At 46.0% G+C, this 288,358-nt stretch overlaps 2 protein-coding genes and 1 non-coding gene across 5 annotated transcripts in view; 2 read left to right on the top strand and 1 right to left on the bottom strand.

Annotated features, from left to right (window-relative positions):
• Positions 1 to 62,753, top strand: part of PUS10 (pseudouridine synthase 10) — a 342,171-nt gene extending 279,418 nt beyond the window's left edge. For 2 of the 3 annotated variants that reach the window (XM_086951845.1, XM_086951847.1), the window contains 2 exons: positions 857 to 956; positions 62,231 to 62,482. In XM_086951845.1, the coding sequence (XP_086807971.1) occupies positions 857 to 956; positions 62,231 to 62,269 (139 nt within the window). In that variant the 3' untranslated portion in view covers positions 62,270 to 62,482. Of the gene's footprint in view, positions 1 to 856; positions 957 to 62,230 lie in introns of all 3 variants that reach the window. The other variant, XM_086951846.1, reaches the window with a different exon arrangement.
• A 93,049-nt stretch (positions 62,754 to 155,802) lies between these two features.
• On the bottom strand, positions 155,803 to 276,996 carry LOC147659260 (proto-oncogene c-Rel-like). The gene is made up of 8 exons (XM_086951843.1): positions 276,880 to 276,996; positions 263,903 to 264,065; positions 215,458 to 215,598; positions 204,317 to 204,421; positions 201,563 to 201,775; positions 173,981 to 174,049; positions 173,771 to 173,839; positions 155,803 to 162,660 (listed from the first exon to the last, which is right to left on the bottom strand). The coding sequence occupies exons 1-8, from the start codon at positions 276,994 to 276,996 to the stop codon at positions 161,747 to 161,749; spliced, it is 1,791 nt and encodes a 596-aa protein (XP_086807969.1). The 3' UTR covers positions 155,803 to 161,746.
• On the top strand, positions 211,784 to 211,890 carry LOC147659261 (U6 spliceosomal RNA). Its single transcript, XR_015307289.1, has one exon. It is a non-coding gene; the product is annotated as a U6 spliceosomal RNA (small nuclear RNA).
• Positions 276,997 to 288,358: the final 11,362 nt, after the last annotated feature.

Genomic DNA, 288,358 nt, shown 5'->3' with positions numbered 1-288,358 from the left:
AAGCACACAGCTACCTCTGGAGAGGTGTACCGGCGCTGGTGGCCGTCGGGAAGACATAGCGAGCTATTGCCCAGAGTCACATGGTGCTGGGCTAACCTGGCGCCGGGCATCGAACCGCGAACCCCGTGGTCCGGATTCAGGCACCCTGGCCGCTATGCCACACCTGTTCCACATACACACACTGCATTATTGCAGGATTAGCAGATCTGAAGAAGGATCCACCTGGCCCCAATTTCTTAAATAGATATTTTCTGATCTAAAAGAAAATTACAGTACAACTTTTTGAATGGTCTAAGACCAGTGTCACAAGGCCTGACCTGGGCGATGCACAGCTTGGTCAGAAGTCACAGGGTTTACTCAGGACATGGCGTAAGGTCAGGCCTTGGGCCCAGAGACAGCTACACACTATCAATGGCTGTGCACAGGATCATCCAGTTTCTTAATGTGATGTGTTCATTATATAGTTTCTTTATGTGTTGAGTTTTGTTGTTCAGGATGGGAATTCTGCAGTGTGATACAACAATTTTAAAGTGTGAAACCAGAAATGAACGGGTGGCAATGCATGGATCATTCTTATTCATTGATACATGCTTTGGGCAGCATTCTGACCCTTGGTTCTCTTGCTGATGTACACAATTCGAAATAGCTTTGGGACAGCGGAGTGCAAACTGTTGGAAAATCTCCCTTTTTTGGCACAAGTTCCCAAGCGTCTTCAAATAAATTTTTGCTTTATTGCGGCTCTTTCATGAAAGTATCCAGCTCAGTTTCCTAGACAAAGATAGGTAAGGTTCTCATTTCTTGGGCATGTTTATTCCAGTGAGCATCTAAAATGCATGTTTCCTCAACCAGTATCAAGCTATGTTAAGGAGTTTGTGCATGGAGACTTCGGAAGAACAAACCCAAATTTGGGCTCCTTAATGAAGACAACTGCTGATATTCTCCTGCTTGACGTGGAGGTGAGTGGTTTGAAATACCAGCCTTTTCTTGTAGTCATTGAATGTAGTTCGCTCTCACTCTTAATGCAGCCGATGTACCTGTAATCCGTGCCCACATTGCTTAATACAGTAGGTGGCATCAATGCATTTTACAGTTATAATGTTAAAGATGAGACTGTTCTCCTTGAGGGAAACTTCACTATTAGTCATAAACACTACATTGGCTTGCCCACGAGTTAGACTCCAGAGCACGTTGTACGAGACAATATACAATGTGCTTTTCTTTTGGAGAGCTATTTTTTTTAACTAAGTATTTCTGACAGCCTTTAAAAGACTAAATTGGCTAATTTGTGTCTATTTTTGTTGATAAAAAGACAATCGCATTTTAAATGCAGAAAAATTGTCACTACAAATATTAGAGCGACAATAAAACTCTTTCACAAACCTTTTCAAGGAAGAGAGAGGAAATAGGGACAATTTAGCATAGAAGGCAGAAGCCAGAAAGGCTGGCAAGACCTCAGCCACTTCTCTAAGGAACACTATACTACCAGTATTCCATCATACCCTGTAGGTGGCAGTTGCACTAGTTCTGGGTTTTCCAGCTCATTAAGCTTGACCATTTTGAGCTTTTTCGTCTTGTAAATCTTTCCAAACCTTTCATAAACACCTTTACTCACTGTTGTTTTTAGATACAAAGAGTTCATTTTTCCTGTTTTGTGACAGGAAAAATATTTGTTACTCAGAAAAGCCTTCCTTTTTAGTAAATGTCCTACTTGTGGAAGAAAGAAAGCCTAAACAGACCCTATAGCTGTCTGTATAGTTTTTCTTCACATCGTCCAAACTCCTGCCAGTTTTGTCAAAAAAGGTCCAGGAGGACTTTTAAGGGCAGGGAGACAATCAGGCTGCATGATCTGCTCGAGGACCAGCACAGACTTGAAGAAGCAGCAACCGGAAGATTTAGAGGAACATGAGAGTGTGCTCCCTTTACCACAATTCCTGACGCCTTTTTCAAGGACCCCTCGTGAGGGAGAACAAGAGGGAGATCTCAAAACCCCCTTCACCATTGCGATTTATGACATAGAAGGTCGGAATAATGGCAATACTATTGATGTCTAGGGCTGAATCATTATTTCCCTAGATACATATCTTGCAATATGGGAAGCCAACATCAACGAAAGCATTGACAACCAGGAGGAGGTCATCTTAGAGATAGTCATCACTTAGCAGGTGCTTCCATCTGCCTGCAGAATGGGTCCGCACCTGCAGTGCTCACTCAACCTATCTTGCCTCAACTTTTGCATCCTTTCCGGTCACCCTTTCCGCCTCTGTCTGCATGTGCTGAGGTCCCTTTATCTCCTAGCAGATGCTCTAGCTCGTCTAGAGTGTGATGCGGAACTCAAAGAAGACATTGTGGGAGTTCTCACCACTGGAGACATCACCAATTTAAGAGCCTGAAGAAGACACTCTCTTCATTGGCATTCAGGATTGTTCCGTTCAAGATCTACTCATTGATAAAGAGCAAAACATTTTCTAGTTCTGGTCACTCTAGATCTCGTTATAAATATTCTTCTCATTCTTCATACTTTCTAACTTTGATTCACCGCCAGTAAGGGTTTTCCTTATAGATGACACCACAGCTTTTAACACAATTTTTGTGAGGGATGCTAAAACACTAAGCATACTTAAAACGTACCAGTCACAGAATGCAGGGACCTTTGACCTTTCACCTCTGTTCGTCTTCATGACCTTTACTCCCTTTGGTTCTGGTTCCAGGTCTGTTAGAACTTTCTATAGTGCTGTTCCTAATCTCTGCTCCAGCACTGTTACAGAAAAAATCTAGACCTCCTCAACAGGATCCCTCATTCCTATGGGCAGATTCTGTGATTGTTTCTCCTGTGAGGTCATATCAACCCCCCACGACCCCCTTCTCCATCCTGAATAGTACCTCATGAGAAGGAGAGTAAACAAATAGACGCATTGGGGATAAAGGCCTGTGGAACGTCTGCAACTGGCACGAGCATGGAGAGTGATATTGCCCAACTCTGGCATTATTACAGATGGAGACAGGGCTATCTTTAGAATTCCACAGATGACCGTGTTAGAAAAAGCCGCTGATTATTCTTCCTAGCACTGCTCTTTGGTAGATGTAGATGTAAATGTAAATGTAAATGTATTTGAGCTTATATAGCGCACAGCTACCCACAAAGGGTTTCCCGGCGCTTGCTTGGGGAACCCGTCCTGGTATTCCCCTGTGAGATAACCCCGGCAGGGTATCCACAAGGTGAAAGCCAGGCATCCCGCCGCGAGGGGCCGTTGTGGAGATTAAGCAAGCTATTGCCCAGAGTCGCAGAGTGTGAACCCGTGAGTTGAGAAGGCACTGGAGTGAGAATTATCGAGTCCGTGGAATTTTTGAGCCCAAGACCCGCCGAGGCGGGGAATTGAACCCTGGTCCAGGGCCGATCTCAGCTTCCGGGTCTGCCGCCTCTAACCCCTGAGCCACACGATGGTAGTAGTTAGCGGTGGAACTCCAGTTTCTGTTGTTGAATGTAAGGAAGTTTCTAGGTAGGGCCTGCCAGTTTGTCTGTCCCTGATTACTGCTTCAAGAAAGGTGCCTACAGCTTGATGCAGAGATCTCTCACTCCATTGTCTCAGTGTTTTGGGTATTCCTGCTTGGACCCAGCCCTACCTGCTGTGAGAGGCGTAACCTTGCACAAAGACTGTGCCTGAGAAAATGACATTTGAAAGAGAACCAGTCCAAACATGTTCTCAAGGAGATCCACTTCATCTGTATGAAAAATGTGAAAAAAAGTGAGATCCAAACAACCACACGTTTTCCCAATTCCAAGCATGACCAGGACTGCTGTTTGCACGACAGCCAGTCTTCCTGTCAGCTGAGAGCGGGAAAGAGGGTGCCTGGAATAGAAGCCCATACCATTCCTAGTGTGAGGGACACCAAAGGAAAGCCGACTGTATCTTGGAGGTAGTGGGGGACTAGAGTTAAGAATTCAAAAGTCAATCACAGATAAAATAATATATTGTCCAACCCAAGAATCATGATTATGCTGTGAAATGGTCCCCGGTCTTTCTGAACAGTTCTTGTGTGAAATACACCAAGGCTTTGCAAGTAAGAGCACCAAAGTATCATCTGGCAGCCCGCCCTGTTCCAAGAACCAGTTCTGCCACTGCATACCCCAGGAAGAGGAGGCACATCTCAGCTGAAGTGGAGCTCAATCGGCCCAGTAGGCCACAACTGCTGAAGACACCACTGACGAAGCCTGAGTACCGGCCTGCATTCAGCTTGGTGGCCCGCAACTACTAAAGACATTGCATCGCTGTGCTCTATACCACACTGATCCTCTCCAGCAAGTCCTGTTCCAAAGTGAGACTGCTGCTGAGGCCCCAGCAGTGAGTGATTGCCACTGTAAAGAGTGGCAAGGTGCCTGCACCTGTCTCTAGATTAGATCTACAACAACCTTCAAGCTGGTAAAGCGAGACTTATCCTACAAGGACTTAAGATTTTTGCCTGATTGAACTTGTAGGTTGAGAACAGTTGAACTGAGTTGCACATCTAACTAGTAAGGTAAATATAAGTGATGTGTATCTCTGTCTAATTAATGCCTATGATCACATCATCCTGGGGACAGTATACATTAAACATCTCCTAGGACAAGGAGAGGGCTTAATTTGAGCCGGAGCCTGCCGGTGCTCAGCACCGGCACTTAATTATGGGGGCCGGGTCTATCACGGGGCATTAAGTGCACCTGTCCTCCTGCCTCAGAATTACATTTTTTTAAAGTCGTGACTCGTGCGTGTCACTGCGCACTGACTGGTGACTCGGTGAGTGACTCTGGCACACACAGAGAGCGTGCGCTGCTGTTGTGATTCATTTACTTAGTCTTCGATGATCATCATGCATCATTCACTTGTGTACTTACTGCTGACGTCACGTGCCTGCCTGCTGCTGAGCTGCTCCCAGTTTACAATACTCTCTCTCTTCCCAGTCCTGTCTCTTCCAGGCCGCGGCGCGGATCAGGGCCCCAGTGGGCGGGACACTGTTGAGTGTTGCAGTTGCAGGGGCCAGGGCAGGGCACTGGGCAGGGCTTTGCTGCGGGGGTTGGGGCTGTGCGCGCCAGAGGAAGCGACGCATGCGCAGATTGCATGTTGCACGCGCATTTTCTCTGCCCACCGCGCCCCAGCATACCCGCACCCCTCTCCCTGGCCCTCGGCGAGTATCTGCTGCTCTGGTATTCCTTCGCCGCCCAAAGTTGCTGGACTCGGAGTTGGGAGCGCATCCATCCGATTCCGAGCGCTCAGCAGGTGAGGAGGGCGAGGCGCGAGCCGCGCGACTAGCGAGGCAGGGCCTGGCGCCCTTACACTAGTATAGTGGTGATTACAGTCCTCCTGGGTGATTAATTAATTTACTGGTGGTGGTGGCCAGTCAGGTTTTTAAAATCATCCTGATTGGCATTGGTCTACCCCGACTCTACCTACCACTGCAGCCCGGTGGGGCACAGGATTACGTTTTAAAAATCAATTAATTGTTGATGATTGGTTGGTCGGTCATTGGTGAGGAGGGCGAGGAGCGACTCGCGAGGCAGGGCCTGGCGCCCTTACACTAGTAGCGGTGATTACAGTCCTGGGTGATTAATTAATTTACTGGTGGTGGTGCCGGTGGCCAGTCAGGTTTTTAAAATCATCCTGATCATTGGCATTGGTCTACCGACTCTACCTACCACTGCTACCGTCTACGAGCAGCGCCTGGACAAGATGGGGCCAGGGGGTAGGCCGGCGCCGGCCGAAATAAATAAATAATCCTCATGATGAGGCGAGCAGCGCTTTTGCAGGCAGGTGAGGCGAGGCAGCACTCAGGCAGGGCTGGCACTGGGCAGGGCCTGGCTGGGCCCGGCGGGGGACAGGATTACGTTTTAAAAATCAATTAATTGTTGATTGGTTGGTCGGTCGTTGGTTATCATGAAGATTGGCCTGGGAATGATAGGCAGGCGGCGTAGGCCGGCAGAGTCAGACATGAGACATCAGTCACACATATATAATGAATTAACTAATAAATCTGCGCAGGCGAGGCCTACAGATTTACTTTTTTTGTTCATGGACGTCCGGTCACACTGCCTAAATGTTGTTTCTGATGCCCTGGCTACTGGTACTTTGTTGTTGCTGCCAGCAGTGTGCACTGGCCATTTGTTGCGCAGTTGCGGGCTGCCTGGAATCAGTGCAGGATGCAGGCCCAGGGCAGGATTCGGTTTCGTTTTCAGGGCAGGTCGGGCGGGCACGCTCATAAAATCTGTGGGGGTTGGGGCTGTGCCAGGCAACTTGCAAGCACTGCAGGCAGCGTGCGCAAATGTTCTTCTGACTTACTTACACATTAACATTTGCAAAGCAGGGCTGGGGTTTTCTGAAGCAATGGATAGGGCGTGAGCAGTGTGAGAGCAGTCCTGGGTGAGAGAGACACACAAAGCAAGTACACACTGAAGGCAGGAACAATTTATTTATTTATTTGTGCAATTTTATATTGCGCGAACTTTACCCGAAGGTGTCAAAGCGCTTTACATAGGACCCAGTAGTTTCAAACATAAGGACTGAAGGTTACAAGCGGCAAATTTTTGACTTACATAAGAACCAGTTGAAAACATACGGACTTAGGAATACATGCGTTATAAAAAAGGTACAAAGTTTTACAAACAGAAAAAAATGCAAATGTACAAGAGATAAAGTCACACAAAGAGGAGATAAACTCTAGGCATATACTAGTGATATCTCTATCTACTTAGGGAGGGGATACACATGGATATACTCAGGAATGGTATATGGTGCAAGGTCTAAAGCAAATACCATTGATTAGAGTTATTACAATAAGTCAAAGAGCAGAGTTCCATAAGTGTGGATGCAGTAGTCACAGCACAAAGGGAGGGTTGGAGGTATGCAAGGGTATATGGCTATGGAGAGAAGGGGAAGCAGAAAAGGGAGGAAACATTTGAGGATCATCCACGGGGAAAAGGGTTAAAGGACGAGGGAATGGGAGAAGGGCTAGAGTCCAGAGAAAACTGTCCGAAAACAGCAGGAAAGTGTCGGCCAGGACAGAGCAAAAAGTCAAGAGGTCCAGGAGAGAAGGTGGGAGCCCAGGTGGCGGGAGATGAAGCTGGAGGCCATCCACAGGCGCGTCTCTAACGCTGTTATATTGCAAGGTGTAGTCAATCATACATCAACTAGGGAGGGAGAGGGACACACTAGAATTGAGAGAAAGTGTCCTTTCAGTTTAAGCGATTTGCATTGCATTAGTGATTTTAGCTAATTTATTCCAAAATTGTGCTTTAAATGCACTTTTGAGTTAATCTTTTTCAAAATGTTCACAGGGCAAGAGACCCTCCTATCAAAACCTTACTATGAGGAAGGCTTCCTTGCTGAAATTCGGATCAGCCAGATATATATTACCTCTGACTTTTAGCAGAGCCAGTTGAAAATGTGGGTGGGGCTAATATAGTAAGTGGGTGGAGCCAGTGGATGAAGTGGGCGGAGCCAGAGAAAAGTAGGTGTGGCCTCTGCCAAACATTTGAGGACCTGCACTTCATATTTTACAAATTAAGCACTGGGGTACAGAGAATGAATGTAGCTCTTTATTGAAGGTGGTAACTGAGATTACAACTCTATCATTGTGATTACTCTTGAATTGTGTAGGGTTTCACTTTGTTGTGCGATTTAAAGTATTTCCTTAATAGAATCATAAGCACTGGGTTGGACAATGCATTTAGCTTCCACATCCAACCACACTGTCATGTTCTTAAGTATGGGAGCCCAAGTGGAGGCCTTACCCAGCACATTTCAAGAGCCTAAATTATTTTCTACACTTTGTTAAAGCTCCGCACCTGATGATACAGAAATAGTTAAATATAGCCTCATGGGGACTTTGTGTGTAAGAAAAAGTCAGCTGAGAACACCCTTGCCCTGCAGGGATTTTCATTCAATAGTCAAAACTCCACCACCACAAATAAGGACCAACATTCCTAAAGACAAGTACCAAGAGTACGACAAGAAGGAAGACCTACCAAAAATATGGAGACACTTCTCCAGGTGGACAAACCCAACACAGTGAATGCATTTCCTTTATAAAATGTTTACACAGGTCTGTTTTTTTCTGATAACATAGGTAATGCTTCCTTTTTTTATCTTTTTAACTTGTTGGGGCTGGAAAATGTCTATTTTATGTCCACATCTCCTTTGTTTCTTTATTAGGGTTTCCGTGTTGTTCCACTTTTCCTCTTCCTTGTTCAGCGTAGTCTTCCCCTTCTACTTCATTTACCTTCTTTTTATGTGTTTTTTTAATTTTCCAGTTCAAGCATGTCTTTCCTTTTCTTTTTTGCTAACCCATTGCCCCAAATTCTCTCTCTACCCTATAAAGCCCGGTCACCATCAACCTTCTCTTCTCATCTCATACCACATTGTCTGTATTTTTACTGCTACTTTATCTTCTTGCTTATTTTTCTGATGTGCTGAAATGCCCCGTCCATTGGCCAGCCCATCCCTCATTACCCCTTACTTGTTTTCCTCATGTTTTCCTGTTGTGTACCTGTTGTACTGGACCACAATTTAAATGGGCGTACAAATGGAAGCATGCATGGGATGTTGGCAATTATATCTACTCCACACAATAACGTATGTCTGAAGAGCTGTACCAACCCATCCGCTAACATGTTCATAATCCCTTAAATATTTGATTGATTGAAGCCTGAGTGTGGACAGACACTCCTGTGCACCCATAAGAAGACATGCGTCGAAGTCCAAGAATGTGCTCATGGTTGCTCCTGAAAGGAGTTTGTGAGACCTAGTTAGTATATCCCATAAATACACCCACAACTGCCCAACATATTAGTGGTGTTACGTTCCTGTTGTTACCCAATTAATACTCTACAAGAGAGTAGAACTGCAAGTTTATTCCTCTCTCAAGCCTCTCCGGAAATGTAGCACACTACGGCTGTTGCTGTCGTCAACCGTCTTTTGTCACGACATTTTAAGCACAGAATGTTAGAACAGAATACACATAATAGAACTCACAGATGTATACAATTCCAACACTCACGAACGTAGCACGTCTTCCCCCTTTAATAATAAAATTATTGTACAACGGTAAACAAAAGAATAACATTTAAATTGAAAAATGTAAGCTAACTATCAAACAAGATAATAAATTCAATACAATTAACACACAGAATCACATTTAAAAACATATAAATTACACATTTCAAAATATAACTAAACTATAATAGAGCTAAATTATACACTAAAATATGCTGGAAGGAAAAAATATAGATACTGTGAAAGGCATAATAAAACCTGACTACTCACAGACAAAATCTTCAAAGCATTTAGGTTTGATCAGTCTCCTTCCTGTTCTTTGCTTCTATATGTCTAAAGAATTACATTTTCTAGCAATTGATGCCTTTAGTTATTGCTAACAACTCACTGATGCGAGGTAGGGGAAATTGGTCTACAACTCAAATTTCAGTTTGCGAAATCCTAATAACTCGATGGGTCCACATTTAAAACTTTGAAGCCTAATATCTGGTTATTGTAACTCATCCCCCAAAGTGGTGATAACAGATGCAAACCATACTTTTTTGTTAATAATAGTATGTGGTGAACAGAAGTCTGCAACTAACTTTATATTATCATCCCCTGCTACAATGTCGCAAATAGGGTTTTCCTGGGGTGACCACTCACTTCCACCACATTGTTTGGAAATACTTCAAACCTATGCATCTTCCTTCTCTGATCCCGCATGGTTATCATCTTGATAGAATTCATCTACCAAGCATTTGACTGACTTAAAGTTGTGACAACCTCTAGCAACATGACCTCATACCACATTTTGAACACTTTTGGAGCAGGGTTGGGCACTTCTCATCATGAGCTAAATGATTTGATTTACCACTGTGATAACATCTCCCTTTCAGGTCGTATATCTTCCCTCTATTACTTTATTTTGTAGATTTTAAATTCTTTTTTTTTTGTTATCTTCATGACTAGCCAACATTGTCTCTTGTTTCTTTGAAACTATTTGCACTACACTTCCTGCATCTTCCTCGTGAGTGTTAGTCAACACTGCTTTCACACACCTGGAAGTAAGCTCAGCTTAATGGACATTACTTTCTTTTAACGTTGAGTCCCCATGGATCCGTTGCCTGTCTTGTTTACTAGTATTGTTGCACTGAATAATAATCTGATTTCTAATCTGTTCATCATGTAAGTTACCAAATCTGCATGTGCTAGCACATTTCCTTAAAGCAGCCACATAAACTATTTGCCCTTACTGTAAGCAAATGCCTTCTTTTGTATGGTCACCCCCAGGTGTTTGAACTGATGCTACTGATTTTTGGACTCTGAGAGTGCACTGAGGCCTGATTACCAGACCTCTTTGCCAATGCCCTGACCCTAATGACTAATAGGCTCATACCAGATTGGCATAGGCCAATTCCCATATAAGTCCCTAGTATATGGTACCCCGGGCATTTACGTTCGAGGGCCACTCCGGGATTGCAGCACTGGTCGTGTCACCCTGGACGTAATCCAGGTAAAACATATCTCCCAGTCTGCCATTGCAGACTGGAAGAGCAGTTTTAAAGTTCTAGCCCAACTTTGTCATTTTTGCAATGTGTGTAAGTCACCACTAAGGCAAGCCTACCAAGCTCAAGACAGGGTGCAGCATATTTCACAGGTAGAGCATGTAGTTTCAATGTTTTGGCAGTAAAAACGTGAAACTGTCATTTTTACTGTGGAAAGACTTGGTTGCCCTATTTTTGAGAGTACAGTGTTACACTCTGACACCTCAGCTGTGCTAACTCTGGAACAATGAGACCAAAGTTGATACATCAAGATATCAAACAATTCATTACATTAAGCTGAATTTACTATAACATGTACCGTGTGCAACTCTTGCCACTTTGTGGCCTTTATAACCCTCCTGTGCTCCTGCACAGAGTTTGTCCCTGAGACAGCTTTCTGCCTTCCTGGGGAGACATGACAACAACTGCCAGGAAAAGAGACGATAGAAGCCTGTGCGAGAGGGAAGCCATGCGGGTGATGGCAAGCTTCATAGATGAAGCCGCCTTTAAAGCGCAAATGAGGAGTACTTGGGAGAGGGGCTACCATATTGGTGAAGTAGACAGGCCTGCACTCGAGAAGGAGAGGGGAAACCAGTTGTCAAACCGGTTTTCCAGGGGCCTGTAGCTCCCTTGGTAGCCACACCTCTTGGTTGGGCTAAGGAGCTCTCGATGACGAGAGAGGGGCTCTGCCATATTGAAAATGGGTAGAAAGGAGCCCCCTGGGATAGCCAGATGCCACACTTCCCAGAAAGTGGAAACCTAGTAGCCCATCGGCTACTGATCGTGTCTACCATGAAGGCATTTTCTGGGCATAAATAGGGCACCTCTTGTATCCAGAACTCAGATCTCATCTGGACTGGAAGGAGGACCGCCCTGCTACACAGTGGAACCGGCAAAAAGAGGCTGCACCGGCATGGACAGCATCTGCTGAACCTGGTGGCTAGCAAAGGAGAGGGACTGTGCCTGCTGTGCCCTGCTCAAGAAGAAGTCCAGTTGACTGACCTCTTGTTCACAACACCAGACCACAACAGCTGAAGAAGCTGTTGAGGACCTGTGTGGGGCAATGTTCTTAGACCAAATCTTCAGCTGCTGCTTCTCCTCGCCATGCAGCACCAGAGATTAGGACCGGAGTTTGCTGAACCCAGGAGAGTCGTTGGAGTGCAGCTTGGTCACCCAAGAGGTCAGTTATCATCCAAAGAAGGGTTCCACTGTGACTGCAATATCAGGCGACTGGTAGCCCAGTGGCAATTGGACTTCTGCCAGGACCGAAAGGACTTTGAGAGACATTTACTCCTGTGGGCAGGACCTTCTCACCAAGATCATGGACTGAGAAGTAGCTGCAGGAAGATCCTGTCAACGACATCACACCTACAGCGTGCTTGAGCATCTTCTGCATATTGTATCTCTTGCATCAGGACGACACCCTAGGAATCTACAGCAAAGGGATAAAAGTGCCTGGAACTCCCATTTCGAGGTAACTCCTGCTTCGAGGTAACTATTTCTGTGGACCTTGCTGTTCCCCCCCGGACTGGGTCACTGCCGGAGTTGGTCACCTAAAGTAACTTTAAGTAACCTCATTGACACTTGCCCAATGCATATTTACCATACCTTGTAAATTCTATTTCTCTGGACCCTCCTTTGGATCTTTTTTGTTGTGGTATCTAAAAATACAGTCTATTTTTATAAATTGGTGTCGGATTTCTTGAATGTCTTGTGCATTTCTTCAATTGTTTTGGTGCTGTTTAAATAATTTGTACCCTTTAAACCTGTTCCTTTGTGTAAGCCTTGCTGCTCAAAGCCTCAGCTACTTAGTGTTTGACAAACAAAACCTACTGGCCCTAAAGGGGTTAGTAAATGTATTACATGGTGAGGTCGCACAACCACACCATATAATCACCCAATTTCCTCACACTTACTACCTTGTTTCCTGTGGAAACAATTGTAGCAATCACTATCAATACATACAGTTGCTGAGAAATAGGCATCAATGTCTTCTAAAGCTTGTGAGAAAATGTCCCCTCTATCACCTGGTGTATATTATGCCTTTTCATATAACGGACTATCTTTCGGCACTACCTTCTTTACCCTTTACCTGGTCAGATCATTATTTAATTCCCTTTGAGTTGGCCATACCACGACCTCCTATGGTCTCATCTAAAATCACAGACCTTGGGAGAAAATGGCACAAGATTACTTGTGAGGCACTTCAGCCTATCTTTTCTACCCGGATAGGGCCGCCCACTAACGATTTAAACACTGACGTATCCAAATTTAATTCTTGTCTTTCCTCAGCGATTGATGTTATTGCTCCTATGTTACCTCTTACTTCCCTAAGATCTAAGCCCTCGGCCCCATGGTTCTCGCCGGAACTGCGGGAGGAAAGAAGTAGGTGCAAGAAATTGGAACGCATTTGGCGACGGTCATATGACCTGGCCGCTAAAACTACTTATAGAACTGCCCTCAAGCATTTCCATAAACTCAAACGCACTATCATAACGGACCATTTTGTAGAGAAAATCAAGGCTGCTGAGAATTCATCCAAGACCCTATTTAACATCATTAAAGAATTCTCTAACCCTCCTGCCTTGGCTTGTCCAATTGTTTCTAGTCAGTCCCTTTGTGATGGTCTCTCGGACTTTTTTCACGAGAAAATCATCAAGATTACGGACACATTTCATCAAATTAGGGTTTCTCTACCATCTGTTTAAAAAATCATCCACAAGGACACTTTTGTCTCATTTAAACCCCTAACAGCGGAATATGCGCAGACTTTGTTACGCTGTTGTAAATCAGGGTCTTCCCTTCACCCAGCTCCTGCACAAGTACTGAGCAATCTGGCTCCCCTGCTGCTTAATCCACTTCTTGAGATTTGGAATCTCTTGCTTCGTTCTGGCCTATTCCCCTCTCTTTGGAAACAGGCCTTGTTGATTCCTATCCTGAAAAAGACTGATGCTGACCCTTCTCTCTTCAGTAACTATCGGCCTATCTCACTTCTCCCTAAGCCTGCGAAAATCTTGGAGAAAGTGGTGCAGGAGCAACTCGTGGAACACCTGGAATCGAATCAACTTCTTCATGATTCCCAGTCGGGCTTTAGGCCCGGCTTTAGTACTGAGTCTGCACTCTTGGAGGTGTCGGAGGATATTCGGGAGTGAGTGGCTGCGGGGGAGGAGGCCATGTTGGTCCTCCTCGACCTATCCGTGGCCTTCGATACTGTCTCACACAACATCCTGCTGGACCGCCTTCGTGATATTGGCATTGGGTGATACCTTTGGCGTGGGTGAGATCCTTTCTAAGAGACAGATCCCAGCAGATATTCCTTCGGCCTTATGCTTCTGCTGAGAAACCTTTGCTATGTGGCGTTCCACAGGGCTCTGCACTCAGCCCCCTGTTTTTCAATGTTTACCTTGCTCCCCTGGCGGAAGTGGTTGAATCCTGGGGGGTCAGAGTGATCTCTTATGCTGACGACACTCAGCTTGTGTTTTCATTTAGAGATCACTCTGAAGGCAATTTGTCCAATTTTCGACAATGCCTGGTTATTATCTCCTCCTGGATGACTACCAACAATCTGAAACTTAATGCGGATAAGACGGAGGTCTTATTTTTTAATCAAAAAACTCCTCCCCCGGCCAAATTGTGGTGGCCTGCTGAATTTGACCCCGCCCCAGTTCCAGTCTCATCCGCACGGAACTTGGGTTTTCAATTCGATAATGTCTTGTCCTGTAGGACCCAAATTAATAAAGTTTCAGCAGCATGTTTTGGTAAACTACTCATGATTAAAAAAATCTTTCCTTTTCTTCCGCTTGACTCACGAAGGGCTGTGATTCATGCATTAATCACGTCCCATTTGGATTATGCGAACAGTCTGTATGTAGGAGCCCCAGCCTACCTGATTAAACGGTTACAGACGGTACAGAACGCCGCGGCCAGGCTGATCTGTAACATCCCGTATCGCCATTACATTACCCCGTATTTGGCCAAACTACACTGGCTGCCGGTGTCCTATCGTGTACAATTCAAAGCATTGGTCATTGCGTTCAGGGCACTTAACGGTCTAGGCCCTGCTTATCTGAGACATAGGCTGAAACCTGTTCAGTCGGTTCGTGTCCTCAGATCAAATCATCTCCACGTCCTACACGCCGCCCGTTTTGGCCGTTCCAGAACGGGAGGTCGTGCATTTGCTGTGGTCACTGCAAAACTCTGGAACCATCTTCCTTTGGACCTTAGGTTCATTACATCAGAATCACTATTCCAGAGCTGACTTAAAACCTGGTTGTTCACGAATGTCTAGACCCCGCTGTACCCCTTTTGGATGATTGCTGTCCGCAGCGCCGGGACACCCCCATTGGGGGAGCTGTGCGCTTTATAAACTTCAAAAATAAATAAATTTGAATATTGAAATCTCCGTGTTTTTCACCATGGAACTTTTCGAATCAGCTACCCTTTTTATCAATTCATTTCCTATGGGTACGCTGTTGAATGTGTGCGTGTGATGTGGTGGGCTCTGCCGCATTTGTGTGTGTGACATCTTGGTGGGTTATTATACCCATGACCTCAGGGACAGAAAAATATATCACTGTCTGTCTACATGTTTAGTTGATTAATAAGACATCAGCCGTTAAACTATTACATGGATACAATGCCACAATGTGACTCACGCAATTTGCGGCCTCTAAGGAATGTGCTTACCTTTTTCATGTATTTACAAAAGTATATTTTCTTTTTCCTTTTCCTTTACAGGGACCACAACAGGTCAAAACAATTTTTCGCTTCACCAAGGGCCCACTCAAGCCCGAAGCCAAACTAAGTAGCTGATTTTTAGGCCTCGCGCCTGCGATGCATATGGCGAAGCCATATGCCATCGCGCAGGCGCGATACTATAGTCACCGGCTCTGCTTCCCAGGAGACAGGAGATGTCACGCGCACGCTCTGGAAAGCGATCGGCGCCGGCCGCGCGCGTTCCCAATCTCCTGTCTCTCTGGGAAGCACACAAGCAAGCCCAGCAAGCCCCGCCAAGGCACCACGAGCCGAGAATGTGGAAGAAGGGCCTGTTTCGAGGCTCGCGCTATAATCGGCCACTGCTGCCGGCTCCGATTGTCTCATTACACAGGTTATTTACCCGCACTTCCTGCCGGCTCGAGGCGGCATATTGTTTACTCAGCGCTTGTCACCGGCGCGCGTACATTTTGAAGCCTGGGTAAGGCAGCATGTCAGAGTTAATGCATATCAGTGTGGTTAGAAGCGGCCATTAATTCAGATTTGAATACGCTGGTGTGAAATTAGGCCTTCGAGTCCGTTATGTATTTGCGATAGTGACAGAAAATGGTTCATACCAGGAGATTCAAATGGGGAGAACTTAACATGCCGGTTCCAAAGTGAAATAAACGGAGCGCATTTACATTTTGTATGCATATCATGTTAGACCTCTCTTACTCATCTATAAAACATAAACTGTAATACAAACTGGGCATTGCATAACTCCAATATTCCTGGTCCTAAAGTCTGACATTTAACTATTAAACCATGTTTCCTACAAAATGGCATTCTCAAGCAATGAACAACGCCAGCCTTCAACATCTAGTGCAGGTTTGAAAACTCAAGGAGCGAGTCTGCTTTTTATGAGTCCAGTAGATAGTTGCTCTTATCTGCAAGTTACTTCCTTGAAATCTCTGTTTTACTGGCCAGAATATAATTCGTGTTTCCTGAGCAGTCGGTGCTCAATTTATTAGCTTCAGGGGTGGAAAGAGAGATAGCATTAACATACATAAAGACAGACAGACAGACAGACAGACACATACATACATGCGTGCACACGACTGAGAGAACTCCTCTGCTTTCTATGTGCAGTGCTGCTCTGCTAGGTGTCCTCTGCTGATAGTAGGAAGCATGCCAGTCTTGTCTTGCTCGGAGGTCTATTTAGCGATCTCATATGTACACTCTTTCAGGCCTTTTTCACAGCCCAAGCGCAGACATGAACAACCTCTGTTATCTGTAGAGTACTACTTTTACGTTTTTTCAGAAATATATTTCAGGAAACACTGCACGAGCTGCATCTATGCAATGAACATTCATAAATTGTACAGAATGAATACCCATCGGTATATTGCATATAAATCCACTTCAAGACCCAGTCCTTTCGATCGGCTTCCTATTTAGCGATGAGCAAGGCAAAGTCAATAGTGGCTTACCCAAGATCACACAGTGGATACTAACTTGAATGTGCCTACAGCTCAGAATAAGCAGCTCTAAATTTCATACAGGGAAAGTAAAATAGTTATTTTTCTTAATACGTACCTACCAAGAGATGCAAATGTAACCAGAAAGTTATAAAGTAAGAGAAATACACAATGTAATTCACTATCTCATGTTTTCCAGAACATTACAAAGCAAAATGCGCTCAAAGTGAAGGTTTACCCTTTCTCTCCTTCTATATGAAATGTGGGCGACCCCCATTTTTTGCCTATCTAGCCTACTGTAGCATATAAGAGGCAAAGCAATTGTAAAAAGAAAAGTTTTCTTCTTTGCATACTAAATACAAACAACGATTTGTCTTTAAAAGGTGTCCGTTTGGGGAATATGTTAAGGCTTTTTTATGTTTTAGTCAGGGCTCAAAATAAAAGCACAATACATTCCCTTTGCCGAAGAATGTTCTATACAGTGCAAAAAGAACAGTTGATGGACAGAATGCAGAGCAATGTCATACATTCAGCCCAGTACAGAGATCTGGGCCTAAATCCATCGTTTTTTTGCTCACCATGCAATTCCGGTTTGAACCCAGCCATATGCAAATCAGTCTTGACCCTGTGCCTCTTGGGAACAGTCCGGACCGAATTGCCAGGCCAGGCCCTCCCTGGACTAGAAACAAGCATCCTTGGACCGGTTTCGGGGTTTCACCCCTCCTCATCCAGGACAGCTTGACTCCAGTGGCATGGAGAGCACAGGATCCACGTCTGGGCATACCCGTCCCAGTCGGGGTGACAAATGCAAAAAGTACAGTTGATGGACAGAATGCAGGTAGACTGTACAGAGATTAGCATCCTTGTGTTGCTGTTGTCCCAGTTGTGGTGGCACCTTTGGCTACCATTGTGGTCCTTATAGTTACAGCTGTGGTGCCATGGTGGAAGTTATTGTAAAGGGTGTAGTCCTTTCTGAGCATGCAAATATTGTTGCAGCTGTTGTGTGTATGATGGTATAAGGCTGCAGTTACAGTTGTTGTGGCTAGTACTGTGTGTTTTTACTGATTAGCAGCAGTTTGGTGCTGCCTGTGGGACTGGCTGTTGTGGCAGCTCAGCACAGGGGGCAAATGTTGTTTCTGTTGTAGTCATACAGGGCTGGCAGTTTTGTCACTGTTGTGGTTTTTGCTGTTGTGGCAGCTATTGTTGCTCCTGTCCTTGCTTTGGTTACAACTGAGGATACAGATGTTGGTCCTGTTTACTGGAAGCTGTAGTTGCTGCTGTTTTCCATGTCGAGTTGGAACCTGTGGTAGCTTGCTGTGGTCTCTTCTACAGCTGAAGCCGTAGTTGCTGCGGTTGTATATGCCATGGTGGTAGCCATAATAACAGTGGTCAATGTTGTAGCAGCAGCTGTGGTCACTGCTCACTCCAAGGTTGTTGTTTCTGTAGCCCCCACTGTATTGGTAGATGTGGCTGTTGCTTTGGATGCACGCTGAAGTCAAGTGGAGTGTTGGAAGCAGCAATTGAACCAGGTAATTCCCTAGTATGATCACAACGAGGGGCTACTTTCCTTTAGACCTTCTACTAATTCATAAACACACATTTAATACCAGTTCTATCTCCATTCTGAGCTGGTGTCTGAAATGCTGAGAATAAATAATGTAACGGAATATTAGGGTGTGCTCTGGTGTGGAAGGAAGGAGACAGCAACAGTTTGAGGGAGGATATCACCCTGACAGGACCTACTTGCTGTTGCTGCAACCTAAAGGCCTAACTTGACAAAGAATTTACCTGCTTCCTGGGCAGCCCTAGACTCTTGTATGAAGACCCTTTCATCTAAAATCAGAATTTTGTCAATTAATTGTTAAGGATCTTGTAAAAATGCATCAAGAATCCGTGGGCAGTTGGAAGCCATTTCTAGCAGACGATGAGGCTTGTTGTGGGACAGAAGATGGCCCTGTGACCATGGAAGACTAGCCTGGCATCCCCTCCCTCAAAGCCCCCTTTTAAGTGTAGTTAACCCTTGCTGCTGAGCATAAGGAACACAATGTGGAGGGTGGAAAAGTTTGACAAGGAGCCTGCTAAGAGGAGATACAAACTGAGGTGTGCAGGGCCAAACTGAGGAACTAAAAGCAACCCTGGCACACATGCTCAAACCCGTCCCACTCGTATTGTCTGCTCATGTGAGCTCTCTCTTTCCATCCATCCATTCTCTTTCTCCCTCCTCTCTCTATGATCACTTTCTCTTTACTTTCCACCTCCCTCCTTCTCTTTTTGTCTCTTGAAGCCTCTCCACAGCTGCTAAAATTAACCTCTGGGAGCTGGAGAAAGTGAAAGGGGCACCAGGAGCTTTAAAACAAGCATTTGCAATGCAATAGGTCTTGCATTTGCGAAAAATTAACCTATTGGCATTGTAAATGACAATGCCTTTTATTGATCTTGTAAAAACTAACACATAAATAAAAGGCCTTGTTGCTACTAGGTTTTAGGACTTTAGGCATACAATATTTAGTAATTGAGTTTTACTAGTAGGGACCAGTAGAGGTCCTGATGAGTAAGCAGTAGGGGACTGCTTACGAAACATGTCATGTCGACGACTAGGTAGTCAACATAGTCTGTTCTACCTCTCTAACCCCTCTTTTACTATTCCCTGCTAGGGAAGCCATTAAATTCATTTTTTCCACTAGCTAGAGGATTTTTAATCTTTTTTTACATTCACGTATTTAGGTCCCTACACTCTTATCACTTATCACTGTCCCACACCACACATAGCCTATCGTCATTTATATCAGTGCTCCCGCGTAGCTCGTAGGTCGTAGCACGCCCCGCTCCATAGAGGGACGGGAAGACCCCTATGATGAAGCATGACACTAAGGGATTCTTAGTGTGTGAGGGGTATTTTAAAAGCACATAGTGCTCTCTTTCTGCCACCCGCGAAGAGAGCCGGTCCCACTTCCCTCCACTATAAAGTTGATAATACACATAAAAATAATTCGCTTACTTCACATTGATAGAATCCCATTGTTTTTTCATATCGTTTTGGAGGGTGATTCTATCACCACTACCTCTACACTTCCTCTATTGTTTTTTGGACCCTTTATCACCTGACCTTGCTTTTTTTTCGATGCGATTTTAAACCTTTAATTCCCCTGTGTATCAATATTTTCTTCTTCTCTTTCTGGTGAGAACTCTTCACTTTCAAATGTTAAGAGATAATTAAGGAAATACGTTTTACTCTCTTCCCATTTCATGAAAGGCTCCACCTTAGTAACCATAAAAGGTTGGGGAGCAGGCAGACTAAATGGTAACATTAGAATAATACTAATATTAGAGAAAGGTAATGATAAAATGTCAGATGATGCAGTAGGCAAGTTTTAGGAATCAAGCTGTGCTTCCTTTTACTATATTATATTAGGTTAGTGTTTCAACTTCCTGTATCATAAGGTTTCCTTCCTTAATTTTTCAGAACGCGCAGCAATGCATTTCCAATTATCTGTGAGCCACCATCAAAATATCACAAGTTTAACTGTACATGATTTTTGACCAAGTGCTGACAGCATTATGTTGCTTGAAGGAAAATGCCCCATGCCATATTCACATTACCGTGATAGCAGGACTCCAAAAGAGAGCACTCCCACTCAAAAATGTCCACCAACTAGGGTGTCTTAAGTATGCAACAGTTAATCCTCCAAATGTTCCACTACTTGAGCCGAATGTCTTACATAGACCAAAGCGAAATAGCCACTGAAGAACATGCAGTAGCCAATCAGATGAGTATTTCTTCTCTTCGTGTAGCGTGTCAGTCACCCTGGTGGGGATGCTTATATAATGTGTCACAAACCTTCCATGCTTGAAGATCTCACAGGACACTTGCTAACAAACCACAGCAGAGCAGGCAACAGTACAATGTACAGAGTGATAAGATGACACAAAACAAATGCATTAGTTACTGTTATTTACACACAATTGACAGCCATAAAAGACCAGTTTTAGGTAATGGCGACCAGCGAATGACACCTTGACCATTTAAAGGTTTAAACATCCATATGCTTTTCCTGCATGGGTATGGTGCTTGAGAGGTTTACTCATTGCAAAATGTATTCCGTTGAACTGCAGTTCCAGAGTGGGCGGGCTGAGTGAACATAGGCAGGGAGGTTCTGTTATCGGGTCTCCCTAAATGACCCCAAAAGTGAGATGCTTATGATACTGCTTTTCGACAGAGTTCTGTGGCTCAGCAGGATGACCACGCCTCAACTAACTGGGAAGCATGGACTGGAAACTGTTCTGTCCGAGTCCTAATATTCTGCTCAATGCATTATTTTTTTTAATAGATATCTACTTTTAAATGAGAGAGATAAATACTTATGATGTTTTTGCTGTTGCCAGCAGGATGAGATAGAGCTACACTAGACCGAGATGAAGTATCAGACATGACCTCTAATTTCCTCATTCCAGTCATTACATTTGAGATAATCCCACCTGTCAGAGAGAAAAAAGGCGCAGGAGAATGCTGTAATATAACCCATTCCACCTCTCTGGTAATCAAAGCAGCATTCCCATAAACCTCCTTTTCCTTTTTCCTGTCTCCAGGGATGAAGATGCAGACCTTGTAGAGGAGACTGTCTGAACGGGTTTTCTTGCTTTCTGGGGTTGCGGGGAACCTTTTCTTCTTATGGCAGTTTTTTAACTTAACGCACAGGACAGTGGTTTCAGTTCAAGTTGTTCGAAAGCAGCTTTTTATATCTGGTGACGCTGGGTGCAGTGGAGCTGAATCAGTGCAGGTGCAGCTGTTGAGGAACCTGCTCATACGTGTTCTTCCGATTCGCAGATGCGCGCACAGTTCATTTTCCCTGAGGCCATATTATTAAGGGAAAAATGCCCTAGGTAGGAGGTGTCTTGGCTTTCAATAAGTTGTGTTGGTGAAGATCCTTTGGAATATTTATTTGTTGTTCAGTACTACATTGTTTTGAAATGAGGAAGTAATCTGTTAAAAGGAGACTTGTTTCTCCCTCTCCTGCCAGGTCTCCTGAATCTCCACCCTCCGGTTCCTCCTTTACTTTTCCCAAGGAGGGACAAAAGCGAGATCGAGGAAGAAAGAATTAGGAGGATTGTTTTGGACACCTTAAAGGAGTTGCATAAGGTGGAATCCAAAACGGCTAATAAAGATCCCTGAGAGGGTTTGTCAGATTTGGATATTTCTTCAGATTCTGGGGAACCTTTTCCTGCACCTGATTTAAAAGAAAAATATATTCAAAAGAGATTGTACCAGGCGTTTTTGCCTATGTAAGTGAAAATATTGGCTTTGATCCAATGGAGAGCCCTCCCATATCCCACGATTCTGTTTTCTGACAGTGTCAGAAACCTGTTAATTCTGGTCTTCATAGTCATCATTTTGTGCTAGAGGTGATTAAGCAAGAGTGGAAGGATCCAGAAAAATCACACTTCCTAGTTTCATGGCTAAATTATATCCCTTTCGAGAAGATGGAAGCTCTCTTACCAGATAATATTCATACCGACTCTGTGGTAGCTAGTCTGATGGGCAGGTCCTCGATGGCAGAAAATAATATCTTGAATGATACTGGAGATAAAAAGGTAAATTTCTCACTTAAAAAGGTGTTCTCTGGTGCTCACGTTTCTATGAGAACTGGTATTTATGGTGCTTATACTGCTCAATCCTTGATCTCCGATTTTAAAACTTTATTTAAAGTCATGCAAAAATTAAAGGAGTGCTTTGACTGATTAGACTCAATAGAGCGGCAAGAAGAGTTACTTTCAGATCTCTTCCTTGATATTGTAAGATCCACTACTCTTGCTCGAGGCACATCTATAGCTCCTAGATGCAATCTTTTTTTTAAAAACTGTAGCATTGACTCCGGTTAGAAGTCGGTAGCTTAACGGTTACCTTTCGATAGCTGTAGGTTGTTTGGTTCCAATTTAGAAGAGAAGCTCAACTGTCTTTTCAAAGAAAAAAAGCAGTCTTCATTCAGGAGGGAGCCTTCCAAATCTTTGAAGCCTTCTAATTGGAAATTCTTTAGGCAGCCATCAAGGAAGTCGTATTGTGAGCAGTCTTCAAGTGGTCAGGGCAAGCAGTCATTTTGTTCTTTTCGAAGACAGAAACAAGATGCAGGCTCCTAGGGCCAGGCTTCCTTACTGTGCCAAGGAAGATGAAATTGGCCAGAAACCAAGGGTTGGAGGACGGATAAAGGGAATTTTCTTCGCCTGGCAGAAGATAACATCTGACCGATGGATTCTAAATGTGGTGAAGAAAGGTTAACAGATCCAGTTTCTATCTCCTCCAGACGACCGTTCTTACACAGTTTATCAGAAATCCCCTGAAGAAGAAGGCTCTACTTGAGGGGATTGCAGCACTGGTTTGCAAGAAAACAATTTCCCTGTTCCACTCTTGGAGAGGTGTTTGGGCATTTACACCATTGTGTTTCTGGTCAAGAAAGCCTTAGGAGGGTTCCACTTGGTGGTAGAACTGAAACACCAGATTATCTTAATTCAAGAGATCAAAATCAATAGAATTCTTGAAAAAGATTATTCTTTTGATCCCATCTGGTCATTTCATTATTAAGTTAGATCTGATGAATGCTTACCTGTGTATTCCAATAGCGAAGGATCACTGGAGATTTCTGAAGTATGCAGTAGGCAACAAACACTGGCAGTTTATGTTCCTTCCATTCGGCCTATAATCTGTTTCAAGAGTTTTACCAAAAATGATGGCATCAGTGGTGCTCATGTACATCTTCAAGGCATTCTGATGTTTCCTTATCTAGACAATTGTATGCTGCATGCTCCCTCCAGACAATCCACTCTTCCATTTCTAGAGCGGACAAAGGCAGTGTTCAGCAGCTTACGCCAGTTATTGAACCTTCCCAAATGCCAGCTTCCCCCTCCGAGGGATATCATTTTCATCAGAGCACAATTTTGGACAGATCTGGGAAGGGTATTCCTGCCTGAGAAGAGGAGAGTTTGGTTCAAGAACCTGATCAGACCTTTTTTCAACAAAGAAGAAGTTCCTGCCAGACTCTGCACGGAAATTCAAGTTTTCACACTTCAGTGGGCTTGTCTGTATCTTATTTATTTATTTATTTATTTAAAGAGTTTCATATAGCGCTGGCTAGACCCATAGGTATCAGAGCGCTTAAGGTCAGAAAAGTTACAGCAATATTAACAATTACACGTAACATCAAATATCTGAGACACATTAACGGGAGATAAGGAGAGACCAGTAGAGAGGGAAGGGGGAGTGAGAAGGGAGAGGACGAGGGGGAAGACGGAATAAGAGACAGAGGTAAAGTCAGCCCAAAGACCGCATGGGCAAGTGATGGCTGGGAAGTGGTCCAAGGCCAGTCTCCCCTATAGCTTTCAAGGAAGCTCCAACGGGTAACGGTCAGACAGGTGGCTAGAAAGGAGATGAGGTAAAAGCAGAGCAGCAGAAATACGATGAGGGGGAGGGTGGGCGAGACAGGGAGAAGGGGAGAAACTATGCCCAAGGTCCGGCTGGGCAGGTGACAGTCAGGGGGTGAACCAAGTCCGATCTCATTAGCTGAAAAGAGCAGCTCCACCGGGAGTCGGATATAATGCTCGGACTCCGCTGTCAGGAAAGAGGGCATGTGTACTCAGGGATTGCCAGAGTAATACGGGGGAGCCATGGTCCGAAAGAATTCTAGAAGTCCTCGAGGTCAGGCACAGTCCTGAAAGGGTTGAGTAAGTAAAAGTTCAACAAGGGGAAAGAAGTCACCATTGTCGGCCATGTTGGGGTCAGGCATCCTGGGGCCCTTTTTCAAACCGAGAGTGTGCTGAGTACGACAAAGCTTTGTAGGGCGGGAAGGGTCAGACTTTAGTTCTTAAAAGGAATCTTAAACTTGAGTGGGCTCGGTAGCGGGCCGCAAGAGTGTATCAGATCCCAGGGCATCAACCTCAGACCAGATGAGGATGAGATGTCACCTCAGGTTTAGCAATGTACGTGATTAGATCTTCCCAATAAATGATGAGAGTGAAGGCATCTGCATGTTTAGCGACTAGGTGACTGGACGTATCTCTGGCCATTGCTATGGCACCTTCACAGATTTTTCTCTCAGAAGTTCCAGTCCTAGGATTCCTTGATTCCCATGTCACCAGAACTAAAGAAAGATGTAGAGTGGTGGATGAACTCACAGAATCTGGAATAGAGTATGGAGACGCATTCTCAGCCTTTTGTAATCCTCACAAATGGATGCCAGCCTGCTGGGTTGGGGTGCGACATTCAGTCATCATTCTTGTCAGTTCAAGTGGTCCCTGTTGGACAGGAGAAGATCCTCAAATTGGAAGGAACATTCAGCAATTTGAAGATCCCTGCTGCGTTTCAGGAGATTAATTTTTCATAGTCATGTATTGGTGCGAACAGACAACAGTTTCTGTGGCTTAGTCAGTAATCAGGGAAGTGCACACTCCAGATATCCAAACCAGGTGGCAACAGCATTCAGTTCTTGGGCAGAGATGAATCTTTGGAGCTTGTCGGCTGTCCTTATCAGGGGGATGGACAACACACAGGCAGATTTATTGAGGAGGTGTTTTCCAGCATCCAAGTGTCTGGCCCTATTGCGGTCCATCTTCTAGAAGATCTGCAGGAGGTTTGGGACTCCATTCCTTGATAGGTTTACATCCAAGCAACTTTCAGGAAGATCTGCAGGAGCTTTGGAACTCCATTCATGGATAGGTTTACATCCAAGCACAATGCCCTGGTTAAAAGATAATGTTCCCAATTTCACGAGTAGAATACTTGGGGAACAGATGCTCTTCTGCTAGAGTGGCCCAAGAAGCGATTCTTTGCCTTCCCAAGCTGAAATCCGTGTCCAGGGGTCCTCCATGGATTCTTCCTCTATTTCCTTCAACTCTCAAAACTCCCTCTCTTCCTCTGCCTCTAAACCTAAATCTGTCAGAAAGGATTTTGAAAGGTTGAGTCTGGTGAGGAGGGTTTTTTTCAGACGATTTGATTACTACTCTTCAAAGTTCAAGACGCTCTTCTTTGTCAGGGCTTACTCTAAACACTGGGCTTCTTTCGATAACTGGTGTAATAAGCACAATCTTTCTGCACCCTCTTGCCCTATTTCCTCAGTGTTACAGTTCTTGGTGGGGGGGATTTTAGCTTAATCTTGCCATTTCTTTTAAAGTGCAATGGTTTGCAATTAAGGCTTTTAAGGAATTTTCTGAACCCCAGAATTAGATCGAGACCCTGGTTTTCAGTGTTATTCAGAAGCTTTTCTATGTGTAGGCCTCTCCTTTCTACTTGTGATCTACCTTGGGATCTTCCTTAAGGTCTTAAGGCTATGCAGGTTCCTCCCATTGAGCCTTTAGAATCCGTTTATTCAATTTTTTTTAAGGTCTTTCTTTCTGGTTGCCATTTTGTCTACCTTTTGAAATTGTGAACTATCAGCCTTGCTTGGGCGAACCACTTTACTCACAGTTTTGGACAATGGAGTTGTTTTGAGCCTTGAACCTTATTTCATTCCTGAAGTTAATTCTTCTTTCCAAACTTCACAAGGGATGAATCTTCATGCTTTCTTTCCTTCACCTACATCTGTAGACAAAATGTCTTAGCATATTCTGGCTGTTAAATGAGTAATATCTATTTATTGTAACCAATAGCATGAATTCAGATGCTCTGATCATCTCATTGTGACTTTTGGTGAAGCTTGCAGGGGAAGGAAAGCCACCAAGATGACTCTGAACAGGTAGATAAATTGGTGCAAGGCAGATCTACAAGAAGGGTGGCAGAAACTTCAGGTGGTCTTGATCAACAAAATATGCAGAACTACCACTTTGGCATCAGACAATACATTTGTGAGTCATTATAGACTGAATAATGTGATTGATAATCAATTGAATTTTGCACTGGTGGTTTTGAAATCAGCTGTGATGTAGATCACTCTGTGATACTTATTTCTTCATGTTAAGTGTACAATAAATTATGTGTGTACTTTCTAACTGTTGACCTTTCTTTGTATTCCAGCCAAAGGCTATTTTCTTTGGTATTCCTCAAATTTAATGACTGGGGCGAGGATGAGGGACTTCGAAGTAATGCCCGATTACTTACCAGTAATCTTCAGTACTCTTAGTCCTACTCTTCTTTGTCGAAGTCATTACAATCCACCCACCCTCCCTTCTTAGACTTGGGTTCAGGTTGTTTATTACAGGAGGATTCTAAGAATGATGCCCTAATTATAGCACCCAAAGGAGGGTGGGGTTACATTCCAAATTTCCCATGTGCCTTTTTCCTGCCTGTGAGGTGGGATCACCTCAATTGTAATGACTGGGACGACTATGACTAAGAGTAATGAAGATAACTGGTAAATAATCGGGCATTAGGTACCAGAACACAAGCAACCCAGGACAAGTTTTGCCCTAGTTATCAGTCACGTACAGCTTGGTTCCAGTGACACAGTCTGGGCGCTAGGGTGAAACCAGACCAGGCTTGACAGTTTGGGCTGGACTGCTCACATGAGTAGAAGGGTCAAGACTGATTTGCATATGGCTGGGTCCAAATTGAGGTCGCATGGTGAGCAAAAGATTGATGGGTTGGAGTGCTACCTCCACTATTGCCAGTGGTCAGACTTAACGCAAGCAGCCTCCCATCACCTTTTGTTTGTTTCATGTACCCCCCTAAGTGGCATGGGTATGCCCAGACGTGGGTCCTGTGTTCACTGTGTCACTGGAACCAAGCTGTACCTGGCTGATGAGCCCAGAGCTAGGACAAAATCGGTCCTGGGTTGCTTGTGTTTTGGTTCATGGAGGACCTGGCTTGGCAGTTTGGACTGTACGGTTCCCATGAGGAGCAGGGTCACAACTGATTTACATATGGCAGGGTCTAAACTGAGGTGGCATGGTGAGCAAAAGAACGATGGGTTGGAGTGCTACCACAAGCTATTGCCAGTGGTCAGACTTACTGCAAGCAGCCTTCCATCACTTTTTGAGTGTTTCATAGGAAAAACAAAGGCATGCTCTAGGTGATACTTTAGCTCCTTATGAATACACACACTTCATTGCCAAATTGGGCAGCAACAGATACATTTTATTCATTTGGCACCTTCTCCAAGGGAATTACTATACATATACATAAACACCAAGATTTTAGAGTAGGCTTCTCTTATGCTGTCAATGCACAGGCCTTCTTTATAGTTTGGGGCTGACGTCTAGGCCCACCAGTAACTTTTGTGAACTTATTGTCCTAGCAGACAAACCTGATTTTTTTAATTGTTTATGTTTTTCCCCAATGTTGTATGTCCTAATTTGGTATTCCTTAGCCTCTTAACTACCTAATAGGAACCTCAAAAAATAAACACATGCACAAACATATATAGGTATCAGGGATAGATATCTTATTTATTGGTATAATGTTTAGGTTATTGTAATAATTATTACTTATTTCATAAGTTATAACCCTTCTAGTAAATGAGTCATCACTCCGTATCCCTAAAACATTTGGTGACTTATGATTCAGTTTTTATTTAGTCCTTACTAAAAAAGAAAAAAAAAAGGCATCGACAGTAAACATAGTGCTTCATCATCTTTTATCCGCCATGACACAAGGACCTTCATCATAACAGCATTTTCCTTACCCTCAACTCAAGTTAATAGACACAGGGAAGTGTGAGGTAGGATGGTGGTCCTAAAAGGATGCTGCATTAGATAGTGAAGTACAACAAGCAGAGCTTCAGATGGAGAGATTAGGATACATTTAAACCAGGCTGTGTTATGTGAAGATATGGTTAATGGTGTTTGATTCTGAAAAGTTGTACATCAAACATTTTATTACACTTACTTGGAGAAGATGTAGACATTTTTGAGTGACTATGGCCACCTGTTCCCATACGGGTGAAATGGGGAAGGTGAATTTCTCTGCTGATAGTTCATTGTCATTCAGTGACACCAAACGCCGATTACAGAAAATACAGAAAATAATCCTTTGAATTACCAGATTTAGCAGTTGACACTTGTGTACATGCACCACTGTTCAATCCTGCTATTACCACACTAAAGATCATAAATGTTTTCAATTATTCTAGTCCAGCAAATACGCGCCTAAAATGATCTCTACAATTTTTGAAGCAAAACTAAACTACTGTAACGTGTTGCTGGTAGGACAATTGAAGAAAGTGTTGATGTGACTGCAAAGAATGAAGAACGCAGAGCCATCAGTTAAAACAAAAGAAAGGGTGCACATCAAACCAGTAGTTGTCACCTCAACCTTTGCCTGCCCCTTCCTCTCTATTGACAAACCACCTCCAGGCAATGGTAAATTTAAGGATGCCTTACTGGATGCAGTGACAAAAACTTTGCTAAATCACCCAAACCTCTACACCATAGAGAGCTTTGAATGGATGAGTCTTGTGAGAAGGATTTTTCTAGACACTATGATTACTACGCTTCGGAGTTCCAGACGTTCAGTATTTGCATTCATCGCATCGAACCTTGAAGCCCACAACCTCCAGTAAATTGTATGTGGACTGACTCTTTCTGCCAGACACATGCTAGATGTAATTATCTCCCCTCCCGAGCACACCTTACTAATCCAGCAACACCCCAGTTATCTAAAGAGTCATTGCCTTCAAGATCAGCCTTCCGGCACTTACAGACAGTGGAAGAAATTGAACTTTCCAGCACTGAAGTCTATCTTTGCTGAAACACCAAGCAACAAGTGACCACAGGATGAACCCGCATTCCACAACCACTTTACACCTGCAGGCCTGGACAACCAGATATCATTAAATTCATTGAACAAACCCAACTACAAGAAAAGGATCTCATAGTACAACGACAAGATCAAGACAATTCAACTAGAGCACTGTATCCTACAATGCAGATGCAGGAAATCATGGGACGAGAAAGACAAAATTGTACTACATCGTTTTAACAGAGTCCACAAACCAGCAGTCACTATGAAAAGGCAATACTGCTCTGCACACATAATGTGTGCCCATCAAAGGAGCTGCATAAGATCTTGGCAGAATTCTGCAACCAAGAATACTACTACTTAGAGTCTCCATGCTCTCAAGCCTTCTGTGTCAAAATCTCAGATGAGCTCATCTCAAAAATTTAAAACTTAAGAGGACTACCTCAAGTAAAAAAAGGTAACTAGACTACCCTAGAAGCAGACACAATCAATCAACTAACTCGTAGCATTTTCAGTGTGTTCTCTGAAGATTTCCTTAACTTTGTCAAGATAAGTAAGTTATAGGGAATACCGTTTGAAAAGCCCACATTGGCTTCCCATTAATCAAAAAATCAAGCACAAAACTTTGACAATAGAGCTCAGGGCCACCCAAATGAAAGGCCTGTTGTATATCCATTTATTTCTATTTATTTAGAGAATCTTATATAGTGCACAGATACCCTAACGGGGTGTCCCGACGCCCCTGTGAGTACTGAAGCTGTATCTAATTCAGATGGAGCTTAACAGAAGAGAAAGGTTTTTAAAGCTCTCCGGAAGGGGAGTTCTTCCTGTATGGACCGGATGGACATGGGGAGCTTGTTCCAGTGGGTAGAGGCACAGACTTGGAATGTTTTTCCCCCAGAGCGTACTTTTTTGAATCTGGGAGTGGAAAGAAGATGTTTGGAGCTGGAACGAAGAAGTCTAGTGTTTGCTGTACGGACGGAGGCAGGAGGAGAGGTAAGCAGAGCCCTTTCCGCTGACTGCCCGGTGGGCCAGAGTAAGCGCTTTAAATTCCGCCCTTTTGTGAACGGGAAGCCAATGAAGCTTTCGCCGGTGAGGTGTGATATGTTCACGAAGGGGGAGGCCGCAGACCAGACGAACAGCAGCATTCTGGACTGTCTGGAGACGCCGGTGAAGAACCAGGGAAAGACCTAGGTACAGGCCGTTGGCATAATTCAGATGGGAGGTGATCAATGCCTGAACAATTGTTTTCCTGGTGTGACTAGGGAGGAACTTGATGAAATTTTTCACCATCCTACTCTTGGAAAAGCAGGCAGCGGATATCGTCTGGACTTGTTTTTGGAATGAAAGGTTGGTATCCCAAATTACCCCGAGGTTTTTAACTGAGTCTTTAGGTAAAGGGGGCATACTCAGTTCGAGGGGCCACCACAATTTGGAGTCCAGGGGCGCGGGCTGATGGAAAAATAGGACCTCGGTTTTACCGGCATTAAGCCGGAGGGAGTTGTTATCCATCCAACTTGCGAAGGCAGTCTTTTAGAGGGTCAAAAGTAGTTTGAGATGGGGAGTCGTACGGAAACAATAGCTGGATGTCGTCAGCGTATGAAGTGGCCTTGATTCCTGATTGAGCAATGATCTCGGCCAGGGGAGAGAAATAGACGTTGAACAGGAGGGGGCTTAGTGAGGAGCCTTGAGGGACTCCCCACCTAAGCGGGCGGCTGTCAGAGGTAAATGGGGGTGTGAATACCGCCTGTGTCCGGTTGGACACCATTCCAGGGCCTTGCCTTGTATGCCTTTTGCCTGGAGACGGTCGAGGAGGACGGGGTGAGAGACGGTGTTGAATGCTGCCGATAAATCGAGCAGCACCAACACCGCTCTCGATCCCTCATCCAGCTTCCGTTGAATGGCATTGGCCATCCGAATAAGTGCGGACTCGGTGCAATATCCGGGTCTAAATCCGTGCTGTGAGTCATGAAAGGCACTATGGGTTTCCAAAAAGCTGGCCAGTTGCTGTTGTGCAAGTTTCTCAAGTACCTTGGCTGGTGCAGGAAGCAGGGAGATGGGTCTATAGTTAGCTGGTTCGTTAGGGTCTGCATTAGCTTTTTTAAGAATGGGAACCAGTCTGGCGTGCTTCCAGGAATCGGGGTAAATGCTTGTTTGGAGAGAGTCAATCCATATACCATTTAAGGTGTGGTTGAGCAAGGGCGCCAAGGATTTATACTGTTTAGCCGGCCAGGGGTCCATGGGAGAGCCAGATTTACATTTTAATAATTCTGCCAGGGAGTGCTCTGGTGTGATCACCTCAAAGTTGAAGAAGACATGGTCGGGATTAGAGCTAGCTATGCGTGTTTCGTTATTGCCCGGACTGGTCTTACTAGGGAAGGAATTTTGTATGGCGGCAATTTTGTCTTCAAAATAGTTAGAGAGGCGATCGCAGAGGGTCTGGGACACCGGGGTTTGACGTTTGAGAGCCAGTGGATCAGTGAAGGTTCTAACAGTATTAAAAATCTCTCTTGACAAGCCTTGTGCTCGTATGATTTTCTCCTCTAGGTGTGTTCTTTTGTGATCAATGATATTCATCCTGTAAGGGCAGATTTATATTTAAGTTTGCTGTCCGGAGAATATGACAAAATAGACAAATGAACAAAATAGGCAAAATAGAAAGATACTAGACTCGTAGAGGTCTGTGCTTGCCCATCTCAACTTGCTTTGCATCCCCTAGATCTTCAATGCTATAGCGTGTGGCCACTTGTTTTCTAGCTCCGAAAATCTGGAACCTTCTCCCAGAGCACATCAGATATACAACTTCTGAAGATTATTTTAAGTCCCTCCAAAATACCCACCCCTTTAAAGTGACTTAGTTAGGCCTTTCCTCCCTTTTTCCCCTGTCTCCTTCTATACGTCTTACTATTACCTGGCATCGGGGCACTCCTTTTGGAGCAGCGGTTCATGCTTTATAAATTCTATTCATTCAAGTAGCTTCATTCTAGCTAAAAAAAATAGACCTCCTACATCAGACCACTTCTCATAAAGAAGAATCATGACCCATCTAACCCCACAATCTACCAAATTTCCAATGTCCTTTTCCTGTGTAAATTGATTGTCAGTGTCCTCTTTAACCAACTGTCCAACTTCAGTGAGGAAAACAACCTGTTGTTGGATTAAAAGTCTAGATTCTGGATTCAAGCCAGGCAGAAGCATAGAATTAGCTATCAAATACATGTGTGACAACCTTAAACTTGCTGCTGACAAGAACCGTGTGGCTGCACTACTACTGTTAGACTTATTGACAGCATTTAATACCGTCCCCCACCACGTAATAATTCTTTGATTTTAACATACCCTAGTTCATGACAACCCTTTAAAATGGATTGCCTCCTACCTTAAAACAGGCAAAGCTGGGTATCCCTACCACCTTTTACATCAGCACTTCACACCCTGCACTGCTGCTACCTAAAGGGATACATCATCTCTCCTCTTCTTTTTAGTGTCTGCCTAACTCCCTTTTCTGGATCTGAATAAATGATTCTACTTGATGCGCTGCAATTAGGCAGATGACACAAACAACCTGAAACTTGTCAATCTGGGAAGCCTCCCTACTTCGAGACTCTTTTTCAATTTCAAGTTTATTTCGGGACTTCGCCCATAAAACATCACACAAATAATCATCACTTCGAGACTTTATTTACTGCTTCTATGCATCACTGATAGATAACTACCTAAACCGTAACACTTCAAAAATGAAGGGCATGACATGTGGACAGTGGATCACATTCCAAATTACAACCATATGTCCTAAAGAGCATGATGCTTTTTCAGCCAATTCAAGAGAAGTGAGAAACCCCAGGGTAAACATGGACTCGTGAATTGAAACACAGTGTGGACTTTGTCTTTGGCCGTATCTGGGGCACTTTGCTCAGCGGAGCCCTTTGTGGAGCCTTTCCTGTGACCTGGGAGTACACCAGCTCGGTCACCATCGTTGTTTTGTTGCTGGGGGAGAGCCTTAATCGTCACCTGCCTAGGGAGCGGGACTGCGAGGACCAGAAGTGCTTGCGCCGTCCACCGCGCGCACCTGGTTCCTCTTCCCGCCCCCTCCTCCCTCCGACCTTTCTGTGGGCTTAAAGACTCCTCGCGGCCCCCGCTGGCGCGGGAGCCGCTCGTGAATTGAAACACAGTGTGGACTTTGTCTTTGGCCGTATCTGGGGCACTTTGCTCAGCAGAGCCCTTTGTGGAGCCTTTACTGTGACCTGGGAGTACACCAGCTCGGTCACCATCGTTGTTTTGTTGCTGGGGGAGAGCCTTAATCGTCACCTGCCTAGGGAGCGGGACTGCGAGGACCAGAAGTGCTTGCACTGTCCACCGCGCGCACCTGGTTCCTCTTCCCGCCCCCTCCTCTCCTCCTCCATCTTAACTCCGCCCCGAACGCGAACGTGGGACGCGCGCGGACGAAGAAGCGGGCGAAGACCGGGCTAAGAGCGGGCCGTTTGAGGCCGTTCGAGGACAAAGAGGACTGGCCTGGCCCACCCCCCTTGGTTCGTGTTTGCTGGCTTGCCTACTGTTATTATTAAGCACATTGTTGGTACTGTGATTCATACTTATTATGAGCACACGGGGTAGTCGCAGTAAAACTGCAATGGGGCTGAGTAAGCCCAGCGGGACATTGGATGATTTTATTGTGAAGACTAACTTGGCAATTGACGTTGAAATCACGAAAATGCAGAAGAGGGTGTCATTAGAGCTTGACGCTGCACGTAGGCTTTCACAGACCTTTGCCCATTCCAAAAAATCTTCTTTGGGGAAAATTGCGTCTGCTGTATCACCACAACATGCTTCTTGCCCACCCTCACTGTTAATTCATGCTGATGTTCACCATGTTCCCCTTTCTCTTCCACTAGAGCCTATACCCATCCCAACTGCTGTGCCCCCTAAAACTCCTGAGGGAATCGTGCCCATTGGGCCTGGGACTGCCATTATTTTGCCTGACAGACCCGACCCCCCCCCCCCCCCCCCCTCCTGCAGCGAAAAATAAAAATAAAGATGGGCCAACTCTAAAAAAGAAAAGCAACGCGAGGTCTGCCTACGCTCGCAAGAAAGCCAAAATCGCAAGGTTGCAGTTCTTTAATAATAGGCGAACACTACCCACCACGGGGGAGATCATAGAAGCGCCAAATTTCGATAGCCACCTAATAGAGGGGGGCAATAAACACAGCAACCTTAACGTGGTCCCTGACCCTACTTTAGGGCCTTTTTCCACACACGACGAGAAACTTATAGAGGGAGGGCAAAGTGAGCCAGGGAGGGACAGAGACAAGGGGGGTGATGACGAAGATTTTCTTAAAACAGTTTGGGTCACATTAAAACAGTTACTGTCGCCTTTGGAACTCAGACTTTCACGTATTGAGAACAATCTTTTAGAGATGGATAAGACCTTAGTCTCCCTGGCCACTTTTAGCCTAAAGCAACTGGAAGTGAGTTTTCCTCGTATTGCTGAAGGTACTCCCCAGGATGGTGATGATGGTATCCATCCGGCTCCAGTGCTGACGTTAGTCCCCCTGCCCCTGCAATGGTGCCCCCTGTCTCGCCTCCACCCCTACCTAAACCTACCCCAATACCCAAACCCCGGTCTAAGCCAAATGTTCCAGTTCCCTTCATACCAAAACTCTCAATACCAGTGACAAAAGGCCCTGAGAACGTGACTTTACCCAAACCAGCCCCTAAGGTTGCCCACAAGCCCAATAAGATTAACATGCCTCCTACTGCGCGTATAGCCAATCAGTACCATGGTCGCCAGAACTTTCGTGGGGGTTATATTGATCTCCCTCCTGACGCCGGACCCTATGTCGTTGTACTGGCTGGTGTACCAGCACCTGACCCACATTCCATGGAGACCCAGTGGTCCCTAAAGAATAAGGTGATTCACTGGCTTAATGTCAATAGGCAGCTTCCTAACACTCTTAGGAGTAGGGTTCTAATGGTTAGGAGAGTGCCATGGGTGGGTCCTACACATAAATCCATCCCTGGCGACTGCATAGTGGTTTCATTTGCAGACCCCCACACAGCCCAATATATCAGCTCATGGGGTTCAGGTGATACTGACCAATCCATTGTCATCAGACCCCTTACTTTTTTCTATCCTCCAAAACAGATTGTCGAGCCACCTGGGGCTTGGTCAACAGTTCACAATCGCAGATGGAAAGGACACGGGGATGGTTGGCAACCCATTAACAACTGGTGGGAAGGAGCGCCCACTATGAATAGGTTTGAGTGTCTGGATCAGGTGGATTGACTGGGAATGAGTGTTGCTCCAATCCTTACCAATGCCCATAATCCCCCAATGGAGACTGACTCGAGTGAAAAATCAATGCCTAGATCCCAAGTTCTAAGTCACATTGGGCTAGACTTAAACCCCCCTGAACAGCACGATCTCACTGCCCAGGTTACACAACAGGTAGAGCCTGCACACTCGCAAGATCTGAAAGGCACAAAGGGGAATGGAGGGCCTCATCCACAGGGAAACCCAATGCACTCTCTTCTTTCCTGGAATGTAGCAGGCCTTGGTAGTAAGATCACCCACAAACCTTGGCTGGAGATTGTGCAGAAGTATGGCATCCTGTGTCTTCAAGAAACTTGGCTTACAGAGGAAGCCCACATGTTGGGCTATCGAACCTTTCACTCTCCTGCTGTCCCATCAGCCCAGGGTCGCAACAAGGAGGGCTTGTGCACATACATCTCGAATGTAGGGGATGTAAAAGTTTGCAACTTCCACTCCAGTCAGTATTTCCAAATTATATCATTTAAATGGGGCACTTCGCAAAGGGTGGTTCTTGTGAACTTCTATAATAACTTGCCAATTAGTGAAGTGGAATCAAATATGAACATTATGATGCATCATATCCACAAACTGAGAGAACAAGGTACAGGGGATCATATAATGTTGTGGGTGGGTGACTTCAATTGTACCATCTGCCCGTCTTGTGAGCTAGGTTTGTGCGGCCTGTCAGATCTCGGGGAGGATGGTCCCTTGCACTTCTCCCACACCAACATGGGGTCTCTCCTTAACAACGTTATATTTACCTTTGATCTCACTTTTATCAACCAGGCAAGCTCCCCCCCGGTTCCCTTTGCCCCAACGTATAATGGAAGAGGTTGTAAAACCACAATTGATTTTGCGTTGATATCACCAACTCATCCTGATTTTATAACCTACTGGGAAATTAGGGATGACCCTATGAGCGATCATTATCCCATCACCTTCGGGGTAAAACTGCTGGGGGACAAAGCAAAGGAACCTAGCAGGGTTCCATACCCATATGAGGTTACCCTAACTAAGACTAACGGGTATGTAATTAAATGGGAGAAAATGAACCCAACATCCTTCTTTCAAAACCTCCTATCCTCTTGTTCCACGGACATTCTTGCCTGCTTAGAGGAAGATACTGATCCAAAGAGCATTATGGCTGCATTTTCTAACATACAGCGTCACATAAAAATGCACTTACTAGGAACTACAAGGACAATGGGAGGCATACCCGTGGGTGGTTTGACTCTAGATGTACATCTACATTGAGAAATTTAAAGAAAGCTCTGTCCGCTGATCCAAAAAATAGGGTCCAAATTCGTCAGGCGAGACAAGAATATAAGCTGGCTATCAAACAGCGGAGGGCGACACTGAAGAAGGAGGCCTGGGAAGCTTTGGGGAAGCCGCTAGGAACAAGGATAGCAATGCCTTTTGGAAAGTTATAAGATCTGTCTATAATTTAAGAGATAGAGATAACTCCGTGGAAGTAGCTATAACGGGTGAGCTCTGGGCAGAACACTACGGTAACCTTTATTCTAATAATACCCAGGGGAATGCCCCGAACCCATGTAGGGTGATTTCATCTGCAGATAGTATAACACAGGATAATCAGCTAACTGTCTCCCCAGCACCCCCTTACCCGATTGAACTGGTATTTACTACCTTAGAAGTTGAAGATGCCCTTAGGGAAAGTGCCTCAGGCAAAGCCCCCGGCCCTGATTACACCCCAGTGGATGTTTATAAATCAGAGCTGCATTTTTGGGTTCCTTTGCTTACAAATGTATTGAATATGGGAAATAAATGCGGGTTCATTACCACCTGGTCGGACGCGATTCTATGTCAGGACCGGAGGCTTCAGATTATGCTATATCTTCCTTCACTTTATTAACATAAAGAAACCACAGCAGCTCAGGAAAAGATATAATAAGAACACAAGATGCTTTAAACATAAAGCATTGACGTAATGTTCAACAAAAAATCAACAACAACTCCCAAGAGTCTCTTTGCTTATAATAATAGTCCACAGTCCTTTGTCTCTGTCCATCGTCCCTATATAACCGGACTTCCCATCATCTTCCTCCTCTTTCTTCGCTGCTCCCGCAGCCAGATAAGTGCTTTTCTATTTTGTCTTCTTTTATTGTGATTGACTGTCTTGCGGTCTTTGGGGACTCCTTGCATGGTTTATTCCCTTTCAGAGTCCCTGGTTGCGGGAACGTTCTGTCGTTCCTACGCGACTTTATTCCCACTTGTGTGCGGTGTGTACATAGACCGCAAGGGGGCGGCCTGTCGCCTCGCCGACCCTCCGGCGCGCCTCCGCAGTACGAGGAGCCGCGCCGTGGGGTCTGCTTGCGCGGGGGCCGATCCTCGCGTACCCCTCTGACACCTGGTGATCCGGGTCTGTACTTTCACAATTTTGACGCCCTCTGGGGTCTGTATAGCGGTTTTGACCGCATGAATCGCCTTCGGGCGAGATCTGTGCACCTCTTTAACAGTGTGTGGCCTAGCGCGCTTGAGGGGTACGTAGACCCGGTCCCGGCGAGGAGGGTCTGCGCGCTTGGGGGTTGGTGCAGCCCACCTGCCACGTCAGCTGGCCCAAAACGTGATCGCAGCCGCTGGGCCTGCCCACATTCGAGAACTTTCTCGGTTGCCGCCCTCTTGGGTGCCCCGCATTTGCCCCTTGGTTCCGAGATGGAAGGGGAGTACGAGGAGGAGGCCTGCCCCTATCTGCAGGATGATGAGTTTTACCAAGCGGTGGACAACTCCATCTATCGGTGTGTGACGGAGGTGGTAGGGCCCATGAAGGACCGCCTTTCGGCCCGCATCGTGGAGGAGTGTGCGAAGCTGGCAGCGGCGCAGGTGCCGCCGTCCCCCGAACTCCCGGGGACGTCCGGCGGGCTGCCGCCCGCTCCGAAGAGACCCCGAGGTGAAGGGCCTTCATCGGAGGCCCAGGGCGTGGATAAGGGCGCTTTCGAGCGTCTTCGTGACGCCTTCCTGGCCAAGGCGACGGCGGTGCCTCCGACGCCCTTGGTGGAACCTGGCACTTCGGGCGGCCTGTCGACGGCGCCCGCCTCCCCGATCTACGACTCTCCGGACACGGATGACGACGGGGAGTCGACCCGTTCTTGGCTCCCGGTGCCTTCAGGGAAGGAGATGCCCCGAGATGAGTCGGGCATGCTGGACCCGGACGAGATCGTCCACCCCCGATCCGCGGCCTGGGCCCCGGGGGAGACGGTGGCGAAGTTTGTCGCGGGCAGGTTGCGCAAGCCCCTGGAGAAGGAGGCGAGGGGTTGCCTGCGCGGGGAATGCCCTCGGCCTACTTTGGAGGGGTAAGTGGCCATGACACCAGAATTGGACCCCAAGATGGCCACCTTCCTGGCGAAATTCATGAAGGACCCCAGGAAGGGGATCGACCGGTCCTGGCGGGCCTGCCAGGACAAGCTGTTGGATGCGGTCGGGCCCGCCACGAAGATCCTCGATATGGCGGAGGAGGCTCGAGCGAATGGCACCGCCATTTCACCGGAGGTGCTCTCCAACTGGGCCCAGAGGGTGATCGTATTCTTGGGCAACGCCAACTGTGCTCTGTCCACGGAGCGGCGGCGGTCGCTCCTTATCAAGCTGGACCCGAAGCTGGGGGACCTGGCCTCGTCGGAGGCAGGTGCCGTGGCCCAGGATGGCCTCTTCGGTGAGCCTTTTATCCGCGAGCTTGGAAAGTTCGTGAACACGTTCACGTCGCTGGACAAGGCCCAGTCCAGCATCAAGAGGGTGTTCCACCAGCGTTTTTCTGGAGGGGCCGGTCGCGGCAGGGGCCGCGCGATCGGCCGTGGTCAGCAGACCAACAACCGTGGACAAGGCTCCGGAAGAGGTCAGTACCAGACCTCGGCCAACTACACCAATTTCTACCCCACGAGGGGACAGCGCTATGGTGGCAGAGGATTCAAGAAGAACTCCGGACAAGGAAATGCCCCCGGTGAGTGTACTTTGCTTGGATCAAGTTCCGATTGGGGGGCGGCTGGCAAGCTTTTACGGGGAGTGGGAATTGCTCACTGCCGATGCTTGGGTTTTGCAAACTGTGAGAGGTTTCCATATAGAGTTTCACGACCAACCAACTCAGGTGAGGCCCCCGCGCCCGATGGTTTTCTCAGAATCCGACGCGCGATTGATAGACGGGGAGGTCTCAGACTTGCTGCGCAAGGGAGCCATCCGTCTATCAACGCGCCACCCACATGGGTTCCTCAGCAACGTCTTCCTGGTAGACAAGACGGATGGGGGCAAGAGGCCTGTGATCAATCTCAAGGAATTCAATGGGTGGTTGGTCTACCGTCACTTCAAAATGGAGGGGATCCACCTCCTTCGGGACGTGCTCCTCCCTCGGGATTGGATGGTGCGACTGGATCTCAAGGATGCCTACTTGGTCGTTCCCATCCACCCCCCTCATCGTCGTTTCCTACAATTCCTGTGGGACGGCAAGGTGTTCGAATTCACCGCCCTGCCGTTCGGTCTTTCTTCGGCCCCGTGGTGCTTCACGAAGGTCCTTCACCCGGTGGTGGAGTTTCTCAGAAGCCAGGGGGTCCGTATGATAGTATACCTAGACGACATCCTCCTCATGGGACAGTGCCCAGAGGTGCTGGCAGGACAGCTGCGTCAAGCTGTCGGCCTGCTTCAGAGACTGGGGTTCGTTGTCAACGGCTCCAAGTCGGTCTTGGTTCCCACTCAGCAGATCACCTTTTTAGGTTTCGTGGTGGACTCGGTACAGGCGGTCTTGAGCCTACCGGGTCGGAAGGTCGCAAAGATACGACACCTGCTTCGGCAGACGATCGCAAGGGATCGTACGTCACTGCGCCATGTCGCCAAGGTGGTGGGTCTTCTATCGTCCTCCATCCAGGCGATTTTCCCAGGCCCGCTGCACTACAGGGCTCTTCAGCGCCTGAAGGCGCAGCATTTGCGCCGTGGGATGTGTTACGACCAGTGGGTTCCCCTCACGGACGAAGTGAAGGAGGAGATGTCATGGTGGCTGTCTCACATGGAGGCATGGAATGGGCGAGCGATCTTCGGGTCGGCTCCGGACTTGATCATAGAGTCCGACGCAAGCAGGTCGGGCTGGGGCGCCCGGTGCGGGGATTTTTCCACCGGCGGCGCCTGGTCGTCCGCAGAACAACAATTGCATATCAATTGTTTGGAGCTCCTTGCGGGCTCCTTCGCGGTTCGCTGTTGGACCAAGGATTCGGTCAAGGCTTGTGTCCTGCTACGGATGGACAATATTTCGGCGGTCCGATATGTGAACCACCTGGGAGGTCCTCGGTCCCGCGCTTTGGCGGATCTAGCGAAGGACTTCTGGGATTATTGCCTGTCTCGTCACATTGCGGTGACGGCAGAGTATCTGCCAGGCCAGTCCAATCAAGTAGCGGATTGGCACTCTCGACATCTCAGGGATGCCAGCCAGTGGAAACTGGATCCGGGAGTCTTCCGGTGGCTACTTTCCCTTTGGGGCCCCTTCTCGGTGGACCTCTTCGCGTCCCGTCTCGACCACCAGCTGCCGCGGTTCTACAGCTGGAGGCCGGACCCTCTGGCGGAGGCCACGGACGCGTTCTTACAGGATTGGAGTCGGGAACAACCGTTTGCGTTTCCCCCGTTCTCCATGATCATGCGAACGGCGGCTCAAATACGCCGCCAGGGTGCGGACCTGGTGTTGGTTACACCGCTGTGGAGGTCTCAAGTATGGTTTCCGGTTCTTCTGGAACTTTCCTGGGATTTTCCAATCCTACTCCCCCTGTTTCCTCTGCTCCTGACGAGCCCGGATCAGGAACCTCATCCTCTCGTCGTGCAGAACACTCTCCGCCTCGTGGCGTGGAGGCTCTCAGGAGACGCTGGACGCTCCCGGGCCTTTCGGGGTCAGCTGAGCACTTGCTCTCCAAAGCATGGGCCGATAGTACGACGAAGCGTTACAGATCCGCTTGGCTTAAGTGGATGCGTTGGTGTTTACGAAGGGATCTGGATCCCGTGGTCGCAGGCCTCGTTCCCGTGCTGAATTTCCTAGCGCATTTGGCCGACAAGGGTCTAGCGTATAGGACGATCAATGCTATTCGATCGGCGATTTCTGCTGGCCATGATAACATCGATGGCCATCCGGTAGGGGAACATCCTTTTGTGTGCCGGCTTCTGCGAGCTGTTCGCCTCGCGCTGCCGCCAGAGCCCAGGTACTCCGTCCTTTGGGACGTCAATTTGGTTCTGAATTTGTTCCTGTCGTGGCCGGCCAATTCCTATCTGTCTCCTAAAGAGCTGTCGGCGAAGTTAGCCATGTTGTTATGTCTGGTCTCTTGTAGGCGCGTCTCGGACGTGCGCGCGCTGGATGTTTCTGCACGCATTTTTTCCCCGGATGGGGTTACCTTTACGGTGGGCCGACGCACTAAGACGTCGTCGCGTTCCATTTCTTATCCAGCCTTTACTGACACTCCTAAGTTGTGTGTCGTGCAATGCCTCAAAGCTTATGAGGACCTGACCTTGGATCTGCGCCCTCCGGGCGAGCGTCAGTTGTTGATTGCCCTGCGGAAGCCACACAAAGCTGTCTCTTCCCCCACTATTGCTCGGTGGGTGCGTTGGGTCATGCAGGAAGCGGGCATCAATACTTCTCTCTTTGGAGCACACTCCGCCAGGGGAGCCATGGCCTCTAAGGCATTCTCGGTGGGTGCTCGTCTGGAGGACCTTATGCGAGCTGCGGACTGGTCCTCGGATTCCACCTTCAAGAGGTTTTATTTTAAGCCGGTGGTGGATTTGGCTCAGTTGGTGGTAAGTAAGCTTTAAACTAGCATAATCTGAAGCCTCCGGTCCTGACATAGAATCGAAATTTGCCTAGCTTACGTAACGGTAAGTTTCAATTCTATTAAGGACACGGAGGCGAGGATTATCCCACCCGGACTACGGTGGTGTCTCTACCCACCCGTATGGCAGTAAGTAAAGCGTTTTCCTTTACGTTGTCAGTACTGTGTTGTTCTCTGCATGCTCCTCGCCTTGTTGTTGCATTTCCTGGGCCACCTCGCTGATGCTGTTCCTTTTTTGGCAGGCAACGACGGTGCTAAACAGGACCAATGAGGCTTAAGCGTGATCTGCGCGAAGAAAGAGGAGGAAGATGATGGGAAGTCCGGTTATATAGGGACGATGGACAGAGACAAAGGACTGTGGACTATTATTATAAGCAAAGAGACTCTTGGGAGTTGTTGTTGATTTTTTGTTGAACATTACGTCAATGCTTTATGTTTAAAGCATCTTGTGTTCTTATTATATGTTTTCCTGAGCTGCTGTGGTTTCTTTATGTTAATAAAGCAAAGGAAGATATAGCATAATCCTCGCCTCCGTGTCCTTAATAGAATTGAAACTTACCGTTACGTAAGCTAGGCAAATTTCGATTGTAGTCCCCATATTTAAAAAAGGGAACAGGGACGACCCTGCTTGTTACCGTCCAATATCGCTACTGGACGGACTTATGAAAGTCGCAGGAAGGATACTTCTCAAGAAAATACAACACTGGGAAGAAGAGAAAAAGGTCATCTCGGAGTTCCAATATGGGTTCCGAAAGGGACTAGGGACACTTGAGCAATGTCTAAATTTGTCCCTATTAGTCTCTAAGTACACGCAGGCTAAAAAAGGGGACCTATTTGTAACCTTTGTCGACCTCCGCTCCGCATTCGACTGCGTGGACCACGCGCTGCTCTGGTCGACGTTGGAGGACATTGGGGTGGATTCAACTATTCTCACATTCATTAAGGAATTATACAGAGACGCAGGGGCTAGAGTAAGGTTTGGGACTCAGGGGGAATGTTCACAAAAATTTTCCATAAATAGAGGAGTGAGGCAAGGCTGCATACTTGCACCCTTGCTTTTTACATTTTATATAAATTCTATTGCTGAGAGTTTATTAACTCTGTCAAGCGATTATCCGGCTGTCAATGGTAGGCCCGTACCCATTCTTTTATATGCCAACGACGCGGCAATCATGTCAAGGACAAAAGTAGGCTTGCAGAGAGCAGTAAACGAATTCTCATCTTATATGGGCAAAAGAAACTTGAAGGTGAACATTTCGAAAACTTTCTTCATGTCCTGCTCCCAAAAGACCAATAGACCCCCATGCTCAATATTTCTGGACCAGCAAAAGATTGCCATAACAGACACATTTTGCTACCTGGGCATTGTGTTTGATAGGTGGGGAAGGTGGAAACATGCAGTGTCAGCCAGGAAACTCGCTTTCAGTCGTGCCATAGGTGCCCTACGAACCTTTGCAGGCAAAATTGGGGGTAAACCCATTCGAGAAATGATACAGATCTACCGGGCAAAGTGCATAGCCACGGCTACATATGGCGCAGGTCTCTGGGGCTTTGAGAATGTGTCCTCTTTACAAACTTGTGAGAACATTTTCATTTGTCACCTACTGGGCGTGTCAAAAACTACGTCGACTTTTATGACTCACATTGAGACTGGTGTTAAATACCTTAGCGACATCATAAAAATATCACCCTGTTTGCTTTGGCACAAGATTTGGACTACAGAGGAGTGTAAATTGAATAGAAACCTCATTAAAGACTGCATGGTTCTGGATGGTGCAGCAAAAGTCAAATGGCTGCGACATGTACAAACGATGTTCTCTAACATTGGACACCCTGAATTTTACGATGATCCAGAGACTTTACAAAGCATGACTAGGCCGGCCCTTAAAAAATCACTAATTACACACCTGGAAAGTGCAAGATGGGACATAGAGAAACTTAAAGGTACAATCCTAAGCTATCAGCAAATTACCCCTACTGAAGGCTTACAATCTTATCTTAGGATCGAAATAGCACCCTATCCTCGCATGCTTCTGACTAGGCTGCGCCTAGGGATTTTCTTCCGCATGGTCACTCTACCGAAACAGAATGATTGGACCTCGCTGAAATTAATATGTCCATGTGACGACCATTCAACACAAAGCAATATTCACATCATGTTCTTTTGTAATCTGTATACCAGCCCCAGGAAACTATTCCTCCTACCCCTACTTAAGGATAAGAACATGTAAACCTGCATATTTGAAATTATTGCTCTTAGAAGATGTGGATGTTATCTTTGCTGTTTCTTGCTTTTTGAAGTCAGTGATGAAATTTAGAAATTCAATGTGTTAAGTAGTACGCGTCAATATCGACCAGTGGAATACGAGGCCCTTTGTCCAATGATTGCTTGTAGATTTTAAATTTTAGAGATATGTTTTAACTATTTGGTAACTTTGCTCAAGTCAAGTGAGTTTTTAAAAAAAATTGTCTTTTAATTCTTGTGCATAAATTGTACTTGTACGCTTTTATGATTTTCTTGATAAAATCGAATAAAGCTTATTTTGAATTTGAATTTGAACATGGACTCAGACCTGTACCTGACCCTACATGACCCCAAACTCACTCAAACAAACTCATACCTTTTAACACAATGAAAACACTGAGACACATCTCACCATACCTTACATACTGTTGGAATCTATCCTCACCCTCCTGGTGCTCCTAGGTGGACTCTGCGAATGCTTATACTTAGATAATTTGTGCGCCCTTCTACACAACTACCAAAAATTCAGAATGCCACAGCCCTGGTAGCCCATGATGTCTGTAATACTAACCCTTCATTGGCTACCAGTAGGTAGGCAATCAGTGTGCAAGGCATTCTGCATCTCCACAGAGCCTCACATTGTACAAGACCTTTATATTTAAAGTTGAAGTTAAAACAATATTGCCAACAAGATGCTACATTCATTATTATCGCACCCCCTTACGGAAAGTACTCAATAGAAGATTGTACATTCTCTATTCAAGCAGCAGAACTCTGGAATGAAAATACGAAGTAAACAGGACCATATGAAATTAAGACAAGATGAAAACCTGGCTGTGTCTGAGACAATCCCTGGTTACTAAACCAGGGAAACTGCCTGGAAAACCATCATACCTGCTGCAGTCAATGCCCTTGGCCAGCTGCTAGTGACATAATGACAGAAACATGTAACCTAACAGTACCAGAAGCACATTGTCCTCCTCCCAACTACTGAGTAACTGTAACATTCTGACATTTATATTTCTGCAGTCTTTTTCTTGCCCATATGAGTGGGATATAATCAGCCAGTCCACTGTAATCAACTTATTGCTAGCCAGTGGAGAACTCGAACAGTTTACAATTAAAGAAAATCTGTTAAGAGATACTTTGCCACACACAGTTTAGTCCCCAGTAATCTAGAACGCTAACACAGTCTGCTCCTGTAGGCCCCGACCAGGAATGTATTCTGACTATTATCTCACACCAAATAGTTGAGAAATATTAATATTAGTAAGAAAATAATGGTAACTATACCACATTTTCCCTGTAAGATCCACAAGATCACAGAGTAGATATTGTTTTTGCTTCCATCATAATATTCATTTGAACCCAAAATATAAAGAAATCATAAAGACAACAGATTAGCAGAGGTGTTCACAGTTGCCAGCACACTGCCCATCATAAACTGCACATCTGCCTCTCCTCATCCATCACACTACTACTGGTAAGGCACGCACAACATGAAAAGTGCTTTACACATAGGTCGAAACAAAGACAGCACACTTCCAAAAACACACACACACACACACACACACCAACCATATGGTGTAACTTTGTAATCATGTGGGCAAATGCCACATGATGTAACATTGTAGCTGTTGTTCAGCACCCCACATAGTAATTTTGATAATCAACTTTATTAGGTTTTTAACAATGGCACAAAACTTCATGACACTTTGGCATACAGTACATTTCGCAACTATTCAAGGGTCCTTTACAGCCCCAAACATATTACAGTTTAACAGAAATGTGACCGGAGCCCCATCACATAGCTCCATTTTCCCATGAAGCCCAACCACTTGCCCCACACCTGGCCATATTTAGCTGGACACCCTCTTGCCTCATACACAGGTTTTTCTTGCATGGCATGCACACCAATCCAGTCCCTTACGCCAGCGGTAGATAGTAGGGGGGACAGGGTCCTTACAAGTGGCTGCTGTATCCGGTTTGGCCACCATAGTGGCTGTCCCCAGAAACACCTTGTCAGGGCAAGAGCCTCCCAAACCCTCCATAACTCCCAAGATGAGGGCCAAGGGAGTAAGGGGGACCACCATCCCAGAATGACACTCAATTCGCTCGCTACTTCTGTCCAATATTAAGTGAGAGCAGTGCAGGACCATGCCATATGATAAAAGTCAGCAGGGTTTTCTGCACGTCGTGGGCATCGTGGAGTCGGGAGAAACTCAGTGCGGTGTATTTGGACGGGGGTGAGGTAAGCGCAGTGGCGATAGTAAATTTGGATCAATCGTAGTTTGGCTTTGATGGTTATCACTCAAGTGGCCATAAGGGTATCTTGCCAGTCCTCTTCCGCCAAGGGGCTCAACCATCATTCCCAACCGTTCCTCAGGTGGTCTAAAGTTGTTGGGGAGTTGTTAATGAGAGAACGGTAGATCTGGGACACCCCACCTTTCCTTAGGTTACCAATAAGCAGCTTAGCTTCTAGTGGACTAAACTCCGGAAGTGCGGTGTCAGTAGGGACGTAATTGGTGATAGCGTGTCAGAGCTGTACGTATTTATAGAACTGAGTTAAGTGAAGGAAGTATATGCCTTGCAAATCTTGAAAGGTACGCAGTTGTCTCCCCAACCACACACCCCCGAGGTGCATAATGCCAATTAAATCCTACTTCCGGAATTCCTCTAATGCTCCCACCTCGATCATCCATGTGCTGTGCCACAAAGTCGTCTATTATGTGAGCTTAGCTTCCCATTGAGTATATATCGTAGTGCAGAGCACCATGCAAGATGGACTGCTCGAGTTACTGCCGGGAGAGTGTGGCTAATCAAGCACCATAAAGCATTGCTTGGATCTGGGAGAACCCCAGGCTTTCTAGCTCCAGTTGGAATGCCGTTTCAGACCATCTTCCTGAAAACCAATCATTAATCACTAGGAAGCGGGTTGCTACATAATAGAGAAAAAGGTTTAACATCCCCATCTCGCCATTATAGGGAGCCCGCTGACAATAGGCAAGGGCCATGCGTGGTCTAGAGTTACCCCAGAGAAATGCTGGGGCCATTTTGTCTAGGGCGCGGATCCACTGGCGTGGGAGGTGGAGAGGGAGATTTTGCCATACATTCAAAAAATCGAGGGAGCACCATATTTTGAATAGGGCTATCTTTCCAAAGGATTCAAGGGAAGAGACTGTAATTTATGAAGATGCTCTTTAGTTTTCTTTAATAATGAGGTGAGGTTGAGGGACCAGGTAAGTTCCGGGTGGAGCGCCACCTAGATTCCCAAGTATCGAAAACTGAGGCACCTTACAGGGATGTCAGATTGCCATGCCACAAATTCCAGAGCGACGTGCAGGGGTATTAGAATTGATTTAGGTGGGTTCCGTCATAGGCCAGACGCTTCTCTGAATATCTGCAGGATGCGGAAATACCGGGGACTTGAGTGCGCATGGTCTGCAATGAAGAGAAGAACATTGTCTGCGTATGAGGCAATAGACCTTCAAGGGAGCCTTTCCACTGCCACTCTTATATTAGCGCATCACATTGGATAAGCAAGGCAAGTGCCTCTATCGCAAGAACGAAGAGGAGGGGAGGTAGGGGGTAGCCACGTCTCGTTTCCCCACTGATAGGGAAGATGTCAGAAAGTACACCGTTTATCAGAACACGAGCCGACGGGTTGGAGTAGAGCACGCTTATAAGTCCCTGGAAGTGTGGACCAAATCCCTCAAGTAGGACACCTTCTAAATATCGCCAATCCACCGTATCAAAAGCTTTTTCGAAGTCTATCAGTAGCAAAGCCAAGTAGAGTGAGAGGAGGTGGCGATGGGCCAACCCTGCATGCAAGCACCGCAAGCAGTGCTTCGATGAGGCATAAAGCCACATTGACCAGTATGGATCAGAGTGGCAAGTACAGGTTTGAAATGTGTGGCTAGGATGGTGGCATAGATTTTAACTTCAGTGTTGGTGAGTGAGATCGGACAGCAGTCCGAACATGAGGGTTGATGGGTGGTGCGTCTTAGGGATGACCACACTAGTGGCCATGTCAATGTCCTCTGGAAAGGCACCTTTCTCCTCCTCCTCTTCATAGAGAGCATGAAGGCGCGGTGTCAAAATATCTTTACACGCTGTATAGTACTCTGCGGGGAACCCATCCAGAACCATCGTCTTCCCAGTCACTACTATGGAGACGGCTTCACCGATCTCTTCCAGTGAGATGGGCTCGTCGAGCAGGCGAGCGCTGCCGTGGAAGATGCACATCTCCCAAGAAATGAGGGTTATAGTTTGGTCCCCGGCATGTGGTCGCTGAGTAGAGGCGCGTATACTAATCAGCAAAGGCCTGTGCAATGGCAGTAGGGGCACACTGTGTGCACCCCTCCACATCCAGAATCTCCAGGACTACCGGTTGGCCAGAGGGCGAGATGCAAGACAATAAAGAAGTTTGCCATTTTTATCTCCCCAGCCATATACTCGGGCTGTAGAGGACCTCTTATTTGCTTAGCCAACTCTACTGAAACATTCCGTATTTCTTCACGCAGGAGTTTGAATTGCCAGACCAAACGTTGCAGTCTGCTGCATTAGTCATTAGTGGCTTGTTCCAGACTGAGACCTCGAGATTCTAGCCAGGAGAGGTGGTCCTCTCTGGCAAAGCGTTTCTTATTGAGATACCCTTTAGCAAAGCCTCTGACCGTTGCCTTGCCAGCTGCCCACAGCGAACCCGGAGATTCGAATGGTCCCATTTTAAAATTATTGCTTAATCCCCTCACCCACTACCTGTTTAGAGGCCTTATCTTGCAGAAACCAGGCATTAAGTCGCCAGATAGGGTGCAAGGCGCCTGTAGAGCTTCCAAAGCTAAGGAGGAGGGGCGAATTATCTTAAATTCCTCGAGCAAGAATTTAGATATTGGCTAATGTATGACATCAGAGGAGGGCATAAATATCAGATCAGGTCAATACGGGAGGGAGTGTAATGGGCCATGGAGGTGGGAGTATTTTGAAACGGATGTATGACATTATAAAGCATGCTTTTACAACGCAAGCTGTTACAACGCAGGTTTTTCTACGCGTACCTTTACAACGCATTACACTTTGGGGTACTGGATAGTAAATAGTTTAATTTACTATTCCAACTCCAGTCCCCATGGACACTAGGGAAGGTGTTGGATAGTAAATTAAACGTATTCCCTATCCTAGAGCCCCCCCAGTGTAATGCATTGTAAAGGTATGCGTAGTAAAACCTGCGTTGTAATAGCTTTACATCATAAAAGTTTCGTTGTAAAGGATGTTTCCCTTTTGAAACAATTGAGGATTCCATCTTCTCCACACGTCACACAGGCCGAGTCTGGATGCCCACTCTGTGAGGCGTTTACCACCCAGCCGCCGATGAGGGGAGGGGGGTCCCAGTAGCATCATAAGTGGGGTTTAGGACTGCATTATAGTCTCCTCTGATCACTATCCGTCCCTGGGGGAGGGATGACAGTAAGTTCACAAGGTCTCTGAGGGAGGTCTCAAGGGCCGCCGAAGTTACATAGATCGAGACCAGGTTGAGGGTAGCCCTCCCTAGACTCCCGGTGAAGGCCAACATGTCTTCTCTGAGGATTGATATCCTTGCTTGCTGCAGATTGTGCCTAGTAGGCGCATGAGGAAGCAGTGATCTGTGAATGGAGTGGGTGCTCCTCAGTGGCCGAGGTCCATGCCGCCTCTGGGGTGTCAAAGAAGTGGCTTTTATTGTTGAAGACCACCCTAAGGTAGGCTGGGAAAAGGAGTCTGTATTGGAGGTTGAGGGTAAGGGCCTGCAGTTTTTGTTTGGCTGCAGTGCAAGAACAACGCTGTGCGTGCACTTCCCTGGTGAAATCTGGGAAGATCATCTCCTTACTTCCATGATAGACAAGTTAGAATGAGAGTGGGCCTCATGCAGGATGGCATCTCTGTCCTTGATGTTAAGGATTCTAGCAATAGGTAGCCTGTGTGTGGCTCAGGGGGCGGCTTAGATGCAAGGGCTCGATGGGCCAGCTCCACAACGAAGCATGCAGAGAGGCGCTCCAATGGTATCCAGGACTTTATCCAGGCCTTACAACGGCCACAGGTTGCATGGGTTCCACACCCTCCGGATGCCCACCAGGCGAAGGTTCTCGACAGGAGCGATTTTTTTGCATCTTCGACACGCAGATGAAGTTAATTTGTATGAGACAGCAGCTGCAAGACCTGACCTGAATCAGTACATCTGGCGGGATTTGGCATCTGATATGCGAGCTGTAGCTTTACGGAGGTCTTGCCGTATGAGGGCCATGTCAACACGCAACTACATAGTCTTGCGAGGAGCGTATGGCTTGAAGGATTGTGACAAGATCCCCCTCTGGGAGAGGGGTCCTGGCAGAGCGGCATCGCCAGTGCTGGCCCCACTCGAATGTGTTGGTCCATGCGGGTCTGAGATGGAGGTAGGTTCACCACTTTGTCTTTACTCATGTCTAGGTCGGAAGGGAGGTAGGTTGATCAGATAATACAGTTACAGTTCACCCCTGGGGGGCAGCCAGGCCAAGACCCCCACGGATCCGGGTATTCATGGTGTTGAAGGATTCCTCCTCTCCTCCTGCCACTCAGAGCCTCGCTCCAGCACACTTCAAACCAAGATTATGGGGAGGAGGGAGAACCACCTGACCACTGACTTCTCCACTTCTGGGTAAGTTATACTCTTGTGGCTCTGTCGATTTACCACATAAGGCAAGGGTGTCCGCAGTGTCGACGTTCATTTAGCAGCCATCATCCATCTTTAAAGGCAGCCACTGACACTGTTCTGATGCATGTCCCACTGCCCCTGTGTGTTGCTGATATGGGGGCCCATGACCTGCTCCCATCCTCCAACCAAGGAGCGACCACTGGAGGAAATAGTAGGTCTGCCTAGCTCAGTCTCAGTCCCATGATGGGAGTGGGCCTACGTCTCCCTTTGCCACTTTTCTAATGTCGAAGTGTACTGTCTTCTTCCCTCAGAGGCCCTCCACCCCATCCGTGCCCTCGGTCTTGGAATGCAGGAGTCTGACCGGAGCTCAGATGTTACGGAATCTCCACCCAAGCATCTTCCCTCCATCGGGCAGGGACTGCCCCAGCGTCCGTCAAGGCCCAGGCTCTTCTTTCAGGAAGTCCCCCATGCGGTGCAGTCCCAGCAGGCCCCTCTCTTGGTCACAGGGCCATCCCAGACCACCGTCCGCCAGTCTGGGCCTCCTCAACTGCCGGGATGTGTCCAGAGAAGACGCCCAGTCAAGGCACTGCTTGTGTTGTTTATTGGCCGCCACATAGGCCACGATGGTGCCGCCAATCCACAGGCAGACCACCTGGCCCCCTCTCGTAAGTGCGGCTAAGTGATCGGTGATCCGGGGAGCCACAGCTCAGGTCCCGGTGTCTGGATGACATAGGGGCAGGTTAACAGAAACCCTATGCATCTTCGGATCTTTCCGGGGGCCTCAGCAGTACACAGCAGGCAAGTCGCACCAGGCCCCTTTTAGGGTGCTGCCATTTTAGGCCCGCGGCTGCTGTCCGGTACAGCGGCCCACCCATAGGACGCGGGAGTCATCAGCTGAAAAACTTGCACAAAAGGGTCACCAGATCATTGCTGATGGAAGTGTCCCCCACTCTCAAATCTCTGCCTGGATGCGAGAGGATGATAGAGGGGTCCGTAGCACTCCTAGAGCGCAACCGTCAACTTGGTGTTCGTAGCCATGGCCCCCACTCCACATAGTAATTAAAGCTGCATAAATGCTGTCACACAATCAACTATGAAGAATTCCTACAATACTATGATAGAATCTTTAGTGACATCACATAAATCAGTCTGCTCCATTGTAAGATTATCCTACTGGCCCTGGAGGTTGAGTGTAATGTACATAATGCTGTGAACCAGCAAAAAAATCTGGGCCCCAGACGTCTAGAAAGAATTTCCTGAAAAGCTCAGCAAGCAAATCAAACTACCAATCAACCTTCAAGAAGCAGCTCAATACTCCTTTTTCAGACACTGCAAAATCTAAACAGAACATGGAAGCCTTTTGTGTATGCCATTGAGTATTGTACAGTGGATTCGATTGCGGTGGAGGGGCATAGCATAGTGTGGAGTAAAGTGTCAGAGTGGAGTGTTAGGTTGTAGAGTAGAGTGGGCAAGCGTGAAGTGAATTGGTGTGTCGGAATTTGTCGTAGAGTAGAGTGCCACAGAATGGATTAGAGTGTTGTGTAGTGGAGTAGAGTGCAGTACACTGTAGTGGAGTGGCAAAGAGTGTCATAGAGTTGAGTGTATAGAGTAGAGTGGAGTAGTGTGTCATAGAGCAGAGTGCAGTGAAGTATGGTAGAGTGGCATAGAGTGAGTTGCATAGAGTGGAGTAAAGTGTTGTACATTGGCATAGAGTAAAAGAGAGTGTTGTACACTCGCATAGACTGGAGTACCCGGTTTAACAGTGGAATGTAATAGACTGGAATATTGGGTGGGAGTGCTGGGGAATAGAGTTTGTTGTGTGGAGTAGAATGTCATGGCGTGGAGTTGGGTAGAGTGGAGTGGTGTACACTCAAATAATGTTGAGTGGCGTACAATGGAATACTGTAGAGTGAAGTGGCATAGACTGGAGTGGTGTACAGTAGAATAGCATAGATTGGAGTGGTGTACAGTGGAATGACAGAGTGGTGTGGCATAGGGTGGGGTGACGTACATGCAATACCGTAGAGTGGAATAGCATGAAGTGATGTAGAGTGTAGTGGCATACAGTGGAATGGTGTAGACAAAGTGACATACTATGGAGTTGCATGTCATAGACTAGAGTGGAGTGCCAGTGCTTAATTTGTGCCAGAGCTTTCCGGTGCTTAGAACCGGCACTTAATTAGCAGGGACGGGTCTACACACATTTGGTGCATGTAATTGATTTTAAAGTAATTATTTACCTCACAACGGCACTTGGCAGTGGCACATTGCAGTGGCATTGTCTGGCGGTGGTGGCCCAGCGGCCGCTGCTTAATGTTGTCGGCCGCCCAGTGGGTGTGGGGTGCGAGGGACACTGAGCAGGGCTGGATTTGGGCTTCTGTGGAGGTTGGGGCTGTGCGCAGCAGCAGGCACAATTTTTTTCTGAATGCACGCATTCGCTGCGTTGCCACGCCCCGGCATACCCGCAAGGCCGCACCTCACCCACCACCGAGTGCCGAGTCATCGTGGTTCAACGGCCCCTAGCAGCAAGTGCGGACGGACGATGTTGTTGAAGTCTGTAGTAGCCGCTGCCACCAGTGAGTACTGCTACTGGCCAGTAACAGCGCTGCGTTTCACTGATTGACTCTGAAGGGAGTGTGCGCGTTATTCCATAGACATATTGACTATGCCTTGGGTACTCGAAGTAGCACACATCACGAGGGCCAATTATCTGCTGATGGCGGACTAATTACCAGCGCCCAGACAGCGGCCGAGTAGGACTTCCGGGAAGCCTTTCACTCGGAATGACAGGCGGCCAAGTGACATCCAATTTCCATCTTCCTTCCTAAACAAGGACTTCACTGACGCAAAACATGCTCTGCTAGTACTGACTCCCACAGACTGAAATAATTTTAATGCTTTCGCTGTTGCATTCATGCTTTTACTGCAGGTTTGTTGCGTGCCGGTGTTGAAGGGGCCTTTTGGGAGCCAGTGTGGTATGTGCACGCATCTTTCTCTGATGTGCCACTATTGCTCCAGACTGCCCAGGCCTGACAGCACCGTGGTTTTATTGTGGCAAAACTTGGCAAAGTCCTGCGGTGTACCACGAGGTCCAGCTTTCCTGCTCCTGCAGTGCAGGGATCTCTGTTTGGGGGAAACTTTCCCTGGTAGTTTATCCCACTCACCCAAACTGTCCTGATCTGAAGCAACCGGTCTCTTGAGCAAGACCTTGCCACCCTCCACCACTCGGAATCCATCAGACAAAACACACAGACCCATAATTTTATACGGTGGGGGTGCATGCAGGGCAAATGCCTGCCTGCAGTTGCATTTCTCTGGGTTGCTTCATGTCAGGCGCACAACGCCCATTGCCCCCCTCCCCCGTTGTGTGTTTCAGCCCGGCTGAGACAGCTTCCCGGGCACACACACAGCCGCACCGAGTACTTCACAGGTCTTTAACCCCTCCCCTGCTGGTGACGGAACCGCTCCGTCACCAGCCGCAGTCGCGCTGTGCTGATGAGGGAGCGGTTCCGTCACGGCCCGCTCGGCACGCCTGCGCGGAGCGGATTCCGCACCTGTGCTGAGCATTCCATTAAGCGGGCGGGGCCGTGACGGAACTGCTCCGTCATGAGCATAGCGCGACCGCCGCTGGTGACGGAGCGGTTCCGTAACCAGCATGGGCGTGCCGCGCAGCCCCCCGCCCCCTCAGCGTTGCAGTGGAGTAGCCGCCGCAGCGAAGGGGTTAAAAGACCATTTACTCGCTAACGAGGCTTTGTTGTGTTTTCACCCCATCTTAGAGCCCCAGCATCTCCCCACTGTATATTGCTGGAAGAATCAGCCCCCCCTCCCCAAAAAATTTGTAGCCCGCCCCCCGAAAGTTTGCTCTAGTTGCGCAGTATAAGTCAGTCTACTCTAACTTATTAGAACTAACGGCATTAATGAGGAGGACACACTCTGTCAGGGTGAATTTAAAGTCAGCATCTGACTTTCAAGATTGTATAAAAGCAGGAAAGATTCCAGATGATTGGTATTGCTTGCTGACAACAGTGATGAGTATTATTAGAATAAGATTGTTTCATTATGTTATTTTGTAAGCAGGCTGCATGGCGATAATCTAGCTAACTCAGGACCAGAAGGAGCCTGGGGGAGGAGAGAGCCTCTTGGGATGGAAAAAACAGGCACCTGGTGTTCTTAAATTTACATATTGTGTACTGGTAAGGAAGGAGTTAAACCACTGTAGGCAATGGTAGATGTAGCCAAGGCAAACGGATTCCTGACTAACTGGACAGTGGTTGCCTGTGCGCTGCAGCAAGGTCTGAACCATTGATTATACTTTGGAGTAGTTTTTGATATGTGGGTTTGAAGCTGGTTTACTATTGCACTATTAGCTACAGGAAGTTTACAGATCATTCTACAAGATTTACGTTCATGAATCACATCTTGAATACTCACTTAATTAAAAACTCTCATAGGGTAACGTGCACTGACATTGCCGAACAAAAACGTAGGATGAAAGATACTGAAACTGCTTCCACCGCATGCAGCATTAACAGCCCACTAGCAAGTAAACATGTCCAGCTGGAAAACCGTGTTCAAAGGAAGGATATCCTCCACAACACCATGAAATCGAAGCACATGGGGTCCTTTCTTGGGTTGGCACTTAATACCTTCAATGTAGATATTCGAGCGTTAGGAAATAGATTTCCTGACTTTCATGCACAGACAGCTCAATAGTAAACATGTTTTGATCTTTGTAGTACGTAATCTTTTGTCTCCCGAATTTATATTTGGGTAGAGGCATACTTGAACCAGAGACCACCAAAGCTCCAAAAAGGAGGAAGCCATGTGGGCTTACTCTTATAAATGCCCTCCAGAAAGCCCACCCCAACCAGGAAGTAACTTGGGGGGCATACCCATGGGCAGGCTGCCCCAACCCCCTCCCCCCCCCCTCCTCCCACCCAGATAAGAGATGCAGGGCAAGGAGAAAACATAAGGAGAGTGTGCGGGCCCGGGAATGCATCACTGAAGGCAAGCATAACTCCACTATATCATATCCGGGGCAGTAGAGTGACAAAGTGGAGCCACATAGCAACATAACAGTGTGCCTCAGAAATGCTACACATTTCTCTGGACCTATTGTGGTGCCCGGGGTATATTTTAATGTGAGGATTCTGCAGTTAGAGTATCCACCAGAAGGAGTGTCAATATTAATTTGTTCTTTCGGTGCACCTCTGATGCTTCTTTTTCCTAGGTTGTAATTTGTTTGTTTGATTTGTCTCAAAAGCTTGCATTGCTTGCCTTTCAAAGATGTTTTTGATGGCTATTGGGGTGCTTTCATTTGAGTGTGGTTAGATTTTTGTGATATATTCTTTTACATGGGAGGTGACGTCAGTGATGTGTTCAATGTTTTCCAGTGTATGGCTGAGGTGGGCCCCTAGAACTTTTTGGCTTATTTTTTCAGGATCTTCTTTTGACATTTTTGGATAGTGTGATATGGGTTCACTTGTTTTATATTGAAAGGGTAGAGGCGATGATAGGGCCGTTGACCTTGATGGTCTGTGCAAAAGTTAGATGAAAGGGACAAAGATGACTCTAGTGTTTTTCTGGCTTTGTGGCAGGTGGGTGTTAGTGAGTCAATGAAAGTTTAATTTCTTTACATTAATATTGATGTTACAGGAACACTTTTGTTTTTCTTTTCCCTCTTAGTGCTCAAGTCACCATGGATGTTATTTTCTGTGGAGAACATTTGGCTGTCCATGAGAAATATTAAATGAAGTGCTTTGAGAAATCAACTCTGTTTTCTAGGAGAATGTTAGATGATTTTGACGTATGTTCTTTTGGGTGGCAAGGTTCTGAGGCTGATTTTGAGTCCTTTGAAGTAAAACTCAAGGTTGCAGGCTTTTTGATAATGCGATGTAAGTGGGTGGAGCCAGTGGAGGGAGTGGGTGGAGCCAGCGAAAAGTAGGTGAGGCCTCCTACAAACATTTCAGCACCTGCACTTCATATTTTACAAATTAAGCACTGGTGGAGTGGCATAGAGTGGAATAGCGTTGAGTGGAAATCCATACAGTGGAGTGCGTAAAGGAGAGTGGTGTACAGTGGAGTGGTGTGCAGTGAAGTGGTGAAAGAGTGGAATAGCGTAGAGTGGAGTGTCAGAAAGGAGCAACATCTCTAGGAGTGGCGCATCATAGGCTGAAGTGTTGCTTAGTGGTGTACAGTGAGGTGAAGGGGTACCTTCCTGCACAAAAACAATTCTTAGAGGCATTTTTCGCTTTCTAAGAGCGCTGCAGAATGCAACACACTTAGAAAGATGAAACAACAAGGATATGTAAATATATTTCTCCTTCTTGCTCCTACCCTGGGAAGGCATAGCATTCTGAGAGATTGCCAGGTTTACCAGTCTTATTAAATCTGTGTCTGCTCCAAAATCCATTGGTGGATGTGTAGGAACACCCTTGCTCCACCCGTGGAACACTTTCCCAGGGCATAGTAATGCAATGCAGCAACTTGCTCTGTTATTATTGGATGAGATTTACTTGTTTTTTATTATCATATTTAGACAGCAGACCCGACATATTCCATAAAGTGATCTTAGTATCATAATACCCAAACGTTGACTATAATAACACTGTCTTTTAAGTATTCTTGGTCTTCATCTGTTAACTCATTACCGGGATCATAATCTCACAATTGATTTGGCTCTTCTTTAGTGGTTCTCTTACACAATTGACTGGAGACTGGAGATAGTCAAGCTCCTCTAAATATTTAAGAGCGGAAAACTGTAGGACAGAACAGACATATACTTAACCTCAATATTAATTCAAAAGAGGCTAGCAGGGTTTTTTATGGGGAAATAGCCCAGGACAACAACCTACATATTTGAGGCATGGCAAAGACCAAGATTGTTTTGGTCCCATAAAAGTCCCAACTTCTTAGGCTTTGTGGGGTTGAACACCAAACAATCACCTTTCACAGTGTTGACCAATTTACTCACCCAGCCAACACATCTTACCATAGTGACATCAACATAAATCACTCTGTTACTCACCAATTTAGTGTTCAGTCAAGGAATTAGTTTGTTCTTCAATTGTGCACTGTTCCCATTTTGCTGATCCCTTAATGCGGTAACATCTGCGAACCTCATCACAAAAAGTTGCCTGAAGTACCAGATGTAAAATGTCTTTGCTATAACATGGCGGCGCATCAGGGACTTTGGGATAAATAGTGTTATGAGTGGCTTCTTCATTGAGGTGTCACACTGTAGTTCTAGTCGAATAAACTGATTCCCATGTAACATCTGTTTCCACAGATGGTGCCAAACTAACTTCAACTGACCACTCTATGTAGTGGCGCCACCATTGTCTGAGCACCCTGATCACAGAGCTTGCAAGATGTGCAAATAGTAAATTACTCTCTATCCACTCAGACTTGATATTTGGGCTTGGGGTATAAATAAACCTGAAATTATTTACCAAGCTCCACTATTTGCTACAAAATGAGCTGAGACTGTGAGGCAGCTGCCGGTAGAAAGAATCCCAAGTAGTAGAAGCCTCTGAAGCCTTAAATGTGAAGGGGGATTTTTAATTCTTATAATGTAGGCTTACTAGGCTACACCATTCCTTATACCATTTTGTGTTGTAGGGCTGCAATGTAGTTTGAGAAGCGTTTTGTAGTACTACATACTGGCTAACATTTGGAAAGTCGTGCCTGAAATAGGCTTTTTGGTGGTGTTTCACAACATCTGGACATGCTGGACTTTACACCCCTCTATTGATATATATATATAGTTATTGAAAGGACATTTTCTGGCATCCACGCATGCAATAGTGAATTAGTCTAACATTCATGATTTGAATGAAGGTTCCTACGATGCAGAACCAGGACTACGTGCATTTAACCATTTCTTGTTGTGATATGATCTTTGTTGGTTTTTTGTGTTGTATAGTTTTGTTGGAATTTTACTGTGTTGTATTTTGGTTCTTGTGTTGCCAAGTTGTGTTATTGTTTGGTTGTGGTGTGTGTTCTTTGTTGTTTAGTGGTTTCTGTGATGATGTTATGATGTGCTGGTGTAATGCGTCATATTGTGCTGAGGTGTGCTATATTGTTCTGTTGCGTTGTTGGTGTTTTGTGCCATTGTGTTGTGGTGGTGGTCAGTTTTGTTATGTGTATTTCTTGCTGCCTTTTTATTGTGTTGTACTGGTATGTTTTTGTGTTATTTTGTGGGCATGTTGTTTTGTTTGTGTTGTGTTGTAGTGTAGTGTTATCTTCTGTGGCATTTTCCTACCGTTGTTCAGTTGTGTTGTAATGTTTGTTGATGATGGTGATGTTTGGGTGTGTGTAAGTGTTTGACCACAATTATCTCATTTTCCCAAAAGGCTATTTATTTCCCTAGAGATGTAGCTCAGAACTATTGACTAACATGAACATGAAAGGACCAATCAGGGAAAATATAAATATCTAAGTGTTTTGGTGTACTGGTTAATGTATAATGCTTTTAGGTTCTTTCCCTGTTTGTTTTTGCGACGCTTGTACTGATGCTGATCCTACTGTGCCCTGTTGCCTGTGTGTCAGGAAAATTCAAAGCAGCAGCTTGTGCTGTACCTGGGTTTGTATTTGTGTTGGTGTGGCGTCTGCCTAATTTGTTTTTAGTTAACTGTATCTCCTGGTTTGACTAAATCCTTAAAGTCCAGCCTAACATTTCAGCACTGTGTAATTATTTTGGTTTGTAGATGGTTGTTCGAAAATGAGAAGGCACCTTCCGACCGAGCAGTGTGGAAGGAATACTTTTCTGTCACTGTAAGCTATGTATAGCTGCTGCTGTCTCCCTGGCTCTTCACATTTGTTGTTTTGTTTAGTTGAAGTATTGTGCCAACTAGCTGGTTGTTATTCTTTGTTGAAAATTTGATATACCTAATTCCAGAAACTTTTCAACAGTCTCTGATTTTGAATGTTGAAAAAACACGGTTTAAAAGGATCTTCTCCGCCTTGTATTTTAAGTACAGTAAACCAACATAATGTGATCTGTTATCACATCTGCTCAAATTACCTTTAATTCCATGTTTGTAAACCTTTTTTTGATAAATAGCTCTCAAATGTAACTCTTAAAGTCGGTCACCTGTGTTGTTTGTGTTGCCCAGACCTGAACTTCATAAATATACTAGTCTTACCATTTACCTCTTGGACTTCTAACTCTGTTAAAATTGTTTACCATCTTTACAGCAGGTCATTCATCTAAAAATACTAGGCTTCATTAATAGAGACAGTACTTGCACTGGCCTTACTGAACGTGTTTTCGGTAGAAGCCTACCAGACAGCACAGCTGTCAAGTTTGCTAAAGACATTTTAGGGACATTCAGAAAGCTTCCCTGGGAATGCATTCTGCCCGTTGCTCACCATTGGCTTTGTGGTTTGTAACTCTCATTTTCTGGCTTTCTAATTTGCTAACTTTCGCTGTTTTAGGCAGTCCAGGGTGAGTTTGTCTCTCCTAAGGAGTAAAGCACACTACCTCTCCTTGTGCTCCTTTCTATAAACAGGCCTGTAAATCTTGTTCTTATCTTGTCACATTTGCTGTGCGTTCAAAAACAGAGGTCAAATGTCAGACTCTGTCTTTCAAGGGAGCTTGGTGTTTACTTTTCTCTCTCTGACTTCAAAGTAAGAGGATTTATGTGACAATGTCTCTGGATACTGGGGATAGGATAGAGTTTTCTAGCACACATAAACATTTACATGAACTGTGCAAGTATTTCTGAATATATCAGAATTACGAAAGGACAATTTAAGCACATGTTTTGTTAATTTTGAAGTGTGCTGGAAACAAATACTGTAATATGATTAAAACAAATCAATTCACTAGATAATGTAGCTTCCGCACATTATTATTTGTGTGCTGTATAGCTTTGTTAGTAAAACTGTATGTTTATGCAAACGTAATAGACACTTCAAATTAAATGTGTCTGGAATGGCAGGGCCCTACCACACCATGCATATTCCCCTACCACACCATCCATACTCCACTTTACGCCACACTCTACTCTGCACCACTCCACACCATGGCACTTTGTGCCACTGCATTCTATGCCTCTCTATTCTACTCTGTACCCCTCTACTCTGTGCCAGTACACTCTACTCCTCACCACTGCTCTCCTCGCCAATGCACTCTACACCTCTCCAGTCTAGATCACTCCACTCTACTCTGCACAGCTCCACTCCTCTTTGCAACACTTCGCTCTGTGCACTGCACTCTATGCCAATGTGCTCTACTCTGTGCCACTCTGCTCTATGCCCCAGCACTCTACACCCATCTACTGTATGTCACTGTAATTGGAGAACCATTATCCATTAATGAAAAGTTTTAATGAAGTATCATGGAGACAAAGGTGATTTTTGCCCAGACAGATGCAGAGAACGACCTTCAGTCAAAGAGTTCTTCACACATATGGGAAATTTAAGTTTTCAACTAACTGATGATTGATATGTATCTTCTAAGTGGTCATTAACCCTGGATTGTTCTTGGTACAGCTCATGTCATATCTCTTTGTGGAACTTCAAAAATGTAATGCCTTTTCTTTAATGTCACCAACTCATTCTACAAAGATGATTCTCTCTATGTTTGAAGTTTGTCAAAATCTTGGTATATGTTTTTTTATTATTTCCATTCTTTGTACTCACTTGACTGATGTCTTTCACACAATAAAGTCACTGAAAGTCTTAACATATTGCAAACTGTAAAAACAAAAATAAAAATTTATTCAAATGTAGGAATTAAAGCACAACATCTTGTATAATGATTGGCTGTTTGCGTTTGTTTTAGTGTATCATCAAATGATAGCAATCTTGATTTTTTTCCCCCTTCCCTCCGTAGTCTGTGGATGTTGACTGGCCTCCAGCATTGGACGATTAAGACTGTAAAATAAGGGAAGATCCAATGAGAACTTGGCTGGCAGCCGAATTGCACACAACAGTCTTTTTTTGTCTCCCAAGAAGCATTTGTTGATCATGTTGATCTGAAGAAATGTATCTTACAGTTGATTTTGAATATTCATTATCGATTACTTTTATTTACACAAATTGTTGGCAAGATAATCGCTAATAAAGCACCAACACAAAACTGTGATTTATTGTTTATTGGCTCAAGAATGTGGCAGGTATTTATAGGAGCAAACTGAGGTCACTCATTTTAGGAATCCAGACTTCAGGAAATACAGATGGAACGAGAATGTTTGCAGTTGAAACAGTGTTGTGTTATGGGTAGAGACTGGAAATCAGGGGAGGCACATAGAAAAACAGAAACTTTACATAGAAATGCTCACAGTATCCTGCTGCAGTAGCTACTTGGTACTAATTCTGCACGGCTTAATAAATCCATTCAGGCCTTGAAAGCAAAACCAATCACAAGACATCAGCAACTTTTTTTTGTATTTAGAAGCTTATTAAAAAGGTAGGTGCTGTAAATAAAAAATGTCAAGTAGCCAGGTCACATAGTTTAGAAGACGTAGATTTATTGAAGACGGTCTCTTAGTTACAGGTTAACTTTACATAGCCCCACCAGGAAGAAGCATCTTCACTGCTCAGCCCACTCTCTCCAACTGACATTCTTACCAATCAGGCACTCATCAGCATTCCATTATATCACATACTCACTGGCTAAGCAGCAAAGAACTGGGAAACTGTGGAGAGGATGCATTGTAACAACACAGGTTACAACACATCTCTTCCCCTTAAACAATTGCAAATACAAATGGACGTACGATAGAAATAAACTATCAATCAGTCCTATAAATATTCAAACTCCTAAATCATCAACACAGATAAATGCACTGCAGGACCGGGGAACTACTAATGTCCTCTACTGCACACAGTTAATCCTTAACCCCTTATTTAGGATACTTACAATATTAGGATGCAACACACCACACACCCTTCTTATACTGCATACCACATGCAGACTCAATGCAACATAGGGTTCAACACACATGGCCCTACATCTTCTCTTCAACCCCTTAGGAAGAACACTTGCAACATTAGGGTGCAACACACAACACCCACCGTATACTGCATAACACAGGCTAAAAGGCATATTACCCTACTTCGTACACCTAGCAGGACCAGGGGTACATAGTCACTCCCTCCTACTTATGCATACTTCTGCATACAACAAAAAGTAATACTCGCCTTCGAATACTCATCATGACACTACACTCTCCACCCACATACTCATCATGACATTACTCAACACTACACTCACCACTACACATAAGACTCTAGCATACAACTTCAGAAAAACATTTCTAAAATTCAGCATGGCATAGAAAATTCAACACAACATTGAAAAATATAGTCGGTCAGGATATACAGCATCTTATAGAAAAATATACACAGACCGCAAATTCTGAATAGCATTGATAAATACACTTAAGCAGCAAATTCAGAATGGCATTGTCAAATATTCTCCAATAGCACCCAAAGTCCCCAGTGAGCGACCTCTCACCCGAAATTACACTCAAAGCTTTGAAAGATAGAGACATTTCACCGTTCTTTAGGAGCTCTGTTGAATGTCATAAAGGTGTACTTTTCCACAGCTATACAGCACCTGCATGCACTAATGTGGGACTCTCCTCCATTTTGAAAATGTTTTTCTGATCAATGGAGATCACTTTTGTTTATATGCACCTCACCCTCAATACAAGTTGCTAACTCTGCCAATACTCAAATGTACCACTCACAGTCCATTGCGCTGAAAAAACTGCACGCTATCCAACTACTGCCATTGAGTCTTCAATCACTTCTTCAAAGCCACTGTATGCTCGGCTCTCACAATGCTGCTCAGCATGGCATGTATGTGTTTTCATCAAACGATAGCAACCAATCAGTAGACTGCCGCTCCCAGGGAAATTGCTACCGTACTACCTCTGTGATGTCGATCTGAAAAAAAAGAACTAGGGCGCTAAAACCTGCAATCACTTCCTTGTCCTAAAGATTGCGGCTGCGTGTTTCGAATACTTTTCCTTGATTACGTTTCAGGTTACAGGTGCTGTTCTTATGACAATAATGGCGCTTGTATCACAACACATGCAAGATCTCATTCTTCGATACTCACGCCACCTTGAAAGCACTAAAACCTTGGCTCCCCTGCAACTTATGCAGAAACACACACACCAGCCAACGGCTTAGTAAGATAATGATACATTATAACACTCATGTGCCTGGGACAACCAAATCTAAATAAACAATATTAGCCCAGATCCGGGGCCAAAGTTGGGGTGCCGGGCACCCCACTCATGAAATTGGCCTGGGGAATGAGGTCCCCAGGCCATTGAATGATGGGGAGGGTGCACCACGTTTGCGCCCTACCTGCATAAAAATGAAAGGACTTCTCCTAGAGTGACCCCAGGGTCCTACCCCACCCCGGGGAGGTTTGAAAATCAGACTGCAGAGCTCCACGTGCTCAGGATCTGACTGGGGGTTAACGGTCAAAGTCCTTCTCGTTCTGATATCTTGGGTCCATTGGGCTGTTTTGCATGATCTTGGTCTCGTTTTGCTCCTGATAATGAGCCCTAACCACCTGGAACACTTTCTTTAGGCCTCTTAGCCTGAAAGGTGACAAAATGGCAAGAAGCTTGTTTCACTGGTTCGCTGCGCCTGCTTTTCTTCTTAGCTTTCTGTGGGCCTCACTCCTACTTCGCGCAGAAGACCAGTTTTCTCCAAACTACTCCTTAGGGGTCTAAGGGGCCCAGCTTCCCTGATCCTGGGGAGAGAGCCCCACTGGTTCTGGAGTCAACAGAAGTTAGAGTCCTTAGTCCGGAGGGCATCAGGGATTCTTTCTTCCAGTTGTCCATGGCTGCTGCCTCCAGTCTCCGTGTCCAGCATAAAAACACAATCAAGAGAGAGCTCTTCCCCCCTGCGTAAGACCTTTTAATTGGGGGCAGGAGGGCCCAGTAGTGAGGCACATCTGGTCCATCCTGGGATGCCTCACCTCTCCATCCCAACCTACCTGTACAGCCTACTGGGATAGTTCAAAATAGTCACCCAGGAGTCACTTGCCACATCTACTCTTGGCCACAGCTCCACCCCTCGCTGACATCACTGCCAGGATCTTTCCCAGCAAATCTTCAAAGGGAGCCCCTTGAAGAGCCAGAGAAATATGACATTCCTGGATGACCAATAAGCTGTATAGATATGTTTTTGGAACTTGCAGAATTGATTTTCCATACAGGTTATGCCCTAATTTAATATGTCTGTGTAGGCCAAAGGGAAATGAGGCTGCATTCCAAGGCAGCCCTCCCCATAGGTGTATAATGGAGTGTCGCTGCAGGCAGGACAGTAAACCACACTGACTTTCCCTTCGAGTGAACACTAACATTGAGGCCTACCCCAGGTCAATACCCAATTCTGCAGAGTTCCCCTTGTGGCAGGCTACCTGTGACCAGTTACTGGGCTGCGCACAAAAGGAGTCTTCCAAACACAGCTCTCACACAGGTGTAAACAGTCAAGTGTCTCTTGCTGCATTGCACTGGCCTTATCTTGAAAGTTGGACTCTAGCGTTAAGCGCACGCAGTCGAATTACCATGAGCTTACTGTGAGTGAGTCACAGGTTGTGAGACTCCCACACAGTAAAAAATCAAAAACAAGATGATCAAAAAGCGAAAATCTGGACGGATTAGATCAGCAGAACCCACCATCTCACAGGGATCTTCAGGAAGAGCACCTCAATTTGGGACTCCACCTGGTGACTGACAGAGCTAGGGCCCCCACAAAAAACCTCTGCATCGGCATTGAACATAAACTCAATCAATCAATCAATCAGGCGTTTGTTAAGCGCGACTACTCATCCATAAGGGTCTCTAGACGATGGGGCGGGGGGGGTGCAGGTTCCAGTCCATCAGGAGGAGGTCTGTCGAAGAGCCAGATTTTGAGGTTTCTTGACGAAGGGCGTTCCAGGCTCTGGCTGCGAGGAAGGAGAAGGAGAGGCCTCCCGATCTGGTCTTTCTGGTGCGGGGGACCACGGCGTAGGAGAGCTGGGATGATCATAAGGGTCCTTTGGGGTGTGTGGAATTTGACTCACTGTTCAGGTATGCTGGTTCGGTGTCATGGAGGGCCTTGTGTGCATGGGTGAGCATCTTGAAGGTGACTCTAGCCTCGATGGGGAGCCAGTGGAGTGTGTGCAGGTGCTGGGAGATGTGGCAGTGTCTTAGCAGGTTGAGGACCAACTCAAACTCATCATGACTGCCCAAGTCAACACCGTCCCTACCTCATGCTTCCACACACTAAACATGCTGAGGAAGTTTCTCAAATAGCTCCCAAGCAGCACCTGGAAAACTGTCATACACACCCTTGTCCCTAGTAAACTGGGCTAAGGAAACACCCTCTACGTCACCAACTCATCAGAAAACTGCAAACCATTCAGAACTCGGTGGCCAGAATCTCCTTCAACCCTCCCACCACACTCACATCACAGCATACCTCAAGGAGCTCCACTGGCTCCTCATACAGAAACAAACACATTTCATTCTCCTCACTTTCAAGGCACTACACAACACTGGTCTGGCATACCTCAATAACCGCATTCACTTACACAAATCATCCAGACACTTTAATCGGCCGTGCTCTTACTGGCACACATCTCAAGCATACAGAGAACCAGATCTAGTGATCAAGGCTTCACCTACATTGCTCATAGATCATTCTGAGTAACTGAGCCAAGTACGCCTTCTGCCCTTGACTCTCAGGGTTAAGTGGTCTCAGCAGCCCACGGCGTCCTAGGGCGGAGGTGGGGATACAAGACAGTAAACACAGGCTCCCAACTCAAAATGCATGAAGCAGCAATAAGTCATTGTACTGTCAAATACTCTTATGAAAAAAGGGAAGCATCTTATTTCTACAGCTACCCATACAAAGGAAGATTACGATATTCACAAACAATTACACAGTCTTCCCCTGAGGTCAGAGCTCTAGTGTTTCTCTGGCGGTTCTCTTTTCCCACTCACTCCTTGTGTTAGCGATCGTGGTTCTTTCCCATTCACTATTGGTAACATCCAGGGTATGCCCCATTAGTAGTCTGAGTCTCAAGAGTCCACTACGACTCTGATTAATTTTTCCAAAGCTATTGCGTTTCAATTAACAGCAAGTTCTCTTTGGGCCAAAGGGCCTATAACAAGTCTTACTTGCACCGGTATGTGTGGCGTGACAAACTCACTGTCCATAGGCTCTGGCCTGGTCAAAACAGTGAAGTTCTCCTCAGTGGTCCCTTCTGGCATCCTTGCTCACTGCCATGCTACTGCACAAAGCTTTGGCGCTTACCCCATAGCATTATTTTCCTTTGCAGCCCTCGTGGCATACAGGGTCGAGCACCGCTATCACGCAAGGCTTCAGCCCTTACTGCATGGCAGTCTTTTCCATGGTGGCCCCTCCTGACATACAAGGTTGCCACACCGCTATCGCCCAATGTTTTGGCCCTTACCGCACAGCAGTCTTTTCCATTGCAGCCCCTCCTAGCATACTGGGTCACGCATGCTACCTCAGAAGGCTTAGGCCCTTACTGCACTGCAATCTTTTCCACAGTAGCTCCACCTGGCATACAAGGTTGCCACACCGCTAACGAAAAAAGCTTTGGCCCTTACCACACAACAGTCTTTCATGGCTATTTTCACAGTGGCCCTCATTGGCATAAGATGGTCACCAACTCAGTCCTGCACATAGTAAGAACCCGATTTGTTCAGCAGCCATTTCCTCACACCTCACACAGGGAGTCCACTCTACAGGGCCTCCAATGCTCTCCACTTCCTCACAGGGCACACTGATCTTGGGAAAAAGGCAGTTTCTGGTGCTCCAGGCTGCAGGGCGGTGCGTCTTGGATTCCCTGGGTGATGTCCCCTCACCCAAGCAGGGAGACTACCTGGCCTGGACCCCAGTCCTGATTACAGGCAGATGTCTTGCAGCGCTTCCCCTCCTCACCCAGCCCATCTGCCTGCTTGGCAGATGAACATTTTGGGGTATCAAACTTCCCTTCTCATAGTCTATTACCAGACTCCAAATGTGATTTAGGGACCTGAGTCTCTGAAGTTTTATGTTAGGGTTCTGCTTCTTTTGGAGTGCCTACTCCTCAGCTCCCTCTTCTCAAAAGCTGATAGTCACACAGGCCATGGGAGTAACTAGAGTTCACACCTGGAAGTCAGCCACAGTGATATGTGAATCAAACGTTTTGCCCAGGACCACAGGCCTTACTCTTTATGATTATCTTATTATAATACTAATAATAATTAATCAATTTACAAAGCACCTGGTTACACCAGCTTGTGTGTCCCCACGCTAGGATCTACTACGTAAAGATGGCAGAAAGGATCCAAGAACAGGCAACAGGGGCAATATGAACATAAGACCTCAGAGCTGGGAGGGCCAAGTTTTTAATCTTTTTCAGAAAATGTTCTCCGATGGCTCTGCTCGGAGAAAAAAGGGTAATGCATTCCAGTTTTTGGCTGGCAAACAACCAAATAACTGTGCATCCATTCTTGCTCTTTGGATTTTAGGGGTTTTAATTAAGTGAGCCCTGGATGACCTAAGTTGGCGTGTTGGATTATGAAGGACAAGAAGATCATGGAGATAGCTGGGTCCTTTGCCCTGCAGACTCCGGTGGCAAAAGCACAAGGTTTTAAAAATAATTCTTTCATTGACAGGCAGCCAGTACAGGGAGTCAAGGGCTTTCACAGAAGAAGCTCTCCTAGGTAAGTTGAGAACTGGACGTGCTGCTGCATCCTGAATGCGTTGTAGCCTATGGAGACATTTTGTTGTTGCTCCAAGATAGAGGACATTTCCATAGTCCAGCTGGGACATTACAAGAATGTAAACCATGGTGTTCTTGGCTGGGATGGGAAGGATCTATAGAGTTTTCCTCAACATTTTGAGGGTTCCGTAACATTTACCTGTAACCTTCCTAGTATGGGTCTCAAAGGAGAGTTTAGGGTCCAGTCAAACTCCTAAATTTTTAACTTCCTCCTTAGGGATGGGTGTGGGACCCAGAGTCTGGGGCCACCACATTGAGGACCAAATGGAAGGGGACTTCCCTATGACCAAGACCTCGGTTTTACAGCCATTCAGCTTAAGGCAATTAATTGACATCCAGCAGCATTACTTGGTTATCAGCCCCATCTCCTTCTTGAGATGTGTTCAGGCCACTTCCTCATGACCTCTCACTGAATCAAAGAGCACCCTGGTGGCCTGGTCCTCCTCTCCCCAGTGAATCCCACCCAGCTTACAGGAATGCCGCAATTCAGAAATCTGTCTGGGGGATTACTCTACCCCCTCTCCATGCTTCAACATGCAGGCATGGGTCTTCCAAAATGACAACCAGCTACCTTCATGCAGTGTACCCTTCACAGGCACACTGACACCCAGTGCATGTATACAGCATGCATACACAGTACTGTATCCTCCATGTACTGGGCCACCCATAAGCACACATAGCACTTGCATTTAGGATGCACACATTGCCCAGCATTGTATCCTTCATGAACTGTACCACTCTATAGGCACACTTACATCCAGCGTATACATGTTACATTCACGCACTTCATGTATTGTACCACTCATGACTACACGTACCCCCAGCTCATTCACTTATCATGCACGCAGGACACAGCACTACGGGCCTGATGTACGATCATAACTTTTTTTTTTACTCGCAAATTGTGACAAATTGGGAGTCGCAATTTGCGAGTCACAAAATCCTATGTACAACAGTGTCTGAGACCCTATTTGTGATTCCCAATGGGGTCGCAAATTGCATGCCTCATGAATAATATTGAGGCTGTCGCAATTGCGACCCCATTGGGAATAGCTGGCACTCCTAGGGATGGTGGCCTGCTGGGGCCAGCAGACCACCATGTCTGGGATTGCTTTGTCAATAAAGCATTTTTTTTAAATGCCGCCCGTTTTCCTTAAAAGAAAACGGGCTACATTTAAAAAGTAAAAATTTTACTTTTCCGTTTCATTTTTTAAGGACAGCCAGTGGTCCCCAGGGCCACTGCCTGCTCTTACAAAATACTTGTGCATGCATTCATACGTAGGGGAAGGGGTCCCCCTTCCCATTTGCGAGTGGAGAAGGGTGGTAAACTGCGACTGTTTTGCAACCGCAATTGCGGTCGCAAAACATTCATACGTAGGTTTAGGAGTCCCTATTAGTAAGGGACGCCCTTGGAAAGGCCCTTCCTAATAGCAAGTCGCCAACCCTATTTTCGAGTCGCTAATTGATTAGCGACTCAAACAAATAGGGCTGGTACATGGGCCACACATTCTTTGCGGTCGCAAACAGGCCTAAAACCCCTTTTCGACCGCAAAAAACGGTTGCACATCTGGCCCTACATCCTTTACGCATATCAATCCCCAGATCTTGCACTGTTCAGTACTGCAGTATGCCTATATTGTACCCTCCCCAGGCACACATACACCCAGTGAAGATATACGAGCTGTACGCAGCACTTGACATCAATCTGCAGGCCAAGGGTGAGTTAAGTGCACAGCAATGGAACTTTAAAATTGAGTGAGCCTGTAAGCCACACTCCAGTGACACAGGTTAAAAAAGACCTGTGGGGGCGTGGCCAAGATGGCGGGGTGAGCGGACGCTTCCTCCCGTAGCTCCTCCGGCCCAGCTCAGCTCGAGCCCCGATTCCTGCGCTTCTCTCCCCCCGCGGCTGCACTGCGGGCGTGAGAACTGTGCCGGAGTTCCTGGGGCACATTTTGATGCCACTTTGATTCCTGTTGCCCCAGGGGAAGTGCCCGAAAAGCTTGTTCAGCGATCGGTCCACGGAGTGGAGCCTGGATCGGCCCGAGGAGAAGAGCCTGGAGGCGGAGCGTGTTGCGGCGCTGTCCGCACGCCTCGGCTGGGCCGAGTGCTGAAAGCTGGTAATCCTGAGGGAGCGGGCCTGGCGGGCCCCGCGGAGTACGGAGGCTTCCTGGTCGGAGCCTTTGTGGCCAGAATCATCGCCGGACGACGGACCCCGGACCTGAGCTGGCGATCTACCCCCTGGCCATGGGGGTTGGTGTGTGACGCCATGCGGACCTCGAGCCTGGAGGCGGGAGACGGAGGGATTTGAGCGACGGCCGATCTGGGTGTCCTGGCCGGTGCATCTGTGGGACACTGGTTTGGCACTTTCCCGACCCACTGCTGTCCGAGGGTCGCCCGCGGACTTGCTGGCCTAGGCTGCCCTCCCAGGTTCCGCCCTTCCGCCATCTTGTTGCTGAGGAGCTGGTGCTGGCGACCCTCGCCCGCGCCCTTGTCATACGGGTGCCTCCTTCCATCCTAGCTCCTGTATCACCCTCCCTGGAAGTACGCGACTGAAGGACTCCGACTTGGGCCCTGGTCACCGCCCTGGTTGGCTCGATGATCGTCTCGCCCCGGCCTGTGCCGCCATTTTGTCGCCTGTGACGCATCACCCTTGTCTTTGGCGAGGTCTTCACATCTGGTGCCCACGAGCGACTGGGTGCGTCTACAGCGGCCAGCTCTGAGCTTTCCCCACCGCAGAGGCCAGGATGACTGGGAGAGGAGGCGCGAAGCGGGGAGATCGCACTCTGCCGGACATGCTCAGCAGGGCCCAGCAACTGCGGGACAGGACACAGCCGTCCCCGGGGTCTTCCCGGGCCTCGGCGGACGCCACCGGAGGCGAACCACCAGTCACGAGGTCCTTCATGGAGGACCTATTCAGCTCCCTCAAGGAGGAATTCCAGACGCTCAAGACCGAGGTGGCCGGCGAGGTCCGTGAGGTGCGCAGAGAGATCGAGGGCCTAGGCGAGCGTGTCGACACGGTGGAAACGGCGGCCCAGCGTCGCGACGAGGAGATAGTCCATCTCCAGCAGGACGTTCTCCGCCTACGGGAGCAGTGTGTCGAGCTCCAGGCCCACTCTGAGGACCTCGAGAACAGGTCCAGGCGGAACAATATCCGGGTGCGGGGCGTCCCGTCCGCGGATGAAGGAGCGGACCTGGTGGCCTATCTGCAGGACCTGTTCCGCGACATCTTGGGAGAAGGAGCGAACTTCCCGATCCGCATCGACAGAGCGCACAGAGTGGGCCGTCAGCGCCAGTCATCGGCACCCCCACCTGATATCCTGGCGTTCCTGCCGGATTTCCCCCTAAAGGAACGCATTATGACGGAGGCCCGCAGGAAGCAGCCAATAACTTTCAGAGAACGACCCGTGGCGCTCTATCAAGATCTGTCCGCCATCACGCTGCAGAAGCGCAGGTCCTTCCGTATCGCTACGGACTTTCTGCGGGAGCATGAGACGGCCTACTCCTGGGGTCACCCCTTCCGTCTCATCTTTCGATGGAATGGGGTGCTACACCAGCTGCGCTCCCTCCAGGATGTCTGTGGGGTGCTGGGACTCACAGCTACAGAAGAAGAAGGGACGACGCCCGCATGGAGGCGCCCCGAGCGACGGGGCCGACGGAGATCGAGGAGGCGCCAATCGTCGGCGACTGCGAGTCGTCCTGACTCCCCTACCATCAGGGCGGATATGGCGGAGGCCCTGAGGACTGCGGCCAGGAACTTGCCTGAATCTAACGGCGTTGCCTTGACGGCCTAACTTCACTCCGGGGGGAGAGATTCTTAGCCTCTACGATGCTGGGTTGGGGCTGGGGGAGGGGGGGGGAGAGGTTGGAGGTGAGTGGCTGGACGTCCACTTGATTGTTTCCTACAGACTCGCCCGTTCGGGCTTGACTGAGACAATGGGGTGTTTTTTCTTGTTTCTGGTTTTGGCTAGTTGCCATGGGTTGGTTTTGGGGGGGTTTAAGAGTTGGTTTGGTGTTGGTGGGGTCCCGTCCGATATTGTCCATGCACACGCGAGGCCGGCTCTGGCCTTCCCTGCCCCTCTGCACCGCGCGCCCCCCCCACTGATCCCTCGCTTGCTACATAGCGCTCCGGTTCCCTGGGAGCGATGCCGTCCTTGAAAGTTGTGACCCTTAATGTTAAGGGTCTGAATAACCCTGTGAAGCGTAGAGCGATCCTTTCTCTGCTAGAGGGGTCACAGGCGGACATCTGCCTCCTGCAGGAAACTCATTTACTCTCCAAAGACTGCCATAGGCTGCGCTCTGCCAAGTTTCCCACGCAACTCTTTTCCTCAGCAGCGACCAAAACTGCGGGTGTAGCCATTCTTCTGGCCAGCTCCTTTAGGGGTGAGGTATTGTATAAATATGCCGAGCAGAAGGGGAGGCTCCTAGTGTATCGCATGCGGTTGGGAGGTGTCGCTTTCACGGTTGGCTCCGTGTACAGCCCGAATGACCACCAGGATCGTTTCCTGGAATCTGTGTTGGTGGACGTTACTGCCTCGCCCGATCGCCATGTTGTCTTGGGGGGAGACCTGAATATGGTCTTCGACTCAACCTTGGATAGGTCTGCCCAGCGCTTCCCGCAGACGGGGGAGCTTTCCCGAGCGGTGCAGGACCAGATTGCAGAGATGGATCTGCATGACCTCTGGCGTACTATGCATCCCACCGATAGGGACTATTCATATTTTTCCCACGCACATCGCACTTATTCGCGGTTGGACTACCTTTTGGTGAGCGGGCCGCTTCGCTCGGCCGCCACGGCGGCAGACATCGGAGTCTTGTCCCTGTCCGATCACGCACCGGTTTCCGGAGTATTTGCTTGGCCGGCAGCCCCCCCCTCCAGAGGGATGTGGCGGCTTCGGGACACGCTTCTCCATAAGAAATCGGTGGTGAAGCGAGTGGGGGAGGTCATTCAGGACTACCTAGCCCACAATAGCAACTCCGACACGTCTCTAGCGACGCAATGGGCAGCCTTGAAAGCGGTCATCAGAGGGGAATTTATCTCCATTTCCTCGGCGGAGAACAGGGAGCGGCAGTGTAAGAGGGATGAACTGACGGCGCAAGTCAGGGAACTTGAACAGGTTCACCGCCGGACGGGAGCTCCTCGAGTTTGGAGGCAGCTGAAGGCGGCGAGGAAGCTCCTCTCTGCGCTAGACCTGGACCGGGCGGAATATGCGGCGTTGCGCCTGAGGCATGCCTTCTATACCGGCGGAGACAGGTGCGGTAAGCTCTTGGCCCACCGGCTCAGAGCTGCGCAGCAACGCAACGTAGTAAAGGAGCTAGTGGGCGCAGATGGGGTCCCGGTTTCCGGTGACGCGGAGGTGGCGGATTCCTTCCGTGGCTTTTACGAGGCACTGTACGCCGCAGAGCCCTCTCCACCGGCTGAGGCCTATCTGGAGTCAGTGACCCTCCCAGCCCTGGAGCCTGCCCAGGCGGACCACCTGGAGAGGGACATCCATGTGGAGGAAGTTATCTCCGCTATTGCACGGTTGAAGCACGGCAAGGCCCCGGGCCCAGACGGCTATACAGCCTTGTTTTACAAGACCTTCTGCCCCACTGTCGCGCCTATCTTGGCTCGCTTATTCAATTCCTTCTCTGTGCCGGGGGCCATCCCACCGGACCTTCTATCGGCGACGGTGTCGGTTATTCCGAAACCTGGGAAGGATCGGACCCAGTGCGGCTCGTATCGGCCCATTTCGCTTCTGAATGTGGACCTCAAGCTCTACACGGGGATCTTGGCAGCCAGACTGGGACTGCACCTGCCGGGCCTGGTGGAGGCGGACCAGGCTGGTTTTGTACCCGGCAGGCAGACGGTCGACAACACCAAGAGGGTGACGCACGTGCTAGAAAAGGCCTCACGCGTCCCGGGGGAGCGGATGCTGCTGTCGGTCGACGCGGAGAAGGCCTTTGATAGGGTTCATTGGCCGTACCTTGAGCTGGTTCTCGGGAAACTGGGGATCGGCGAGAAGTTCCGCACCATGGTCTTTAACTGTTATGAGAGGCCGTCAGCATCGGTGCGCGTTAACGGGCACAGCTTTGCCATTGAGCGTGGCACGAGACAGGGGTGCCCCCTTTCGCCGCTCTTGTTCGCCCTCTACATGGAGCCGTTTGCCCAGAGGATTCGCGATGATCCAGACGCTATTGGGGTGAAGATGGGTCAGTACACACATACTGTTAGCCTATATGCGGACGATGTCCTGCTGACCCTGGATGACCCCAGGCGGTCGCTCCCTGCTTGCGTCCAAGAACTGAACGCCTTTGCTCGCGTGGCGGGCTTCAAAATGAACATGTCTAAATCGGCTGCCCTTGATGTGTCACTCTCCGCTGACACCAGGCGAGACCTCCAGCGTCTATTCCCTTTGCAGTGGTCCTCCTCCACAGTGCCATACCTGGGGATTCTGCTTGCACCTTCGCTGCCTGAAATGGTCGCGGCCAACTATTCCGCCCTGGGCAAAAAGATCAAGGAGGAACTCGGCCGATGGAGCAAGGGCCTGCTCTCGTGGTTGGGCCGTATCGCGGCGGTGAAGATGACGGTACTGCCTCAGATCTTGTATCTTTTTCGCGCTCTACCTCTCCAGCCCCCCGTGGGTTGGATACGGCAGGCGCAGGCTGACATCTCCCGCTTCGTGTGGCAGGGCCGTAAGCCTCGGATGAAGAGGGTTCTTTCCACGCTAGCCCCGGAGGCAGGGGGTCTCGGTGTCCCGGACCTCCGGAAGTACTTTCAGGCGGCGCAACTCCGATACTTGGTGGAGTGGAGCCGGTGGGAGTCGGACAAGCACTGGCTCTTTCAGGACCAGGCAGTTGCGGGCCGTACCCTCCAGGAGGTCCCATTCCTGCGGCGTGCTCATCGCCCGTCTAATCTCTACGCCTCCTTTGTCACCCGGGTTCCGCTACGAGTGTGGGATGCGGTTTGTGAGCTCCGCGAGCTAACCACTTTCCCATCACCGTTTACGCCCATTGCTGGCAACCCAGACTTCACTCCGGGCCTGGAACCGGGAGCCTTTTCCCACTGGGTGAGTGCGGGTTGCAGGGCACTCTTTCAGATTTACGGGCCGGAGGGCGTGCTCCCTTTCCAACAACTCCGACAGGACTTTGGCCTGACGGAGGGGGACAGACTGCGTTATATGCAGGTCCGCCATTGGGCTCTCCAGCCCCCAGTGCGCGACGTCGCTGCCCGGCCGATCACGCCCTATGAGCGGTGGCTGGTAACCCGGACCTCGGATGCCAAGCTTATCACCGACTTATATAAGTTTCTCCAGCCCCCGCCGTTTCATTACCATAACCCGGGGAGGGAGCGCTGGCACAGGGAGTTGGGCAGAACCCTGAGCCACAAGGAGTGGGACAAGATCGCATATCGGGCGAGGCACTCTGCGTACCATACTGGGCTGACTGAGACCTTTACCAAGGTGTCCACCTACTGGTACTACACCCCGGAGAGGCTCTACGAAATGCACAAAGTTAGCGATAAGGGTTGCTGGCGCGGCTGCGGACAGGAGGGTACTCTATCGCACATTCTCTGGGCGTGCCCGGTACTGTCGGCTTATTGGCAGGAGGTCTTAGATGAGGTGGACAGGCACTTTGAGATCGAACTCCCGCGCTTCCCGGCATATGTCTTGCTAGGCCTCCCCAATGACTTGATGTACCCGCTGAAGTCCCGCAGGGGTAGGCAGATTGCGATTGCGCTAGGCTCGGCGGTCCAAAATATTCTTGTACTCTGGCGCACTCCCTCTGCCCCCTCTATCACTGGCTGGCTACACAGGCTCTGGCAGGTACTGGGTATGGAGAAGATGTCGCTCACAGTGGCTGGAAATGTAGACCAGTTTGAAGAGCTCTGGCACCCCTTTTTGGCACTGCTGTCCACGGAATTCCGCGAGCTCACATGTCCACGGTACCTACGACTCCTGCGGCTGACGCCGCCGGCGGCTCCAGCGGAATGAGAGAGGTGGGATCGGGGGATTGGGGGTCGGGGGTAGGGGGGGGGATACATGCTTCTAACGCAGACTTCCGGACGGGGATGTTGGGGTATTGTTTTCTTCCCTTTTTTCCTTTTGTATTTTTTCCCTTCTATTTTTCCGGGGGCGGGGGGCTTGGAGGGATGGTGTTATTTTCACTGTGTTGCGGGACGCTACTTAGGCTTAGCTTTGATTGGGAGGTGGGGGACTACTGGAGGGTTATTCGCATTGCCTTATTGCCTTATGACTTATACCTTGTTCCCCTCCTGGACTGCCGACCTCCCTACTTTCCTTCAGAATCGAGGCAACGTTCAGCCTTTTGTATTGTATGTAACCTTGACCTCCTATTTCCCTTCCACATGTCTTTTTGTGCTTTAATAAAATGCTTTAAACCTAAAAAAGACCTGTTCCCTCCTACTACACGATATGCTGCCACATTGCGCTTGTGCTACTTAACTCTTGGTGAATGTGATAGCTCTTTGGGTACCCCTCCTGATCCAACAATGCCACAATTCAGGAGACAGGCTTCTGCCAAAGCACACATGCATGAGCCGAGTTTGCCTGCGACTACAAAAATCAGCATTCGGGATCCAGACATCAGTACAGTTGGGTACTTCGAGTAGAGGTGATCATCACTTTTAATGTAGAGGACTTGTCTGTCTCAACAACCAGTTACAACCTCATTTTTTGACAGGGCATAAAAATTAAATATGTATAAATATCAGTAGGATATTTAAATAATAACTTTGTATAAAATTAAAAAATGGCAATAAACCAGAATAACAGTTTATATGTGAACGTAATGAGTCATGAACTAAAAGCTTTTTTTGACCCAAACATCTGGAATAAGTAGGTTCTGGAACCAGCCTGAGTGAGCGCTGAGCCTCTAAGTGGTGGCCCTCCAGTCCTGAACCTTTGGAGGTTGTTCTAAAGGTGCTCAGATAGCCCAAATCCAAAACTTGGGACTTTAAAAGATTTTGAGTGTGGGAATTTTTCTTGTGTTTTGTTTTCACTTCATTATTGTTTAAGTGCTGCATAAATACGCATTAAGCCTGACTGTGTTTGTGTCAAGCTACTAGAGGTTTAAGCAACGGTTAATTTAGTGACTTTTTGTGGTGTACCCTGACAAGGGTTGTGGCTGCTGCTTTAGCAGGGTTTCACCTCCCTCATAAACAACCCAATTTCTCATACATACCTTTTCTCCTAATATCCATCCCTCACCAGAACAAATTTAGGAAGAGCGTCTGTCCATTCTGCTACATGAGGTACCCCTGTTGTACTCCTAAGGTTCCATAGAGTGGGTACGTCTCTGAGATAAGTGAGACTATTTCCTTATCCCACAAAAAGGTGGGGAGCCTCAGACTTATCTTGGACCTCAAACGCCTGAATGCTTTTCTGTGGAAGGACAAATTCAAAATGCTCACAGTGGCTCAGACTAGTTCTGCTCTGGACCAGGGAGACTGGGTGGTTGCCTTGGACTTGCATGATGAATATGTCTGTATACCTGCCCTGCAGTCCCACAGGCATTAACTACGATTCAAGGTGTGTCGGGATCATTTCCAGTTTACTGTGCTCCCGTTTGGCTTCACCAGAACTCTTTGGGTGTTAACAGAAGTGATGGAGGTGGTTGCTGCCTATTTTCGGAGATTGAGAGTTCCTGTACCTTGATTACTGGCTGCTGAAAGCATGCTTGCTGCAATCAGTTGTGGACCACCTCTGGATGACGACCAAACTCCTTACATCAGTACCCTTGCGTGGCTTGATGAATCTAACTTAAGAGTTGGGTCGCCCTTGCGCCCCATTGTGTGGCACAAGGGTGATGCAAATCTTTAATAAATCTGCCCCTTTATGGCAGTAGCCCTCCTGCATAATTTTTTGTGATTTGCATGGTGCAAGTGGTGCGCTGGGTCAGACTGTGTTAGTGTATGCAAGTTGGATGTTGGGACGCAATTCCCAGTGCAACAGTAATGAAGGGAGATTTACTAACACATCACTGCATGACTCATCATCACACAGTGTAACACCTCAATGGAAATGTGTCAGAATGCTATGCATGGCCAATATGGGTGCGTGCAATGACACAAGTCCATCTTTATAGGAGGACCTTCCGCTTAAATTACTCTGGCAAGCTCATCTAAGCCATGAAAGTAGTTATTTTGCAACTGGTCCAACAACAGTGACAGCGAAGGAAGAAGGAGCGGATATTTAGACAAAGGATCACCTTTATTGATCTCAGGGAGGAGGAGGTGATTCAGCTAAACAAAGTCAAGAAGGAGAGCATCCTGGAGTTGTTGGAGAAGATTTCATCAAGTTTTCAACTCACAACAGGACTGTCCAATGCCATCTCACCACATGTCTAACTGATCGCAGTCTTATGCATATTGGGCTCTGGCTCTTTCCAGAGACCTCTGCAATGTTGGTTGGAATATCATAGGAGGCATTTTGATCTTTTCTGCCATCTGTACTTGATGTCATTATTGAGCGAACGCCACAGCGAAGCACAACAATTCCATCAATTTGCAGGCAGTTGTGGATCTTAATGGAGTCTTCAACAATTTGGTAGCCAAGTACCCTTGAAGTGCCCATGATTCCTATATTTTTTCAGCACTGCGTTATAAATGAGTGTTCCCAGAATCGAACATATAGGAGAGGTTTACTGATTGGTAAGTATAATTGTGCAGCTATTTATTTGTATGTGGTGTGAAATACAATTGACAATATCCAAATATAGGATCAAATAAGTGTTCCAATTACACATAGTGGCTGTAATCAAACCAAACAGATAATCAATTGTGTACCATTGGGGGTCTTTTTTCCCTGATTAGCCAGGCAACGCAGAACAGTAACAAAAGTGGCAGTTCTGTCGTAATTGGCCCTTTTGGATTAGCGATTAGCTGAACCTACACGTTGTCCTCCTTAACTTGGCTATATACGATAAACGCCATTTTGAATGTTGCAGCGGCCATCTTAGACCATGAGCGGCCTCGTGGCCGACGTACCCTTTAGTCCTTTGTCCGTTCCACTGACCACTCTCATCTGCCCAGCAACAGGCTATTTTTAGTACTGGTCAAGCCACACATGCGCAGTTTTCACTGACCCGTAAACCTTCAGGAATGTGCCGCTAACTGACCAGTGGGTTTGAAACTCTCCAATGAGCTGGCAGTATTCCAAAACATGACCATATATGTCTCTAAAACTGTATCTTAACTTGTGCCGCCTAAAACTTTTATTGCCCCAAAACTGTATATAAACGGGGTCACACCGGTGTTCGGTGTGATACCTCTTGCATTACCGAAGGGTGCTGTTTGAGTGTACCACCACCCCATGGGGTTTTAATAAACTTGTTCTTTGCATTTTACAGTTTCCGTGCCAACAGTTCTTGTGTAAGTGGGTAATCTCTGGAGCGTGTAGGCCTTGGGAACCCCGAAATACTTCAATTGGCGACCACGAAGGGACTCATCGGCGACTCGGATGCCCGAAGGAGAGGTCGTGACGAAGGCTTGGAAATCCGCCATGGGCGCGCGCTGCCACGAGTGACCCGAGTCTTGGCTGCCACGGTGTTTTTTCCTTTCCTTCCGATCTGACCTTCCAGGTGGCGCCGGTCTCCGACTGAGTTTTCGAAGTGTCCGCATCGCTGAGAAAGTGCCGTTTGGCTGATTTGGCTTACAAGACCTTGGCAGTTGGAACCTGGATCTTTGGGAATTTGGTAAGCTTTGTGTTCGGTAAGGTAGTCTTCGGACGCTTACTGAAGTGATTTGTGTTCGGTAAGGTAGTCTTCGGACGCTTACTGAAAATCTGTGCTTTGTGATCGGTGAGGACGCTTGCCGAATTCTATGAACTTTGATTTGAGTTAGCTAACATTGTGAATTTGTGATCTTTGAACTTATATGTGTAGTGCACTTCACATAGGCAGGCATGTAGAGATGTTTCTCTAACTTTGTTTTTTCCCTTTGAGCGGCACAATCGTGAGAAGAACTGTAAGTGCCATTTTGCCCGGTGTCACGCTTTCGTGATACTTTTTGAACATGCCTGTTTTTAGCACACTCCGGGGAATGTGTTGTTTTGGAGACGGTACCTCAATTAGGTTAGCAGAATCACAGCCGGCTCCCCCAGAGGGGACACCAAATAGGGAGATGTATATCAAATTCGGCCTTCCACCTATTATGTACAGTAAATTATGGCATAAGTACACTAAGGCCGATCCCGAATTGCAATGGCCCCTACACGGGTCGTACGATTTGAGTAAAATCCAATTTGTAGAGCAATGTATGTTTCAACGCAGGTCTAGACAAAACATGTTTGATTGCGTGCGAATGTGGGAGAAAGCGGCGCGTGAGCGAATGAAGCGTGAGGTTGCCTTGGCGGACAAAGAGCAGCGCAAGGCTGCTCGGGATAAGGCTTTACAGCTTGAGGAAAAGGAGGCTCAGGAGAAGAAAGAAAGGGAGGAACGGGAGCGTAATTTGCAAACGACTGGTCAGTTTCCTATTCGTCGACCACTTTATCCTGTCCTTAATAATGAAATTGATGATTTTTCTTTGTTAGATCGGTCACCGCCTCCGTACGTTACGCCGACGGCTCCAGCTGTGGATTCTGATGATGACGGACAGGATAAGTCGAACCAAAAGGGTGTATCTGCTCTCAGGTTTACTGCGGATAGGTCCGCTCATTTACGTAGTTGGGCTCGTAAAGTGAATAAGCATTGTGTTACTCAGTAGCAGTTGTTAACAGAGAAGAAAGGGTGGTCGGATCTTGAATTAATGTATTTTCTGTCCAGTTTGGCGGATGAAGTTGTAAACGCATATCGTGAACTTTCTGATACGCTTGAGCCTAAAGTGTTGTCGGTGTATCGTGAGAATTTAGCTAAAGGTGATTTTGATCTTACAGATGTTGACGACCTGTTCAAGCAATTGATCAAGCTGCGGGATGAGACAACCCAATTGCGACAGGAGCGAAAACGGAGGCAAAAGGAGTCCGAGCCGGGAAATAACGGGGAGGCTAAGGAGTGTTCTCTTCGTGGTTCAGATAAGAATTCTGCGTTGCATGTTATGCCTATGCGTGAAGCCGCGCCTTTGTATGTTCCACCAAAAGGGGAAGGTACGGATGATGATAAATTGTCGAAGGATGCGAAAGGGTATTTTGTGTATAATTGGTTATATACGCCATGGAATAGAGCAGATGTCATGGCATTGAAAAATTCTTTACCTGATCTCCGAAAAAATCCAGCGGCATTTTATGAGGGGGTGGAGGGGGCTATATCGTCTTGTGTGATGACTCTTGTAGATATAGATTTGTTTTTTGGGTTGATATTACCCCCTGATATGTGGCGGCAGATTCGTAAAAATAATGATGAGACAATATTGGGAGGGACATGGAAAGAAATAAATGCTGCAGATTTAGACAGGGCACCAGCATGCAAGCCTTGTCAGCTAATCCTAGAACTCCCGGCAGCTATTTTGCGTAAATTAAAAACGCTTGTTCCCGCCAAAAAGATTGATTGGACTATGTTAACGTCGTGCAAGCAGAAACCCGATGAAACGGTTTCCGATTTCTTTACGCGCTTCGAGGAGGCCTTTCATGATTACAGTGGTCAATCTTTAACAGATGATACGGGTCGGCATTTGTTTGTAGATAAGTATGTGGCTAATCTCCTACCAGAGATTGCAAAGCGATTGAAGTCGAGTGAAAGTTCCTGGGCCACGGCGACCCCTGCGTCCTTGTTAACTATGGCTCAGTATTATGAGCGGCAGGAAGTGGAGGCTAAAGAAAGTGTAGAGAAAAAGACGAAGGAATTGAAAACGAAGGTGATGTTGGCGCAGGTTCGGGGAACACAGGGTAGAGGGAATGAGAGAGGTAGACGAGGTGGAGGTAACGCATCGTATGGTCGTACGGACATTGCGGAGGATCAGTGTGCTTATTGTAAGGAGTTTGGGCATTGGGCCGAAGATTGTCCGGTACTTCGTGAACAGCGTAGTCAGCGTGGTCGAGGCAGTGGAAGGTCAAGAGGAGGTTATACGGGAACAAGAGGTGGCGGAGGAGATCGTAGACAGGTTGAGGAGAGGGGCCGTGGCCAGGACGAACGAAATACGTTTGATAGACGGAATCAATATCAGATTTTGGAAGGAGAGAATGTGGAACATCAGGATTATGTGCATGCATAGGATTGCGTAGGATGGGGTAAGGAATCAGTTGAAGTGCCAGTAGATCAGCAAGGTCCATATGTAACAGCGGGTATTTTAGGTTCTACTGATCAGTTTCTAGTCGACACAGGAGCTACTCGTAGCGCTCTGTCGAAAAACTTGGTTCCGAGGGCTCCCCTGTCTGGCGAAATGATTACGTGTGTAGGGTTTGATGGCACACCCTCCCCCAGCCCATTGTCCAAGCCCCTTGCACTATGCATTGACAAATACTTTAGTTTTGGCCAATTTTTGTTATCGCCCCATACCCCAGATAATATCTTGGGCATTGACTTGCTTAAATATTTTCGAGCAACAATACGCTGCGCTCCAGAGGGAGTGCGGGTTATTCTGAATGACAACTACCCTGACCCTGATGATTGCCCTGACCCTGACAGATTTTGTGTCATTTTAGATATTCCCGCTTTGGCCTCTCTGCCGCACACGTTGTGGGCGACATCAGATACGGATGTGGGAGAGATGCGCATTCCACCAATACACATTACTGTTAAGGAGGGGGCCCCTCTACCACGAGTGCCACAGTATAAGATCTCGAAGGAAGGTGAAATTGCACTGACGCATATTGTTCAGGATTTGATTTCTGCAGGGGTGGTGGAGGAGGTCCCTTATAATGTTTGTAACAGCCCTATTCTACCGATTCTTAAGAGAGACTCAGATGGCAAGATCTATCGATTTATTATTGATTTGCGTGAAATAAATAAAATTGTCATTCCCCAATACCCAGTGGTGTCTGATATCACGACTTTGCTTACTTTGGTTCCACCGACAGCCACCACTTTTAGCGTTATTGACCTAAAGAATGCGTTCTTTTCTATCCCTGTTCACCCAGATAGCAGATATCTGTTTGGTTTTACGCTCAATAATAAATCGTATAGATTTTGTCGTGTTCCCCAAGGATATACTGAAAGCCCTAGCATCTACAGCCAGGCTTTGAAACGTCAACTAGATTCCTTTAAATTGCAGTCTGGCGTGGCGCTCATCCAGTATGTGGATGACCTTCTGCTTGCCGCCGACTCCTATGCACAATGTGAACAGAGTACGCTTGCGTTGCTTTCCTTTTTGGCACAAAACAATCACAAGGTTTCCAAGAAAAAGCTTCAATACTGTAGACCCCAGGTGACCTACCTCGGTCATCTGTTGTCTAAGGAGGGGCGGGCATTAACATCTGATCGAATTCAGGCAATTTTAGACACGCCAGTCCCCCGCACGCAGAGAGATGTGCGCGCCTTCATAGGGTTGACACCTTTTTGTAGACAATGGATCATGGGTTTTTCACATATCATAAAACCTTTGCTAGCATTATTGTCCAAAACTACACCGATGCCTCTTGAGTGGACAGACGAATGTCAGAAAGCCTTTGAGCAGTTGAGACAGGCTCTTTGTTCTGCACCCGTGCTAGGAACACCAGATTACACGAAACTTTTCACATTGTACGTGCACGAGAATGATGGGTGCGCGTTGTCAGTGTTAGTGCAGTTACACGGGGATAAGCAGAGACCATGTGCATACTTCTCTGCCATTCTGGATCCTGTAGCACGAGGGTTGCCTGGGTGTTTTCGAGCGGTAGCGGCAACAGCAGTAGCCATACGACAGAGTGAGGGCATAGTGTTATCACACAAACTGTTGGTGTTAGTTCCTCACGCAGTAGATGCCCTGTTAAACCAAACAAAGACCCAATACCTCACGAGTGCACGACTTACAGGATACGAGCTGACACTCTTAGCGCCACACATAACATTGAAAAGATGCGCTACTTTGAACCCTGCCACCTTATTGCCCTATCCGGCCGAGGAGGGTCAGGAAGAAAAACATCATGACTGTGTTTTCCTGACTGAGGAACAGACAAAGGGTCATGTTGACTTACAGGATGTGCCACTTCCTGATGTGGATGGGGAACTGTGGGTTGATGGATCGTGTTTGAGGCTACCAGATGGTACGACTTCTGCAGCATATGCGATCACGACTCTTAAGACGGTGGTTGAAACAGCTAGGATACCACAAAAATCGGCTCAGGCAGCAGAGCTGATAGCTTTAACAAGAGCCTGCGAATTGAGTGCTGGCCTATGTGTGAACATATACACAGACAGCCGGTATGCCTTTGGAGTGGCCCATGACTTCGGGCTCCTCTGGAGGGAACGTGGGTTTCTGACGTCACACGGGGAGCACATTATGCACGGAGAGTTAGTGCGTGATCTCCTAAACGCGTTGCTTTGCCCCAAGAAAGTAGCGATAGTGAAGTGCAGTGCCCATAAAAAGATCACGGACAAAGTGGGTCAAGGAAATGCCTTTGCAGATAGCATAGCAAGGCAGACGGCTATGTCCCGAACTAGCTCCCCTATGTACGTGGTACAATCACAGGCTGAGAGATGGAGTGATGCTAGAGCAGAGATACGGGATATTCAAAAATCAGCTACAGAATCTGAACTTGCGGCTTGGGCAGTAGATGGGGTACTAGATGATGAAGGTTGTTGGAGAAGCAAAGACATGGAGAAGTGGAAATTGCCTGCGGCTTACTTACAGGCGATGGTCCAGATGACACATGGACTGGCCCATGTCGGAGCTCTTGCAATTACTCGGCTTTTAACACGAGTTTGGGAACATTCTGAGATTGCGAATACTGCAAAGAGAGTAGTGCAGACCTGCCTGGTATGCTTGCAACACAATCCTGGAAAGGGGACCCATACTCCGAAAGGAGGGTTCGTTCCACCTTCAGCACCGTTTGAAGTGCTTCAAATGGATTACATCCAACTCGAGCGCTGCAATAACCTGAAGTACGTCCTAGTGGTGGTGTGTGCCTTTAGCAAATGGGTTGAGGCCTACCCCACGAAAGACAATACGGCTTTGACAACAGCTAAGGTGTTGCTTAAGGAGTTCTTTCCTCGCTTTGGAGTTTGCAAATTTCTGTGGAGCGATAATGGGCCCCATTTTGTTGGAAAGATTGTGGAATATGTACTGAAGGGGTTGGGGATTCAGCAAAAGTTCCACGCTGTATTCCACCCTCAGTCAGCAGGTTTGGTCGAGCGGTACAATGCAACGTTGAAACTTAAGCTGGCCAAGATTGTGGCGTCTACATCGTTGAAGTGGCCAGATGCGTTGCCGCTAGCACTGCTCTCTCTTAGATCAGTACCCCACTCACGAACTGGCCTTACGCCCTATGAGGTGGTGTTTGGCCGCCCTATGAATATCTGGGGGGTGCCCAAGCCGCGACTAATACATGATGTGCCTTGTGTTATGATGAATGATTATTTGGCACGATTAACAAATGATTTGCTCTCTATTCACCAACAGGTTCGAGAAGCGCTCCCTGATAACTCCACTGGAGAGGGCCACGATCTTCGTCCTGGGGACCACGTGATGATCCGCTCGTTTGAGAGAGCAAGCAGTTTGGAGCCCAGGTGGAAAGGCCCCGAGCAGGTCCTCTTGGCGACCCGCACCGCAGTACGAGTAACGAACAGGAAGAGGTGGGTGCATTCGACCCATTGTCGCCGTGTCTCTTCGGACCTGGTGACTCCTGCTGTGCTGACTGACTATAAGGAGATCTTGGAGAAAGAAAAGAGCCCAGCTGTGACGTCGGCCGAAGTGGAGGGAGCCTTCCCGGACCAATCTGCTACCGGAAGAGAGCGCTACCATCTACGCCCGCGATAAGAAGATTTGTGTTTTTTTTTTATGACTGGTTGGTTACCGCTCCAGGTTTGTGAAACGGAAACCGGGAATTCCAAGGGGGGGGGGGATCAGTTCTGCCAGAGTAGCGACACCCGTCTTGGCCCGGAGAAAAAAACAACGGCTACCTCGGAGTTCAGCACCGCATTTTTTCCTTTTTTTTTTAGGTATACACGCACGTGTATCTGGGACAATTTGTGAACAGTTTGTGAACAATTCGTGCTACTTGAGACTCTGTACAAACTTTCTTGAACTATGGCATCAACGGCATCTCGTGACAAGAAAATATTGGGTGCCCTTATCTTTGTTCTAACCATTGTGGTGATAGCTGTTATAGCCTGGGTAGTCGAACTTGTGGTGCCTGTACGAGAACATTTGTTGCCGACTACCCCGGCACCGTCTGAACATTTCCATTTTACATTGCCATTCCATGAAGAACGCCATCGCCAAACGTACTTAAATAACAGCTTCATTCAGATTCTTCACCACACGCATAATATGACCAATACCTCTAACTGCTGGGTGTGTGGAATGTTGCCTGGGCACCAGAAGAGAGGGGGCACCCCACTTATTCCACTCCCGTTTTCGCACAATGGGTCATGCAATGCCTGGTACACCCTCCTCTTTACTTTGAGATGGCCAACCAAAGGGGGAGTGCTTTTCCGTTTGAATAAAGTATGTTCCCATGATACGGATGGGTTTCCCCGGGCTGAGGGTACCCGTTTTGAGTGGGAAGAATACAGGCCTGATAATGTATCTGCTCCACGAATATATAGCAATCAGCGAAATGTGAATGTATCCAGTGCTCATGTCATAAATGTCATTGCCACAAAAGCCGACTTATGTATCCGAAACAAGGGCACGATTGCAGTGGGGAAAAGCGAATGTAATATTACTCTCACGTTTGATAGCCCGAATGGCATTTCATTTGTTGCATCTCGAAACACCTACTTCATCTGTGGAACGAAGGGATACCATCAGCTTCCAGTGGGGTGGTTGGGCACATGTTATGTATCGTTTGTGCTACCTCCTGTATTCATTGCCCCTCCGATGTACCACAACGACTACACTCTGTACCACGATTTTGTTTTGAACAGAGTTAAACGAACTGTTGCTCTAGAGGACATTGATCAAACGGACACTGCATTACAACAGTATGTGGATTTCAATCTGGGACTATTCTCCTTTGTGGGGGCTGCATTGAACAGCCGGAAAATCAGACGGCTGACTCGCGTTGTCGAGGCTGTTGCGAATGACACTGCTATTGCCCTGGGGAATATTACCGAAGAACTGCAGATTTCCAGAATTGTCACCCTCCAAAACCGGATGGTGCTGGACGTTGTTTTGGCTGATCGTGGGGGGGCATGTAGAATTATCGGAAGCAGCTGTTGTGTTTATGTCCCTGATAATTCTCCATCTGTGTATGATGCGATTTCCAAGCTGCATAAAATAGCTGCCGAAATACACCCGGACAATGGAACTTGGACACTTTCTGGATGGTTTTGGTCCATGATTGTAACTTGGGGATGGAAACTGTTGACAATTCTTTGTATACTTGTGGGAGCAATGTTCTTTATATGCTTGTGTATCCAATGTGGCCCTGCCTTATGTTCAATGTGTCTATCAGCTTGCTTACCATCGAGGCGAGTTCTTGCCCATGACAAAATGATGCTACACCAAGAGGTGACACAAATTATGTTAATAGACATCGAGGACGAACATCCAGAGTATGTTCATTATGAGGTAGATTCAGCTAAACGCTAAAAGGGTCGTCTGTCGTAATTGGCCCTTTTGGATTAGCGATTAGCTGAACCTACACGTTGTCCTCCTTAACTTGGCTATATACGATAAACGCCATTTTGAATGTTGCAGCGGCCATCTTAGACCATGAGCGGCCTCGTGGCCGACGTACCCTTTAGTCCTTTGTCCGTTCCACTGACCACTCTCATCTGCCCAGCAACAGGCTATTTTTAGTACTGGTCAAGCCACACATGCGCAGTTTTCACTGACCCGTAAACCTTCAGGAATGTGCCGCTAACTGACCAGTGGGTTTGAAACTCTCCAATGAGCTGGCAGTATTCCAAAACATGACCATATATGTCTCTAAAACTGTGTCTTAACTTGTGCCGCCTAAAACTTTTATTGCCCCAAAACTGTATATAAACGGGGTCACACCGGTGTTCGGTGTGATACCTCTTGCATTACCGAAGGGTGCTGTTTGAGTGTACCACCACCCCATGGGGTTTTAATAAACTTGTTCTTTGCATTTTACAGTTTCCGTGCCAACAGTTCTTGTGTAAGTGGGTAATCTCTGGAGCGTGTAGGCCTTGGGAACCCCGAAATACTTCAGTACCTTATTGCTGTGTTGCGTCAAAGCAAAAAAGGACACATCCGTCATATCTACAAAGATACAGAGCATTTGTAGCGTCTCCTTACACTTGGGCGGTGTGGGCAGCCTACCAACAACATAGGTACCCTTGTGCTATAATGCAATAATGGCTATGTTACAGGCTGGAAACTTTGAGGCCAGGAAGGGATAGTTTCATGCTCAAAATTAACCCTTACATTCTGCAGCACACTTCCCATGTGTGCTGCAGAATGTAGTACACAATGAAAGTAGAAACAACCAGGAGGATAAAAGATGTTTCACATTGTTAAACCTGGGTCTGGAGGCTACACTATTTTCATGCATTGCCATGGTTAGTAGCAGACTTCAATCTGGCAATGTGCAAAACGTCTTCGGTTGATGCATGGGAAAGGGCATGATCCACCCAAGAAACACCTCTCAGTCTGAAATGTTATGTAAGGCACCATCAGGAGAATTTCTTTTTTTTACCACAAACTTTATTGATTTTCAAAAGTCATAGCATTTGCAATTATTTACATCACTGTGTTCTTGTCAAACAGCTACATATACAGTAGTATTCGTTTCTTACAGGCTATTGCCAATGGTACATATAGTACTCATGTACGACAAGGCAGTGAGCATTGATTTCCTAAAAAGTATGTGACGGTAACCAATATTCAAATTTAACACTTCCTTCCGCCTCCCCTCTAACATGACATTCCTCCATGTACACATGTCTTGTCACAACTTGTCAGTAACAAATAGATCGGTTAGGGAACATACCATGGAGATCAGCAGTTAACCTGAACAGTTACAGGCAAGTTGGCTCCACCACCAGGCCCCATGGTTGCTGCCCTTGGAGGCGTGCCTCCCTTTCTGCCCGCCGGGGATTAGTAATGAGCCGCAGCTGCCATATATCTAGGGTACTATATCGGTCCTCCTATTAGCAAGTATCAGTATTTAATTATTGGGTAACTCTAGAGCAGGGGTCTTCAATCTGTGGGGCGCGACCCCCAGGGGGGTCGTGGAGTCCTGGGAAGGGGGTCGCAGATTCTGCCAGAGTGCAGTTCCTGGCGTCGGGCTGATCGAGGGTGCTCAAGGCGGAGGCCGCCTAATTCACACCGAGGTGTGAAAAACATCAAAGCCTCGTTAACAAGTAAAGGTCTTTTAAAGACCTGTGATAGTACTCTGGTGTGCCTTTGTGTGTGTCCAAGCTGTTTCAGCCAGGCTGACATACATGAGCTGGGGGGGGGGGGGGGGCGGGGAGGCGGTAGCCCTTTGAGTTCAATGGACTTAGCTGTGGGTTTATTTTTACTTTTAACGTTTTATATAGCGCTAGTTTAACCCGTAGGTATCAGAGCGCTTTACAAATACACAGTAAACAGCAGAAGGACATTACAATCATATCATTGGTTCAAGTCCCATGAGCCCTCATACCTGGCGCCTGTGCAGGAGAAATGTGGCTGAGAGTCTGTTCTTCATGGTGAGATGTTTTCACAGCCGGCTGACACCCCCCCACCCCCCAAGCAGGGAGGCACAGAGATGCCCTCCCATGAGAGAGGAAGGCGAAGCAGAGAGATACTGACCCCCCATGAGAGAGGCACAGACAAGGTGGGTGAATGAATGCTGGGTGGATGGATGGATGAAAGGGTGGGCGGATGAAGGATGGATGGATGGATGGATGAAAGGGTGGATGGACGGATGGAAGGATGAAAGGGTGGACGGATGTGTGAAAAGGTGGGTGGATGAATGATGAGTGGATGGATGTAAAGATGAAAGGGTGGATGGATGGATGATGGATGGATGTGTGAAAAGGTGGGTGGATGGATGGATGAAAGGGTGGATGGAAGGATGAAAGGGTAGATGGATGAGGGATGGATGTATGGATGGATAAAAGGTTGCATGGATGAATGATGGATGGATTTGTGAAAAGGTGGGTGGATGAGTGATGGGTGAATGGATGGATGTAAGGGTGGATGGATGAAGAATGGATGGATGGAAGGAAGGATGGAAGGATGAAAGTGGATGGATGGATGGATGAAGGATGGATGTATGGATGGATAAAAGGTTGCATGGATGAATGATGGATGCATGGATGGATGTGTGAAAAGGTGGGGGATGAATGATGGATGGGTGGGTGGATGGATGAAAGGGTGGGTGGATGAAGGATGGATGTATAGATGAAAGGGTGGATGGATATATGGATGGAATAATGAAAGGGTGGATGGATGAAGGATGGATGTATGGATGAAAGGGTGGATGGATGAAGGATGGATATATGGATGGATGGATGGATAAAAGGTTGCATGGATGAATGATGGATGGATGGATGGATGTGTGAAAAGGTGGGGGATGAATGATGGATGGGTGGATGGATGGATGGATGGATGAAAGGGTGGGTGGATGAAGGATGGATGTATGGATGAAAGGGTGGATGGATATATGGATGGAATAATGAAAGGGTGGATGGATGAAGGATGGATGTATGGATGAAAGGGTGGATGGATGAAGGATGGATATATGGATGGATAAAAGGTTGCATGGATGAATGATGGATGGATGTGTGAAAAGGTGGGTGGAAGAATGATGGGTGGATGGATGGACGGGTGGATAGGTAAAGGATGGATGTATGGATGGAAGGATGAAAGGGTGGATGGATGATGGATGTATGGATGGATAAAAGGTTGCATGGATGAATGATGGATGGATGGATGTGTGAAAAGGTGGGGGATGAATGATGGATGGGTTGGTGGATGGATGGATGAAAGGGTGGGTGGATGAAGGATGGATGTATGGATGAAAGGATGGATGGATATATGGATGGAATAATGAAAGGGTGGATGGATGAAGGATGGATGTATGGATGGAAGGATGAAAGGGTGGATGGATGAAGGATGGATGTATGGATGGAAGGATGAAAGGGTGGATGGATGAAGGATGGATGGATGTGTGGAAGTGTGGGTGGATGAATGATGGATGGATGGATGTGATGAGGTCTAACAGGCGCATTTATGGTTGTCGATAGTTGTTTATGATGAGGAGTACCAGTTTCTAGAATCGTTTGTCGGAAGGGGGTCCTTACGCCTAAAAAGGTTTTACAAGGGGGTCTCGGCATCAAAAAGTTTGAAGACCTCTGCTCTAGAGCCTTGAAGGAATCCAGCAGTGCTTACCATTCCATGCTATTGGCCTCTTCCGCACCCCATAGTATTATTCCCAGTGAAGATCATCACTCTCCGTTGAACCTCATCTCTCTATGTGCTCCCTCCACAGGATTAATGTTGGACTCACTGTCAATTTCTACCTCCTGGTCAGTTGGCGTTTTGCCAGACGACGTGCCAGGTCCTCAAACCCGGCCATCAACCTGTTGTTTTTGGGGCGTGTGTAGCGACCCAGAATGCAACTCTCTGTTGGACGCTAGTTGGTACCCCAAATTAATGCCTCCAATATGGGTCCAACCTGTGCCCAGTATGAGGATAGTGTGGGGCAAGTCTACAGCATGTGCATCTGGTCCACATTCTGTTCAGGACATCTGAGGCCTGTTGAAGAGGCAATACAAAATATGGTGTGGAGTCTCAGTGGCGTAAGAGATGTGCGGTGCATAATAGAGAACTGAATACATTTTAATCTAGAGCTGCAGGAACATCTTTTGGGGAATTGAAGGAGAAAGCTCCATTCCTTGTCCCAGAAATCTCTGCCCATATCCGGCCTTCAGAGGAGCCAGGGAGGTAAATGGATGTGCGGTGATTCCTTGGTATAGCCAGCGTATTAAATGCCTGCACTGCCCCCATAAGATGTAGTGACTGTTTGATTCTGTGTGTAAGTGGTTCCACCAAGTGCTGGCTTGTGTTACATTCATGTTCAAACCCACTCAAGGGCACACAAAAGTGGCCTTGTGTGGTCAAAATACCACCTTCCTGCACAAAAAACAATCATTGGATGCATTTTCCTCTTTCTATGTGTGCTACAGAATGCAGTACACATAGAAAGAGGAAAAAAACAGGAGAAATAAAGATATTTCTCCTCGTTACGCCTCGCCTGGATGCGTAGCATTTTAACACATACCCAGGTCTACCAGTAATAGTAAATCTGGGAATGCGTACAAATCCATAGATTGATCTGTGGAAACACGCACACTCCAGCCAAAGAAATATACCTTACTGGGGCAGAATAATGCAACGCAGTGATTTGTGCTGCATTGCGTTACTCTAGATGTATCTAACCATGCATGGTCACGCAAGTTATTACTTTGACAATTATGTATTCATTTTCACCAGGTCAATGGTGCAAAACGTGTTGTGTGGATAAATATAACAAATCTCTTATCATAAATTTCCGGTGGTCACAAACCATATGACGATGGTATGCCATATGACTATGTTCATGGTGTTAGTGTGGCAGCATTATAAGCTGCATTGTCTATTTGAATGGCAGGGTGCATCCTTGAACTTTGCAGAAATGGTGGACAATACACTTAGGTGCTTTATGAAAAGGTGGTAGTGAAACACTTTGAAGAAATTTGTCATAGTACATGTATACGTTCAATCTCTTGACTAAGGTGTATGGGGTAACCAAAAATTATATCTTTGATTTTGTCACAAACCCCTCATATATTTGGCAAATATTCTTTTATCATGTGTGTTAGCATGGATACTGTTAGACCAGGCATCTTTGGCGTGGTTTCCCCTGACTTTTTGCCTCTACCTCCTGTCATTTTGACGCTGTGCTGGATTTCATTTTTGCTGGTTTAGATGCTTTGGGCACTTTGCCACTGCTGATCGGTGTCAATGTGCAAGTGCTCTCTAGGTAAGTTTTTATCGTGATTGGTTATCCATGATTGGCCTATTTGTTTTAGCAGTAGGTCCCTAGTAAAGTGCACTGAGTGTGCCAGGGCTGGTGATTCAAATGCTACTAGTGGGCCTGCAGCACTGATTGTGCCATCCACATGAGTAGCCCTAAAATGGTGTCTGAGGCCAGCCACCGCGGTGCCTGGGTGCAGTTGCTAACTGCAAGGCTGCCCCGGCCAGGCCTAACCCTTCCCTTTCTGTACACATTAGACCCCCCTGGGCAGGGTGCAGTGTGTGTGAAAGGTAGAGCATGTACTAGTGTGGGTGACATGCTCTGATAGTGAATTACAGCCATTTCCGTTTTTCACTATTGTAAGGCTATCTTGCCCAAGGGCTAGAATGGGGAATGCTGTGTATAAGGTTTACCTGCATATCTTCCCATAGGAGCAAGATGGAACATTGAAATTTGGTATCCCTGAACTCAGAATGTAATAACTCATCTTTTAGGAAGGATGTTTTTTAAATCCTGGGTTTGAAAACAGCACTTTTAGAAAGTGGCTGTTTTTTGTATGACCTTTCTGTGTGCCTTTGCCTGTTTGTGAATTGACTGTCTGGTTTGTGAGATACAGGGGCTGGGGTGGCCCCAGGAGGCTGGCTGAGTCAGCCAAGGGCTGAATAGCTCCATCTGCATCTTGAGTGGTGGAAGGGGATAGCACCTGGGCCTGAATAGGGCTGTGCCTGCCTTCCACAATGCTGGCTCCACCTCCTGCTGAGCGGCTGACAACCCTGCCCCTCTCTCTCAAAGCAAAGAAGGAGTCAGGTAAACAAAGTGCTCCAGGACTGACCAGAACTGGTTTGGACAAGGTAAAGGCCTCTCTGCCTTCAGATAACAAAGGAAATATTGGTATAAAAAGGGATGCCCAGACCCCAGAACTTTAGATCATCCTGGAATCCAGAAGGAACCTCTGCCAATGAGAAAGCTGGCAGACTGAAAAGGACTGACCTGCTGTAAGGCTGACCTGCAGTTGATTTGATGCCATGGTGAAGGGAAGGACTTTGCTGTTGCTGTGTCCCCTTGGTTGAAGAAATCTCCAAGGGCCTGAGGAGAGCTGGCCTCCTGTTAAGAAGTCCCAGGAACAAAAGGACTTCACCCTCAGCTTCCCCCCTGAACTCTGCTGTGTGAGTTCTGACCTGCCTGGAGAGCTTGATCCATTTGTGGGGCCTCTGGAGGTTGTTTCCTGCTGTTTGGGGAGCTGGAAAAGAAGAAGATCTACAATTTGCATGCATCGCTGGCTTGCGGAGTGAATCATCGACAGTGCAAGAGAATTCTCGTTGCCGCCAAGATCGTCGCAGGCCTCTGCAAGAACCGACACATCGTTTGCTTGCAGAGCACATCGCACCTGTGCGGGAAGATTCCTGTCGCTGCGAGTATCGTCGCAGAGCCTGTCGTCCCTGACTTTTTGCCTCTACCTCCTGTAATTTTGACGCTGTGCTGTATTTCGTTTTTGCTGGTTTAGATGCTTTCGGCACTTTGCCACTGCTGATCAGTGTCAAAGTGCAAGTGCTCCCTAGGTAAATTGTTATTGTGATGGGTTATCCATGATTGGGATATTTGTTTTACCAGTAGGCCCCTAGTAAACTGCACCTAGTGTGCCAGGGCTGGTGATTCAAATGCTACTAGTGGGCCTGCAGCACTGATTTTGCCACCCACATGAGTAGCCCTAGCATGGTGTTTCAGGCCTGCCACCGCAGTGCCTGGGTGAAGTTGCTAACCGCCATGCTGCCCTGACCAGTGTCCACACCGGCCAGGCCTAACCCTTCCCTTTCTGTACATATTAGACACCCCTATGGAAGGCCCAAGGTACCCCCTTGGGCAGGGTGCAGTGTGTGTGAAAGGTAGAGCATGTACTAGAGTGGGTGACATGCTCTGATAGTGAATTACATCCATTTTCGTTTTTAACTATTGAAAGGCTAGAATGGGGAATGCTGTGTATAATATTTACCTGCATATCTTCCCTTAGAGCAAGATGGAAAATTGAAATCTGGTATCCCTGAACTCAGAATTTAATAACCCATCTTTTAGGAAGGATGGTTCTTAAATCCTGGGTTTGAAAACAGCACTTTTAGAAAGTGGCTATTTTCTTGTCTGTCCTTTCTGTGTGCCTTTGCCTGTTTGTGAATCGACTGTCTGGTTTGTGAGTGACAGGGGCTGGGGTGGCCCCAGGAGGCTGGCTGAGTCATCCCAGGGATGAATAGCTCCATCTGCATCTTGAGTGGTGGGAGGGGATAGCACCTGGGCCTGAATAGGCTGTGCCTGCCTTCCACAATGCTGGCTCCACCTCCTGCTGGGCAGCTGACGACCCTGCTCCTCTTTCTCAAAGGAAAGAAGGAGTCAGGTAAACAAAGTGCTCCAGGACTGACCAGAACTGGTTTAGACAAGGTAAAGGCCTCTGCCTTCAGAGAACAAAGGAAATATTGGTATAAAAAGGGATACCCAGACCCCAGATCTTTAGATCTTTCTAGAATCCAGAAGGAACTCTGCTAAGGAGAAAGCTGGAAGACTGAAGAAGAAGGACTGACCTGCTGTAAGGCTGACCTGCAGTTGCTTTGCTGCCAAGGAGAGGGGAAGGACTTTGCTGTTGCTATGTCCCCTTGCATGAAGAGATCTCCAAGGGCCTGTGGAGAGCTGGCCTCCTGTTAAGAAGTCCCAGGAACAAAAGGACTTCCCCCCTGAACTCTGCTGTGTGAGTTCTGACCTGCCTGGAGAGCTTGGTCCATTGGTAGGGCCTCTGGAGGTTGTTTCCTGCTGTTTGGGGAGCTGGAAAAGAAGAAGATCTACAATTTGCATGCATCGCTCGCTTGCGGAGCGCATCGTCGAAAGTGTGAGAGAATTACCGTCGCCGCGAAGTTCGTCGCAGCCCTGTTGCCGCTGCAAGAACCGACACATCGTTTGCATGCGGAGCGCATCGCCCCGGTGCAGGAAGATTCCTGTTTCTGCGAGTATTGTCGCAGTGCCTGTGGTCACTGTGAGAACCGCTGCACCGCTTGCTTGCGGATCGCATCCCATCGTTGCGAACATCGTCGCAGAGTCCAGCGCCATCGCATCAAGGGGCCAAGGCAGAAGAAGATCAACGCTGCGCCGCGCTTCGCCGCTGCATCAAAGATCGTCGCATTCTGCCTGTGCGAGACGCATCCTACCGGAGAAGCTGCGCACCGGAATCCACCCAAGGTATCGCATCGCTCCCCTTACAGACCGGATTAATCGCAACACGCCCGCTGCGTGCAGCGGGGTTGTTGCATCGCCTCCCCAGGGTCTCAGAAGTGACGCATTGCTTGTTTTTCGATGCTTCAGGTGCTGCTTGGAACTTTTGCCGCATCTACAGGTACTTTGGGCTAAAAGCGACGCAACTGTGGATTATTTTGACGCAAAACTGTGAACTCTTTTTAAAGACTTATTCTTGAACTGTTTATGTTGGATTTTTGTTGTTTTGGTCTTGTGTAGTTTAGATAAATATACTTTATTTGTCTAAAATGTTGCGGAGTCCATTTGTGGTGTTTTCACTGTGTTACTGTGAGTGTTGGTACAAATACTTCACACACTGTCTGCTCGTGCCAAGCTACCAAGGGGGTGAGCAGGGGTTATCTAAAAAGTGTATCCCCCTTGCGCTGACTAAAAGCAAGTGTCTCTATTTGGACAGTGGTTCCTACCTCTCCCAACTAGAGACCCCCAGATCTAACAGATATATAAACGCTCAAGCCATTATTTGGTTATTGTATGATGTCTGATGGAATTCTGTGATATGTGCAATGTAGAACCAAAGTTTACTCGGAGAGTAATTGACAATCCCGAAGGTTAGGGATTGAGTTTGTTGGTAAGACTCATCATCAAATATATGATATCGCTGTCAATGATGCTGCATGATAGGATATTTATTTCATTCATTAATATATCCAGATTACTATTGTGTCCCATCGTTTAGCTTGTTTCATGCAAGGTCACACAAGGAGGACACATGGGTGACAGTACTCCATACAAAGACACGCCATGCTTGATGTGTCTGTCCTTGATTGGCATTATAACAAATTTAGAAGGAGAACACGTGCTAAAAGTCTTCTACTTTATAAATAATGCTGGGACACATTACACGGTTGTTTAATGGGCATTTGAAGCATACACCCATGCACTGCATGTAATATCCTTCTTCGAGTCCACCTGGAGATGTGTTGACACTGTACCCCTAAGAACACAGCCCTCATTGTGTAAATCACATTCAGTACTCCTCATCAAGTGAAATTTCAAGTTCTCATGAACCAAGCTGCTGAAAGGGATATTGATAAATGCCTATACTATTTTAATGTGTGCAGGGAGTAATACCCTAATACACTTATGCCCCTCAGAACCATAACACAAACTAATGAGCACCAGCAGTTTAGTATTTGTGCATAGATGATATGCTCAGCACAGTGACACAGTGCAAGAAGAGAGTTGGAATACCAAATGTAATGTTTCTGGTACTGTACCTTCATCCTAATGGAGAGAAGCATTTTGATTTGCTGGCCTACGTCACTCACGTTTGTAATTGAGGTGCCTATTTTTAAATTTCCTATTTACCCCACATAATGGGTATTCAAGCAGTTATACGTCAATAGATGCATATATGTATAGTGTGGCATTGACATGAGCTTTCCAGTGATCACAGGAAAAGTTAGATTATCATCTGTGAATGTTGTGTGTCCTGAACAGACATAGACCAGACACATGGCTACACCATACAGTGTGCTATTATAAGTCATTAGATATGTTTAGATGATTTTCATTACTGGTATGCCCATATAACTTGCATAAATACCAACCAACATGAAACATGTTGTACTACTTACAAGTAGATATGCATGTTTTTTTGCATAGATTGATTTCAGTATTTATGACAGTAATAAGGTATGACATGTATGTAATTGACATTGATTTTATTAAAGATACTGTGAGTAATATTGCATACTTATATAGTATTTTACTCTTACCTTTGACTAGCAAATATGACTGCTGACGAGTGCAAGAGGTCTGGGCCAGGAAAGCGCAATTTGAATATCTCTAGAAAACTTCTCGTGGGTTTCGAAAAATAGGAGAGCTATATGAGGAGAAAAAGGCGGCAGGAACATGGTCCTCGCATAGCACTACCCACTAGCCATCAACTGGTAAGAGCTACCTCCATGGTAACAGAAAGCCACAATAAAATGTGCTCCCCCTGCGTGAAGCTCCACAAACAGCGCTCCCGGGTAGTGCCTCTGTCTTCTCACCGCCACTGACCGCGGTTTGAGGCCCTGTGCCTTCTCATATTTGCTCCTGTGCCTCATGACCTGGCTCTTCGGCGAATCCCTCCCCACCAGCACCTTGTGACGCTTCGGGTGAGTAGTTGCGCTTAACAAACCCCTGACTGGATGTTAGAGAGGTACCATGTTTAGAAGGTAATTTCAGTGTGCAAGGAAATGCCCCTTTTTGTATGGTCACCCCAAATGTTTGGACTGTTGTAGCTAGGTATTTCGACATTGGGAGTGCACAGGAGCCTGCTAAGCAGATTTCAGTACCAGGGCCCAGACCCTAAAACGTGTATGTTCAATTTGCTTACAACAGATTGGCATAATCTAACTTCCTTGTAAGCCCTAGTATATAAGTTAGAAGGTCACCCCAGTGCGTGACTTATGGTGGTGCACCGTCATCGTATTTTGCTGCATGGCTTTTCCAGTCCTTGTAAATACGCCCCTTTACATGCAGCACTCTGCGTTGAAGGGGCATTCCATGGGTGTTGCTGTGGGTGTTCCCACGCAACACCCATGGAACGTGACACATTTCCAGATGTACTAGAAATCATAAACCTGGAAATGTGTCTGAATTCTACGCCAACCCAGGTGAGGCGTAGGGAGGCGCAACAAGGAGAAATGTATTCATTTCTCCTAGTTTTTTTTCCTTTTTCTATGCGTGCTGCATTCTGCGCACACATAGAAAGAGGAAAACATCTCTCATGATTGTTTTTGTGCAGGAAGGTGTCCCTTCCTGCACAAAAACAATCATTAAAAAAAGTATGTTTCAGAAGTTCTATGTGCGCTAATGCAGCATACATAGATGTTGATAAACACTGTTTCAAATTGTTTATCTGTTTACCTTACCTAGGGCAATTGTTTAATTTCATTTTGTGTGTGGCTTTTGGTTTTATAGGGGTAAAGGGTGGGGAGTAAATTAATTGTACTTAATTTATAATTAGTTGTTAAATACTATTAGTTTTATTATAGATTTTTTTTAAATTGTTTAATTTTTTTACTGTTTCATTTTAGTGTGGGTTGTGGGTATTATAGGGTGGAAACTTAATTAATTTCTATGTGTTTTAATTTATTTTTAGTTAATATTTCTTTAATTGATAAACAATTATGTTATGTTATTTATTTAGATGTGGGTTGGTAATTGTGTAGTGTTACAGGGTAGGAAGTAAATAAACAGAATTCATGTAATAATTAATGTTTTTGTTTATAAATATTTTCAAAGGAAAAATATTTGTTTGAAAATTATTTTTGTATTTCATATAATATTTGTAGGTATTTGTGATATGTATTTAGCATTATAATATTTTTTATTTTTTTATTTTTAAGATTAAATATATTTCTATTTTAATCTTTAACATATTTAATTTTTCTTTCATTTATTTTGTTTTTTAAATATTTTTGAACATTTTGAATTAACAGGAGTGGGAATAGTAATTATTACACCTCGCTAACCTACACTTTCCCTACTGTTGCGCTCTTTGGAGTGGGAATAATAATTTTTACCCCTCCACTATCCAACACTTTCCCTATTGTTGCACTCATTGGAGTGGGAATAGTAAATTTGAACCCTCCGCTATCCAACACAAACCCTACTGCTGCACTCACTAGAGTGGGAATAGTAATGTTTACCCCTCTGCTAGCCAACACTTTCTCTACTGTTGCACTGAGTGGAGTGGGAATAGTAATTTTTACCCCTTTGCTATCCAACACATTCCCTACTGTTGCAATACCTGGAATGGAAATAGTCAATTTTAACCCCTCGCAATCCAACACTTTCCCTACTGTTGCACTCACTGGAGTGGGAATAGTAATTTTTACTCCTCGACTACCTAACACTTTCCCTACTATTGCACTGACTGGAGTTGAAAATTTAAGTTTTAAGATTTTTAAGTACAATCATGTTTTAATTTATAAGAGAATGTTTTTTTAATGGATTTTATGTTTATGGTAGATATATATATATATATATTTATTGGTTAAATGTTTATTTAATGTTAAAATGATAAAATAAATTACATCTAATATTTTATTCATTGTTTTAAAGTAAATAGATATATATATATATATAAATTTTATACATGTGTTTAACTTTTTTTATTATGTCTATTGTTATATTTGTTAAAATTTATATTAAATCTAATTAATGTTTTTGATTACATTTTATTTTTTAATATATTTAATATTATTTTATTTTCTATATATATATACAAAATGATATATTGTAAACCTATATGGCATCGATATTTGTTCAGATATTTTTGTATTTACCATTATAAATATAGGAGGTCGATATTTTTGACATTGATATTTATAACGATATTGTGGTATGGGAATTTTTTAGGTGCTGATATTGTGTCAGTGAACCACTTGATGAGTAGATTGATGGACATGAATTACTCTCTCGGTCTCTCTTAACTATTGTACATGAAAGGGGAGTCTGGCAGAGATCTTAGAAGCTCTGGTGCCAGTGTTGTGTAAATGGGCTCTTGGGTACTGGTGGCCCTCTAAAACCCTGGGGGGAATCAGGGGCAGATTTATGAGATTTTGGTGCAGGGCAGCGCAGAAAGCGACCCTTGCTGTACTGCCCTGCGTCAAAGGGAAAGGGCAAGAAAGTGCTGTATATATGGCATAGGGCCCATTCCTGTCCTTTCCCACTGCACTGGTGTCATTTTGGCAGCCTAGCACCAATGAAGGCGCCCTTACACCATGGTGCAAGCGTCTCTGTTGCATGCTGGATTGTTTTTGAGCCAGAAGGAGCACCTTCCTGCACAAAAACAATCCCGGGAGGCTTTTTCCTCTATCTATGTGTGCTGCAAAATGCAGCACACATAGAGAAAGGGAAAAACAAGTAGAAATAGTGATATTTCTCATTGGTGTGCCCCCCTGGGGAGGCATAAGGTTTTGGTGCAACCCCAAGTTTACACGGTCTTATGAATCTAGGCATGCATCAAAATACATAGGTGTTGCATGGGATCACCCACTGCAAAGCCAGTTCCACGCCTCCTTAGCGCATAGTAAGGCAACGCAACGATTTGCCCTGCCTTGCCTTAGTCCATATTTATGAGGCCATTCAAAACCCTGCAAAGGGACTTTGCTTGGCTTCATAAATATGATTTAGTGGTTTCACCGCCATTGTGTCACAAAACGTAATGCAACGGCAGCGCAAGGGCCTCCTAAATATGGGCCTCAGAGTGTAATCTCCATTTCATTTGTTTCTTGGGCACTGCAGAAGTTCATGATGAGAGGTTCAGTGGGACTCAACAGGAAAGCATTAATAAAGGTAAGCTCGGATGTTCCCTTGGGGATGTGCACCATAAATTCAACTGCAAGTTCCCCTCAGTGTGTGAAAGCACATTGCTATCTTCCCAACACATATACTACATACAGTAGGGTTCTGAGAAGCAAGATTGTGCCTCAAGGAAGGACCCAATATCTCCAGGGCTGTGACTGCCAATTGACTCCTTTGACTTTTGGTACTTGCCTCTTACTGTGTGTGAACAGGCAAAGTGCCTTTACTCACATTGCCCAAGGCACCAAACATCAAATGGCTGGCCTATAGGCTGATCCAAATTGGGAATTTATGATAGATACTTCTAACCGCAGATTCCTCATCTTTTGAGTATTCCCCAGGTGACAGACTGGATCTGGAAACTTTTTTAAGCAGTACTCCTGCGATGTGGAAGGTGGTATGGTGCAGCTCTGTGCCAAACATTGTTCCTCTCTGGAAGTGATGAACAGATACAAATATAGGTGCCACTCATTCGTTCTGACATAATTTCCTTTCTTGCCACACCACCAGATGTCAATAAAGAACTCCCCTTTGCCTTTTATCCCCAAAATTGTTCCACAAATCCAGTGTGCTCAGGTAAATGTCACCTCCCAAGAATACAGTCCTATGTAGGGACTGCCGCAAGCAAATGTCTTTGACAGAGCCTCAGCAGGTTTGTCTGTAGTGCTTGGGGTCGTAACCCGACTCCACGGCCTAAATTAACAGTGCCTTGTTTAATCCCAATGGCATTGGCGATCATGAGGCGAAACTCTACGTCACCAAGCACCAGAAGACGCTACGCTGTGACAGGTTGAAGTGAAGGTCCTATTCCCACACCCAAATTTGTTTCTGTGGCCAATCATCATTGTATTTACAACAAGGGGTGGTGAGGGACGGTGATGGATCAAGCCCTGATCTTTGGACTGGGTAAGAGTGGTCTGCTCAATTCAGACACTCTGTTCATCACCACCCCCTTTTGTAAATCGATTTTGGCCACTATAGGTGTGGCAGGGTATACTCAGACATGAGTCCCTTTCTCACTGCTCCATCAGGATTCAAGCAAGCCGGGCCGAAGAGGCTGAAATGCCAGTAACCGGTCCCCGGTAGCTTGTCTCCTTTCTGGTAAAGAATTGGCTTGGTAGTTTAGTCTGCCCTGTTCCCATGATGCACTGGGCCAGGGACAGACTGATTTGCATATAGCCAGGTTCTGAGCTGGGATGGGGCAGTGAGATAAATAACGGTGATGGATCAAGCCCTGATCTTTGGACTGGGTAAGAGTGGTCTGCTCAATTCAGACACTCTGTTCATCACCACCCCCTTTTGTAAATCGATTTTGGCCACTATAGGTGTGGCAGGGTATACTCAGACATGAGTCCCTTTCTCACTGCTCCATCAGGATTCAAGCAAGCCGGGCCGAAGAGGCTGAAATGCCAGAAACCGGTCCCCGGTAGCTTGTCTCCTTTCTGGTAAAGAATTGGCTTGGTAGTTTAGTCTGCCCTGTTCCCATGATGCACTGGGCCAGGGACAGACTGATTTGCATATAGCCAGGTTCTGAGCTGGGATGGGGCAGTGAGATAAATAACGGTGATGGATCAAGCCCTGATCTTTGGACTGGGTAAGAGTGGTCTGCTCAATTCAGACACTCTGTTCATCACCACCCCCTTTTGTAAATCGATTTTGGCCACTATAGGTGTGGCAGGGTATACTCAGACATGAGTCCCTTTCTCACTGCTCCATCAGGATTCAAGCAAGCCGGGCCGAAGAGGCTGAAATGCCAGAAACCGGTCCCCGGTAGCTTGTCTCCTTTCTGGTAAAGAATTGGCTTGGTAGTTTAGTCTGCCCTGTTCCCATGATGCACTGGGCCAGGGACAGACTGATTTGCATATAGCCAGGTTCTGAGCTGGGATGGGGCAGTGAGATAAATAACGGTGATGGATCAAGCCCTGATCTTTGGACTGGGTAAGAGTGGTCTGCTCAATTCAGACACTCTGTTCATCACCACCCCCTTTTGTAAATCGATTTTGGCCACTATAGGTGTGGCAGGGTATACTCAGACATGAGTCCCTTTCTCACTGCTCCATCAGGATTCAAGCAAGCCGGGCGAAGAGGCTGAAATGCCAGTAACCGGTCCCCGGTAGCTTGTCTCCTTTCTGGTAAAGAATTGGCTTGGTAGTTTAGTCTGCCCTGTTCCCATGATGCACTGGGCCAGGGACAGACTGATTTGCATATAGCCAGGTTCTGAGCTGGGATGGGGCAGTGAGTTAAATAACGGTGATGGATCAAGCCCTGATCTTTGGACTGGGTAAGAGTGGTCTGCTCAATTCAGACACTCTGTTCATCACCACCCCCTTTTGTAAATCGATTTTGGCCACTATAGGTGTGGCAGGGTATACTCAGACATGAGTCCCTTTCTCACTGCTCCATCAGGATTCAAGCAAGCTGGGCCGAAGAGGCTGAAATGCCAGAAACCGGTCCCCGGTAGCTTGTCTCCTTTCTGGTAAAGAATTGGCTTGGTAGTTTAGTCTGCCCTGTTCCCATGATGCACTGGGCCAGGGACAGACTGATTTGCATATAGCCAGGTTCTGAGCTGGGATGGGGCAGTGAGATAAATAACGGTGATGGATCAAGCCCTGATCTTTGGACTGGGTAAGAGTGGTCTGCTCAATTCAGACACTCTGTTCATCACCACCCCCTTTTGTAAATCGATTTTGGCCACTATAGGTGTGGCAGGGTATACTCAGACATGAGTCCCTTTCTCACTGCTCCATCAGGATTCAAGCAAGCCGGGCCGAAGAGGCTGAAATGCCAGAAACCGGTCCCCGGTAGCTTGTCTCCTTTCTGGTAAAGAATTGGCTTGGTAGTTTAGTCTGCCCTGTTCCCATGATGCACTGGGCCAGGGACAGACTGATTTGCATATAGCCAGGTTCTGAGCTGGGATGGGGCAGTGAGTTAAATAACGGTGATGGATCAAGCCCTGATCTTTGGACTGGGTAAGAGTGGTCTGCTCAATTCAGACACTCTGTTCATCACCACCCCCTTTTGTAAATCGATTTTGGCCACTATAGGTGTGGCAGGGTATACTCAGACATGAGTCCCTTTCTCACTGCTCCATCAGGATTCAAGCAAGCCGGGCCGAAGAGGCTGAAATGCCAGAAACCGGTCCCCGGTAGCTTGTCTCCTTTCTGGTAAAGAATTGGCTTGGTAGTTTAGTCTGCCCTGTTCCCATGATGCACTGGGCCAGGAACAGACTGATTTGCATATAGCCAGGTTCTGAGCTGGGATGGGGCAGTGAGATAAATAACGGTGATGGATCAAGCCCTGATCTTTGGACTGGGTAAGAGTGGTCTGCTCAATTCAGACACTCTGTTCATCACCACCCCCTTTTGTAAATCGATTTTGGCCACTATAGGTGTGGCAGGGTATACTCAGACATGAGTCCCTTTCTCACTGCTCCATCAGGATTCAAGCAAGCCGGGCCGAAGAGGCTGAAATGCCAGAAACCGGTCCCCGGTAGCTTGTCTCCTTTCTGGTAAAGAATTGGCTTGGTAGTTTAGTCTGCCCTGTTCCCATGATGCCCTGGGCCAGGGACAGACTGATTTGCATATAGCCAGGTTCTGAGCTGGGATGGGGCAGTGAGATAAATAACGGTGATGGATCAAGCCCTGCTCTTTGGACTGGGTAAGAGTGGTCTGCTCAATTCAGACACTCTGTTCATCACCACCCCCTTTTGTAAATCGATTTTGGCCACTATAGGTGTGGCAGGGTATACTCAGACATGAGTCCCTTTCTCACTGCTCCATCAGGATTCAAGCAAGCCGGGCCGAAGAGGCTGAAATGCCAGAAACCGGTCCCCGGTAGCTTGTCTCCTTTCTGGTAAAGAATTGGCTTGGTAGTTTAGTCTGCCCTGTTCCCATGATGCACTGGGCCAGGGACAGACTGATTTGCATATAGCCAGGTTCTGAGCTGGGATGGGGCAGTGAGATAAATAACGGTGATGGATCAAGCCCTGATCTTTGGACTGGGTAAGAGTGGTCTGCTCAATTCAGACACTCTGTTCATCACCACCCCCTTTTGTAAATCGATTTTGGCCACTATAGGTGTGGCAGGGTATACTCAGACATGAGTCCCTTTCTCACTGCTCCATCAGGATTCAAGCAAGCCGGGCCGAAGAGGCTGAAATGCCAGAAACCGGTCCCCGGTAGCTTGTCTCCTTTCTGGTAAAGAATTGGCTTGGTAGTTTAGTCTGCCCTGTTCCCATGATGCACTGGGCCAGGGACAGACTGATTTGCATATAGCCAGGTTCTGAGCTGGGATGGGGCAGTGAGATAAATAACGGTGATGGATCAAGCCCTGATCTTTGGACTGGGTAAGAGTGGTCTGCTCAATTCAGACACTCTGTTCATCACCACCCCCTTTTGTAAATCGATTTTGGCCACTATAGGTGTGGCAGGGTATACTCAGACATGAGTCCCTTTCTCACTGCTCCATCAGGATTCAAGCAAGCCGGGCCGAAGAGGCTGAAATGCCAGAAACCGGTCCCCGGTAGCTTGTCTCCTTTCTGGTAAAGAATTGGCTTGGTAGTTTAGTCTGCCCTGTTCCCATGATGCACTGGGCCAGGGACAGACTGATTTGCATATAGCCAGGTTCTGAGCTGGGATGGGGCAGTGAGATAAATAACGGTGATGGATCAAGCCCTGATCTTTGGACTGGGTAAGAGTGGTCTGCTCAATTCAGACACTCTGTTCATCACCACCCCCTTTTGTAAATCAATCATCATTGTGGCTGATATCTTCAGATTAGTGGAAGGAAAAGCATAAAAAGTTGAAGTGCTCCTTCTTACTACTTTCGAACTCCAGAGAAAGCATGAGGGCATCAACATGTCTCCCGGTCTTGTTTCCCTTTTGAGACTATTTTGACCCTTGTCCCACGGCAACCCAAATTTCTGGAGCAGAGGAGCCATGTTGCGGATTTCTGGCATGCCTCTGGGCCCCAAGGAACAGCCAGGGCCTCCAACTGGGACTCCGCCGGGAGGTCTGCGCTCAAGTCCAGCTAGACCCTCCAGACCCATTAAGGGCTCTGAATCAGCTTCACTGTCAACTTCAATCTTGGAGTCACGACTCTCATCGGAGCCTGGAGCATCGAAGCCGACGTCATATGATGTACTGCAACCTATTGTGCTTTGCAACTCTGAGTCAACATTGCTTCGACTCAGATTGCACCCTGATCCACTTGGGTCTCAGCCTTTGGGAAACCCATCAGATTTCGATACTTTGCCCATGCCTGAAGGAAGAGCCCAAGTTCTCTATACCCTATTTCAAACAGATTCTGGCAATGATGCATATGATGCTGGGGATGAATTTGCCCAACCATACAGTGATGACAATAGCTATGAGTACCTTGAGGACGCCAGTGGCATGGACACCTCGCCAGACGCCGTTCCAGTTTCTCTTCTGAGACCTGCTATGGAAGAAAGTGCCTCCTTCATCATGATCATGCGAAGAACAGCCGAGGTTCTTGACATCTAGCATCCCGCTGTGGAGGTGAAGACTAATATTCTAACTGAGGTGCTTCAGTCTGGCCAAAAACTAAGCTCCTGCTTCCGTTTAAAGAAGTCCTCACAGACACCCTTCTCAGGGCTTGGTCAAAACCCTGTTCCCGAATGCTGGTGAACAGGCAGATAGCATGGCTCCATCATTCAGCTCTGGGTAGAATGGACTTTTTGAGTCAGAACTCCATACCTGAGAGCCTAGTTGTGCAATGAGTAAGCTTAAACCTAACACATTCCCTACCACACCACCAGACAGGGAATCAAACTGCATTCAAATCTTTGAGCAACGTGTTTTCTTCAATCATCAAGTCAGCTTTATTTTGACAATTCGTGTCATTAAAGCAATGTAATATATCAAATATAAATATATATATATATATATAATAAAAACAATAAAATATCATGCAGTCATATACCACAGTGAAAGAATAGCTGTGGGATAGTTTAACCTTTTTGGGGTAGCCTGATCAGCCTTCTTGTTCAAATCATGCATTGTGAAGAGTTTTTGAAGAATTTGCAAAATGTATTTCCACCATTCCTTTATTATATTTTAGTGGGAACTTAACTTGTTCCTCACCCTACTGATGTGTACTCTCTTATGAACTGCTGCCTACTACGGATTCTGACCCTGAAGACAATGGGGCTGATTTACAACTAAATGTCAGAGTGCAGAGCTGCACTAAATTTGGCAGTGCCGTGCTCCGACATTTCCAAAATGCATAGATGTGCTGTATTTACAACAATACGTCACACCCCTGGGTTTTCCCTAGCACTGGCGCTAAAATTAGCTGCCTAGTGCCAACGAAGGCACCCTTGCACCAGAGTGTAAAGGTGTCTGCCTTGCAGGGAATGATTGTTTATGTGCAGGAAGGTGTTCCTTCCTGCACATAAACAATGCATAATGGTGATTGGTTACTTCTATGTGAGGTACATTCTGGTGCACACATATAAGTAGCAAATCGTCATTATTTAATGATTGTTTATGTGCAGGAAGGGACTTCATCATTCATAGTGTTTTACTCTTTCAATGTGTGCTGCAGAATGTAGCACACATAGAAAAACTAAAATGAGGAGAAATAAAAGTATTTCTCCTCGTTTTGCCACTTTGCATGGTGTTAGTTTTTGGCGCTGCCTCAGTTTCCTTGTAAATCGAGGTTAGCGCCAAAAAGTAATGGGTGTTACAATGGAACTCCCACAGCAACACCAATTGCACGCCGCTTTCACGTAAAGTGATGTGTATAAAGGGGCCATATTTACAAGTTGGTGTTAAGACACAAAAAGTGACTTAACGAGGCTTTGTAAATATGGCGAAGGGTATTGTGCCTCCATAACAGGTGTTGCAGAACGCCACGGCCCGCCTGGTCCTGAGGTTGCCCAGGAGATCGGCCTCAAAGGCAGCGCTCCAAGCACTCCACTGGCTCCCGGTGAGGAGTAGAATCGAGTTCAAAGCTCTGTGTACGTGCCACCGCATTATTGGCTGTAAGGCACCGTTACCACTTCAGGACCTTGTTACCAGTTATGAGCTGCTACGAGCCTTGAGATCCTCTGGCTCTCTGCTATTGAATATTCCCAAAGTGAAAAGGGCACGTATGGGGGGCAGATCCTTTAGGTTTCTGGCCGTGAAAAGCTGGAACAAACTCCCGCTGGAACTGCGCCAGGAGCCGTCTGAGTCCAGATTCAGGGGTAAACTCAAAACTCATCTTCTTGTCCGGTAGACTGGTGCCAAGTTTAGCTGCTGTGATTTTGCTGCTCCCACCTATCATAGCGCGGGGACATGCCGATGTGCGTAACCAGGCGCTTTATAAACCTGCCTATTATTATTATTATAACAACGTCGCTAGAAGTGACATTCTGGTGGTGCTATCCCCTTGTAAATATACCCCAGTGTTCCTTATTGCCATAATTTTGGTGTGGCGGGTTAGTAGGCTGCAAGCCCTCTCCATCAACCTGCTATAGACTACTTTCTTCCCAGGCAAGCTAGTCCTGAGCTTCCTTTTTTCCTAAAATGGTGACTCCTTTTCACATCAGGCAAAACATCACATTACAAGCGCTCTTCACGCTACCTCACCCCTCTAAAGAGCAGAAGAGACTCCATCAACTAGATCCGAAAAGATTTCTTAGCTTTTACATTGCTCATACCAGGGAAGGTCCTGTGGATGATTAGCTCTTTGTGGGATTCCCTGGAGCAAAGAAGGTCAAGGCAGTGCGGAAGAGGACCAACTCTCTTTGGATTGTACTCTGCATTGAAATCTGAATATTGGTCAGGAAGCAGATTCTGGAAACGTTGGGGGCTCATTCCACTTAAGCCAAGGCTGGTAGCACTGTGTTGGCACACAGAGTGCCTTTTCTGGATATTTAGAGGCTGCTACATGGGCGTCACTCCATGCATTCCCAAAGCACTACTGCCTGAAAAGCCAGGTCTGTAGAGATGGGCACTTTGCCTGCAGTGTCCTGCAGGACTTTTTAGTTTGAGCCAGTTGACAGACCCACCACCTGCAAGTTACAACTGTGGTATCTATTCAAAAGGTGAGAAATCTGCAGTTAGAAGTATCTATGCCTACGGCCATACTACCCTGAAAGCACCTGATCTTGTCTGATCTCAGAAGTTAAGAAGTATCTATCAGAAGAGCAAGAAACTTGCCTTCGGTAACACTCTTTCTGGTAGATACTCTAACTGCAGATTCCTCACTGACCCGCCCATCCTCCCCGTTCTGTGAACTGGGCTCTTTCCCAACTAAAAAGATCCTGAGTATAGAGATCTGCACATTGGTTACATTTTCTGGCTAAACTGCTGTTTGGCTCTTCGTCGGGAGGAGCCTACAAAGCAACCGACGTCAGTACAGATGAGTGGCACCTACGTGTTGTTCCACATGTCACTTCCAGAGTGGAATAATGTCAGTGTGGAGCCGCACAATGCCACCGACTGGTGTGCAGGGGTACTGCTTAAAAACGTTTCCTGAACCAGTCTGACACCTGTGGAATGTTCAAAAGGCGAGGAATCGTCAATTGTGTAGAGTATCTACCAGAAAGAGCGTTACAGAAGGTAAATAACTTTTCGACACTGCCAATAGAGCAACGGATTAAAGGGGCTGACAAATTGCTCAATTCTATGTATGCTGTTCTGTGGGCTGATCCAACTTGTGAATGACACTTCAACTGAACAATGGATGAAACAGGGCAGCCAAAAGCCCCTCTTTGTGTATGTATTATTTCATTTTATGAGACTAAAAAAGGGTATTAGGCAGCTAAAGCTGTTTTCAACCACATCTAAAAGTATACATGTCTAAATATACAGCGTTTTGACGAGGATGGCACAGGGGTGGGACCCAGTATTTGGCAGAAAGCAGAACTCGGAGAGCATGCTCAGGAAACAGATGCTGCTACCACTCAATCTTCTGACAAAAACAAATCCCTCTTTACAAAAGGAGGGGTAGGAAAATAGATGAACAAATCAGGAAACAAACACGAGCAACAAAAATGACAACAAAATACCGACTGACTATGCAAAGCAACATATAGAAGTAATGTAGCACTATATGAGCAAGCCTGTATTTTACCAGTCCCTGAAATGTGGGGTTTTCTTGCCAGCGCTGATGGAAATAAATGTATGGAACAGCACCCTCCCACATACCTGCAGCAAAACCCCGTACACACACCAAAACTACACCAAAGTCGCATTGTTATTTTTGCTTCAAGGAGAAAAACAAAACCTGAAAGAGGAAACGTTATTTTAAAGAAAAAGGATCTGAATGGTATGTTTGTATTCTTGAAAGGTTAGTTCTAATCTGGAAAAACAACCAACTCGTTTGAATTAAAGATATTTCTCCGCGTTACGCCTCATCCAAGGAGACATATTTTTTGGGTGCATTCACAGATTTGCCAATAATGGTAAATCTGGGAATGCGTCAAAACCCATTGAGTTACTTGGGAACATCCGCGCTCCACCCATGGAACGCCCCCCGGCACAGAGTAAGGCAACGCACCGACTTGCGCTGCATTGTTTTACTCCAGATTTACGAAGCCACCCAGGGCCACGAAGGTGGTCTCGTGTGGCCCCGTAACTCTCTTTCTTGAGTTGCGTCGCTCTCGCACCACAATGTGTGGTGCAACAGTGATGCTCTGGGGCGCGTAAATATGCCCCTCACTCTATTTACTTACAATAATAAAGCCCAGGGAGGGAGGACAAAGTTGTGCAATGCAGCACGAAAGCCATTGTACCCTTCATTAACCCCTTCACTGCGGCGGCTATTCCGCCGCAGTGCTAAGGGCGGTAGAGCGGTGGGCGCATGCTGGTGACGGAACCGCTCCGTCACCAGCGTCGGTTGCGCTGTGCTCATGACGGAGCGGTTCCGTCACGGCCCGCCCGCTCAATAGAACGCGCCGCACAGGTGCGAAATCAGCGCCGCGCAGGTGCGAAATCAGCGCCGCGCAGGCGCAGCGGCAGGGCCATGACGGAACCGCTCCGTCATCAGCACAGCGCCACCACAGCTGATGACGGAGCGGTTCCCTCATCAGCAGGGGAGGGGTTAATCTAGGTCTAAGAGTATGGAAAGTAACATTGGGTCCCTCTTTCACTTGTTTTCCAGAGCATTATGTTGGTTACCATGAAATCAAATTGAACATTTCTCCTCATTGCTACGTCTTTCTATGTGGGCTGTGTCTGGAGCACACATAAATAGAGGAATTTGCGTCTCAGTCTTGTTTTGGTGCAGGAAGGTGTCCCTCCCTGCACAAAAACAATCCCGTCTGCAGCGAAGGCACCCATGCACCATGGTGCAATCTTGCTTGTGTTGGCGCTAGGCCACCAAAAAAGCGCTGGAACAAGGAGAGGAATGTGCCGTATTCCTTTAAATACAATGCATATCTGCTATTTCCCTGTAAAACAGTGCAGCAAGGCGACTTGCTGTGCTGTGTGGCATTACTTTGCGCTATATATGGCCCACGATGCTCTGCATCACTTTGCGCCACACAAACGCTTGCAAAAAAGAACACAAACACCATGTAGAGGCCGGTATTAGTTTCAGTTTCAATTATGTTATGTCACATGTTTTTTGTAAAGGCAGAGTCTGCCTTTTCCTTGGTCCTTTGCTGCTTCTAAGTTATAGAACGACAAACTGAGATCTCCAATTTGTGGGGTTTCCAACCAAGGACCTTCAGGAGTAATTGTGGGTCATCTCAATTTCTCCTTATCTCAATAAGTGTGTGTGATGTGACTTAAATTGTGAAGGTTTCCCTACTGTGGTTTTCCGTATATCTTCTGCCCTGCCACCTAACCACGGTCAGTGCAATATATGATGTTGAATATTTCTTCAGGATATCCCGTCTGCGGGCAATGGGGATTGAGTCATGAGGCTGTTGTGCTGGATATATGGCCCTGTACCAAACCTAAAAAGGCCGTAATAGCTATAGTTCACCCCACCAGTGGAAAGTTTCTTTGAAGTTCACAAATGCAGTGCTTCTACCCCCGAGGTCCCACCGCCTAAGAACCCCTTTCAAGTCCACAAATACACACAGCAACAAGCATTTGCAATGCAATAGGTCTTGCATTCGTGAAAATGTGAGCTATTGGTGTTGCAAATGTTAATGTTTTTTTGTTTAAAATGATGCCAGTAGCAGCATACATAATAAGTAAGAAATTCCACATGAAGGAAAGGGTGCAGTACTAGGTGCCTGGGACACCTAGTAACAGCCTGTGGTTCTGCACCCTTTCCCTAAGGCATAATATAGGAATGCCATTACTATGAGGCTAAAGAAACGAGTGCCAGCGTTTTAAGCTTTTGTAGCCTTTGTGATGATAAAACATAAATTCCATCAATGAAGGAAAAAATGCCTGCGCTGGTTCCTTGAGCCACATAGTAATGGGATTCCTGTATTATGTTTTAAGGAAAGGGTGCAGTACCACAGGCTGTTACTAGGGACAGCCTGTGGTACTGCACCCTTTCCTTGAGACATTTACATTCTATCAAGCAGATGGAGTGGGCTATGCTAATGAAGCCCAGGAAAAAGATTGCGCTACATGGGAAAACAGTGGCTGCAGGGGCTGGGCGAGAGAGCACCGGAATGAGGCATTTCACGAGTGAAACTGCCCTGGAAGGAAGCAACACTAGTTACACAGGACTGGCACAAGTAACCGAGGATGATGCAGCACTGTAACAAGACTGCACTGTGCCTGGAGTGAATAATAAGCTGTGGCTGCGGCAAGGAGAAATCTAAAAGCATTGCGGCCTGTGAACCAGCCATGACGATAAGTGAAGTAGTCCCAAAAGAAAACAAATGCAGCCCTGAAGCGTAACTACACTGTAGTTGGTCGGTTCTGCCTGTCATACAGCTGAAGTGACATCTCGGAAGTGATGTCTCTGGAGCCCCAGCCTATAGGGGGCTGGGAATGTAGAGCAACACGGGAATGACCCAATGGCAAGCAGCAGGTGAGATTATACTCCAAAATATCCATTACTTCAGGTCTTGCAGATACTGCATGCATGCTGGGCTCGACCTGAAAAGGAGAGCACTGAAATTGTAACGTTTTCTTAGCACTCCCCTTACTGCTGTATGTACCTGTAGCAAACCTTGTTAGCTCTGGCACTCTTAAATCGTTGTGGGGTTCCCAGAAGGTCCGTGTATGGGCAGGGGCGGCTCTAGCCTCATGGCGGCCCTGGGCAGGGAGCGTAGGTAGGGGGCCCTAGTAGAGTGGGTCCAGGCGGGGCGGAGCGCGGAGGCCAGTGAAGAAGGGGGGGGGGGGGGCAGGGTGTTTGGAAGTGGAACAGAGCCGGAGGCCCCCAAATCCCTGCCAGGGGCCGCCACGCAAATATGTATCCATCCTCAGAGGATTATTATATTAAGGATATATATTGGCATGGTGGCCCCTGGGGTTTGGTGGCCCTGTGCAGGTGCACAGCTTGCACATGCCTAAGGCCGCCCATGGTATGGGCAACAGGTCTTGCATCCTTCCATATGACCTATTTTGGTTCTTGTCAATCTTTCAAGAAAATATTTATGATTCTCTCATTTCTTGCCTTGGAATGTTTTAATTCCTCACCTAGATTTCGTTAATACCAGCGTCCTCCCGTCTTGGGGTGGGATTCGTAAAGGTAAATGTGCATACGTATGTTTCTCCTACACTTGGAGAAGTGTGGCTCACTGGTTAGAGGAGGCAGACCTGGAAGCAGAGGTTAGCCCGGGACCAGGGTTCAATTCCCGGTTCGGCGGGGACTTGAGTCCTAAAAAAATGTCCATGGACTCAACAATTCTCGCTCCGGTGCCTACTCGATTCACGGGTTCACACTCTGCAACTCTGGGCAATAGCTTGCTTAATCTCCACAACGGCCCCTCGCGGTGGGATGCCTGGCTTTCACCTTGCGGATACCCTCCCGGGGTTATCTCACAGGGGAATACCAGGACGGGTTCCCTAAGCAAGCGCTTAGAAACCGCTCGGTGATTTGCGCTATATAAATTCCTGTACATTTACATTTACATTTACTTAAGTGTAACTAACCAGTTTTTTGCGATTCACCTTCTTCGAGTGGTGATTTACACATGGATGTAGACTTACATTTCTCCTCTCACTCAAATGAGGGGTTGGAGGTGGAGCCTTCTACAGAAAAATCTGTGAGTTTTAAAGTAACTACTATTAACTTTTTCCTATTGCTGGGGGAATCTATTGGGAAATGTACTAAATTTTAATATTTAAAAGAAAAAAGATTACAAAATTATTTTAACCGTATCCTATTTTAATAATTTTTATTTTCATGAAGTAATACAAAGATTTTACTACCAAGGGCATTACATCTTCTTAATCTGGTTGCTCGATTCATGTGTGTCACTCTATTCTCCCCAGAGTCCCTCCAATTTCTCCTTCTTTAACTTTTGCTTACGTTACCAGAGTCCTTACAATAAATTCTTTGCGATAAAATTTGAAAATACCACAGTGTGTCCCTCTTCAAGTAAACAGTGTTGCTTAAGTACTCAAAGATTATCCTAAATTGTGGCCAGGAATCCCATCTTGCTGTCTCTATGTGAATATGTTAAACACTCATAATCTGGGGGGAAGGATATATAATGGAAACCCTTTGAAAGATAGGTTATCTGTGGACTCCAGAGGACATATTTACAAGCCCCATTCGCCCCGGAGCATTACTTTTTTGGGCGGTCTGGTGGTGTAACACCCTTTCCCATATTTATAAGGTGCCACTAAGCCACTAACTTTATAAATATGCCCCTTTCCGCCACAGTCCTCTGCGGCAAATGGGTGTGCAATGAGTGTTGCTGGGGGCATTCCACCGCATTACCCATTTTTTTTTATGCTGTCCCAGATTTACTAGTCTAAGCAGAGCCAAAAACAGCACCATTCTAACACCATGGACTACCAGGAGTTAGAATGGTGATAAGAGAAGAAAATATTAATCTCTCCTCATTTTTTGCTCTTTCCATGTGTGCTGCTGATAGCCAGAAACTGGTCCTAGGATGCTTGATTCTGGTCCAGGAAAGACATGGCTTGGCAGTTCGGGCTGGACTGTTCCCATGAGGCACAGGGTCATGGCTGATTTGCATATGGCCATGTCTGAACTGGGGTGGTGTGGAGTGCAAAAAAACGATGGATTTAGGCCCAGATCTCTGTACTGGGGTGAATGTATGACATTGTTCTGCATTCTGTCCATCAACTGTTGTTTTTGCCTTTGTCACCCCGAGTGGGATGGGTATGCTCAGACGTGAGTCCCATGCTCTCCACACCACTGGAGTCAAGCTATCCTGGCTGAAGACGGCAGATAGCCAGAAACCGGTCCTGGGATGCTTGATTCCGGTCCAGGAAAGACATGGCTTGGCAGTTCGGGCTGGACTGTTCCCATGAGGCACAGAGTCAAGGCTGATTTGCATATGGCCATGTCTGAACTGGGGTGGTGTGGAGTGCAAAAAAACGATGGATTTAGGCCCAGATCTCTGTACTGGGGTGAATGTATGACATTGTTCTGCATTCTGTCCATCAACTGTTGTTTTTGCCTTTGTCACCCCGAGTGGGATGGGTATGCTCAGACGTGAGTCCCATGCTCTCCACACCACTGGAGTCAAGCTATCCTGGCTGAAGACGGCTGATAGCCAGAAAACGGTCCTAGGATGCTTGATTCCGGTCCAGGAAAGACATGGCTTGGCAGTTCGGGCTGGACTGTTCCCATGAGGCACAGGGTCAAGGCTGATTTGCATATGGCCATGTCTGAACTGGGGTGGTGTGAAGTGCAAAAAAACAATGGATTTAGGCCCAGATCTCTGTACTGGTGTGAATGTATGACATTGTTCTGCATTCTGTCCATCAACTATTGTTTTTGCCTTTGTCACCCCGAGTGGGATGGGTATGCTCGGACGTGAGTCCCATGCTCTCCACACCACTGGAGTCAAGCTATCCTGGCTGAAGACGGCTGATAGCCAGAAACCGGTCCTAGGATGCTTGATTCTGGTCCAGGAAAGACATGGCTTGGCAGTTCGGGCTGGACTGTTCCCATGAGGCACAGGGTCAAGGCTGATTTGCATATGGCCATGTCTGAACTGGGGTGGTGTGGAGTGCCAAAAAACGATGGATTTAGGCCCAGATCTCTGTACTGGGGTGAATGTATGACATTGTTCTGCATTCTGTCCATCAACTGTTGTTTTTGCCTTTGTCACCCCGAATGGGATGGGTATGCTCAGACGTGAGTCCCATGCTCTCCACACCACTGGAGTCAAGCTATCCTGGCTGAAGACGGCTGATAGCCAGAAATCGGTCCTAGGATGCTTGATTCCGGTCCAGGAAAGACATGGCTTGGCAGTTCGGGCTGGACTGTTCCCATGAGGCACAGGGTCAAGGCTGATTTGCATATGGCCATGTCTGAACTGGGGTGGTGTGAAGTGCAAAAAAACGATGGATTTAGGCCCAGATCTCTGTACTGGGGTGAATGCATGACATTGTTCTGCATTCTGTCCATCAACTGTTGTTTTTGCTTTTGTCACCCCGAGTGGGATGGGTATGCTCAGACGTGCGTCCCATGCTCTCCACACCACTGGAGTCAAGCTATCCTGGCTGAAGACGGCTGATAGCCAGAAACCGGTCCTAGAATGCTTGATTCCGGTCCAGGAAAGACATGGCTTGGCAGTTTGGGCTGGACTGTTCCCATGAGGACCAGGGTCAAGGCTGATTTGCATATGGCCATGTCTGAACTGGGGTGTTGTGGAGTGCAAAAAAACAATGGATTTAGGCCCAGATCTCTGTACTGGGGTGAATGTATGACATTGTTCTGAATTCTGTCCCTCAACTGTTGTTTTTGCCTTTGTCACCCCGAGTGGGGTGGGTATGCTCAGCCGTAAGTCCCATGCTCTCCACACCACTGGAGTCAAGCTATCCTGGCTGAAGACGGCTGATAGCCAGAAACTGGTCCTAGGATGCTTGATTCCGGTCCAGGATAGACATGGCTTGCCAGTTCGGGCTGGACTGTTCCCATGAGGCACAGGGTCAAGGCTGATTTGCATATGGCCATGTCTGAACTGGGGTGGTGTCGAGTGCAAAAAAACGATGGATTTAGGCCCAGATCTCTGTACTGGGGTGAATGTATGACATTGTTCTGCATTCTGTCCATCAACTGTTGTTTTTGCCTTTGTCACCCCGAGTGGGATGGGTATGCTCAGACGTGAGTCCCATGCTCTCCACACAGCTGGAGTCAAGCTATCCTGGCTGAAGACGGCTGATAGCCAGAAACCGGTCCTAGGATACTTCATTCCAGGCCAGGAAAGACATGGCTTGGCAGTTCGGGCTGGACTGTTCCCACGAGGCACAGGGTCAAGGCTGATTTGCATATGGCCATGTCTGAACTGGGGTGGTGTGGAGTGCCAAAAAACGATGGATTTAGGCCCAGATCTCTGTACTGGGGTGAATGTATGACATTGTTCTGCATTCTGTCCATCAACTGTTGTTTTGCCACATTCTGCACTGGCAGCGCTAGTGGCTTGTAAATAAGCCCTTATATACCTTCTATTTCTCGGTCTGCTCTTATCTTCACTGCAAAACTGTCAATGATCAGCATGAATCGTAGAGGGGATAGTGACTAATATCAGGGGCCCTATGTATGCAGAGGTATTATGTATATGTTGCGGCCAGAATTGTAGATTTCTTCTGATTGCATTTTAATTGTTGCATACTTGCTAAAGATGTACCCACTGAATGGCTATCACCAAATGCATTATGTACTGTGTATGTCTGAAGGGAGAGTAAGCATCCATGAAGCATCCCTCTGCTGAATTTAAAGGAATGGGAGCGCCTGCCCACCACGCCTACCCTTGAGGTGGGATTGTGGTAGCTTGCCAAGATATAAAGATACGTTTGGGTCCAATGCCCACTGTCTGAATCAACAGCATGAGAAACCTTCAGTCCGCCTGGTGAAACTTTTTCTATGTCTTATCATATAGAGAACACCCAGGATGGGTTTCCTGTTGACTTTGTCATCCAGGTGAACTGTCCTGGGTATATTTCATGTTTTGCCATCGTTTTATGATCCCAGATTGGTCTGAGCTATAATACTGGGCAAAATAGGTTCCATTCTTATTGCAAGTACTTTCTTAAATAGCATGGCATCGGCATTGAGAAGTGGAATCAGGTTATAAGAGGCACATATTTTAGGATTTGTGTTTTCGGGATCATTGAAAACATTGTCCTTAAGCCCTTAACAATTGTGGAGAAGACCATTTATTTATTTATTTATTTATTTATTTATAGGTTTATATAGCGCTGTGAATAAACTCCCGGAGGAGTATCTCCGCGCTGATGACACCAGGTATAAAGCAGGTATTAGGCTACAGTAGTGAAGAATATATCCGGGGATTTATACAGATCCAACAGGATGCATATTAAAATGAGCTGAACAGAAAGGTTTTCAGACATTTTCTGAACTTGAGATGATTCCTGCATTGTTTTAAGAAGAGCGGAAGAGAGTTCCAGAGACTAGGGCCTACCACAGACAGAGCCCTGCCTCCTAGCCTAGCTTTAGTTATTTTAGGAATGTTTAGCAGCAGCTGATCACTAGACCTGAGACTACGAGTGGGAGCATATGGAACAAATTTAGTAGCCAGGTACTCTGGGCCCAATTCATTAAGGCCTTTGTGAATAATACAGCAGGCCTTAAACTTAACTCGTTGCCGAATAGGCAACCAGTGCAGTTTGTGAAGAAGTGGTTTCGAAGGGGACATAGGAGGTGCATTAAGCACTAACCTAGCTGCTGTATTTTGTACCACCTGTAGGCGGTCCAGAACCTCTTCGTTTGCTCCCATCAGAAGTCCATTACAGTAATCAAGACGGCTGATAACAAGAGCCTGGACTAAGGTTTTCCTGTATGAGTCAGGGAGGAAAGGAAAGATCCTCCGGAGAAGACCTATTACGTGGAAACAAGTTCCTACTGTAGTGGTGACATGATGTTTCATTGTCAATTCTGGTTCTAATCTGACTCCTAAATTCTTGATTACTGTTTTGGGCTCGGGGACTGGGCCCAGATCAAGAGGCCACCAGTCAGGAGACCAAAGGACCTTTACTTCTCCGAAAAGCATCACCTCCGTTTTTCCAACGTTGCATTGGAGGAAATTGGAGGACATCCACCTTGCAACTGCCTTCATCCCCTCGGAGAAGGATTGTATTATCTCCGGAGTAAGATGTTTAAATGGGAAAAGCAGCTGCGTGTCATCAGCGTATGACACTGGATGAAAACCAAAAGCTCTAGTTACATCTGCCAAGGGGGCCACATAGGTATTAAATAGGGTCGGGCTAAGGCATGAACCTTGAGGGACCCCCTTGGTGATGTCAACTTCCTCCGACCTAAAATCACCCATGGTGACAGATTGGGTGCGGTTGGAGAGAAAGCTCCTGATCCATTCCAGTGCTGTACCACCGATTCCACTCCCAGACAGGCGTTCGATAAGGATGTTATGAGAAATAGTATCGAACGCTGACAATAGATCTAGCAGCACCAGGATCACCGAATAGCCTTTGTCCTGGTACAGCCTAAGATCGTCAGTTATCGACAGCAAGGCCGTTTCGGTACTATATTTTGGCCTAAAGCCTGACTGAGATGGATCGAGGCTGCCAGATTGCTCTAAATAGGTGGATAGGTGTTTGTTGGAATGCTTTTCGATAAGTTTCCCTAGGAATGGTAACAGGGAAATAGGTCTGAGATTAGACAAATTAGTCCAGGGAAGAGTTGTATTCTTCCTGATAGGTCTAACGAGAGCTTTTTTCCAACATTGAGGAACAACTCCAGATGTAAGTGAGAGGTTCACTAGCCTCTGAACGTCAGGGCCCAGAGTGCTCCCTAGTGGACCCATAAGTCTGGCAGGTAGCAAGTCTTACCCCTTACCCCTTACTTTGCAAATGTATTGAATAGCTCGACCAAGTAGGGTTCCAATGTGTTAGTAAAAGTTGTACAGAAAGGGGAGAGGATGAGGCATAGCAACCAGAGCTGCCAACTTTAGAACTGGGAAACCGGGGTTCAGTCTCCGCATCGGCTCCACATCCTGTGATTCTGGGCAAATCAATTAATCTTCCTGTACCTGCAAAAAAATGAATCTGTTCCTATGCAAATTAACTGGTGATCATGTACAGCACTCCAATCCCTTCTGGCCGAGTTTCCGCTATATAAAAATAAACTGCAAAAATTACAGAACTGCCAACTGTAACAAACCCTGGGGCATATTCTTAAGGATTCGTCGCTGAGCTAGTGGCACGTTATCGCAGCCAAAGTTGCGAGAAACTTATCGCCCCATTGACAAGCTGGTGCTATCAGCCGATATCACCAGTTTACCTGCGATAGCAGCCGCCAAAAACATCGCCACAGATGACCCCAGCAACTATCACTAATGAGATGAGTAGTAGGCGTTCCCATGCAAAAAGGCACGAAAACACAGCTCCGCAACATTCTCAACGACCAGCCAAATTGGCAATAAGATCACAAAACAAATGATAAGGCGCGTTAGCAGCAGGAATTTAACACCTGCTCTGACCTGGTGTAAAGTCGGACGACAACCTGCACCAGAAAAGGGAGCCAAGGCCAGAGCCACACCTGAAAAACAACAGATACCATGGAGCTACTGACCATGCTGCCCGGAGCTCCAAGAGGGCAGCAACACCCACCGCCACCACCCCCAACCTCGCCCCCCCTGGAGTCCCCATACTACCACAGCTAATGTAGACCAAGATAGCGGTCCTTCAGAAAACGCGACAGCCTCACAGACACAACACTAGAGGATGTCATTGCCTACTACAGGCTCAAAAGTACAACCATCCTCCGCATCCTGAACATCATTGTCCACCGCAGACAACTAACATCCCATCGCAGACAAAGCTGCCAGCTGTGCTGCATCTGTTGTCCTCTGGTACCTTCCAACCAACAACTGCCAGAGTCGGAGGTGTCTTACAGCCAGCCCTATCAAAGTTCAGCACAACTGTTCTGGATGCCATCATCAGCTTGGTACCTCAGCACCTTCACTTCCCCGACACTACGCAGGAACAGCTGGAGACCAAGGAAGGCTTCTACGCCATAGCTGGCTTCCCGCATGTGTTGGAACTAATTGACTGCACACATGTCCTACTTCTGCACTCTGCCGACACTGCACACAATTATCGCTACAGAAAGCACACGCATTCCATCAGTGTGCAGGCAACAGTGGAGCACTGGGGACTCTTCCTCAATGTTGTCGCCAACTACCCAGGCAGTGTGCATGATACCTACATCTTCCGATAGTCCATCATCAACCAGCGCTTCCAGGATGGCACCTACGGAAATGCTCTACCAGTAGGTAAGTACTAAATGAACGCACCACACACCCCAACTCCACATTCCTGCAACTCTCAATTCTGGTAATGCACACATTACAAACTCACATACAATATGCCAAACAACATGCCCAACCACCAGACATGACAGTACAACGTAAGTGGTTACCTGGGCTAGTCATGTACATGATCCAACAACGGCATGGCACCCCAGCCACACAATAGCAGATTGTGGGGAGAGGTGGGAACCAGGCATGTGCGAAGGAGGCAAGTGACCCATGAATGGCAATGTACATAATGGCGTGGATGTGTTGGACAGACTGCAGTATGCAGACCACAGACATATCAATGCTGACATACACTGCTGGAGTTTGGAGTGTAGTGGACAGTGGACGCAACCATGTCACCCCAGCCAGTGGGGAAGATTGCGGAAATGTAGCTTGTTACATCCCCCCGTACGCATGAGCGGAGTGGGCTGCCTGGTGTAGGCCAGGCCAGCATAGTGGTGTGAATATAAAGCACCTAGATCTGGGCGTGGTTCTCTTCCGGAATGCCCAACGTGCCTGCCAGGGCGGCGCCTCTCCCCGCCACAAGGCTGATGCCGTCGCCGTGAGCGGTGTTGCCTGCGATCCTGTGCGCCTGCTGCACCCCGGGCCGCTGGTTCCAGAACACGTCTAGGCCGTCCTCCTTCTGGCAGTCTGACATTTGGCCTTGGAATGTGATGGGTCCTTCGGTGGGGTGCTGGGAGCCAGCCGTGGTGGTGGGTGCTTCCAGCTGTGTGGTCTGTGCAGGGGGTGGGGTCTCCTCGAGGCAGCTGGGCTTCCCTGCTCCTGGAGGTGGATTCCCTAAGATGTCCATGAACTGTTGTAGGGCATCTGTGTCGAAGCTGTGGTGGTCCTCTTCAGCATCACTGATGAGTTGTCTGGTGTGCTCTGCTGGAGGTGTTGTTTGTCCATATGCAATGTGAAGGGGAGATGCAATTTGACATTGTGTTAACATACAGACTGTATGACAATGCACATTGTGACTGGAGGAGCTATTTGATGCGGGACAGTGGACATTTGGACTACATCACGGATGTGAGGTTGTACACGTACATTTTCATCACACAGTTTCCTGCTATGTCAGATGTGATTGGCCAGTTTCTACGCACAAGCGGACCCAGTTGTGTCCTTTGTTCTACAGTGTAAATGTTGCACTTTGTACCCCATTGTCGTAAATGTGGATGTGCTGTTATTGCTATGTGTGGTGTGTGCTGCATTGTGGGGGAGTCGCCCCTGCACAATGATTTTGCTGCCCCTTATCCCTCTGAGGCGGTGTGCCTTTGACTTTTGTGCTTTTACAGTGCTGAGATTTTGGCGACTTGGGTAATTTGTGCTCTTGGACGGTTTTTGTACTCTTGTGCATTGTTTGTCTGCAGATGTATTGTTGACGTCAGGGGTTGTTTATGCATGTGGATGTGTCAGAGTGTGACCTGCTCCTTTACGGATGTGGTCCACACTCAGCCACCTCGGTGTCTTGGCATGCACAATGTCATGATGATTGAACTGCAGCCATGCTGATCGTCATGTACTGTCACTTGCATTGTCAGTGTGGCTCACAAATACGCATCTTTGCTGTGTTTTGCACGTGTTGGTTATGAGATTGGGGATGTGTGGGTTGGGACCCCTTTGGGCACATGGTGGGCGGGCGCCTACTTGGTCTTTGTATGTGTGCTGCAGTGTGCCATGGGACCAGGGACATGATCGAGGGTTATTGTGGGTGTGCAGTGTGCTACACATGATTGTGCATGTGTGCCATTGTGTCCACTCCCCCCGTCCCCCCAGTGCCTGGTCGTTACTCACCCTGTTGATGTTGTGTCAGGTCATATAGAGCTGTGTCTGGACTCCCAACTCCTTGAAACATGCCAGCGCCTCTTGAACTCCTCCATTGACCTCCTCGATACTCCGACTGCATTCACATTCTTCACGATGGGCTGGCATGTTTATGTTTGTGTTGCCAGTGACACAGTGGAAGTGACGAACAGTTGTTGCTAGTGTTCTATCTCCTCCGTGACAAATTGACGGTTTTCCTGCAGACTGAACCCAGTCTTCCTCTTCTCCTTGGCCTTCCCCGACCCCGGGGTTCCCTGCTGGTGGTCTGTGGGGCTTGTGGGGTTCCCGTTGGCCTCTGCACTCGGTCCAGGTGCCTCGATGGTGCTACGCAGTTAATTTTTTTCTCCCTTTTTTTCAGCTTTTATGGTGCATTTTCCCGCATGACTCTATGGAATTATAGGGCTATCACTGGTTATCGCTGACTTTTGTATTGCAATTGGCCTCATCGCTACTATTTTTGTGTTCGTGTTTTGCGTTTCTTCGGCATCATGTTAATATTTACGCGGTCATTTGAAGCGTTATTGTGAGACTATCGCATGGTACCGCCGTGTTGAGAATACAATGTTAATACAGCGTTCTATTCCCGCGATAGACTGCGATGAGAAGAGTTGCGTTAAGCTAATTTTGCGATGATTATCACACGTTTTTTAAGGCGTCATTTCAGGATTGTTATCAGCCAGTACATTGAGGCTCAGATTTATGTAGCCTTTGCACTGTCCTTACATCGGGCAAGACAACGTGAAGGCTTTGGTAATACAAAGCCACACAAAGGGAAACTTGCACCCCCATCCGTGGATTGGTAAAGAAATGTAATGCAATGCAGCTGCTTGTGCTGCGTTACCTTATATTGTAATTTGGGAGCCATTCCATGGGTGGAGCATGGGAATTCCTATGCATCCACCCACACATTTCAGCACATCCCCAGATTTACTAAAGCCAGTAAACCTGGGAATGCGTCAAAATTCTACACCTTTCCCACTGAGGCGTAATGAGGAGAAATATCTTTATTTCTCCTTGGTATTTCTTCTGTTCACGTGTGCTGCACGTGGAAATAGGTAAATGCCTATAAGGATTGTTTTTGTGCGGGAAGATGTCCCTTCCTCCACAAAAACAATCCTGCACGTAATGCATGTGCAAGTGTGCTTCTGTTGGCGCTTGACAGCACAAAGAGTACCAGCACAAGGAGAGAGCAGAAATGCTCCATATCTTTTTAAATATGGAGCATTTCTGCTCTGTCCCTTTCGCACAACAAAGCACAGCAACTTTCTTGCTGCCTTGCCTTGACTGAGAGATTAGTAAATATACCCCCTAGTCTAGGTAATTACCCTCTGCACAGGAAGTCAGGTATGGTTAGCTTTATGATCTTGATCAGCCTTAAAAAGTTCAGAGTATATTTACTAAAAGTTAATGCAAGGCTGGGCAGCAAGCAAAGTTTCTACATTGCGTGAACATGAGAGAGCTGAAGAGCGCCATATCTACCAAGATATGGCGTTTGTCAGTTAGATCCCTGCGCTGGCACACTTGAGGATGTCTAGGGCAGCATAGGCAGCCCTGCACCATGGTGCAAGGGTGCCTGCATTATGCAAAACCTTTCTGCACAAAAACAATCCTTAGAGGCATATTTTTCTTGCTATGTGTGCTGCAGAATGCAGCTGACATGGAAAAAGAAAGTAACAAGAATAACGCCTCTGTTAGGTTGGTGCATAATGTTTGGGCAAAGTCAGTATAACAAGTCTTTGTAATTATTCGTTTGTGTCAAATTAAATGAGTAGATTTATTTGAGTTTTATATAGCGCTGGCTCGACCGGGAGGTATCGGAGTGCTTTACACAAGGATCAACGAGTTACATGTTACACATTACATCGGTTACAAGAGCATATAAAAGCAAAGAGAAAACAAACAAAGAAACAAAAAAAAACATGTTACGGAAATTCATCGAGGGGAGGAGATACAACGGGGAGACAAGGAGAACTATGCCCAAAGTCCGGCTGGGTAGGTGACGGCTGCGGGGTGACCCAGGACCGATCTCCTCTACAGCTGTCTGGCAGCTCCACCGGGCATCGACCATATTGCACAGGATAGAGATCAAGAATTACTCTAAGAATGTCAAAATGCTATGGGAGTTGAATATATGCGAATTGCGATCAAGTCCGCTTCTGTTGGCAATCTAGAAGACTTCTTCCAGAGATACGTTGCAGGAGAAGATGATAAAAACCGGCTGACAATATTGGCATATTGCACCCCAGCATTGGTGTCATAGCAAGAGCTGAGATGAGTTAGAGGTCGCAGGGACCACGGTAGGCAGTATTGCAGAGGGAGATTTTCCTAAACTTAATGGAGACAAGACCGAGGTTCTGATCCTGAGCAAGGGAAGAGATCTATGGGGTCCCCAACATTGGTCCAAGGATATGAGCCTCACTCCTCAACCCGTTGCTCAGGTTCGCAATCTCGGATTCATCATCGATGAAAAGCTTACGATGAGGCAGCAGGCAGTAAAGGTAGCCTCCACCTGTTTCGCCACTTTAAGATGGCTTCAAAAAATCCTTTGGATGCTCTCTGTTTCCACACGGAGGACTGTAGTCCAGGCATTGGTTGTTTCCCGCCTGGACTACGGAAATGTCCTTTATCTTGGAGCTGACCAAACAACAGTAAACAAACTCCAAGTTGTGCAAAATGCGGCTGCACGGCTTTTATGCCATGTTCCTCGGAGAGTCTCTGCTTCCCAAGCACTCCATGATCTTCTTGGCTTAGGATTGCTACTCGAATTAAATTTAAGGCTCTATGCTACATTTTTAAGATTAAACAAGGTTCAGCCCCTAAGTACTTACAGGATCTCATCCAGGCCTATAAGCCTAGCCGCTCCTTGAGATCTTCGGGGAAAGGTGATTTTGTGATTCCGAGATTCAAGCTGGTAAAGATGGGCGGCCGCTCATTTTCTCATCTAGGTCCGAAATTTTGGAACGTTATGCCTGTTAGTCTAAAAATCGAAACAAATCTTCTTCGATTCCGTAAGTGTCTCTTTTCAGCAAAATTTCATGGTATGTTCTCTCCCTCTTTTAATCTATCCCTTGGCGCCGGGAAACCCACTGCGGGTAGCTGCAAGCCTTATAAGTTTAAATAAATAAATAAAATGAAATAAAATTGTCGATATCAGCATCATGGGCGCTGTCTGAATGGCAGTCCCGTTCTGGGCAAGATCGTCAAGATGGTGGCATCAGAATTGATTATTGGACGCAGGATAATTTATAGTAAGATACTGATCTTTACAGCGAAGCTCCGTAAAGGAAAAGGTAAAACGCATTTCGTCCACTTCAGCCGCCATCTCAGGGTCAGGCGGTTATTAGTAAACGATCACCTCAAGGTTAAAAAACAACACTGATCCTGGGAACAAACGTTGTCTTGCCTTTTCGGCAGATTGGGCCTGTGAAAACCTTATGGGAAGGGCGCTCTGGTAGGGCAGTCAGGTTGATGACTCTGTACCTTCGGAGCTGGTTATTAAAGTTTCTCGTCCTCTGCCATTTTGAAACTTCACGTTTCTTCGTCCAATGGGACATCGAAGATGATTTTCCCCAAATCAGCACCATCCACCAAGCCACGAAAGACCACAATGTCAGCGCTCCATGCGGCAGCGGCGTAGGGGAAATTGGCCCCAGAGCTCCGGTGGTAGCTCGAGTTGCCCCACCAAGGGGGGACCCGGGCGTCACCACTCCAGAACCGCAAAGCGTCCTCGCTGTAGAGGAGGGAGGCAAAATCCCATCCCACCCATGTTTCACCAATTTAATGCCTACCTGATGCAAAGTAATGCAAGGCAGCAATATGTGCTGTGTTGCGTAACTTGTATTTACTAAACCATGCATATCGACTTTGGATCGCTTAGTAAGTGCCACAAAGGATTTAGCATTGGGGCTGCACCACAGAAGTGACTCAAACCCAATGAAAAATCATAATAAATCTGCCTCTTATTTTTGAAGTTAATCTTTCTCCCTGTTCTGTAATTTTTCAAGGTTAGTTAAGTGACCTATACATTTTCCTCATGTGACCACCTTAAAGGTGTGCCTCTGGCACAAGTGACCCACTTCATCAAGCTCATTCAGCTGAAAGTATGCTTATATTTCTGCTTGGAGGTCTCCTCTTAGGAAAGAGTTATGGAGAACATTGATGTAATATGCTTCTCTAAGGAGAGATGTGGAGAAAGTCTAGTACTTAGGGCCTGATTTATGGTTTGGGAGACTAATTACAGTCCGGCAAGGTGGACGAGAACATTACTTCCACCACCCTCGACGGACTACCATCCACCAAATTAACTGATGACCACTGGCCAAGTAGTCATCTCTGTACATTGAAAGGAATCGCTGTCAAAGTGGTTCTTTTCAGTGAACAAACATTTTGATGGACTGCTGCTGCCAGTTTTGATGATTGTCCACCAAACTTTTTCTATTGTTTTGTTTTTCAGATACAAGCTCACAAAGTGGGAGTTTGTTTCTGTAAAACAAAAAAGTAATGAACCCCATATCCTTTGAGATTTCTTTCAAGGTTTGTGGGTCATTATTCACTTTTTACTGCCCTTCATGGCCAGGTTTCTCATGGCAGTGATGGACAGGAAAAAACAGGCATTACACTGCCCACTCTAAACAGGGCAGTTTGTGTAATGTCCTTCCTCTGACAGCCCGTACTTAGTTGAGGCGTTGGAAGGAGTATTACGTTGCTAGAGACACTGGGGCTTAGTCGACAGAATACTTAAGGTCTGCCCATCTCTAAACGAGGCTGGTAGGCTGAGGGTTTGGCCAGTAGAGCACTCTGTAGTGTTTGCAATCCAGTACTCTGTCTGACAAACTCTAAATCGGGCCCTAAGTGAGCTTAGTCAGCACACGACAAGAAAGTGCGACAGGACTGGCACTGTGTATGTAGGGCCAAATGGTACTACTGAGCAATATATAATCTATTCAAGAATTTGTCTGCTGTACGCCGGAGAAGAAGTGGTTGACCTTCTATTCCACACTACAGGCCCCTTTGGGCACTTTTGTGCACCGGAACATCACATTTTTAACATTCTAGTGGCGCAATGTGCCACAGCATATTTACAAGCCAACATAAAGCCACTTTATGTTGTAAATATGTGCCCCTTTCACGCACAACACTACGTGAAAGGGGCATTTCATGGGTGTTGCTGTGGGTGTTCCCACGCAACACCCATGAAATCTGAAGCATTCCCAGATGTAAGAGAAATCGTAAACCTGGGAATGCATCAGAATCAAATACCACCCCAGGGGTGGCATTCGGGGGGCGCAACAAGGAGAAATTATTTCATTTTTTCTTGTTTTTTAATTTTTATTTTCATAGAAAGAGGAATTCACCTGATTTTATTGATTTTGTGCAGGAAGGCCCCCCTTCCGACACAAAATCAATTAGCCCCGCAACGCAGGCACCCGTGCACCATGGTACAAGGGTGCCTGCGTTTGCGCAGAGCAGCCCATTCTGCGCCAGCACAGGCGAAAAAGGGCAGGAATGCACCAGATCTCATAGATACAGCATATTCCTGCTCTTTTCTTTTGACGCAGGGCTACGCAGCAAGATTCCTTGCAGCGCTATCCTGCGCCAAAACCTCATAAATGAGGTCCGAGTTCTCTCCAAGGATTACTTATGCCTTCATGTTCCAATGTCTTTTTGAGTTTCCTAGAGCAGAGAGATGAACATTGGTCCAAAGCCCATTGTCCGAAGCAACAGTGTGAGAACTTGCACCTTTTCTATATCTAATCACATTAGAACACTCGGTGTGGCTTTTCTGGTCCCTTCCTCAACCAGGTGAACTGTCCGGCGTATATTTCTTGCTTTTGCATCCTTTTATGATCCCAGGTTGGTCTGGGTGTACAATATTGGCCCTAAGAGGTTCCATTCTTAGCATCTGAAATCTCCTATAATTATCATGTTCCCCTCTGTGAAGCCAGCTAACTTGTTGAGAAAGGACAAAAGAAAGCCAGCTTGTCATAAATGGCAGCTCCTGTAAATTGCTTGTATTGAATATATCCTGAAACCATCAGATACCTTCTCCTATATGTTGTTTTTGCTGTTCGTAGTGATGAGCTTAAGAAATTTAAGCGAATAATGACTACACTGCTATGCTTTGTCGGAGATGACAGCCTAAAACTGTTAAGCAGTGTTTATATTTACGTTGGTATTTGTCTTGTTGCTTTAGATATGTTTCTTGTAAGGTTATTATATTGTAATGTTCCTCCCATAGGGATCACCACAATCTGACCCTTTTTTGACTTGGTTGAGACCTTTAGTGTTCAATGAGACATTCTTTTTAAATCCTTCTTTTTAGTGGAATTTAAAAAAAATCCAACACAACACATTAAAGCATTTGCCATTAGTCTCCATCCAAGTCAACCCAAGCCCCACCCCCTCCCCCCCCCCCCACCCCCCCGACCCCCCCGACCCCCCCGGCCTATGCATCTTCACTTGTTTGTGATTCATCTACAACCCTCCCACAACATTATGCAAGAATATTTACTGCTGATAAAACGAGGGATCACCTTTTATGGCTCATGCCCTTCTCTGCAGTTATGCAAGTATTCCCAAATCTATGTCTCTGACTTATCACTCTCCTCCAATTTTGAGATGTCTATCTTTCCAATGCCCAGACCTAGAGCCTGATTGCAAATTCTGCGATAGCAACATTAGCACATGTTTTGTTGAAATACGCATATGTTAAACACCACACACAATTGCGAGTTGTTTATTGCATACATAAAGTACCATGGGGAATATTCACAAAGAAATTACAGGGCGTGGTGTTAGCCTTCTTGACTTAACGGCGCACTACGCCACTTCTGAAACGGGGGCTGCACAACAATGCAACAATACGATGGAGCCCTGCGTTTTACCCCTGCGCTTGTGATAATTTCAGCTGCCTAGCGCAAACGCAGGTACAATAGTGCAAGAGTGACTGCGTTGTGGGGAATGATTGTTTATGTGCAGGAAGGGACACATTCTTGCACATAAACATTCTTAACCCCTTCGCTGCAGGGGTAATTCCCCCGCTGTGCTGGGGGGGAGGGTGGCAAGCACAGCGCCCGCATGCTCATGACGAGCTGAGCTCGTCATGAGCTACAGTGCTCCTGTGCTCATGACGAGCTCAGCTCGTCACAGGTGCATTGGCTCCCGTGGAACGCTCAGCACAGCAGGGGAATTCTCCCCCCACCTGAGCGTTCCAAGGCCCATGACGAGCTGAACTCGTCATGAGCACCGGAGCACCGTGCCTCATGACGAGCTCAGCTCGTCATGAGCATGCAAAAGATTAAATAGTGATTTGTAACTTCTGTGTGTGCTGCTTCATGCAGCACACATGAAAGTTGGAACTTGCAATTTTTAAAATAATTGTTCATGTGCAGGAAGGGACACCTTCCTGTACCTGAACAATCATGTATGGCATTTTGCTGTTTTTATGTGTGCTGCATAATGAAGCACACTTCTTGCGGTTCATGGCACGGGTATTTGATCGAAGAAGATGTCTATGTTGTGCATCAGAATCCCTCATGTGCTGTAGTTGTTCTTTTAGTGTCCCCGATTTTTGGAATAGCAGCATGTGACTCAACCTCTTTCTCGTAATTCTTCAAGTTTGTTATGCGTTGGCATAGCACTTCATACATGTTACTTGATGTTGGGTCATGATACTGATCGTCTTGAATTTGTATGTCCACGTCTTCAAATGCTGGTGGGCTGAAATTGTCAGCATTTGTTTGCATGTTGATAGTGTATTCTTGTTTTATTGATCAGTGTCAATGAATTGCACTGGGATCATTTCATCAGGTAGAATTAGCCCCTCCACTCCTGTACTGACTGCTAGTGGTGATATGGCCTGAGTCACCATTGATTCGGTAGTGGAGCAAGCTGTCATTTGTGAATTGTTGGTGTTCTCACGTGTACCCAGAACGCCACCCTCTGCTGCAATCTACATTGATGTTGCAGTGATGGTGGTGCAATCATATTTCTTTTCAAATGTTTGGTATTAGATGTCAACTGACTCTCCTAATTTTCAGTTATGACACTTTTTTTATTTGACATGGCCCAATCTGTCTGGTCACTGTCTTTGTTTTCTTAACAGTTGCACTGGATGATTTATTGCTTGTGATTTTGGAGGCGGGGGTTGAAGTGGCAGTTGTCTTCCTTGGGGAAACGATCTTACTTGTAGTGCCAGATGTAATTGGGTCTGGAGATGGTGTAATTCCTCATTCCACCTTTACCCATTTGATGACTGATAGTGAAGTAATAAAACAATGCATCAGTGCATAGAGAGTGAATGTTTGAAAATGCATGTAAGTATAACTATTTTAATCGTAGAACATTGTTGCTACCATACATATAGTTTTAAACAACAAATGGAGGAGTACCCCCAGGAGGCTTCTCAGTGCCTCCGTCTAGAAAATATCGAGGTGCACACGATGCCAGAATAGAGGACAGATTTTGTCCTTTGTTAGAAGACCCCTCGCTTACCAACCTAGTCGGTGACATGCATCATCATCGGAGTCCCACCCGGACAGCCGAGTGCCATCCGGGTGTGCTGCGACACCTGACTACAGTGGAGAGAGTTTTGATTTTTACATGTGAAAGTGAATGATTGAATATTAAAAAATTGTCCAATAGACTACTCACTAGTAGAACTTTATTCTGGAGTGATTGGGCAACCAATAAAATTTATAAGTGGGACACCTTTGCCTGATTAGGTAGGCTGATGGTGTCAAAAGTTGTGTTGTGAATTAAAATTTGGTCTACATGTTTCAACCGTTATGCAAATGTAAGGTTTTCGTCAGGACCAGTGGTGGTAACCCGGGTGGTGTACACACACTAAGCTGTACCCAGCCCTTGACTACGTGAAAAAACACAAAACCATAAATTTGTGGTGGTTAAAAAGCAGTAGTTCCTCTCCAGAGTTCCTAGAAAAAAACCTGTGGAGACAAAAAAAAGGGGGGCGGCTAACACACAATACATAAACATTAAACACAAAGTGTGCTTGAGGTGCTACTCATGCATGACATCCAACCAAATGATGAAAGTATGGTGGATGTTATTGAATGACTCATTCATTAGTCATATCAAATTGCCCAAAGGATGACACTGCTAGGCTTTAGAATGAGCCTGTAAATGTAATTTATACAACCCACTGGATATAACTTGTATCTGGACTCATCGCTCCCTCCTTTGATTTAAACGTGAGTGACCGATCCCAGATTCACACAGAGATGTTATAAGTGGGTGTCAGGTGCTCACAAAGAAAGTGAGCGAAGCGTAAATTGGCCAACTACCAGACATACATGATTTAAAATTCCATGATTATAAATTTCGCAAAAGCGTTATTGTAACACACATAGCAACCAACGTGCTACCAGCCATAAACAATCATGCAAGCAGTGAGGAAAGTTAAGCGCTTACTCGAAGCGCTTAGTAAGCAAGCTTCATGGGCGTCCGGGTTGCTACAAAAAATTCCATGCCACAATCTGGGACAAAGAAAGGGAAAGAAAGAGGGTAAGACCGCCGTACCGGTAATCGTCGGCTGGGCCGTTAAAAACGGCATTAGCAGGTCAAAGACTTACTTGTGAAGAAACTCTTGAAGGCAGATTCGCCTAAAGTGCAGCCTCCTCGGAGCCCCGTGGATACAGACTGCGGGCTCTGGCGAGGTTTAAAAAGGAAGCCGCACTTCCTCGTTTGCCATGGGCGTGGTTATGTGAAACCACGTGGTTCACGTGAGGTCAAAGGGTAGCGGCCCGGCCAATGTGGTCAAAGCATTGCCGTCGTGTTGCCTCTTGAATGTATCAATAAAGATGTGCTCAGCTTCATGAACAAAGTTCGAATAAAGCTATGTTTCGCTCAGCTTGGGATAAAAAGAACAAACATGAGAGGTGTGGAGGGGGCGGGGCGAGCGCTGATGTCCAACCCGAGCTACACTAGTGGGTAGCTCAAGGAGACTTAGTGAGTGTTTATGGAGGGGTATGCACATGGGCATAATAATTGTTGTGTATCTTGATCCAGCCAGCTATGTCCCAAAACTATGCTCTTGCCACGAGGACGTGTGGGAGGAGTGGGGGAGGAAAGAGGGAGAAGAGAAAGTGGTGCACAAAAGCTCGTGAGGCTTGACCGATAGGTCTCAAAAATTGCCTTATTCACACAGGCAGGCTCAGTGATACATGTATTCCACTTGGGATGGTGCTTAATCCTACACAGATTCACAAGTATTCGTTATCTTAGGGAGTGATGCAAAAAAGAATAAAGGTGTCCCACTATTAAATGGTATCGGTTGCCCAATCACTCCAGAATAAAGTCCTACTAGTGAGTATTCTATTGGACACTTTTTAATATTCAATCCTTCAATTTCACATATAAAAATCAAAACCCGCTCCACTGTAGTCAGGTGTTGCAGCACACCCGGATGGCACTCGGCTGTCCGGGTGGGACCCCATTGATGAAGCATGTCACCAACTAGGTTGGTGAGTGAGGGGTCTTCTAACAAAGGACAAAATCTGTCCTCTATTCTGGCACCATGTGCACCTCGATATTTTCTAGACGGAGGCACTGAGAAGCCTCCTGGGGGTACTCCTCCATTTGTTGTTTAAAACTGATCAAGGGGACAAGGAGTATCCACCCTACATAAAGACAAATACCCTTTCTCTCCCACTCTGTTTTTCATTAGTTAGGCAGCGCACAGCTGTGAGAGTTTCCTCTTTCCTTTTTTCTTAAATCTATTTTGACAGACCCACCTGGCAGCCATGGGTGAAAACCAAGGACTTTCATACTCCAGTGCGGAAGTTGACGCCATAATGGGAGATCTTTCCCTCTTTGCAGATGCAAGTATAGCACAAAGCATCTCTCAAATCACAGATTGGGAAAAACTAACAGAAATGAAAAGAAACAGGATACAAACTATATTACATGGAACTATCCTAAAAGAATACCTCACTAACAATATGGCACCCAAGACCCTACTAGTTACAAATGCGCCACATATCTTTTTGGAGGATGCTACATTCAGGAAAGACTGGGCACAAATTGCATGGCATTGCCCACACGATTTGATTGTGCTAATCCTAAAAACCGCACTACCACTTTCAGAAAAAATTCTAGTCGAGATCCAGCTTGCCGAAGGCCATATAAAAACAACTATTACGGGCTATAAAAAGAAATTGGAGGAATTGAACAAGGAAATCAATGAGTACAAAGAAAATCTCACTCAACAGAAAGTTCAAAAATTCCAAAAGGATCTGAAACGTTTCTCATATGTAAAAACGTACCCATACTCAGATCCTGACTACGTCCCACCCATCAAAATAGTCCAGGACTCAGATGTCTCCAGCAATGATTCCATGACAAGCAGCAACTCTAGTACTGGCAGCAACAAACAAAAAGCAAGAGGGAGAACCAAACCCCAAGGGAACTGGCCTCATTTTAACCCACAAATGATGCAGGGTTTCCAGGGCCCATACAACCATCCACAACAATTCCAGATGTAAGGCTGGCAACCGCCGTTTCTTCAGCCACTCTTTCCCCCTAAAATCTACAGACCGCTTTTATTAGGCAGGGCCAGAAGGGGAAGAGGCAGGTGGAGAAACACAAATCGAGTACACTGGGAGGCAGAGGACCCTGTGGGAAACCACACGCAGAGCAGGACACCACTAGCAGGCACAAGCAACAGCAGGGTCTAGTGACAAATTTGGCAACAAGACCTCTAACCCCCACTGAAGAAAGTGTTCTAAATAAAGGATTAGGTTTTGTCCCTAAGTCTAGGCTGGATAAGTTCCAACTTCATTGCGAACTGTCGAGTTTCTTCCGAAAATTGAAAATCAAAGCCTTTTTTGAAAAACAGGGAGACACCCCCCCTCCGGAGGAACCAGATGAAACAGGACTCTGAACAAAATCTAGCTTCATGCCACCGCCACACACAACCCCTGTGGAACTAGCTGCTTTTGAACAGGCAGTTTTCAATGATATTGAGAAACTGAAACCCAAAAAACCATTCATGAACTTGAGTAAACAAGAAAAAGCTGCTTTGGAGAACCTGAAAATCTGCAATACTATTGTCATTAAACCGGCAGACAAGGGGGGTGGAGTAGTTGTCCTGGACAAAGAGGCATACCAGAATGAATGCCTGAGATTACTATCGGACGAAAACAATTACTGAAGACTCCCTGGTGACCCTAATATGGACCTGAGACATTAAATAAAATCATTGGTTGAACATGCCGAAACAATGCGATACATCTCCAAACAAGAGGCAGATTTCTTGTGTAATAGTGAGGGAAAAGTTCCTTATTTTTATACCCTCCCCAAAATGCACAAAAATAAACATCCACCACCGGGCAGACCCATACTGTCAGGGATAGCCTCCCCGTTGGATCCTTTTTCCCGCATTTGCAATGTTTTTTCAAAGCCTTGGTACAGAAAACTACTACATACTTACAGGATACCAAAAACCTTCTACAACTCCTTGCCCAGATCGAAGTAAATGAAAATACTATACTGGTAAGCTTTGATAGTGAAAGCCTGTACACGAGTATCCCCCAAGATGACAATCTGAAAGTTCTTAAAAAGGCCCTAGACAAAGACGAATGGACATCCAGAACACCCAAAAACTTTATCCTTGAGTGTTCGAGATTAGCCGTGAAAAATAATTTTTTTGAATTTGAGGGAGCCCTCTACCTCCAAATTGGGGGTACTTCTATGGGCAGCACTTTTGCCCCAAGTGTGACAGGCCTTTATGTTTTTGATTTTGAGGAGAAATTCATTCTCAACTAACAAAACCCCTTCTGATCACATATTCTATTCTGGATACGATATATTGATGATGTCCTTGCCATCTGGCAAGGACCAGATGACACCCTGACATATTTTTTCAAATGGATCAACACATGTGATAAGAATCTCAAATTTACCTATAGTAAAGACCCAAAGACCATGGTCTTCCTTGATCTTGTCATCAGTAAAGAGAATGAACGCTTGGAAACGAAGACACATTATAAACCTACAGCCAAAAACAATCTGCTAAGATTTGAGAGCTTTCATCCCAAGCCCCTAAGGGAAAATCTCCCTTACGGTCAATACTTAAGAATCCGCCAGAACTGCAGTAAGTCGACAGACTACCGGGAACAAGCAACTGACCTCACGACAAAGCTATGTGAAAGAGGATACCCAGCTAAAAGTCTAAATAAGTGTCAAAAAAGAGCACAAAATCAACCACGAGAGGCACTGCTGGAGAACACTCCAAGAAATCAGAGTGAAATCCCCTTGACCTGTGTTACCACATATAGCACAGCATGCAATTTGGTTACCATATCCATCAACAGACATTGGCCTATGTTTTGAATACAGGCAATCTAAAGTGGGATAAGCCACTTTTCTCTTTCAAAAAAGCAAGGAGTATAAAAGATTGCATTGTCAACACAAGACCAAAAGAGACACACGGGAAACCCACCACAGTATTAAATGCCTGGGGTTTGCCCAACATCACAAGCCATTATAAATGTGGAAATTGCAGTGTGTGCCATCTAACGGAGAATACAAAAACACTTTCTTTAGAACAAGGGAAAGTATGGACCATACGAGCACTTACAAACTGCAACAGTACTAACGTGGTGTACAGAATTGTCTGTCCTTGTAACCTACAATATATAGCAATGACTAGTAGAAACTTTAAACAGTGAATATGTGAGCATCGGAGCACCATCATGTGCAAAAAGTCCATGACCAAATTCACTGAACATTACCTCACACAGAACCATACTCCAAATGACATGAGATGGACTGTCATTGAGCAAATCAACTCAGGAGACAGACTGCAACAACGACTTGTTGAAAAAGAACAGCGATGGATTCATAGATTATCTACGCACAAAACAGGTCTAAATGATAATATACCATGGAATTCTGTCCTCCCCAAATAACCCGGCATATACCATCTGAAGTCGTGAAGAGGAAGAACAGTCCGGAATCTGTACATGATCTAATACTATCGATAATGAAGTATATATGATTGTCAGCCTGCTTGGGAGATTGAGGCTTTCCTGGAACAAAACAGTTGTTCATCCAATTTTTACTTTATTCTGTTTTGCATCACTCCTTAAGATAAGAAATATTTGTGAATCTGTGTACGATTGAGCACCATCCAAAGTGGAATACATGTATCACTGAGCCTGCCTGTGTGAATGAGGCAATTTGTGCGACCTATCGGTCTAGACTCACGTGCTTTTGTGCACCCCTTTCTCTTCTCCCTCTCTCCCCCCCACCCCCCCCCCCCCCTCCCACACACCCTCGTGGCAAGAGTATAGTTTTGGGACATAGTTGCCTGGATCGAGATAGCACAACAATTATTATGCCCATGTGCATACCCCTCCATAAACACTCACTAAGTCTCCTTGAGCTACCCACTAGTACAGCTTGGGTTGGACATTAGAGCTCGCCCGCCCCCTCCACACCTTTCATGTTTGTTCTTTTTATCCCAAGCCGAGCGAAATATAGCTTTATTCGAACTTTGTTCATGAAGCTGAGCACTTCTTTATTGATACATTCAAGAGGCAACACAACGGCAATGCTTTGACCAAATTGGCCGCGCCCCTACCCTTTGACCTCACGTGAACCACGAGATTTCACGTAACCACGCCCATGGCAAACGAGGAAGTGCGGCTTCCTTTTTAAACCTCGCCGGAGCCTGCAGTCTGTATCCAAGGGGCTCCGAGGAGGCTGCACGTTAGGCGAGTCTGCCTTCAAGAGTTTCTTCATAAGTAAGTCTTTGACCTGTTAATGCCGTTTTCAACAGCCCAGCCGACGATTACCGGTACGGCGGTCTTACCCTTTTTCTTTCCCTTTCTTTGTCCCAGATTGTGGCATGGAATTTTTTGCAGTAACCCGGACGCCCATGAAGCTTGCTTACTAAGCGCCTCGAGTAAGCGCTTAACTTTCCTTACTGTTTGCATGATTGTTTATGGCTGGTAGCACATTGGTTGCTATGTGTCTGTTACAATAACACTTTTGCGAAATTTTAATCATGGAATTTGAAATCACGTACGTCTGGTAGTTGGCCAACTTACGCTTCACTTTCTTTCTTTGTGAGCACCTGACACCCACTTATAACATCTCTGTGTGAATCTGGTATCGGTCACTCATGTTTATATTAAAGGAGTGGGCTATGAGTGCAGATACACATTATATCCAGTGGGTTGTATAAAATATATTTACAGGCTCATTCTAAAGCCTAGCCGTGTGTATGTATGTATGTATGTATGTATAGGCATTTATATAGCGCACTACTTACCCGTAGGGTCCCAAGGCGCTTCGACCGCTGCGAAACCCTTCCTGGCTTCCCTGAGAGATGGTCCCTTAATGGGTATCTCCAGGGTGAGACCAGGCATCCCCGGCGGTCTGGTGGGGCCGTTAGTGAAGATGAGGCAAGCTAATGCCCAGAGTTGCCGAGCGTGATCGCTGATCAGAGTGGGCACCGAGGCGAGAGAATTATCGAGTCCGCTGACCCTGGTCCAGAAACCTGCCGTGCCGGGAATCGAACCCTGGTCCCGGGCCGTCCTCTGCTCTTGGGTCTGCCGCCTCTAACCAGTGAGCCACACTACTTCACGTGTCATCCTTTGGGCACTTTGATATGACTAATGAATGAGTCATTCAATAACATCCACGGGTACACAGACAAAATATCGAGTTTTAAATATCGATATACAAAAATATCGAAGTTTAAATATCGATGGGACAAAATATTGAAGGTAAGTAATATCGACAGTCTTAATATCGATATTAGTATGATATCAGTAATATCGAAGTTTTAAATATCGATGTCAATAATATCGAAATAAATAACTTCGATGTTACTAATATCAATTTTTAAATAAATTTAGTGTATATTATATTGTATTTATTATGTTTTATTATTTATTTTTAATGTAATTTAATTAAATATTGTCTTTTACTTCTGTAGCGGGTTGTGGGTTTATAGGGGAATAGGGTGGGAAGTAATTTAATTATGTTAAATTAATTATTAATTAGTAGGAATTATTAATTAATTAATTGAGAAATAATTTTTAATTAATTTTAATTAATTGATTAATTGATAAATATGTTCTGTAGCGGGTTATGGGTTTATAGGGGAATAGGGTGGGAAGTAATTTAATAATAATTAATTAATTAATATATGCTTGTACATATTTTAATTAATAATTAATTGGTAATTAATTTATATTAATTAGTTAATTAATTAATATAATTTTGTACATATTTATAATTAATAATTAGTTGGTAATTAATTATATTAATTATTTAATTACATTAATTATAGTAATTTTTTTATATAATTTTTTTGTTATTCTTAATTAATTGGGAAAAATAATATTAATTATTAAATTAAATTAATTACAGCTAATGTGCTAATATATTTACTTTATTGTTATTGTTAATTAATAATTAATTGGTAATTAAATAATATTAATTAATTTTGGGTAAAGGAGTATTTTTAGGGTTCAGGGTCAGTTTTCAGTTTTTGGGTAAAGGGGTATTTTTAGGGTTCAGGGTCAGTTTTCAGTTTTTGGGTAAAGGGGTATTTTTAGGGTTCTGGGTCAGTTTTCAGTTTTTGGGTAAAGGGGTATTTTTAGGGTTCAGGGTCAGTTTTCAGTTCATGGGTAAAGGGGTATTTTTAGGGTTCAGGGTCAGTTTTCAGTTTTTGGGTAAAGGGGTATTTTTAGGGTTCAGGGTCAGTTTTCAGTTTTTGGGTAAAGGGGTATTTTTAGGGTTCAGGGTCAGTTTTCAGTTTTTGTTTATGTGCAGGAAGGGACACATTCTTGCACATAAACATTCTTAACCCCTTCGCTGCAGGGGTAATTCCCCCGCTGTGCTGGGGGGGAGGGTGGCGAGCACAGTGCCCGCATGCTCATGACGAGCTGAGCTCGTCATGAGCTACAGTGCTCCTGTGCTCATGACGAGCTCAGCTCGTCACAGGTGCATTGGCTCCCGTGGAACGCTCAGCACAGCAGGGGAATTCTCCCCCCACCTGAGCGTTCCAAGGCCCATGACGAGCTGAACTCGTCATGAGCACCGGAGCACCGTGCCTCATGACGAGCTCAGCTCGTCATGAGCATGCAAAAGATTAAATGGTGATTTGTAACTTCTGTGTGTGCTGCTTCATGCAGCACACATGAAAGTTGGAACTTGCAATTTTTAAAATAATTGTTCATGTGCAGGAAGGGACACCTTCCTGTACCTGAACAATCATGTATGGCATTTTGCTATTTTTATGTGTGCTGGGTAAAGGGGTATTTTTAGGGTTCTGGGTCAGTTTTCAGTTTTTGGGTAAAGGGGTATTTTTAGGGTTCAGGGTCAGTTTTCAGTTCATGGGTAAAGGGGTATTTTTAGGGTTCAGGGTCAGTTTTCAGTTTTTGGGTAAAGGGGTATTTTTAGGGTTCAGGGTCAGTTTTCAGTTTTTGGGTAAAGGGGTATTTTTAGGGTTCAGGGTCAGTTTTCAGTTTTTGGGTAAAGGGTATTTTTAGGGTTCAGGGTCAGTTTTGGGTTTTTGGGGTACAGGGATATTTTTAGGGTTCAGGGTCAGTTTTGGGTTTTTGGGGTACAGGCGTACAGGGTAAAAACAAAAAAATATTACATTAAATCAAATAAATAATATTAAAAAAAATTACATTAAATTATTAAGTGTTTTATTTATTTTAAATGTATATGTATTAGTTTTAATTTTGTTTTAATATTTTTATTTAATATTTGTAAAATTATATGTATTTTAAAATTATTTTTACATTATTATTAATACATTTTAAAAAACAATATTTTTGATTCCGATATTTTTGTACAACGATATTATTTTTTCGATATTTTTGTACTTACCTTTATGAAGATAGGATTCCGATATTTTTGATGTCGATATTTTTGCTCCGATATTTTTGTATTTCGATATTCTGTCTGTCGATATTATGTCAGACATTCACATCCACGATACTTTCATGATTTTGTTGGATGTCACGCATGAGGAGCACCTCAAGCACACTTTGTGTTTAAGGTTTATGTATTGAGTGTTTGTCGCCCCCCTTTTTTTGTCTCCGCAGGTTTTTTCCTAGGAACTCTGGATAGAAACTACTGCTTTTTAACCACCACAAATTTGTGGTTTTGTGTTTTTTCACGTAGTCAAGGGCTGGGTACACTTTACCGTGTGTACACCACCCGGGCTACCACCACTCGTCCTGACGAAAACCTTACATTCGCATAACGGTTGAAACCTGTAGACCAAATTTTAATTCACAACACGACTTTTGACACCATCAGCCTACCTAATCAGGCAAAGGTGTCCCACTTATAAATGTTATCGGTTGCCCAATCACTCCAGAATAAAGTTATACTAGTGAGTAGTCTATTGGACAATTTTTTAATATTCAATCCTTCACTTTCACATATAAAAATCAAAACCCACTCCACTGTAGTCCGGTGTCTCAGCACACCCGGATGGCACTCGGCTGTCCGGGTGGGACCTCGATGATGAAGCATATCACCAACTAGGTTGGTGAGTGAGGGGTCTGCTAACAAAGGACAAAATCTGTCCTCTATCCTGGCACCGTGTGCACCTCGATAATTTCTAGACGGAGGCACGAGAAGCCTCTAGAGGGTACTCCTCCATTTGTTGTTTAAAACTGATCAATCGGACAAGGAGTATCGACCCTACATAAAGACAAATACCCTTTCTCTCCCACTCTGTTTTTCACCATACATATAGTTCCATGTGAATTTTCTACACCCCATAATCATTGCAGAAGGAAAAAGATAAGGGTAAACCTGTGCAAATGACATGCAACAGGGCTCATGGTGTTGTACTGGGAGGGAGGGTTGGGAAGTGATGGTATCAAAAGTGGCATATTTATGTACATATGGACAATTTGTGAACCGTACGTGTAAAACTAACTTGTTGGATGTACATTACGTAACATTTCTTCAGATGATTGATGAAGTGACATTTTAAACACAATCTATTCATACTGGAATGTGGTGCTATGTGTTATTGTATAAGGCAAACACATTGAAATTGTGGTCCAAGAACATGATACACATCTTCCACATGTTCAGCCAGCGTTTTATGATCTGTACATTTATACCTCAATTATCCACCAATTATTCATGGTACAGTTTTAGTACATAATTACAATATTAAATGCATCTCAGAACAGACACACACTTTTTCCTAATGTTTAATGAACCCTAAGGGCTTCATTTATCACCTTTTGGCATAAGGCAGCACAGCAAGACACCTGCTGCACTGCCCTTCGCCACAGTGAACGAGCAGCAATGCACCATATGTAAGCAATACGATGCATACCTGTCCTGCCTGCGCTGGTGCAGTTTCAGAAGCCTAGCGCCAACATAGGCACCCTTGCACTATTGTGTCCGGGTCGCTCCGTTGCAGGCAGGATGGTTTTTATGCAGAAAGGGGCACCTTCCTGCACAAAAACAATCTTAAGAGGCATTTTACTCTTCGTATGTGTGCTGCAGAAAGCAGCACACATGTAAAGAGGAAAACACGAGGAGAAATGAAGTTATTTCTCCTCGTTACGCCTCACCTTGGGAGGTGTACTGATTTGGTGCTTCACCAGGCTTACATGTTTTTGTAAATCTGGGGCAGTGCCAAGTTCCATGGGTGTTGTATGAGAAAATCCACTGCAACACCCATGGAAAGCGACCCCGGGCCCAGAGTAGGCGATGCAACGTTTCGCGCTGCGTCACCTTACTCATGATTTATAAGGCTACTGAAAGCCATGGAAGATGGCTTTCCGTTGCTTCATAAATCTTTATGAGAGCCCTGTGTCACACATGTACCACTTTACATGGTGTACAAGTGATTCAGGGCTCTCAAAAATAAGCCAAAAGTGACTATGAAGTACTCTTAGATGCATTATGCTTGCGATTTCGCTTGCACATTCATGCAAGACTACAACCATACATTATTTTTACCAGATGATACATTCACATAACTGTATTTTCTTGGGTTCCTACAAGCTCATCCACTACTGATAACTTGGAGACCAGAGATCTACATTGTAGACATTGCTTTCTTCTCCCATGGTTCAAGTGGCGTTTCATGGGTGTTGCTGTGGGTGTACCCACGCAACATCCATGGAACTGGACACATTCCCAGATTTACAACATTTTATAAAGCAGGGAATGCATCAGTATCCTCCGCCTCCTACGCCTTGTGCAAGAAGGTGTCTCTTCCTGCACAAAAACAATCAGCCCTGAATGCAACGTAGCTTAAAGATACAGCGTATTCCTGCCCTTTAATTTTGACACATGGCAACACAGCAGGAAGACATGCTGCCCTGCAGTGCATCAAAATATAGTAAATGAGGGCCACGTTATTTTGCGCATTCAGCAACTATCGCATACATTAAATCCCTATTCCTGTGATGCGATATTTACACCTGCAGAAATGTACGCACATGGTAAATAACGATGTTGCAAGGTACGGTAAATACTCGTAATCAAATGATATTTTCACCAGAGTATCGTTATTCTATCAATGCGATAATTTTCCACGATTTTACGCACAACTCGGAATCAGGGCCCTAGTCTAAGCAGGATTTTTTTTGTATATGTAAAATCCTTTTTGCCCGTTACAGTAATCAATAAGACCATGTTCGGAGCTAAAGCTAGTAGGTACCAATAAACTCTCATAATGTATCTGTGCTGCCCCTCCAAAAAGGGCAGAATATTCTGCATGATCAAATCATGCACATTAAATATCCTACTTCTGCTTTGCATGTAAGACACATTGGGGCATATTTGCAAGCCAATATTGCCACAGTTGGCATAGGGGCATTTCCCATATTTACAAGGTGGAGCTAAGCCACTTAACGTGGCTTGATGCCACCTTGTAATTATGCCCCTTTCCGCCGAAGTTTTCTGAGGCACAGGGGTGTACAAAGGGGCTGGCAATATGGGTTGCAGTGGGTGTTCCACCACAACACCCAGTGCTTTTTAACATGCCCCAGATTTACAACTCTGGGGCAGTGCCAAAAATTAACACCAGGGAATAACATATCTTAGGATGGCGATACAAGGAGAAATTATGAATTTCTCCAAATGATTTGCTCTTTCTATGCATTCTGCAGCACACATAGAAAGAGTAAATCGCCATTATTGATGGTTTATGTGCAGGAAGTGCCCTGTTGCAGGGATTCTGCTCACACACAGAACTGTGCACAGAGACCCAGGACATCAGTGAATTGTGGTGGACCAAAAACTCACCTCAGTACCTAGAACCCCTAACCGACTAGCATCAGTGTCACATTAGCTCTTCGTCCTATAGCAAAGGGACGAATGATTAGACAACCCAGAACATGCGACTTGGGTTACTCTTCGGAATGGTCGGAATCAAGAACACTCTTTCGTTATATTCTCATACCAGTCCACAACATGGGTAAAGAAAGAGACACGATAAAGTTAAAAATATCTATTTTAATGATGTGCTCTAAGATGCAGTATTTTTGCGAGCATAAGCAGACATATGAATAAAAATAATACGATCGCATTGCTACAACTCTATAAAACATAAAAAGAGAAATCATGTTATAATGATGGTGGGAACAGGTTATATAGCACCTAGTATGCCACCCTCCCTAGCTAGGAACTATGTTTTATAAAATATAGAAGGTCTCTTAGGCTTGAATAGGGGACCCCATACCTCCAAGATCAGCAGAAGTGAATCACATCAGAATCTGCCATAGCTGTCTGTCTCTCTGGAAACAGGCTTCATTTCAGTGTCGAAATCATGCATGCAGCGTAATATTAAAGATGCCAGGATTTCAGTTAGCTGCAGCTGCTTGGATGTTATGTCTAGTGCATGCGACGATCAGCCCGAACAACACCAAACGTTGTTTTGATAACCTTGGAGGCTTCAACACTCACTGTGCAGACTAAGGTCGAGCTGTAAGTCTAGGGACGTTGAAAACAAGTCATTCTCATGTGAAGCAACTCAGGCAGCCCAACTTACAACAACAGTTACAAATAGTGTTGTGTGCAAAAGCAGCAAAAAGGTAAAATGGCGTTTAAACTTGAAATAAGCCTATGCTAACATAGCAATGTGCGCTTGTAAGGCCTAGGCCACACTACAGTCCCTTCCTGCACATAAACAATTGCCCCTGCAGTGCTGGCATCCTTGCAACATGGTGGAAGGGTGCCTGTGCTGGCGCTAGGCAGCTTTTTTTGCGCCAGCGCTAGAGGAGACACATGGGTGCGCTGTATTCTTGCAAATACGGTGCATCCCTGCATTTAAAAAATGTCAGAGCACGGCGATGCCAAATTTGGCGTAGCACCGCACTGCAAATTTTTTTTGTAGATGTTCCCCATTTGGTCTGGGCTTCGCAGCATACGCCATAGGGGCTGCAGGGTTAGGTGGATTCAGTGTAAGTATTTAAATTGGATCAGACCATACCGGATAGATATCGCTGATTCATTTAGAGTCATCCTCTATTTTTTTGCATTTTTATAGAGCGCAAACTCGACCCTAAGGTATTGGAGAGCTTTACACGAGCACCAGTTACGTTACACAGGGACACATTCATTTTTGTTAGGCACTAGGAAATTAAGTGATTTGCTTAGAATCACAGGTTGTTGAGCCGGCGCCAAGACTCAAATCTGGTTCCCCAGCCTCCACAGGATTGAATCAGGGATTTCTGTGTCATGTGTAATATATGGGCTAATTGCACATCGCAGTTGTAGGTATTGGGAAAAAAACTGGGAGTTTACTAAGCCAAACTCTTCATGTAACCAAGGATTTCTTAGTATAGATACAGTCATGTTACCTAGGGTTGAGGCACCAAGGAAGTCTCATGCCTTGTGACCCTTAAAAGCAGTGACCTATGGGAAGTGGCTCCCTATCTACAAAGGGGTTGTAGTTTATTTTTGTTGACTAATTTTGTTTGTCTGAGTGAAGCCCTCCAAGCAGTGGCGTCACTAGGGGGGTGCGGGGGGTGCGGTCCGCACCGGGTGACACCATCACATAGGGTGACACCAAAATGCCAAAAAATGGGACCCCCGCTCTGCCCGCAGCTGACCCTCACACGCACGCACCCCCATTACTCCCCCCCCCAGAGATATAAACTGCCCAGCGCCGTCGCACACGGCCCCCGGCCCTCGTCTGCTGTAGCAAGCAGGTCCAGGTGTAATTTCAGCGAGTGGCAGTCACAGTGTTAGAGCGTCAGAAGGGAAAAATATATACCGCTCCACATTTTATGGTATTTATTTTTCCGTCTATATGTACCCATGTTTATTTTTTACTACTTGTTTATCTGCACTTATTTTCCGTTTAGTTAAAAAGTTAAGCTGAACCTAGTATACTGCTACATGTAATTAACTGATACATGTACACTCGTGTACACTCGTTCTTCAATGGCTGGCAGGCTTCAAAGCTATGAAAACCCAGAGGTAATAAAACACAACGATCCTATGAAAACATGCACATTTACTGTCAGCGTTGCGCACATCTGCAGTGGTTTAAGCCTCAATAGCAAACTTCCTCTCCTTTTGATGCCCTTTACGTGGCAACACACACACAGACTTTGGCCTGTCAGTCACGACTGACAGCATTTAGAAGTCACTCAATATACAACTTAATTTCCCATTTGTATCCAAATGTTATACATACAGATAGGAAAACAGATGGCTTTCAGAATTTGTCTTTAAAAATCAGTAAAAACGGAAACTGTGCACCATAATCAGCAACACGGAGAGGGAAAAGCGTGGCACACCCCATGGATAACAATGTCACAGAAGTAAAAACAACAAAGTGGGCCCACGGGGCGGGTGGAAACAGCAGCAAAGCAGCAACATGTACATAAGAGGGCATTAGAACAAAGGTGGCCACCGGAGAACTGGTACAGAGAGAACATAATGTCCATCATGTGTAGGATGGGTAAGTAACCTGATATGTGGCTGGGACGCAAGGTGACAACACATTAGAGACAGCTGGCAGTGCTGTAGGAAGGAGACATTGTGAGAGAAGAGTTTGCGGTGTTTGGGTGAGTGCAGTGGGGGCTGCTGGTCCACAATTACAAGAATGCCCGTGCCCTGGAGTGTTGTGGGCCTAGAAGGCAGTATAAAAGCCATCGGGAGTTGTGCAATACATAAGCAGAAAAGTTAGCCAAGAGAGCTGGGCAGGTAGTGCCAGGTCAATTCAAAGTAGTAGTTAGTTAAAGTATGGCATTATTACACCACGGCTGTGCAGTACGGAGAGTGCAGGTTACTAACAGTAGAGTTTGCTGGAGGGTGTTCTTGGCATTTCATCTCTCCTGCAGACCCAGTGTCGTAACAATGGTGCCCGCAGTGCGGGGCGGGGGGCTCGGGTTCCAGCGCTCCAGGGGACCCGTCCGGGATTGTGCACGGGCAGTGGGTCTCTTGACTGGGAGATCCTGACCGAATCCTAAGCGTGAGGGGCCGCCTCAGGGTACTTTGCAGGGGGAACCACTGTGCAGTGGCGTCACTAGGGGGGTGCTGGAGGGTGCGGACCGCACGGGTGACACCATGAGTTACCGCACTGGGTGACACCAACCCTAGTGACGCCGCTGTGTGTACCTACTGCACTTTATCATCAGCGTTATTTATTTGCTTTCCACGATATTCAGAAGGAAGACATGCAACTTTTATTCTCAAGAAACCATCCTACACATTCCTGCCTGGGGCTTGCTACAAGTAAGCGTGGAAGGGTGCACAATTGCTAAATTAGCTGTATATGTTCATTAAAAAATTTGTACCATTGATTTAGATATATTTTGTTGTTTCCTTTTATATTTTAGCTTGCACTGTCCTGGGAAGCGGCCTCCTCCTTGCTGACTGTAATAGGGACTTCTTTGATGGTTTATCTTGGTCCCTTCATTTTTCAGGGATACAGCTCATAGTGTATTTCAAAAACTTCAAACTGGGAGACTGTGTGTCTGGGAAAGGGGGGGGGGAGACATTCTCTTCGCTCCTGGGGAACGGTTAATGGTATTGACCAAGCAAAGGCAAACAACATAATTATATATATATATGTATCTTTTTACCATCCATTCAGGTAAATAAAATATACTCACGTAGCTCCACTGCAGCCATTCTTAAAAAAATCAGCAAATAAAATAAATGCCAAAGGGGTGGAAATTGTTGGAGCTCGGGAGGGGGTGTGTGGGCGGTGGAGGCAGGGTGAGGTGACAGAGGGAGGTAGAGTGAGGGAGACCTCAGAGTGAGGGAGAGGGAAGGAGAGAGAGGGAGACAGAGGGAACACGGGAGAGGGAAGGAGAGAGAGGGAGACCTCAGAGTGAGGGAGACAGAGGGTAACCTCAGAGTGAGAGAGACCTCAAAGTGAGGGTGAGGGAAGGAGAGAGAGGGAGACAGAGGAAAGGAGAGAGAGGGAGACAGAGGGAACAAGGGAGAGGGAAGGAGAGAGAGAGGGAAATAGGGTGAGGGAAAGGGAAATAGAGTGAGGGAAAGGGAAATAGAGTGAGGGAAAGGGAAATAGAGCGAGGGAGAGGGAAATAGGGAGAGGGAGACAGAGGGTGAGGCACTCAGAGTGAGTGAGACAGAGGAAGAGAGGGAGTGAGGCAGTCAGAGTGAGGGAGAGATGGAGTGAGAGAGTCAGAGTGAGTGAGACAGAGAGAGAGGGAGGGAGAAAGAGAGGGAGGGAGACATAGAGAGAGAGAGAGGTGTGTATGCCGGGTCTGGTGGCTCAGTGGACGAAGGTGTCCGCTACAGGGACCTGTGATCAACCTCATGGTCACAGTTTTTTTTTGTTGCTCTACCCCCGCCCCCTTCCCCACTGACCCCGCCCCCACCGGTGCGGCCCTCAGACAAACCACACTGTAAATTTGGCCCCCGAGAGAGAGATTGTGAATACCCATGGTCTATACTCTTCAGGAGTGACACCAAACAAAAGTGTTGCCTTCATGTGTGGGCAGGATTCTGCTACCTCATCCTTAAGTGTAAGTAGTTTATCCCTACCAACTACTGACACTACCTCCCACAGTAGTGTCCCGCAGAGTTGTGTACCCACCTTCCTCGTTATAAGCACTCTCTCATATGACATCAGGCACTTGTCTAGGTCATTCCCTCTGACATAACTAAGGACAATCCCTTTGGGAAATCTTACATCACAGGCACCCTGGACAGCACCTCCAGTTACTGTTCTGATGACACCATCTTTTTTTTAGATCTGATTCCAGTCTGGCCTTCCTCTCTTCCAAGGCCAATCTTCTTTTAAATCAAAAATCAGAGTTAGGGAGTGAAGAGGTAGTGCTCCTGAGAGTACTATGGTGGATAAAGTTTAGTAAAACAAAAGGCACCACCTCGGAGAGGATTTATTGTATGTCAAGAGTTGTCAGACATACACAATGTTTGTTAAAATACCCCTCACACACCAAAAGGGCCCTTGGTGTCATGCTTCATCATCGGGGTCTTCCCGCCCCGCTGCGGGACGGGGCGTGCTGTGACTGGCGACTACGCTGGAGCACTGGTTAATTGAAATTGCTATGTGAGGTGTATATGTTGTGAGTGAAAAAAGGGTCAATGAGAGTGCTGTTAAAAAATAACTGGCCATATGGATTCAAAAAAACTTTATTTGGTCATAGGCTGGTATTATTAAAAAATTGTGAAGTCTGAGAGATTACGCTTGTAATGTGCGTTTCCTCCTTATGGTGTCAACATGTTTTGAAGCTTGTGATGCTTCTTCATCAGGACAGAGTGCGATCCCTCAGTCACTCACTTTGTTGCTATCAATATGTGCAGAGATTTATGTACAATGATGTTTAAAAAATATACAATACCTAATTGGTACAGGTATGACTTTTCTAGCTATTCACTATATCTGAGTATAAGCCTGTAAAGAGAGAGCACAATTATTTCCGGTGCGCTCCCAATGCGCAGACAAAGTATCACCTAAGGGAGAAAAGGATGATGTACAGTGAATACTAGTATCGTTTATCGTTGTTTCCGTGACCTATATCAGTGAGGGAAGGGGGAGACAGTACACACAACAGAACAACATAGAACATAAATCACACACTTAATCAGGACGACTATCAGACTGCTTTCGTGCTGGCTGAGAGAAAAAGGAGTTTTGTATGTTTATGAAAAACGAAAAGTACATACTAGAAACATTAAGAGTCAATGCTCCATAAACTGCTGGGTCGAGAGTTTCTAAATGAAAGTTTCATCTGTAACATGGGAAGGAAGTGAGGAGACAAAAAACTGAAGTAGAGTTTATTCTGATGATTCCTTTGGGAAAGAAAAAGGCTCTACACACTGTCAATAATCAAGAGAGGGGAGTGTGGCATGATCGGTTTTCTCCCCCGGTGCGGCTATGCCATACTTACATACTGTTGTGTAGTCGCTGCTCGTTCTCTCGCCAACCCGTAGGTCCGTGGTGTGGTTTGAGACGGCGAGGAGGGGCTAATTTATACCTTGTTTAATTGGTTAATGATTGTAAAATACGGTACACCTGGCCGCGATTGCCTTTGCCGGGTTAACTGGGACACTAGTCCGGCCGTCGTTGCAGATATGTAGATATTTTGGCGGCCATATTGGGACTATAGAACGGACTTCGAGTGGTCCTTGTTTTCAAAAAGTGCCAAATGGGACAGGTATATCTGACATAGAGAAGGCCATCTCAAGTAATGAATTTAGACAGACAATTGGTTGGTAAGTGTGTACACTTACCAACCCTTTTGGGCCCCTTGGGTTTCATTTGCCAAACCTTCAGCTCAACACTGGGTAGCTGTGGCTCTGAGCAGCAAAGCTTACATAAAGGAAGAAGTGTAAAGCATTTAAACATCACCAAAACAATTGAAGAAGAAATCAAAGAGACAACAAAAAATGTGACCCCAGTTTATAAAAATAGACTGCAATTTATGTGTTTTAGACCACACATTGAAAAAAAATCCACGGTAAGGTTCTTGAGATATAGAATTTATATGGTATAGTAAATTAAAAAATTCCACTCTCCCCCAAACAAGCAATGGCAAATTCACTAAAAGGTTTGGGCTAGGTGTAATGGAGTCACTTTAGTTGACCAACTCCAGTGGAGAGCCAGTCAGGGGGACCAGCAAGGTCCTCAAAACAGTTACCCCAGCAGGTGAAGCAGCCTTTAGTCAGTTTCAGGTTTTTCTCAGTTGCGGAAGAGACCTTGCATCACCTCCGAATGGAGACGCCATTTGTGATCTGCGAGGCATCAGCAGCTGAGTTCCTCTGCCTTGGCATTCAGAGAGCACGCCAAGTGTAATACGACATAGAATATGTCCTGATGTTCCATCCATGTCCAGAGATGCAGGGCATCTTGACAGAGGATCCACGTACCCTATCCGCTCTGCTTGCTGTAATACCAAATGGTGGTGCATTGTCCGTAAACACCTGAACCAGCCTTCTCTTGATGGAAGGAAGAAAGGCTTTCAATGCAAGGTGAATCACTCTCAACTCCAATAGGTTTATGTGGACCTGAGACTCCACCGGAGACAAGAGTACTCCGATCTCTATCTCTCTAAGATGGCCGCCACAACCCAAGAATGACGTATCAGTCACTGCTGTGGGTCTGCTCCCGGCGCAATTGTGGTTCCTCAGACTCCGCTGCTGATATTTTGATATTTATTCGCAAAGGCGGCAGAGGTGTCAGAATTCTATGTGGGTGCCTACTGCTGGGATATTTGTTTTTAAAATGAGCCTCAAGTAAGTGGAGCCTGGGACATACTTGCTAAACTCATGCCTCAACAGCCTACCTGGCTATCACCTATGTGTGCCTCTTCTGAAACTAGCCCGGTGCTGTCTGCAACAGCTCTGTCGAGTCCGCAAGTCAGCTGACTGTTGACTTGACCCTGTGCCTCATGGATTTAACCCAGATCTCTTGACTGGGGGTGAATGTATGATTTATTCAGCATTCCGTTCATCATTTGTTTGCGTGGTATTCAGAGGGCACTGCCAAGGGACATCTGCGACCCTGTATAGGAAACCTTGGTTTGGCTGCACACCAATGACACTTGCTCTGTTTGTGTTACTTCAGGGATGACGTCACTGGCTGTTGATAAGGATTGGTGTGTGTTAACAGAGCTGTTGTGCACCCCAGTACTAGAATGACCGGGGTGCTGACGTTTTGGTTTGAGGTTCATCGGGGTAGTTGTTTGTGAGAGGTAAATGTTGGAACAGGAGGAACGTTGGAGGTCAGGGTTGAGGCAAACATATTGTTTCTGGCTAACCAACAAAGAAGCCCCATCTCGTCTCCCGAGCAGCCCACTGTTTGCAGGAAAACAATCCACGTGGGTTGCACGTAGACCGAATGAGTTATAGCAGATTTGGCCCAGCAATCGTTGGAATGAATGACCTGGACCAGGCCGGAACTGTGCCATTGGGTGTGAAGTGGCATTAACTCTAGGGTTATTAATAGGTGTTTGGAAAACTCATTCTGTCCCACGGCTGCACAAGGAAGAATGCGGCGAGCAGCAGTCCCACACAGGAGTCAATAGGATAAGACTATTTATCGTACAGTAACCTGCTGCATATTTAACTTTGTGATTTCTGACGTGCCTTTCTTTCATCATCAATCTTTTCTTGAGTGACAAATGACATCAGGAGAATATGCTACTCAAAGCAAATTATATTAGAAAAGCTGAGAATACTTCACTCCACCTGTGAGTTCCCGGGTGGGGCTGTTAAGTGAGACTGTCGTCACAGCCGCTCGGCGCTGCAACATGGATCACTGACTAACTCGTCTTCCTCGAGGTGGCTGCAGTAATTCACGGGGGCTAAGATTACAGCCCGGCAGTTGCCTGGGCTAGTGCAAGCTGCCTGCAGCAGCGCTGTGAGCGGCACCGTCATTGAATTTGCAAACCAGCCAATGGAGAGCCATACCTTCCTCAAAACATCCAGCTCTGCAGCAGGATGTGACCTCCCTGTGGCGCTGGCATGTCGCAGACAACCTGTCTTGGCCTGATTGACTCGGTAGCAGTCATTGGACACCATCTCGGATCAGGAAATCAGGTGGTCAGTCCGAGCTGTGCCACTGAGGATCTGGAAATTATCACAATTCTAATGAATCATGATTCAGAATGATACATATGTATCACTGCAGTCAAGTGAGTGTAAACCTGCCAGGACTGCCTTAGCTCACAGTGCGAGCCCCAAGCCTGCAATAGCACAGTGCGCACAGTGCATACCACAGGCGGCAGCGGCTGCCACACTAGGCCTTTCAGTGCTAAGACACAGATATGCATGACAATTCATTTCAGTGCGGTAATGCAGAGTACCACACTGAAATGAGTTAGTCTAACGCCAGATGCGTGGTACTTGGCAGGACTGTAAACTTACAGGTTTTTTAGTCGACATCCCAATAGCACATTGAGAGCTTAGCTCAAAAAGAGTTATGACACAAAAAGTCCAAAAAGGTAGTCCTAAAAAGGGACTGAAATGCCTCTCTCAGGATCTATGCTGATGGAAGGGAAAGAAAAAAAATTATGCCAGTGCACTGGAGAGGCACCTATATAGGCATCACGCACATCACACCCAGCGAAGACGATGCAAGAGACGTGTTGATCTTTGCCATCAATCAGCTTGGCGAGGTACTGCTCAGGATTTTCCGGATCCAGTCTGATGCCGGGGGAATATTCTAAAGTAAAGTAGCTACGTACGTATGTAATGGTTGTGTTAGTGGGTACATAAGCACAACAAAACAAATCAGCCTCAAAATGAATTTTGAGAAAAACAAGATAATGGTATCAGAAAGTCTAAATAGAAAATAGTAAGTTGACTTAGAGATAGCAAAGGATGTGAAATAGACACCAGCTTTGATACCAAGCTATGACGGACCCCCTTGCATAACACAAAATAATGCTCACACTTTATTATGTCTAAAGAAATGTAAAACCAGTACGCCATTAAGAAGTGATAGAATATTTATTTACATTACAAAAATACAAATACATGCTTTCATTATATATGAAAGCAAGATGCTGAGAACTATAGTAAAACATTTCTATTCAATGTCTTTTTTGGACTTAATAGTTTATAGTATGTTACAATAACCTCTAATCCATTCAGAGCACTTATCTATACATTGATCAGTGCAAATGACACATTCCCAGAGAGCACTGTCCAATAGCCAGTATATACAAACATATTCTCAACACAATGGCCTCAAACATACACCTATTTATACAGTCTGTCAGCCTCATAAGTACACTATCAATTATTAATCAATGTTAAAATGTTTGCATCAGTGCAAATGAATAACTAACAACTGTCAAGTTGTCACCTTCCTCAGAATGGTAGATAACTTGGTAATATAATGCATTTTCTACCATTTTTTCTCTGCATACACTTTGCAAAGTTTAACCTGGCGAAAACTATACAGGGAAAAACGATGTGTGTGATAAAATTGCACTTTTTAACCCTGCGAAGAATCTTTGTGGGAAAATGCACTATACAAAACTAACAATTATCTTTGTGGGAAAATGCACTATACAAAACTAACAATTGTAGTACCAAGCACTACACAAAACAAGTACTAATATAATGTTAATTATTTTAATTTTGCTACTTTATTAACCACACAAATATGAGTGGTTTGGATCCCAAAAAATGCACGTAGGAAAACAATAACTATGAAGAGGGATTTTTTTATGTGCTAAATGTAAGTGAAAATTCCTGGCCTTCAACACACAATAAAATGATACAATCAACACTGTGGGTTTCTCCTGTTTCACAAACCACAGAGCCTTTCAAGTCTTGTGAATTATTGCAGCAGAATGAATGACATGTAGCCTTGCAAAGCACTGCAGGCTAAACCTTGTCCTAAATAAAAATAAATTGAACACAATCAACACAGCCTACAGGTGAGATTTACCTGTCTTTCAGTCCCTTAATCAAATTTGTATTTTTTCCAGAATGGAATGACCTGTGATCATTGCTGATTCTTTGAGAGCATCACAGTATACATCAGATAGACATCTTACTTGCAACTCCATTGTGGTCAACATGTCGGAGCAATCTTTTCCCTCTTGCATTACTGCAGCCAGATTATAAAAATCTTTAACAAGAGACTGAGATTTATATGCAGCATATATTCCTGTGCATAGAGACAGATTTAATGCAGCATACGTGCTTTTCAGCGCGGATTCTGTCTTTTTATCCACTGTATATGAAGAAGTACAGTCTTTTAGGCTGCCCAACGACTTCCCCGCCAGGTTAGACAAAACGGAATCAATTTTCACATTGTGAGGGAAAAATAAATCTGCATGTTCCAGTATGTTAATTTTTTGCATTAATCTAGGGATTGTGAGATGCGCTATACCTTTCCACTTTTTTAAGATAAGGGTCTTAATGTTGGCATGAATTGGGAGGAGCTGGCCATAGGGGTCCTGTAAATTAGAGAAACTAAGATGACTCATCTTCTATCGATTTATTTACCGGAAACCAAAGAATATGTCTGAGATGTGACATAATCTGGTCAATAGCCTCTTTCTTACATATTCTTTCTCACTTCGGAACGCCCCCGCATACATTATACCTGGCGCAGGTATAATATGGCGCAGGGGTTTACAAAGTGATGCATCTCCCTAGATGCGTCACTTTGTAAATATGACGCAACATGGCGCATTTGTTACACCACTGGTGCGTCACAAAAAGTGACGAACCGATGTCGCACAAGTGACGCAAGGGCTCATAAATAAGCCCTATGGTCTCCATACTGTAACTACAGCTGGTAGACAAGCACCTGATGGGAGTGCAGCATTTATGATGCTATTTTCCCTTGATCCACGTTGATGAGAACAAGCCGGAACTCACCGCGCCAGCCCCTTTGACCCGGTCCATATCTTAGTTTGTTCTGGCTCCTTTTCACCCGGCAACAGAAGAGGCAGCTGACCTGCCCCAGAGTGTCCATCTTACTAACACACACCTTACTTCATGGCGCAACTAAAACCTATCCGAATGCTGCACTCACAAAATATGGCAGCCTTTCCTTAAATCTTGATTACTGATTTTTGCTTGTGATTACCAAATTATAAAATGATACAAGTTTATCAGAGACAGAGGATACATCAAGAAGTATTGATTTAAGGACAGCCTGTTTGTAAGGGAAGGGAGGTCTCTTCCAGGTTTAGGTCATAAAGACTGAAGAAAAACTAGAGGTACGGGTCTATGGGAGGAGGCAACCTCCTCATGAGTTAACGACTAAGAAGAAAGTTAATGAGAGGGCACTAGTATTTGCAATGGATTCATTCAGTCTTGAATGAGCTACCATCTACTGTTAAGAATGTGTAACTATTGTAAAAATATATTCTAAACCAATGTGCATATAGCAAAGTTCTCCACAGAAAGAGCTACTAAGTGTTGATGAGTGGTACTTCATGTTCATGAACTTTCTACTCAGAAGAACATACATAAACCAATTCAGCTTTGAGATTCCAGGTACGGCTGTTTGTCATCTTTTTACAATTTCTACAGGTTAAGGAACCTTTTCTGTCTCTTGATATACTCTCCAAAGGATCACACTGGTAAATATCATGCCAAGCACTGCACGATGAAGAAAATAGACAGAAATAGTATACTTACAAAAGTGCAACAAAGCCTAGCCCGACTGATTCAAAGGCCAAACTACAGTACTGAGTGAGGGTGGGGGAGAACAGTGTATTACCTTATTCCTAGTTTTTAAATTTAACAATTTCAATTTTACAAACAACTGTAATAAGGTCAGACGTATTAGAGGCATGGAGACATAAAAGAATACCTCATGAGAAAAGGTTTGTTTGCTATTGTCTCCCTGTATCCACTCTTGCCGAATGGCCAGTGGTTTCCATTTAAAATTAGATTTATTGCCAGTTATTGCATTTTCAGAACTCTCTGCAGTCCTGGAGAGTATGGTGATTGAGCTGCCCCAGTTACTCTGCTTTACAAGAGACAGGTCATTCGATTACTAATTTACATTGGACTTTACAATGACATAGTCATTACATTTGCTAAGATTGGGTTTGCTTTACAGCAAACAATAGATAATTCACAAAAATGAATGAAAAATATGTTATTCCTGCAATACATATATTCACAAAATACAGAAGCTTGTAAAATGTAAAAACACATTCTGACGAAGAAAATTTTGTTTGAAAAGAATACCTGTTACATTGTATTGCAGCGAGGTTATAGGTCATGATAGAAGCACTGGTCTATGCCAATGTAGCATTCACAAATATTTTCCCCAAAATACCTATCTATGTTAATTGCTTCTCCTACCTCATACATAACTTTTTCATTCTGTAAAATATTATCAGTTTTCTGTCTAAGATTCAATTACATTATGCATCACAAGTTAAATTATTTTTATGAACAATTTGTGGATTTTTGTACTACATATTCAGTCCACACTGAAGCAATTCTTGTTGAGTATGGTAATGATCAATGGGATGATGTGTCTTCATTCACCAGCTGTTGAATTACTTGATAAGTTTTCAAATGCAAATGATTTTTACAGAACTCTTGCCTCCCCATCAGATCCAGGGTAAAATGGGCTACATCAAGTGGGTCGCCAGATATCAAATGTTGCTGGAAAGCCACCTCTAAAGATAGATTGATGCAATCATTTCATAAGTCCTTCTTCATTTAGGATAAATATGACCAACACAAGAACGAATTGCTTAGAGTAAAGAAAATCAAAGCAACCTTTGAAGCAACAGTCAGCTCTGTAACATGCGCCCATTTTATTGGGTTAGATCTGAAAAAATTCATTCAAGACAATGTTTCAAGAACTAAGTTGCTCTTTTCCCAGTATAACCCAAAGGTCGGATGTCCACATCAACAGGCCCCATATCTTCTGAAGAACTGGTGTCAAGTGAAGTTCTATATAGTGGCATACCAAAGATTTAGAACACTCATTTGAAGGGTTTGATCAAATGTGGTCACTAGTTCAAATGGTAAATATCAATACAGTATGTTTCCATTGACAACAATAAATCAAGCGCATCCATGTTGGTGGTAGATGCAACCATTTTTCTGAGTTTGTTTGTTCAGAAGATCTTTATACTCTGAGAAAACATCCAGGAGGGCATGCATAAGAGGCAAATAATACAACTAAAACAGAGTATTTCCATTAAAGGACTTCACTTCCGTTACAGATTGATTTGTCACAGATATATCATGGATGTGTGCTACTGCCTACACAGAATGCAATATTCCTGTTTAGACTATTAAACTGTATTATGGCCTTTATCCCTCCTGGTAATCAATTATTCCATTACCAGCAAGAGCACGCTTTTGTGACACCACAACTATTTGCAGTAGTGCCAAATATTTGGGTTTTAGGGCCTTACAATTAAGACTGTTAAAAAGAGAGTTACACAGAAAGCCACTCTGCAGGTGACAGCAGATGCTCCCTCAGTACATGGTATATCTAGCCGTTGTTCGCTGGTTCTGTTGCAGCTCTTCGCAGCCGTTAATACCAACAATCATCAGGCTACTAATAACACCTTGACCATGAGAGGCCTACATATTTTGGTGCAAGCTCAAGTACAAACTCTTGTCATTATTCACTAATTTATCTACAAGGCTTGAAGGAGTTTGACTTGAAGTTGGTGCCATAATGGGTTCTGTAATGCTTTGTACACTCCTCCATGTTATATGTATATACCCTATATCAACTGAAAGGCATTGAAGTGCACCAGTATGCCAATGATGTACATTAACCACGTGCAGCAGTGTGTGGGAGTAGGAGAGGGCTGTCTTGCACAGAACAACCCATGCTTAGGCTCCACAAAGGCACAGTTCTTGCTCTTTGTGTGAATCTATGTACTCTCCTTGAGCAGGCTTGGTTACAGGCTTTAGTACTGAGAGGAACATCACTAAGTGAAGTCACTGTGTTGTATCCTGGTTCTGCATTAAACACCAACAATTTTGTTAAAGTGATTACCAAAGCAGGTATTTACCAACATTATCTGTTAACTAACATTGAGCGGTTTGTTCCATCCAAGAAATCGACTAAATGTATTCCCGGTGCTTTTGTAGTAATATGACTGATAACGTAAATGGAAGCTCTGTAACCAGATATGATTTGTAGGTGATGTTTCAGTGGCAGAGAGGAGATAAACTAGTGGTCAAGGCTTGGAGACCAGCAATTCTGGAGATCATAGCCGATCAACGATCCTCTGTGCTGCTTTATATGCAATACAACACTGGGCTTTATTTCCGAAGGAAAAGCTTCAGATCCTAAAGTTTAACAGATCAGTAATGGAAGACTGAAATACCTTACTAACAGGATTGGGTAGCAATATAATCATGTCACCACAATGGCTACTCCGTACAATAAATGTACATTACCAGTTTAGATTCCTTCCTAATTGCACTTAGATATATTCATAGTGTAGTTACACAGCAAGAAATAGGGCATTGTTGCTGTGGATATTTATGTGTTCTACAATCTAGCTTGAACAGTTCTATATCTACATATTGACTAAAATATCATTACGGCGACTGAATTAAAAACATTGATGAGCCTCAAATGACTGCTTGTTGGACGTAAAAAAAGAAACTAGAGAACTATTGTTCTGAAAAGTACACTGGTCACAGATTTGTTGTCTTTGACTGAAGGTTCTGTAAATGCATTGGAGGGCTTTTTCATTGTTAAAATGGGATAATGTGTGTAAATTACCTGAATTTCCCCATGTAAAATTCACAGTGCTCCAACACTTACAAGTGGTGTATGGGCTTCTATAAGCACAATAATAAAATAAATTAAAAAAATGAACATGAATGAGTCCATAAACTGTAGAAAATGACCCGCCTTATAGTCTATGCTATGAATTTGTCAATTTACCAACGATTTCTTACAAAAAACTACTTTTGTGGATGTAAAACATCCGATATGTCTGATAAATTCTGCAGAAATGCTTCATAATCTGAGATTGTGGCGAAACTGTGTTCTTCTATCGAGCTGTTATGAGCGTAATGTTCCTCAGCTTGAGTGCTTTCCATACCAAAATAATTTAATTGAGTACTATTCTGATTTTGTTGCAAATGAACAACCGTAGGTTTTGACTCACTCAGGATGTCACTGTTCTGGAAGTTGAAGTCCATCTGACTGAAGTTGCAGGCCTGTCCTGAAAGAGAACCTGAGCTGAGTGGAGCTGATGCCGTTGCTTCCATCATAGTGTCAAGCGGCATTTGGAGAACTTGATTATCATGCTCATTTAGCGCTGGTGCAGGAGGATAGACTACATTTTCCATGTTTTGGCTAACATACCGCAGGTTGCTAATCTGGATATTATCATTGCTTGGAGGTGCAATATTAATGACATTCATGGCACATCCTTGTTTTGTTATACTGTTGTTAGAGCCCTGGAACACACTTGTCTGCGATGAGGATGATGCACCAAACCCATTAGAACCAATGTTATCCTTGTTGATGGGCTCAGTAGGAAGATCTAAACACCTCAAAAGATCTTCAGAAAGTGTAGGTAGGCTACTTTGTTGGCTGAATTGAAGGACAGCTGTATGTCCTGATGGACGCATGCCAATAGTGCCAACAGAGGTATTCTTTGTATTTCTTTGTGCAGCTGAATACTGTGAAGGCCAACTTGGAGCCATGGTCACACTTTGGAGTTGTGGAACCACTGACTGTCCTTCTGAAGCAGGAAACGCACTTGTGCTGGAATCTCTCATTGTGAGGTAAGATGGTATGTTGGTAGTTCCAAAAGATGTTCCAGGCATTTGTCTCACACATGTTGACTGAGGAAATATGTTAGGAGGTTCTAAAAAAGAAAACAGAAAACAATAAGAAAGTTGTATAATTCAAAATATGTATGTTATCAATAGTACAATATACTTTATTATATAGATCGTCGTAGCTCTTCAGAGTTCTAGTTAGTACATCATTTTCCAGCAATAAAGAAATAAATATATGATTATACTTATTAACAATAGTTACTTTAAAATACATTAGCACATTTTACTTCTTCCTGGATGTCAGTCAGAACTGAAAAAACTTCAGGCCCTCCAGTACATAAGAATTCAGCACCCAGTTTTCCTGCCTTTCTGTACTTTGCTGCTCTTCACTCAACTGAACCACAAAGAGCAAATGTCTGAGTGTAGGGGCCCTGTGCTATACTTACAGCACAGAACCTGCCTGGCCCTCTTCCTCCATGTGGCAGAAGTTCCAGGGAGCCCCAACACCTAAACGAGTCTGAGCAGAGTGCCAAATCTGCCCCAGAGTGACTAACAAAATGCAGCTCTTTCTTAAGTGTGATGTATAGCTTTGCAGTAGCTTTGTACTGGATATTACGCATTTGGAGAAGATAGTGGATAAAGCTGGAGGAGATTTGTGTGGGCTATTCCCTATCGTATATCCAGCAAGCTTTCTTCTGGTGTTGACGTTGTTTAAGCCCTTTACCTTTAAAGAAAATATATGTTATGTGTATTGTAAGATAGGAACCAAATATTAGTACAGAAAAAGTAAGCACAGGATTGGTACAAAAGTGTTGTATGCATTCAACAGCCTGTCAGTGAGGTAGGGGGAAGACTGGTACCCACAAACTCCAAAGCTGTGCTGCCACCACTTTCACGAAAACCCGAGAGGTGCTGGTGAGTCCAGAGCACAGCGAACAGGAAATGATCCTTTCCCACCATGAACCACAAGTAGCGCCAATGGACTTGCAGGGCAGGAATGTGGAAATTGGCGTCTTGCAGGTCCAACACCACCATCGAGTCTCCTGCGTCCAGAGCAGACAAGACCTGAGCCAGGGTGAGCATTTTGAATTTCTCTTTTCGGTAGAAGAGATTGAGAAAGCACAAATCTAAAATGGGTCAAAGACGTCCATCCTACTTGGGCACCAGAAAGTAGAAGGAATAGAAACCACATCCAACTTGTGGGGCCATCAACCTCTATATTGCCCCTTTGGTCTAAATGTCTAGCACTTCCTGCAGCAAAATGGAGAGATGGTCCTCCGGCAGTCATTGGGTGGACGGGGAATGTACAGTGGAGGCAAAAGGAAGGTCATAGTGTAAAACCTGTGAACAATTTGAAGAACTCACCTGTACGATTTGATCGCTTGACAACTGTGATATAATCTGTGTATTCAGCATTCCACCAGGGTGCTGTGACCCTGTAAAGGTAGACTAAAGAAGTTTTGCAAGTGAGGCTGGGGGTGGGGGGTGGGGGGGAGGGGTGTTGAACCATGTAGCCTGCTGACCTTGGCTGATGGAGGAGGTGGGCACGCCGTCCTGGCCTCTCCCGCAAACCTGTTTGTTATCACGGGGTTGCCTCCTGGGGTGGGATAGGCTGGCAGTAGGGAATGCTTCATCCAATGGCCACAGAAGGAATGGTGGAATTGCTACTGCTGGTGAGTGTGGGTAGAAAGGACCAGAGATGAAGCAGTAGCCCTTCACTTCTTGAAGTGTTCAAGGCTAGAGTCAGGCTTTTTCCCATAATGAGCGAGTCCCATCAAACGGCATGTCCACTAGCGAGGATTCGACGTTCCCCGGGCCAGAGTCATGCCTTTTCCCTTAACAAGCAAGTCCCACCAAACGGTATATCCACCAGTGAGGACTCAACGTTGCCCGAGAACCCAGTTGACTGTAGCCAGGCATGGCAACAAATGGTGAAATTTATGCCTATAATTCATCCAATGGAGTTGGTGGTGTCCTAGCCACAACAAATTGTGAACTTGGTCACATTATGACACTCCTGAATTGCATGTGAAACAGCAGGATGAATGTTTTCCAGAGCACTGCGAATAACTTGTGCCCAGAGTGCCAAAAGGCTTGGGTGTAGCGGGAAAGCAAACAGGAGGCATTAACTGAACAGAGTGCCAAACTGACTGAGGAGAATAATCTCGTCCCAAACGTCTCAACTCTCTTGGATTCTCTAGACAAAAAGTCCAGGTAGCCGAGAGTAGGACAGTGGCAACTGTCAATCTGATGGCTAACTGGAGGACTGGCGCAAGGCTTAGCCCAAGCCTCTAAGAGGGTATCTGTCAAGGCCCCATTGAATGGGAGGAAAGATTCAAAAGCAGTCTGGCCTGGATGCAGGACTTCGATCAGTACATTTCTTTTCACCTCCATGGTGGGGAGGTGGAGGTAAAATACTTCTACCTCCCTATGCATAACCATGGCGTAGGAGGTCGATCCTTCTTGGTTCTGGAGGAGAGACAAGGGCTATTTCCGAGGAGGTGTCCAGCCCACAACTGTCTTGCAAGTCATATCATCTGTAAAGGGCTGAGCGAATTCATCACCCTGGCCGCCATCATTATCAGAATCCATCCGAAAAAGGAGTGTAGAGAATGTTGCCTGCTTTGTGGTAAAGCTAATGCCAAGACCATGGTTGGATTCTGTTGCGAAATCAGTTGAAGTCGGATAGAACTTATAAAGGACAATGGGAGCTATCTGCTGGTGGGGAAGTCGTCATTGGTGACACGATGTACCCAGGCCTGGCATGGTAGTGGGCACGGGGGGTATATCGGTACTGGGTTGGAGGGCAAACGCGGCTCAGAGGGTCCGGGTGGTGTAAAGGACAAACCTGCTGGCGGTAATCCAAGAGGAGGGCCTCTCTGCTGCTTGGGCCCAAAGACGGGCCAGAGGGACTCTTTGATATGCCGCAGTGTGACGGAAGGCCCCGGAAACTCGGTTTGTTGTGCCAGAACCAGTTGCTGAATCGGCTCTGAAGTCAGTCGACTTCAGGAGCGGGGCTGTTGGCCCGCCAATGTGCTTCATCAGGGAAGTCTGTTGGCATCCCCCACGTGCTGCAATAGGAGAGTGGGAATGGCGAGAAGTAGCAGTACTCCACTTCAACTTCGTACGCTTCTTGGGCTTACCTCGGGGTTTGAGCGTGAAAAAGACCAGCCTCTAGAGCAGCTCTGTGAATAGGACCTGGTATGGGAGTAAACCTTAGTGCGAGACTTGGAGCGCTGCCGTCGCTACTTCTTCTTATGGTTGGAGAGGTAAAGTTTCATACCGTGGTCTCTGATAGCTTTTAGGTTCATTGATGTGCAGTCTCCACAGGTCATGGAGTTGTGGCTAGGTGCCAGATACACAGACACACCTGAAAGGGATCTATCTCAGACATCTGTTTGCAACGGTATCTAAAGAGCTTAAAACCTATTGTTTTAGGAGGTGACATCCCTTGCACTTTGGAAAATTTGTATAAAATTGCAGCAAATTTGTCTCTGAGAGACTATCGGAAGTTCTGGATCCCATCTGTTAGTGAGGCAAGAAAGGAACTGACGTTAGTGCCTCCTATGTATCCCCAAATGTAATTTCCAAAGCAGAAAGACATCAGTGTGGAGCCACAATGTGCCACCTTCCGGTGCGCAGAGGTACTATGCAAGAGTTTCCAGATCCAGTCTGATCCCTGGGGAACTCTCAAAAGGTGAGCAATCTGCAGCTAGAAGTTTCTATCACAACTCCATCCCTTTGCTTTCTCCTCTGGCATCGGAGGGCTACACACATATGTATCTCTTGCAATGGGGTACTTATTTTACCCACATCTGCGAGATCAAGACCATGCAGACTAATTCGGGCCGGTCAGTAGTCCAGAAGTTAGTAGAGTTGCGTGATGTTATGGGACATATTTCAACCTAGGATGAAGCCATTTTGGTCTGCATGTATGAGTATTGGAAGCAAAAGGAGGAATCTATCAGCTAATATTTTACTAAGTATTGTGTAATCATTGTTTTGGTATGTAAAGAGGGCTGGAAGAGGATCAGCTCAGAGGATCCCGCCCAGGTTTAGGGATGAAAGTGGCCACTGCTTCATTTGTTATGATAAAGAGGTGTCCTTTCACCGCATTATAAAGCTTGAGTAGTCTAGGCACTAAGAGCATTTCATAGGCTGCATAAAATTCAATTCAGAGCCAGGTGTTTATTCCTGACCAAGGAATGAATGGCTAGCCTAGCTTCTTGTTCTGATATCGGGGTACAGGACCTGTGTCACCTCTCAGGATATTCGGGGATAGAAGTGTCAGATAGAAAATCATCTGTGGTTGAGACCAGCGTGTCTAGGGCTGCAGAGTATAAATGGGCGTATTATTCCCTGAAAGCTTCATTAATTGCACTCTGTTAATGGACCAACGTCCCTCCTTGGTTTCGAATAGCAGAAATAGGGTGTTGGGGGGGATGAATAAGCTACGCCAGTAAGCGACCAGTTTTAGTTCCCTTAGCATGGACTTTTTCTGCATTAGTGGGGAGGATGCAGTGTTCTCAATAACTTGAAAATAATTGTGGCTGTTTGTCTGAGTTCCTCTTCAATGAAAATGGTGATCCTCCCTCGTTTATTGATTTACTTTGCTAACCTCCCTCTGCTAATACAATCGCCATATTTTAAGCAAATGGACTCCCTCCTAATTTATATTATTTGGAGCAGCAGCCAGCGAAGAATCAGCCTATTCAAAATACGACACCTATCAAGCAAGGTATCCATAAGTGCCCATGACCTCTGTAGTTACTTCTTTACGGCCAAATTACAATGGGTGACCTGCTGGATGACAGGACACCACCTGATGAGACACAGGTGAGCGCATACAGAAGTACGAGTTACTTACCTTCTGTAACAATGTAACTGGTAGAGACGATCCTAGCCGCAGATTCATTCACGTAGAATTATTCCCTGGCGTGAGACTGGATCTGGAAACTTTTTGCCACAGCATCCCAGCGCGCCGGGGGCGGGGCGATATCACGCGACTCCGCCCAGGCGTCGTCAGTGTACGTGAGGTCAGTGAGGTCACATAAGACCCTCCCCGGCGCCCCTACGTCAGTTTTCTTCAGAGAACTTTTCCGCACCACAACGTGGAATCACCAGATAAAAAACTGTGGAAGCATGGAAACAGTGTTGCGAAGATCAGAAAATTGGAAAGAAGCGGTGACTAACAATACCACACAGAGTAGTGGCAACACCTTAGAACCTAAAGACATGGAAGAAGAAAGAGCAAGCAGAGCTCTGCGTAGCCTCCCACTCCTGTGCCCCAGAGGCAAGGAATATGAGTAAAGGTCATAGCACATGTAGTAGACCTACCACCCCCATCCTGAGCAAGGAAGAGGACCAGTCCCAAGACAGATAGGGACAACAAACCTCCAAGCCACCCAAACATAGAGGGCAACCACCCACAAGGGACAAGGGCAAGACATGGCCAGATGACCCTTAATTAGAGGATAGCTATGGAAGGAAGGGAGGGGAGGACAGGGATAGAAAGCAATCCCCCCCAAACCTGGAGTAGCCAGAGCAGCAGGGCACCGGAGCACGGGAACCCCATCCTCCAAAGAACCAAGGAGGAATGAACCGCCCCTAGAAGGAGCCATCCGTCAAGAACAAAGAAGGCACTCACAGGAGACACAGCCCCCACTGGGAGGCGAGTACTGCAGACCAACCCAAGGTTTCCTGCACAATCGGGGAGGAAGGGCGGGCTGTGAAGGAATCTGCAGCTAGAATCGTCTCTACCAGATACATCGTTACCGAAGGTAAGTAACTCGTACATCTGATAGAGACTACTAGCCGCAGATTCCTTCACGTAGAATAGATACCCTAGCAATACCCCCTGTGAGGAGGGTCTGCGAAAGGACCCCACCAGCCAATACAGAACAGAGGGCCCCACAGGGGACCAGATCTGTGGACCAGGTAGAACCTCGTCCCTGCCAGGCAAGGGGAACTCCCACAAGCAGAACCCCACCGACCCCAAGAGGATGAGGAGGGAAAAGGAGACTGAAGAGGCCCGTACACTCACAGCGGAGGAACCAAAGGCAAGGTCGGAGAGGCCGAAGCACCCCACTCCCCCACAAGGCAACACAGCTTCCGCCTAATGCCAAGACAGGAAGGGAGGAAGAAGAAGAAGAAGCCTAGAAGACCCAAGGAAGCAAGGAAAGAAAGCAAACCCACTCCAGGTGAAGAACAACCTGCCCGCCAGAACAGCGTTGGCAGTCAAAAGCCACCAGAAGCAAGAAGAACAGCCCAGGGCCCCAGGAAGGCCGAGTAGGCGGCGCCTCTCAAGGGAGAACATAGAATCATCCCAGACCGCAGGAGAGGAGGAGAAGCCCGGGCACACCACTACGAGTGGCCGTGCACATGACCTCCAGGAGAAAAGCAACCTACACAAACGCCATGGAGAACAGGCACCCGAAGGCGACCAGAACCCTCCAGCAGAGCTGAAGCCAAAAGACCTAGGGTACGAGAACTACCAAAATATGGGAACCCTCTTTGAAAGAACTTCCGCAGCAGAGGAACAAACAAAAGAGCCACGGGGAACAAAACACCCCCGCAAAAGGCTTGTCAAGCAGCCCAAGCAAGCAGAAGACCTAATCTCAGGGCCAAGTCTGCACAACAATTTCAACACACACACATAATCAACAAAAGGACCGTCCAGCAGCCAACAATGCCAAAGTCCCAAGGAAGGAGGCAAATGGCCAGAAACACACTCCAGAGCCACAACAACCGGCAGAAGATGGCCCAGAATCAATCCAACTCAGGAGTCACTGAGGAGGGGACGGAGGAGGAGGATGATAATGCGGAGGAGGAGGAGGAAGGAGCCCTGCAAAGAGACTCTATATTGTTGAGTCAGCCTGGGCAAGGAACAACCGGCTGCCCTTCAAACGGAAGGTCAATGAGTCGCTCCCAAATATTCTCAGGGAATACTCCATCCCGAAGCCAAGCATGGTGATGGAGAGCGACCGAGGAAGCCATGGCCCGGCCCAGCACCTCTGAGATGTCCAGAGCGGCGTGGAGAATAAACGCCTCCAGCTCCCGGCCATACAACGCATGATGCCTTAAGTCCACTTGACCACTCTCCTGGTACACTGCGTATCCCAGAGACTCAGCCAAGTCCCACAAACAGGAGGAGGCCCGAGCCAGCACACACAAGGTGTTCAGAGCCCGCAGGGCAGCGCTGGTCGAGACGAACATGTTGCGCCCCCAAGAGTCCAGCCAGTGGGCCTCTCGGGATGCCGGAGTCAACAGCAGTGGCAGGGAGGGAAAAGCAGACTGCAAAAGAGGACTAGAGACAGAGGGTTGGAGTGAAAGGCACGCTGGGTAATGCGGCGCCGGGAGATGCCGGTGCAGAAGATCTTGAGGCATCGGGTCCCCTAAGGCAGGACGCCTCCAAGCCCCCGTCAAGGAAGAAAGGAGGGAACCTTCAAAGGGAAGTAAGATTTCCCTCCCACCAGAGCCCTGGTGGAGGATCTCCAGTAGATGATCCGCCTGAAAGTGAGCCACCGGGTCACCCATACGCAGGACGCCCACAGCCGTGGACACCACATGAGCGAAGGTCGCACCCGCCTCCGTAGGGCCTCGCGGCGGGGAAAGCAGCTCCTCAAAGGACGACGGATGCGAACTAAGGTGGCCATCCCTGAGGCCAAGCGGGACGGGCAAGGGCCAGACCTGGAAGTCAGAAGGAGCCGAAGAATGAGGGACCTGCTGCTCTTCCGACGAACACCTCTGCCTCAGACGCCAGTGAAAAAGACACCACACGGCGACCAGTCTCGGGGGAGGACGACACCAATATACAGGCTGCCTCCATAGAGGATGGAGCTTCCGAAGACAAATCCGCGGTACGACCCATGCGCGGAGCCGTAGAATCCGCTGCCTGAGGCAGGTTGTCAGCACCATCCGGCGTCGCCGGACAATGTTCCTCCAAGTCACCCTGTACTGGAGACCGGAGCAGAGAACAGAGTGGAGCTGGAGTCGAACCGGCCCCGGGGCGGCGCCGACCTGACCCCCACCGAGGTAGGCACCCGGGTGGGGAACGAGACGCGCCTGGGGAGTGACACAAAGACCTCTGCCAGCCGCGGCCCAGAATGAGGTGTATATCGCTCTGCAACCCATGAGGCGGTGCCCGGGACGATTGAACCTCCGACTCGCCCTCCGTCGAGGCAGCCGCCTGTGGGGAGGGACGAGAGGGGCCCGGAGAGGTACGAGGGGTCCTCACCCAACCTCGACCCGGAGCAGGACGAGGAGGGTTCACCGACCCCTGTGGCTCCGCATGGTCCAGCTACTGCCGGCGCCGTAGCAGCGTCACTTTGGCCTTAGACAGGACCATCTTGTCAGCCCTGGCGACCTCCCGCGACACAACAGAGGCAGGGACGCAGTAGCCTGAAGGAGGTGCCCCAGAGGAGCCGCACCCCAGCAGCACCACACCCTCCAAGCCTGGATCCGAACCAGTAGGCGCTGGGGCCGTAGCCAACGGCGGCGCCACGGAGGGCCCTGCGCAAGGCGAGGGGTACGCCGATGCCCCAGGAGGGGAGGACACCAGCGAGGCCTGCAAAGCTGCCGCGTATGTCTCCATTTGGACTCTCGATGCCCCAATATCGAGAAACAGTGGATAGGACGACACGCGGGGCACATCAACCACGGAGGGTCCATGTCCCCAGCAGGCTGGAAACCAGCCCCCGGGGACAAACTGCGACACTTACCCACCGGGGAGCGACGCTCAGGTGACATCGGAAAAGGGCGAGGACGACGAACACGGCCGAACCTGAAGCAGTCTTCCGCAGCAGACCGAGGGTAGGACCGAGGGTAGGACCGAGGGTAGGACGTCGACCTGGAAAGATGAGCAGAGAGATGTTTCATGCGGCGCTCCCACCGTGACTTCGGCTTAAACTTTTGACAGGCCTCGCAGTCAGTGGTGCCGTTATCCTTCCCCAAACACCACATACAAATGAGGTGCGAGTTTGTCACCAACATAAGACGCCCACAAAACGTACAAGTTTTGAAGCCCGAAGGCATTCGCACACTGTTCCACCAAAAGAAGTGGAGAAAAAGGGGTCCGAAACAGGTCTGTAGCAAGGACCGGATCCACGTTGCATGCGGAAAAGGATAAAACTGATGTAGGCGCGCCAGGGCGGGTCTTATGTGACCTCGCTGACGTCACGTACGCGGACGACGCCCGAGCGGAGTCGCGTGATGTCGCCCTGCCCCCGGCGCACAGGGATGCTGTGGCAAAAAAGTTTCCAGATCCAGTCTCACGCCTGGGGATAATTCTACGTGAAGGAATCTGCGGCTAGTAGTCTCTATCAGATTGGCAATTTTAACGGCTTGCTTCTTCTGGGCGCCAAACTCACTAAGGGACTACCAGTACTGGTACAGATGGTAGCCCAGACACTTCGGCACTGTCTGCAGTATACACAGTTGACGCCCTGATATACATCTGCACTCGCACTGAAGGGCCTACCTACTGCCGCTGGTCCACTGACGGCTAGAGAGTTAAATCAAAGGGAAGCTACGGGCATCCAGATAGTGGGTGACTTGAACGTTGAATGGGGCCACTACAGACGTTCTTACTTTGGCAGACAAACAGGGATCAGGAAGTAGTCAATCTCTGTGGTTTAGTAGAATAATACATGCACCCAGTAAACTGTAATGTGTATTCCCCAGCACATCCACGGCCTGCTCTAGAAGGCGAGTAGACTCGGCTGTCCTGTACCACATGCTATGGATTTGTTAGAAATAAAATGCTTTTTCGGATGAGGTCACAAATGGTGCAGCCATGATCACTGCTAGACCGTGCCTTGACACTATTGAGGCCTGTATGTAAGGTATTTACCTGAGACCTAAAAACTATAACAAAATTCACTAACCTGGCTCTCATACTTGCTAAAAGGGGATCACTACCAGAAAAAGTCCCCTCTTCCCCAGTTATGAATACTTGGTGCTGAGACTTAGAATATTGGACTGGAGCTGAGAGCTGTACGCTCCATGTAGAAAAAGCACACAGCCTACAGCAATTCGCCATAGTGTAATACTGGAAAAGATGTTGAGAGGCCACTGTAACTGGTGTCTCTTTTAGCAGAGCTCCAAGTACATTGCTTTACCTCATACCCTCCACCCCAACTTTCCGGCTGCTTGGCCCCTTAGCTTCTCCCCTCACACAAGCACCACATTGACAGACACCGAGACACCATCCGTATCATTCCCAATTTTTGAGCTCTGGTACCCTGCACCACTACATAATACCCTTAGGTACCCAAACTCTCCATACCACCAGGATACACAGTTACATTCCTTTGCTGGAACATTCCTGGGATGGGAGAGGTGGATGGGCGACTGCAGGGTGCGGGAGGGTACAAAGTAAGCAATATATATTGCTAATGTTATAGTCTGGTATTTGCATTTGTTGTGTAACTACCATACATGAAAATGGTATGCAAAGTGCAATCGCTAATGATAACTATGCTCCCTTGTTGGTAACTCCACTGTTTTTATCGTATTCAAAATCGATTTTTTTTCAAAATCCTTAGCATTTACCATGACAATTTTATAACACCAGCTTACCACTAATGAAAAACTACACTCCTTCCATTCATCTTATTTTACAAGTTTCAATGAAATGCATTCTCCAATTTGTATGGCTTTGTTTTTTAATTTGAATGTTTTTTTTCCAAATACATTTTTTTTAATTGAAACGGTTTCAAGGGGAATGTCCTGGGATGAATTGATAGGATACCTCCAGGGGACAGGTGTACCCTTTTGCGGTCTGCTTCTGCTATGGTCTGCAAACATGTGCAGGAACTGGAAGGGTAAGTTGGGCAAGGAATTAGGTAGTGGGCATGTAGGATGAGTGTGATGTGTTGCTACAAGGATAGGTCAAATGAAAGGAATCTCTCAATCTCTCAAATTGTAGGGACTTCGTACTCCCTACTGAAGGCCAGACCCTTACATTTTTTGTAAAGGTTTCTAATAATCATAATGATAATAAGTTGTGTTTTATATCACACTAGATATCACAAGATTGCTATTTATAAGCGCAGTAATTAACAGATGTTATAATTATCCAATTGATGGTACTTCTTTAAATGACTTATGAAACAATGAGTTGACTTGTTACTAATACTATAAACTTACCTCGCCCCTGGGTTAAGTATAGTTATTGGAAAGTCAAGGGAAACATACCTGTCTTTATTAATCTTGCATTTCCATGCATGGTTGGTCTTGGCTTTACTCGTTCAGAAAAGCTTGGCGCTATAAAAAAATGTTTTTAAAAGGATTGTTAAATTACAGCTCAGAAACCATCACTAACCTTATCAATATTTCGAATAAATTGAAGGCCAGAAAAGTAATTCATAACACAAACAAGTCTGAAGTAATACATGTATCTCTCACCATAATCTTGCATGAGCTTCTCGAAAGCAAGTGCTGTTCTTTGTCTTTTTGCTTGGTTGCCATACGGATCTAAAAAAAAGTATATATATATATGAGAACAATAAAAAGAAACCCACTACAAAGCCTAAACTGAGTTATTTGTATGCTTACATGTCATGTTTATTGACAAAATTATGAATATATTTCTTTTAAAAATAAAACTACATTGTTGTTGGACAGCCCTTTTGAATGTGCCACAAAGACCCATTTATCCGATGCACTATGCACAGTGATAGGCCTTAATGTGTATGCCCAGGGACTAGACAAATTGGAGATGTATGTGTAGGCGAGGTACTGTTCTTCTTTCCAACTCGTGTCAAACGCTGGAGATTGCAGGGACATTTTAAGGATTGCGAGTGCCCTAGACCAAACGTATTTTTGGGGCCCTGTTCAGAACCGCTTTGAATTAATGATCCAATTTCAGTCATTTATGTCCTTTTTGAAGCGGTCACCGACAGTGCACAGGCATACTTGTCCAAGTTATAAATGTGTTCACATCTAATATTCAATGACAGTGATGGTTGTTTTCAATATTGTAACTCAGCAGCAGCTCACTAATGTTGCTGCAAATTAGCTCTGTGACACTGTCTTATTTCTCATATGTGAAGTCCTGTTTTGATCTAAAATAAACTTTTGTTATGGATGTTGTATGAAACATAAACACAGCATTGTGTCTGCAATAGACTCACACACATCTCCCACCTCAAAAATAAATGAAAGAAAAATGGTATTTAAAACAATCTGTTTAAGAATTATTCAAGATCATTAGGGCAAGTCTCTGCAGAACAGAGCTGGCTCCATCAGGGGGCCCCAGCCCACTTTGCCCATGCCTTAAACGTCTCTGGGAGATTGGAAACCATGACATGAAGGTAGTCCTCCTAAGACATGCAACCCGAACAATCGGTAAATATGCTTGGAGTCTGCTATTTAAATGTTGATTCTATGACAAAAGACAGGTTAATGGAAGATGAGAAGCCTGCACAGGGGGCGACTGGCTGTAGGGTAGGTAGGGAAAGAATATGGTGCCTGTAGCTACAACCTTTGGGAAGCGCTTCTGAACACAGAAAAAGGAAACATATGGGAGGGTCAGGAAGTGACCAGAGAGAAGAGAGGTGTAGAAGAGTAAAACAAGCGAGAAGGTGGTGAGGAGCACGACACTGTGTTGAATACAGTAGCCACAATGTTGTGTTTAAAGCCCCAGTAAAAATCTTCCTACACAGCAGATTAACAAAGTGTCTTAAAAAGTTATCTTCCAAAAAGGGTCAGTCACCAAAGGAAAGCGCACATGACAAGTGCATTACTGAAAGTTAAAGGTAATGTGGTTAACAAAAGAAAATAACAGAATGAAAGTTCAGTGACAGATGGATAACTCTACTGGTGTGAAGCTATGGTTAGGTGTGTGTGTGTGAATAAATATATACCAGCCCAAGGCTTCAAGGCAGAAGTGTTTAGTGCTCAGCCACTTAGCCGGTATAAAACCTAAAGGGGGTGCTGAAGTGTTGTGCCTGTGTAAATCTGTCTGCTAGTGCAGAATAGGGTTGTAGTGAGGCTAGATTAATGTAGTTGGCACTGCAAAGTTTCCTAGAGGTGTTTAATTAAATCTTAAGACAATGAACTATCTATGTAGCTGTACTAGTGGGAAGTACACTCTGGCCGGCATGAGAGGCTTTAAAGGCTGCTGTCTGCAAATGTAGGCGAACAATGGGTCCTAATTGCAGGTAGAACGGCCAGGTTTCGTTTACCTTTTATAAAGAGGATTAGTTTAAAGAAACGGGAAGGGAGACACGCAGTGGCGTGGTTTGGAGCTTTTGTTATCTAAATGCACTGTCATGCAGACAGGCAAATTAACTGGGAGGAGGGAAATCAACCAGTGACTAGTCTCCCAATGGATACAAAAATAATTTGTGGTGTGATGAATAATTTACGGGCATGTCATCATCCTGGTGAAACAAGGGTTTTGCAATTAAAGGAGTCAAACATGCCTGTGAGTTCACGCGTCCCTGGACATAGGCCAGGGGCCTGGGGGCTGGGTGGTAAGGTTGGCTCCTATTGAGCAGTGCTGAGCTGTGCTGCATGGTGAAACAGACTCCAATTTTTTTTCCCGTAACTGCTTTTATGATGAGTTTAATTGAAAGCCAGTCTGGTAAGGTCAGTTTTCGAGAGTTCCTGAACATCGTCCGGTAAGGCTAAGATCTCAAGTACGGACTGCGGGGGCCCAGTAGTGCTTTAAGTGGGCCAGGTCCTGCCGGTGCTCAGCACCGGCAGTTGTAACAAGCATTGGCATAGCCAATAGGTCTCGCCTTTGGGACCTTATAAGTGTTAAGCTATGCAACATATTGTGCTGGATAACTAAACACTAATAAGGTCCCAAAAGCGAGACCGATTGGCTATGGCAATGCTTGTTTTCTGTTTACTGTTGTTTTGTCAACTAATGCGCCCAGTGTATTTCCTGTTTCATGTGAATTGCCGTGTTGTAATGGTTTGCACTGTACAAATACAGCGAATACAGACTGCTACCGTGAAGAAAACACTTCAGAACAGCGTGCCCATATCGGGAAATACTGGAATATTTCTTACGTTTCTCTTCACAACTCCCTAGAAAGCCTTAAAGCTGTAAAATGGTATCATAATGAGTTGCTTGACCTAACAAAAATTAAATGTATATGTGAGGGCGGAAGAGGGGGCATCTTCCCCCAAACACACACACACACACACAGAAGGAGGTCAGACTTGCTCGATGCAACGTGGGTCTGAAATGGAAACATTTTTGGCGCTGTTATTTCTCTGCATAGAGCTCTCGAGGTTCCCCTGTTCCATTAATCGGGTGCTCACTTATTCCAGCTATTTTCTTTGGATTATGGGACCAGTACCTCTGTTTTTTTAGCAAATACGATTGCCAATCCCAGTATCCAACGAAAAAATACCTGGTCTGTATAAGTCACACAGGGGCATATTATCAAAAAGGGCGTTAAAATTATCGCCGGTTTAGTGGCAGAAAACTGCTGCTAAAGCGGCGATAATGGGCTTGATAATATGCGCTTGAGAATTCCAATAGAAGTCCATGTTCTGGTGTGAACCTGGGCTTCTATTGGAATTCTCCAAGGCATATTATCAAGCCCGTTATCGCCGCTTTAGCGGCAGTTTTCTGCCGCTAAAGCGGCGATAATTTTAACGCCGTTCTTGATAATATGCCCCTCAGTCATATGGAGTGGGACACTTGAGAGCCCCGTGTGTATAGATAGCCACATGGGGTGTGTATTTTAGCATGAGTTTCCCACTGGCTAAAAGATCCCCCACTGGATGCAAGGGTCACCAGAGCACCCATAGGCAATGTAGGTAACTGAAACTGAACTTAAGCCCCCCCTCCCCACTGCATTTTGCATTTATATGGAACAGAAAACATTTGCAAGCCAAAAGAAATGCAAAGGCTTCCTCTTGGGCTCGGAGGCCTTGCATCAGTCATTGCCCTGCCTGCATGTCTCTGGTGAGCCAGCCTCTAATTGTGTGCATTTGGCAGGTTTAACACTTCCTGACAGAGGAGGCTATTAAGGGGAAGTATTCATGCATAACTGTTCGATGTGTGGAACCACTAACCTACGCAGCCCTCCTTTTCACGCACTCCCACCCCTTTAGACTCAACTGCAGCAGTGCTGGGGGTCACAGAGAGCACCGAGGTGTCTTAAAACAGACCCAGAATATATTTTCGTGAGGGCAATTTTGTCTCAGTCTTGAAAACCATAGTGATTCCTGTGGTATCCTTCATAGTGCTATCTCTGTGTGTGAGGGACTTGCTGGTTATAGAATGTCATCCTTAGAATGTTATGATGTAGTTATGTTGATATTCTAATTGGGGCCAGTACTGAGCCAGTTACTGCCTGTGTCTCTTGTGGATGAGATCCTTTCTTCATGAGATGTTAATAAAGAATTCATATATCATCAATCTGCATTACCTGAATTCCTACTTCTTCACATTGGCGACGAGGACTGGTGAAGACTTATCTTTTTATCTTTCAACTATCAAAATTTATGATGAAGAGGAAAAGATCTGCTTTGAAAGAAAATCTCTCTAAAGGAACTCAACACCAAGCCTCACGTTAAGGTACTTTGCGCTGCAACTTTAAACTTTATACTGGGCAGTGAGAAATGAAGATTTTACATTCTTTTCAGTAATTTTCTTGCCCTTTATTGGTGCTTTTACTTTTCATGCGCTCTACTTCAAAATATTTTGAGTCTATGAAAAATATTTTTAGAGCGAACTTCTCCTTGGGAGGCTTGAAAATTTCTGACCACTTGTTTACTTATCTTTATGAAAACGCAGCAGACTTGCTTTGCTTGTAAAGTGCATGGACTCCATGAAAGTGTGTGGCATGCTGTTAAACGTCTGAAGACTAGTGGCGGAGATGCTTTTGTTTCAAGTGTATATTGGCTATACATCTGAAGACTAGCGGCAGAGTCCGTTTTGCTTAAAGAGGATATTGACTATTGAATTTTGCAGTTTACATATGTATTGTGAAGGAAAACTGAGAGCGTAACAACTTGTAAGAAAGCATTTTTTTATGAAAAATCAATAACAACCTGCACTCGCGCATCCTTTGCTCTCATGTTCAGTCACGCTCCAAGCAGTTCAGCTTATCTCGTCATTGCGTTGCTACGCATGCATCTGACGCTCTACGTGAACGCTGTGTTCCTGACGCTTTAAGTGAACCCTGCGTTCCAATCTGCTATAAGCTGAGCTCCAGCGATGTCACATTGTGACAAGGCTTCTTCGATGGCAACGCTTATCGTTACTTGACAACGCCCCGTCGGAGCGAAGTCTGCTCAACGATTCACCGGTTTCCGGATATCTTTTCTCCTTACAGACTTGAATAAGAGAAGAATGAGAGAAGGTAGCAATATGTATTTTGGAAATTTATGAATATTTTGAACTGAACCTTGATGGTTTTTCATGTACTGCATAATCTTCACGTCGTGGGATTTGAAGGCATTTCACAATGCGTGTCTACGCTGATACACTCAGCTCTATTAGTGTGTCTACGCTGATACACTCAGTCCTGTTACACTCAGCCCTGTTAATAAGTTATTTATAGAAACGCTGATACTGAATACAATTTTTATGATTTTCTTCTTTAAAGGGTTATGTGTTAAAACTCATTTCATATTTCTTTACAGGTCCATGTAAGTAATTATTTTGATTCACTTATTAGTGTTTCATAAAACTTTGCATCGCTAAGAGGTCATCAGTTTGTTTATGCTGGTATTGACTTCAGCATTTAATTAGTTGACCTTTTTACACTGTGATTATTTTGTTTTATTTTCTGTGCTCACATATTTTTAACATTGTAAGAAGATAATGCAAAACGTTACAGCTGCACCTTTTTTCCTATCGAAACCAGGTGATCCACCTATTCGCTGGTCCAAATGGAAAATTGTGTTTCTAAACTATGCAAGAGTGTGCGGTAGATCTCTCTCTGCAGAAAGGAAGTCTGCGCTTTTAATGCACTGCTTAGGCTCTGAAGGGCAAGAGATATTCGAACACTTACCTGAGTTGACTCTGAAACAACAACTAAATTTACTAAGAAACTAACAAACTTCACTCCTTCTTCTTCTAATTTCTCGAGACCCTTCACTAGTTCCAAACTGAAATGCTTTCGTTGTAATGCTTCTGACCATCTGGCCAATGATACTTCATGCCCTGCTTTATCTTCAAAATGTAGCAACTGCGGTAAGGTTGGGCATTACTCGAAGGCTTTCAGGTCTCAAACAAATAAGAAGAATAGGCGAGTAAAATAAGTTCTAATTGATGAGGACTCTGATTCTGACGCTGATGATTTACATTGTGGAGAAATTTCCTTATCTGATGACAAAAAGTGTAAAGGTGCTATTGATGTGGTGCGCATAGATAATTGTGAAGTCAAGATGTTATTTGACTCTGGGCAAAATTTACTTTAATACCCAAAGCTTTCTTTGACAAAAAGCTGTATGGAAAGGTAAAAGTTTTTAAGCCTGACATAAGGCCATTAGCCTATGGGAGACAACCTATTAAGCTTGTAGGATATTTCAATGGTCAGATTGACTACAAAGGAAGACTCACTGCAAGGAAAATGTACAACTCCTGCAGGGGGGACAGCATCCTTAGTTGGTTTCATCAGGCTGACTTGCATGTCTCCTTAGCTCCTGGTGAAAACCCCTGCATTATTCTGAGAGACATTGTACCTGACTCTGGTGTGCATAACGCTGTGATGAGTAATGCGTCTCCATGTGCAGTTAGCTGTGATGTGGTTGGTGTATAAAAGGTCGCAAGTCCGACTTCAAATGAAGTTTCCTCTCCTGATTGGCGTGACCAATTTAAACATGATTTTAGTGACAAACTAGGATGTCTTTATGATTATATACATAATATTACCTTGAAGACAGATGCAGTTCCTGTGGTATGTAAAGTGCGTAACGTTCCTTTAGCCATGCAGGAACCTATGCGGTTAGAATTAGAAAAACTTTTGAATGATGGAATCATTGTGAAATCTGAGGCGAGTGTATGGGTTTCTCCCGTTGTTTTAGCGTGGAAACCCTCAGGCGAAATTCGCTTTTGTGTTGACCTTAGGGGTCTTAATAGGGAGGTTGTAGCGGACAGATACCCTCTTCCAAACATTAATACCATGTTGCTCACTCTGTGGCGGCCATTTTGGGTTGGGAAGTGTATACTATTGTTTCAATTACTCGAGGTTAATAATTACTGTCTATACATATGATGTTTATACTCAGAATCCTGAATTCACATTCTTTTTTGTTGATATAAAAAGAATGTGAATTCAGGATTCTGAGTATAAACATCATATGTATAGACAGTAATGATTGTAGTATGCAAAGAATATAGCACATTAATTTGAAATTGACTTAACAACCTAGTATTGTATGCTCTTTTGGTGGATATGTGTTCCTTTATCATACATGAATATATGGTTTTATAATGAGATAACCCATACACACTATCCAGAGTCAAGAAGTGCTAATGTTAAATTTTAGGGCACTCTAGTGTGAAACAACTTCTAATTGTACACTGTTTACACATGGCCGCTGCACATTTAGAAAATAAGTAGTCACCAGCTTATACCAATGACACCTATTAACCTCGAGTAATTGAAACGATAGTATACACTTCCCAACCCAAAATGACCGCCACAGCGTGAGCATGAATACACAAGATGAGCTGGTACATTGAGAATAGATGCAAGGCGTGATCATAATGATCCGTCTCGGGAACAATATCCTATTAATACGCAGTAGGAATGCTTTAATGGAACTTTTTTGTTCACCGTGTATCGCCGATAAACAGACGTGAGTACTTCCGGGTCACGCGATGTAAATGGCATAATCACAACAGATTGTTTTAAATGGAGAGGCGAAATACTAATAAGTAATGAAACTAGAAGCACCACTATGGGAGATTAAATACAAGAAAACTGCAAAGGTAGATTAAAATTATTCCGATGTAAAATCGGAATCAGTAAGAATCCACTTCCGGGTCATGACGGCCAGAGCCAGCATAAAAACAACCACCCATGCCGTGTCCAAAACTACCTACGAGGATACGGGCACGGTGGAGCAGGGAGGCAGAATCTATCGAGACAGGTACGTGAAATAATGTCACGTTTCAGATATCTAGTTCTACAGATAAAGGAGCTTAGATTTAGTCGGGCCCTAGATAATGCCAGATGGGGTTTCCTCGTTTGTGTTTCCCTTTTATTTTAACTTTAAATAACGGGAGACTCGTTTGAGGGCTAAACTAATCTCCAACTCCAGCAATACAAACTCACTATCGGTGAGTGGTTGTAAACATCGGGGGACCTGCTGAAGGAATCTCCAACTCCAGCATTAGAAACTCCCTATCGGTGAGTGAGTGTAAACATCTAGTGGCGATAAATATGGACACACAGGCACTACGGGTTCCCATTAACAAGATACTACGTCGTGGGTCAACAAATCACGTGGAAACTCTTTAGCGGACTAAACGCACCTTAATATTTGTGGGCAGAGACAAGAGCTTAGTAATGAAATGTAAACCGCTAGCAACAGGTACCACAAACAGCTTTCCCCTTTGAATATAAGCGCTAAATAAAAACAGAAGGGGATACCAATAGTCTTTACCAGAATTAAAGACAATTAAGTTAGAAAGTAAGTCTGACATGGTATTAAATGACATGCTCAGCGGAATTAGCAGGCTCATTGTTCAAATTGATATGGCCGGATATCTTTTCTCCTTACAGACTTGAATAAGAGAAGAACGAGAGAAGGTAGCAATATTTACTTTGGAAATTCACGAATATTTTGAACTGAACCTTGATGGTTTTTCATGTACTGCATAATCTTCACGTCGTGGGATTTGAAGGCATTTCACAATGCGTGTCTACGCTGATACACTCAGCTCTATTAGTGTGTCTACGCTGATACACTCAGCCCTGTTACACTCAGCCCTGTTAATAAGTTATTTATAGAAACGCTGATACTGAATACAATGTTTATGATTTTCTTCTTTAAAGGGTTATGTGTTAAAACTCATTTCATATTTCTTTACAGGTCGATGAAAGTAATTATTTTGATTCACTTATTAGTGTTTCATAAAACTTTGCATCGCTAAGAGGTCATCAGTTTGTTTATGCTGGTATTGACTTCAGCATTTAATTAGTTGCCCTTTTTACACTGTGATTATTTTGTTTTATTTTCTGTGCTCACATATTTTTAACATTGTAAGAAGATAATGCAAAACGTTACAGCTGAACCTTTTTTCCTATCGAAACCAGGTGATCCACCTATTCGCTGGTCCAAATGGAAAATGGTGTTTCTAAACTATGCAAGAGTGTGCGGTACATCTCTCTCTGCAGAAAGGAAGTCTGCGCTTTTAATGCACTGCTTAGGCTCTGAAGGGCAAGAGATATTCGAACACTTACCTGAGTTGACTGCTGAGGAAGCAGACAGCTTAAATGAATTTGAGATTAATCTTAAAAAACTGGACAAGCATTACCTACCAAAGGTGAGTACTATCTTAGAAAGGTACCACTTAGGTAGGAACATGCAGAAAGATGATGAGTCAATAGAAACGTATGTCACGGCTTTACGCAAATTAGCTGCAACTTGTAAGTTTGAAGGTAATTTGGAGGAAAGAATACGTGATCAATTCATGTTAGGATGTTGTTTAGAAAAAATTAAGGCCGAACTATGGCAAAAAGACGACCCAGATTTAAATGAGGTCATTACTATAGCCAACAGGTTAGAACATTCTCTTACCTGTGTAAAAGTCTTTAAGAAAGAAAAAGAAACATCTGAAGAAAAAGTCCTATTTGTCAATAAGAAAAAGTCTCTTGAAAAACCAGATTCTAAAACAACAACTAAATTTACTAAGAAACTAACAAACTTCACTCCTTCTTCTAATTTCTCGAGACCCTGCACGAGTTCCAAACTGAAATGCTTTCGTTGTAATGCTTCAGACCATCTGGCCAATGATACTTCATGCCCTGCTTTATCTTCAAAATGTAGCAACTGCGGTACGTTTGGGCATTACTCGAAGGCTTTCAGGTCTCAAACAAATAAGAAGAATAGGCGAGTAAAATAAGTTCTAATTGATGAGGACTCTGATTCTGACGATTTACATTGTGGAGAAATTTCCTTATCTGATGACAAAAAGTGTAAAGGTGCTATTGATGTGGTGCGCATAGATAATTGTGAAGTCAAGATGTTATTTGACTCTGGGGCAAAAATTACTTTAATACCCAAAGCTTTCTTTGACAAAAAGCTGTATGGAAAGGTAAAAGTTTTTAAGCCTGACATAAGGCCATTAGCCTATGGGAGACAACCTATTAAGCTTGTAGGATATTTCAATGGTCAGATTGACTACAAAGGAAGACTCACTGCAGGGAAAATGTACAACTCCTGCAGGGGGGACAGCATCCTTAGTTGGTTTCATCAGGCTGACTTGCATGTCTCCTTAGCTCCTGGAGAAAACCCCTGCATTATTCTGAGAGACATTGTACCTGACTCTGGTGTGCATAACGCTGTGATGAGTAATGCGTCTCCATGTGCAGTTAGCTGTGATGTGGTTGGTCTATAAAAGGTCGCAAGTTCGACTTCAAATGAAGTTTCTTCTCCTGATTGGCGTGACCAATTTAAACATGATTTTAGTGACAAACTAGGATGTCTTTATGATTATATACATAATATTACCTTGAAGACAGATGCAGTTCCTGTGGTATGTAAAGTGCGTAACGTTCCTTTAGCCATGCAGGAACCTATGCGGTTAAAATTAGAAAAAACTTTTGAATGATGGAATCATTGTGAAATCTGAGGCGAGTGTATGGGTTTCTCCCGTTGTTTTAGCGTGGAAACCCTCAGGCGAAATTCGCTTTTGCGTTGACCTTAGGGGTCTTAATAGGGAGGTTGTAGCGGACAGATACCCTCTTCCAAACATTAATACCATGTTGCTCACTCTGTGGCGGCCATTTTGGGTTGGGAAGTGTATACTATCGTTTCAATTACTCAAGGTTAATAATTACTGTCTATACATATGATGTTTATACTCAGAATCCTGAATTCACATTCTTTTTTGTTGATATAAAAAGAATGTGAATTCAGGATTCTGAGTATAAACATCATATGTATAGACAGTAATGATTGTAGTATGCAAAGAATATAGCACATTAATTTGGAATTGACTTAACAACCTTTTGTTGTATGCTCTTTTGGTGGATATGTGTTCCTTTATCATACATGAATATATGGTTTTATAATGAGATAACCCATACACACTATCCAGAGTCAAGAAGTGCTAATGTTAAATTTTAGGGCACTCTAGTGTGAAACAACTTCTAATTGTACCCTGTTTACACATGGCCGCTGCACATTTAGAAAATAAGTAGTCACCAGCTTATACCAATGACACCTATTAACCTCGAGTAATTGAAACAATAGTATACACTTCCCAACCCAAAATGGCCGCCACAGCGTGAGCATGAATACACAAGATGAGCTGGTACATTGAGAATAGATGCAAGGCGTGATCATAATGATCCGTCTCGGGAACAATATCCTATTAATACGCAGTAGGAATGCTTTAATGGAACTTTTTTGTTCACCGTGTATCGCCGATAAACAGACGTGAGTACTTCCGGGTCACGCGATGTAAATGGCATAATCACAACAGATTGTTTTAAATGGAGAGGCGAAATACTAATAAGTAATGAAACTAGAAGCACCACTATGGGAGATTAAATACAAGAAAACTGCAAAGGGAGATTAAAATTATTCCGATGTAAAATCGGAATCAGTAAGAATCCACTTCCGGGTCATGACGGCCAGAGCCAGCATAAAAACAACCACCCATGCCGTGTCCAAAACTACCTACGAGGATACGGGCATGGTGGAGCAGGGAGGCAGAATCTATCGAGACAGGTACGTGAATTAATGTCCGTTTCAGCTATCTAGTTCTACAGATAAAGGAGCTTAGATTTAGTCGGGCCCTAGATAATGCCAGATGGGGTTTCCTCGTTTGTGTTTCCCTTTTATTTTAACTTTAAATAACGGGAGACTCGTTTGAGGGCTAAACTAATCTCCAACTCCAGCAATACAAACTCACTATCGGTGAGCGTTTGTAAACATCGGGGGACCTGCTGAAGGACTTAACTAATCTTCAACTCCAGCATTAGAAACTCCCTATCGGTGAGTGAGTGTAAACATCTAGTGGCGATAAATATGGACACACAGGCACTACGGGTTCCCATTAACAAGATACTACGTCGGGGGTCAACAAACCACGTGGAAACTCTTTAGCGGACTAAACGCACCTTAATATTTGTGGGCAGAGACAAGAGCTTAGTAATGAAATGTAAACCGCTAGCAACAGGTACCACAAACAGCTTTCCCCTTTGAATATAAGCGCTAAATAAAAACAGAAGGGGATACCAATAGTCTTTACCAGAATTAAAGACAATTAAGTTAGATAGTAAGTCTGACATGGTATGGTATTAAATTACATGCTTAGCGGATTTAGCAGGCTCATTGTTCAAATTGATTACACCTACAGGCCCACGACAAAAGGAGCAGAATTACCCCTTTTGGATTGGATGTACAATACCTACAATCATCATTCGAGTACAAACGAGTTTTTTTTTAAATTGGTGAATAAGCTCGAAACAGATAAGAAATCTTGATTAAACCTTAGGTAGAACTGTATAAAGACAGATACCGACCCTTCAATGCCCTTTACTCTTTTCAGTGATTCCGAATTGAAGAAGGAATTTGCTATTTTTATAACGAGGCACCTGACAATATATTACGGTGGCTCCTCCGTGCCAATTTAAAAGCACTGATATCCCTATTAAGGTAATATAAATATGAGACAGCATTAAAAGAAAGGAAATTTAGCAATAAAGTCATACTGGATGTACTAAATTCGGTTTTCTCTCTTTACACATAAAGCTCGTCATATCACGAGATGAAATGCAGTAGTAAAACCTGAGCGGTATCTTAAAAATTGAATCATAAGTCCGCCGAAAAAAATCTTCTGTTGAAGGTATTTACCTATACAGACTGGGCAATATTTAGGCCTCTGAACTATTGAATAACCAGTGCTTGAACATCTCATTTGTAAGGATGTCCCGTTTTTCTCTAAAGATAGGAATGTGGCGGGGTAATAAGTCTTAAAAATAAAATTGTATGTCTAGGAGTAAAATGTATAAAAGTAAAAAAATAATGCTATGTATGTGTCACTGTATAAAGAATAGGTATCTAAAATACTGTTTTCTAATTTTTAGATTGCAAGTCAATAATGTCAATGTCCTGATGAAGGTGACACCATTTAATAACACCGAAATTCCGCGTCAACTGTTTTTTTGACTGTTTTTAATATTGATTATGTACATCATACAATGATGATTTTTATAAATTTTAGAGTGTAACCCTGAAGGGAGGTATCTAATAAATTTTGCATTTTTTTTTAAATTCTTTGTTGTATATGCCTACTACTTAATGTTTGATATATAGTGACACAACTCCACAATATTATCCTGTCTAGATAGACTAGCTGATTTCAGGGACCCTCTTTAGGTCCTTTCCCCCACACATTTCCCTAAAGTTAGCAGTCTGAATCAATTCTGATAAGATCACAGGGTCTGATTTTCTGTAATGTCTACTCCCCTCCCTGTGTAAGTTACCAGGGGAAATTTCCATAAAACTTTTGGGTACCAAGTCAGACAACCACATTTTATTTTGTCAGGCTTCACTTCTAACCAGTGTTTGGGTACCTAAAAGGGCAAGTGCTACCAATTTCCTATAGGTCCTGACTGAACTTGTGCGCCTAGCCTAACAGTGCAACCATGGGATCTAATTTTATAGGATTCCCCATTAGCCTCAGGAGTTACCAAGTAGCGCTGAAGGCGCGCCTAAGGCAAACCCGTCTGGGCCCGTCCGGGCCCAGACGGCTCTAGGCCCAGGCACTATGCCCGACTCTCAAAGCCGTATAACTTACACCCAAGACAGGCTTCGAGCATTGAATTCGAATAAACATCCCAATTGTAAATATATCCTCATGGAAGACAACCCATTCACGGGCTGTGACCTCTGCAACACGCCGGAGGAGCAGGAACATGCACAAGCCCTCCGACTTGGCCTTCTCAATTGCAGGTCTCTTGTCAGACACGCTCACGAGATAAATAGCCTCGTTCAAAACTCCACGCTGGATATAATGTTTCTTACAGAAACATGGCTGATGCCGAACAACGACTTTGACATGGTCAATGCCGTTCCCCCAGGCTATCAAATACGCTTCCTAAACAGACCTGTCGGTAGAGGCGGGGGGCTAGCCATCCTATACAAGGACCACCTCACCTGCAGGATTGACAATGGCAATGTCAAAGATTGTGAAAGTTGTAATGCAAATGCTACTTACCAGTATGCATCTGTTCTTGGCATGTAGGGCTGCTGACATTCATATCTGTGCATAGATCGCCGCCTAGTGTTGGGTCCGGATGATTGCACATTGTTGTCCTGGAAGAGTCTTCGAAGTATCACGAGATAGGTGGCTCCTCCCCTGGACTACAGTGCGCATGGGCATCGCCTCCATCCCCAGATTGTTTTTAGCCATTGGCAGAGATGGAGTGAAGTATGTGAGTGATGCCTATGCTGCGAGCAGATATATGAATATATATACATGTGTGAAGACTGCAGCTGCTACAGGCGCCGGGGAGGAGGGTGGGCGATATGAATGTCAGCAGCCCTACATGCCAAGAACAGATGCATACTGGTAAGTAGCATTTGCAGTTCGAGGCATGTGGGCTGCTGAATTCATATCTGTGCATAGAATACATAGCAGTCCTCCCATTATTGGCGGCCGCCCGTGCCAGCTGCAGCAGTCTGAAAAAGTGTCCTGAGAACAGCCTGACCAACAGCTGCTTGCTGTTTGGAATGCACGTCTACACAGTAATGTTTAGTGAAAGTATGTGTGGTAGACCATGTGGCTGCTCTACAGATATCTTCTAAGGGAATATTGCCTAAGAAAGCCATAGAGGCCCCCAGCTTCCTGGTGGAGTGGGCTCTTGGTGGAATTGTGAGAGTGCGCTTGGCCTTAGCGTAACAGATTTGAATGCATTTTACAATCCACCTAGCGATCCCAGCTTTGGAGATCGCGTTTCCCTTGTGGTGTGAGGCAAAAGCAACAGAAAGTTGCTTGGTCTTACGGAAATCTTTGGTCCTGTCAATGTAGTACATTAAGGCTCTTTTCACGTCAAGGGTGTGGAGCATCCGCTCCGCCAGCGACTCTGGGTTTTGAAAGAACACTGGCAACTCAATTGTCTGGTTTATATGGAATTGAGATACAACCTTGGGTAAGAATTTGGGGTTAGTGCGGAGCACCACCCTGTTAGCGTGTACTTGGAAGAAAGGTTCTTGGATAGTGAGCGCCTGCAGTTCGCTAACCCTCCGTAGCGATGTAATTGCTATTTAAAAAACCACCTTCCAAGTCAGAAACTGAAGCTCACAAGAGTGCAGTGGCTCAAAGGGAGGACCTATCAGCCTAGTAAGAACCACATTGAGGTTCCATTCCGGAGCTGGTGGTGTCCGTGGTGGAATGACCCTTTTGAGTCCTTCCAGAAAAGCCTTAATAGCAGGGACCTTAAAAAGTGATAAGTGTTGCCTATTCTGGAGGTATGCTGCCATTGCAGACAAGTGAATGCGTATGGAAGAATACGCCAAATTACATTGGTACAGGTGGAAAAGGTAACAAATGATGTTCTGAATGGAAGCATCTAGCGGGTCAATATCGCGGTTTACACAGTAAACGGCAAACCGCTTCCATTTAGCCGCATAACAAGCTCTAGTAGTGGGCTTCCTTGCCTCCCGAATGATGTCCATGCAATCGGGGGGAAGATTGAGGTAGCCGAACTCTAGGACTTCAGGAGCCAGATCGCCAGGTTGAGCTGTTGCGGATCTGGGTGCTGAATGTCGCCATGGCTCTGCGTCAGAAGGCTGGGAGTGAGATGAAGCCTTTGATGCGGTACCACAGAGAGTTCCAGAAACGTGGTGTACCATGGTTGGCGAGCCCACGTTGGAGCAACCAGGATGAGAGTCATCGAGTGCTGCCTGAGCTTGCGTGCCACCAGCGGTATCAGAGGTGCTGGGGGAAAAGCGTACGCAAATCTGCCTGACCAGTTCATCCACATCGCATTGCCCTGTGATTGCGGGTGTGGGAACCTGGCGGCGAAGCTTTGGCATTTTGCGTTCTCCTTTGTGGCGAACAGGTCTATCTCTGGATGACCCCACTTTTGGAAGTACGGTTGGAGTACTGATGGATGTATCTCCCACTCGTGCATTTGATGGCTGTGCCTGCTGAGCAGGCCCGCCATCTGGTTGTCCTTGCCCGGGAGATGCTCTGCCATGAGGAAGATGTTCCTCTGAATGGCCCACTTCCACATGCTCTGAGCCAGATGAGACAGCTGTGGAGAGTGTGTGCCCCCCTGCTTCTGAATGTAGTACATGGCTGTCATGTTGTCCGTCCGGATCAACACGACCTTGTTGCACAGATGTACTTTGAATGCCTTCAAGGCCATGAAGATTGCCATCAGTTCCAACACATTGATGTGCATCTTCCTTTGCTGTAGTGTCCATAGGCCCTGCACTGTGTAGTGGAGTACATGCGCTCCCCATCCCTGGAGAGAAGCGTCCGTTGTCAGGATAATCTGTGGCCCAGGTTCTTGGAATGGTCGGCCCTTGCAAAGGTTTTGTGGATTCCACCAATGCAGAGAGTTGTACGCCCGACCGCTCACCAACACTAGGTCTGTCAGTTGCCCATGAGCCTGAGTCCACTGACGTGCTAGGCACTCCTGAAGCGGACGCATATGTAGTCTCGCGTGCGGGACAATGGAGATGCAGGAGGCCATCATGCCTATCAACTGCATGAACACCTTCGCTGGAAGCGAGTGTTGAGGTCTGAATCGTTGGATCAGCGTTTGGATACTGGCGATTCTCACTGAATTTGGCTGAGCAGTGGCTGCCAGAGTGTCTATCGTCGCGCCCAGATACTGCAGTATATGGGCGGGCTGGAGATGGGATTTTGGGTAGTTCAGAGAGAATCCCAGATCGTGCAGGAGATGAATGGTGCGGGACACGTGGTCGGCGCACTGCTGTTCTGTTTTTGCCTGAATGAGCCAGTCGTCCAGATAAGGATAGACGTGGACGTTCTGGCGTCGTAGATGCGCCGCCACAGTCGCCAGGCACTTTGTAAAGACTATTCTCTTGGCGCTGTGGTGACCCCGAACGGCAGAACCCTGAACTGGTAGTGCTGGTTTTGAATCGTGAATCTGAGATACTTCCTGTGGGCAGGATGCAGGGGGATATGAAAGTATGCATCCTTTAGATCCAACGTAGCCAGGAAGTCCCCCTGCTGAAGCAGAGGGAGTACCTGCTGTAACGTGAGCATATGGAAGTGCTCCGAGAGGATATACCAGTTGAGGGGCCTGAGGTCCAGGATGGGCCTGAGGGATCCGTCCTTTTTGGGGATTAGAAAATACAGGGAGTAAACCCCTGTTCCCCTTTCTTGCAGTGGGACGAGCTCTATTGCCCCTTTTTGCAGCACGACTTGAACTTCCTGCTGCAACAAGTGCAAGTGCTCGCCGGACATAGGACGGCTTCTTGGAGGTATGTTTGGTGGAGTGGAAGTAAGTTCCAGACAGTAACCGTACTGGATAAGAGACTTGACCCACCTGTCCATGGTGATGGATTTCCACGCGGGCAGGAACTGCTGGAGTCTCCCCCCCGACCGGTGTTGCGTGGTCGGGGGGCAGTGACAAGACGTCACTGCTTGTTGGCGGTGGTGGACCTGGTGCTGTTGTTTCCACGTCCCCTGCCCTTGATGTTGTTGCCTCTGTAGCCACCTCTACCCTTGTTGGTGTATGAGGTTTGGGTATTGCTCTTATAATACTGTGTGGATTGCGATGCCTGACCCCTTGAGGTGCCTCTGGTATTGGAGCGGCGAAAGGAACCACCCCGAAACTGCTGAGACTGGAGGGCCCCCCATAGATTTAGCAGTGTCTGTGTCTTTCTTCATTTTTTCAAGTGTCGCATCCACCTCGGGCCCAAATAGGTGGTCAGGATTAACTGTTTGGTTCAGGATGGTTGTCTGTATATCTGGTTTGAAACCAGATATCCTAAGCCATGCGTGTCTTCGTAGCAACACACTAGTTTTGATTGCCCTGGAGGCGGTATCGGCCACATCCAGCGCACATTTGATGGAAGCGTTTGTGATCAGCTTTCCCTCCTGAATTAACATTTCCCCTGCCTCCTTGTACTGGTCAGGCAAGTGCTGCAGCAGTGTTTCTAGGGTGTCGTAATGAGCCCTATCGTAGCGTGCAAGTAGGGCCTGCGTGTTTGAGATTCGCCAAATATTAGCTGCCTGCGCAGCAATCCGTTTCCCTGAGGCCTCAAATATTTTTCACTCTTTGTCTGGGGGAGGAGCGTCACCAGTGGTCTGCGAGTTCGCCCTCTTGCGTGCGTTGGATACAACCAAAGATTCCAGTGGCAAGTGTCCCTTGATGTATGTTGGATCCGAGGGCGCTGCCTTATATTTTTTGTCAATGCGAGGATTAATGACACGCGCCCGAGTGGGCTCCTTGAAGACCTCCGTTGCGTGCTTTAGCACTCCCTTGAGCATTGGCAATGTCTTGACTGACTTTTCAGCCACTGAGAAAGTGTCAAACAAAAAGTCCACATCCACAGGATCTGAATGCAGCTCGACATCATGGTTAGCTGCAGCTCTCTCGATCAAAGCGTTGAAGGCTGCCGAGTCCTCCTGGTGAGGTCTTTGCCGCAAAGAGCTGCGGTTCCTGACCCGACTGCGGGTCTTCTGGGTCGCCTCCGGCAGACCAAGGTTCATGTTCCTCCTCCGGGTCCGAGTACGCCGGATAGTTGTACTCGACCTCCTCGTCGTCACCATCCCCTGCGTTGGAACGCGTTGGCGAGTGTTCTAAGGCTTGTGGAGATGCGGGCTCTATAGGGGCCGAAGTACCCGCAGAGTCCTTCTTGTTTTTGAGAGGAATACGGAAATGTTCCAACACCGGCTCCGTGGTGATTTTCCTCTTGAGGAGAGACAGTTTCCCGGTATTGGCGTCGATGATGACCTCTCGACGCTCTTCCTCCGCAAGTGGCTGGATCCGAGGCTTCGACACCACCAATGACGCTTTGGGCGTCGACACCTCCTTCGAGGGCACGCCTGCCCCATGCCTCGGAGCGAAAGCCTTCGGCGTCGACTTCGGCGTTGACCTCGGCGGCAGGGTAAAGCGGATAGGCGTTTGCGCCTTCGTCGGCTTTGGTGTGTGCTTCGGCACCACATCCTCTGATTCGGGAACCACAGCGTCCTTCCGAATCCGTTGCAGGGACTCCGCGACCTTCTTCGTTAAGGCTGGAGAGGGCTTGACCGGCTCGAGCGATCTCCCCGAGTCGGGAGTCGGGTTGGCGAGAGGCACCGTCTTCGGAGCCGACACATCACGGTCCTTGTCCCCGACGGCCGGAGCCGGCGAAGCCAGAGCTGCGGAATCGCCTTGACGCTTCTTCGAAGCTTTCTTCGGGTCATCGACCTCGACCATCTTCGGCGCCGACGCGGCCGCGTCGGTCGCCTTCGCCTTCGGCGTCGACCCCGAGGCCCTCGGGTCGGCCATCTTGGCGCGGCTCTTTAAGTCGGCCATTTTGAATTTCTTAGAAATCGATGCCTCCAGAGCCTTCTGTCCCACCAGTGCAGCTTTCACTTTCGGTTTCGAAACCGGAGGTGTGGATCCCAATGGCTTCACTTTCGTTTTCGTTAACGGGAGTGGCGCATCAGAAATGTCCGTGGCCGGGCCCGGAGGCGGGGCTGCTGTACTAGTAACGAGGTCTTGGGTAAGGCCCGAAGGCGATCCCTCGACCTGGGCCGCATGAAGGGGGTTGACCCCTGAGTCAGTTTGGGGATGCTCTTCCTCCGAGCTATCCCCCACGGTGGCAATGGCCCCATCGTCGTCCCCCTACCTCGTCGCCGGCTTCGTCAACTCCTCGTCTCCCGCGTCGTAGGCATCCCCCTCGGACACGGGGCTAGAGTCCGAAACCTGTAGGACATTGTCGTCTTCAACAAATTCCTCGAAGATGTTGTCCGGCGGGGGCGCCGGGGGTGCCGATAACTGGGCCTGGAGTCTAGCGGCCCGACGAATCTTGAGAGTCTTCGAACTTCGAGCAGGCCATACACCTGGCCTCATCATGGTCCGGTGACAAGCATTTGTTGCACACAGGGTGCACATCGAGGTGTGAATACTTGGAGGTGCACACCGGGCACCTCTTGAACGGAGTTCGTTCCATGTCTGGAGCGTCGAGTAGGCCCGTCCGCGCCGAGAGCACGCGGATGGGTAGCAAAGGTTCGGAGCTGAGAAATAGACAAAACCCGAACAAAACGATACCGACGCCAAGCCTAAAGACCTTTTGGTCTCGAGTTAGAAAAGTTAGAAAAGTTAATCAACTATCGATTCCGACAGAGGGAACCGAAACACATCCGAACCCAATGGCGGAAAAAAACAATCTGGGGATGGAGGAGATGCCCATGCGCACTGTAGTCCAGGGGAGGAGCCACCTATCTCGTGATACTTCGAAGACTCTTCCAGGACAACAATGTGCAATCATCCGGACCCAACACTAGGCGGCGATCTATGCACAGATATGAATTCAGCAGCCCACATGCCTCGAACCTTCACTCTACAGATCTCTCCTGCAATCTCTCTCTCCGGACTCCTAGTCTACCGGCCGCCAGGCCCACTTGGGGAATTCTCCGGTACACTGATGGATCACATTACACTAATAGCAACCACTGCCTCTAATTTCCTTCTCCTAGGGGATCTCAATCTCCATTTCCTTGACCCCACGGATAACTCCGCAGCCAACCTATTGACAGATCTCGCGTCAGTCGACCTGCTTCTCATGAACTCACAAGCTACCCATGAAAAAGGCCGGCTTTTGGATCCGATTTTTCCGAATATGCGAAATTTTAAAACCCAGGCACCCATTCCTTTCCCATTGACAGACCATTTACTGGTCCCCATGCACTGGCATCTCAAAACCGCTCCGACTCAACCACCCAAAGCCAGGACCCTTGTTAGACGGTGGCACAAGCTGGTACCGGAGGACTGGGAAGCTAAGCTAAGAGAATCCACCCCTCTCCCGTCCCTGGATCCCAAAACTGCGGATAGAGAATTTAATTACTGGCTCACCCATTCCCTAGACAATCTCATTCCGCACACTAGCAATCTCAAACATACCAAGAGGATCTATCCCGCTCCATGGTACACCCCTGCATTGAACGCCTTACGGAAGGAATGCAAAAAGTCGGAACGCATTTGGAGGAAGGATAAGTCTGCGAATAAAAAAGACGTATTCCAGACATCCATGAGAGCATATAAACTAGCACTCCGTAATGCCAAAAGTGCCTTTTATGAGGAAAAAATAGAAAATTCTTCCTGCTCTGCTAGGGAAACCTTCCTTATCCTTAAAGAGCTCCTCCATGTCCCCGATCCCCCAGAAAAACCTCTGGACCCCAAGGCAGCGGAAGACAAATGAGTCAAACTAGCTACCTTCTTTGATGAAAAAAATCAAAAAGATTCTCGCCTTTCTTCCCACTACCGAATCCGATTTCATTGAAGGAGATAAGGACAACCCTCCCCTGCGGATGAATTCCTCCCTGAAATCATCTGCCCCTTACCTGGTTTCCTTCGGCCCAGTTACCATGGAGGAGGTAGCCGCCAAAAAAGTCACCCACACCATAGTGCCCCCGCTGACCGCTCTGATGAACACCTCCTTATCCCAAGGTGAAGTCCCTCCTAGCTGGAAAGAGGCGGTCGTTAAAGGACTTCTCAAAAAACCTTCCCTAGACCCTGAAGACCTATCAAACTATAGACCCATCTCCCTCCTCCCTTGGATTGGTAAGGTCACTGAGAAACTAGTAAACACAAAACTGTCACAGTTCTTGGAAACCAACCACCTACTCAAGAACTCCCAAACGGGCTTCCGACCAGGTCAGGGCACTGACACCGCACTCCTTGCAGCAGTGGAGAAGGCCAGAGACATTCTTGACACAGGAGGATCAGTGGCAGTGATCCTCCTGGACCTGAGTGCGGCCTTCGATACTGTCAGCCACCAGGTCTTAACTCAACGCCTGGGAAACATCGGAGTGAAGGACAAAGCTCTGAAATGGCTCTCATCATTTCTCTGCCAACGCTCCTTCCAAGTCTGGGAAAGTGACAGCCGCTCTCCTGCCATCCCCCTCCGGTGTGGTGTGCCCCAGGGCTCGTCACTAAGCCCCACGTTATTTAACGTGTACATGGCCCCACTGGAGGAGGTGGTCACCCCATTTGGAGTGACTATCATCAGTTACGCTGATGATACACAGCTGGTGGTAACTCTATCTCACCCCAAGCAAGAACCCTCCAACCTACATGGCTGTCTCTCCAAAATACACCAATGGATGAACGACTCAGCCCTCAAGCTTAATGGGTCAAAAACAGAGATTCTGCTCCTGGGACATAAAGGGCTCTCTCTACCCCCGAACATCTGGCCTGCCTGTCTTGGTGAACCTCCTGCCCCCAAGACGGAGGTCAAGAGCCTGGGAATATGGTTAGAAAAAGATCTCACCTTTAGAACGCAGGCAAGGAAGACGGCCGGCGTCTGTTTCGGCCTTCTAAGGTCATGTAGGAAAGTGCTCCCCTACTTCCTTTTAATTCCCGGAAACTGTTGATCCAAGGCCTGATTGTGTCCAGGTTGGACTACAGTAACGCTATTTATCTGGGAGCCCCCGAAGCCACCTTTCAGACCCTACAGAAAATCCAGAATGCCGCTGCCCGGCTGCTCACGAACACCCCGGCCAGAGCATCTGCGAAACCCGCCTTGAAGAAACTGCACTGGCTGCTGGTCAGGGAAAGAGTGGTATTCAAGGCCCTCTGCCTGACTCATAAATTGCTCCACAACGAAGGCCCACCAATTCTCAAAAACTGTATTACCCCCTATAGACCTACCAGAGCACTCCGATCGGACCACGAAAACCTCATAGTGGTACCCAGAGTGAAAAAAGCCCGCACAGGAGGTCGCCGTTTCTCGGTTCACACAGCGAAGCAATGGAACGCGCTCCCTCTGAAACTAAGAACAGAACCGAACCTCCTCCGCTTCAGGAAATCGCTCAAAACCCATCTCTTCCCATAAACCCTCCAATCCTTCTGCACTCCTTCTCCTCTGGATTACTAGGTATAGCGCTGGGATACTCACGGGTGACTACGCGCTCTATAAAAACCTTAAATTAAATCTTAAATTAATTAGCATATCACTAACACATCTCCAATAGCTATATCTATATATATATATATATATATATATATCTATATATATATATATATATATATAAAGTTTGGTTTTATTTGGCGTGAAAGGAACCTCCTTTGATTCCCCTGTGTGGCTTCTCTTTCTTACCTGTCGAGAAAGTTTGATGGATATATATATATATATATATATAGACACCGCACTCCTCTTGAAGTTTTAATTTGAGTGGTGACTCTGTATAAATAACAAAAAGAAAGAATGGACTCATGTTTGCTACCGTGACCAGGAACCGTTTGGTTCGAAACGCGTAGGTGGAAGAAGACAACAGGTCAAATAAAGGGAAATTAAAACTTCAAGAGGAGTGCGGTGTCTTTGTAAAAAGGATTTTGTTGCTGCAAGATATTGCGAGGCTGTCCTGACCTCGCCTCTGGCACCAGCTTTTAGTGCTCCCCCACTAAGGACGTTTTGCTCAAAACATATATATATATATATATATATATATATATATATATATATATACACACTTAAAAAACCATAGGTTTCAGGCCTTATATAGTTAGGAATTAGCATTTAAAAAACCATTGAAATTACTCCTATATAGTTAGTTGTACTAACTATATTTCGCGCACCCGCAATCCACTGCTAATGATGTCACATATAACATCATTCCTGACATGGTCAGTGACATCACTGATGACATCACTGATGACATCTCAAATGACATCACTGATGACATCCTATTTGACATCACTGATAACATCATCCAGTTACTGTGTGTTTCTGTAAAGTTTAAATATGTTTTACATATTGAAGAATGAGTGGATGTATAAGTGTCTGGATGAAGGATTTAGTATGTGTGTGACTGACTGTATGAGTGAGTGATTAAATGTGTCTTACTAAATGCATGGGTTAGTGACTAAACTGTCTGAATGTGTGCATCAGTATGTCTGTTGTTGTGTAAGCTGCTGCATGTGTTGATCAGTAGCTATATGAGTGGCTTTTTGGGTTATTGATTGGTTGCCCAAGTATTTGAATGGGAGACTGAGTGTGTGTGTGGGTGGCTGGGAGGTGTGTGACTCTGTGCATAGATGTGTGAGCAGTTGATTCACTAGGTGTATGAGTTCAAGAGTGCATGTTGAAACAGCTATATGGGCGGTTGACTGTGTGCATGGGTGTGTGAATGAATATCTCAGTGCTACATGTCCAAGTAAGTACATATGTAAAACACAGTGCATGTGAGAGTTGGCATATATAAATGACTATACATGAGAGCCAGTGAATGTGCGAGTGGCTATATGGATCACTGTGTACTTGTATCAGTGATTGTATAGGAGAGTAAGTATGTGTTAGTATATGTTTGACTAAGTAAGGTGTTGTGTGTATAACGGTATAGTTGAGGAAATGGAAGTGTGATTGATTCTTTGCATGACTGACTAGGTGTGTGAGTAACTCCATAGATGAGTGGCAGTGTGTGAGTGTCTGTATAGGTGTATGAGTGCATATGATAGTGTTGTATTGATGAGTGACTGTATGTATGAGTGATTCTATGGGTGAATGGGTGAATGTGTGTGTAGACCTAGGAATCAGTGAGTGTGTATGTAGTAACTGGTATTGGTGTGTCAATGGTTTCAAGAATGGTAGTCTGTATTGAACAGTGGGTGTATCAAAGGTTATATTAGAATGTGAGGAGGTGCATCGTATTATCACATTAATGATATCATCAGTTATGTGATCAGTGATGTCAAATGAGATGTCATCAGTGATGTCATTTGAGATGTCATCAGTGATGTGACTGACCATGTCATGAATGATGTAATATGTGACATCATCAGCAGTGGATATACAACTAACTATATAGGAGCAATTTCAATGGTTTTTTAAATGCTAATTTCTAACTACATAATGCCTGAAACCTATGGTTTTTTAAATGAATTTGCAAGGTTTTTAAAATGCTAATTCCTAACTATATAAGGCCTGAAACCTATGGTTTTTTAAGTGAATTTGCAAGGCTTTCTAAATGCTAATTCCTAACTATATAAGGCTTGAAACCTATGTTTTTTTCAGTGAATTTGCAAGGTTTTTTAAATGCTAATCCCTAACTATATCAGGCGTGAAACCTATATTTTTTTTCAATAAATTTCAAAGGTTTTGTAAATGCTAATTCTATTAGCGGATAACGTTTATATATGTTATTATCCTTCTGGGACCACCTGAGCAGCCATCTTGTTTCTCAGGAGAAGTGAGGCACAAGAGAGCACAAAACAAGAGTGGAAAACGCGAAAAGGGGGCAGGGTTGAGACCCCCTGACCCCCTAGCCCTTCTCAGGGGGTCCCAGAAGGACCACCAAGTGCAAAACATTTTTTTTTTTTTTTTAATTGCGGGGTACGCGCACGGTACGCGTACGCGTACCGTGCGCGCACCCCGCGATTTTTATTTTTTTTGCCCTTGGGGGGCCTTTTGGGACCCCCTGAGAAGGGCTAGAGGGTTGGGGGGCCTCTACCCTGCCCCCTTTTCGTGTTTTCAACTCTTGTTTTGGGCTCTCTTGTGCCTCAGTTCTCCTGAAAAAGAAGATGGTGGCCAACACTACCTGGTTTGGACAGTTTGGAATGTTGACAGTCGACTGCCAGCCAATCAGAAACTCGCTCGCGCACGGAAGGGTACGCGCACGTACGCGTATGGTATGTGTACCGTACGCGTACGGTGCGCGTACGGTGCGCGTACGGTGAGCGCATATAGATATATAATTTGCTCAAATTAAATTTTCTCAACAACTACTGTAGGGATTTTCACCAAATATAGAAAAGGCACTACTGCATACCTGTCCCTACCATTTTGCCAAGTTTGGTGTAATTCCGTTCAGCCGTTCGGGCTGTAGCCGTGTCTGAAGGTCCCATAGAAAATGCCATTTGACAAATTTCAAATTCAATTTTCTCAAGAACTACTGGAGGGATTTTCACCAAACGTAGCAAAGGCACAACTGCATACCAGGCCCTACCATTTTGCCAAGTTTGGTGTAATTCCATTCAGCCGTTCGGGCTGTAGCCGTGTCTAAAGGTCCCTATGGAAATTAACATGGGGAAAACACGTTTTGGGACCCCCCTTTTGGCCCCCGCTTGACGAATCCCCCTGAAACTTTCAGGGAAGGAGAGGAGCAGAGCTGGCCAAAATTCTAGAAAATGACACACAGATTGCTCAATCGGCGCCAAAGTTATTCCCAATAGAATGTTGAGCGGATATAGATATATAATTTGCTCGAATTCAATTTCTCAACAACTACTGAAGGGATTTTCACCAAATATAGAAAAGGCACTACTGCATACCTGTCCCTACCATTTTGCCAAGTTTTGTGTAATTCCGTTCAGCCGTTCGAGCAGTAGCCTTGTCAGAATGTCCCTATAGAAATTAACATGGGGAAAACACGTTTTGGGACCCCCTTTTTTCTCGGCCCCCGCTTGACGAATCCCCCCAAAACTTTCAGGGAAGGAGCGGAGCGCAGCGAGGCAAATTTAAGGGAAATTACAGGCAGATCCCTCAATCGGCGCCAAAGTTATTCCCAATAGAATGTTCGAAATTTCCTATGGTAACTAGGTCCTAACTATATATACCCACTGGCTATCGCCAGTAGGTAGGTATGTGTATATATATATATATATATATATATATATATATATATATATATATATATAGGGGCAGCTCCAGGCTAACACAAAAAGTCACCCTCCGTCTCACAGCATCTTAAACATTTAGATTGTGTATGTAGACGCAACTTGCAAAGGCCAAGTGGAGTGCGATATATTATATGTAGGTACTGGAAGTGGATCATTCGAAGCCTGGTTCAGCGTTAGAATCACTGTTTGGGTGCTGCAGTAGTGTTAAACTTTATCTGAAGGCGTGCACTGAAGCATTTCTTCCATTTTATCCTCGAGTTTGAAGTACAAATTGGAGTGTCCAGGTGCACCATCATGTACGATGCTGCTACTAGTCTCTTCAATGTCCTGGCATTTATGAGAGTTTCTAGTGCTTTGAACGTGTCGGCGCATGCCGAAAACACTTCATGAACACTTTGGATGCTGCCGTTAGTTGGTGAAGTTCTTCACTTTTTGTGAAGTTGCTGGGGAAGGGGGGTGGGGAGGCATGCACAGGCATGAGGGCCTATCAAAGGGAAGGTGTTTGGGGTATAGTTACTCCCAGTACTACAATCTTGGCCTTGGCACTTTCAAGCAAGGAAAGCTCTCCATCAAGTGGAACACTTGGTGACCAGGCAAGTGGTGAAGTCAGTGGGATTCGCTTAACATCTTTCCGGGTAAGTGGATTTGTGTATCATTAACATAGTTATCGGATGCTTTCCTGAGACAGATCTAGGAGCTGCACTAGAGGTCCAAGTAAATGTTGAAAAGAAGAAACGAAGGGTGATTTTTGAGGTACGATGCAGGGTATTGGATGCATGGAAGATACAGGTGCCTTTCCGGACCTTCCCATAGGAGATACCTCCTTCCTGTGAATTCCAGTCCATTTAAATCACCATCGGGCAGACTACATCTAAGACTCATCATAACCAGACTTGAAACAACAAAGATGCAGTATTCCAGAGCCACCTTTGGTATCTTCTTGGTAACAATAAATGTAACATCAGAAGCAATAATGTTGATAGCATTCTAGTTCTAACAAGGCAGAACTGTTGTTGTACCTCACCTTTTTCATCCGGCAGATACCTGAAGTCGATTGGCTCGCTGACCTCTTGATCGGATGGTCTTCGAAGCTGCATTTTCACCGTGATGGGCTCAGTAATACTCTTGTAATATGCAGGGGTCTTGAAAACAATGGCCACTTGCCGGTGCACGTCTGCTTGTGAAAACGTCCCTTTACCTTCCCACTCGCTTGTGAAAAACCGGACTTCGATGTCATCTGAATGAAAAAAGAGAGAGAAACATGAAGAAGGAAGGACAAAAGCGTCTGTCTGGCATTATTTGTCTTCCTGCGGAACACTGTTGCTCCCTGGATGCTATGCTTGGTGTCGATGACCCCAAAAAGAAGATGTGGATCCCCATCTTCCTGGGGTTCATCTCTGGCACACCAGTCTCAGTTTATGGCATAGTAGGGGCCCTTGCATTGTAATTGTCATCCTTGACATATTTTGAACATTCTTGGTCTTGTGGTGCATAATCTCATCCATCATTAGCACATTATGAGCATGTCTGACCTAATTTTTCATCCCTGGAATGATATTGGCCATCGCTGCTGTTTTGTAAGTATCCTGGACATTGTGGTGTCCACGCTTGGCACAGTGGGGCTTCTCATATAATAGTGAGCATTATTAGAGGTTTCCTAGGCGTTATGGAAAGCATTCATGGCCTGTGATCATCAAGTACATTTGAAGCAGGTTCTGTTAATATGAAGCATTTGTGCATGCACGTACTTGATGAAAGATGCAAAATGATGTATGTGGGCCGACTGATAAAACAGAAAACTGGTATTTTAAAGGCAAAACCCATGGTTCTTCCAGAAAAGAAATTTGGGAAATGTAATTTGTTTGCCCAAAATGAACATAGTATTTGATACAAAAATATGTCTTTTCAGAAACTGATATGCTGAGAATGTCATAATGGTAGTATTTGCAAAATATACAACGCTGATAGTTGTACTCTGACAAAATCTGATAGTAGCCCAGGATGATTTTCCTTGAGCCGAAGTAGCTCTCAGTATAGAAAAGCTTGGAGACACCAGATTTATATCATCTGCACTGGGCCGGAATGCCCTTTGCCCGTGATATTTATTATTAATGGTTTCAAAAACTGAAATGAATGCATATGTTCAGTATTATTCATGTGCAATGCGTGCTGGGACTAAAATACGTTGATCTTTTTCATTTTGCATATTTATTTTACTCAACTAGTAATGCATGTATGTATACCAATGCGTCTGGCCCCTAGGGATGTGCAGCCTTGGAAGTTCAGCGGTCCTCATCCCACCATGTGACTCTGGCCAGAATCCCTGCTCCTCCCTTGACCTTAGCTTTGGACCCAGGAGCGTCATGTTGACTTTGTCGCTCCTCCCCTTCCTGCATGCCTAATACTTCTTAACCTTTCCGCCTGGAATGTTCATCCTGCACGGAGAGGTGAAGAGAGACTGACTGTAGTGTCTTTTCTGTCTGGCCTGGTAAGGAATTGAATTGGGCCTTGGGCCAGCACCTGTGCCTCCCCTCCTCGCCCACTTTCTCTTGGGTGCATCAAATTATCTGGCCCGCTGTACCTCCAGGATGAAATGCATAAATGACTACTTTGGTGCAGTAGCAGTGCCTCCAGCGGGTCGATCCTCCGTCCCACTTGGGTGGAGTCCATAAAGCGCTCTCTTGGTGGTTCAACATTGCCTCCGATGGGCTGCCCTTCGGTGGCTGTGGAGTCGATTCAATACAGCACAGCTCTAATGGCTTATAGTGCCTCAAATGGGACAGGCCTCTATCGCTTGTAAGTGGACTCCATATAGCGCTTTAACTGTAATTTTAATAGTGCCTCCTGAGTGGATGCCACACAGCACTCCTTTGGAGGCTTGACAGCATCTCCAATGAGTGTGTCGTCTGCAACTCCTGGGTTAACTATATTTAGCACTCCAGTGATGGCTTAACAGTGCCTTCAATGGGATGGCTCTTCTGATGATACTGAGTCCATTTCAAATACCTCTAGCAAACCCTACTGATGCACGTCAGAAGCAGGTTCTACATTTGATGCTGGCCATGCTCAGGTTTGTAAGCACCTGCATATGCGATGGCATCTATTCTAGTCTCACACTCTCCATTGAACCCCTTGATTATAACATTAGGCGCACCGTGCTTGCATCATGTGGGACAAACCTCACCCAATATTTCCCATACATGGCAAACAATAAGCAACAACCCTTCAACCATACTCTCCAAAAAACGCCAAGGGAACCGATAAAAGCCGGAGCACTTCACAGCCTCATCAGGGGTATGAAGGACTAAATAAACATAGACTCAACCCACCCGGAAGGTGCTCGAGGCTTTGCGAGTGATATGGAAAGATGTGTATGAATACCAATTCAATAGAATACTATATACCTTCAGTGTTTTTGCACTTTCTGTACGTGCTATATTTGTTTGCACAATGCAGTACAATCTAAAATATATTTGATTGCACAATGAAATACCAGCAAAATATATTGTTTGCAAAAAAGCAGAATAGTGACAAAATAAATGATAAATATGAGTATATTCCACCAGGCCGCCTGCAGTTTTTGCCTTTTAATCTAAAACTAAAATGGTCAAATTTTTCCAGAGGTATGGTGAAGGTCAGGATAAGGTGAGGGCCCATGTGAGAAACAATTAAGAAATAGAGTAAGGAGAAATCACTACATTTTTTACAGAGATCTGGCATTTTGCTGTGTGTCACTTCAGGAATAAATGAGGCAAATGGAGGTGAACAACCAACATACCTTTCTGGACTTTGTCGCACAGCAAAAATATCTCCTCCTGTCCTCGGACGCTCCCACAGTTCTTGTTGACACGGCAAATCCGCAGCTCAGCGGTGTTGGGGGATCCTGTAAAAACGGAACATTATTTAATTGACTGTGCGTCCATAACTCTTCCTGCCATTAGGCGTGTTAAAGAACATTTTAAACTGTCTTTGTATATCACGTTTTATGACCAAATGAGGCTGAACTTTAGGTAATCCTTCTTTCCCTCCAATCGTGCTGTATGTCCCCAGTGTACACTGCAATGGGAGAGAGAAGGGCGCGCGCGGGAGATTGCTGAAACTCCTAAAAACAAGCATTTGCAATGCAATAGGTCTCGCATTAGGAAAGTTTGAGCTATTGGTATTGTAAATGACAAATTTTTTAGTTATGTGTTGGTTTTAAAAATAGCGAAATAAATAGCTTTGTCATTTACAATGCCAATTGTTTTAACTTTCGCAAACGTGACCCCTATAGCATTTGTAATGCAATATGTGTTTTATTTACGTACACCTGCGACTCGAGCCCTGGTGGTTGGTGTGGATAAGTGTGCTGACAAAAATACCCAACGCTTCCGCTGCATCACACCAAATGACTTTGGCCTTGCACAGTTTTGTTGCGCAAGCATCATAGGATTTGCTGCTTTATGAAATGATGATTGTTTATTGGCTGCTACAAAAAGATAAAGTATAGAATGAGTAAGAATAATCTTAGCCTCTGAGTCCTTAAAAGAACTGAGAATTCTTACTGCTTCAGCTAGCAAAAAAAGATTGCGAAAAGTGCTCTCAGGAGAAATAAGCTCAGAACTTGTGTGTTATAGAAATATAAAAAAATAAGACATGAAGCCAACGGGCTGTGCATAATAGGAAGAACACGTTTATATTTGAAGAAATAGGTTGCTATTTACAAAATCAGCACACGTTTTGAGTGGGACTTCGGATCTATGAGGTTTACACCCATTATGTAAGCTGTCTGAACGCTCACTACCTGCACGATACATAAACAGGTCTTTCATGCACGAAGTACACATATGATAGCAGACTTCGCTCCTGTCAAAACTACTGTTACCCTCTCCCAGAGCTCCACGAACGAGTAGCCCTGGCTGAAGAGAAGACCAACGCACGCTCCCATCACGCGGGACGCCATTAACAGCTACCAGCCACCCACCTCAAGCGTAGTAAAAACCAACAACCTTCAAACATTGGCTGATGGTTCGTAAGAAATAATATCCGCGTTGTCCAATGTGTGCCTCGGATTGCTATCTCCTTCTTATGATGTGTCTCTCTGATTGGACTACAGTTTGACAGTTACTTCCCAGACCTCATCCACTCAGAATATTTGTTTGGGGTTAGCAGGGCGGGGAATCCATGCGTCAGTGGGCGCGAACCACACGTTTGACCACCCTCTTCAAAGGAGGCGGGAGGAGAGAGAAATAAATTCCACCAACCAATAAAACTTGCTTGAGGAGGTAATACTCACCCTCTGACAACTCTATGACGTCACTAAAGCCGGAAGAGCCTCCTCTATTGTATTGTGAATGGTCTCTCTTGACGTCCGTCTCAGAGACGGTCTGGCCAACTGTAACACGGGTTGGTGGGGATGGTAAGGTGTTGACTCCTTATTTATTTATTTATTAATTATGCAATTTGTATTGCGCAGACTCAACCCGAAGGTGTCAAGGCGCCTATCAAAAAAGGTCAGAAAATTACACAACACCACTACAGGTATGCACGTACAAAGAGGTGGGTCTTTAGGGCAGATCTGAAGGCTTGGAGAGTGGAGAGAGACCTTACTTCAAGAGGGAGAGCATTCCACCATTTAGGGGCCAGGTAGGAAAAAGCCTTACCCCCCCCATCTGGTCTTCCGGACACGAGGGACAGAGAGGAGAAGCCTATTTGAGGAACGGAGGTTCCTGCACGGATTATAGTAGGACAAGATAGAGCCAATGCCAGTGGGGCTGGTTTTAGCTAAAGCCTTGTAGACCATACACATGGACTTAAAGAAGATACGGTCCACAACGGGGAGCCAGTGAAGCTGCTTCCGGGCGGCGGTGGCAGAGGCACGTCTGGGTAGATCGAGAACAAATCTGGCTGCTGCGTTCTGGACCACCTGCAAGCGCTGCAGCTGACCTTTATTCAGTCCAGCATACAGCGCATTGCAATAGTCCAGACGCGAGCCCAAGAGGGCAACAGCCAATTGCTTTCTTGCTTGTAGAGAGAGGTAGTGCCTGATTTTCCTTAGAATGTGGATGATCCCCCAGCAGGTCGATACAGTCCTGTTGACCTGTTGGCACATGCTAAGGATAGGATCGATCATGACCCCCAGATTTTTAGCTGAAGAGGTAGGATCGGGGCAGGCACCCAATGAATCCGGCCACCATTCAGCAGACCAGATCTCTTCCCTTCCTCCAAACACCATCACCTCAGTCTTCTCCCCATTCAGTTTCAATGAATTGTGAATCATCCATTGGCCGACTGCCTCCATGCGAGATCTAAAGTTGGCGGCAGTCGACGTAACTGACTGGGAGAGAGAGACAAGGATCTGGGTGTCGTCCACATAGGAAACTACCTCCATCCCATAAGATCTAATAAGTCTGGCAAGGGGGGTCACATAGATATTAAAAAGGGTAGGACTAAGCGCTGACCCTTGGGGGACCCCACATTGCACAGACAGGGATGGAGATAGAAACTGACCCAGCATCACCCTTTGCTCTCTATGATCGAGAAAAGAGGAAAGGAGTCCCAGAGCCGCCCCCCGAACCCCAATCTCCCTCAGTCTAGATGTTAAAACCGAGGGAGAAAGGGTATCGAAAGCAGCCGTGAGGTCTAAGAGGATCAGGAGGGAGGTCTGTCCCCCATCAACCCATGTGCGGATGTTGTCAAGCACGATGGTGAGGGCTGACTCGGTGCTATGTTCCCTCCTGAATCCATGCTGGGAAAGATCCAAACAACCGGAACTCTCCACGAATGCAGCCAGATGTCTTTTCCGAAACCACGCTAGCCCTGCGCGCGGCTGTGTAGCGGCTCCTGCGCACGCCTTGGGGGTACCGGTCGCGAGGGGAAATGGCTGCCGAAAACAAGCCGGAAGGTAAAGGAGGGGAACACTGGTATGTTTATGGGTTATTAGAGCGCTGCTGCTGTATGCGAAGTGTCTGTGGGTGGAGGCCTGAAGGGGCTTGTCTGCCTGGGGGCACCCTGGGGATGGAGACTGGATATTCACACCCCCTTAGGATTCCCTAACGCGTGGGAAAGAGTTTAACAACTAGAACGCGTGCTTATTTAGGTAGCGACAGACTGCCAGGAAAGTAAAAGCTAATCCATCTTTAGCAGCGGGCCCCGAAATTAATGACATAAGCACACAATTACACTAAAATCACCAGTCCTGCGCTGCCATCAGCTCTTTGCCGGCCTGTGAGCAGTGGGAGGTCGGGGGCTGCCTGCGCATGCGCGCCACTCTTCAGTTTCGTTTCGTTTGGACGAGCGCGAGCCCGTAGAAGAGAAGTGCCGCATGAAGTCCCGGGTCCCAGGAGGGGGCCCGGGTGAAGACCAGCGGGGAGACTGCGAGGCCCCCATGCCTATGGGGAGAGCTCCGCTTCTTGGTAGAGTGGGAGAGGAGCTTGAGTGCTCTGCGGGGCTCCCTTGGCAGATGGTGTGAGCCCGACTCCGGTGAGGTAAGAGGGGAGGGGGCGGGGGGGGGGGGGCTGTGTGCCTGCTATCCACATTCCCAAATACGGATAACATTAGGTCTGAAGCAGACACCTTCAATGCTCACGCATTGAGGGTAGGTCTGCTCGACCTAAAAATAATACATCAGGCGTGAAGTGAAGTAGGCGAACTGTCGCATAGAAACACCCATAGCTGCACTGGCCTTCCACCGTCTGAAATGGTACACAATGCATTAGGTGTGACTCTGTAGGCACGCTGCAGCTGGTAAAAACAACGCAAATTGTATGGATGGAGCTGTGCCGAGTAAATCTTGCAGCCCCTCACTCTGCTGTGAGATTCAGCTCAAATTCTGCCTTTCAGAAGCTCATATCATTGCACTGGGGAATAATATGGAGCATTTGGCGAGAACGTTGTCTCATTGCAAGCGCTCAGAATAAAGTCTGTATCATTTCAGTGCACCATTGGAACCGTAGCAGAAGGGCAGGGAGGAGCAGCAGGTGCAGTGGCATTGGGTCCAGGGGGTGTGAGGGTTCTGCTGCCCCCTAAATGTCGCTGCAGTTTAGTACTCACCCTTGGGAAGCACTGCCACTATTCCTTGCTTGCATTATGCTGTGTTTGTAAGGGTGACTGTACTAAGGGGAGAACAGATCAGATGTTTTCTGGTGATGGCCACCCCATAAGCAAACTGTAAGTAAGTAAGTTTATTTGTTGATTAATTTAAATCATTACAAACAGGACGAGCAAAGAAACAAACAGATATACACAAAACTTTTAACAACCTCGGAAAGATCCACCAATCATGAGTTAATTATTGACGATTTTAACAGTATAATAAAAGCCTTACATAGAAAAAATAAAGTGCATCATGCTTACTAAGGTGCCTTATGCTAGCAGAAAATACTATACTTGAAGCATCTAACTAGAGTGACTTGTGTTAGCAGCAGATATTATAATTGCAGCTATTTGCCATTGGCAACTCACAAGCAAAAACGAAGTGCGATGTGCATTCAGTACCAAGGATAGTTTGCAGATATTATAATTTCGACAACAGAGCTAAAGTAACCTATGCTTGCAGCAAGTATTATAGCTGGCAGGCCCAACAGGTGCTTTCTGCAAAGAGGGCTGTCTGTCCTGTTGATGGACTCTCTCCCTGGAAACCTCTGCATCTCCAATGAGGAATCACCATCCAGGTAGCTCGGAAAATCACCTTGTATGTTAAGTTATACTTTGTTTACAATAGTAGGTGAGCTCGTGTCACTCGTGGCCACCATTCACTGGTCAGATGCCTCAGTGATTTGCTGACAACTGGTGTGATTTAAAGACCATGAGTTTGAATCCCTGGAGGATCAACTTAGTCTTTCAATCTTTCCAAAGAACCAACCAGAATTACGGTATTCATTTCTATGTGAAAATAAGCTACAGGTATGGCACTAGGGTAACTGTTGGCCATAATCCTACGGATTTCTATGTAACCAGAGAACAGCACGCCATCTTCGCTACTGCTTGCTCTGGAGCAATTGAATGCACTCATTGTTAATGGGTTTCTATTATTCCAGAAACTTTTTTTGTTGATATAATATAGAGCCAAGCTTGTGTGTTTAAAGACTGTTTTCTTCTTACCTTTCACCAGCTGTAACTCATCATGAGACATTCCTTAAGTGCATCAAGTAAATAGGCTGGGCCCATATTCGTTTTAAATAAATTACATGAGCAGAAATATTGCTATAACCCCTAATAAATCATTTAAAAAGCTGCTCGCAACACCACTCCACAAATAACTGATTTATCAGCATTCCTTCATCTAAGACTTCTTTTTATTTCCTGCTTCTTATATGTTTAGAATGTTCCAGCCTTCTAACACGAGTTACGTCACATGCGGGTAACCCTATGACATCGTCAGGTCTCTATTACCTCCTCGTAAGTCTTCCTCGCCCCCTGAGTTACAAAGTGAGCTTTAGCTCCACAACAGAACCCTCCAAAGCAAAAAGAAACCACCTCCCACCCCCTCCCAACATGGCCGACCAGTCCCACCTGACCTCTATAAGAGGCGGACCGGCCCAACCAACAGCCTGTTTTTTTTGTTCTGCGCGATTCTCTCCAGAGCGCTGTTCAGGTAAGATGGGCCGGCGTGAGCTGGCCCTGGGGTTTTAGGGTTGTGGACCTGCTCTAGCGGTCTCTGGTGCCTTATACCTAAAAATCCCCCCCCTCTTCCTTCCCCCGGTCCTATGGGGCCGGTTAGGTGCTGCTCTAGCGTGCCAGGGGTTTACAGGGGGGGGGGGCGGCCGGGGATGGGGGGTGTTTGGCATTCCCTTGTATCCCCAGGTCGTTACTGAGGGGCCCTGGCCACGTTGTGGGCTTTTGGGCCCAGCATGAGGTTACTGAACTGCCATCGTGTATATGAGTTTCTTGTACTCCTGGGCTCATGCTGCTCCCCTGTTTTGGGACTCTTCATGCTCCTTTTTCGCCTCAAGCCACTGGAGGCACATGCCTCCTGCCTGACGATTCCGCCTGGAATTGCGCTCTGGCTTCGTCCCACGAGTCGTGGACGTGTGCGCTGGCTGCATTTGCCGGCTCTGGAATGTCAGTGGGCGCAACGTGCTGTAGCCTTGCCAAAAGCGGCGGCGCTTCGGCAAAGCGGTGGGTCTGCAGGCGCTCTGCGTGTGGGGAGGGCGTTTTCCCGGCTCTCGGCTGTGTGACGCCGGGTCGTTCCCTCACAGGGCCATCTGGTTTTTGAGTGTTTACTGGGCATGTGTCTGCCCCACGGAGTCCGATCACTTCGGATTCCTGTGCCTGATAAGTGAGTCTCTGTCTCACTGTTATGCGGACATACGGGCTGGAGCTTTCCGTTACTTCTGGACCGGGACGGCTCTATGTTCCCTACTCGGCCTACCTCTTAGGTCGGCGGGCCCTCGGGGCTCTGCTGTCCGGGTCCGGGGGCCCCCCCCCCTGCAGCTCGGTTTTTCGCGGCGCTGTGCGCTGCCGCCTCCCTTCATGCATTTTTGCCCCTACGGGCCGCGGCGGTTTGCCGCGCTGGGGTTGGCTACGTGCGCCTCCCTCCTCCCGCCTCTCGAGGGCGGGGTTTGGTGACCGCCAGGTGCGACCAATTATGTCCTTCGTCGGGCAGCGGCGGTATCCTGGTTCCCTCTGAGATCGCGGGTCCTCGGCTGGTTTCACGTGGGCAGGGCCGGGGTGCTCCTGGAGGGTGGCCTTGTTTTGGAACTTGGCAGTGGTGATTAACTATGGAGCTATAGCTCACGGGTGAGTCTTGTACCTTGGGTGCAGACAACCCTCTCGGGCCAGGGTTCGATTCCTGCCTATGCTGTTGAGGTATCCCGTGGTGGATCTTTTGCCTGGCACCCGCGCGTGGTCCCCACGCGAGTCGTGGTGCGTTCCGGTTTTTAGTTCCCGGCTGGGTCCCCCGCCCCGGGTACCCTTTCCTTTGGCGAGCTGGCGGGTCGAGCCTCCTGGCCGATCCCGGGGCTTCCCGTACCGTGGTTGGGTCCCCCGCTCTCGGCGCCGGTGTTGGGCCGGCTCTTGTCGGCTGGCCCGCCTCCTTCTGCAGGCCGGATCCTGTGCCCGGCACTGGGCGTCCTTCTCGCGTTGGCGCGGTCGGCTTGGTGCTGTCCCCGCCTCCGTGGTCCCCTTGCGGGTCTTGGTTTCCGGTCTGTGGATCCCGGTGGGCCCGGTAGGCGGCCTTGCGGGTCTTCCACAGTCCGGTGTTCGAGGGGCTAGTTTCCCTGGTGGCTCGCTTGGATCCGGGGTTGTTTCTCCATCGCCCACGGACGCTCTGCCGGTCACAGCCCGTATACTGATTTTGGAACGTTACGGAGGAGATTTGCAGGGCCCCTGCGCAGAGGTGACACGCAAATTCGTGAGGCGTTCCGTATGAGTTCCCTCTCTCGTTCTACGAGCTCTTCAGGGTCCGCCCATTGTGCCCCTGGCCTCGGTGGCTTTGCGGTTCCTCACCTTTTGGGTGGTTTTCTGCCCGGTGGCAGTGGTGTCTGCTGGGCGGAGGGGCATGCGGGGGTCGTGCCTCCGCTCCCCTCCCTTCTTGCGGGTGTTGCCGGACCGTTGTCCCTCCGGCATGTCCCCCTTTTTCCTTCCCGAGGTTCCTTCCCTGGTGTCCCGGGATCGGGAAGTGTCTTCGCCGCCTTTTTCCTGCCGACAAGGTTCCTCTCTTGTCCGTGCTGGTTGTCCGGTGAGCGGTTTTTGGGTTCTCTTAGCCGCCCGTCTTCCCTTTCCCGGTGGGTCGGCCTGTTGGTGTCTTTGGGGTCCGGTTCGTTCGGGCCTCGGACACTCTCTTCCCAGCTTGGGTCGCTGACTTACACGGGCCGTCCCCCTTTCCTGGGCTTCACTGGGTTCGGTGGGCCCGGCGGGGGTCCAGGGTCGGTCCGCGGGGTGTGGCTCTGTTCCCTGGGCCCCCCTCATGGATGTCTCCTCTGTGGAGTTTTATCGGACTTCGGCGTGGTCGTCCCCCGCCTTGTCCGTGGGTCTCTAGCAGTCCCGGGGGGACTTCGCTGGGGCCGTTCTGAGTACTGGAGCTGCGACTCCTGGTTGGCCTTCTTTTCCTGGAGGTCTTGATTTCAGGTTTCCTATGATCCCTGTTTTCTTTTCATTCTTCTACATCAACCATGTGTTGGTTTCTCTGCATCACCGTGTGGTGTGGTTCTTCTGGTGGTCAATGAAGCCTTGTTGGCTTGGGTATTTGCTCACTTTGTAACTCAGGGGGCGAGGAAGACTTACGAGGAGGTAATGCCCCGGTTACTTACCGGTAATCTTCATTACTCCGAGTATAGTCTTCCTCGCCACATGAGTTCCCTCCCCCCCTCCCTGTCTGGCTATCGGCTTCATTGTTTGCTTGGTAGATCAGGCTGTTGGTTGGGCCGGTCCGCCTCTTATAGAGGTCAGGTGGGACTGGTCGGCCATGTTGGGAGGGGGTGGGAGGTGGTTTCTTTTTGCTTTGGAGGGTTCTGTTGTGGAGCTAAAGCTCACTTTGTAACTCATGTGGCGAGGAAGACTATACTCAGAGTAATGAAGATTACCGGTAAGTAACCGGGCATTAATATGTTCTGCAAGACTTATCATACCTTAAAGATCGTTCATAATTGAGTGTCAATTTATTTTAGTGAATGCCTCTTGCAGATTATGACTGTCAGTAATAAGTTACATTTTAGCAAGTCATTTCTAGGAGAAGTGGTATCCTCTAGGTTTCAGAGAGGGGAGGGGCACAAACCCAGTGCTCCACCCGTCCAGAAAGTGCATCACATATACACCTCATAGGTGTCTATGAGAACTAAACTGATGCCTGGTGACGTCGAACATCAAGGTACCAGATAGTAGGGTCAGAACTGAAAGGAAAAGTCTAGGTAACCGCACTTTGTCCCAGGAGTTAACAGATCACCACCTTAACCCAAGTTGATGCTCAAGCCTGACAGTTCACGACATTTTAGAAACTCCCTAATAGGGGATACATTCATGGTGGGATCCTTTACAAATAAAAGGATATCATTGGCAAGAGCAGGCTGCAAGTCTGTAAGCTTGGCCACCTGCGTGAGGGATCTTGCATTAGCATGCAAGCGAAAGGCTCCACCGAGCAGCCACAGAAGACCAACCTGGAAGAAGGTGCCTCTTACAAGACATCCAACGTATACCTATGAAGTATACCTAGGAACGAAAGAGGTGAAACCCACAGGAAGGCAAAGCTTAAGCAACACCATAGTATGGGTTCCATTGAGTCCATTTTAGAGTGACAAAGGTCCAACAGCACTGGAGATACAGCTAAAAGGAAACAAGGGTACGCGCTCTCTCAAGTCCATCGAGGAGGAACACTGGAGCAAACTTAAACAAGTGGAAGATCAATGAAGCCTTCCCAGGTGCAACAGATGTGCAATCTGCACACCTGGGTTTTGAAGTACATGGTAGTGTAGGTGTCCATCTGAGGGAAATGCTGCAGGGAAGCATGATTACAAAGTGTGCTAGTAGTTATAGATGTATGTATTGTTGTTTCCTTGCTAAACAACTAGAACCCATATTTGTGATAACGTGTTATCAGTTATTAGAAACTCCTGCCTTTGATTGATGTACCCTATTTGCCTGGATTCTTTTTTTCAATTGCTTTCTGTGAGGAAATGTTACTGATTCACAATGCCATATAAAGGATAAGATTAGATTCTGCTCAATCGTCTTCTGATCACTTCTTCTTCTGATGGTTACGTTCTCCCACTCCCCTGATGCTTCAACGCTCACTCCACTGTAATATCAGAATCAGCAAATACTACAGATATGCATTTCGTGCCAAAAACAAAGAGGCCAACTCAAAAAGGGATGTAGCAGTATTCTCTTACATACTTTTGCATGCCTTTGTGAATCCTCCTCAAAACATCCAACTTCCTATTAGTAAAAGTGCAGGGAGGGCACAGTCCTTTTTATTTCTACTATTTGTAAATTCATATTTCTATTTTATGACCATTTTTTCCCGTTTTAGATGTTCGGTTGCAATTTTCAAAGTCATGTAAATGTACATAAAAGTGTAAAACAAGAGTGCTACTTTACATATTCCACATGGTAAGTGTCGATAATTCTTTAGTTAATGTACAATCAAACAAACCATTTATGAACCCAAAGATTTTCTTCCAGAATGAATTGAGTGTTGGACAGTGGAGGATTAGGTGTGCTAAGTCCCCGGTTTCTCTGTTACAATTCCAGCATATCTCGTCATCCCTGCTGCCTAGTGAGAATAGCCGTTCCGGGCGAGCTCCATAATGTGGCCCACTCTTGTTCACTATGTTTGACGTTCGGTTGTGCATCCCAGTATGCAACTGTCTTATCATTAAGCTTACCTGACAAAGACCTACTTGATCTGTTACTAACTGTGGCAGTGAAAATGGTCCTAGCCAATTGGAAGGACACTAGTAAAACCACCTACAAAGGCTGGTTCGACAGAGGCGTGGACAACATTGCACTCCGGAACTCACCATGGAAACCAGCATCCAGGGAAATGTGGAAAGCGCTGGACACTTACCTGAACTCTTACGAACCCCCGGGAAATAAGGTATCGATAGCACGCTTCCGACATAGATGCCAATCACTTCACAGGAAGGCATGTGTCACAGAGGCCACATGGATCTGTTAAGAAATGTAATTCTCACTGCCTGTCGCATGTCTCCTTTTCCCCACATGTATCTAACCCCCTTTCTCTTTCGCTTCCTTCTGTTCTACAACTACCGTCAAGTGGGGTTAGCTAAACAATTGGGACTTGCACGTCCCCACATTTTAAAGTATAAAATGTGCCTGAAGCAACATTGCTAACCCTGTAACAGAACAGCCAAGATGGTCATGTAAGTTAAAAAAAAAAATATATGGGAAATCAAATTGCCTTTGTGAATAGCCCTAATGTGTGTGATGCCTCGATTGTGGGAATGGAAAGCCCAAAGTCCACTAGGAGTCTGAAATACTTACGGTTGTCATAAATTGGATTGGACACAACAGGCGCAAGTGGTATTGTACAGTTGCCATGCTCGTCAGGTAGGAACACCTGAAAACACAGCCTGACCACGTTAAGGTCATAATCTTCAATGATAAGCAGCTTATCTTCCGGCACTGTTGAGGAAAAGAGAAACCACACTTAAAAATAGCTTGCTTTTCAAACACTATTTTCATATATTTTGGTTCAGAGTATGCCTTAGATATGTTTACCTTGTTTTTGGCCAGTTTTATACATCATTCAAACCAGTTTCACTGAGTTTTCCTTTCAACGATGCAGGGTTTACCAATGCCCCTATTTTATCATACAGTTTCTGCAGGACACTTGTGGGGCTACCCATAATACAGTTCTTGCCAAAATAGGTAAATTGACGTTTTGACTTATTACTCCTTTCCCAAGAACCCAGTGGTGCATGGTAGTACATGAAAATAGCTTTAACCCTATCTCCTTCCACACATATCTTGGGAAATTATTCCATGAACTTCCTTTGGCCTCTGGACTTCTTCCAAAGCATGTGCTTTATCTTCCCTGACCAACTACCTCTCCCTTATCCAATGGTGGATGTTTACAAATTTTATTAAGCTCAATCAGTATTTTATGTGTACTAGCATTCCTAGCAGGAAAACTTACCTCTGGTCCCCGGTCATATGTTCATCAACTGCGCTTGCAAATGTGGTTTATAAATTGGGCATTGATACTGATGCTAATCATCCTTTGGATGCTCAAAGTGCTAAAGGTTGTAGTATTGACTTCCTGTAGATTGTAAGGGGGCACCAACCTGGATATCCGGATCTGAAAGGAGTGAAAATATTTTCCACACTTTGCCAAAGCCACATCCAACTAACATGACGGAAGACCTGAGGCAAGGGGAATGGGACAAGAGAGAGGAACTGGATATTATCACATGCTTGATTACAAAGCTGGACTTAATCTGCACAACCAGAGCACTGTTCTTTAAAAAGCAAAGGAGAGTCTTAGCATAAGTGTTGTTTGAACTTGGAGGTTTTAACAGGAAGTGTTGCCTAAGACATACCTGCTTTCCCTCTATGTATTTTTACTTTCTACTATAATTTGAAATTCCAACTTTCTTAAGAGTTGAAAAACAATGAAGCCCTGCTTTAGTAACTAAATACCCATCAGGATTACAATTAGCCTGTTTATCAACAAGAGCTTCTTTCAAAATTAGGAAATACCTTTTTGTGCTCGTTTGGCGTTCAAGCTAAGTGTGTAACTTTGATATTAATGCATTCATTAGTATTGCATGCATATTTTCTAACCTCTTTGGTACTAGTGTTTCATACAACATTACTTCTGTGTTGATATACTTTCACTGACATTTGCAATAGTATATAATCCATATGGCTAATTTCTTACGAAGTAAACAGTGCAATAGACTTCATAAACCTCTGAATGAATCTTCACAAACAAGTGCTACAGAGTTTGCAATTCCCATATATGACTCCTTAAGAAATAAACAAGTGATATGGAGTTCATAACCGCAATGGATGACTTTTTGTGACACTGCCTCAAGACCTAAACACTAACCCGACCGCCATGAGCCCTAAAAACTACTTTTTAATATACTGCATCCTGCCTTAGGGCTCGACGGGTCTACCTTAGGGGTGACTTACATACAATAAAAGGGAAGGTCTGAACTTTATCATTAGCTGAAATGGCAAAGTCAAGTTAGCAGTTTAAAACTGCTCTACCAGTCTGCAGTGGCAGGCTGGGAGACTGTTTTACTTTATTACCCTCATAGTGGCACAATAAATGGTGAAGTCTATGAGACATACTTTAATTTACAAGCCATGGGTACCCAATTTCCCATATATTAGGGACGTATAAGTAATTTAACTTATGCCAATTGTGTATAAGCCAATAAAACATGCACTTTTCAGGGTCGGAGCACTGGCACCAAGATCTGGTTAGCAGGCTTCAGTTACACTCTCAGAATTATTGCACCAGTACCTAATACTCGAAATGTGGGATAAAATGTGGTGTTCAACCCGCAAAAAGCCATTTCCTCACATTTTGGAACTGCTGGCAACTTTCAACCAGGACCACAGGCAGACACATAAAAACATTTTTAGTACCAGCTCATGATAATTTTATTATTTTGTTTTCCTTTGTTTGTGAATGCTTTCCAGTATGTATCACGCTACTCTCTCATCCATCCAAAATGACTTAAGTGTCTCTTTGGAATCTCTGGACTACCTAGATGTTCCTCCTATCTTTCAACACCAATTAAAGTTGTCTGTCTTCACAACCCTTGTGCAGTCTTTTGAAGGCTCCCTAATACACTGTATAGCAAATCATTCTGCATATAATTGAGTTAATGAATGAATACATGAGAACAAATGTGCAACTAGAACTGCAATCTAAAAAAGGAAGCTATGCAGTGGTGGAGGTATCTGGCAATAAGATTTCACCAAGGTGTCATGGGGGCAAAATAGTGTTATATGATGGTACGTTTTCAGGAACTTTCTTAAGGTGTTGGAGGTAAATCTAGAAGTGTTTTCAGGACTGTATTCAGGGGTGAAAGGCTTGATTTATAGATGTCTGTGAGTAGAGAAATTCGTTGTCTAATCAAGATAAAACTATGGACTGCAGTATGATGTTGAGGTGGTACCAGGTCCTTAGTTTGTGTGGGGTGCAGTTTCCATTGACCATTCTTTGCAATGCAATTTATGTGACCCTGCATAAAGAGTTTGACATCCAGAATAAAAACAAAGATTTTGTTTAATTCACATGAACTATCCTAGTACCAAGATACTTTGATTAAAAAAACAGATCATGAGAAAGGGTAAAGTTGTTATTGGGAGAGAAAATCAGTAACTCTCTGTTGTCTGAGTTTAGTTTTAAACATTGACTTTAAAAGCAAGGAGTTGCAGAGGCCCCTGTGTCCCTTTAGCCGCAGCCATCATAGAAGGCTGCTACCGGGGGCCAAAGAGTAGCTTTAGTCATGTTGGAACCCAAGCAGGTAGGTGACCAAAGTCTACCAGGGTCAATGGCGGCAGCCATCTTGAATCCTGTGGCATCTGGTGAGATCTTGTAAGGCCAGAATCCCTGGAAATTATCCTGGGAGCAGCTTCCATATAAAAGGGAGACATGCTCAGACAGAACCACTTGTCAATACAGTTATTCGGCAACAAGACTGGAGTGTTGGCTCTCAGCCTCCTGCAGACCTGGTAGTCAGCAAGTGGGGTGGCAAGCCTTTATCTTCTTACTACCTTTGACCCCAGGTCTTTGTGGCGGGAGGGTCAATGTTTGCACTGTTCAGCATTCCGTCCTTCATTTGTTCTTTTTGCTTTTGTTGCCCGAAGTGGGAAGGGTTTGCCCAGATGTCTTTCTGAACTTAGTGCGCCACTGGATTCAAGCTAGACTGTTTGATGAGGGGTGATGCCCCGAAACTGGTCCCATGATGCTTGTTTACGGTCCAGGGAGAACATGGCTCGACAGTTCGGGCTGGACTGTTCCCATGAGGATCAGGGTCAAGACTGATTTGCATATGGCTGGATCCAACCTGAGGTGGTGTGGTGAACCCCGATCTTTATGACTGGGGGTGAATGTTTGCACTGTTCAGTATTCCGTCCATTATTTGTTCCTTTTGCCTAAGCAATGGTATGGGCAAGAAGGGGGTGCGGTGGGAGTGGATGGTGACGGAAGAAGGAAAAGGTGTATAATATCCGTTTAGATTTTCAGTCAATTTTGTGCATGCATAGTATTTGATCAGCAGATTTCACCGGCCGTCCAATATTCTGATTCAAACATTTCAGCCGCACACTTCTATCTTATTTAGTTGTCTCAGTTTCTTCAAGTGGCATCTCTCCATTTCCACGATGTTGCAGATATCATTCTTCCATTCTTTAAGTTGGACTGGGATTTCATCTTTCCATTGTTTTGCTATTATTCACCTTGCTGCTAGGGTCTCCAAAAAAATTACAATTTTCTTCCATTTCCAAGCCAACATAGCTTGGACCATGTTTCTTATTAATACAGTAGTAGCATTTCTTTACATTCTTTCCTTTATCTTGTGCTGCATAATCTGTACAATTCCGCCCCCGCCCCCCCCCCCCCAAAAAAAGCTTACAGGTGAGGGTACTACACTGACATATGTTCCTAATGGGAATCCGGCACCAATTACAACTGACTGGTTTTGCGAACCAAGTGTGTATTTTGACCAGCGTATAATTCGCTTAAATATGAGAATTATAATAAGCATCTCACATTTACTCCACATAGTGAGGTATGCATCTTAAAGAGAAATCGCAAGAGTTCTGCTCTAGTAAGATCTAGAACTGCTTGTTCCCACTTGTGTATCGTCTTATCCAAATCAGCCTTTCCTGAGTGTTTTTACGCCTTATATTGAGAAGAGACTCATTATAACAGTGTTAGTGTTAATAAGCTCTTTTGTTTTTTCCATACAATACATACAATACCTATAATGTGTTGGACAATGAGAAATCCGGGGTGAAGATACATATACTTAAAGCAAATTCTTGCATTTGCAATCTATATTCATTTTGCAATTCTCAAATTTCTTGAGTTGGACCTCTGTCATTATTTAACAACGTTTATTTATGGTCTTTTGGACCCACTATTTACCCCAACTCCTCTGTAAATTCTGGAGGGATGGAAGGATTAGTCCTTGGAGGTTAACAGTTTTGTGCCCTTAGAGGATATTCACCATATTGGCCATACAACGCATGTCATTACAAAGTATAGGTAAGTATATCATTTTATTAAAACATTTATTTAATTTAAAAAAATTATTTAATTAATTAAATTTAAATAATTTAATAAATATAAACAATAAAAATAATTATTAATAAAAAAGTACTTTAAATAAATTAAATAAATTTAAATAATTTTAATATTAATTTTAAAAAAGTTCTAAAAATAAAAAAATAAGTAATTTTTACCCCTACACTATCCAGCACTTACCCTACTATTACACCCCATTTAGTTAGAATAGTAATTTTTACCCCTACACTATCCAGCACTTACCCTACTATTACACCCCCCTGAAGTTAGAATAGTAATTTTTACCCCTACACTATCCGGCACTTACCCTACTATTAAAACCCCCTGGAGTTAGAATAGTAATTTTTACCCCTACACTATCCAGCACTTACCCTACTATTACACCCCCCTGGAGTTAGAATAGTAATTGTTACCCCTACACTATCCAGCACTTACCCTACTATTACACTCCCTGGAGTTAGAATAGTAATTTTTACCCCTACACTATCCAGCACTTACCCTACTATTACACCCCCCTGGAGTTAGAATAGTAATTTTTACCCCTACACTATCCAGCACTTACCCTACTATTACACCCCCCTGGAGTTAGAATAGTAATTTTTACCCCTACACTATCCAGCACTTATCCTACTATTACACCCCCCTGGAGTTAGAATAGTAATTTTTACCCCAACACTATCCAGCACTTACCCTACTATTACACCCCCCCTGGAGTTAGAATAGTATTTTTTACCCCTACACTATCCAGCACTTACCCTACTATTACACCCCCTGGAGTTAGAATAGTAATTTTTACCCCTACATTATCCAGCACTTACCCTACTATTACTCCCCCCTGGAGTTAGAATATTATTTTTAAACTCTTACACTATGTAAAAAAATATATATATATTTACAAATACAAAAAAAATTACATTAAAAAAATTAAATTAATTAAATATTTATTAATTACATTTAAAAAAAAATTATATACTTACCTATACTTACGTTGTAATGACATGCGTTGTAATAGCATCTGCGATGTAATGTCATGGGTTGTAAAGGCATTCGTTGTAAATGATCCTGCGTTGTAAAAATTGCGTTGTAATGGTATGCGTTGTTAAAGTATGTGTTGTAACGTCATACATCCCTGAGGGAGTACACGCCCGACTAATGCCACTTGCTGCTGTGACACGTCCTGGGCACTAGAATATTTTGTGAGCTCCTCTTCAGAACTACCTGTATAACCCTAAGGCCCTTACCTGTTTGTTTGGGAAATTCTGCAATAAAATAATTTCGGTCGTTCAGTAAAATTATTCGAAGAAGCTGCAATAGTAAGTCATTTTAAAACATAGTTCAGGCCTCCTTTTAGCCATAATCCACAATACATTTAAGCACTCCACCTCACCAGCATGGCTTCCATTTTTCTCTCTGCTTATGTATGAAAAAAATGAAAAATAGAACATAACCTTATGTACTTTTGGTCTTAAATGGCCGAGGGTTACAAACAGATAATGCTTCCTTTAAACCCGTGATGAGTTCCCAGGATGGGACTGTGTTATTATAGGCACCCGATTAAATCCCATACCCTCGGATTTGGGATATATTCGCCGTGATATTGTTGTATACTGCACTTACTGTTTATTATCTATGACCACGAGATGACACGTGGCTTTCCCTGTGACATCTCGTGGCAATCTATTGCTGTTGTGCACATGCTTCTTACTGCATCTTTTGAATGTGTATGTTCTGATCTGTGTTTGGAACTGTGTCATATAAACGGATACACAGGACTTGCTGAGACGTGTTTCCAATAAACTCCTGCTACATCTACTCCTTGAGTCCTCCAGTCTTTCCTACACTGGCGACGAGGGAAAAAGGACTTTTCTTCACTTTACAGAAGATTCCGTCAACATTTAAAAAAAAAAAAAGAGAGAAAACATTTATTTCATTTTCTGTCTTGACTTACTAAATCGGCAGATGTCTACATCGACTCAAGCGGCTCAAGCAGACTCCTGCAGCAATTCCGATAACTCGCCCTTCCATTTCGGAGGTATTTAAATCCTTTTAACTCCGTTTTCAAGCTGTGAAGAGTTGTGTTAAGCGCGAGCTTCCAGCGCGAGTCTCTACCTGCCTGCTCGAGTTCCAGACTGCACGCGCACATTCACGCGCGCATGCGCGAACAACGTGAGAAGTGACTCCACGTCATACGCTGTCAAAACAAGGCCGTTTTCCTTTAAAGAAAAAGCAATTTCCACGGCGGCCATCTTGAGTGAGTAAATTCCATCGGATTGTTTCCTTTTCACCGTTTTCTTTACTTTTAAAGCCGTTTTGCTTCCTGGAACTTATCCTACACGACGGTCTCTCAACTCGACCTGAATTAAAGGTATTGTTCCAATCAGCCTTTAATTTTAAAGTACTCTTGTTTAGATCTTCTTTTTTTTTTTTTTTTACACATCAATATAATTGGTTTACATCAACCATTTTGAACATGAGTGGAATTGTTCCTCCCCCTTCGTTTTTGGCTAATAAAGGTGACCCTCCCATGGAGTGGGAAATATGGGAACCTGTTTTCCTAGCCTATGTTGAGGTCATGGATGGCATTGAATGTGAACCTGAGAGGAAGTTATCTCTTTTAAAACATTGCCTTGGGGGAATTGGATTAAAAGAATTCGTCACTCTTCCAGCTTTAACTAATCCTGGAGAAAAAGATGTATATGAATGTGCAGCTGAACAATTAAAAATCAGATTTGGAAAGAAAAAGAACATTGTTATGGAGAGATTTATTTTCTATTCTCGCAAACAATCTGCAGATGAACCGATTGATGATTTTGTATCGTCTCTCAGATCTCTTGCCGTAACGTGTGATTTTGAACACATAACCTATGAACAGGTATTAAGAGACCAAATTCTGATGAGAACGAATAATAAAAAGGTCCAGGAAAGACTTTGGACAACCTCGGATATGTCTCTAAATGCAGCCATTGACATTGCCAGGTCGATTGAACATTCCGAAAAATTTGTAAAGGAGATAAGAGGGAGTGAAAAGGGAGATGTTTTTAGCGTCTCCAAAGAAGGAGAGAAATTCAGGAAACCGTTTACTTCTAGAAATGATTTTGCTAGTAATAAGAGTGACTCAAAATTTAAGTACACTAAAAGTGATAAGAAGAGCAACACTCAGTGGATTTGTTTCAGATGTGGAAGTTCAAATCATTTAGCAAATTCTAAAGTTTGTCCTGCCCTTGATAAAATGTGTATGAAATGCAATAAGAAAGGGCATTTAACAAAGTTTTGTAAATCTACTACCAAAAAAGTTAACATAGTTCAAGATTTTGATGACTATGATTCCAATGAAAATGATATCAATACGGTCATTAATATTTGTGGTAGTGAAGGTGTAAGTAAATTCCCATCTTGTGATGTGATTATAGAAGGGAAGACAATTAACATTTTTGTGGACACCTGTGCATGGTATACATTATTGGGTTTAGATGTTGTAAAAAAGAATTGGCCCAACAAGATTTTACTTGAGTCCGACATCTCCCCAGGGGGCTATACCGGACACAGGATTGAATTAGTAGGTTACTTTTGGGGAAAAATCACCTTTTCGGGTGAATCCACATATGGTAAAATATATGTCGCTAAATCTGGGCAGCCTCTGTTAGGATGGCCACACCAGGATCAATTGGGCATTAAGATAGACCCTAGAGCTAATCCTCCTGTTTACTCTGTTGCTAACACCGATGATCCTGATCGTAATCTCATGGTTGATAATCTGAAGTCTGAGTTCCCTCATGTTTTCAGTGGGAAACTCGGTCAGTTTTTGGGTTTTAAACACACTATTAAACTCAACGATGGTGTTGTTCCTGTTCGGCACAGAGTCAGGAACGTCCCTCTTACCTACAGGGATAAACTTAAGGTTCTTCTCAAAGATTTGTGTGACAAGGATATCATTGAGCCCATTGAGTCCTCCCCGTGGGTTTCCCCGATCGTTATTTCGGTCAAATCCAACGGCGAGCTGAGACTCTGTGTTGACCTTCGCAGTTTAAATAACTCTATTTGGGTAGATGCTCATCCCTTGCCAAATTTGCACGAGATGGTTTCAACATTGGGAGGTGCTGTGATTTTCTCATGTATAGATTTGGCAAGCGCCTATCATCAAGTCGTTCTAGATGATGATTCCAAAAATTTGACGGCTTTTATTACGCCAGAAGGCCTCTTTAGATACAAACGCATGCCTTTTGGATTGGCTAGTGCCGCTTCCGTCTTTCAAAGACTGATGAAAGAGACACTTGAAGGGTTGACAGGAGCAATCGCCTTTCAAGATGATATTCTTGTATTTGGGAAAAATGTAGAGGAGCATGATATTAATTTAAGGAGTGTTATTTCCGCCTTGTCCTCTAAAGGTCTTACTCTTCGCCTTGATAAGTGTAAAATAAGAGAAAAAGAAGTTGAATATTTGGGACATTCCATAAGTGGTTCTGGGATTAGACCTAAGCAAAAACACATAGAGAGCATCATTAAAGCCCCGGTCCCTGTTTCAAAAGAACAATTGGTAGCTTTCTTAGGATTAATAGAATTCTATGCCAAATTTATCCCAAATTTTTCTTCCAAAGTTGATTCTTTTAGACCACTCCTAAAGAAGAACGCAAGGTTTCTATGGTCTGATGTTATGACGGAGGCATTTCAGAACCTTAAAGCGTTTGTTGTGAATGCACCCTGCTTAAGACCTTTTGTTATTGGAAAAAAATGTACCATCATGGTGGATGCAAGTAGCACAGGGTTAGGGGCTGTGCTCATGCAGAATGACTGTGGAAAAGAATGGATAATCGCTTATGCTTCAAGGGCTCTGAGGGATGCTGAAAAACACTATTCAGTTATTGAAAGAGAGTTATTGGCGTCAGTTTGGGCAGCCAAACATTTTAAAACATTTTTGTGGGGGACAAAATTCGTCATCAAGACGGACCATAAGCCTCTCATTTACATGATGGCACCAGGTGGAGGTCGAACTTTATCAGCTCGCTTAGCCAGGTTGGCATCTAGGCTACAGTCTTTTCATTTTGAGATGGTGTATGTAAAGGGCAAAACTAACATTCATGCTGATTGCATGTCTAGGTTGCACACTTCCTGCGATGTTCCATGTGACGATGATGAATGTGAAGTTGCATTCTCTTCGCAAGACATCATGCTAGTGTTTGGGGAGAAGTTTGATCTGAGTAAAGAGTCCTGGGCAAGAGAAATGGAGAAGAGTGTTGAAATGACTCAGGTTAAGAATTACATTCTACAAGGATGGCCTGAACAAAGGAAGTTTTCAGGTGATATGATGAGTTATGCCAAAGTTCAAGATGAGTTAGCTGTTGAAAATGGGGTTCTGATGCGAGGTGATAAATTCATTCCTCCTTTTGCCTTGAGAAATACTATTATTAGTATTGCCCACGAGGGGCATTTAGGAATTTCTTTTACCAGGAGACGCATAAAAGATTTTTTTTGGTGGCCAGGAGTGGACGGTTGTGTTGAACACTATGTCCAAAAATGTTCAGAATGCGCCAACAGTGATAAGTCTGCTGTTCCCTTGCGTCCCGAACCTTGTCCTGTGGAATATCCTCTTGGTCCTTGGCAGAAATTAGGTCTTGATTTCATTGGTCCATTTTCTGTCCTACCTGAGCGTGAGAGATTTGGGATGGTTTTGATAGACTACTTCTCAAAATGGCCAGAGGTAAAAATGGTTAAAGAGATAACAACTAGGAACGTAGTAGAGTTCTTAGATGATGTTTTTTGTAGGGAAGGAATTCCAGAAGAAATAGTGACGGACAATGGACCACAGTTTACTAGTAAGGATTTTCAAGGTTTTATCACCAAATGTGGGATTTTGCACAATAAAATTGCTGTGTTCCATCCTGAAGCCAATGGCCAGGTTGAAAGATTCAACAGAGTTGTGAAAGAGGCGATCCAACTTTCTGTTAAAGGTCAATTAAATTGGCGTAATGCCCTTCAGTCTATGTTATTGTCTTACAGGACATCTCCTAACTCTGTCACTTTGGTCAGTCCGTTTGAACTTTTAAGGGGTCGGAAACCCAGTACTCGTTTAACTCCATGGTGGTTAAAAAGAAGTTTGAGTGACAATGGGGTTTCTCCAAGAGTAGATTATGAGTTGGTTCGAGATAGAGTTAGCGCATATAAAGATAAGATGAAGGAAAGGATGGGAGCAAAGCAGGGATCTGTTAGCAAACATATCATCTCAGTTGGTGATTTTGTTCGTATTAAAAGAAAGGAAGGTGTTTTGAAAGGGGGTCAAATTTGGTCCCGTCCCATGGAAGTTATTGAGGTTTTCAAGCATGCCGTCAGAATTGAGGATGGGAGTGTTTGGAATTTGAACAGAGTTTCTGTATTTAAAGGTCAAGGTACGCCGAGTGATGCTGTTGTGTCAAGCGATGATAGCAATGTTTTTCTTGGTTTTGAATCTGGAAATGTAGGTACCTCTTCAGGATGTCTTTTGAGTGAGAATGGGGATCCTAAGGTTGTAAGGACCACTCCTTCTACTGTGGTCTCAAAAAACTGTTCTAGGCCTCACCGTCTCCCTGAAAGATACAAGGATTTTGTCATGAATTGAGACTTTAGGATTGTATAGGTTATTATTGTTTTTTTTATCCACTAGGATCTTGTTATGTATTAAGATCTCAGCATTGTATAGATTTAGGGTTTTTTTTTTGTTTTTTTTTTTTTTTTACAGGAAGGGAGGTGTGTTGTATACTGCACTTACTGTTTATTATCTATGACCACGAGATGACACGTGGCTTTCCCTGTGACATCTCGTGGCAATCTATTGCTGTTGTGCACATGCTTCTTACTGCATCTTTTGAATGTGTATGTTCTGATCTGTGTTTGGAACTGTGTCATATAAACGGATACACAGGACTTGCTGAGACGTGTTTCCAATAAACTCCTGCTACATCTACTCCTTGAGTCCTCCAGTCTTTCCTACAGATATATTTCACTTATTAGAATTTTCCCCCTAAACATGCAGCACGACGTGGGGATTTCTGCCCCAAATTCCGCATATCCCGGTTTATAGCGGGCTTTTTCCACTGGTATACTTCGGTAGGTTCGACCTGCTGACATGTACCTGGGGAAAGCTGCGCGGGCGTGGAGTTTATCTCGCCCAGTAATTACTGGGTGTTGTACATTCCACAATGTTTATAATTCAGATCCCTGCGTAAGCAGAGGTTTATGCAGGGGGGGAAACGGGCCTCTTAAAGGGAATTGTCGAGACTGACAGGAACTGCATGACAGAACAAGGGAAATACACACTTAGACACCTCCCCCTCCCAGTTGTACAAACACTTGTATCTAATGCACTACTTTTATTTTAAACTGGGGGGCTACTAATAGGAGAACACACTCTGAAGTCGGCCAAATGCATTCTGGGTAATAAAGCACACCCTGGTATTGCTATTATGAGTATTCAGAAAAACAAAAGTGTCTTATGCTCTGGGCGAATGTCAGACTTCCTTCTCTTGGTGTGAGTCATTTCTGTTTATGTCAACCTAGCAAAATATTTTACAATGACTCGACTGTCACGCATACTGCTTTCAGCTTTTCTCTCGAGTGCTGGAGTTCTGACAAGTTCACAAGCACACAGATATACCTTGCGTTTCAAGCGGCCCTGCTACCAAAATAACTCTTCTAAATCTTTACATCTATTTTTAGAAATTAAAGTACATCAAAGTGTTGACTTTCACATTTTTTAATTAATTTAGTACACTTAGGCAGAGAAAAAGATGGGTTTTAGACCCTCATCTAATAAAAATACAGATGCAACAGAACAGCAGCTTCAAAAAGCTTTTTCTAAGAATATGTATGTCTTACTCTATACTACAGCACCCTACATCTATAAAACTACAATACTCCATCCAGCACTAAAGCGCTATAATTGCAACATTGCAGCCAAAATGGTGCAGCTACACACAACCACACTATGACAATACTGAAAATAAAGCACTGCTAAACTACAGTATCACACTAACACTACATCACAACAATACTACAAATTCAACACTAGATCACTTCAGCTAAAACGCTACACATCCGCAACACAACACTATAACAAAACTACACTTTGGTTACAGATGAACCACACAACAACATTAAACCACTTGTATACAAACAATAAAACACCACAAATACAAAAACGATCATTGGAAGACGTCTTCGAGGCCCACCCTGGACAAGGTCATGCTCAGGAGATCTGGGCATCCTACTCCCGAGAAGTAATAGTGCTGGATGGAGTGGCCAGCTGGTCAGGACCCGAGGTCGGTGGAGGAGGGACAACCCAGCGGACGCATGAGACTCATGGAGATCTTGCGATATCTCTGGATTGGGCTCAGGCAAAGATGTCAGGGACAGACGACCTTATGCCAAGTCAATTTCCCTGCTAGTGATCTTTCCCCACAGCACGTTGCAAGAAGCCATCTAAGGTGGAACCTAGGGTAGGTTTCCCTGGGACAGGAGTAGCCTTCCGTTTCCCCATAGTCACAGAAGTGAGAGTTCAAAGTGCGAGACGGGGAACAATAGCACAGGGAGCCAATACAGCAAAGGACTAAAAGTAACAGCAAGTAAACCAGTACCTTTTTGGCTGCAGATGTAAAGGAGGTGGCCCCACCTGGCTCTTCCTGGCACCGATGGGCCCCCCCTTTGCCCAGACGCGGCCCGTGCTGCAGGACCCCCAGGAATAATTTATGTGCCTCCGGGCGCAGGAATAGTGCGTTGGGAGGCAGTGGGCCACAAAGCAGACTGGGGGGGTGGAGTCGTCACCCCTCCTGGCAGACGTCTCTAAACGTACTCTCAAGAACATCAATGGATATTGTTGCCTCAGTTGAGGACCTGTATCTTTGATTGATCTCTGCCCTCCACAAACACATGGAAGTTGATAAAGTTCAGCCTACAGAAGCGTGTGAAACACCTCATTGTTTACAAAGAAACTTAGGGCACTCAGAGCAGAAAACTAGGCCTGGAGAGGGGACATAAGAAACAGCATAATGAAACGGATAGGTTATGCCTCAACTGCACATCATGATGCACAATACGTCGATCTGAAAAACAAAGAGGACCCAATGAAGAAGTTACTTACCTTCGGTAACGCTTTTTCTGGTGGATACAGTATCTGCCTGTGGATTCCTCACCCTGTGAATATCCCCTGTGCCAGCACAATTCGGAATTTTTTTGTAGCTCTCCACGCCGACAAGGACGACGTCACAGAAGCATGGCTCCGCTCGTGACTCTGCTGACGTCACTGGAGCCATAAGAGAGCCTCTTCGGCGTGATGACGTCAGTTCCGCCCTTTTTTCCGTGCCTTCGAGGCACATGGACGGATGACACAAATATATACAGTATACGCAGTACACAGTATTCAAATCAACACACAAATTGTGAAATCAACGCAGTTAAGCAAAAATAATTAAACACTTCCATTGCAAGTAACAGATAGAAAATATCAACATTGTAGGTATAGAACAGTGGACAACGGGGAGGCTGGTGGGTCAGTAAGGAATCCACAGGCAGATACTGTATCCACCAGAAAAAGCGTTACTGAAGGTAAGTAACTTGTTCTTCATATGGATACATCTGCCAGTGGATTCCTCACCTTGTAAATAGAATCCCACAGCAGTCCCCACTCCCGGAGGAGGGTGTCTACCATTCTATACCAAAAAATCCGGTAGCACAGAAAGCGCCAAGTAACCACCCCTCTTTACCTCGGAATCTAAGCAGTAATACTTCGCGAAGGTGTGGAGGGAGGCCCAAGTTGCCGCTCTACAAATGTCCTCCACAGGAACACCTTTAGACAAGGCTGATGTTGAAGACTTTGCTCTAGTAGAATGAGCCCTTATGCACTCTGGAGGATCCTTACCGGCCAAAGAGTAACAGATCTTGATGCACAAGATAATCCATCTGGAAAGGGTGCGCTTGTGCACCGCTCTGCCTTTCCTGCAGCCAGCAAAGCCCACGAAGAGCTGGTCATCCACACAATAGTCTCTAGCCCTATCAAGGTAAAAACTCACCGCCCTCTTAGGGTCCAAACGGTGAAGCCGCTCCTCCTCCTTGGAAGGGGAAGGGGGAGGGGGAGCATAGAAGGAAGAAAGGGTAATGGACTGCCCCAGATCGAAGGGAGTTACCACCGTAGGCAAGAAAAGCAGCCCTGGTCCTAAGAACAATTCTATCAGCATGAATAGTCAGGAATGGGGGTTTTGAACTCAGAGCTTGAAGCTCACTTCCCCTCCTTGCCGAGGTAATGGTGACAAGAAACACAGTCTTTAAAGACAATAGTCTCAAGGGACACTTGTGCAAGGGCTCAAAGGGAGAACCCATCAAGTAAATTAAGACAAGATTCAAGTCCCATTGAGGCGCAATAAAGGGAGTGGGCGGAAATTTATTAGAAAGGCCCTTAATGAACCTCAACACAGTGGGTGATTTAAACAAAGACGGCTGGTCCGACAAGCAAAGGAACCCCGACAAAGCCGATAAATAGCCCTTCACAGTAGCCACAGCAACGCCTTGCTGGGCTAGAGAAAGAGCAAATTGGAGGATGTTGGATAAGCCAGCCCTCAAAGGGTCAATAGACTTCTCCCACACCAATGAACAAATTTGGACCACCTTTAGGAATATATACTTGGTGGAGAGACGTCTGGCGGACAAAATAATGTCCACCACATCAGAAGGAAGAGAGAAAGAATTCAGATTGCCCTGTTCAATCTCCAGGCATGAAGGTGTAAGCTCTGGAGGTGGGGGTGTAGGACCTGCCCCTGCGATTGCGAGAAGAGGTCAGCCCTGAGATGGAGACGGAGAGGAGGGCACCAGGAGAGGTGGAGAATATCTGTATACCACACCCTTCTTGGCCAATCCGGGGCGATCAAAATGACTTGGGCCCGGTCTTGGTGAATCTTCCTCAGAACCCGAGGAATCAAGGGTATAGGAGGAAACGTGTAAAGGAGTCGTGAGCCCCAACTCAACTGAAACGCGTCCCTCAACGCTCCCTGCATTGGATACTGGAGACTGCAGAATGACGGGCAGTGAGCGTTCTCATGAGTGGCAAACAGGTCCACCCAAAGAGTTCCCCACGTCCGAAAGACGTGACAAACCACCTCCCGAAGAAGCCTCCACTCGTGGTCTGCAGAGAACTGCCAAATGAGACTGTCTGAACGTACGTTCAGAACTCCGGCTTGTTTATTTGCCATCAGACAAATCTGATGGTCCCGAACCCAGGACCAGAGACGCAGAGCCTCTCTGCAGAGACAATGAGACTCCACTCCTCCCTGCTTGTTGACATACCACGTCGCGGTAGTGTTGTCCGTCAGCACTTGAACCGACTGACTGCGAAGGGAAGGGAGGAAGGCCTTGAGCGCCAAAAGTATCGCCCGCAACTCTAGAAGGTTGATATGAAGCAACCTTTCCTCCGGGGACCAAAGACCCTTGATTTCCAGGTCCCGCAGATGAGCACCCCACCCTAAGGTGGAGGCATCCGTTATCACTGTGGCCACCGATGGAGGTAGATGGAAGGGCTTTCCTTGAGACAGATTGCCCTCCACGCTCCACCAAGACAGATCCACTGCAACTTCTCTGGAGATCCTCACAGACTCCCTGAGATCTCCGTTGTGTTGATACCACTGCCTGTGGAGGCACCACTGGAGCACCCTCATGTGCCAGCGTGCATGGTCGACCAATAGAATGCAGGAAGCAAACAGACCGAGCAGGCGAAGGACCTTCAGGACTGGAACAACCACTCCATTGTAAAACAAGGGAATCATTTCCTGAATGTCGAGAATCCTTCGTGGAGGCGGGAATGCTCGACACACAGTAGTGTCCGGTACTGCCCCTATGAACAGGTTGCGCTGAGAGGACACCAGGTGAGACTTTGGCACGTTTATCGAGAAAATCAATTTGTACAACAGCTGAGTTGTAACCTGCAGATGATGAAGCACCTTCTCTGGTGACTCTACTTTGATCAGCCCGTCGTCCAGATAGGGGAAAACCAGAATCCCCGATCTCCTGAGATGGGCTGCCACCACTGCCATCACCTTGGTGAAGGCTCGAGGTGAAGCAGTAAGTCCAAACGGGAGAACAGCAAACTGATAATATTGAGACCCTACCGTAAAACGGAGATACTTCCTGTGCGACTTCAGGATCGGGATATGAAAATACGCGTCCTGCAAGTCGATCGACACATCCAATCCTCCTGTTGCAGTGCTTGAAGAACATGCGCAAGACATCTTGAACCTCTCCTGCTTCAGAAAAAGATTCAAGATCCTGAGATCCAGGATTGGACGTAACCTGCCATCCTTCTTAAGAATCAGGAAATACCGGGAGTAGCATCCTTGACCCCTTTCCCCTCTGTAACCACCTCTATCGCACCTTTTTTCAGTAAAGTTAGCACTTCTTCCTGCAGGAGAAGAAGGTGGTCCTCCGAGCAAGCCCCTTGGCAAGGAGGGTAATTTGGAGGGAATTCCCGAAAGGGAAGAGCATACCCATTCTCTACAAGATTGAGAACCCAAAAGGTATGTAGTGACCGATTCCCAATCTTGCAGAAAATGAGTAAGCCGACCCCCCCTCCCACAGGACCAACATGATCCAGAATGGTGGATCTAGGGCTGCTTTGCTGTGGTAAGAGGGGGGGAGGTGGAGGAGGAGGAGGAGGAGGGCTGACGACCTCGTGGACGACCTCTGTTCTTGCCCCTGTAGGACTTGTACAAGGTGTTTTGCTGCTGCTGAGGCTGTCTTTAGGTCCGAAAGGACGACCTCCCGAAACCTCTGTACTTCCTGTACAAGGAACCTCTAGGCTGAGCCTGAAGGCCCAGAGACTTGGCTGTGCCTTTACTGTCCTTAAACCTTTCCAAGGCTGTATACGCCTTCTTTCCAAACAGCCCAGAACCATCAAAAGGGAGATCCAAAGTGTTGCCTGCACATTTGGGGAGAACTCTGATGATTTAAGCCAGGCACTTCTTCTTGTGGCAACAGAAGACCCCATGTTCCTGGCAACAGAGTCTGCAGTGTCTTCACCACTTTGAATCACCTGACGAGCAACCGCTTGAGTGTCTGACAAGACCTCATTAAAATTCTGCCTGCCCTCCTCAGACAATTTAGGGGCAAGTTGTTTAGCAGAGTCCATTAGGGGATGGATGTAACAACCCAAAAAACAGGTGGCATTTGTGGACTTCAAGGCCATCCTTGCCGAGGAAAACCCCTTTTTTGCAGACTGGTCAAGATTTTTCGACTCCCTATCGCCAGGAACCGGAGGAAAAGCCCCATAAGATCTTTTGGAACAGGCAGCTTGAACCACCAGACTCTCAGGAGAAGGATGGGAAGTTAAGAAGTCTGGGTCCCCTGGAGCCGCCCTGCATCTCCTGGCAACAGATTTAGAAACTGCCGGAGCCGAAAAAGGCTTACGCCAAACCTCCATTACAGGCTCAGTGATGGCATCATTGAATGGCAGCAAAGGCTCTACCACAGTTGAAGGCAAATGAAGTACTTCCGTCAAGATATTTGACTTAAATTCAGCCGTGGGAAGCTGGAGGTCTAAAAGTTCTGCAGCCTTCCTTATTACTGTGTGGTAAGGAGCCACAGCCTTTGAAGGAGCATCAGATGGAGGTATAAGCGCCCATTCTGGAGACAATTCATGGCCACTTGCCTCCTTCAAATCTTCAAAATAGTCATCCGACTCTTGAATCTCACCTTCCTTCATTTCTTCCAAACAATACCTCTACTCTTCTAAAAACCCTCTGAGCCTCTCTCCTAGATCTCATTCTCGGAACTGGCGTCGGTGGAGCCAGACACGACTCTGACGGTGCCGGAGCCGGAGTCGCAATCGCACACGGATCCGGAGGCACAGCCTGCATTGAACAAGGTCGAGCTGATGGCGCCGGAGATGAAGGGAACGGCGTCGATGTCCACGGCACTGGGAAATGCCAAGACGGCGCCGCTGGTAGAAATGGCATAAAGGGAGCCTGAGCATAGGCCTGAGGAACCCCCAGATTAAACGCCATAGGAACCCATGGGACCCGAAGGTGCTCCAGAGGGATACATAGCTCTTTGAAATACTCCATACATTGCATTAAGATAATGCGATGGATCTTGCCCGGGGCCTGGGAAAGGTGGATAAACACATGCAGAGGGCTCAGGCGTAGGCATTACCAGACTCGGGCCAATCGGCGCCGACAGTGGAGCCAATGGAGTCGACGACTCATCTGGCACTGAAACTTCTTCCACCGGAGCCGGAGAATGTGCCGAAGTCAGAGATGGAGCCGGAGTATGTGCTGGCGAAGCCACAGGCGAAGCCGATCTTACAGGAGAACCCTGATTCGAGGGAGAAGGCGACACAAAGTCTTTATGATGTCGAGGAGTTGCCGAGGTCGACTTCGGAGATGTGTCTTTATCTGATCGGCATCTTGATCCATGCCTCTTCTTCTTCTTATGCTTCTTAGATCTTGAAGAATGCCCGACGTCGACTTCGAGCCCGACCTCGACCTGGAACGTGACCTCGACCTTCTTCAACCTCTTTTCTCGTTCCTCTTGTTCGCCATGAAGAATTTAGCTTCGCTTTCCTTTAACGCCTTCAGATTAATTTTTCTACAGCAGGCGCATCCCTCGACGTTGTGATCCGACGACAGGCACCAGACACAACCTTCATGAGGATCTGTAATAGACATGTGTCCTCCGCACTCCCTGCAGGGATTGAATCCCGACTTCCTCAACAACATCCACATGAAGGGAACAAGAAGACCAGAAACACAAAGTGGCAAGTGAAACTACGGAGAGTTTAAGAAAACAGTTAGCGTCGACGGCGCAGAAAAAAGGGAACTGAAGTCATCACGCCGACGAGGCTCTCTTATGGCTCCAGTGACGTCAGCGGAGTCGCGAGCGGAGCCATGCTTCTGTGACATTGTCCTCGTCGGCGTGGAGAGCTACAATAAATTTGCGAATGCTGCTGGCGCAGGGGATATTCACAAGGTGAGGAATCCACTGCCAGATGTAACCATCAGAAACTTGAGCTGCAACAAAGATTCAGCCTGCCGTTAAAGGAGCTCCACAGATCATCTCCAAATTCAGAAACCCTAATGCCACCTCAGTGACTTCACCCATCGCAACTGCTCTGTGATTTCCTCGAAACTGTCTATGTCATCAAACCATCTAATCTGGACACAACCCTCCAAGACACACAGTCTTGCCCAGCTCTGCTACCAAAAATCACAAAGACTTCTTTGACTTAATATAGTCGAGCAGAAATGACTGGCTTCCCAGTGATCTGTCCAACCTGGCATCTTCAGGTATATCTTTCTAGGGACCTCCCCAAAACCGACAGAATTATAGTAAAATCCTCCATGCTCATGGGCACCTTTGCCAGTTTCCTAAAAATAGCCTGCTGCACTATTGACAGCTGTGCCCATGCTTGCCCAGTTGCCATCAGTTATCGGGGCTTACAGGCACAGAAACTGATGCCCACTGCAAACGTGTGGGACCACTTTCTGAACTGGGCCGTTCGCACTCAGTGAATCTTCTGGGACAGACACATGCACTCCATGCCACAATGTCACACTTTAAAAAGCGAATCCTACTGCATTTTTAAATGCTTGTTTGCTGGGCTAAATATAAAATGCAGTGGCCCACACATCTTGCTTGGCTGTCTGTGGTTCCTAGAAGAACGGAAGAAGTTTTTAACCTGTTTACCGTGGTACAAATTCAGCCACGGTGCGGGCGTTCTATTAGGTGGGAGGGGCTGCGTCGGCCAATGGTCGTGTGCAGCACCAGGGAGGTAGTGCTTGCATTGGCCGTTGGCCGACGAGAGCACCGAACGGGTTAATAGGGTTCAATCTCTTAATCTGTTAATAAATATGAGGGGGCAGATTTACAAGAAAGTGACGCATCTGTAGAGATCTGTCACTTTCCCTGCGCCGCCATGCAAAACCCTTGCGTCACCATGGATGCGCCGTATTTAGTATACGGCGCACCATGGCGCAAGGATTGACAGTTGCGTCAGACAATTCTGACGCATCTGTTGACGAAAAGTCACGCATTGCTGGAGTCGTGTAGCAAGCACAGCGCAACTCCAGCAATGCGTGTTGCGGCCTATTCCTAATACACTGCACCACTCTTTACTCCTGCTTCAAGCAGGCGTAAGGTTTTGACGTAGTGACGTCCTAAAAGTCACTTTTACGAGGCTTTCCTGCGTGGGAACGCCTACTCTGCATATATTATACCTGATGCAGTGCTTTACAACGTGACGCATCTCCCTAGATGCGTCACGTTGTAAATGGGCCGCAACTTTTAAGCAGCTGCTCCGTCATTAAAGTGACGCAACAACGGCGTAAAAGTGATGCAAGGGGCTTGTAAATTTGCCCGAGATTTTTAAATATTGTATGTGCAATAGTAAGATTTTTAATTGTAATACAGGAGTCTATGTAAGAATTGTTAAAATAAATTACAATGGGTGAGGGGGTAGCAACGAGATTCTCCGTAGTCGTCAAGGACGCCCCGGAGTGCCTGTATGTGTTAGATAAGTGATTATTTCCATAATGGTTATGAATTGAGAGCTGTTGTTATAGAGTGGCACTACTTCCATTGTAGGCTTCATTAGGCTTATCGTATCTGTATGGTTTTATAGTCACACTTTTTGGATTATTCGTATTTATAATTGCATGTTTTTACTGTGGTACCTTTTATGGCAACATGTGCCGAATAAAGTATTACAGAAGAAGAAATGCTCGTTTGCATATTGTGGTGGGCACTACGTGAGAACTGTGGCGAAGGGAGATCTGCAGTCGCCTCTGCTTTCATTCAGGCAGTAGTGTGTGTGTGTGTGAGAAAGCAAGCCCGTCATCGGTGGCGCGTGTACTCCCACACGATATCTGAGCTGTGACGCAAATATGGCTAGAAGTCAGAGACTCAGGAACACTGAAGACGACGTAAATACGAGAATACCGAAAGTTTCAGAGTTTTTAGTCAAAAGACTGCTGCTTCGCTAGCTGTAGTACGTCATGACCCGTGGAAGCACCATACAAAACCCTACTTCACCATGTATGGCATTATTTCCATGGTGTGATGCTAAGCCATACCACTATTTAAGTCTCGAGAAGTAAAGAGATTAAATAACCAAGATGCTCATTTGTCTGTTAAACTTCTTTTCAATAGAATGCTATGCCTTTTCAGTTCAGTCTTTTTTGTTGATGGGAGTTCACTTCTAAAATAACACTGAAGCAGAAAGCATTAAAGCTTTTATTTTTAGACTAGGTCCACTTCCTGTTTTTGAAGTCGGCCGTACAATGTGAAATGCTGATTTTCACAGAATTCGCAGCTACAGTGTTTTCATATTCTTTACATTGCAAAGACACACGTTCACCACACTGTAATCCTTTGTCAACAGGTGTATTTTTTCATGCATAATTCGCCTCAACCATTTCAGGCGGTGTGTGTGGAGATACCAGGAGGCTTTAATTTACAAATCCGGTTGCTATTGCGACACCTAAGCCCTCTTATTACTAGTTACTCTTCAAAGAAATTACAATAACTGTGTGGGCTCGGTTTTTCCATGCAGAATTCTTACCAGAATTGTATTTCCATGGGGATTAACACTTGCATTTACCGACTGCTTTGATCTGAGCAGGTGGTAAATGTGAGTAGGAAGGCTGGTGCGGGGGAAGGAGTGTGGCTAAGTGAAGGGTAGAAGTGCTTGGCAGGGTAGAGAACTACATACTGAATCCTTGCTTTGGAAGAGAGGCGGGATGAGGCCGGGTTGCACTGCCAGTCCATTCCTAAAGCAAATTTACCAGCCAGAAAATCCAGGTGTGGGAACACCATGTCATCCACTCAACTTGTAATTGGGACAATAGTGTGAAGGAAATCAATAGCACCACTACGATTAAGGGATTGTATCCCAGCATACAGGCCTCCACATTGACTACTGCGATGTTACAGATAACACATAATAATCACATCTCATTGGAAAAGCCTCAAAAGTCAAAAGTCAGAAGTCAGAAGTGCACACAATTCTGTAAGTTAGGCTAGCAGAAGGTTCTGCTGACAAATCCATAATGTTGATTCACGGAATCAGGATCTGGAGCTTCTCAAGTCGATAGATGTACTTACTACTGGGGAGGCTGTTAAGTGTACCCAAGCGGTGGAGCAAATCACTTCTCATTGGGGTGGTCATGGGATTTGACAATGTGTTAAACGTTTGAAAGATCACAAAGCACTTCCAAAGTTATAGCTAAATGAGGGACCTTTAAGAGGTGTAGTAAGTGTGGAAGAGTGCTCCAATACCTACAATTGTAACAGGATGTAGGGAGAGGAGTTTCTTACACAGCTATCGATGAAAAAAAGGAAATAAAGAAAAACGTACAAATGTTCATTTACGCCTTGTGGTTGTCAGCACTGTACACAATTAAGAATTAGGCTTGGTAAAGAGGAATACACATCTGCATATATTACTCTAGAACACAACACAGTGTAACTAATGGTCTGAAAGTTTCAGTGGAATGGGACATCCTTGGCTATGTTGTAATATAACTAGGGTATTACACCATGTATCACTCCTAAGTTTTGTACAGCTTGTACTTTCTCAAGTAAAACTGTGCGTTTGTTGGGCAACATAAGCATCATTATTGCACCAGACTGATTCTGTGGAAACCCTCAGGATATGTTGGTCTATAGTCCAGCTAGCCTATAGTGCACCCACAATCTGTACCCCTACCCTTACAGGGTAACAAATGTGTGTGCAACTTCAGAACATGACAACCATGACTCCCTAAGGAAATCGTGGTAACAGATCTAGAACCTTTTCATTTGGACTCATGCATACGCAGAGAAATACACAAGAAATACTCAGCAAGGCATTTCAACATTTATTAAAGTATTGTGAGTCTCGTATAAAATAAGTGTTCTGCGAAAATCAGTAGAATGAAACAGAGTAATTCGCATTATGATTATAGTGAAAAAGATGAGCGATTCTACCATTGTGCTAAAGCAGGGAATATATATGCTGGCATATATATACTGTGTATAGTGTTCTCCTACCTAGCGCCCCCTAACCAGGGTGGGTAATCTGCCAAATCGCTGCCGGGTGGTCTAATTTCCCAATTACCTGCGGGTAAGTGCCATCAGGCTGTCCTTCTTGGTGCAGAACCGGACATCTTTTTTCAGTGTAAACAGGAATCAGCTGAGCTGGAATTCCGACATGCAGTGACCTTGCAGTGTCAGACGATTGCTTCTCTGCTCTAAACAAGGAAGTGCTTCTGTACATATAAAAAACAGCACCCATGTGGCCACATCGAAACCCTAGTCAGGCCTGAAGTGTTTATTTTATTTTGATTTCTTTGTTGCCTACTGGAAAATAACAACAATGACATTTGTGCAGTGAACTTTATCCCTTGTACTGAATGTTCAAGGTGTCGTGATAGTGCGCCTACAAAGTGGAAATGTAAGCAATGCTGATTCAGAGAACGCTATCCTTCATTGTCACACACACAAATGTATGTTAAAAGTCACTGTGTTTAAAAGAGAAGGCAACTCAAGAAACATGAGCATATAAATGGTGGTATTTCTTACCAGGCCTATCCTGACCACGTGACATAAGCCTGCTGTTTACAAGAACTCCAGATAAGACCTAGGGAAGGGAACTAGAGGCACGGGGCACTAGGAGCAGGCAGTCTCCAATCAATAATGTTTAACACAAAAAGAGCCGCTCCCAGTATGGTGACCTAAGTGCTACAGTGTTATCTTGTGAGTGCAGGCATCTCCCAAAAAGTAAAAGACTGGTCTCACACACCACCTGGTGTCATGCGTCATCATTGACCAGTCCTCTCCTACCAGCAAGGAGGCGAGGAACTCGGACGTAGGTGCAGAGGCGGGAGACTTTCCTTCAAACACGCTTGGCCCCTCCTTTGGGTCTAGTAGGTCCCATTTGATAGGGCTTGAATATTTTAGCCACACATCAGTGGAGTGTGATATTGATCACCCCACTCAGTGGAACCCTCCCATCATAGTATGGTAAGGGTTGAGCCTGATTGTTTATTATAGGTCCTGATGAATGCCTTGAACCCTACTGGGCCAACAGGCAGAAACATGTCGACCGCTCACATCACTGTGGGGGGACAATAGAATCCCCAACACACCGACCATTTATTTTAATCACCATACAGATGCAAGTTACAATAAAATGAGTTTAACATCTGTAGTGGCCTTTTAAACCTCACTTTTTTTGTAAGAGCCCCCACTTAGCTTTAGAAGTGCATTCCTGTCTTCAGGTGTATGCCTGCTCTCTATCAAACCACGTTTTTAGAGGGCGAGGAATGGTCAATGATGATGCATGACACCAGGTGGTGTGTGAGACCAGTCTTGTACTTTTTGTGAAATGCCTGCACTCACAAGATAACACTGTAGCACTTAAGTCACCATACTGGAAGCGGCTCTTTTTGCATTAAACATAACTGCTGTTACTGGCCAATATCTCTGCTTCCAGCCTTCTCCAAACTCCTGGAAAGGCACATACATTCTGCCCTCACTCTCTTCACCGAGGAAAACGACCTCCTCCATCCCACACAATCGGGCTTTAGAGCAGGATACTCCACGGAGACCGCTCTGCTAGATGTTACCGAAAACATCAGGAGACTCCTGGATGATGGTCAAACGGTCGCACTCATTCTATTAGACTTGAGTGCTGCTTTTGACACCATCTTTCATAGTAAACTCCTGGCCACACTCGAGAGGAACGGTATCCGCGGTGATGCACTGAAATGGATCAAGTCCTTCCTAACAGATAGGACTTTCCAGATCATATCTACCCTCGCCTGCTCTGACACTTTCCATGCCGCACATGGAGTACCGCAGGGCTCCATCTTGAGCCCGCTGTTCTTCAACCTTTATCTCAGACCCTTAGCTGACTTAGCTGATAGCGTAGGACTCACCCTCATGACCTACGCTGATGACTCCCAAATTATTTTTTCATTGTCAGACTCAAAACCCTCAGCTCCTTCCCTCCTCAAACACGGACCCCAAAAAAATTTCAGCTGGGTGTCCACCAACCAGCGGAAACTAAACGGTGATAAAACCGAGATCCTCCCGTTAGGAAAAAATAAAGAACTATGGAATTCCTCCCATTGGCCCCCCGAATTGGGAAATCTCCCCACTCCAGCAACCCAGGTAAGAAACCTAGGGGTTATTATTGATAATGCCCTGTCAATGAAACAGCAGGCTAATAAAGTGGCAGGTCTTTGTTTCACTATCATAAAGTGGCTGAAAAAAATCCTATGGATGCTGCCCCCTGCCACCCAAAAGACCGTAGTCAACGCACTAATCACAGGCAGTCATCAAACGGCTTCAGATGGTTCAAAACTCAGCTGCGAGACTCCTGTGCAGAATACCAAAAACGGCCAGAGTGTCAAAACATCTGAATGATCTACATTGGCTCAGGGTAGAAAACCGTATCAGCTTTAAAACCCTGAGTTACATGTTCAGGTTCAAATCTAAAACGGCACCGGACTATCTGCAATCACTAGCCACTCCCTACTTACCAGCGAGAAATCTGCGCTCCCAAACTGCAGCAAACTTCGCTGTTCCTAGGTTCAGACTGACAAGAATGGGAGGAAGATCTTTCTCTGTCAGAGGGCCTATTCTGTGGAACACACTTCCCCTACACATTCGTAAAGAAGAAAACTACGCCAGGTTCCGCAAGAGTATTAAAACTTGGCTTTTCCAGCACCAACTATGCTAAAACTATGCTCATCATATACCTTTGCTCATCCATATGCCACAGGCGCCGGGAAACCCTTTTTGGGTAGCTGTGCGCCATATAAATGTAAAAAATAAAATAAAATAAATAAATACCTGATGCTACCATGATCCATTTGTCTGATACTAACAGTAAAACCTTTAATCAGCATTGTTCTGGAAATGGCTACTATGCTGATCAACTGTTTGTCTAGTTCTGCACTGCACTGTATCCTCACTATTCTTTTAATTATTGTGAAAGATGTTCTAAACCATCCAACTTTGCAAGTCCTTCAATTTGGATGTAATTTAATGTCATATGATTTATATTGTCAAACTAGTTTTCTGCACCATACATAGTGCACTCTCTAACTTGTATATACATTTTTTCCTAACCTTGCTCAAATCTACATTTAATTACCATCTATATGGCTTGTCATGTTCTTTGTAATATGTTTGTGCAACACTCAATATGGCCGCCACTAAAGTCATAATTCAATTCTATGTTGTGTTCATTATATTTTAAATGGACCAGATTTGTTGGTATACTTAATATGCAGTTCAAAATGGCTGTCATCTTTCTGGAATTTTACTGTTCTTTTTGTTGGCAAAATGTAACCAATGTAAATAATGCTGTTGACCACTATTCCAATAATCTGCTCATAATACCATACATCACACAATGAACCTCCACAATTTAAAAAACAATGATTTAAAGTCACAGGTTCTAGTAAAAACGAATTAAAACAGATTCAGTTCTGCATAAGATTGTAGATATGCCATTTAGATCCATAATGGATTACGGCCCATCTTTTCCCTCCATTACAATAGCTTGCCGTTTTTATGTAACATGCTTATTATATGAAGACCAGCTGTTCAACACTATTCACAGTGACTACAAATCGGTCTTTTTATTGCAAATGTAATAGACCAGGCAGTCTACAATTTACAGATGTGCTGAGTTTGTCCGTCCTATATGGCTGCCATATCAGTTGACAGTTTATCCTTCTTTGCAGCCCACGGTTTTTTATAATTATGGTTTAGAAGGATATGTTCATGACTGATATCTGTTGATGCCACTCTTTTTTTCATTAGATTCACTTGTGATAAGGTGAGTTCCTGCCAAAATGGGATCAAACGGTTAATTCAATCCTTTTCTGATATACTTCACATGCTACTTACTTTAGTTTCTTCTTTCAGAAAGACCCCCACATAACGTTTTGGCTTAAACACACCACCAGGGTGCCCAAACAATACCGAAACTAAAAATGTCAGATGTAAATATAGGATGTTTAACCTCTTAAGTGCTGCGTCGGGGCGTTGGCCGACGGCAGCACTACCTCCCCAGTGCTGCGCACGACCAGTGGACGTCCATTCAGCACTAGTTCCAATGGACAGCGCAGCACTGGGGAGGGATATTTGCGCCGCATCTAAGGTGTTAACTAAGTCTCAACACTAAGCGTGCTTATCATTCACATAACTGTACTCCTTGTTAAAGATTGTACAACTCGGCCCAGCTCTCCCAATAGAGTCTGATATGTTTTTACTCTCTAAGTGAAGTCCATATAGAGCATGTTTTAATCAATTCAGTATCACAAACTCCATGCAGAGTTTTAATCATATTCATATTTACACTTGGATCGAAGTGATGTACGTGTTGTGTGCTCTCCACGGGTTCTGTGCCACTTCCAAAACCGCTGATTTGATCTCGGTGGACATATTAGCTAATTATTATTATTCTATCTAGAAATATATGGGGTCTTATGCAATTCAGTGCTGAGGATGGTTACACGTATTAAGCGCTTTAAGAGAACGAAACGGTGACTTCACTTCATTTTCTCAGAAGATCAACGTGGGAATGAAGCCATTAATGAAATGCTTCAGTTTATGAACTATTCGCTTCCAGGAGTGGATTAATCATACCTTTGTCATAATGTTCTCATAATCTAAATTCATAACGATTGTACAAGATAAATGTACAACTGTTGCTGATTTTGTGCACCAAGGATATGTATTCACTTTCAAAATAAAACAAGCATTGAAAATGCAATAGGTCTCGCATTAGGAAAGTTTGAGCTATTGGTATTGTAAATGACACTTTTTTTATTTATGTGTTGGTTTTGAAAGTAGCAAAATTAATAGCTTTGTCAGTTACAATGTCAATAGTTTTAACTTTCGCAAATGTGACACCTATAGCATTTGTAATGCAATGTGTGCTGTATTTACGTGACTTAGATGTATTGATATTACAAATAACAATGGCTTTTAATTTTGTAAATAATTAATACTTAAATAAAAGTTATTGTAATTTATAATGGCAATAGCTTAAACGTTTGTAAATAACTTTTGTGAAGATTATGTTCAGTGTATTTTATTGTGACGAAAATCCAAGAACATTGCATTTGCACCTAAACACACACAGAGCCACACACATATAGATGTGGTGGTGGTGGATCTGGGGGATATGGTGGTGGTGGATGTGGTGGTGGATGTGGTGGTGGATATGGTGGTGGTGGTGGTATGGTGGATGTGGGGGTGGATGTGGTGGTGGATGTGGTGGATGTGGTGATGTGGTGGTGGTTGTGGATGTGGTGAAAGTGGTGGTGGATGTGGTGAAAGTGGTGGTGGATGTGGTGAAAGTGGTGGTGGATGTGGTGGTGGAAGTGATGGTGGTGGGTATGGAGGATGTGGTGGTGGTGGATGCGGTGGTGGATGAGGTGGTGGATGTGGTGGTGGAAGTGGTGGTGGTGGATGCGGTGGAAGTGGTGTATGTGGATGCGGTGGTAGATGTTGTGGTGGATGCGGTGGATGTGGTGGTGGTGGATGCGATGGTGGTGGAAGTGGTGGTGGATGTGGTGGTGGTGGATGCGGTGGTGGTGGAAGTGGTGGTGGATGTGGTGGTGGTGGATGTGGTGGTGGTGGTGGTGGTGGTGGTGGTGGATGTGGTGGTGGTGGTGGATGTGGCGGTGGTGGATGTGGTGGTGGTGGATGTGGTGGTGGTGGATGTGGTGGTGGATGTCATGGTGGATGTGGAGGTGATGGTGGATGTGGAGGTGGATGTGGTGGTGGTGGTGGATGTGATGGTGGACGTGGTGGTGATGGTGGATGTGGTGGTGGATGTGGTGGTGGATGCGGTGGATGTGGAGGTGGTGGTGGATGCGGTAGTGGTGGTAGTGGTGGATGGGGTGGTGGTTGTATTGGATGTGGTAGTGGTGGTGGTGGTGGATGCGGTGGTGGTGGATGTGGTGGTGGTGGATGTCATGGTGGATGTGGTGGTGGTGGTGGAGGTGATGGTGGATGTGGTGGTGGTGGTGGTGGTGGTGGATGTGATGGTGGATGTGGTGGTGATGGTGGATGTGGTGGTGGATGCGGTGGTGGTGGTGGATGCGGTGGATGTGGTGGTGGATGCGGTGGTGGTGGTGGATGCGGTGGTGGTGGTGGATGGGGCGGTGGTGGTGGTGGATGGGGTAATACAGCAATGTTGGTGGTAGCGTTTCTCAATGAGAGAAAACGTCCGCACCTTCTGTTAGCGACTATTTTCACTGAGCAGGTTGCGTGTGAAGTATCAAGGGAAGAGGTGCACTGAGAACCTGGTAGGACACCCACCACCAGGGGTGTTAAACAAAGCAACTTAATGCCCGTATCAATACTCAGGAAAAAACCAAGTTACAACGAGCACCCTCTAAGAAGTCCGATGTCAAGAAAATGTTCCTAACACATTGGTTATATCATAATTTTTTTCACCAGTTTCAACCATGAGTTCATAAGTGGTAAAGAAACTTCAAAGTATGGATCCAAAACCGTACGTTGTTCTTCAAAAATCTTTATTTTAAGCACATTAAAAGTTTTCCAGCTTTGCACTGCCGACACGTGTTTCGCCCACTCAGGGGCTTTTTCAAGGCAATCTCGATAAGGATGGGCAGGTCTTGTTGTCGAGATGTTCTTATCAGTAAGGCGAAGCAGGTATGATGTGATAGTATTAAGGATCCTATTTATTAAGATGCTGACGGTTGCGCTGATATAGGTATAGATTCCAACTTGATAATTAATAGGGTAGCGTAAGTCACTGTGTGGAGATCAGTTCTTGTGTTCATGTGGTCTAGAGTCCTGGAGACCTTGATAAGTCTTATTAGTCGTACGCATATGGGCCGGATCTCCACTGCTGGGCGCTGGGGTGGTGGTGGTGGTGGATGCGGTGGTGGTGGAAGTGGTGGCGGGGGTGGATGTGGCGGTGGTGGATGTGATGGTGGTGGATGTGGTGAATGTGGTGGTGGATGTGGCGGTGGATGTCATGGTGGATGTGGATGTGATGGTGGATGTGGTGGTGGATGTGGTGGTGGTGGTGGATGGGGTTGTGGTTGTGGTGGATGTGGTGGTGGATGTAGTGGTGGTGGGAGTGGTGGTGGTGGATGCGGTGGTGGTGATGGATGCGGTGGTGGTGATGGATGCGGTGGTGGTGGTGGTAGTGGTGGATGGGGTGGTGGTTGTAGTGGATGTGGTGGTGGATGTAGTGGTGGTGGATGCGGTGGTAGATGCGGTGGTGGTGGATGCGGTGGATGTGGTGATGGTGGATGCGGTGGTGGTGGTGGATGGGGTGGTGGTGGTTGTGGTGGATGTGGTGGTGGATGTAGTGGTGGTCGGTGTGGTGGTGGTGGTGGATGTGGTGGTGATGGTGGATGTGGTGGTGGATGCGGTGGTGGTGGATGCGGTGGATGTGGTGGATGTGGTGATGGTGGATGCGGTGGTGGTGGTGGTGGTGGTGGATGGGATGGTGGTTGTGGTGGATGTAGTGGTGGTGGTGGTGCATGTGGTGGTGGTGGATGCGGTGGTGGTGGAAGTGGTGGTGGTGGATGCGGTGGTGGTGGAAGTGGTGGTGGATGTGGTGGTGGCGGTGGTGGATGTGATGGTGGTGGATGTGGTGGTGGATGTGGTGGTGGATGTGGCGGTGGATGTCATGGTGGATGTGGAGGTGATGGTGGATGTGGTGGTGGATGTAGTGGTGGATGTGATGGTGGATGTGGTGGTGGATGTGGTGGTGATGGTGGATGTGGAGGTGATGGTGGATGTGGAGGTGATGGTGGATGTGGAGGTGATGGTGGATGTGGTGGTGTATGTGGTGGTGGATGCGGTGGATGTGGTGGATGCGGTGGTGGTGGATGGGGTGGTGGTGGTAGTGGATGTGGTGGTGGATGTAGTGGTGGTGGGTGTGGTGGTGGTGGTGGTGGTGGTGGATGCGGTGGTGGTGGATGCGGTGGTGGTGGTGGATGTCATGGTGGATGTGGAGGTGATGGTGGATGTGGTGGTGGTGGATGTGGTGGTGGATGCGGTGGATGTGGAGGTGGTGGTGTATGCGGTGGTGGTGGTAGTGGTGGATGGGGTGGTGGTTGTATTGGATGTGGTGATGGATGTAGTAGTGGTGGTGGATGCGGTGTTGGTGGATGCGGTGGTGGTGGATGTGGTGGTGGTGGATGTCATGGTGGATGTGGTGGTGGGGGTGATGGTGAATGTGGTGGTGGTGGTGGATGTGATGGTGGATGTGGTGGTGATGGTGGATGTGGTGGTGATGGTGGATGTGGTGGTGGATGCGGTGGTGGTGGATGCGGTGGATGTGGTGGTGGATGCGGTGGTGGTGGTGGATGCGGTGGTGGTGGTGGATGGGGTGGTGGTTGTGGTGGTGGATGTAGTGGTGGTGGTGGATGCGGTGGTGGTGGAAGTGGTGGTGGATGTGGTGGTGGTGGTGGATGTGATGGTGGTGGATGTGGTGAATGTGGTGGTGGATGTGGTGAATGTGGTGGTGGATGTCATGGTGGATGTGGAGGTGATGGTGGATGTGGTGGTGGATGTGGTGGTGGATGGGGTGGTGGTTGTGGTGGATGTAGTGGTGGTGGGAGTGGTGGTGGTGGTGGATGCGGTGGTGGTGATGGATGCGGTGGTGGTGATGGATGCGGGGGTGGTGGTAGTGGTGTATAGGGTGGTGGTTGTAGTGGATGTGGTGGTGGATGTAGTGGTGGTGGGTGTGGTGGTGGTGGTGGTGGATGTGGTGAATGTCATGGTGGATGTGGAGGTGATGGTTGATGTGATGGTGGATGTGGTGGTGGTGGATGTGGTGGTGGTGGATGTGATGGTGGATGTGGTGGTGGTAGATGTGATGGTGGATGTGGTGGTGATGGTGGATGGGGTGGTGGTTGTGGTGGATGTAGTGGTGGTGGGAGTGGTGGTGGTGGTGGATGCGGTGGTGGTGATGGATGCGGTGGTGGTGATGGATGCGGGGGTGGTGGTAGTGGTGTATAGGGTGGTGGTTGTAGTGGATGTGGTGGTGGATGTAGTGGTGGTGGGTGTGGTGGTGGTGGTGGTGGATGTGGTGAATGTCATGGTGGATGTGGAGGTGATGGTTGATGTGATGGTGGATGTGGTGGTGGTGGATGTGGTGGTGGTGGATGTGATGGTGGATGTGGTGGTGGTAGATGTGATGGTGGATGTGGTGGTGATGGTGGATGTGGTAGATGCGGTGGTGGTGGATGCGGTGGACGTGGTGATGGTGGATGCGGTAGTGGTGGTGGATGCAGTGGTGGATGTGGTGGTGGTTGTGGTGGATGTGGTGGTGGATGTAGTGGTGGTGGGTGTGGTGGTGGTGGTGGTGATGGTGGATGTGGTGGTGGATGCGGTGGTGGTGGATGCGGTGGATGTGGTGATGGTGGATGCGGTGGTGGTGGTGGATGCGGTGGTGGTGGTGGTGGTGGATGGGGTGGTGGTTGTGGTGGATGTGGTGGTGGATGTGGTGGATGTAGAGGATGTGGTGGTGGTGGATGCGGTGGTGGTGGAAGTGGTGGTGGTGGATGCGGTGGTGTTGGAAGTGGTGGTGGATGTGGTGGTGGATGTGGAGGTGGTGGATGTGGCGGTGGTGGATGTGATGGTGGTGGATGTGATGGTGGTGGATGTCATGGTGGATGTGGAGGTGATGGTGGATGTGGTGGTGGTGGTGGATGTGATGGTGGATGTGGTGGTGATGGTGGATGTGGTGGTGTATGCGGTGGATGTGGTGGTGGATGCGGTGGATGTGGTGGATGCGGTGGTGGTGGTAGTGGTGGATGGGGTGGTGGTAGTGGTGGATGGGGTGGTGGTGGTGGTAGTGGATGTGGTGGTGGATTTAGTGGTGGTGGGAGTGGTGGTGGTGGGTGTGGTGGTGGTGGGTGTGGTGGTGGTGGTGGTGGTTGCGGGGGTGGTGGTAGTGGTGGATAGGGTGGTGGTTGTAGTGGATGTGGTGGTGGATGTAGTGGTGGTGGGTGTGGTGGTGGTGGTGGATGCGGTTGTGGTGGATGTGGTGGATGTCATGGTGGATGTGGAGGTGATGGCGGATGTGATGGTGGATGTGGTGGTGGTGTATGTGATGGTGGATGTGGTGGTGATGGTGGATGTGGTGGTAGATGCGGTGGTGGTGGATGCGTTGGATGTGGTGATGGTGGATGCGGTAGTGGTGGTGGATGCGGTGGTGGATGGGGTGGTGGATGTGGTGGTGGATGTAGTGGTGGTGGGTGTGGTGGTGGTGGTGATGGTGGATGTGGTGGTGGATGCGGTGGTGGTGGATGTGGTGATGGTGGATGCGGTGGTGGTGGTGGATGCGGTGGTGGTGGTGGATGGGGTGGTGGTGGTGGATGCGGTGGTGTTGGAAGTGGTGGTGGTGGATGCGGTGGTGGTGGAAGTGGTGGTGGATGTGGTGGTGGTGGTGGATGTGATGGTGGTGGATGTGATGGTGGTGGATGTGGTGAATGTGGTGGTGGAAGTCATGGTGGTGGATGTCATGGTGGATGTGGAGGTGATGGTGGATGTGGTGGTGGATGTGGTGGTGGTGGTGGATGGGGTTGTGGTTGTGGTGGATGTGGTGGTGGATGTAGTGGTGGTGGGAGTGGTGGTGGTGGATGCGGTGGTGGTGATGGATGCGGTGGTGGTGATGGATGCGGTGGTGGTGGTGGTAGTGGTGGATGGGGTGGTGGTTGTAGTGGATGTGGTGGTGGATGTAGTGGTAGTGGATGCGGTGGTGGTGGATGTGGTGGATATCATGGTGGATGTGGAGGTGGTGGTGGATGTGATGGTGGATGTGGTGGTGATGGTGGATGTGGTGGTAGATGCGGTGGTGGTGGATGCGGTGGATGTGGTGATGGTGGATGCGGTGGTGGTGGTGGATGGGGTGGTGGTGGTTGTGGTGGATGTGGTGGTGGATGTAGTGGTGGTCGGTGTGGTGGTGGTGGTGGATGTGGTGGTGATGGTGGATGTGGTGGTGGATGCGGTGGTGGTGGATGCGGTGGATGTGGTGATGGTGGATGCGGTGGATGTGGTGATGGTGGATGCGGTGGTGGTGGATGGGGTGGTGGTTGTGGTGGATGTAGTGGTGGTGGTGGTGGATGTGGTGGTGGTGGATGTGGTGGTGGTGGATGAAGTGGTGGTGGTGGATGCGGTGGTGGTGGAAGTGGTGGTGGATGTGGCGGTGGTGGATGTGATGGTGGTGGATGTAGTGGTGGATGTGGTGGTGGATGTGGTGGTGGATGTGGCGGTGGATGTGGAGGTGATGGTGGATGTGGTGGTGGATGTGGTCGTGGATGTGGATGTGATGGTGGATGTGATGGTGGATGTGGTGGTGGATGTGGTGGTGGATGTGGTGGTGGATGTGGTGGTGATGGTGGATGTGGAGGTGATGGTGGATGTGGAGGTGATGGTGGATGTGGTGGTGTATGCGGTGGATGTGGTGGTGGATGCGGTGGATGTGGTGGATGCGGTGGTGGTGGTAGTGGTGGATGGGGTGGTGGTGGTAGTGGATGTGGTGGTGGATGTAATGGTGGTGGGTGTGGTGGTGGTGGTGGTGGTGGTGGATGCGGTGGTGGTGGATGCGGTGGTGGTGGTGGATGTCATGGTGGATGTGGAGGTGATGGTGGATGTGGTGGTGGTGGTGGTGGATGTGGTGGTGGATGCGGTGGATGTGGAGGTGGTGGTGGATGCGGTGGTGGTGGTGGATGGGGTGGTGGTTGTATTGGATGTGGTGATGGATGTAGTGGTGGTGGTGGATGCGGTGTTGGTGGATGCGGTGGTGGTGGATGTGGTGGTGGTGGATGTCATGGTGGATGTGGTGGTGGGGGTGATGGTGAATGTGGTGGTGGATGCGGTGGTGGTGGAATTGGTGGTGGATGTGGTGGTGGTGGTGGATGTGACGGTGGTGGATGTGATGGTGGTGGATGTGGTGAATGTGGTGGTGGATGTCATGGTGGTGGATGTCATGGTGGATGTGGAGGTGATGGTGGATGTGGTGGTGGATGTGGTGGTGGTGGTGGATGTGATGGTGGATGTGGTGGTGATGGTGGATGTGGTGGTGTATGCGGTGGATGTGGTGGTGGATGCGGTGGATGTGGTGGATGCGGTGGTGGTGGTAGTGGTGGATGGGGTGGTGGTAGTGGTGGATGGGGTGGTGGTGGTAGTGGATGTGGTGGTGGATGTAGTGGTGGTGGGAGTGGTGGTGGTGGGTGTGGTGGTGGTGGTGGTGGGTGTGGTGGTGGTGGGTGTGGTGGTGGTGGTGGATGCGGTGGTGGATGTGGTGGTGGATGTGGTGGTGGTGGATGTCATGGTGGATGTGGAGGTGATGGTGATGGTGGATGCGGTGGTGGTGGTGGTGGATGTGATGGTGGATGTGGTGGTGATGGTGGATGTGGTGGTGATGGTGGATGTGGTGGTGGTGGTGGTGGATGTGGTGATGGTGGATGCGGTGGTGGATGGGGTTGTTGTGTATATTGTCTAGAAGCCTTGTATCAGCAGAGCTGGGCATTATTGAAATAACAGCAGTGGCACACAGGTGGGTAACATGCACGTGACCTGGTGACCCTGGAGGCGTGAGTGGTAGGACATTGTTACACCCCTACAGTGTGCGTCTGTGTGGTGTGTCCTGGTGCGTGTCTTTCCGTTTTCCCGTGCATTTGGAACAGGTTCAGGGAATCCCTTAGTATCTGCTGCTACTAGTGGAGCCCACAATATTTGTAATCAAGCCCTGTAACTTCCTAACTTGAACGTCTGGTAAGGAAATCCAATACTTAAATATGTTTACTCACAAGTTAAGTAATTTCACTCCATACCTTCTGGTGCTAGCACATACAATTACATTAAGAATATTACAGTGAGTGGATGGATTTTGTTACGGTAATTTTAGCAACATATCTCCTCTTCGAGCAGCGTTTTCACTAGACTTCAATGGAATTAACAATATTTGAGGATTCTGTCAATTATTCAATCGTTTTAAGGTCTGTTTCTTTCAGATGTAAACAACGAGAACACTAGCAAAGGAGTAAAACGTGATGTGTGTGAGTGATTAATTAATCAATGCTTGTACTTAACTGTAGAGTTATTGCAGACTGTTGCACAAAAGGAAATTTGTATGAGACAGACATGTCAAGCTTAAAATTATGTGTTCCACGGTTCTCTCACTTGCATTCCACGGGTGTAGTTTGGGAAAATAGAGTTAGATATAATACAGACGCGGGGCTCCCGGACACTTGAGGGCATTGCTGTGGGGAGGGGGGAGGAGAAATGCGACACGGCGGGCAGGGGAGGGGGCGGAGCGCGGAGAGGGTGTGAAAGCAGCAGGGGCCTTTGAAGTGAAGCTAAGCTTCACTTCAAAGGTGTGGGAGGAGTGCGGCTGAAGGAACAGACGGCGATTTGGTGATGTGCACGCGCATTTTAGGTCAATGCGCTTGCGCATTGACCTAAAAGCCACGGGCACAGCACCAAATCGCCAGTAGTTAGTTTAAGTTTGTTTAAAGCCCTATAGTCTCACTTTTTTGTTTTGTTGCTTTTTTACAAATTTAGATTTGATGATTTTGGATGATTGATTCTATTTGTCTCGTATGATTAGACAGAAAGATGATATAATAATAACTGAACAGTTAGGTGATCCTCTTTTTGGCCATTTACCCCAGCTTTCAGAAGCAGGTCTGAGAAAAGAAGAGTAGCATCAGAAAGCAGAGGGAGCAAAGAACTAAAGTTCTGGCAATTATAGGGCATAAGGCAACTTGAATAGGACAGGCTCGTAAGCCATCATAAATCATTGTATAAACATAAACCAAAAACTCGCCTTTCCAATGCATACAGGAACCCTAGCCTTCCACCTTCACCCTTAATCCTCCCTGTGCCCTAATGCTTTTATAGCCCGTGCGATATTACTATTCTACTCAAAAAACATCTAAAAGCTGAATTCCTCCCCCTGCAGGCACGGAAAAGGGAACTTCAAGAGCTTAGTAAAAAGAGTTTGGCTGTCAATCAATCGTCAGTGACTAAAGATCGTATGAGCCCTACCTTTATTTCCTACTACATCACCATCAGTGTTTTTACCTCTTAGATTTTAATATAGCTCACCTTTTAGTCTCTTATCTCAGACACACATACTCAGGCCTTGAGCTATGTCCGCGTGATTCTAAATCAAACCAACCCATGTTACACTTTTGCTTTTCTGCCAAACTGTACGCGGTGCCCAGGAAGCAATTTCTCTTCTCAATGCGCAGGTCTTTTAATGTTATATAGTGTAGACCAGCTCTTTACTACCTGCATATTCTCTTATGGTGTTATAAGTCAAATAAAGATTTTGATGATGATATCAATAAAAAAGTTTTTTTTTTTTAAATGAGCTAGCATGATCCATTCAATTAGAGATCACCGCTGGAACTATGGTCATGTGGCAGTCAATAAGTAAGAGTGGTGAGATTTTACACAAGATCTTTAGACATGAACAGATCTAAAAGGAAACAGAGGTGAGTTTGTTAATTTCCAGCTTTAAAGAAAAAACATGACTGTCAATAACAACATCTAGGTTGCACACTTTCCCCGGAGGCATGGGAGCATTACTCAATTTGGTTAGTAACCATGTGTCAAACACAATGTAGAGAAGTCTCCCAGGACAAGTCACTCTGTCACATTTAAGTTCAGTTTCAATAAATGGACATGCATCCATTCAGAGGCGGCTACCAGACATTCATTAAAGTGAGTCTGTGGTGATCCTACCACGTTACCCAGCCAAATAGTAAGCTAGATGTCTTTCACGTTGACCAATGAAAGTAATTTCAAACAGATTGACAAAATGGCAGATTTTTCTTTAGTCAACGTAATTTGGGTTGTTCAAGGTTGGACCTGATGCTGCCCAGATTGCGCCAGACTGTACCATGTCAAACCACTTCAGTGCCTGGCATGCCGCTTAGATCCCTTATTGCTCTCTCATGTTTCCCTATCACTGAAATGTAATTGCATCCTCCTTCTCTTATTGGTGAATGGTCAATCGTTTTCTAATCTCCACACTCTCCTATATGGGCCCTTGGTTGGTTTTTTTACACATAAGATTGTTTTACTAGTTTTTTATGCATAAACGTCCATGCTATCACATTTTCCCAAACCTGCAGGTAATTTGGCACTTTAAAGTTAAAGATACTCTTACTAAGTCTTTGATTACAGTGACTGCCAGGCCAATGAAACAAAGAGGTCCCAGTGTAAACATAGAACAATATACACAATTCAAAGAATTAATTGTCAAAACAACAAATTGATACACAATGTTTTAATTCACAAAGGGATAGAGTATGATAAATATACACAACAAATTATCAAGCGTATTTGGCGGTTATACGGTGCCCCGAAGAGGAGGGGGAAGGGAGGTAGTGATCAAGTGAGGACGTGGTGATGGAAGGTGTAAAGTGACAGTAAAATCAGTCAATTGAGCAAAACAGAGTTGGCAGTATTATACATAACCAAAAAATCCAACGTGTTCGGCAATTACATCAGATCAACATACTTCACAGAATACAATTAATGTTATGATGGTGGCGTGAATTTGGATTTATAGCTTGCCGCAGGTGATATGTTTTTTAATATCAGAAAAATCAACAGTAAAAACTGGCCCAGCAGACCAATAAACAGGCCCACAAACAGCCAAAAACCACTTCCCCATGCAGACTTGTCCGACAAGTCATTCAGACACTGCCTGATTGCTCTATAGGTCAGCCCGATCCTAATTGTAACCATGAATGGATGCATTCTTCACTAATGAAGACCAGAATTGAGAATTCTTCTCTCGAGGTTTGTGGAACACATTTTGACTCCAGGTCATCTATTGTGTATGGCATTCTCCTACATATTTTTATACGACTGTATTTACTTCTTGCTTATGATTTTATGTTCAACAATGGCCAATTTGATATAAACCTGCCCTCTGAAAAATAGTTTGTACGGCCACTGGGTTTCTGTGTACATATGGAGTAGCCACACTTGCTGCATAATCCAAAAGCTGATAAATATTTTGCGGTTTTCAACAACAATTCTTAGTTTTCCACCTCAAATAGGTCGAACGTTATTGAAATCACTGCACACAGGGTGCCATGCTACGTTAAATACTTAACTAAAGTTCCAGATTGCCACATTACATTTATGACAAGTTTGCCCAGTGTTAAAAGCTTCAGGAGGCGGGAAGTTAGTGTGTGCTTTTGTCGGCACCAGAAAACAAATTCTGAAATACCTAAATGTAAGACACGAGAGGCAGAACGAATTATTCCTTCTTGCTCATGAAAATATTTGCTTTCACAATTCAGACAAAACCATATTGACATAGAAACATTCTTTAAAAAAAGTAGCAGCTAATAGTGTCCTCCTAAAAATTGTTGCATCTCTTTTCAAGGCCCGATTTCTTGATTCCCATAGTACATTGTAGTGAGACAGGGACATAATAAATATGAGATGTATCATATTTCAGCAAGGCTGTTGCTTATTTGAAAGAGGTCCCCGTTGTGTGATCACAAGGCAAACCTAAAACTGAGAACTAATTTTAAAACCTAACTGGGATGAGCAGAATAAATAAGGCAAACCGTATAGCACTATACATGTATATAAAGAGCAATGTTTTCTGCTGGAGAGGATTTGCTTGATGGGAACAGTTTTCTTTTTTAAGAAACCTATGTATTTTTACACCTATGGAATCCCCATTGCTTTAGGCACTTATTAAGACTTCAGGACTATCTGGCACATGCATCAAAGCATTTTGCGATTACAAAAGGTGCGATTCGCAAAAATCGTCCGTTTACGATCGCAAAATTAGCTTTTGCGATGCATCAAGGGTCAAGGTCCTCGCAATTTGAGAATTCGCAATTAATTGCGAGTTCTCAAATTGCATTTGCATTTGAGGAGTCGCAAATTAAGATTCCTTAAATGCAATGCATTAAAGTAAAAAAATTAGCGATTTCGCTAATAGGGGGCGCAAATTACCATGAAGTTGAACTTCCCTTGGGGCATGTGTGTGTGCAAGATGTACTCATATGCAGATTTCCGGCGTGCAACTGGGTGTCCTTTTGACACCCTGGCACCCTTGAAATTACATTCTCAATTTGCGATTCTCTAATTGAGAATCGCAAATTGAGAGTGTCTTCCCATTCATTCCTACGGGCCTCTATGCCCATAGGAGTGTATGAGGAGGTATTCCTTAATTGCAACTCGCAATTTGCGAGTCACAATTAGGGAATGTTTAGAAATCGCTATTTTTAAACGATTTCTACATGCATAGGCTTTTGCAATTCCTTAATTGTGATTACTTAAAAATAGCAATTAAGAAATTGCAAAAGCCAACATTGATGCATGTGCCTGCATATGCCGAGCTCTGTGAAACCAGTGTTTGCACAGCAATCGGAGTGATGAGATGTGTGATAATTGTCACATCCTCGCAGAGTTCCCCTGATAAATTCGGCAAATCAAACCTGCTGAAATTTATTGGAAGAAACGACCCAGAAAAAAAAGGGCACACCATGGGGAATTCAAACGACCCAGAGAATAAGGACACGCCATGGGGAATGCGGTATGATTGAAATCTATTCTGCATGTTATTTTCCTGTAGAAAATTCTAAATGATGCCATCATCAAAATCTTTATCTCGGCTCAACAGCCACAAAAGCACATAAAAGAGAATCACACAAAAATAAAGAAAACACACTGTAACAAGTAAAACACATAAAACGTAGTTACCAAGAATATTATGAATTTCATCAACCTTAGGTCGAGGTAACCGTTCGTATTCTAAAAATATATATATAAAAAGATTAAAAAAGATAAAAAGCCTGATGGGGGGGAAGAAGTTTTTCCCTGGGAGTAGCTAAGGCCTGGAACGCTTTTGCCAGTGGTCCTCAGACAGGCACCGGATTTGATGTCCTTTCGGAGGGCCCTGAAAACTTGGCTTTTTAGGCAATAAGTTTCAGGTCTTGCTTTGGGAGTGGTCAATCAGCGCCAGGACACCGGCTGGTAACAGTGCGCTTTAGAAATGTAAAAAAAAAATAATAATAATTAAAATATAAATACATTTTTATCAGGTTTGAAAGGGAAAGTGGACATTGCTTGTAAACTTTTAAAAGGGCTGGGACGAGCAGGGAGAGTTTTGCGTGGTATTTGGGCTGTGCTTTGCATGTTGACACAATGGCGCTAGATTACGTCTCAAGGGAGCCCACATTTTTAGCTTAGCTCTCCACGTGGCCACCAAGTTGTGGGTGAGTACAAAAATCAGTGGCTTGCCGGAATCTGTTCTTAATATTCTTAGGGCAACTTTATGCTCTCTAATGCCCAAGTTCCGAAAACAGCGGGGACTTTTCAGCAAGGTCTGCTGTTCATATAGGTCTGTCACAACAAAGTAACGTGCATACAGTTTCCTTGGGGACACCTCAACCTGTACACCGCCAATAATCTACCCTGAAAGTTTTTGCTCATTTAGCAGTAAACAAATGGAGGGGTAGAGCCCCATATTAATATTGAACTACCAAACGCAGGCGCCTAGCTAGGGGAGGCTTTATCTTATCCAGAAAATCCTCTATGGAGAAAGAGTCCTTCACCGAAAGGAAAGTGTCGGTCAAGGGACCTTGGCTTGCCTGGGTATGCAGTAGGGACTCTTAATGCTGCAATAGGGTATTTGATGTTAGTCTTGGAGATCGCCCCTGCCTCACCTAGCGCGCTCCACAGAGTTGCCTTCCCAATCTCTCCCAGAGTGGCTTTCACATATTTGATCCAGGGTACATTGCTGGAGCCTGCAAAACTGAGCATTACTTCTTAGCCTTTCCGATAGGAGTGGAGCTCTGGGATGGGCCAGATACTCCTCCAATAAAGGATAGGGCGTAGTATAGCTGTAGCCTGCGCTGCGTAATGTGTGTGTGCCACCTAAGAGGTTCAGTTAGTGTGATGCCCAAGTACGTAAAGGTATGCACTTACTCAAGGGGAATCCATGCTAGTGCTGGATTGGCCCTAGTCGAATTCCCTAGGGCCAAAATCATATACTTGGTCTTGCCTGCACCGTAAGAGTTTTTGGAGGCCCATAGAGGACTTAGAAAGTAGAAGAGTATCGTCGGCATACAAGAGGGCAAGGATCCTCATGTTTGGCAACCTAGGGGCGTCATTATCACTCTGGCCTAAAATATTTCTAAGGCCATTGACGTAAAGTGTCAATAACGTGGGAGAAAGTGCACACCCCTGTCTAACCCATCTAGTTACAGGAAATGGTTCTGTCATTTTGCTGTCCGGACCACACCTGACCTGCACGTAGTTACTAGTATGCAGTCTCACAATGAGGTCTAATAAGTAACTGGGTACCACCAACTCTTGTAGTAGCCGCCAAAGGGTCAGCCTGGGGACTAAGTGAAAGACGGAATAAAGGTCCACAAATACAATACAGAGGCAGCCATCGCCCAGAGTAACAACATTCCAGTACAACATCAGAAGACGAAACACCCGATCGATCATACTTGTGGATTCCCTAAAGCCCGCCTGTAACTGGGGCAAAATGTCATTATCGGACAGCCATTCCTGTAATCTGCCAAGTATGATCCTACTGAACAACTTTTGTGAGCTGTCAATGAGACTTATGGGTCTATAGTTGACTGTCATGTCATGGAGGCCCTTTTTGCATATGGGGATGATTTCAGCCCCGTCCCACGTGAAAGGCAAGGGTGCCCCTTTCAGGAAGGCAGTAAATAACAGAAATAGGCACTCCATAATCCTTCCTCGCTTTGGAATAGATCCCCAGGGATTATGTCTAGTCCTGGAGCTTTATTTGGCACAATGCCCTTAATGGCTGTACGTATTTCCTGGGCTGAGATTTCCTGGCCATAAAAGTGACACTTGGGGGCAGAAATTTCTAACAGGGCCACATCGATGCTATCCTCCTCCTCGCCTATGCTCTTGATGATTGATTGTCCTAAGGTCCCTTGGCTCATCTGATCACTATCAGCAGTGGGCAATTCTGTTATCTGCACATACAAGCTGGAGAACTGGGCAACCCAATCACTGGCTAGAATGTTAGTTTCAATAGAACTAAACCCATCTCTGCTGCCAGAGGACACCAGGTTCCAGAAAGCACGATGGTCTGTCTGACTACCAGTAGCCAGGAGGCTCTCCCACCTTCCCCTCATCCACTGCCTTTTAGCAATGGAGAGCATCTTTTTTTAGGTGCATCTTGCAACCTGGATCATGACCCTATCTGGCTTTTTATATCTCTTCGACCAGCTTTGACTTAGCATCTCTGCAATGTTTGCTGTACCAGATCAATGGGCACTTCCTCTCAATTACTCGCCTGGTCTCAACAAAAAAATATGTCTCAATTTTTCAAGCAGCTCATATGAATATCAGAAATTGCCCCCAGTGGTGCTCTGGCCGCCCCTGCCAAAGACAGGGACACAACTCCCTCCATACCATTGGCCACCAGGCTATAGACCTGATTGAGGGTCACCTGTGAATTCTCCATGCTGCTCTATTTGACCCTACATCTATTGCTGGTGACTCTGTCTTCTGTTTAGTGGCTCTCCTGGGTTATCTGGTTGGCTTTAGATGTTTAAACCAAGCTTGAGGACCAAGGCATTAAGGTGACTGTCTTGACGGGGTGTTGCTATCATGCCCTTCGGGTAAGGCCATATCTTAAGGTCCTGCAGTATGTCATCTATTAAGCTGGTGGAGTTTATACGACTGAATGTATGAGTGTCTGCCACAGCAAGCACATAGCTCCTGGTTTAAAGTGAGTGCATTGATGTTTACTTCAGTGGGTGTCCATTTCTTAATAGAGGAAATTTCAAGAACTGGGACTGACCATATGTCATACTCATCAGCCAGAAGGCAGGTATATCAGAGCTCAGTGGTTCAAATTAGCAGTTAGTTCTCCTGCCACAATTTTCCTTTTTGTTGGGTGGCAGTGCAGCTAAGTGCGTATTTAATACATCTAATACACTGGGTTCTGTGTTGTGCCGGGCGGATCTGCAAAACACATTATAAAAATAATAAGTTACGCCCTGGGGGACTGATAGCTAATGCAAAAAATTCTGGGGAATCCACCTTAACCTCTCTCAACTTACCAAACATGGTCGTCCTCACCAAGATTGTAAGTCCCCCCCGAGGGCTTATCCTTCCCAGCTGTTATGGCTTTCTTTCAGAAGTTTACATAGCCTGCATGGTACAAGGGTTGCAGGGACCAAGTCTCCTGAAAGAGACAGAAATCATACTGCTCTATGTATTCACACCACTCTGGGCAAACTACTTTTGAGGCCAAACATGCCTCATTCCAAGAGATGAGCTTGGTATGGATTTCCGAAGTGGCGGAAATATCCACGCCCTCCACATCAGTCATTACGTTTGGAGTGGAGGTGCAAACCGCCCCATCAATACCTGCTGTGTGGGTTGGCTGGTGAGTAGCGTTGGTACCCCCCTTGCAGATTAAGTCATCTTGGCCAGCACTGTAGGCCGCTAAGGAGGTTTGCTGTCTCTCCTATCTGGTACAGTCCTACCACTATTTGGTGATCCAGAGGGCAATCAATCCTCATGTCTTGGTGGCGGTCTGTGTCCAGGGACCCTTTGCTGTGCAACTCGCCGAAAAAAAAGCCCACAATCATCCATGGAGTGTGGGCCCTGATCGCCCCTAATACTATGTATTGGGTAAAGTGGCACCCCTGCTTCAGAACTCTCCTTATTACGGCTAGGGCTATACACTGTCTTCCAAATGGAAGGCAGTCTACCCCAGCCAATCAGTTAAATCAATTGTGAGTCGGTATGGAAGAGCTGTCACTGCATCTCCTCTGTTTGGGGCAGAACGTAGCTGGCTGGGGTGGGGAATACCCCGTTTGTATTTGCAGGTAAACCTGAGGATGCTTCAAGCAGCTCTTTACTATGGTATGACCAGGTAGGGGCCGGGGGACCTTGATTACTGCGACTTGCGGCCTGTCTAAGTTTCTTAACTCTCCCTGTGGGTTGAACTTGCAAATTCAATTGCTGGCACTCTGGGAGTATGGCAGGGTGGTATAGGTATGCCTAGTGGCATGGTGAAGGAGGATGTATCTGGATCGGACTCCCAACTTGATAGCTCCCTCCGAGTGTAAGGACAGCCACAATTCAGTGAGCTTGATCTTTGTGCTAATGACCCCAATAGCTTTATAGAACATCATGTCAATCGATGTAGCCTTAGCCGGGGGAGTGTGGGTGGGTGGCTGCCTATGGATTTCCTCTTGCCCATCTTAGGCGGGGTAGCTGAGTTCAGAAGTGCAATTCAACAAGTGCAATTCAACCCTCCCCAAAGCTATGTGTAAATATGACGAAAGAATAGAACATAAAAAAAAGAAAGAAAAGTGACAGGCCTAAGAAGGCTGGTAAACAAAAGGGGGAGTGGGGCTTGGGGATGGGTAGATTTAAATCTCTGTTGATTAGGGCTGTAAAATCTGCTTCGAAAAGTGGGGAAGGTGAGCCGGTTGTATACAATGACAATAACATAGTAAAAGTAACAGGGCAGGTCAGCGTCCTGCAGCCCGCCCAAGCCGAAGTAGCCTCTGAATGGGGCTATCAACACATAGGACACTTCCCACACTTCGCAATAATGCTGCAGCTACTTTACCGAGTCACTGAGAACAAGACTACCAGAACAAAAAAACACTCCACTGCCGTACGTTTCTTATGTCAAATGAAGCCTGCCCTCAGTCCAATAGTAAATTGTAGTCCAGGACACACTGCCTCTAGCTGGAAGTCGTGCCTTATGGCTTTCAATGCTCCCTGGCAATAGAGGAGCGCAGTCAGATTTGCTCCCTGCCTTGAAGGAGGGACAGGCATGATAAGCTATTAAATTGCCCCTATTCAATATATATGCTGCATAAGTATCAGTCCGCCATGAGAGTGGTGTGGGTATGGCAGGTCTGATAAATAAATGAGTGCTGTGAAGCCAACTAGAGCATTGCTAAGGCAACGAAGGGAAACCTGATAACAACTGCTTACACAGAAAGGAACCAAGTCTGTCCAACTGATGAGCCAAGTTGGGTAGCCCTGTCCTGCCTCTTCCTGGAGCTGACAGGTCTACCCTTAGCCCATGAAGCGGGACTCCAACTGCGCTTATAAGCAGGGGCCACAGGTGCTGTCACGGATGCAGGGCTCCTCCTCCTTGGCTTCTGTGATCTGGGACCGGTAGCCCCCTCTTACGAAAGAATTCACAATAAATACCTCTCCCTGAGGTAATAGTATTTACTACATGTGGTAAATATCCTACCCTATTCAGGCAAACTTATAATGAAGGCCAAGGTGTGTTAAATTGTCAAAAGCCTAGGTCAAAGTGTTTTAAGTTGTCAGGATTTGTAGAAGATCAACCACGCCATACATATTATGCAACATTATGTTACGTAAAATAATTTAGTCAACCCTGTCACTTAATTCGACCTTCTATTCCATATAATTCCAGCTGCCCTGGTTTGAAGCTAGCTTTTCTGCAACAACATTCATGAATATCAGATCCTATAGTCGGACAGTACGTGGAGGAAGACGTTCCTCACATCAATAACTATGTATTATCTAATTAATCACAATTCTGTGTAGCTTACAGGCTAAAGTGATAAAGTGAAAGGTCCACAAACATAACTTGTTTCACTAAGTAAATGTTTTACATCATATCATTTATAACCAGTAATTGTAAATTTCTTGTCAGTTTTTTTTGTAACTTTATTTACCACATTACCACATACAGGTGGTAACTCACTGTATATTACATATCTTGCAAGACTTTTCCCTCTGCACGACCCCCCCCCCTCCCCCCCGAATTTCTCTTTTCCAACTGAACCATATTTAGCATCCATCTGCCTAAAAGATGTCATCTTGCAAATTTGATAACTGAAACCAAGCTGAAAACAGTTTAGCCCACACAATTGTGGGCGCAAACCCATGCATTTGTTGCACATCAGATGAGGCGCTTAATGCCAGCGAATAACACTTGAGGGGCCCCCCAGATGTCTTTTCGGCGGGATGCCCGTAGTTGGATGCCAGCGGATAAGTCACTATTTATATTGCAGTATGCTAAGCTGTTAAGCTAGCCTTTTAATGTTGGGGAGGTTTTACTGCCCCATTTAATAGCTATCTCTCTCTTCGCCAGCAACAACCCAATTGCCGCACACTTACTGACCCCTTTTGGGAAGCCAAACTCATAGCCCATCAATGCAGTTTCAGGTGTTGGTGCAATCGCCAGATCTACCATTTCCTCAATAACTTTGAACACTTCACACCAATAGGTCTTAATTTTAACATAATTCCAAGTGAGGTGCGCAAAGTCGGCATGCGGCGCCCCACATTTCCGACAACAGTGAGGTCTATCAGGATCAATAGCCTGTGTTTTCTCTGGTGTTATGTAAATTCTCCGCAAATCATTTTTGTCCGTTCAGCCTCACGTTTTATGCCTGACATGGTTGGATGTATTGCATAACTAACTTATGATTGTTGAAATGGCAATACAAATATTACACAACAAATGTACATTTTTTGTTTCTTTTTACTTAACACATTTTGTTTCATGAAAAATGCACTAAATCCAGCATCGTACACTTGACTTTATGTTTTATATGTAGGTCTTCAAAACAGGACTACAAAAGTAGAAAAGTTTTTACTCACCATTGAAGGGGTTAATTTTTCTTGATATTCGTAAGTGGATGGCATCCCTAACCTCTTTCCTTCGCACACACTGAATTCCCAGGTTCTGAAAACTAGAACACAGAAAATAATAATATGCACCTACACTCAATATAAATACCCTCATTTTATCATTCACTGCATCCTTTTACAGTTACGGAAAACCTGAAAAAAATCTGTTAATTATTTATTTGTAGATTGTGAAATACAGAATCGTTAACTTGGGAGGGTGTACACCACCAACTAAACAATACAATATCTTGATAGGTCGAAGCACTTTTCACTGAGAAAACTTTAGTTAAACTCCGGACGAGCAGCAAGCGAGTTGTATCAAACAACATTGATGTCAATAAACAACACAATCAAATTCCCAGTGGAGCACTGGTGGAGCATAGTCTTGTGGGTCGCACTGATTAAAAGTGTTCCTTAAGAATTCAGTAGCGGCTCCTCCGCTATGGCGGGGGAGCGTTGCCCCACTGCATTGAGCAGTGCAAAGGAAAGGAAATATAAAATGATATAACTTTTAGTTATTATCATTTTATGTTTACTTCCTTTGCGGGCAGGTGGGTTGGCGTGGCTGCTCTGCTCACGGAGCAGGGCAGGGGAGGAGTGGTTTGCCCACTCCTAAGTGCGCAATGACTGTTTGGTCAGCCCTCTTGGGCCGCCCAAAGCAGTCATGTGCACTTTCCCTTTTCCCCATGCAGGCTGCATTACAGCCTGAGTGGTGAACAAGCCCAGGCCCCCATTCCCTGGTTGAGCGTCAAACTAGGATGCTCAAAACCAATCACAATGCTGCATTGCAGCGTTGTGACTGGTCAGGGGAGCCTGGGTGCTTACTAATCACAACGCTGCATTGCGGCGTTTGACTGGTCAGGGAAGCCTGGCTGTTCTACTGGCTTCATTTCCAGCAAGGAGAGAAGAAGCAAGGACCAGAGATGCGGTGTCAGGACCCGGCGGCAAGGTAAACGTGTCATTTTTTATAAACATTTTGTTTTTCATTGCCCTACCTCGTGCCCGCGCACCCCCTCACCACCCCGCACCCCCCTCACCACCCACGAGTCATGCCGGCCGCCACTTCTTAAGATTACTGTTTCTTCTAGAAATCAAGCTTCTCCAGTGGGGCAGGGAAGTCAGTGAGGGTCACTCAATGTCAAATACGATCATTTTAGACTCCTACTGAAGCCTTCAGTTTTGACGACAAATTGTAATAGTTTCGGAAATCTCCAGTCGATACAGAAGAGAAAGCAGTAGCAAAGGAAGGTTTTCAAAGGGGGGTGCTTCTTTTTGGCAGCCCCACAGTAGTCTCAACCTTTGTTGGAAAAAGCTCTCCGGTGGCTAAACTTGCAATCTGTAGCCAACGAGTTTGCACCTTTCTTAGACAGCTTTGGTGTTTTATCCCAGTGCCACAGGGGCCAATAAATGACAATGGCCTACTTTCTTTCAGATGCTGGCAAAGTCATTCCTGTTCCTCTCCCAGCTACCAGGCTTCTACTAAAGGTTCCTAGGAGCTAAACCTCTATCCATGCAGGGCTCCCGCAGTGTCCAGTGCAGTCCACTCCCAACTGTATAGCGTGTCCTCTGCACAGCACCGGGCCCTCCCTATGTTTTTGTATTCCTGAGGCGGATCGGAAGCCAGGCATTTGAGTAGCAAAATTCACTCTCTGGGTTCAAGTGGAAAGCATGAGGAAGTGTCACACAGACTTGTTGGGGGGGGAATTTGAAGGGGAACATAGAGATACAGAACAGTTAGGAAGTGGGTGGTTGAAGAGCACAGTGTTCAGGCATGGGTTCACCTAGAGAGCATCTGGAAGAGGTGAGGGTGTACCGGGGACTGCACTGAAAAGCACAGTCAGAAGTTTAAAGATAGCCTGGTACTTATCTGAGAGCTATCAAGTTAAAAGTTAGCACTAGGAAGTGGGCATGGGAAGACTGCTTGCTGATTGGATTCTAGGGAGCAGCTTTTATGGCCATACCCAAAAGAACGTTGTGAAAATCCAGCCAAGGACCTGATTGTGATATAATATTCCAGCATGCTCATTACAAGTGTGCTGATGAGTGATTTGGCTATGGTGAAGGGGAACCAACAAGGAATTTTCCAGATTAATTTTGCAGCCAACTGTTTAGCATGCTGACTTATCATATCATATCATGTTTGCGCTTTCATACGGCACGAATGTGGCTTCTTGACACTAGAGCTCTGAATAACCCATGATTGGGGCAATGACTGACAGGATAACAATTAAAAGAGGCAGGCTTTGATGGATTAGTGGGATTGTACACAATTAAAGAATTACTATCCCTGTCACAAAGTAATCTCCAGAACTGTAGATAGAAGGCTGAAAGCAATAACATAAACGAGTTACTGTTGTAGTACAAAATGTTCTACAGTACTCACCCTTACGGTATATACATGCTGTAGTATTGTTCAGCATGGAAGAACAGCAGTATGCAATCCATGCGTAAAAAGACCTCTCACTTGAGTAAATCATAGGCAGACTAGCCTCCCCATTATTTGTCTTGTGGGTCAATCGCAAATTCCTTCATAATGCTTCCACACTTGTTCCTGAGGAAATACGGATGACCTTAAATAACAATCAGTGGCAATGAATGTTTACATGGTCTCTATCACAGCATTACACCTAATCCTCCTCTTCTTCTTCTCGGTCCTTGTAAACTGGGGTGGATTCCATTTCAGAGATGGAAAGCACTGTTGATGTAAGACATTTAATTTCTCTCCCCCTTGTGATAGTCCTGCACGCGCGACCTTTCCCTCAAAGAAGGCCCTCAAAGATATTTACTGGCATTGGATTACTGAGAGGAGATCCGCTATGGTTGATGGTCCTACCATGACACTGGAATTTCTGGTTGTAAAAGATGTCCCTAAATATGAAGCTTATTGGGACTTAATCACCAAGCCAAAGGATCGCAAACTGTACCACCAACTACGAGTAGGCTCGTTACCTGTGCAGGGGCTTACGCACTCTTGGACTACTGGTGGTAGTGATAAGTGCCCCTTCTGTGTAACAGCAGTGGAAAATATTGAACATCTTTTTTTCTGCTGCCCTATGTATTTGTTACCCAGGAAAGTTTGGCTTTTACCAGTCTGTCGGTTACTAGGCACCAGCTCTGCTCTTGCAGCGTTTAGGATTCTTAAAACTGATACTTCCCCCTCCATCGTTATTGGTGTAGCAAAATTTGTGAGTTGGGCGTGGTCAATCCGAACCCGTAACCTTGGCAAATGACGTTTTTTATTATATAGTTTTTATGACTATTTGTTTAAAGTAGCACTGTTATTATGTAGCAAGGGGTCTTCTCGTTCATCAATGTTTAAAAATTTAATACTTTTCTTAACTTGTTTTTAAATGTAATGTATTTATTATCTTATATGCAAAATGAATTGTCTTTAAATATATATGTATTTGTCTTTTATGATGTGAATCGAATAAAGACCTCTTGACTGACTGACTGATAGTCCTGCCAACCCACCTCGACCAGGCTAAGATAACGTGGCTACCCATGAAACAAACCTCACAAAATATCAACGCAATTTCCAAGAACTAGGACAAATCCACCAACTTCTTGGGAAGACAGATGGAGGAAGTAACCACAGCACTGAGGAAGAGTAGGACTAGAATTAAAGAGAATTACTTCGAGTATTGTAGCCATTGCCTCTTAATTTATTTTCCTTGGTACTGTCTTTAGAAAGTCAGGAATTACAAAAAGTACCTGTTTAAGACTATCCAGAGATGTAAATTCAAACACAGATAGTCTACTGTCCCTGTGAATTTATCATTTGTTCGAAAGAAATGGGCACAGTACCTGCAGAGCTGGAGATGCCAATGACTATATGAACTGTGCAAAATGTGTGAACTGATGCTATGTGACGGCCCTGCAAATGTCGGCCACAGGAGCAATGGAGCTCGCCCAAGAAGCAGCCATAATGAATTTACAGAAGTTTGAGCACAGGGATACTGCCATGGCAACCAACAATCAGGCTCCCTGACAAGAAATGAAATGAAATTTATAAACGCGCAACTAAGCCCGAAGGCATCAAGGCGCCTAACCAAAGAAAATCAGAAAAAGGCAAATCGAGAGCTAGGGGTAGGCTTTGGAAAATAGCCACGTTTTGAGCATCTTCCTAAAGGCTTGCTTAGTGGGGAGGGATTTAATCTCAGTTGGCAGAGCATTCCACAGCTTAGGAGCCAAGGTTGAGAAGGCTCTGCCACCCCATTTGGCTCTGCGGACACGGGGGATTGCCAGCAGAGACTTATTGGCTGAGCGCAGAGTTCTAACAGGGGAATAGGGAACCAGCAGTTCCCTCAGGCCTCTAGACCCATTTGAAGCCAAAGCCCCATAGATCAGACATAGGGACTTAAAAGAGATCCTGGACTCTATCGGGAGCCAGTGCAAACTTTTCCTTGCAGCCGTAGCGGAAGCCCGCTTGGGTAGGTCTAGTACAAATTTTGCTGCGGCATTCTGTACCATTTGAAGTCTCCTTATGAGGCCCTTGTTAATGCCTAAAAGTAGGGCATTGCAATAATCTAATCTCGAGCCTATTAAAGCAACTACCACTTGCTTCCTGGCTTGAGGGGACAGATAGTATTTTATCTTCCGCAGGATGTTTATTATGCCCCAGCAGGTAGAAATGGTCCTGTTTACTTGGTGACCCATCCCCAGGGTAGGATCAATCATGACTCCTAAATTCCTGGCCAAGGCAGTAGGTGTAGGGCACTGGCCCAGGGATGGGGGCCACCATTCCGCCGACCAGATGTCCTCCTTGCCTCCGAACACCAGAATCTCTGTTTTCTCACCATTGAGCTTCAATGAATTGCAAATCATCCATTGAGCCACTGCCTCCATGCAGTGTCTAAAATTGGAGGCAGCCGAGATGGAAGGTTGGGCGAGAGACATCAGGATCTGCGTGTCATCGGCATAGGATACTACCTCCATCCCAAAAGATCTAATCAGCCTGGCAAGTGGGGTCACATAGATGTTAAAAAGGGTCGGACTTAAGGCCGACCCCTGAGGGACCCCACACTGCACAGGGTGGGATGGAGATAGGAACTCCCCCATCTTGACTCTCTGTTCCCTCTGGCCAAGGAAAGAGGTCAGCAGACTAAGTGCTGGCCCCTCAACCCCTATCTCCCTCAGTCGGGATGTTAACACTGAGGGAGACAGGGTATCAAATGCAGCCGTGAGATCTAGCAGAATGAGGAGGGTAGTCTGGCCCTTATCCACTTTTGTGCGGATGTTATCAAGCACATTGGTGAGGGCCGACTCAGTACTATGCTCTCTCCGAAAACCATGCTGCGAGTGATCTAAAAGGCCAGAGGTTTCCAGAAAGGCTGCAAGATGCTGGTTTAGATGGGTTTCCAGCATCTTTGCGGGGGCTGGGAGCAGCGAAATGGGGCAGAAATTTTTGAGGACACCCGGGTCTAGTGTGGGCTTTTTTAGCAGTGGTTTAACCACCGCTCTTTTCCATTGTACGGGAAAAGTACCGTCCTTCATTGCCCGATTCATGATCTCTAAATAGATGGGCAGGAGAGACTCCTTACATTGTTTGAGAAGCTTCAAGGGGCAAGGGTCTAAGGGGGAGCCCGATCTGGTCTTTAACAGAAGGACTTCAAGTTCCTGGAGGGAAAGGGGTGGAAAGCTGGACAAACACCCCGGCAGCAACTCCTTGGAGGATGTTATAGAAGGGACAGATGGACACGGTATGGACGACAGGGCCGCCCTCTGAAGCTCTAAGGCCGAATATATATCCACAATTTTAGATTGGAAAAATTGTGCAATATCATTACAGAGCTGCTGTGAACTCATCACGGGGTCTGGTACCTTCAGTGATGTGAGCGTATCTACTATCCAAGCCCAGATTTATCACAGAAGATTACATTAGCTCTCTGCACAACAACAGTAAAAAGAACCTCTCCTGTGGAAAGACGGAAGACAAGCTGTACACTGTGAAATTCAGGCAAAATTGTTACCCAAAGGAGGCTCTGCTCCTAAACCAGGTAGGCTTTCCAGACGATAAGAACAATGTTCTATCCATATGAGATCCCAAGACAAATTAGCTGTCTTTCAAGAGTCAATATGCATAAGCAAGAATCTCAGTTGAGATCCACTGACTCCAAATGTTCAAAATAGATGATTGGGGAACAGGGTTCCAAGTAACCTAGCAGACTGAAGACATCAGACATTGTCGGAAGTAATATAAAAATGATAAATCAAAGCCAAGTTCTTTCCAAGGAATAACTTATTTTCCTTCACTCCTTGTCAATGCTCGCAGTTACCAATTTCAGGACAACGTCATTAGCTAGGGGTAAACGTGATAAGGAATCAACAACCGCATTTCTTAGCCAGTATTCCGACAAAGTTGCAGCTTTCCAAACCTGCAAACCACTTTATATTCTGGGTGTGGTGTGATCTGAGTCCTTTGGTTGTGAATGTCTCTCTTGATGAAGCAACTGTCAACTCCATACGTGTGCGCCTGGACAGCGTCTAGGGTCAGGAACCCTGGCCATCCTGCCTCCCACCGATACTCCACCCCTGAACTCCGGGCCGTGGACGCCACAAAAACTGCTGCACCACTTCTCCTCAATCAACGGAAGAACCCTTCACCTGCTGCGCAGCCATTTCACATGCAACTCAGGGTCGCCGCATAGGAACCCTCGCTGCACCCACCCCACCGACCACAAACACCCCAGAATGGTTCCAGTGCAGTCTGCTTAATGCCCAGTCCCTCTGCAAACATGCCACCAAAATCTGAGACACCATCACCACCCTCACTCCCGATGTGATCTTCATCACTGAGATCTGGCTCAACCCCTTCTCAACCCGATATTGCCACATCAATGCCCAATGGCTACAAGATGATACACAAGGACCGCACCAACAAACACGGAGGCGGCATCGACGTTATCAACAAGGAAACTCTATTGCACCACCACTGAAGACAACATCACACCGAACATGCAACACCTCAACTTCCAACTTCAAACCGACGGCAGGACAACCATCAGAGGCACAGACTCCCAGGGCCATGCCCTGGAATCTCCACTCTAGCTATAGACTCCAAGCACTACATCTTCCTCTGTGAACTCAACTTGTACCAGGACAACCCCAGAGACACCAACTGCCTGAAAAACATGAGTAACATCGGCCCCTGCCAACTGGTCTCCAACCCGAAACATTGTGCAGAACACATGCTGGACCTGATCTTCACAGCCAGCGACAGAGTCAAGAACAGCCACATCACCGAGCACGCCTGGACCAACCACGCCTTCATTCATTTCACCAACAAAGGCTCCCCGGTCAAAACCGCCAGGCCCCTGAGATCCTCCAACCGCAGCTGGAACAAAGTAAGAGAGACCCAATGAACGGGCGCCCTCAACACCACCCAGCTTGATGATGCAACCGACCTGGAACAGGCCGTCCTGAACTTCCCCGCCTGGATCTCCAACTGCACCGACAGGGCGCCCCCATGAAGCCAGCCAAAACCAGCAGATGCACCAAATAAGCCAGTTGGTATACACCAGAACTTAGGTCCATAAAAAAAACTGCAAGCAACTGGAAAGAAGATAGCGCAACAGCAGAGACCCCACAGACCGACTGACCTTCAAGGCAGCCCTCAACAAATACCACCAACGCCTCCAGGACACAAAAAAAAGCCTATCCTGGCAACAGCATCGAAGCAAGCACCAACCACAGAAAGGAACTCTTCAGCATTGTCAGAGCATTCTCGTGCCAGTCAGCCACCAAGAACACAATCCGCCATTCACAGGAACTTTGCAACACCCTGCCTAACTACTTCCACAATAAGATGTCTGTCATCTACAGCAACTTCGAACCCCAACCCACCGACCTCCACAACCTCCTCACACTAACGGATGCCACCAACAACCACATGCTCACCAAACAAATCTACTCACCACACAAAACACCACAGCCATCATGAACTCCATCCACTCCTGAGCACCCACAGACCACTGCCCCACCACTTCAAACTCAGAAACAAAGAAATCACCGGTGAACTCACTTCCATTCTCAACACATTCATCACCACAGCTGCCTTCCCCAACAGACAGAAACACACAGAGGTTAGACCACTCCTGAAGAAACCTTCAACTGACTCCAGCAAACTCAAGAACTACTGCCCCATCTCACTGCTTCCCTTCCCCGCCAAACTTCTTGAGAAGGCCATCAACCACCACCCTTACCAAATACCTAAGAAGAAAGAACCTGCTGGACGCCCCCCAATTCAGTTTCCATACCAATCACAGCACCAAGACCGCCCTGATTGCCGCCACCAGCGACATCAGAATCCTCCTCGTCCAGGGTAAATCAGCGCCCCTTATCCTCCTGGACCTCTCCACGGTGTACAATCCCCTATCCCCTCACACCCTCATCAAAAGACTCCACCATGTCAGGATCCAGGGAAACTACCTCAAAAGAATTGCATTCTTCCTCACAGGTCGTACCCAGAGAATTTGCCTATCACCCTTCACCATGGAACCCAAGACCATCATCTGTGGCGTTCCTCAAGGCTCATCCCTCAGCCCTACCCTGTAATACCTACATGACAATCCTGGCAGACATCGTCAGAACCCATGGACTCAACATCATATATTACGCAAACGACACCCAGCTCATCCTGTCGCTCACGGAAGACCCTCCATCACCAGGACTAACTTCCACAACGTCATGACGTGCATCATCAGCTGGATGACAACCAACTGCCTCAAGGTCAACATGGACAAGACGGAAGTGCTGATTTTCTGGAACACTACCTCCCCGTGGGACGACACCTAGTGGCCTGCTGAAGTCGGACACTGAACGACAGACCACAACTGCAACCTTGACGTCCTTCTGCACAGCAAACTCACCATGAAATGCCAGATCAACGTAGTAGCCTCCGCCTGCTTCCACACCCTCAGCATGCTCCACAAAACCTTCAGATAGATCCCCGTCAAGGCCAGAAAAACCGCCACACAAGAACTTGTCACCAACTGGGTGGACTACGTAATCGCACTCTATGTTGGACTCACCATCCACCTACTGAAGAGACTTCAGACGATACAAAACTCAGCAGTCAAACTCATCCTCAACTACCATAAACAGACCCACATCGCCACCCTTCCCCCGAGCAACCTGCGCTGGCTCCCTGTCTAGAGGAGATGCCAGGTCAAGATGTTAAAACACACTTACAAGGCCCTCCACGACCAGGGGCCAGCTAGCATCAATCACTGCCTGAACTGACATCAACTCCATACTCAGGGCCAGACTGGCCGTAGCGGTCACAGGGCATTTTCCCGGTGGGCCGCCAGGGTGGGGGCCCGTTTTGGGCTGCTAGGGGCCGTTTTTGTTACAACAGGCATGCAATATCGGCCCCCTGTAACATAATCGGCCGAAACTGGCTCTTGCAAACAGCTTGGCCGCACCCCCCGCCCCCCAGCGGGGCCGACCAAGCAGTTTGCCAGGGCTAATTTCACTCACCCTCGCACACACTTCCTGCATTTGCCGAAGCTACAGCGGAGGTTGTTCCTTCTCCTACCAGGCCACCAAGGCCTGGTAGGAGAAGGATCTACCTCTCCACCTGCATACATCTCCCTCTCTCGCTGAATTCAGAGAATGACTCAAGACCTGGCTGTGTGACTGAGACCAGCAAGACTTTAGCCCTTGGATACCCTCAGGGGTGATTAGCCACTCTCGATAAATACTGATTGATTGATTGACTACTGCCCACAGAATGCACCTTGTTCATGAGTAACCACAAACTGCACATTCAATAAAAGGATAATTTAAGAGCAGAGAATCGGAAAAGTCCTTTCTGCACGCATAGAGGTTTACCCAGAGAGCCTGGAGGTTTCAAATTGCACCCCCCCTCCAATGAACCCAAATACAACGTATTTGTGTTTATATAGATCACTATCTGAAAAGATTTTGGGGATACAAGTTTTAAACAAGCTATTTTGTTAACTCTGCATTTCATGGCTCACTCCAAAACTCTAATATCTTGATGATTTATCAGAACATAGACAACTGTGCAATTAGGTGAAATATTAACTAGTACAAACATTCGTCCTGTCAGTGTGTGTGATTCCATCCTGTATGTTATTCGAAGAATTTTCATCACAGAAAAGGTGGCCTTTCTCCAAGCTTCACCACCCCACTGTAAGCCAATATCCCATTTCTTCTGCATCTGTTCTCTCTGCACAACTTGGCAGAAGCTGAACAGGAAACAGCCCTGAAAAGATGGTACCACAAAACCACCAGCAACAAAGAATTTAGAGAAAAAGAAGTCAGGCGATATATTATTTTCTGTTGCGTGGGGAGGTCGGGAGGGCTGGGTGAAGGCGTTAATGATGTCACCAAGTGTGACAGCAGCTGATTGTCTTCCTACACACTGTGGACTCTTGATCTTGAAAGAGGACACCATGGACGTTATTCACACTTGCACACAGGCACGCAACGCTCACTGGACTAAAAGACTTCAGCACTCGCTCCCAAGTTGTGTGTCTTAGCCCAGGCTGATGCAGTTTCCAGGAAAAATGCAATTCTTCAATTGCTGTGTGCAGGACTGCACTAGAGATGTGGCCTCAGTGACAGCCTCATACAAAGTACTTTGCAGTTCATCCACAGGTTGAAGTGCACAGAAAGTATGGAAAGTGTGCTAAAGTAATGGATGGGAAATGCATTATTTTATGTTATGGAAGCTCAGTTGGTGAATGCAGTCTCTTCAGGTGTAGGTGCATGTAACCAGTCACAGAACTGAATTCTGGTTTGTATACCATGGAATAGTGATGTGTATTTATAGTGCTATGAGACCCCATCCTGCAACTTAAATCACTGTGACAATGCAACTGATAATTCACACACAGAATAAGATAGGCTGCCCTAAAATATACAAAGAGATTAAGACTCATATGTACGAACATTTTACACTGGATTTCCATCACAAAAGTGACACAAACCCAGTGCAAACTGTTTTGTGATTTACTTACCAACGCAAATCATGATTTATGTTAGAAAGATGCCTAATATAAGGGCAAGTAGTGCTATGCACTACTTTGCATCAATGAGACACACTATGGGTGATACATGTGCATTCCCATACAACCAACCATTAGTTTTGTTGCAAACTTCTGTCTACTAACATTGATAAACAGGATTTTGCGCCACAAAATTATGCCTCGTTGGCGGAGGTGTATTAGTGGGGCAACTTTAAAAAGTTGTTACATTTTTGCTTGTGTGCTGCACTCTACAGCACAAGTAAAAAGTGGAAAAAGTATTTACGCGCATTTGTTGTACTGGAAGGGTCCACTTCAACTATAAAACCTAAAGTTTACATTACACATACACTCCTGCACTATGGTGGAAGAATGGGTGTATGGTGCAAGGCAGCCTAAAGTGCAAAACTTTAGGCAAAAATAATCAGTGGTCATCCTTTCCACCGTATTTGCTACAGGGGTCGCATGACATCATTTTGCACACACTGGATAAGGCTGGTATTTCAGAAAAGCCTGGCATTGGTTGATGTACTTTCGCTCCAACAGAAAACACGTTTTTTTTAGCCCCCTAAACTTCATGCTTTAGAGAAATGAGATGCAGTGTCCCGTGGGGTTTGGCACTTAGCCCTACACTGTTCATTATCTATAGTGCCCACTTGCACTTGTAGACTGATTTTAGGGGTTTATTAGCATGTCTTATGCGGATGACACACAGCTGATGCTTGCGTTTCAACAAGTAGATGACAATACACCTTGCAACTCCCAGGGTTGTCTCTCGGACGTTGCTGTCTGAAGCTGAATTTGTTTTGGAAAACAGACCGCCAAAGACCGTGGAGTAAAGAAGGCCTGCATTTTGACAAAGCCAATAATATATTACTCCGAGTAAACAGGTTGAAAAGAGTCTATGCTCTCTTTCCACCATTTGCACAAAAGGACAACCGAGACGTGTTCCGGTTGAGTCCACATATGAAACCGTCAACATCTCCCCATAACCACCTAATATTTGTGAGGGGGAGAGTCTACTGGAACTGAGTGCAAATAAATACACTGTCTATTCATCCAAGACAAAGAAAAAATAAAGTTTCTAGGACCATATCAATTCACTGAAGTGCGCATCTTCAAAATCCCATTGGAATCACACCTGCCAGAGTGCTGTTGCACCCGTGAATTATAATTATATCAGAGAATAATGTGGATAAGGGAAAAATATTGATAGTCCTGAAAAAGGTGGCTTTATTAACACAGCTTTACCAAAAAGCGTTGACACAGAATAATCTTGTTAGTAGTAAAGTCACTCAAGAAAGAGATACAAATGGATATACTCTAAGAGTCACATAGGAATGGTAGAGAGTACAAAGGTCTACTGCATATACTAGTGATTAGAGTTATCTCTATATACATATATATATATATATACACACATAGTAGATTTTCCCAGGTCACGACCCAAAAAAACAAAAAAAACAGGAGAGCAGAGTTCCATTAAGTGGAGTCGTAGGGGAAACGCAGTCACAGCACCAAGAGAGGGTGGGAGGGATACAAGGGTATGGAGAAAAGGCAGAACAGAAAAGGGAAGAAACATTTGAGGTTTGTCAAGGGGGAAACGAAGGAAAAGGGTAAAGGACGAGGGAATGGACAAATGGCGGGTCACGGTCCAGAAAAAAGCGGACGAGAACAGCAGCAAAATGGTGGCCAGGACAAAGGAAAAAGTAAAGAGGTCCATGAAATTCCCTGCAGGTTTGTTGACTGTTGGCTGGCGGTCACTGACGCTTTTCGTTGGGCCGCTTTATAAATCAAGAGTTGGATGTCCCGCGGTTCCCCTGCCTCGAGCTGCAGCTTGAAGGAGGCTTTCCCACTGTTGCCACGCTGCGCTCTCTACCGTGGCTGGAGAGCTCACCGGTCCGTCCAGCCATGCATCGCACACACTCGCTGCTTGCCTGGGAGACCCGTTACCTGCAGCACATTCGGGTGCCTCAGTCGCTGCAGCAGAACCATCTCCTTGAGGATCTTGTAGGAGATCAGCTGGTCGCAGTCCCGGGCCGCCCCGTACTGCCGCACGCAGCTCTCCATTTCGTGCCCGCCCAGGTCCACGGTCTTCACGCAGCCCAGCCCGGGGGGCTCCAGGGCCAGCCTCTGCCCGGCATCATGCTTCGCCCCCAACCTTTGAAAGAGAGGCTTTATATCGGCCCGCTTTCCTAACTAGATCTTTTTTACATGTAATATTTAATAGGTTTTATTGTATTATATCATTTACGGCGGCCATTTCTGACCAGATGTCTAAGCAGAGTCATACCTTTTCTACATTATGCAAATGCCTCTATGATCAATTTCTCAGAGTGCATTGTAAGACAGATGTACAATTTGCTTTAACATATGGCTTGTGTGTTTTTTCTCCGGGATGCTGTCTATACAGAGGAAGTACATCAAGTCTCCCGTTGTATAGGCTTTGCATCGCTGTATTCTGTCTCCTTGGCAGCAAAATGTTTGAGAAACCATATTTGTCTGTCAAGCTAAGCCTCAGTCTGTCGAAATCAGCATGAGTTTGATACTGTGTATAACAAATTGTCAAAGCAAAAGCATTGCATAATAAAAAACACTACTTTGTGCACTATTGTTTAAGTGTTACAATACAAACTGGTAACCATGTTGTCTGTCTGGAGTGTCTCTTACGCATCGATCGAGGGTGTCCTTTTGCTGCCCAGACCAGCATAATTGCTACAATTAGCATAGACATTTATGAACAACTAATATAGAGAATATGGCCATTCTTCTTAGAGGAATCTTGAAGAAATTTTCAACAAACGTTCCATCTTATAATTTACACTGCCCCATGCGATTTAATTAAACGATTGATATTTCAGTGGATTTGATAGTTTATGTGCTGGAGCAACAGAACAAATCTTAAAATTGTTTTCTGTTATTAAATCTATACTACTATTATAAAGGAAGAACTTTGAACCTTTGAGGCGGGTAAATTCGGGAACCACAGCGCCAATCCACACACCCGATACATCGTTGTAATCATGAGGGTGTGCAGAGGGACATAGGCTATATAAACGTAATAAATATACGTTATTTAAAAAATTTACCGAAAAAAAAGTAGTCCCTTGGAAGAAGCGCCGGCCGCGACGTGCGTGCTGACGTGAGGAGCGCAGGGAGGAACGGCGTCCAGGAGCGCGAGGAGGACCGGCGGACATGGCGCGGGGAGGAGCGGCGCACAGGCGGTGAGGAGCGGCGGACAGGGGGGAAGGAGCGGCAGACAGGGGGGAAGGAGCGGCGGACAGGGGGGAAGGAGCGGCGGACAGGCGGGGAGGAGCGGTGAGCGGCGGATGAGGTAGGTAATTTATTTATTTCTTTAGGAGCGGTGAGCGGCGGAAAAATGAAGCAAAAATGACAATCGTGAGCAAGAGGAAGCAAACGGAGCATTACAAAAGTGAGCAAAATGGTGCATTACAGGAAGAAAAAGTTACGTGTGCAGGTTACAAAAGCGTACAAAGTAAACATAGAGGTACGGGGAGGAGCGGTGAGCGGCGGATGAGGTAGGATATTTATTTATTTATTTAGGAGCGGTGAGCGGTAGAAAAATGAAGCAAAAATGACAATCGTGAGCAAGAGGAAGCTAACGGAGCATTACAAAAGTGAGCCAAACGGTGCACTACAGGAGGAAAAAGTTACGTGTGCAGGTTACAAAAGCGTACATCGTGAGCAAGAGGAAGCAAACGGAGCATTACAAAAGTGAGCCAAACGGTGCATTACAGGAGGAAAAACTTACGTGTGCATGTTACAAAAGCGTACAAAGTAAACATAGAGGTATAATAGTGCATTACAGGAGGAAAAAGTGACGTGTGCAAGTTACAAAAGCGTACAAAGTAAACATAGAGTTATAATACTGCAATATATGGAGGAAGGCTCCGGGGGACCCACGGGCAACGTCGGGGCGGGCGGGGGCCCTGAAGCCTAATTGCTCCCGGACAACGTCGGGACGGGCTGCTAGTTATGCTATAAAGAGGCATGATTTCTGTTGCAATTACCTACTTGCAGGTTGTTGCCAATCAGTCACATTCTGTGTGTTCTGGACACAGAATTAAATCCGTATTTGTAAAGCGCAAACTACTCACCCTTACGGGTCTCAAGGCGCTGTTGTGGAAATTAAGTGAGCTATTGCCCAGCGTCACATGGTGCTGAGCTGAGCTGCCGCCGGGGATTGCACCGAGAACCCAAGTCAGCTGCCTTGGCCACTGCACCACACCTCTCCACCAGAAAGAATACTTGCATTCTTTGTATGCTAGAACAGTGGCTCTTATTCTTTTGACCTCTGTGGACCTTCACTTTATCATTACTGGAATCCAGGCCCCCCCACTAAATTATTATTGGAAGCCCGGGACTCCCATTGAGGCATTATTGCAATTCGGTGACCTCGGCCTAAGCAATTTTGATGATTTTACCTGCAAAACAATAGACAAAAATATGGAAGCAAACATTCATCAAACAAATATGCAAATTGTGAACTATTTAATTTAGTTCACAAACAAGTATTAAAAAAATATTTTAATTTAATTGGAACATTGTAGCTTTTCTAAATTCTATTGAGACCATTAATTGTCAATACAATGCACTATATTCTGTTTGATTTTCAATTGAACTTCTTTATTTGTATACACTTTATTAATCTGTTAATATTATTTAATTTTCTAAGCTTTCACAGAACATCGGAGAAGGTGTTACAGACCCACCAGGGTCCCAGGCAACAAGTTAAGAACTGCTGTGCTAGAACATCATGTTGCAAAGTTATTTCAAGACAACTACTTTTTTTTTGCAAGTTCTTAAGGTTTGGTGGTTTCCTCCATGGATGTAGCTCAGTCACATCATATGAGAACAACTCAATGTGGGATGCCAGCTTACTATCTTATTTTGATTGGATATAGCACAGATTCCTCACAGAGGAATTAACGTGAGGTAACATTGCCAACTGATTGGTGCGCACTTATTCATTCATCGGAGGAATGGAAGACCAATTAGGAATCAAGCCTGTGAGTTGGCAGTCACACATCCCAAAATCAGGTCTGTTGTTCCACTAACCTGAATTTTCTGAGACCTGTACATTTGAGCGTTCTCAAACAAGCTTATGTTGCAACGTCATGCTGAGCAGACTGAAGGCGTGCTAGAAGAGTTCCTTTGGGCAACAGTCAGGCAGCACCTTTCTGAAGATGGAATTAAAAATATTTAATGAGCTCATTGTCATTTCACAGAAGGAATTTTTAGAGCATTGGCAAAAATGGTCGTGGTCTTGAGGCAACTTTGCAAAAACTGGTTCTAAGGGGCTTTGTGTTGAAATCTGTAGAAGTTGCTTTTCAGTTGTCAAATCGCTCAGTTGCCTTTTTAAAGATTTCTGTCAGTGGACTACTAAACGTTGGCAAATCCACTAAAACGCGTTTGCTGTAATCATATCAGATCTAACCAATATTTTTTTAATGCACTATCTATCACTATTTTCTTGTATTGGTTCTAAGGCTAGCTCTGCCCCATTGCTTGAAACATGTTACACAAGCCTCCTGTTAAGTCCCTGCAGTTCCGCCCCCCGAAATTCTGGTCTAGTTAGTTGCACCCTGGCTGCACTTGTCTGTTCTAAGATGGTAATAACTGCTATCATGTTTCGCAATGTTTCATAATTAAAAGGGCTTAACCGAACCGACTCCTTCATCAGGTACCGTGGGAGCTGATCACCGGGCATAGCACAGATAAAGGCTTCAGTTCTTCATTTCTCAGGCACTTTTCATCACAGTAGGTTCTCTCGCCGTGAAAACGCTTTGAAGAGGCTTGCCTTTCATTTGAAAATAACGCTGCCAGGTCACGGACTGGGGAATCCCCTGCCCCTCCCTTCTCTCGCAAAGTCCTACTTGGAAAAACCGTGACGTCACTGCAGCACGGGGGTGGGTCTCAGGCAGGAAATAGGAAGCAGAAACTGATTTTGCGATCAAGCTCGCGGAGACAAAGTCATCCTAGGTTTATGAACCTGGCAAAACTAAGTTAGGGCAATGACAAGGTGCAGTGAACGTTTGAACTATCTAAAAGTCCAAAAAAAAACCACCCAGATCCGAAAATATTAACCCCCCCCCAATGATCCCACCTAACTCCTATTAATTTAATCTACCACAGAGTAACTGGAATGAATGCATGAAATTGTTTGTTTAACGGTACAAGACTAATCCCAATAACTAGCTATTTTCCAAGAAAACTGGACTAACCACTAACGTAAGGTGCTTCAACGCCTACTCAGGGGATATTAAGCACTATGTCAACACTATCACAATACAATAAAACCCCAGAGCCATTGTTTTAGAGGGCTTGCATTTCAATCTATGTTTTACTGACTGCCAGCTGGAGTCCGTCCCACGTCGTTGGTCTCCATCGTCCTACAACAGGAAGTAACTGCAGGCAGCCTCCATCCCCTCCCCTCCCCTCCCCTAATCCAATCACAACGCTGCAATGGCAGCGCTGTGATTGGCTGGGACGCCGACCCCAAAGGTGTCTATGGGGAGGCCATTTTCTCTATGTAGGCTGCATGCCTACATAGAGAAAATGCATAATGCGTATGACTGGTTTGGTCGGCCCTGGGGCCGACCAAACAATTATCGCCCACAACAGTGGGCAAGCCACTCCTCCCCTGCCTTCCAGCAGACATGCCCACCCAACCAAACCCTGCCTTCTGCTTTTTCGCAGTGAGAGAAGCAGAAACATAAAATTTATTTAAAATACCATTTTATGTTCCTGCTTCTCGCACTGTGAGAATGGAAAGGGGGGCGGCTCTGTCCCCCCGCACGTATGGCGGGGCGCTGGACCCCTCCCGTAGCCCTCTCAAAGGGGGGGGGGGTGCCTCTGAGCCGCGTCTTGATGACGCGGTGGGGCGCGCCCCGCCATTGATTAGGGGGAGTACACAGCCTTGACCCGGAAGCAGTCCTTTGCTTCCGGGGATAGGTGGGAGGCTCTGGGGGGCAGCGGGGTGGACCAGTGGAAACTGGTCAGCCTTCCCCCTTTGTGGGGAGTTAAAAGGACTGGGGAGCGCTGGGAGGCTTCCTCTTTCTCCCGCGCTCCTCAGCAGCCTGCATCGATTTGCGAGCTCCTGGCGTGGCCCGTAAAGCTTTTTTCCCACCCACCAGCCCCTGATGCAGAATGTGTAGAGTTAGTAATTACTCAAGGATGAGGATGGTTCTTGGAGTACACGTTAAATTGAACTACGGTTGTTACTTATGCCTGTTTTTTTCCCATCCTTTTTTACAGGATATATTGATGTAGAATGTTTTGTTTGTGGTGTATTTTTTGGTCCTTAGGTTTTTCTCCCACTTATAGGTCAACAATTGTCGTATTTATAAGTCTTCGGTCAGGCGGTATGGTCATGATCGGTGAGCAGTTTATTGAAGGTCCTTAGGGGGCGGCACCATACGAATGGGCTCGCCCAGGGGGAGGGGCCATTGGCCTCTCCTAGAACTCCAGGGGCAGGATATCCGCTTGGTTGGATGGGTTCGGGGGGTAGGGGGGAGTCACGCTTTCTTCTTTCGGCTGCGTATTCACCCCGCACGGACACTATGACGTCATTAAACAGGGCAGAGTGACAGGGCCTCATTTTAGATCAATGGAGTTTCAGGGAGTGTACGTGGGTAAACGGGAGGGGGGGAAATACTCTCCCGGTAACGGGCCCTCTGCGCATGCGCACTCACACGTGAGGGCGTGAGGGCGTAGCTGGTTAATAGGGATCTGACACCGGTTAAGACCTTGCTGTAGGCCCAAAATTTTATGCAAAATTCATACGTACGATGTTAGATTCGGTTAGGAAAATCTTTGTATTTGAGATTTGTTACGGTTAGTCCTTGGATACCTGTCTACATCATGTGTAATCTAATGTCTGAATTTTGTATAAATTTGTAAATGAAAATGTTTATTTTAACGATTTTTAATTTGTTCTCATGTTTTACTAAATACGGCCGGGGGGTCGCAAGGCCCCTTGCCTTCCAAAGAGAACCCGGTATGAGACTATTGTCCTTAGGGGTATGGTGGCGGAGGGGGGTGGCTGGCGTCCCTGACCATAAACAGTGGAGTGATGCTCCTCCGGCCACATGGAGGAGCCGCACTTGTATAGTTTAGTGAACTACTCTCTCAGAGCCAGCCAAACCATGCAACGCATTGCCCCAGGATAAGTAATGGTACTGGTCCAATCCATGCTTCTTTCTTTCCCACAGAAGCAAAGGACACCTCTGCTGGGGTCGCAGCGTACACCAAATGGCATTGCCAATCTTTAGCTCACATAACAAAAAATATCTCCTCTCTCACAATGCTCCCTTTGATCTCCATTTCTGTACTTGCCCAAACGGTAACAATCCCGCTCAGATTGTTTATCGATGCTCTCATACACGAGGATGCCTATAGCACTAATCCCTGAGGGATCTCCCTTATGCAATGTAAAACCAATAAATGACAATACATTCAATGAGGTGAACCGGTGAAAACCGAGCACAGTTCATCACTCACATATACCCACACACATTTTAAATTCAGATTTCTGGTACTATGTACTATGATTTTCTTAAATAGAGGACCTTAGAGTACACGGTACAGCACTTATATATGCAGAATACTTTCCTGAAGAGGCTCTCAAGAGATGCTAATGAGACCGCATTTTGAGTACTGAGGGCTATCCTTTAACATTTGATAGATCTTGGCCCACCGTTTCACACTTGGAATTGATTATTATCGAAGAACAATATTCATTGATTCACGCTCACCTGACTGGTAGTTCTGAAGACATATACTTCAATATAACAGGTGTCATGCCCATTCATCTTTAAGGTGTGATGGACTATATGAGGCCCATTAGTTTGGGTGACAGTTATTAGTACTGGATAAACCAGATGCTTTAAATCATTGTGAAGTATTTAGACAAGTGCTTCCCAAGATTTTCAGCAGCACAACTGAATTTTTAGGACAACTATCGCAACCCACCTAACTTTAATGGACATGAAGTGGGGGCGATTGTTTCATGCAATAACAGCAAATGCTCATAAACGTCACAGTGTCCACGCCCTTCAATATCAGACATTGGACAAAATATTAATCTGTTCAAAAAAAGTGGCAGGTGATGAACTGCACCAGAGTCTGGAACACTTTTCAGATTAGTGGGCTGGCCTGTAGAATCTGTTCAAGAAAACCACACCGATTCTGAAGAGTCATGGTGTTGATATCAGGGATTTTATCAAATTTGAGAAACCCTTTTGCAATAGAGAAGAGGGAAAGGCCTCTATATATTTTTTTGAGTTAAACGAGACAGAGTGCTGCATTTTGGAAACATATATATATATATATATATATATTACCTACTGGCTATCGCCAGTAGGTATATATAGTTAGGATTAATTCCCTATGGGACTTTTGAAAATTCTATGTCTAATAACTTTGGCGTTTGTGGATGGAATCGGCTGAAATTTTCAGGAAAATGGCACATTTTGTTTCTGAGCAGCTCCTGAAAATTTGGTGGGGTTTCGTCAAGGGGGGGCTGAGAAAAAAGGGGGGTCCCAAAACGCGTTTTTCCCATTCATTTTTCCATAGGGCGGTTGGACTCACTTTTAGCTCGAACGGCTGAATGGATTTGCACGAAACTTGGCAAAATTGTAGGGACTGTTAGCCCGATGTGCCTTTGCTAGGTCTCAATATATGTGCTCCAGTAGTTTTTGAGAAATTAACGTTCAAACCAAGATATATATCTGTAACAGCGCTCTGGGCAGCGATCCGGTCCGCTTACTTTTCGCTTATCGGAACTTTGCGCGCAGAAAGCTGATTGGCTCTCCGGTGTCTGTCAACATTCTAAACAGTCCGGAGCGGCCGCCATCTTGTCTCTCGGTAGGATCGAGAGAGAAGAAGAGGTGAAAAACGAAGGGTGAATTTAATGAAAGGGGGCAAGGTATCCTCCTTTTGACCCCCTAGGAATGCTGTTGGGGTTATTAAAGGGACCCGTGGGGAAAAGAAAAAAAAAATGATTTTTCACGGTAGAAGCGCTTCACGGGCCGCGAACTGGGCCGCAAACTGGTAGCGAAACGGGAATTCGCCATTTTGTGCTTCGTAAATTAAATTACTAGTTATAAGTGGGTACGGGAGACGTATCCTAATCCCCTATGTTTCCTGAGGGTGGGTGAGGAGGCTGATATATGTTGATACATCTCTTCCAGCGGCTGTGCGTGAGCTTTTTTTTTTTTTTTGCTGCGTGACAGTCCGGAGCGGCCGCCATCTTGTCTCTCGGTAGGATCGAGAGAGAAGAAAAGGTGAAAAACTAAGGGGGAATTTAATGAAAGGGGGCAAGGTATCTCTCTCTTGACCCCCTAGGAATGTTGTTGGGGTTATTAAAGGGTCCCGTGGGGAAAATAAAAAAAAAAATGATTTTTCACGGTAGAAGCGCTTCACGGGCCGCGAACTGGGCCGCAAACTGGTAGCGAAACGGGAATTCGCCATTTTGTGCTTCGTTAATTAAAGTACTAGGTATAAGGGGGTGCGGGAGACATATCCTAATCCCCTATGTTTCCTGAGGGTGGCTGAGGAGGCTGATATATGTTGATATATCTCTTCCAGCGGCTGCTCCATCTTGCCTTTTTTCGAATGCCACAATTTTGTCGTGCACGGCAGCCATTTTAGATGCCAGGCTGGTCCCAGGCTATCACCTACCCCTGCGGATGTAGTTTATGGCCCCAGCTGTAGAGAATTCAGACATGGCAATCCTCCTGATTCAGGCGTGTGAGTACTGATTTCAGTGCTAGTCTCCCGCCTCCCGATTTCTGCAAGCAAAAACCCGGGGGCATATTACTAACAACTAGCGATAATTTTTGTCTATAACTTGTTTAGAGACAAAAATTATCGCCGCACATCGGCGATTTTTATCGCAGATAAACCTTGCTATTATCGCAGAAAAGTCAGCGATATTCATGTATTATCGACCTAATGCTCTTAGCCATGTTATCCACCTCCCATTGGATAACATGGCTAAGAACTGCTCAGGGCAGGTGTTAGATTTTGGAGATATTCGCGCTTAGCGCGAATATCTCCAAAAGTTGGTAATAGAAGGTAGCGATGTTAGGGACTGTTTCCAGTCGCTAACATCTTGGCACGCCACTTTGCATGTCATTAGTGATAAGTATCACTGACATGCAAAGCCGGGCCCAAGATGGTCGCTATCTCCTTTTAGGTGTCACTAACTGGTGTTAGCGACAGCTTGATAATAGGGAAATAATTTTATCTCCGCTTTCATGGTTTTTAAAGCCAAAAAAGCGGAGATAAACCCCCTTGATAATATGCCCCACGATTCCTTGGGGGTTTCAGCTGACAGGGCTTGGTATTGTGTTACATGGTAATTTTTCCATGAAACGTCAGAGGGTCGATGTAGGGGTTCTAGAAGAGGTGATAAACCATTTAAGCCTCATGAACAAGCGCATGGTCTTTTAAAGATTTGTGAAGTACTCGGGGCGGCGGTGTGTGTGTGCCCTCTTTCAGGAGCGGGCGGGGGGGCACTGCCAGCAACTTGCCAGGTCAGGTAGTGTTCAACACGTGCATCACTCTTTCTCTGCTTGCTATTGCGCTCCATGCTTCGGAAAGGTAAGAAAAAGAACGTGCATTTGAGTTTGAAATGTCCGATCCTGCAGCAGCACACTTCCAAAGCCCACACATGACAATAACCCGATTCAAGGCCCCATTCACCCGTTTTTCAAAAAATAGATAACACTCCAACAAATTAAGGTTATAAAACTTTATTAACTTTTAACGATAATGAACAGAACAAAAACTAAAAACATTTAAACATTTATTAACACAAAAAGCAACAATGGTTAGAAGCTGTCTTTTGTGCGAATAGTCCCAAGGCAGCACAACGTGCAGAGTTCTGGACGGCACCCAGGTGATGTCGCCTGGGTGCCGCACTGGTTTAGGGATCCTACAATGCTGCTCCGAAAATTGGCGTGGGGCGTCCCGGGTGGGGCGGGGGGAGGCCTCGTCAGTAGCGGTCTGTTGTGCGAATAGTCCCAAGGCAGCACAACGTGCAGAGTTCTGGACGGCACCCAGGTGATGTCGCCTGGGTGCCGCACTGGTTTAGGGATCCTACAATGCAGCACAGAAAAACAGCGTGGGGCGTCCCGGGTGGTGCGGGGGGAGGCCTCGTCAGTAGCGGTCTGTGTCCAGTGTCACATGGCTGACACAACATGTACGACAGGCACCCAGGTGATGTCCAGTAAACTGCCGCACTGGTTTTGGTATCCTACAATGCTGCTCCGAAAATTGGCGTGCGGCGGCCCGGGGGGGGGGGGGGGGGGAGGCGGCGTGAACGGGTCTCCCCAGGTGGCGGCCATCTAGCTGAGTTGCGCTCGCTCTTGCGGCCACAGCGTCTCGCTCACCATGTTGTGGAGTTGCTCCCACTCTTGCAGTGCAGCGATAGGCGGCTGCCACATGGCTGTCAAAATGGCGGACGGCTCTTCGGTTTTGGGCCTGGTCCACTGAAATGGCCCTGGGACACCTTGGAAGTCGGACGCTTGCCTGCTAGGGCTTGGGCTCCATTCTCGAAAAGCGTCCCCTCAGCCGTGAAGATTGTATAAAAGTCTTGGGGGCCCCCGACTCCCGCAGGCTTCCGGTGGGGAGCGGCTGCCATGATTGCTCGCGGAATGACCACGACGGAGCCACGAGATGGTGGTGCTCTCATGCTGACGCCAGCTTCAGTCTGAATGATCCAGAAACAAGGTGGGGCTTTCATCGTTTGGGAAAAAAAAATGTTCTAAACCAATGAAAAGTGTTATTTTTAGGTCATATGACCAAGCCTTCCATCTTTAGGAAACCAAAAGTAAAATGAACCAATGAAAAGTTTTATAAACAAGTCACATGACCTGTTATGCGACATAGGGCTACAAAAAGCGTAGAAAATCCGTTGGCACGTGAGGCGGCGTCAGTAGCGGACCGATGTGCGAATAGGCCGAAGGCAGCACAACGCGCCGAGATCCGGATGGCACCGAGGTGGTGTCCAGCAAATTGCCGCACTGGTGTGGCCATCCTACAATGCTGCGCCGAAAGACGGCGTGTCCAGCTGAATTGCGGTCACTGTTGCGGTACAGTGACTCGAACGCGCCGAGATCCGGATGGCGCCGAGGTGGTGTCCAGCAAATTGCCGTACTGGTGTGGCCATCCTACAATGCTGCGCCGAAAGACGGCGTGTTCAGCTGAGTTCCGGTTACTCTTCCGGCACAGTGACTCGAACGCGCTGAGATCCGGATGGCACCGAGGTGGTGTCCAGCAAGTGGCTGCACTGGTGTGGCCATCCTACAATGCTGCGCCGGAAGTCGGCGTGGGGTGCCCCGTTGGCTTATGAGGTGATGTCAGTAGTGGACTGATGTGTCAATAGGTCGGAACCAGCACAAGG

The sequence above is a fragment of the Lissotriton vulgaris genome, unplaced genomic scaffold (assembly GCF_964263255.1).
Source record: "Lissotriton vulgaris unplaced genomic scaffold, aLisVul1.2 SCAFFOLD_1047, whole genome shotgun sequence".
Classification (NCBI taxonomy): domain Eukaryota; kingdom Metazoa; phylum Chordata; class Amphibia; order Caudata; family Salamandridae; genus Lissotriton; species Lissotriton vulgaris.
The sequence above is the reverse complement of the archived record's forward strand: the minus strand, read 5'-3'. Positions and strand labels throughout refer to the sequence as shown.

What these genes read in the sequence shown, in the direction of transcription:
- LOC147659260 (XM_086951843.1), bottom strand. Translation starts at nt 276,996, where the DNA reads ATGGAGAGCTGCGTGCGGCAGTACGGGGCGGCCCGGGACTGCGACCAG. An exon ending in GGCACCCGAATGTGCTGCAG is followed by an intron (nt 264,066 to 276,879) that starts GTAACGGGTCTC and finishes TAACTGTAAAAG; the next exon opens with GATGCAGTGAATGATAAAAT. An exon ending in TGCAAGATTAATAAAGACAG is followed by an intron (nt 162,661 to 173,770) that starts GTATGTTTCCCT and finishes TTTCTTTTTTAG; the next exon opens with AACCTCCTAACATATTTCCT.